The sequence below is a fragment of the Thamnophis elegans genome, chromosome 12 (assembly GCF_009769535.1).
Source record: "Thamnophis elegans isolate rThaEle1 chromosome 12, rThaEle1.pri, whole genome shotgun sequence".
Classification (NCBI taxonomy): Eukaryota; Metazoa; Chordata; class Lepidosauria; order Squamata; family Colubridae; genus Thamnophis; species Thamnophis elegans.
The window spans coordinates 21,531,065-21,819,422 of NC_045552.1; the positions used below are offsets into that span (position 1 = coordinate 21,531,065).

General features: G+C 42.3%; 4 protein-coding genes across 8 annotated transcripts; 2 read left to right on the forward strand and 2 right to left on the reverse strand.

The window, feature by feature from the left end:
- Positions 1-15,198: 15,198 nt before the first annotated feature.
- Positions 15,199-76,987, reverse strand: KIAA0319L (KIAA0319 like). The gene is made up of 21 exons (XM_032227657.1): positions 76,702-76,987; positions 69,969-70,137; positions 52,492-53,186; positions 46,046-46,319; positions 43,968-44,069; positions 43,606-43,703; positions 41,929-42,016; positions 40,258-40,350; positions 38,102-38,234; positions 35,563-35,791; positions 34,356-34,479; positions 31,360-31,492; positions 29,526-29,674; positions 28,895-29,049; positions 28,032-28,170; positions 26,457-26,616; positions 23,234-23,376; positions 20,958-21,080; positions 19,298-19,388; positions 18,489-18,580; positions 15,199-17,006 (listed from the first exon to the last, which is right to left on the reverse strand). The coding sequence occupies exons 2-21, from the start codon at positions 70,108-70,110 to the stop codon at positions 16,819-16,821; spliced, it is 3,351 nt and encodes a 1,116-aa protein (XP_032083548.1). The 5' UTR covers positions 70,111-70,137; positions 76,702-76,987; the 3' UTR covers positions 15,199-16,818.
- A 396-nt stretch (positions 76,988-77,383) lies between these two features.
- On the forward strand, positions 77,384-96,984 carry NCDN (neurochondrin). Of its 4 annotated transcripts, none has more exons than XM_032228095.1 (8): positions 77,384-77,500; positions 84,556-84,660; positions 85,068-85,211; positions 85,528-86,502; positions 87,664-87,908; positions 90,544-90,768; positions 92,460-92,602; positions 94,643-96,984. In XM_032228095.1, exons 3-8 carry the CDS (start codon positions 85,086-85,088, stop codon positions 95,077-95,079), a joined length of 2,151 nt encoding a protein of 716 aa, XP_032083986.1. In that variant the 5' UTR covers positions 77,384-77,500; positions 84,556-84,660; positions 85,068-85,085; the 3' UTR covers positions 95,080-96,984. The 4 variants fall into 4 exon arrangements, with proteins under 4 accessions (XP_032083986.1, XP_032083985.1, XP_032083988.1 ...); XM_032228094.1 differs by having other exon boundaries at positions 85,072-85,211; XM_032228097.1 differs by having other exon boundaries at positions 84,561-84,660.
- A 31,665-nt stretch (positions 96,985-128,649) lies between these two features.
- On the forward strand, positions 128,650-212,221 carry TFAP2E (transcription factor AP-2 epsilon). Of its 2 annotated transcripts, XM_032228333.1 has the most exons (8): positions 128,650-128,676; positions 129,648-130,124; positions 134,358-134,409; positions 139,973-139,995; positions 198,102-198,313; positions 199,597-199,715; positions 210,254-210,395; positions 211,933-212,221. In XM_032228333.1, exons 1-8 carry the CDS (start codon positions 128,650-128,652, stop codon positions 212,219-212,221), a joined length of 1,341 nt encoding a protein of 446 aa, XP_032084224.1. The 2 variants fall into 2 exon arrangements, with proteins under 2 accessions (XP_032084224.1, XP_032084225.1); XM_032228334.1 differs by lacking the exon at positions 139,973-139,995 and having other exon boundaries at positions 198,085-198,313.
- Positions 212,222-220,984: 8,763 nt separating this feature from the next.
- PSMB2 (proteasome 20S subunit beta 2) lies at positions 220,985-243,236 on the reverse strand. Its single transcript, XM_032228596.1, has 6 exons — positions 243,063-243,236; positions 241,327-241,449; positions 240,422-240,492; positions 224,625-224,787; positions 223,146-223,195; positions 220,985-221,205 (listed from the first exon to the last, which is right to left on the reverse strand). The coding sequence occupies exons 1-6, from the start codon at positions 243,151-243,153 to the stop codon at positions 221,098-221,100; spliced, it is 606 nt and encodes a 201-aa protein (XP_032084487.1). The 5' UTR covers positions 243,154-243,236; the 3' UTR covers positions 220,985-221,097.
- Positions 243,237-288,358: the final 45,122 nt, after the last annotated feature.

The window sequence follows — 288,358 nt, forward strand, 5'->3', positions numbered from 1 at the left end:
ACAAGAGTCTCAGTCATGGATCCTCCTCCTTCTCTGCATTTCAGTATGCCAGCCTTGCCAGCCAAAGGCCCCGAAAAGTCATTTAGCGTTGCTCGAAAAGAAAAGAAAAACATTTTTTGAAAGAAAAGAAAGAAAAAGAGGGACCTTTTAGATCAGAAGTTAGAAAAAAAATGGAAACTCCTACCTCATCCTTGCTTACCCAGGAGAGTTGAAACTGACAAGGCTGGGACATACCTTTCTCCCTCTGGACTCTTCCCTCCCTTCATCTCCCTTCCCCACCACCAGGCAATGTTTGCTCACTATTTTTGGCAGGATCCTCCAAACTCTGCTCCGCCTATTAATAAGGAGTGAGAAATCTGTTTTGCCTCTGCTATATAAGGAAAGGTAGAGGGATCTACACAGCTAAGTGTGCACGCAGAAGCAGGGGAGTGTGGGGCGGGGAGGGGGAGAGAATCATACTTTTGGCACAAGGAATGGAAAAGAGATTGTGTCAGGACAATGCCAGGGCAGTCGCCTTGCGCACGTAGAGGGGGAGCAAATGCTCCGGCATCATCTTTCAAACCTCTTTGATTGCCGACCTCCGGAAATCTCTTTGCAGTTTCACAAACAAGCCAGCATTAATTGTGTTTGTTTCTGAAGGTGGAAGTATCACCTGTCACATTGTTGAACCCAAACTTGGTCCTGAAGAGAATTTCAAAAAATGCCATCTAGTCTATTCTACCTATTGCTCAAGTTGCCTGATCTACAGGATGCTCTGTGCTTGTTACTTGCATTTCTAGAAAAGGGTCTAGTGCAGGGGTCTCCAACCTTGGGCAACTCCCAGAATTCCTCAGCCAATGCATGCTGAGGAATTCTGGGAGTTGAAGTCCACAAGTTGTAAAGTGGCCAAGGTTGGAGACCTCTGATCTAGTGTTCCTCTGAATGAGGTTTATACAATTACTGGGTAATGTTTGTGTCATAGGAAGGGGAGGGCAGCCTGAGCTGAATCAAATTTCAAAGCTGTCCGTCAGGATGCGGCGAAGATGTTGGCAATCTTACAGTCACTTTTACGTCTGATTCATAGCAATAACTTGTTATTTTTGAGTTCTTCTGCCTTTCAAAGAGAGGAATGACAAGCATTATCCAATCTGCAGCTACATTTTCTACTCTGCAAAAAGTAACAGCAGGGGCCTCTCCTTATTTTCTTGTGGAATAGTGAGACCAGAGGTGGTATTCAACCAGTTCTGACAAACCGGTAGCAGACATTTTGAGTAATTTGGAGAACCGGCAAATACCACCACTGGCTGGCCCCATCCCCAGTCTATTCGCTGCCTTCCAAGTCTCAGAGATTTTGCAGTATCCTTCCCCCAGGAGTGGGGAGGGAATGGGGATTTTGCAGTATCCTTCTTGTGACATGCCCACTAAGCAACACCCACCCAGCCATGCCACACCCACCAAGCCATGCCTACAGAACCGGTAAAAAAAAAAAGAATCACACCACTGAGGGACACCAAACTCTTTTAATTGACAGCAAATAAAATCCAAAGCAAATATCAGCATGTGCTATCCAGTGGTGAAATTCAATTTTTTTTACTACCGGTTCTGTGGGCATGGTATTGCTTGGTGGGCGTGGCATGGGAAGAATACTGCAAAATCCCCATTGCCTCCGCACTCTGGAGCCAACCAGAGGTGGCATTTGCCAGTTCTCTGAACTACTCAAAATTTCTGCTACCGGTTCTCCAGAACCTGTCAGAACTTGCTGGATTTCACCCCTGGTGCTATTCTGCAAATGAGGTGTTGACCTTCCCAAGTAGTCCAGGCAGGAAACACAACTAGATGAGCTAACTCTACTTTATTGTAAGGCTATATACATTAACAGAACCTTGCAAGTGTGAAAGAACAAATCTCCCACTGTCTCTTTTGCCATCTGAGAAGTTAGGGAGATTCCTTTCTGAGTTTCTTTCCCTGCCTGTTATGCAGCTGCAGGCTACACCCCCTCTGATTTGATTGTTCCCTAGGCAGCATCTCTTCCCCATATCTCAAGGTCACTCCTATATACCACTACATGAGGCTAGTTACTAGCATTGCCTTAAACATTTCCTTTTTTAAAAGCAAGAGTGAGAAAATAGAATCAGCAGGTAAAAGAAATGCAGCAAGAAATTGGATGCCTCTCAGGTGCAAATAACCAGGAGCATTCATTGAGTCCAAAGCACAGGATTGTTGCTATCTATACACAAGAATCTAGTTAACTAATAGTCAAAGCTAAATTGGTGCTAAATTAGGGTCAATAAAATTCAAGGGGGGGCTGGACTTGGGTCTCTTACGGCAATGCAATAATTCCAAACTGATAACATGTTTAACTCCGCCTTCCAGCTCAGCCTGCTCTTCTCCTTCATCATCCTTAGTAGCAGCATTATTTCAGTTCCCAGGAGGATTCTGGAGAAGCAAAATGACCATAGAGGCACATAGAAACCAGTGTTTTTCAAACTTGACAATTTTTAAGATATATGAGACTTCAGCTCCCAGAATTGATGTTGGCTGAGGATTTCTGGGAATTGAACTCCACTCATCTTAAAGATGTTGACGTTTGAAAAACATTGAACCAAACTTGCAACTGTTCCTTTTCAATGTCAGAGTATCAAGAATATCAAATATACTTTTTAAAAAATGCATTGCTCAGTCTCTGCTTTAGAAAGGACCTCCTAAAAAAGCCATTTGTTTCTTAAATGATATAGATGACTGGAAAGTCCCTGCTTTGCTAAACAAAACAAAAAAACACCTAACTGTTTGTGCTCTGCTCTTAATCTACTGAGCTTGTGTAAAGAAGTCAAGAAGCAAAGCTAATCCTGCTCTGGTATGCAATGTTGCATTATTCCTGCCTGAGAAGTCCACTGTGGCCAAATCTTGGGCTGATAAGTTCTAAAATGCACTCAACTCAACCAGCAGACTTGGTTCAGTTCCTTTACTCCATTGGTCCATCCCAAATCTTTGCCTTCATTATACAGGTGCATCATCCTCTTCTTGCTGAAATCAGTGTAACACATTTGCAACCATCTATTTCCTCCTCCTCACCTTTTCTGGTTGGAATCCAAGAACTTCCTACTGTTAGTCCTCAGCCTGATTCGTGCACAGAGATCTTAATTCCTTCGGACATTCTTTCCCAGCCTGATGTCCTCCAGGTAGGCTAGATTGTAACATGCTTAGCGACCATTCAGTGTTACAACGGACCTACTCAGGGTTACTTACAACCTGGATTCTAGGTTCCAAATAGCCGGGCCCTTTCCAGAGTCATGGGATCATATTTTTGGTGCTCCACAACCAGCCTGCATTTACAGTGATTTGCGGTTTTCCGTTGTCATGTAACCACGATTTGTGTTATCGTTGCCAGAAACTGTCATTTATTTCTGGTTTCTTGCAAAAAAAAAAAACACCCAACCAATTGCACACAATTGATTCAGCTAACAACGTGGCATTCACTTAATGACCATGAATTTGCTTAATAACTGCCGTAACTAAGTCTTAAAATGAGGTCAGTCACATAATGACAGCCACCTAACAATTGGGTTATGACAACCTATGGCGATAATTCTGGGTTCAATTATGGTCATAAATCAAGGCCTACTTGGATATCGACCTTTCAAGCCCTGTAAAAGCACCAAGGGGGCACCATGGCTCAGAGATTAAAGATGCTGAGCTTGTCAGCTGGAAAGCTAACAGGCTGGGTTCGAGGCCTGAGCGCTGCACTCCTGCCCACCTAGCAGTTTGAAAGCCTGCAATTGTGAGTAGATAAACAGGTACCACTTTGGTGGGAAGGTAACAGTATTCCATGCGCCTTAGCCAGTGGTGAGATGCTGCCGGTTTAACAACCAGTTTGGTGAGCACACACTTTGTGTGCATGCATGCACTGCGTGTGCGCACAGCACTGAAAATGGAGAATTAGAAGCTCAGCTGCCTACCTTCCAAGTCAGCAATGGGAAGTAAAAGAGCTGGGGGTGGTGGTGGTGTGGAATCAGCTGTTCTGCACAATTGAGATGAGCTAGAAAGCAAGAAATAAAGGACAGGATAGAGCAGGGGCGGGCCCAGCTGATCATCAGAGTGAACTGGTTCACTCCCAGGTGATCATCAGAGCTACCGGTTTGCCCAAAGTGGTCCGAACTGGTTGAATCCCACCCTTGGCATCAGCATAGTCATGCCGGCCACATGACCATGTGTCTTTGGACAATGATGGCTCCCACGGCTAAGAAATGGAGGTGAGCCCTGCCCCACCTAGAATGAGAAATGATTGGACCGAGGAATCCTTTACTTGTACCTTTAAAAGCACCAAAGGTCTTAGGTTTGATTTATCTAGAAGGCTAAACCTCAGAGACCAGACAGTGTGAAAAGGATTGTTTGGGGTCTATTGGCCCATCCTTAAATGCTCCATGGATTTACTCAACCTAATTTCCTGGATTTAAGAGTGTCATAAAACACAAGACAAAATGTGGTTGATCCGTTTGCATTCAATGCATTGTGTAAAGATAATTTAGTAGTAGTATAATCTTTATTGTCATTGTACATCATCATGTATACAATGACATTGGTTTCAGTCTCACTTGTACAATCCATGACAAATAATACAAACAACATAAATAGCATAAAGAATAATCCTTATGCAAGTAATTAGGGGGGAAAGAAAGAAAAATAAAAGCTAGTCGTAAGTTTCCGCGTCTGCGTGGAGTGATTGTGGTTGTGTTTAAGAGTCTGACAGCCCAAGGATAGAAACTATTTTAAAACCTATTTGTTCGGCTGGCTATGCTTTGATGTCTTCTACCCGATGGTAGAAGAGCAAAAAGACACTGACCAGGGTGTGAATCATCTGAGTATCTTCCTTACTCTGCTAAAGCAGCGAGACCTGGTGATGTCACCCAGTGGTGTTAGAGGGCAACCAATGGCTTCTTGTGCCGAATTGATCACTCTCTGTAGTGCCTTCCTGTCTGCAGCAGTTAAACCAACATACCATACTGTAATGCAATATGTGAGGATACTTTCTAAGTTTCTTAAGGAAAATTTAAATTCCTTAAATTAGGAATTTAATTAAGGAATTCCAAAATTAAGGAATCTTAATTTAAGATTCCTCAAATATTTTTCTCTCTCCACTGGGTTTGGGTAGATCTGTTACCTAAACAGCTAAAAATAAAGAATATACAAAACAGTTGACCTGGCAAGTCAGTAAAAGACCTACAGGTTGCGCAGTATAACAAGCCTGGATTAGTTTTAACCTTGATTAGTTTGAGAGTAGCTTGCTGTGTTGTTATGAACCTAAGCTATGTGGTTAGTTCATGGATTATGCAACCAGGTGGTGGGATTCATTTTTTTTGCTACCGGTTCTGTGGGCGTGGCTTTGTGGGTGTGGTGTAGCTTTGTGGGTGTGGCAGGGGAAGGATACTACAAAATCCCTGCTCTCTCCCCACCCCACTAACCTGCTTTCCAGCTCTGTTCTCCTGTGTAGGGCAACAAAAGAAGATCAGCTGGGAGGCAGAAGGGGTGGGGCCAGCCTATTTGCCGGTTCCCTGAACTACAAAATTTCTGCTACCGGTTCTCCAGAGCCTGTCAGAACTGGCTGAATAACACTTCTGATGCAACCCCACCCCAAATTGGCTAATTTGGGGAAAGGGTTAAGCATGGAAGCTGCTGAAAGGATTTAATTTGACTCATATATTAATATATTTACATACTGCCTTTCTAAGTGAGTTGCTTTTAAACTTCACGAGTAAGTATTCAGTTAGTTTTTATTAAGTGTGGAACAGGAGAGGTGGAAACAATGAGTCATGTCCTTTCACACTGCTTGATTAAGAGACGTCTTTGTGCAGAGCTGTTTTCGCTTTGTAAAGATTTTTCAGGCAGACAAATGAATGTCATCTTACCTTTTACTAGGCCTAAAGCCTAGTAAATGATCATGGTATTCCCTTCCAAAGCCGTATTATGCAAAATATAGAAAAGGAGTAAAGAAGGACTTAAAGCATGAGATAAGAAAGCATAGCGAAATCTTATGCACATAAGGCAGAAATCTTACTTATGCACATTAAACCTCTCTACTACAGCTTTTAGTCCTAGGACAGTGTTTCTCAACCTTAGCAACTTGAAGATGTCCAGACTTCAACTCCCAGAATTCCCCAGCCAGCGAATGCTGGCTGGGGAATTCTGGGAGTTGAAGTCCGGACATCTTCAAGTTGCCAAGGTTGAGAAACACTGTCCTAGGGAAAAACTCCTTGCTTTCAGATTTATATACAGGTAGTCTTTGACTTGTGACTACAATTGAGCTTAACATTTCCATTACTAAACTAGACAGTTGTTAAGGGAGTTTTGCCCCATTTTACGCCCTTTCTGGCCACAGTTGTTAAGTGAATCACTGCAGTTAAGATGGTAACTCAGCTGTTAACTGAATCCGGCTTCCCCATTGACTTTGCTTGTCAGAAGGTCGCAAAAGCGGATGACATGACCCTGGGACATGGCAAACGTCATAAATACGAGCCAGTTGCCAAGCATTTGAATTTTGATTCTGTGACCACAGGAATGCTACAGTTGTGTGAAAAACAGCCATCGGTTGCTTTTTCAATGCTGTTGTAACTTTGAACGGTCACTAAATAAATTGTTGTAAATCAAGGACTACCTGCACCATTTTATACATTGCCTTTTGCTCCTTGATCAGCTCCATCTCAACCATGCTTGTTTTGGAGTTCTTGTTCTTCCCCTGACCTCTTACCCATTTGCTCTTCCTTCATTTATTTTTCAATTCCTCCTTCTTCTCCTTCTGCCATATCCATCATCGGAGGTTGGCGATCATGTTGATGATCCTATTTTTGTCAACAGCCGCATGAAAAAGTGCTGTTGAGTTTTGTCCAAGCCAGTCCCTTAGATCTTGAAGCCATCATGTTCTTCTTCTGCCTGGACCTTGTTTGCATTCAGTTTTTCCCTGGAGGATTAAGTGAAGGATGCCGTATTTTTCTGGGGATCGTATCACATGCTCAAAATAGTCTAACTTTCACTTTTTTAATGGCTTTGATGATTTCCTTTGGCTTTCCCAGGCGGCTTATCACATTTGTGATTTTGTCAACCCAGCTTATATGCAACAGCCGTCTGCAAATCCACATCTCAAATGCTTCTAGTCTCTTCAAGTGGCTTACTCCATAGAGCAGGATAGAATAGATGTAGCATCTGACAAGCCTCATTTTCAGTTTTAGGCTTATGTCGTGACTGCAGAAGACCTTTTTCATTTTGAAGAATGCTGTTCGAGCTTTCTCTGTCCTTGCCTTTTCTTCACTGATCATGTCCCAGCTTTCATGTAAATTAAAAACAAGGTACATGATCCTTTAAGATCCTTAAAACAAGGTACAAGACCCCATTTATATTCAAGTACTTTTCAGTTCCTCCTATTGTACCCAACTCTCATTTCCATATAAGTGGACCTACATACCCTTACCATATTTTTCAGAGTATAAGATGCACCTCCCCCCCTAAAAGAAGGTGAAAATTTGGGTGCATCTTATACACTAAATGTAGCCCCACCTACCCACCTGCCCCCACCCTTTGGCCTTTGCCTCCCAGCAATTTACCTCCTTGCAGCAAACGAATAAAATGGAGCTTGCGGAGGCGGCAATAGGTTATAACAATCCCTGCAGCCTGAAACAGCTGATCATCAGGAGCTTAAACTAAATTTGAAAGTGAAACTTGCTGTTTGCTGCAACAAGGCAAATTGCTGGGAGGCAGAGTCAGATTTTTTTTCTTCTAATCCAATTAAACTGAAATAGGCTGTTCGCTACAAGGAGGTAAGTCAATAACTATAAATGCCTATAGAATGTTCAAATTATTAGACTTATTTTTTAAAATCTACTTTATTATTGTTCTAGACAACTTAACAAAATGAAGCAGCTTTCTAAAATAAATGCTTGATCTGATTTATGACCAAGATTTTCAGCCTCTTTTTTGAGGAAAAAAGGTGCGTCTTATACGCCGAAAAATACAGTACTATCTTTCCATCCGATTTGCAACTTCTTAAAAATATCTCAATTTTTGTTGTTCTTAGTGAACATTCTACCAATGTACACAAATTCATCTGTTTACTTATTTTTTGCTATTTCCATATAACTTCAAACAGTTGACACCATTATTCTTATTGATTTCAACTGCCTTGGTCTTTCATACATTTATTTTCATGCTGTTTATTTTATTGTATAATCTAACATTCCTTGCTTATAATTTGAAACCTCAGCCAAGAATACAAAGTATACATCTTCAACTAATAATCTTCTAACATCATCATAAGCATTCTTTATGTGCTTCTCTATCAATATATTAAGTAACTATGGGAACATCTCATCTTTTTCAATGTTAAACTGTTCAGCAACGTTTTCATTTATTCTTACCCACTTACTTACACTCTTAATGCATTCATCAATTAACCTTCAACTTCATACTAATGCAAAACTTCCATCATTCAAATCTATTCACTTAATCATACATTTCTACTAAATCAACAAATGCACAATAAACTTTCTCATATTCATATAGTTCTTTGTGACCTAAAGAGGAAAACATTATTCTCACTTTTCTAGCCTGGCAGTTCCCAAACTTTGCTTGTTGTCTGTTCTCATAGCTTTACCATCAAAATTCTACCAAATATTTCCCAGACACATATAAGAAACTAATCTTCTGCTACTTTTTGCATTTTTCTTGCTACCTTGACTAAGGTACAACATTCTTCTGATTCTCAAGCACCAGTAGTTTAAACTACTAACACAAGCACTTTATAAGCAAACTACCTTCTTAATTTCCTGTTATTCTAGTTATACTGTGTACCACTGCAATCTTAGGTTTTTTTTTTAACATTTTCACATCAGTAATCTTCTTTTTTAGAAACCAATATTTCTAGCAATAAACTTTAAAGTTATGACTATAACTTTGTTGTTTGTATCTTACGATTTATATTGTTTACTTAGTATCCTAGTATGATTTACGTTGGTTTTTATTTAGTATCCATGACAATTACTAAGTGTTGTATCCAATGTTTTATGATGAATGTATTTTTACAATGATTATGATAATGATCTATCGCTATTGTTGTATGTACACTGAGAGCTTATGCACCAGATCACACTTGGCCAATACAGAATTCTAACTTCTAACCACACCATTGTTCTTTTCTTCCAGCATTCCCTTACTTCAGTTTCATCTCAAATACCTTTCTCCCTTATGTGTTTAGTTTCTAGAAAATAAGCTCTTATAAAAAGTAATCTTTCTATTTAGTGCATGTTAACTCTGCCTTTATCAGTACAGTGGTACCTTGGTACTCAACTGCTTTGAACCTCATCAAATTTGGCACGCAATGCATTTTGACACGAACATTTTGTCCCAGTATTTATCATTTGTTAGGTAGTCCATGCAAAAACTAGAACTTATCGATATTGGCTGCCATGTGATTCACGACATTATTCCTTGTGGGGAAAATTATTTTTTATGCATCATTTTTGGTATTCATCATACCTCCTAGAACCAATTAAGGATGAATACCAAGGTACCACTGTAATTCTACTTGTTTTAACCCTTTTCACCTACTTCTAATTTGCATAAAAATTGCTCTGTGTTTGTTTTATATTTTTAGTCAAAATACCTATCTATATAATTTACGATTATTTTATCTCTATACATACCATATAGTCTTTTTCTCTTTTCTTTACAGCTATCATTCTTTTATATACTTTCCCCCCACTCATAGCCTCTTTCACTTCATCATCCTACCAACCTTTGTGCTTCTTCTGATTAGCGTCATTTCACACACTTCTATGGGAGTGACACATTATTCTTTCACTCTGTTCTAGTAAGCTTCAGTGCCATCTTTTTATGATCATTTTGTTTACTCCATTAGGAGGTTAATTAATACAGGTAGTCTTCCACAATTGAGCTAATTGAGAATTAATAACATTTCTGTTATTAAGTGAAACATTTAATTCAATTTTGACCCATTTTACGACCTTTCTTGCTACAGTTGTTAAGTGAATCACTACAGTTGTTAGTAACATGATTGTTAAATGAATCTGGCTTCTGCATTGAGTTCACTTGTCAGAAGATGACTCCAGGACATTCATAAATATGAGTCAGTTGCCAAGCATCCAAATTTTGATCCTATGACCATGGGATGCAATAACGATTGTGAGAAAGATGGTCATAAATTAGTTTTTTCAGTGCCGTAACTTTGAATGGTCACTAAATGAACAGTTGTATCTCAAGGACTACTTGTATTTTAATATTTTTTTTCAGAGAGGAGTTGGGCACATTTTGGTCAATTGCTCACAAATACTATTGAAGCCAAGTCTGATTCCAAGTATGTTTCACTATTTTCTCCAAGCTAAAATCTCTACTCTGGAGATTATCTTGCAAGGCAACACAGAGTTGATCACAATCCACTTCCTAGCATGTAAATGGAGCAGACTGATTATTGCTAGAACCAAATGTTGCATTATTATCTGTTTCATCTGAAAACTGCTGGTCAATAAACAATAAAACATACTTTGGATGGAATAGCTTTTAAAAATGCTTGGTATGCATGTTTGCTGTTTTATGTTTTCCTGATTATTGATCTGTGACAGCAATAAATTGGCAAAAATCTAACTTTTTAAATAATAGAGCAGATTCAGAGAAGAACCAAAGTCAAAACATTTTTTAACCATATGGAATGTTCTTATGGGACACACTGGCCCTGTGTAGTAATTCCACCTTTTGTTTTCCCAATGGATTTTTAAAAAAGAAATATCAGAAATCAAAGCATTAGAGAAGCAAATTCATATTACATATTTAAGTTAGCAATATCTGAACCCTAAGTAGGTTTAGTAAGTAGGAATAATAAAAAAGTAAAACAGAGGCACATTAAATTGCTGGCTTCCAGCAGACATTAAAAAAAATTGAAACCAGGTATCAATTTAAAATAGGATTGTAACCAAAGTTTAAATGTATGTATGGTCACAGACGCAAATACAAGGTGCAAGGAAATGATGAAATATGATTTCCGGCTAAGGATGGCCTGTCGTATTTCAAGCTTACTCATACAAGAAAGTTATACCCTTTGAATCTTTAATTGGGGAATCATAATGCATAACCATGCAGAGCAAAATTTCAAGGTCAACATAGACTCTGAATGCATAGCAAGCGCTTCACAATATTCAAGTGTACAAAGCAATGTACATTTGGATTGCAAATGTAGAGCTATGAAGATTATTACACTTTGGCAGTGACGTGCAGTCAGGGGAGGCAGGGGAGGCAGAACCTCATCATTGTCATCATGAAAAGAAAAAAAAATGTTAAGGAAAAAGGCTGAGCTAGTTGCTGCCAGAGTCACAGTGGATGACTCTGCTTAGTGCTTAACTGTTTAAAAAAGCCTCTAAAAAGTGCCCTCTACAGGGGGAGGCAGGAGAACCACGTGCCTCATTTAGTCTGACTTTATGATCACTCAAGCAGAGTTAAGCAAGGGTTAAAAGCCGAAAAATTCCTTATGTAGATGAGGAATCTCAAATGCCTGAGCATTCTCTTCTCTCCCCTGACACTCCACTGCCTAAAGCACTTTCTTTCGCCTGCCTGAGCTCTGACAGGCGGGCGAAAGAAAGAAAGTGCTTTAGACAGTGGGATGTCAGGGGAGAAGACTGCCTCACCAGCCATAAACCTCATCGCACATCACTGCACTTTGGATATTGCTGTGTCATTTCTGACATGTATTGTGAAACTAGGTTTAAATGGTTAAATATTACTTCTTTCATAACTAAACTCACACATTGTGAGTCATGAATGATTTGATATTGGCCTTTGAATATTGTGTGACTCCATTGCTCTCCTTGGAAAACTATGAACAAACTCGGGTAATATGGTGAATAAAAACCCACAGTATTGTGTGATGCCTGAATCCATTTGCCATTGAATGCCATTCCTCAAATTCAATATCACTCATATTTACATTACACGATGTAGCTATCGTATTTTTCTGAATATAAGATGCACCAAGATTTTGAAGAGGCAGATTAAAAAAAAATTTTTTTTGCACTTTGCAGACCTCCCCAGAACGTGACTGTTTTTTGTCAAAAAAAGGCATGCATAGCCTTTAGGAGGCTTGCAGAGTGCTCCTGGGGGCGGGGAGGGGGGTAAAACGAGAAAAAAATGCCCCATTTTTCGCTCATTTTTGCCCTCTCCAGCCCCCAGCAGCACTCTGGAAGCCTCCTAAAGGCTATGCACCACCATTTTTGCAAAGGGGGGGAGGGTTGGGAGGCCAAGAATGCTGTATTCAGTGTATAAGATGCACCCAGATTTTCACCCTCTTTTGAGGGGGAAAAAGGTGCATCTTATAGTCTGAAAAAATACGATACCTAGGAATATGTTTAGGGCCAGCATCTGCTTATTTTCTGGAATTGTTGTTTTTGACCTTTTTTTGTTATAAGAACTGATAAGTTATAATAGCTATATACTTATGGATGAGAAATACCATATATCTATTAGGGAACTTGGAATACTGAAAAGGATACAGAACTTTCTATCATCTCTTACCTTTCCCAAGACCAATGACTTTTTTTTAAATAATGTACCAATATTTGCACATAACAGCTCAAACTCAGAGCTGGAAATTTCAGTTGAGACTGGAAAAAACTCACCAACAGGACATAATGAAAGACCTACTTATATTTATTTAGGATATCAATGTGGGTGTCCAAGAAGTCAAGATGGTGGACTCATTCATGTGACTGGAGCCTCGTCATTCTTACATTGGCTGTGGCCGCCTAGTTGGTTGTGGCTGCCATCTTGAGCCCCGTGCCAACACTCCTGCACTTAGTAGATCAGTGATGGTGAACCTTTTTGGCACTGAGTGCTGAAAACGGAGTGTGCATGCATGTGTGTGGCACCAAGTGCCAAAAAGGGAGCACTTCACATATGTGTGCATGCTATGCACATGTGCTCACACTCGCTTGGGCCATGACCAGGAAGAGGAGCTACCCAGGGGGCATGCATGTGCCAGAAAATTAACTTTTGGTTTCTGGCACGCACATGCGTGGCAGCCAGCAACTCTTCCGGTTTCTGGTGCACATGTGAACACGCTGATCAGCTGGCTGGCGTGCATGCTCGCACTGGAAAATGGAAGACCAGCTCTTCCGGTTTCCAGCACTGCCCCCCCCAAGGCCAGCTGATCGTCACATGCACATGTGCAGCAGAAACCCAGAAGAGGAACAGGAGACCAGGCTTCATGGCTCTGCATGTAAGTTCACCATCACAGTAGATCATCTAGAGCAGGGGTGTCAAATTCACTGCTCGCGAGGTGGATGCCTCACAAGCTGGCCACGCCTAGTTTAGCAAAGGAGGGAAATGTCGCAATATGTCACGTGATGATGCGAATCTGACACCCCCGATCTAGAGTCATCTTCCCCCACCATCCATTCACATAGGGGCTACTCCCCCCTCGCATACAATAAAACTAAAGACCCCACTGAATCAAGCTCAGTTCCTGTGACTTTATGAAGGCATCTAAAGGGGTGGAATGGAATTGGAAGATCTTCTCCCACTGACTCATCCAGTGCAGCCAGTTGTCCTGGAATTGTGGTTTGCCACCTGGGTACCAACTAGACCTGCTTAGTTTTGTTTAAGATTGCATATGTCAACTCCCTGTGTAAAATGTATGTTAATTTTATTTCAAAGCTATCTTTATTCATAGCCAAAGCCTACTGCTCATGAATATAAATTGTCCTTCTCAGAGCCCCCAAACGTGCTTCAGAATCTTCCTACCCACCAGTCTTGACCCACAGGGCGGGGCAGGGCAGGGGCCTGTTCCACTTTCTTCATCGGCTACATTTGGAACATCACTATAATGTGCTATAGAACCTGCACATCGGCTTCTAGTTAGGAAAGGCACCCAGCTTTTGGAAGCCATAAGATGGCTGGGAATGTCATTGTTTTCAGCAAAAGGGCGCTGAGAGCTAATATGATTATTTATTATATGCTTATCTCATCTTTATTACTTTATGAATAATGCAAGGCAATGAACATACCTACCCTATTTCCCTGAAAATAAGACCTTCACGGATAATAAGCCCAATCAGGCTTTTGAGTGCATGTGCTTAAAAGTCCTCCCCAAAAATAAGACCTCTCCCAAAATATTGCAACACAGCAGCAGCCATGAGGTGACTACGCTTGCCACCTCCTGTACCTCAAAAATAATAAGACCTCCCCGAAAATAAGGCCAAGCGCTTATTTTGGGGGTGGGGTGTCAAAAGAAAATAAGACCCGGTCTTATTTTCAGGGAAACACGGTTAATACTCCTTCCTCCTCCTTTTTTCTCCATAATATTATGACCTGTATTGGGCTGAGAGGAGCTGATTGGTCCAAAGTCACCCAGCCAGCTATCATGCCTAAGGTGGGACCAGAACTCAGAGTCTCCTGGTTTCTAAGCCAGCATCTTAACCACCATACCAAGCTGGCTGTTATCCACATTGGCCTAAAAGGAAGTACATTTCAATACAATAAATGGAAAGAAACCACTCAAACAGGCTTCTAGCTCCTTTTCCTCAAGAATAATTTAAAGCTGCAGCTGTCCATGTGGGCTCTAGAGATCAAGGACCTTGACCTTTGAAAAGGCATTTGTTCTGGACAGAGATCTTTATGTCCAGGCCCCTAAAAGTCCTCAGTACTATCAAGGAATTTCTCTGTGCTCAGTGAGGAAGCAAATCTTCCTCATCCCCATGGCAACTTAGACCCCATTCCAACCTTTGGTTTGCTGGAAATAGAACACCCAAGAACCTTCCTTTGCCTAGGACAGGGGTCGGCAACCATAAATACTCAAAGAGCCACAAAGGTCCCAAGAGGAAGCCCCCCGTTCAATTCTGGAGCCAACCGGAAGTCCGGTTCCCCCACCATAAAGTCTCCTCCTAGCGCGGCATCCTTTTTCCTCTACCTTCCCTAACCAAAAGCCCTATCAATTTTGGAGCTGACTGGAAAACCTGCCCCTTCTACTGGTGCACCATGCTTCCCCGCCCCAACCGGAAACTCCTCCCAAAATTGTGGCACCGACTAGCGACAGGGAGCCGCAGCAGAAGGATGAAAGAGCCGCAGTTTGATGACCCCTGGCCAAGGAGAAGGTTGTTCATTTTCAGGGAACCATCAAATTCAAGAATTCCACCTCTGCTGGAAAGAAGGAAAAGAAGACAAGGACAACCATGATTCCAGTTGAAAGGGGTTAAGTGCCCCCACAGGCTGAGCAGCATATTTATTCTTCATCTTCGAAAAAATCAGTAGTGCAGCAATGTAAACAGGAAACAGGGGATCTTTAAAAACGATCCTTCACCAGAGACAAGCCTGGCCAACCTCAGTGTCCTCAGGGCCACATTTCCATTTATAATATTTTGGGGCCTACATAACATTATCAACTTTTTCTCCCTTACTTCCAAAGACTTTATTAAAAGAACAGAATATCGTAAACCATTCACCTGTGGCCTACTAACCTCCAAAGGACCACATGATTCTTCAGGGAGATAACTGGCTCCTAGGCCACAGACTGGCCATCCTAAACCTAAAAAAACCACCTGAACTTCCACAATTTTAAAATTAGGACCCCTCTCATAACAGTGTAAGCACTTAGAATGGTTTGCCCCTTGCCATTCATCAGTGATAGGACTAAGAGGAGGGAATTGGGGGAGGGGGAGAGGAAGGGATAGTCAATTAAGAGTTCTTTTTTTAAGAGGGAAAAAGGATATTTGCCAAGTGTGAAACAGGGAGCATGGAAATGAATAAAGCATGTAATAATAGGAGGGAAAAAGAAAAATGAGCGAGAGTAAATCACATACCCCTAATGAAACTAGGAAGCATTTCCCATTATCTTAGAAGAAGAAAAGGGAGCTGGTTCTGACATGGGATAACCAACATTTTCATTGGGAAGCACACAATGTGTATGGGATTAACAACAAATAGAGGAGAGGCCTTGATCTACTGGGCAGTATCGGAATCAATTTGTCTACATTTGTCTTTTGACCCTCTTCCTCCTCATTTTCCACTTGTGCAAAGGTGGTTTTTTTTTTTTTTTTTTTTTTTTTGCGCAAAAGGACTCATCAGTGTTTTTCACAGGCAAAGGAGCCTGTTGTTCTACAGTGTGACTGACTACCAGTGAGAAAAAACTTTCAGGGTTGATGCAGAACCAGAGGAGGAAAAGAGCCAGAAGCAACCAGTGTTCTGGAGGCTACATCTCAATTCTCACCACTGGCAAAAACTTAAAAAGGGAATTTACCATCCTAGTCAAAAATGTCGTTTCTTCGCTTGCCATGGAGACAATTACTTGGCTTCTTCCATTTCTGTAAAACGAAGCTCATAAATGATGGTGAATCAGGAAAGTTTTCCTAGGAGTGAAATAGGGAAAAAACAAACAAACAAACATAGTTCGAGGCATCTCAGCTTTCAAGACAAAATCACAAAAAATACAGAAGAGTGTGTGAAGAAGGTTGCCAACTCTGTAGCCAACAGACGCTGGCATGAGTAGCCTCAGATCTGTACTGTAGCCCTATGCCAATAGATGCCTTTCACAGGAGTGGCTGGGAAGTTCTGCATTGTTTTCAGAAACGCACCTGCCTTTCACAGTCTTTGTTTCACAGCTTCTTTTGCAAAATTAAATTTCCCTTTTGAGTCCGAATTCAAGTACTGGCAGTTTGACTCCACATTTTCTTAGAGATCATCGGTAAAGAGAGAAGGACTCTCCAAATAGTGGTACTCCCCAAGGTTCCTCGTGCAACCGAGGAGGGAGAGAGCGGTCTTTCATGTCATTTGCCAACGCTTTGTGACACAGGCCTGCCGCTATAGAATCTCCTCCCGCTGGTTTTTCGGCTTCAGCATCACCTGCCCATTTCTCAGAAAGCCATTCTGGCCATGGAGGAGCTTTCCCTTCTCCCGGTCAGGCCAAGTGAAGATGGCTTCGTCGCTGTCCAGTTCAGACTCCGAATGCATCAGGCTGGTGTTCTGTGCTTGGGATTTCTGCTTGCTGCCTTTAAAAACAAAGAAACATAAAGAAACAAAAGATGGTTGCCTATGGAACTGTCTTCATTCTGTGACATCAGCGCATCCGACCTGGGAAGGGATACTGCGGAGCCCATTGGTCAAAGAATTCTGACCGGCGGGGTCCAGGATGGGAGCCTTCCCTCCCACTGCCTCGTCCTGTGGAACATTCGCCCCTTCCCCGGAAGTGAGGCAGGCCCCCAGCCTTCTGGCCTTTTGGAAAGGAGCGAAGACCTGGCTTTGTGGCCTTGTGTGAGCAGCCCAGAGAAACATGCAGCCGTGGGGCTGGTTAGCACTCTGAAAGCTCCCCCTTCACCTTTCAGTTAATTTTAAACAGTGTTTTAATCATCCTTGCCTCACCTCAATGTTTACTTTTATGTATAGCAATAGCACTTAGACTTATATACCACTTCACAGTGCTTTTACTATCTTAAGTGATTTACAGAGTCAGCCTCTTGCTCCCAACAATCTGCATCCTCATTTTACCCACCTCGGAAGGATGGAAGGCTGAGTCAACCTTGAGCCTGGTAAGATTTGAACTGCCAAACTGCAGCTAGCAGTCAGCTGAAGTAGCCTGCAGTACTGCACTCTAACCACTGCACCACCTCGACTCTTATATATTGTTTTTATATTTTAATATTTTATTGTGCATTAGCCGGAAGTGCTCTGTGAGGGAGATGGGCGATTTTAAAATGAGATAAATAAACAAAAACAAACAAACATGCAAATAGGAGAGACTCCAAGCCCTTTCTTTCTTTTCTATTCCTCTCCCAGAATATTTCTTTGCAAAGACAAGAAAAGCATTCCATCTCCATCTCCACTTCACAAACTACGATGTATTTAGAGGAAAGGCGGCAAAGGAATCGCATGCTTGGTCCTCTATTTCACACACCAGCAGGAATGAGGAACTACATCATGGGGCTTTCACAACTATTTTTACTGCAGTCGTTAAGGAATCACACAGCAGTCATTAAGGAATCTGGCTTCCCCAACTGACTGCTTGTTGGGACCCAGCAGATAAGGTCATAGGTCACAATCATATGACTGCAGGATACTGAAACCATCATAAATGTGAGTCAGTTGCTAAGTGCCCAAATTGCGAACATGTGACCTTGGAGTGGTATGACAGCCATAACTTCGAGGACTGGTCATGTCATTTTTTGAGGCCGTTGTAGCTTCAAACTGTCATCAAATAGTCATAAGTGAAAGATTACCTATAACAGGGGGTTCCAACCTTGGCAAATTTAAGACCTGTGGACTTTAACTCCCAGAATACCTCAGCCAGCTTTGCTTTGCTGGCTGAGGAATTCTGGGAGTTGAAGTTCACAAGTCTTAAAGTTGTCAAGGTTGGAAACCTCTGACCTATAAAGACCTAAACTGTGGTTCACACAGATGTTTAAAATCCCTTGGGAATAAAAAAAACAAGCTGCCTCAGTCTTCAGTCATGACTAACCTCTGTTCTCATGTCTCACCTGCTTTGGAATTTGGCTTCAGCTCCAGACTCTCTTGATCCGTGGCATCCAAGATCTTATACTTACTCTTCCTTTTGGGTTTCCCTTTTTTCCTTCAGGAGACAAACAAACAGGTTGGGACTCAGGGAAGGCAGAAGCAGATTAACAGCTCAGTTAGGGGACAGCAGCATCAGCACTTAGACTTATATGCCACTTCACAGTGCTTTCCAGCCCTCTCTAAGCAGTTTACAGAGTCAGGCTCTTGCCCCCAACAAGCTGGGTCCTCATTTCACCCACCTCGGAAGGATGGGAGGCTGAGTCAACCTTGAGCCAGTAAGGATTGAACTGCTGGCAACTGGCAGAGTTAGCCTGCAATACTGCATTCTAACCACTGGGAAGGAAGGAACGAAGGAAGAAGGAAGGAAGGAAGGAAGGAAGGAAGGAAGGAAGGAAGGAAGGAAGGAAGGAAGGAAGGAAGGAAGGAAGGGCAATAGCTCTTAGACTTATATACCACTTCACAATGCTTTTTAGCCATCACTAAGCGGTTTACAGAATCAGCCTCTTGCCCCCAACAATCTGGATCTTCATTTTACCAACCATGAAAGGCTGAGTCAACTTTGAGCCAGTCAGGATTGAACTGCTGGCAATTCTAACCACTGGGAGAGAGGGTGGGAAGGAAGGGAAGGAAGGACGGAAGGAAGGGCAATAGTCCTTAAACATATATATCGCTTCACAGTGCTTTCCAGCCCTCTATAACCAGTTTACAGAGTCAGCCTATTTCCCCCCAACAATCTGGGAATGCTGGCCAAGGGCAGGGGGAGCGTACTCACTTCTTGCAGCAACAGACCACCACCCAGGAAAAGATCCCAAGGGAGACCAGAATCACAAAGGATGCAATCACGACGTAGAGCACGCTCCATTCTGGAAGGACAGAAACGTTCTCAGATTGTCTGACTTTTGAGACTAACAGAAGAAATTTCACATGTCCTTCGGGTAAAACAAGGAGAAGATGAGAATGCACTAAAGGGTTCTCAGTGAGCAGGAAAAATGGAACTTTTGGATTACCAGGATTAGGATCCTGAATTCCTGCCCTTGCTTGGCCATTCTTCTCAATTCCCTACTATACTTCTGACTCCGGATCAAAACCAGCCTTACGTATCCACCTTTTAGCAATCACACAAGAGAGCCTGCACTTTACCTCTGTCTTTAGGTAGGGTCTCTTTAGCTAACCACAGATAATTTTTAACTCTGATTTAAATTCAGGAACTGTTTTAGGCATAGAGAGAAGTATGGATGTGGAAATTAAAAAGCAGCCCAACTCTCTTGACTTCACCCATTCTCCTTGCGATTTCAAGCAAGAATGGTACATACAGGAATATTATGAAATTTGGCAATCTAGTGATTTTTTTTCCTTTTAAAAAAATAAAGAAGCCCCACTTCCCCCCCCCCCCCCCAAAGATCAGACAGAAAAAGTTGGGGTATTCTGCTATTGTGCTATTTTTTAATGCCCTTCTATGTTTGGGAGAAGCTTCAGCTGCCCTTTTGGATAAATACTGTAAACGAATTGGCTGAACTAAGGGAATAGCAGCAGACTCACAATCCCAGAGAAATTGTCCAGGGTATTTTAGCAGGAGACTGGACTAGAAGATCTTCAAAGTCCCTTCCAGTTCTGTTCTATTCTAAGGTAGTAGCTACTGTGGCTACTCTCCCGCCTCCTTTTGGAAGGGTTATCCCTATTGACTTACCAGTATGTGCTGCTACTGACAGATTGTAGGTTAAACAAGGTACAATTATTGTGGTCTTCCCTGAACATGTTCCCCTTTTCCCCTTTTGAGTTGTTCGCCGCCCTGAGTCCCTCCCGGAGAAGGGCGGCATACAAATAATAAAATTCAAATTCAACATTCTTGTGGAACTGAACTGCCCCATTGACCCTTCCTCTCCTAGACAGCACTTAAAACATGAGATACGCAATCTGAGAGGTCAACAGCAGGGCTCTAGGCCAACCATTAACCCTCCTCTCCCTATAACAGAGTGTAAGATTTAACATGTAAATGGAATCTAAGGTAAAGGTAAAGGTTTTCCTTGCACATATGTGCTAGTCGTTCCTGACTCTAGGGGGCTGTGCTCATTCCATTTCAAAGCCAAAGAGTCAGCGCTGTCCAAAGACGTCTCCATGGTCATGTGACTGGCATGACTAAACGCCAAAGGTGCACAGAACGCTGTTACCTTCCCACCAAAGGTGCTTTCCATTTTTTCTACTTGCATTTTTTACATGCTTTTGAATTGCTAGGTTGGCAGAATCTGGGACAAGTAACGGGAGCTCCCTCCATTACAGGGAGCTAGGGATTCGAACCACCAACTGCCGACTTTTCTGATTGACAAGCTCATTGTCTTAGCCACTGAGCCAAACTGTAAGCAGCATCCGGACACAGCCTCTAGCAAAACTCACTCTATGTCCAACAGAGTCATGAAACTGGGATAGCCACCTACCACAATTGCTTTCACCATCACCAATCTGCACTTTGATGAAGTTCTCCATCCAAAAAGGATCACAAATGCAACGCTTGGTGAAAGAGTCGCAGAGACCGTGATCTGAACAGTTGAGCTGGCAGGCTGAGGAGGAGGAAAATCTAGTCAATATTTAGGCAGACACCACCAGGGACAGGCACAGAGTACGAATTCTGTCTTTAGGTATATTTCTCATGGTTGTTTGTCCATATATCACGAATGTATAAATAAAACACAAGTGCTGCCTGGCTGTTTGCAGTCTGTAATGATTTAGATGAAGGATAAGAAACTGAATCCAGCTTATATAAAAGAACTCATTCGGAAGGATCAAATTTCCAGTGAGATGATGCTTCTGCTAATTGTGAATAGGGTTATACTCTAACAGAAAACAAACAGATATGCAGTTTGAAGCAAATACTCATTTTTTCTGGTTTTGCAGATGGAGGCAATCATTTTGATCAACTTTGGTTGATGTACAATTCTTATCACTTCCCTATATATGCATTATGGGGATTTGATGGCTTCCATTTCATATGGGTATCTGATGTTCAGAAACTTCAACTGGTCCAGAACTCAGCAACCAGGTTGGTCTCAGCCATAACTAAAAGATCACATTATATCTAAGCTGAAGAAATAGGCTGGCTTCCAGATTATTTCCAGATAATAGCCAGCATTGATTATCATTAACAATATAGTTTTAGTCCAGACTTTAAGATCTAGGATCATGATGACAAGCCTATGGCACACATGCCACAGGTGGCACGCAGAGCCATTTGTTAGGCCACACGAGGTGTTGTGTTCTTTTAAAGCCATTTTTCACCCTCTGGAGCCTTCAGGGAAGCCTCCTGAAAGGTCCGGAAGGCCCTACGAGCAAACCGGAAGTTTGTTCCTGGTTTTTCGCAGTCGGGAGGCTTTAGGGAAGCTCTGGAGGGCCTCCGGGGGGGGGGGGGCTGTTTTCGCCCTTCCCAGGCTCCTAGAAAGCCTCTGGAGCCCAAGGAGGGGGAAAAAAGTGTGCCAAAAGCAGGGGTGGGGTGGGGAGAGCTAGTTGTATGCTTTATGGGTGTGGGCACGCCCCCCCTGCGCTCCCCCTGCTTTTGGCACGCGATCCAAAAAAGGTTAGTCATCACTGATCTAGGACGTTCTGCTGACTCCCTTGTTCACAGAGTTCAACTGAGGAGTTTAACTAGAGTTACATTGGGCTCATCTTGTGGTAATCCCTGTAGCTGGATTTCTGGAATGTCATGCTTTTGAGTTGTGGAAAATGCCCTAAAAGTGTATCTTTCAAAAGAAATTTGAAGTAACTGATTTTAGTAGACATTTTTTTTAATATTCCTAGCTTTTGCTACTAATTTATATGAGTATTTGATGTATAGTTACATCAAATAACTATATATAAAGTATATACAATTGTACAGTATATAAGAACTATATCTAGTTATAAAAATAACTAGATGAAGTTAGCTTCCTAGCCAGATGCATGCATAAGGCCTGGAGTTTTAGATTTATTTATTTTATTTATATATCAAATTTGGAGATGGAAGATCTCCCTCACAGAGCAACTCTGATGGAGTGCTTATTGAAATAACCTTTCCGACTTTGCTTGTCAGAAGCTAACTGGGAAGGTTGCAAATGATGATCACGTGACCCCAGGACACTGCAACTGTCATAGATACCTGCCAGTTGCCAAGTGCCCCATTTTTAATCACGTAGCCATGGGGATGCTAAGTGTGAAAAACAGCTGTAAGTTACTTTTTTCAGTGTCGTTATAACTTCAAATGGTCACTAAACAAATGGTTGTCAAGGACTGCCTGTAATGCATTTTACCAAAAGGCATCAGCTTCAGGTAGCTTCAGTTCACTTCAATGGGTACATTTGTGAACTGAGGCTTGCTTTCCTGCTTGTTTGCACGCCTCCCATCAAGAAACACAACTCTGGGAGGGTCACAACAGTCACACAAACCAAACATCATAAAAACAAAAAGCAAAAAAACCAAAACTCAAAACCTGGAGCCATAATTAATCTCCTTCAATGCAGCCAATAGCAACATCTTCAAACTCTAACCTCACCCTACCCAGTGCTTGGAGGAAGAACCTTTATGGCTCCCTGGAGTTGGAGCCTGCTGGATCTCTAGAGGAATGGCATGCACAGAGCAGAGGCTGCCATGGAGAAGAGCCCTGTCCAAGGTCCTGCTAGGAAGCAAAGTGACTTCTGGGTGTGATAGACTAAAAGCGAATCTCCTAAAATATCCTCTGACTTACTGACTGTATTGATCTCCAGTGCACGGAAGATAAGGAAATCTGATTGCTGCTTCCGCAATTCACTCTTCAGGGTCCATGCAATATCGCGTCCTTTGAAGATCTGGTGAGGAGGCTGATTCCGCACGTAGAACACCAACTTTGTGCTGCCCAAGGGAAGGACGTTGGGAATGGAAAAAGGTAAGGAGAAAATGATTGACCAGAATTGCAATTCAAGAGAGGTAGAAAGGATCCAGGGAAGTATTTCCTTAATACACAATCTACAGCAACTTGCCCAAAGTTTCTTGCCCTATGACCACGTGGTCCCTGTGCTTAAGATAATCCTCTTTCCCCTGAAACCTAATGAAGAGCAAATGTATAGATGATCAAACTCCAATCTTACAAAACATACATTATGCATGTACAAAAGCCCACCTGCCATTCTGAGCTATTAAAACTATTTATATAAAACAAAAAGCTATTTAGCAATAGCAGTTAGACTTATATACCGCTTCATAGGGCTTTCAGCCCTCTCTAAGCGGTTTACAGAGTCATCATATTGCCCCCAACAACAATCCGGGTCCACATTTTACCCACCTCGGAAGGATGGAAGGCTGAGTCAACCCTGAGCCGGTGAGATTTGAACAGCCGAAGTAGCCTGCAGTGCTGCATTTAACCACTGCGCCACCTCGGCTCTAAATTTAGAACAATTTTAAAAAAAGACTCAAACTCGCTATGTCTACTGAGGGCTGGACCCTTATTTATCAAGCCTGGGTAGGCGAGGCTGCAGATAACGAGAGCTACCTGTATATATGAAAGGAAGGTGAGGCTTTTTGTTAGCTAACTACCCTTTCCTCTGCCACCATATTGCTCAACAGAATCAGGCAGCTGATGCTGGACTGCGGCCCCCTTACCATGCCGCAGAGAGACCATCCCACATTGCTGTTGCTTCTTCTGTTTTAAAAGAGGAACCAAACAGATTATAGGCTTAAATATTTGATGTTCCTATATTTTTAAAGTTATTAAAAATCTGTTTGAAGGAAGCAAAGGTAATTTGAGAAAAGCACTGTAGGAGTGGATTCAACAAAACTATATCATGGAGGGTTTTTTTTTTACCATGTTTATTACATAAAACAAAATTGGCTGTGTTTAAGCAACACACTTACAAACTAGGCGGGCTGGAAACTACGCAATATCCTAAACTACAAACTTCCAAAATACATTTTGGCTGGTAGCATCTATAAGCATCTATAAGCAGTGGAAGTGATGTGCCAGTGCCTGGAGGCTGTTAGGGTCTGGATGGGAGTAAACAAGTTGGCACTCAATCCAGACAAGACCGAGTGGCTATTGATGTTCCCTCCCAAAGATTGGCCAAGTATTCCATCTCTCAGGCTGGGGGGTGAAATTATACGCCCCTCAGAGAGGGTTCGTAATTTGGGAGTCCTCCTGGATCCGCAGCTGACTTTAGAACACCATTTGTCGGCTGTGACCAGGGGGACCTTTGCCCAGGTTCGCTTGGTGCACCAATTGCAACCCTACCTGGATCGGGAGGCCCTTCAGATAGTCACTCATGCCCTTGTGACCTCAAGACTGGATTACTGTAACGTACTCTACATGGGGCTGCCCTTGAAGAGTGTTCGAAGACTTCAGCTAGTCCAGAACGCAGCCGCACGAGCGATCGTGGGTGCACCCAGGTACACCCACGTTACACCTATCCTCCGCGAGCTGCACTGGCTACCCATTAGTCTCCGGACTCGCTTCAAGGTGCTAGTCGTTACTTATAAAGCCCTACATGGCATCGGACCTGGGTACCTGAGAGACCGCCTCCTGCCAATTACCTCCCATAGACCGATCAGATCGCACAGACTAGGCCTCCTCCGGATCCCATCTGCCAGCCAATGTCGACTGGCGACTTCCCGGGGGAGAGCCTTCTCTGTTGCAGCTCCAACCCTCTGGAACGAGCTCCCCGTGGAGATCCGGACCCTTACTACTCTCCCGGCCTTCCGCAAAGCCACTAAGATGTGGCTGCTCCGGCAGGCTGGGGGGCTGTTGAAATAGCCAGCTCCACGGTAACTATGAATGTTGTGTATTTTAAATTGTTGTTTGTCTATTTATCCCCTTCCCTTGTTTATTGGAAGCCGCCCAGAGTCCTTCGGGAGTGGGCGGCATACAAGACCAATAAAATACAAATACAAATACAAATAAGCCCAATAGGCCTGTAGCCCTCTAACTTTCTCTGTATTCTCACAGTGCGAATGACTGGGGGTAGAGGCGTTAAGTACAGATATAAGTGTGCATACACAATTGTGCCCACACAATACAGAACACCTGGGCCACCTCTGTTCCAAGAAACCCTTAACGCCCAATACTGCATCACAGCCTTAAAAACAGCTCAGCTGGAGCATGTCAAAAGAAAATGTTGCTTTGTATCACTTTATTTTGATGAAAAGGAACCAGGCTGGTGCCTGTCGGGATAGGCAATCATTAGTCATCTCGGAACGAGTCCCTTGCAGGGACCCTCCTAACCTAACTGGTGTCTGCATTCATCTCTAACCTCTTCTCATGAGATCTCAAAGGAGCAGGTATGGAGACATCCTCTCATTTACTTCCCAAGACAAACCACCATAGAATAGAATGGAATAGAATAGAATAGAATAACAGAGTTGGAAGAGACCTTGAAGGTCTTCTAGTCCAACCCCGCCTAGGCAGGAAACCCTACACGACTTCAGACAAATGGTTATCCAACATCTTCTTAAAAACTTCCAGTGTTGGAGCATCCACAACTTCAGGAGGCAAGTTGTTCCACTGATTAATTGTTCTACCTGTCAGGAAATTACTCCTTAGTTCTAGATTGCTTCTCTCCTTGATTAGTTTCCACCCATTGCTTCCTGTCCTACCCTCAGGTGCTTTGGAGAATAGCTTGACTCCCTCTTCTTTGTGGCAATCCCTGAGATATTGGAACACTGCTATCATGTCTCCCCTGGTCCTTCTTTTCATTAAACTAGACATACCCAGTTCCTGCAACTGTTTTTCATATGTCTTAGCTTTCAGTCCCCCAATCGTCCTTGTTGCTCTTCTCTGAACTCTTTCTAGTCTCCACATCTTTTTTACATTGTGGAGACCAAAACTGGGTGAAGTATTTCAAGTGTGGCCTTACCAAGGCATTATAAAGTGGTATTAACACTTCATGTGATCTTGATTCTATGGAAAGGAAACTGGGTTGAAAGTGTGACTCTTCTCTTCTTACCTCTTCTCAGTGTAAGCCTGGATCTTCTGAACGGTGATGTCTGAATCCAGGACCCCGAGCAGAACCCCGATCTGACGGATGAACATGCCCTTCTGCCGCTCCGTCAGGTGGCTGACGTTCACATCTAGGATCAGTTCCACGAGGTTGTTCTTCCTGGGATCTGGAAGAATGCTGGCGTTAAGTGCTAGAATGCATCGTGTGAATTGGTGAGCTTGGAACGTAACCTTGCTCGCTCCCAGAGATGAGGGTGGATCTCATTTAAAACAGGACAAGGAAAAATAAAATAAGATGCTGAGGTCATCTTTGTGTTATCTCAGTTTATTCTTTGGAAAATCTCGAGAGAAGGACATGAAGGGTGGCTCCTGAGAGGCGGCTGCTCCATTCCGGATGGAACCAACTTGGAGAACCTTTGTGTTGTTTAGAACAGGAGGCAAAGCTTTGATTTGGGGTGGTGTGGTGGTGGAGATACTTAAACATTTCAGGAGGGATAGGGGAGTGGCTCTGTCATGTGTATGTGTGTGTGTGTGTGTGTGTGTGTGTGTGTGTGTTTAGTTTCCACTTTTTCCTGGATTTGGAAAATGGCAAAGACTTTTTTGCAGGGTTCCTTTGTTGGAGTAACTGCATGCGAGTTGGACAGCCATATACATCCATTTAATTAATACATATAATTTTGTGTGTTTCTCCAGCTTAAAAGGTAGCAGCCATGCAACATTTCAGCAGTAAAATTGAGTATCGCAGTTGGGAGAAAGATTTGTGGGTTGCATAAAATGATGGAAGAAAAGGGGTGCATGTCAATTGTACACTGTGTGCTGAGAAACAAGATCTGAGTAATGTAGACTTACAGAGTACTAACCCTACCATGTCACATACAGGTAATCCTCATTTAGTGATCACAGTTGGAACTAACAACTATATTCTTAAGTGAAGCTGTCGTGAAACTGCAGCTGTGCTTAGGATGTTCCTTCAGCTTTCTTTTCCTTTAATAGCACTTAGCAATAGCACTTAGACTTATATACCATTTCACAGTGCTTTACAACCATACCTAAGTGGTTTACAGAGTCAACATATTGCCCCCAACAATGTGGGTCCTTTAAAGACATGCAAAGGTCATAAACTGTGAGGATTGGTCATAAAATTACTTTTTCATCGCTGTCATTACTATAAATGGTCATGAAATGAGGCAGTCAGTAAACAAGGACTACTAGAAGTGAAACCCAATGTTAGGCTCTTAGATTTTAAAATGAATAAAGCATAGCAGCTGAGACCAGAGATTGTGCATCTTGAAGTTGTGATTTCATCACGTCCATGAAGGTCCATTTTTGCAATTGGAAGAGATGAATTTATCTCTTCTAATGATTATTAACATTGTGGGAGGAATAGTATGCTGAAGTATACTTCTTACTATCAAGCTTGCTCCTTCATTAGTCATTTATATTATTGTTACTTGTTATTAGCACATAATAATAAGATCCTAACCACAGTGTTTGCATTGCTTTCCCCTTTCCACATATAAGCTTCATGTGGACCCAATTATTTTCTGAAAGGAGACAGGATGAAGGAAATGGATGCACTCACCAGCTTTTACTTCCACAGTGGCTCGGTCCACATCACTCTCCCCTTTGGCATCAATCACTTTTAGATGGAAGGTGTACGTTCCCTCCACCAGGTTGGAGAGAAATAGAATAGGATGATGATCCGAATTATTTAGCACCTCCTGTATGTCACACAAACGCCCAAAAGCAGAAATTCAAGATCCAGCAAAGATCTTGAGGATCCTTCAAATTCTTAGAAGCATTGCACACAAACACATGAGCAAAATGGATTCTCTCTTTCATGTGGAGGAAAAATTGGAAGCAACCCAGGTATCCTTATGTGTTTTTGATCAACAACATAACCGGTAAAGCACCAGAAATGAATTTTATAGCATTCTGAATGCTTAAAAAAAAAAACACCCGAGAAGGAAGCACATGAAGTCATTCTGATTAAATACAGGCAATTGCAGGCAAGGTGAGCAAATATCAAAAGCCAATTAACACTGAAATAGATTTAAAAATTAAGGACAGAGCAAGGGTATTTCATAGATACAGCAACCATTATGCAGAGATAATGCTGTGTAGCTTCAGGATATGCTGTTTCCTTTCTGGTTATCTTCTGTTAAGAGAGCTCCAAAAGGCCCCTGGGGTTAATTAGTTTTATACAGATTTTACAGACTTCTCCTGTACAATATTTATGGGAGTTGTTTCCAACCCATTTAGAGGGCAACTGACTGAGGAAAATTGCTCTAAAGGAAAACAAAATTCAATATACTGGATTGTCCCTAGCTCATGAGCTGCTGTTATCCTTCATGCAGCTGTGCGAAATATTGCTAAACGTTCATGAGTCTCACATATAGGCATAAACACTGCAGAAAACGTGGTAGCAGATCTCTCATTACCCACCCCAGCTGCAGGGCTGCTCTCATCCCGAGTCCACAGGAAGGTGACAATTCCTTTGTCATCCGTCGATTGGGACCCATCAAGCTCTGCCGTGTTTGTAGGGAGAGTGACGGTGACAGTGTTCCCCATAATTTTTGCCACAGGAGGCTGATTCATCTCTGGGCAACAAAGGAAGACGGAAAGATCAGAAGGCAAATGAGTCCAAAAGGTCCAGTAGGTGAAGATACTCCAGGAGAGGGATATTGGGAACATTCATTCCAACACAGAGTCCATCATTAGCCGTAACACCCAACTAAATTAACCATATACTTTACAGAGCTAGCCAGAATATGGTTAATCAGTCCCCTCAAACTAATCAATTCATTAATAAGGAAGGTGAGATAATCCAGAAATATGCTTTTTAAAAATTCCCATTAATTCTCTTAGAAGAAAGTAATTACAGAATACAGTAACAACCAGGGTGTTGGTTTAGTTCAGTGTTTCTCAAACTCAACAACTTTAAGATGTGTAAACTTAATTCTCAGAAGTCCCCAACCAGCATGCGTGGACTTCCAACTCCCAGAATTCCTCTGCCAGCGTGGTCCATCTGATTTGATGGCCATTAAAGTATTATGACTTTCTACCTGCTACTCACCTTCTTTCACAATGACAGTAACTGAACTTTGTCCTTGTAAGTTCCGTTCATCTTTGACTGTTAGCGTGAATTTGTACACTCCTACTTTAAGCCCAGAGACTGTGGCTATGCTGCTGTTGGCATTTTCCAGTTTCACACCATCTGGGCCCCTGGCACAGAAGAAATAAGTTGAACTTGACAGAATTGCTTGCACAGGGAAGGAAGAGAGGCGGTTAATAATCCTTTTGATACCTGAGGAAGAGCTAGTCTTCAGGTGATGCAAGGAAAATTATTTGGTGGGCTCAGGAAGAAAGAAAAATGCATTGAATAGTGTTTCTCTCTCTATGGTAGTCTTGGTCATAATTCTTTTTCCTTGTTCTATATAAGCGAATGGAGTAAAATCAAAATAATTTTATTCTTGGTGACATAAATTTCTCCAACCAAAAAAGACTGAATATCAATTTGCGAAAATGTGTGAGGAATTACAGAATTTCCTGATTTTCTAGAATCTTTGGCATTTTGCAACTCTAGGAAGCTACTTCTAGGCTAGGTCGAAGGACAGCATAGTTCTTCAAATACACAGGAGCAACAAGTGGCCTGAGACAAGCTTTTGTCCCAATCTGAGATCAGGTTCTTGTCAGGACTGCCAGGAAAACTTCCCAACGACTCCAGAAAAATGCCTGCCCCCATCAACATCTTATAACCCAAGGATTTGTTTCTCAATGTAGGTTTCAGGGAGCCAGAAGTCAACACAAATTATGTATAATCCCATGAAAGTTTTTTAAAAGATTATTTATCCTGTCCCCAAGATGATTGTCCTTAATTTTAGTCAGAAAAAAATTCTACCAGAGGATTCTCAACCCCGGTCAGTGGCCCAGTACTGGTCCATGACCCATTGGGAACTGGCCTGCACAAGCATGTGAAGCTCTGTTTGTGCAAGTGGCGGTCCCATACACAAAACCATCCCCCCCCCCCCACTGCCACTGCCAGTCTGCAGACCCAGAAAGGTTGGGGATTGCTGTTCTACTACATAGGTAAAGGTAAAGGTTCCCCTCGCACATATATGATAGTCGTTCTCAACTCTAGGGGGCGGTGCTCATATCCGTTTCAAAGCCGAAGAGCCAGCGCTGTCCGAAGACATCTCCGTAGTCATGTGGCTGGCATGGCTAAACGCCGAAGGTGCATGGAACAATGTTACCTTCCTACCAAAGGTGGTCCCTATTTTTCTACTTGCATTTTTACATGCTTTTGAACTGCTAGGTTAGCAGAAGCTGGGACAGGTAATGGGATCTCACTCCATTACATGGCGCTAGGGATTTGAACCGCCAAACAACTGACTTTTCTGATCGACAGCTCAGCATCTTAGCCACTGAGCCACCGCATCCCCTGTTCTACTACATATTTTAGGTCTTATGGAAGGAGATCTTGACTGCTCCAGAGAAAGGTGCCTTGGTGGGAATACAAACTGATCCAAGGTTAGCAGCTTAGATACTGAACATCATACTCAAAATAATCTACAACAGGGGCGGGTTGCTGTCGGCATTACTGCCGGTTCGGTCCACACACAATTTTGCGTGCACAAACCAGTTCAGAGACGTGGCAGGCCTGGGTCACTTCCAGTTCCGGTGACCCATGCTGGCAAACCATTATTGGTTTGGCCGAACGGGTCCAAACCGGTAGGAACCCACCTCTGATCTACAACAGTTCAGTCTGGGAGGTGCCAAGTAACTTATGGATTCTCAGGCCTATCTCAAGATCCTAATGCAGAAGATCTTACTTAAGTAAGCGGAGCAGAGTAAACATCTACTCAATACAAAAGAACAACCATCAAGCGTGCGACAAAAGAGAGACATACTGTGTTTTCTCCCAAAGGAAGGAAGCAATCTTCTGGTCATCTGAGCTCTTGCTGCCATCCAGAGTGGTGCTGTCCACTGGTAGGATGAGTTCTTTGTCTGGACCAGCATCTGCCCTGGGAGGTTTATTGTTCTCTGAAATGGAAAAGAACAAGAATGTAGCAGAATGCTTGCTGTAATGAGAGGTATACAGATGAATAAATACAGATGAAATTGATTTATAGGAAGCCAGACCATTATCTAACCCACTGGAATCTATCCTGGCAATGCCCCTCATCCCAATGTTCAAATATGACTCTTTTCTGTCCCTGCTAAGTCAAGATGCTTTAAGCAGGAAGGCTTGGAATCAAACAGGGTCCCTTTTACATGCAAGGCGCATTCAATGTCCTGAATTATGGATTTTTCATAAACAGTCTTAAAATGTAAAGTTAAGTTGCACATTATAAATTTATTCGGGTGCTGCCATATCTTATTTCACTCACTTTTTATGGGATTTATACATTTATTTAACATAATCAGCTTCTACTGGGTGAACAAGGAAGCATTCTGTAAATCCAACTGAGAAATTGTAAGTGGCCTAGACAACAGTGAGAACTTAAATCTAGATCTCCTTTTTTGGCGTTAGCAGAATAATAATATCCCACAAGACAGGCATTTATTTTGTTGGTAGGAGCTGCAACACACAGGCACACACACACACACACACACACACACAGAGCTCCTGAGGGCCAAAGGGAAAAGGGTATGACATAATTCTGAGTTCCCTAGAAAGTACATGATCAATGTTTTTGGCATGTCTGTTGTTGGTTTATTTTTATTTTTTGAGGATTTGAACTGTTTTAAAAATAAAAATAGGTATGTTTTGTCTGTTCAGATACTTACTCATGTTCTTTTTTGTCAAAATATATATGCCATATTTTTTGGAGTATAAGATGCACCTTTTTTCCTCAAAAGAGAGGCTGAAAATCTGGGTGCATCTTATACATCGAATATAGCATTTGTGACCTCCTGAAGCCCCGCCCTCACCAAAATGGCCGTGCAGAGCCTTATGGAGGCTTTCAGAGAGCTCTTGGGGGCTGGGGAGGGCAGAAATGAGCAAAAAATGGGACATTTCCCCCCCCCCAGCCCGCAGCAGCACTCTATAAGCCTCCATAAGGCCTGTTTTTTGCTTGTTTTTGCCCCCTCCCCAGAGCACTCTGCAAGCCCCCTATTCATGCCTTTAAAAAAAAACAGGCCCGTTTTTGTGAAGTTTGCAGAGTGCAACCCCCCCCCCCTTTTGGAAAGCTCTTTAACTGATTGATGAGATTGATCAAGTGCTGTGCCAGCAGAAACAAAATCTTAGGTGCTGCAGATTGTCAGGGATTTCCTTCTCCAGCACATGGATAAATACACCTGGAAACATCTACCTACCTACCTACTCTCTCTCCCTCCCTCCCTATTGTATTTCTCCTTCTCTCTCTCTCTCTCTCTCTCTCTCTCTCTCTATCCCTCTACCTACCTACCTACCCTCTCCCTACCTATCTACTGTATTTCTCTCTTTCTCTTTCTCTCTATCCCTCTACCTACCTACCTACTGTATTTCTCTCTCTCTCCCCCTCTACCTATCTACCTATCTATCTCTCCCTATCTACTGTATTTCTATCTATCTCTCTATCTCTCTATCTCTCTATCTCTCTATCTCTCTATCTATCTATCTATCTATCTATCTATCTATCTATCTATCTATCTATCTATCTATCTATCTATCTATATATCTATATATCTATCTATATATCTATATATTTCTCTCTCTATCCCTCTACCTACCTATGCACTCTCTCTCCCTACCTACCTAATGTATTTCTCTCTATCCCTCTATCTACCTACTTACTTTTGTTTTTTATTTGCCTCTTCAAAACCTTGGTGCATCTTATACTCCGGTGCGTCTTATATTCCGAAAAATATGGTATATAAAAATCAAAATGTGCCATCAAAAATAGATAATATCCTGCTCAGGTTTGGGATAATGATCATAAATGAGGTGTGGCATATGTCCTATGAACTGCTCAGCCTTCTAATTCTCTATATATGTGAGATAAGATCTTGACCTAGAGAGTGGCATATCCGGCAAATGATACCCATTGTCTCATAGTATAGAGCAGTGATGACGAACCTTTTTGGTGCCGAGTGCACTAACCGGAACGTGTGTGCATGCGCATGCATGTATGCATGCCGGAGCACTGGAAACATGATGACCAGCTGGATGTTGCACGCATGGCCATTTTTCAGGCTGTTTTGCGGGCTGTTTTTGGGCTGTTTTTGGCCTGGAAACATCCTGTTTGGGGGGCATTTTCTGGACTGTTTTCAGGCCATTTTCCAGCACCCATGAAGACCAGCTGGCCATTGTACATGTGCGTGCCAGAAACCAGAAGAGCAGCAGGCCAGTGCGTGTGCCCACAGAGAGAGCTCTGCATGCCACCTCTGGTACGTGTGCCATAGGTTTGCCATCACAGGTATAGAGTTTTCCATTCCACATCAGCGCTATATTTCAACCTAAGGTATAGCACCATAGCGAGCCCATAAAGTAGGTTAGCAGAGTTTTAACAGATTTCCATTACAGATCTCAATATACAGCATAGAAACTACTGTAGAGGCTTAGCTCTCCAACAAATGTTTAGGTTTTTTTTCTGGACAGTAATTCTTTGTGCTATGCAACGTGTCATTTCTAAAGCCCAAGGGTGTTTGAAATGCTACTTTTTATTCTTTAAGAGTGTGTGCATTTATTTGGGGGAAATGTTTTTTAAAAGAAGTGAAGGACTTTTAAGTTCCACTGGTTGCCCCAATAGCATTTTGAAAACATACACCCCTGTAGGATGATACCCAAGAAGTCTCCCAGTACTAACATCCCCGCTCTACATCTGGTCCATAACTATCTTCATAACTAGGTTTCTGGGATGTAACAGGGATTTGCATTTTGCATTCCCTGATGCAAAGCGGTTTGTTTTGAAAGGATACCTACCAGGTTGTACAATCACGGTGACCTCAGCAGTGGACTGATGGCCAGCAGAATCTGTCACTGTCAGTTGATAGGTGTAGTCACCTTCACGCATGGCTGAGAGCTGCAGAGTTGAAGTCCTTACCCCCTATAAATAGGAGGAGGAGGAGGAGGAGGAGGAGGAGGAGGAGGAGGAGGAGGAGGAGGAGGAGGAGGAGGAGGAGGAGGAGAGCAGCATTCAATATATTGTTAAGCATTTCTTTATTTTGAATCAACATCCTGGGGCAAGAAATAACAAAGTATGGCCTCCTTTTCAAGTTTCCGAAGGCAGCATATTGCAGAGGAGATGGACATCACCAAAGTGGAACTTGCCTACCTCAAATAGGGAACTGTTGTCATTGCTACCATCAAGCAAGAAATGATAGATTGCAGCTCCAATATCTCCAGTCAGTCTGTAGTCCACGAACAAAGAACTTGTAATTCTCCAGATGTTGCTGAACTTCAATTCCCAACCACTAGCTGAGGGATGTCACAAGTTATGGTTCAGGATCTGGAGAACTACAAGTTGCTTATCCCTGCTTTGATTCCTCATCTCAATAGAGCAGAGAGATAAGGAATTAGAGATGAAAAGATTAAAGATGGCCAGAATGAATCCAAGGGTTTCACCTCAGATAAGCACAATTTTAGTTCTTATTTCAAAAGTATGGAATACTCATAAATGAAAGCTAATCTGGGAGACTTAGATATCATGCAGGTTTGGTGAAAAAAGCTAGCCTTGGGCACTTATATGCGTGCCAATTCTGATCTGGGAGAGGAACAGGAACCAATGCAGCCAGAAATGCAATGACATTGGCAGGAGAGAACCTAACCATCTACCCATCTTTTCTATAGATTGAACCCAATGTCTGCTATTTGAGAGAGTGCATGAGAAAGGAGTTCCCACATTTACTTTCATTACATTTATCAAAAAGCAGAGGGAGATGGATATTCACTAGGCCATAAAATTCCTTGAAAATAAAAGGGCCAATTTAAAGCCTGCCCACTAGGGTGCCTTGAACACAAATGTTAACATTAAGAACCATATTATTTCTTAATATTGTAGAATCATATGGACACTAATTGCCAGCTGTTTACAAAGATTAGTGCTTTTTTCCCCTTTTTTTTTTGAACTGCCAAGTGTATTAAGAAAAGATTTAGGGCCTCACTGAAACGGGGGTCCTGGCAATCTTACCTGCATTTCTGCTACCTTCACTTTGCTGTTGGGGCTGAGGGACCATTCGTAGCTGATGATGCCGTGGTCATCTGTGCTCTGATTTCCATAAAGGGTGATGGAATTTTGAGGCAGAGTGATCACTTGGTTGGGGCCCGCATTTGCCACAGGGGGATAATCCACCGCTTTGTTTACCGTCAGGCTAGCGGTGGTGGAGTTGGTAGCCCCATCAGAATCTACCACAGTGAGGCTAAAGTGGGAGAGATAATGAGGAAATGTAAAGATCAAGCCTGAAAGGGAACAATTTCAGAGGCGGCAATCAGAGATGAACCTGGCAATCAGAAGCATGCTACCTCTGACGTCTTTCACTTGCATCTATTAGCTCCTGACAGAATTGACTGAAATGTTGAGGCAGTGTTTATCTGAACATGTGCGGCAGCAACATCCCTAGCTATAATGGTTATTTATTTCCCATACTGCATGAAACTGAAATTTAAGTAAATATTAGTGCTTCTGGGAGCAGCTCTAACTGCTGGCCAGTTGCATGACACACAGCTTCACAGAGTGACTCTGAAGCCCAGCATTTCTATTCACAGGAAAGTTAGGACCTGCCTAACAAGCAGTATGGAATTTTCCACTCTTTGCATTGAAGATACATCATTTGTGATTCCACAATGCACCAAGAAATTCTACAAGGCACCAAGCCTCAATTAGCGAAGTCTGGCTGGCCTGCAGGGACTCGGGGGACTTCTTAACAGTGGCCGCTATTGAACAGGTCTCTTCCCTAATGGATATGCAGTTGGCTAGTTCAAAAACCTATCTCTACCAATGATCTTTTAATCAAAGCTTTTATTGCACTTTCTTGCTATGATCTGGGAGATTGCCTTGTACTGGCAGAATTATATTGAATGCACTGCTATTTTTTAAATGTTATTATATTAATACCAAGCTTCATAATAGTAATTTTTAAATCATCTGTAGCACTGGATATTATATTAATAAATCTGTTAAAATATTAATGCCATAAATCATTTAAAATAAATATCAGAATTCACTGCCAGAGGGCATAAGGCTTGTGTGATGTGGCGGTTTTATAGCATTAAGCATTTGCCGATGCACTATAAATAAGGTGAAATTAAAGGAACAATTTGGATAAGGTGGGTAGAAGAAGTGACCGAAAAGGTTTTGTGAATAATTTGGTTTTAGCTCTGTGGCAGCCTAGTGTGGGCACTTCTGTGTATATGAGTCTCATGAATAATAAGGCTTCGTTGCAATTACCAGTTTCAAGCTAGTATTCACTGCCAAAGTAAATACATTTTTAAAGTGTTCCTCAAAAGTGCCAAAGAAATCCTTTCAGAAACAGCTGAAAAGCCTTGCTAAGCATGAAAAAAAGAAACATAAAGGAACAACTTGGCAATTAAGGCCAGCACACGATCCAAGATTCACTGCTGGTTTCAAATGCACAGATGAAATCTAAGCCGTCACATTGTATAGGCTATTTGCTATTTGATAATCTGTCTGTTCACTTATAGAGGGCTCTGTAACAGAGCCACGCAAACAGTTCATTATTTAAAATCATTGGCAAAGCAACCCAGGAAACAGCTTTTGAGAAGAGAACATCTGAAGCATATCATCCTACCACTGATCAAAAGGGGAAAAGGCTTTTTAAGCTTAAAACATTTCTTCTACAAAGCAAATAACAGCTATACCAATGAGTAACCCTTAACCTTTAGCTATTAAATTGAAGCCAGCTAGACTAAATACAAAGAAAATTGAATAATAGTATTTATTTATTTATTTCTATTTATGACCCAGTAATCCCTTTTATTGGGGTAGGGCCGGACAACTGAATGGAGCTTAGAGTTCATTAGCTGGATGCCCTTCCTGATGCCTCATTTATTTAAATTATTACAGCTGCCCACAACCGATGGACACTGAGTGGTGTGCAATTCCCCCATCCATAAAAACAGATAAACCTAGAACTGTAGATAGCCCAAACAACAGAGAATTGCTGCAGAATATCTCTAGAAAACCTGACCCTTTTACAAAAGAAGCTAATTGAAAGATATCCTCATTGTTTTATTATTCATTTGCTGTGTCTTGATAACCCTTAAGAATATCCATCTGAAACTTCAGTTAAACAAACAGGCCTGTAAACACTATTTTTTAAGAAAAAGAAGCCAGCCAGGTAGAGGAGAGGAAGGATGGGAGAAATTTAGAAAGAAATAATGAGGGCTGATGAGCCATTGGATATGCTTTCACTAATGTTCATAATTGGCTGATAACAACATAATGTGGGACCCAACTGTTTTATGAATGCAGCAACAGCCTCCTGCATCCAGAATGATGCTAGTAGCAGCTTTGCCAGATTATGTTGTGAACTGAGGTGTATATGCTTATATAAGCAGACCACCTACACAGGCTAACAAAAATAAAATTATATTGTGGGTAAAAACAGCGCTGCTGTTCTTAAAACTGATTTAGTTGCTAAGCTTATTATGCAATTTCAAGTAACACTGTATTTTGGACTCACAATTAGAGGTAGGATTCCTTGACTTACCGGAATGTGTAATTTCCTGGTACCAGGTTGGTTAGTTCCAGAATATCTGTATCAGCAGATACTTTCTCTTCTCGAAGAGGCCCCTTTAGTTCTTCCCAGTGATAGCTGACTATTTTGTCATCATCCGTACTTTCTGGTCCAGTGAACACAGATAATATGTGTCTTATTTTACAAGCCATTTTCTCCGTAAACATGCAATAACAATAGTCAAATCTATTTAAAATTAATCCAAAGTTGATGTGTAGTTACAGATCCTTTCACAAGACACAATAATGTAATTTCCAAGAATGATGCTATAACAACCATTGGATTTTCAGGGGATGATCAAAAGCCCTTGGAGAGAAGCTGTGTTATAGATATATTTGATTCCAGTTTCAAACTCCAGAGTGTCATGAGGAGGGCAAGGAAAAAATGAAGATGAGACTCTGAATGGCCCAGCGATCATTGTAGCCAACATGTCCAACAGGCTACATCTTTGTAAGACAGCCTTCCCCAAACCAATGCCCTTTGGAAGTGCCGAAGAAGCAATCTCCAGAATTGTCTGTGGAGATTCTCAATCATCCAAGTCACAGTTGTCTCAAAGGAGCTTTTTCTCCCCCCCAAAAAGCAACTGGACTGTTTTTTCCTTGAGGAAGAAAATGTTTCACTTCTTATCCAAGAAGCTTTATCAGTTCAGATGGCAGGGGAATGGAAGGATAGATACTGATAGTTGAAACTGGATGGTGGGGGATGGAAGGGAAGGTTCTGATAGAATGGTAGAGGGGATATGGAAGGCTTCTATTTCTTTACAGTCACCTGGTCATTAGCACTCTCCCTGAGTTGTGTGTGGCCACTTGGGGTTTTATCTGTGCTCTCAGGCTCATGTGAATCAGGGTGCAATTTGTTGTGGGAACTTCTTGGAACAGTTGCAAAGGCTGCATTGTAGACTAGAGATAAATGGTATCTTATTCCCCCCCACTCTGTTGAGGGAGGGGTGTTCAATTTTAACATAGATGGATTCTTTTACTCCTGCTTAATATTTTCTTCTTCTTCCTCAAGGAAAAAAAAAGTCCAGTTGCCTTTTGGGGGGGGGGGAAGGCAGCTTTGGGACAATCGCCAGAATTCTTTTGTCTGAGCTGGTTGAAAAGGCTAGGAGATACAGTCCCAATATACAGGTTGTCCTTGACACATCACCACATTTGGTTTCCATTGAATTTGCTTGTCAGAAGCCAGCTGGGAAGGTAGCAAATGGTGATCACATGATCCTGGGATACTGCAACCAATGTAAATACATACCAGGTGCCAAGCCTCTGGAGTATGATCATGTGACCATGGGGGTGTGTTGCAATGATTGCAAGTGCAAGGAAAAAAGTATAAGTCACTTTTTTCAATGCTATTGCAACTTTGAATAATTGCTAAATGAATGTTGGTAAATCGAGAACTACTTGTGCTTAGGGGAGAGAAGAGTATAGAAGACTGGCATAAAATACTTTGAGGAATTAAAGCCATTTAGTAGAAAGAGCCAACATACAAGTTGATGATCTTTTATATCCTCATCCTTTGCAACCATTTGAATACAGAAATCCTTTATGATGGCTTTCTTTGTTATTGAAAAGGGAAAGTAGAGCTTATTTTTGACCAGGTGTCGGAATCTCTTCCTGAAAATATGGGAGCATGAAGTTTAGGACTAGAACCGGAAAACTGAAAAGCAGTGTTTAATTTTGTGTGCGTGTGTGAAAGTAGCATAAAGCCTTGAGTCTTTCAGACATTAAGTTATGCATTTGGCATATGGCTTGTAGATAGGAAATCCAAGAAGTGAGTAACACTTGAAGGGCTCTAAGGGATAACTCTCATGCTCCCTTTTTTTAAATGAATCATTGTTTCCTTCCCTAGCTTTTTCAATGCTTTCAGGAGCAGATTGTAATGGTTTTGTTGATACTGGGAAACTGCCAGTTAGGCTGCAAGGAGGGGTCAAGAAAGGGCCTAGCTTGGAGTCATTGCACAGTTGCAAGTGGCATAAGGTTGACCTCCCCCAGGATTCATGAAGCCTTGTCTTGTTGTTCCCAGGGGAAGGGAAGCAGTCTGGAGAGATTCTTATAACACCAGTGGTAAACAATAAACTAAATAGCTATCCATGAGGTCTCTGGTTGCCTGTGTCTGACGTTTTGAGTACTTACGGCTGCCATCAATGACTGTTGAGGTAGTTGGAAGAGAGATCTCCAGGAATGGGGGTGACACAATGGCCACAGGTGGCTGATTTACTCGAGGCTCTGCAGTGAGAAAAGAAATATGACAATTTCCCTAGGAACATATTAGAAGATACTTGTGGCACATGCCGTCTCCTTTAGAAATCCACTTCATTCAATTGGAGCACAATGGTAGAAATAAGAACTACAAAAACTCAATGTTGCTTCTGGATTGTGCTTGCTAGACAACCTTAAGACAAACCCTTGGAGCTCCAAGACCCTTCCCTGTTGACTGTGCAATGTGCTATTCTATCTTTAAAGGCTATTGTAAGGATTAATTGAAGAATCTATTAAAAAGTCTGAATTATCTAGAAATGTTTGTAAAATGTAAAATCATTAGGTGGCTACAGCAACTTTTCAGCTTCAAAATCCTGGTGGCAAGGCAAACAGCCCCACCATTAAGTAAGGGTAGTATTATAACTGTAAAATTAATTCTCTACAGACTCTGGATGAAGCTTCTAACATTTCCCAAAGAGTGGACAGGGAAGCAAGAGTGTCCTCAATTTGCTGCATATATTTAACATGTTCTCATATTCATGTTTGTAGTATTCAGATGTTAAATTACTTTCTAAGTACAAAATAGGGATAATTTGAACACAATAAGTCTTAAATTCTGGATTAGCAATGTTGGTTGCCCACTGCAATTCATTAGAGATATCCACTCTGGTTGCCCTTATACTAAGAATCGTCTTTTGCAAGTAATGCCATGCAAGTACTCCGATGGATAATAGGGAGTATTTAAAATAAGACAGAAAAAAAGCTCTATAAAGCTTTTGCAGTTCATAACCAAGGCAACGCCATTTATTCAATGCTGTATTGCCTAACTGAAAATAATTAGTGGTAAACAGTAAACACTTCCAAAAGCAGGCAGTCTTATTAGACTGCTGGTATAAAAAAAACAGTCTGTTGCATCCTAGATAACTGATTTTCAGATAAGCTTTATGGAGCAAGCCCATTTCTTCAGACAGATGGAACAAAACCCCTGAGAGAGATTCTCTTGAGTACATGCAAAGGAAGGGAATAAGAATAATTCCTAAGAGGATCAGGACACAGAATAGTTAGATGTTGGCCATAAGAAGATTTCAGAGGCCTGTGTTTTGCCTCAAAGGGCACTAAATCCAGTATGATGTGAGTTTTGTGTTGTGAAAGTGGTGGCTTGTCAAAATTTAACCTGTCTCTTTTCAAAGAATTACATCACTGGATAAATCCAGGAGAGCAACTGCAGTTCAAGACAAGTCTACAGTGTTTTCAGAAGGGCAGAAAGTGGTTTATAGTTATTATTCATGCTCAAATTGCTCCCTGGGTATGATTTCACATCATGAAGAAGCATGCCAAAAAATTATATAACCACCACCAACAGAAACACTGCTGCTGCTCACACAAAGTACAGAAAGGGAAAAGAGGTGAAAAAAATGTGATAATGACACACTCCTTTTCCTCTCTCAAAACCGAGTCAAACGTTTTGCTTAGAAAAATATTCAGGTCAGCGATAATTTGGGCCACCTAGCTTGCTTTTCAAATGTTTACAAAGATAGGAAACGGTAGGAATAAGACCTGGGAAAACAATGCAATACAGGAGTTTGATGCATTAATTGAGCATACCTGGTTTAACCGTCACATTCACCATCCCTTCTCCGTGGGCGTTATCACCATCGACTATCACATTGAATTCATATAGGCCAACGGTGAGCTGCCAAACAAAACGAGGAGGAATTGTTAAGAAAGGGCAAGGCTATGATGATATGTTAAAAAGAAATCTATCATAAGGAATATTGGCAGCATGTCTGAGGCAGGCCTTGTTACAACACTGTTCCCGTCTCTTTCCACCACTTCCAACAACTCTTCCATCATGAGCTGTAGTCACCAAAAGATGTTGCCATCCACTCAGGGAACTTTTAGGAGCCAAGGAAAGGTTCAGATAAAATGGGATGAAAATATTGAAAAGCTTCAAACTCATGTTGTTTAAAAGCATTCTTCACATACACTAAAAAAATAATGCATGTTAAAACTAGACTGCATTTTCATTCTGCAATTTTTATATTCTCATGATCCTTAAATCTGTTGCTCTTGCATTCTTGTTTCATTCATTTAACCTTTTGCAGGTGGGGCTTCTACAATGAACAGATAAACACTTTAGATTAGCATTAGAATAATAGAGTTGAAAGGTGCCTTGTAGGTCATCTAGTCTAACCTGCCCCCCATCCAAGCAGGAGACCCTATACCATTTCTGACTGATGGCAGTCCAGTCTCTTCTTCAAAACTTCCAGGGATGAAGCTCCCACAACCTCTGAAGGCAACTTCTGTTGGCAACTTCTGTTGGCAACTTCTGTTCTATTGATCAATTGTTCTGTCAGAAAATTTCTCCTTATTTCCAGGTTGAATCTCTCCTTGCTCAGTTTCCATCCATTATTCCTTGTCAGGCCTTCAGGTGCCTTGGAAAATAACTTGACCTCCTCCTCTCTTTGGCAGCCCCTCAAATATTGGAATCTGCTATCATGTCTCCTCTGGTTCTTTTTTTCATTAAACTAGACATACCAAATTCCAGCATCTATCCTTCATGTGTTTTAGCCTCTGTCTCTTTATCATTTTTGTTGATCTTCTCTGCACTCTTCCTAGAGTAGAATCTGTTAAAATTCTAAAGTCCCAGAGCAATTTAGCTTCTTCATTTTCTATTTCTTTCTCTGTTTTATGGTTCCCCACCCCCACCCCAAGTTCTTGCTTGCAGGCAAGTGATATTTCTTGCAGATCTTTCAATACATCATTGTTGCTACTTTTTCATGCCGTTGTTTGGAGTCAGTCTGTATGATCTTCTTACAGCAGCTATCCAGGTGGTCCATTGTTTCTTCAGCTTCTTGCAGAGGCGGGCACTTGCTGTCTTTTTAACAGAATTAACAGAATCACAGAGCTGGAAGGAACTTTTGAGGTCTTCTAGTCCAACCCACTGCTCAAGCAGGAGATCCTATACCATGTTGGACAAACAGCTGTCCAATATCTTCTTGATTTCAGTGGGGCACTCACAACTTCTGGAGCCAAACCATTCCACTGTTTAATTGTAATCCATTATTAATTGTATTTTTGCTACCCAGTTCACAGTTGCAGCAACTCTGAGTGGCTAGATCCACTGACAGAGAACTAAGTTGGCTTATTAGGATGGGAAGCACAAACAGACCAACATGATTCTAACGTTACTTGAACAGCAATGTTTTTATTTGTTGCCATATCCATCTAAACCTTATACAATGATACTTACTACCTATAGTTCTTTCTAGAAAGACTCACCTTGGACAACTTTAGAATCTGTGAATGCTGTCCTTCCATCTCTCCGCTATAATCCTTTGGATGCGTAATCAATCTCCAATCATAGGAATAGCTACTTCCTGGTGGAACAGATGGAACAGATGGATCAGAGATTATGGGAAGGCCTTACATGTCAAAATTATTCAAAATGTAATGCCAATGCGGGAAGCAACTTATGCAAAACAATGGTTTTCTTTAAGCTGCCATATTTATGTGAATAGTCTTGATTCCCAAAATAATTTGGCCAGGTTTCCCAGCTTCATCATCCATCTTGAACTTACATGCATTTATCAAACAAACTCGCAAGAGCTACCAAATTCTGAATAGGACTGTTCAGCTCCTACCTTTAGGTGATGAAGGTAGGGCATATGCATTCAATTCCACTTCATTCTTCGGCAGGGTCACCTGGACACTGTCTCCAGCAGAAACTGTCAATTTCTTAATAACTACGGAGGAAAATTAACAGACCAGAACTGGGTATAATTCACATTTTATATTTTTTCATTATAATATGTACAATAGGTTGGATTAAAAGGGAAAACAGAGTGCACAGATGGTCATGTAGCACCTACTGGCAACTTCTAAAAGCAGCTGCATCTTTCTCTGAAACTACTTACCTTCCCTTTGCAGCTGCACAAGAGAAAGGGAAAAGGGTTGTTTGCTTTAAAGGGTTGCTAACAAGTGCTATGCTTCTGCTTTGACATCTGAAATTCTATGCAGGACTAATATATGAAGACTTCTGCAACAAATGATTAACAAACATGGTTTACAATGTACATAAGAACCATTGAACATTTGGCATGTATGTTCCCCCTCCTCCATCTCTTTAGGTAAAGGTAAAGGTTCCCCTTGCCCATATGTGCTCCCAACCCTAGGGGGCGGTGCTCATCTCCTTTCAAAGCCGAACAGCCAGCACTGTCCGAAGACGTCTCCATGGTCATGTGGCCAGCATGACTAAATGCCAGAGGTACACAGAGCGCTGTTACAAAATGCCCCAATTTAGGTATAGGTTTTACGAAGGGATCTAAAATGTATCTAAAATATCTTTTTGCTTTTATACAACTAGAACTGCTGGTTACAGATCACTTGTTATAGAGACTGGCTATTAAATTAGAATTTGATACTGGGTTGCTTGTCTTAAGCTTGCTAAGATTGCCACTCATTTTAAAAAATAAAATAACAAAATAATAGGTAATTGTAGACACAACTGCTTCACAATTAATATGCTGCAATATTCTGGAACTGTACATTATGGTCTGAGATTTGTAGATAATACCAATCTCTCAAAACATTTTACTGCCCCACCCCAAGCTAATACTGAAGATTAAAATTTTTGCTCTTCTGGAGAAACTAGTTTGAACACTGTGCCCTGAACCAAGGAGGTTTATTAGGAAGTGTGTGACAAACAAGACTAGTTAAACTAGATACATTTCAGAAGAGAATATGAGTTTTATTTCTCAGACAAGGAAAGGCAGAAATCTTGATGCATTTAGTGTGAACTTATTTATTTAAAAGACTTGCATGGCTTATGTTAGAGAACAACTTAGTGTAGTTCTAAACAATAAAATCCCAAACACAGTAAAACACACAAAAAAGAAACAAAAAAATGGCACCTCAGTCACGTTTCTGGGATGCTCTCCCAAAACTACCCACAGGTTCTCATCACTTTCTACCTTGGTGCCTGCATCTCAGACTTCTATAAATGTGCAAAGGGTCAGAATTCTGAGTTGGAAATTGAGAGGCATTTTAAAGTCCAAGTATGTAGTCAGAGCTCACAGAACCATGACTGTAGTATTTTGAATATTTGGGTAGAGACAGTTAGCACTGAAGCTGATAATCAAATCTTGTCCCAATTTAAGGAAAGCAATACAAGCCTCTTTAAATAGCTCCCTTGCAACAGCCAGATGAAGAAAGCAAATAATAGCCAACATTTGCAAAGAAAGAATAGCAAGACATATTAATAAGAATATATCTGGATTTTAAATAGCTTAGTCAGGCCACCATCTATATTCCTAGGAGTACTGAATAAATTCGTGGAGAAAGAGTTAATCTTTTTTTATTATTATTCAGTGTTTTTTAGGAGGCTAAAATGAGGATAATAGTTGCACACAAGACTTTTTAAAACATACTGGATCAGTAGAGACTGAAACTATAATTTAATCAAAACGTTTCCCCTTAATTTGTCGTCAGATCTGGTACAACAGAATCCAAAGATCTGTTTTTGAACTAAGATAACAAAATTTGCTGTTTTTTATAAAAATACTGGGAGTTATCTTCCAAATAGTTCAGTTAGTTTAGTTTATTGATTAGCTCATAGGCCATATCAAAATTATTTTCCAAGCATTGTTGACAATACCAATGTTAAGAGAATCCAGAATTTGGAACCTGGTTAAGAACATTTAAGGAGGAGGTTTGCTCTTACCTGGTGTTGGGGCAGGAGTACTAGGTACTATAGCAGGATCCGAAAGAACTGCAGTAACACTACCATTGATGGGAATGCCAGTTGGAACAGGGATAACTTGTGGCACCTCCCCCAAATCTTTTCCCATAAGACTGCCAGAAGTTGGGATGGCTTTTTCTAAAGAGAAGGTCTGGATGGAAACATTGTTGGATGGTCTGGTTTTCTCAGAGTTCCCAACAGGACTGGGGAAGATGGTTGCTGAAGAGGGATATGGTGTGGAAACTCCTGTAGGGGCCTAGAATTTATATGAGAGAGACAGAAAGTTTGTAATAAATAACAATTCTCAATTCTTAAAAAGTAACTTAATTCTCATTGGTTATTTCAGAGGATTTCCTCAGTTTTGCTGCCCAGAAATTATATCCCATTCATGAATTATAGAAATACATATTGCCATTAGTCAGTAAAATTATTCCTAAATATTATCTAGTTAATAAATGTTTTGTTGCTGTTTATAAATCAGATTTCTAAAACATTAATATTAATTAAATTAAGCATACAATACAGCTATAACAATGTATTGTGGGAATTGTAAGAGAATTTGGATTTTATTTTTTAGGACTACAGCAAGGATTAGGGTTAGGGTTTGTACTTTTATTTGTACTTTTGTACTAGAAATACTTAATATTTAAGCATATGGTATACAGTACATACAGTATCTTTTCAAGGACAGAGTTATAAAACTGAGGATCACCATTGAGAAATCCTATTTAGAAGACCTGCCAGTCAGCCTAATAGCGAATATTCAAATTGAGTATATATTATAGTATCATAGATGCAACACATTTCAAGAAATAGAATTGGGTCAAGTGATTGTTGATTGTTACACAACAGGTGAGTTACATAAAATTGAGGTCCTGTAGAGCAGTGTTTTTCAACCTTTTTTGTGCAAAGGCACACTTTTTTCATGAAAAAAAATCACGAGGCACACCACCATTAGAAAATGTTTAAAAAATTTAACTCTGTGCCTATATTGACCATATATAAAGTAATTCTCCCACGGCACACCTTACACTATGTCACGGCACACTAGTGTGCCGCGGCACAGTGGTTGAAAAACACTGCTGTAGAGCACACTGGTTCTCAACTAGGATTCTTAAAGGAAGCTAAGTATATCAGATTGCAAATACTAATTGCTGATGTGAGAAAATGCACCAGGTATGTTCCATATCCATGTCCAGGCCCTGATGGGGGACATAGGAGAAAAAAATTTGAGAAACATTATTTTAGAGGATGGGGATCACTAGGATGATGATGATTAATGTTGGGATAGCAGAAGTATTGAGATTATGTTAGCTATCTAAAACATGACAAATAAAATTTTATTTTCTATTCACTCAACATTTATCTTGCTTGCAAGCAGGATTTCCGTCTTCATGGTCAAGAATGTGAGTGAGGGGTTTGTTTTAGTAATATATAATATTATTTTACTCAGAAACTGATCAGACTGGTGTAAACAAATCTAAGGAACAGATGGAAACAATTTCCTTTCTTTCATCAGGAAATTCTTTCACGGACCTTCCCCATTCCAATAAGTTGCCTGGAGCAGCAAGAACCGGACATTTCAGTTTTAAACTGGGCTTATCTGTATAATTGCATATTTTCTTGATCCTTTTTATATAGCATCAATCAAATTCTTAAACTGAAGTATCCAGAAATATCTACGATCTAGATCATGTTTATAAGGAAAAATGCAGCATATATTATTGCGGTAGAAATAAGTTATTTTTATTATTAAGTGTGTGATTTGGGAAGAGAGTTAGAAGATAAAATTCTGGGCCCCCATCTCCTATGAAAAGCTTGAAATAGCCAGAAATGGAGATTTGCTACAAATGTACTACAATTAGAACCAAAACACTGAGCACAAAACAGACATTCAGTTACAGATCATAGAATAAAAAAAATAGCACTTGAAAGCTGCTAGCAGTTAGAACTGCCAGAATCTGATATGAGTTACTCCAATCTATAATACAGTCCTCAACTTAAAACAGTTCATTTAGTGACCATTCAAAGTTACAATGCACTGAAAAAGTGACATGATTGTTTTTCACACTTACAAGCATTGCAGCATCCCAATATTTATGTGATCAAAATTTGGATGCTTGGCAACTTTATGACAGTTGCAGTGTCCCGGGGTCATGTGATCACCTTTTGCGAACTTCTGACAAGCAAAGTCAATGGGGAAGCCAGATTCACTTAACAATTGTGTTACTAACCTAACTATTGTAATGATTCACTTAACTGTGAGAAGAAAGGTTGCAAAATGGGGCAAAATTCGTTTTAACAAATGTCTTGCTTAGCAACAGAAATTTTGGGTTCAATAGTGGTCATAATATTCACCACTAGCTTTAATATAGATTAGCCTGATTAGCTGGAGCAAAAATGGTTTCTAACTTCTCTAAGAGGCTATTTATCTCTCCTATCTGTTCTGCCCATCAATCCCTTGGAGAAATCAGAAATCATAGTATGCCCCTTGGTTTTTAGGTGTTTGATTTCTATCGTCAATTTTCATAAGCGAGTTTATGAAAACCAGTCTTAATATTTTTTTTTCAGTCAAGTCTATTAAAACATTTCCAGCAAGATTGTCTCTATTTCTATAGAGGAAGCACCTTCTCCTAGTCAGAGCATCTCCTAGTTGGGGCATCAGAAGTGGTGCTGAAAGGGCTTTGTCTTTGAAATATATCCCAACTGTTACTGTGTGAGAATTGTACTTGCTTCCCCACAATCACCAAAGCAATTAGAGAAAATAGCACCAGGAAGACAAGTTGGATAATCTCTGGTATGTCAATACAATAGAACAAACACCTCTATAGATCCAGAGCTAGTGACAGAAATAGTCTATTTGGTGAATTAAATATTCAAACTGCTTTTTCGCAATTTTTCTGTAGCTTCTTATCAAGATATAAAAACCTTCTGTTGCTCCCAAATGGTTTTGGCGTTGAAAGCTATACCAGTATTATTCAAGAAACTGAGCAAAATAATCAAATTAAAGGGGTGTTTTATCCAGCTTTGATTTAGATAAAGTCACAGTGGTATCTTGGTACTCATCATTAATTAGTTCTGGGAAGTGCGATGAGTATTAAAAATGATGAGTACCAAACACTTCTTTCTCATAAGAAATAATGTAAGTGAGTCACAAGGCAGCCGACACCAACAAATTCTAGCTTGTGCGTTGAGTACCAAACAATGAGTACTGGGACAAATTTTTGCGTCAAAATGCACTGAGTACAAGGTACCACTGTACTGATAAAATCACAGAGTTAACATACACTAAACAGAAATATTATTTTTTATAAGAGTTTACTTTCTAGAAACTATATTTTTCTAGCTCTCAAATTGCAGTATTTCATTACTGGTAAAACTCAATTCCCTTTCTTTTAATTTCTCAGCATTATCTTTTGGATGAACAGCGTTCCCTGTCATTTGTCATATCATCAGAGGTTCAATGCACATTCTAACGTATCCAGAAAAAGACAAATGCAGTGTAATTATGGCTTTTGAAAAATAGAAAAGGAAAACAGGATAAAATAGACGTATTTTGGTTATCCCACAATATGGAGTCAGAAAAAATTAGTTGGTGAAGAGTAGAAGTGACGGCTGTAATAAATATTAGGAATAAAGCTAAAGTTACTATTTTTCTATCTTAGCAACCATAGAATTTTAATAGGTTGCTTCTGCAGTCTTTCTCCAGTGAAACAGCAGTGACTTTGATCAGCAAGCTATGCTTCACTTTTCTCTTATTGAATCAGTTTCTACTGTCGAATTCAAGCTCACAAACTGATATTTAAACTTATTTTATTAATCCTGTTAGGTGCTTAATTTTTTTTGTTAATTATACTGATGCAAGACCAATATTTTTAAAAATAGCAGTGGGAAGTTGATATCTACAGAATCTCCTGAAATCTAAAATTATCTCTTGTAACACATGGTGAGATTGCTTCCTCAAATGTTTCTGTTGCAAAGATGTTTTATTTTCTCATCTCTGAAAATTCAGTTTTACACTATAGGGCAAAATGTGACACCTTCTGCCTCCCACCTCAAATGAATGTGGACAATCGTTCTATTAAGGCCATGCAGAAGCTTTAACATAACTATGATAATTAGCTGCACATATTAAAGGTCTCCCTCCTTTCTTAGGCTCATTATGTGAAGATAATAACTGTGGAGTCCTTGGTATCTCTCCAATGATAACATAATAATAGTTTTAAATTTTCTTTATTTCTCTCAATTCAAAAGAGAGGGAGGGAGGGAGGGAGGGAGGGAGGACTGGCCCAAGTTTGACTTGGGCAGAACCAGAACTCACCAGGTTTCTAGTCTGATTCTACTATACCAAACGTGCTCTTGAGAAAACATTACTATTATATGTATACAATTGGTTTTAAAATATATACATATTATTTTCTTCTCCCTCATTCTTCAGAATTACATTTCTTTTCCACCACTTCTACAGCTATAAGATGCTCAGTTTCAGACTAGCAGCTTCTATAGCAGCAGGGTAAAGTACAATGAGGAAAAGCAGGAACAGAAAGGTTTTTATAATCCTTCAATCACTTTTGAAAATGTTCTCTCCTGGCAACAGATCTAATTAACTGTGCAAGATGCTTTTTTCCAGGCTCATTGGAGCAATGAATCAGATAACTTTTCCTAGAACATAAAAATGGCACAATGTTGTGCTATAAGGCCACACTTTTAAGTTACCCTGAGAAGCAAAATAGCAACCTTGCAAGACACTTAAAAAGTCAGGATCACAACTGACTCTTACATAAGGATAAGAAAGGCTGATTTCCACATTTTCACATTATAAAGGATTTTGCTTCTGAAAACCTTACATTCCTTCAAAGCCCAGCTTTCGATAACTTTGAAAGAGATAGAAATTTGCTATTAAAAAGGCATAAAGGAGCCTTTGCCAGAGTATCTTATGAACATGGGCTAGAATTGCAGCAAAATGTCATTATCAGAATATTGAGAGAAAAGTGACAATTCAGGATGCAGTTTTAAAAAAGGATGCAGTATGCTTCAGTTGAATTCAGCTGAAATGTATATTTACTGCTCAGTTCAGGAAGGATTCAGCCCAGGGAAGATGGTGTTATTTTTCTGTCATACCAAAGTAACAAATTCTTGTGAGGGACCAGATGTTTATAATTTAAGGGACATGTTGTTAAGACATTACTAAGACAGAAAAGCTGAACAACTCCTGGGTGACTAAAAAGTCAAGGGACAGCAAAGGGATAGAAGGGACAACTAAGGCAAGGCAATGCCACATAGCTATTTCCCATATAAAATGGGCCATTTCCAAATTTCCCGGAATGTCCTTTGGCTCTGGTCTATATCCTGTTCTACAAGTTTAGCAGTTCTCCTGTTGCAGCTGCAAGGTGACCAAAGCCTGTAAATACTGCACCCAACTATATGGGAAGATCAGATTTCAAGAGCTACATTCTTTTTGCAATAGGTGAATTAAGCAGGATATGACACTGATCCTACTGAGCTTCTCCATAGTTGCAAAACCTCGCTTTTTTTGTCATGTCGTGAGCTAGGAAAGAGACAGCTGCTCCTCAAAGGGAGCTTTTAGGAATATCTTTGAATGTTCTCCCAAATGTGCTATGGACCATTTTGATTTTGTCTGTTGGTGGCTGTTACTGATCTGATGTTTTAATGCTGTGATATAAGCCAACTATGGTCATCCTATGATTGAGGCCATGCAAGTTGACAAATAAGTAATTTTATTTCCCAATTCAGGAAACTTTTAGTGAAAGCTTTACTATAGAATGGTTAACACCAATACAATGGAAGAGTACCTCAAACATAATTTACAATAAGAAGCTATATTTTGACACAATCTGTTTCAGTAAAAACTTTCTGCAACATTTGAAGCAATATGCCAAACAAAAGGAAACATATTTATAGCTTTTAATAGTTCTGTTTGCTATTATTGCTGTGTGAAGAGACACGTTGATAAGCAACAAGCTTTATTCTCAACCTTGCAACTGCAGAGGAGAGTGGAGAGCATTCTGATGGCTGCAAATTCATCCACACTTTCTCTTTACCCTAGAGTTGAAAATAAACTTGGTAAATGTGTAGCCAAGGGTCTGGGTTAGGATCAGCCTTAACTTTGGAGAGCCGTTGGGTCAAACCAGCACAGCCTTCCCTACTTCAGGACTTACTTATGTACTTAGATATATGTATGGTTTACCCAGTTTTGTCAGGTTAAAAGAATACAGATGTTACTCTAAAAGTCTACTATTGAAAACAAACAATTCCCTATACATATATAGATCAACAGAATGTGGACTGATCGTTTAACGTCAAGTGAAAATTGTCAAGGTAGACAGGCAAGAAGAGAACAAGGTCATAGAAGTTCTGCACTGCCATTGGATTGAGTAGCATTACTGCCATTCCAGGGATTCACTTACCCCCAAGGAGCCACTCCCACCAAGGCCATGCTCTCTGTTCTTGGGATCACTGTTGGAAGATGGGTTTTGGGGTTTCAGTTCTTTTGAATCTTTATCATTTGTCAGGAGGATTTTTTCTACTTTAGTATGATTTCCTGAAAGGTTTGCTTTTGGCCTTGAAGACTGCGGTTCTGTAAGATCCTTGTGAGTAGGTATTCTATCCAAGGCTTCTGATGGAGCTGGATGGTTTATAGAGCTTCCAACACTGGAGTCCACATCTCGCTTCAGAGAAATTCCCCTGACATTTCCTAAATGCAATGTGTGAGCAGGCAGCTCTTTGAAGGATCTCTGTATCCTTGATTTACTCTGATGTCTCTCCTTCCAGTTCAACCACTTGGGAAGATGGGCTTGCCTCTCTTTGGCAGGTTGGGAATCAACATCATCAAGATCAGATTTTGTTACAAAGACCATGATGGGATCCACCATGTCAGTTCTGATCTCCTGACACTTGTGAGAGTTAGTACAGTTCACCTGGATGCAGAGAGTGCCCATGAGCCAAAATGCATCACAGGCTGGGGTTTGACAACAAGCAGCTTGACAAGAGTGGATAGAGTGCAATCCTTCTAGCAGCTGGAGTTGGACACTATCTGATGACTTCAAATTGCCCTCTTCCAAAGGCTTTCCAGACTTGCAAGCACTTCTGCTCCAGCTTCCATCTGTGCAAAGAGAAGTAAAATTACAACAATTTTAAAGAAGCAGTTAAAAACAAAGGCAAAATGATCACCAGTGGTTGGTTTTCTCATCTGTACAGCAACAGCAAAGGTAGTAAATCATTCAGTTACCATTTTCTTATCCAGAAACGTGATGGTTGTTGCCATCATTATATTTTTACCTGACCTTTTAATATATTTTTGGTCAACTCAAGGTGGAGAACATACCTGGTACATCTGCCTCCTATTTTCCCCACAACAGCAACCCTATACGTTGGGTTGGGCTGAGAGGGAGTGACTCACCCAATTGGTTTGATGCCTAAGGGAGACCTAGGACTCACATCTCCTTGTTTTGAGGCCACAATGTAACCATTATACCAAATATGCTCTCTTATATTCAAATGTTTGTGTTTAAAATAAGAGGGAGAGAAAGGAAGCAGTATACCAGCTGCTCAATGAAAACAGCAAAATGCTAAAAGATAACAAAGAAAAGGCGGAACTATTCTTTTTTTTAAATATATTTTTATTATTTTTACATTTAAAACAATGCAGTACCGCAGAGTCGAAGTGACCGTACATTCACATTATACATAATTAGTCTCAACCATTAACTATTAGCCTACTTAGTGCATTATCTATCCTCCTGTCCAATCACAATATATACAGTTTGTTCCAGTCTTGTCACCTTGTCTTATACCAATCATAAAATCTATCCAAGCTTCAAAATATTCTGATTCCCCTTTATTTTTAAGTTCAAGAGTGAGCCTATCTGCTTCCGCACAGGCCAACACTTTTCTGATTATATCTAGCTCTGATGGTGTATTTTCTTTTTTCCAATACTGCGCAAAAGTTACGCAGTTAGTACATGTATAATTAGATAGAATATGTTTTTCTTAAACCCCTCCAGTATTATGCCTAGGAGAAAATTTTCTGGTTCCACCATTTGTTCCAACCATGGTTGAATCATTTTCCAATATCTTTTGGCCTCATTGCATGTCCACCACATATGATAAAAAGTGTCTGATGTTTTTTTACACTCCCAACAATTTGGGGCCAGATTTTTAAACATTTTGGAGAGCTGTCCTGGGGGGAGGTCCCATCTGTAGAACATCTTATAAAGATTTTCTTTATACACCATAGTCAATGTTAGTTTCCGATTAAGTATCACAAGTTTTTCCCACTTAGCCAATTCCACATTATAACCAAAAATTTTCGCCCAGGCAACCATAGTTTCTTTGACATGTTCTTCCTTGAATTTATATTCCAATAAAAATCTATACAGCACTTTGATCAACTTGTTCTCTGTCTCTATGAAAAGTTTATCTAACACTGTGTAATCTTTAGCAATACCTTCCTTCTTCCTGTCCTGTGCAAATCTTGATTGTATCTGTAAATAAGACCATCATTCTACTTGTACCCCTTGTGATGTCAATTCTAATCTAGTTTTAATCTCCCCTGTCTGTTCAATAACTCTTTATATGTCACAATATTTTCTATATTAATTAAATTTGTGTATATATGCTTCCATCGTAGATAGCCAAATGGGTGTTTTGGTATAGTGGTTGTGTTTAATTTGCTCCATATAATAACAGGGACTGTCTGATATAGTGTCTAATGAAATATTTATGTGCAGATCCTTTTTCATACCACAGGAAGGCATGCCATCCTGCTTGGAGGTCATGATCTTCCAATTTGACTAATCTTTTATTTCTCAACTTTATCCATTCTTTTTAACCATGTTAGGGTAGCCGCAATATAATAAAATTTCCAATCTGGTACGCCAAATCCTCCTTTTTCCTTATATCTTGCATGGCTTTGAGTTTTATTCTTGGTTTTCTTCCCTGCCAAATAAAATTTGAAACCAATTGATTCAAATTCTTTAAAAAACCTTTTTCTAATTTAATTGGAATATTCTGAAATAGGAAAAGAAATTTTGGTAGTACATTCATTTTTATGACTGCGATCCTACCCATCAGGGACAATTGTAGGTTTCTCCACCTTTCTAGGTCTTTCTTAATTTTGTTGAACAGATTAGTATAGTTGTCTTCTTTGATGGACGCACACCTCGTAGATAAGTGTATACCTAGATATTTCACTTTTTTAACAATTTGGATACACAATTTTTTCATTACCTCCTCTTTCAATTTGGATGCCATATTTTTAACCAGGATTTTAGTCTTTGTCATATTTATCTTTAAACCCGCTACTTTCCCATATTCTGTCAATTCCTCGATAAGTTTCATACCAGACTTTATAGGATCGTCTACAAAAGCCTGTAACTTAAATTGTTCCTTTTTAATTTCTAATTCCTTTATCTGTTCCTCTTAATGTACATTCCTGGCTAAAACTTCTAAGGTTAATATAAACAGCAGCAGGGATGGGGACAACCTTGTCTTGTACCTTTCTGGATTGCTATACTTAGTGTTAATTCACCATGAATTATTACTTTGGCTTTTTGGTTTGCATATATTGCTCTAATTGTGTTTATGAATTTATCCCCAAATTCCATGTGTTCCAATTGTTGATGCAAGAATTCCCAGTTCACATTGTTGAATGCCTTTTGGGCATCGAGAAAAAATAGTGCAACCTGTTTTTCATTATGTACTTCATAATATTCGAGAATGTCCAGCACAATTCTCATGTTTTTAATTTGTCTTCTGGGGAGGATCCATTTTGATCTGTGTGGATAAACGATGTGAGGAATTTTTTCAACTGTTCTGCTATTATCAGAACAAAAATCTTGTAAACTGCATTTAGCAGTGAGATTGGTCTGTAATTTTGTATGAACATCTGATCTGAGTCCCCCTTAGGTATTAATACAATGTTAGCCTCCGTCCATGATAGCAGTGTCTTTGCCTCTTTCAACACAGCATTATAAACTTCCAACAGAGTTGGAACAAGCATATCCTGGAATTCTTTATATATTTCCGCTGGCAGTCCATCCGGCCCTGCAGCTTTATTAGTCTTTTGTTTTTGTATGGCTTCAATTATCTCTGATGGTTTAATTTCTTCATTGAGCATATCTTTTATTTCCTCTGGAATCTTTGGCAGATCTGACTTTTCCAGATATTGTAGTATTCCTTCCTTTGTATAGTCTCAGTTTTTTTCTATATTATTGTTCATAAACTCTTGGGTAATCCTTTTCTTTTCCTCTAGTTGATAGCAATCTCGCCTTTTTCATCTTGTAGTTTATTGATCCAGTTCTCTTGCTTCTGCTTCCTCAGCCTATAGGATAGCCACCGCCCCGGTTTATTTGTATACTCAAAGAAATTTGTTTTGCTTTTTTTATAGACTGTGCCAATTTTGCTTTTTCAAATATAGCCAATTCATGTTTAATCAGTTCCATACTTCCTTTTATACTTCTATTTTGTCATTTCTTTTGAAGTTCACTCTCTAAGTTTCTATACCTTTCTTTCAACTCTCTTATTTTTTGATTCTCAATTTTTTTCTTCCTAGCTGTAGCCGATATTATGACCCCTCTTATAAATGCCTTAGTTGTATCCCATAGGTTTTGTATGGATGTGTCTCCTGGCCAGTTTTTTTTTTAAGAAAAATCTCAATTCCTGATTAACTCTTTTAATATATTCCTGATCCTTTAGGATTGTTCTATTGAATAACCAACGATAACTACCCTTTTGTTTTTTCCATGTAATCCTCATAGGATTATGGTCAGCTCATGAATTGGGTTCTATGTCTATCTCCTTCATTTCCAAGATTAACTCCATCGGCATCCAGACCATATCTATCCTTGACCAGGATTCATGTCTATTCGAGTAAAAAGTGTATTGCTCTCCCTCTGGATATCATTCTCGACATACATCATAGATATTTAATTCTTCGGCCATTTGGAAGAATGACCTGGGCAAAATTTTCCTAGCTCCTCTTCTCCTCTTTCCACTTTTATAGTCCCACTTCTGGTCAACTATAGCATTGAAATCACCCATTAGACAGACATTTTCGTTTCCCATCTCTTGAATAATGCTATGTAGTCTATAATAAAATTTCCCCTGACTTTCATTAGGTGCATATATTACAACCAATAACACCTTTTTTGGTTTAACATTATTTCTACAATGAATATTCTCCCCTCCTCATCATGATAAATTAATTTAGTCTGGATCATGTCAATAATATATAGTGCTATTCCTCTTTTCTTTTGATCAGCTACTGCTGTGTACAGTTTACCCAATCTAGGATATTCCAAGGTCTGGATTTGTCATTTAGTTATATGAACCTCTTGCAATGCAATTATATCGTAATTCAAACGTTTTAGTTTATTAAAGGTTGTTTTCCTTTTCTGGGGCAGTTTAGACCATTGATATTCAATGATAAAATCTTGATTTCTCCTGACATGATTCTATGGGTATTTAGGTCATGTGCTTCTTATTGCCCTTATCTTTCTCACTTCTCTTGGTTCTTCCCTTTTCTCTAAAACAACTTTTCTCCTTTCTTGTCTCCTCTAGTTCTTTTTCTCTTCTTATTTGTGCCCTGAGACCTTGTATCCTTGTTTCCAACAGTTCTCCTTCGTCTTCCTCATCCTCCTGCCTAACCAGATTATTGTAGAAATCTTCTGCTTGTTCCACTGTGTCTATTCTGAATCGGTGGAACTATTCTTGAACATACTATTGTGGAGTCAGAACACCAACACCCACTAACAAATCTGCTGCCCCAAATATGATACTTTGTTATGAAGTTGGGCAGCCTAATCTGTCAAATAAAGAAATAATTGATAAGTCAATCTTGCCTAACAATAATTGAATTTTTCCAATAGAAAAAAAATGTTCCAGAAAGTTTATTCACTAGCTATATTCCTGAAGCCGCAACATAATGCCTCTCAATACACCTTGTGCTTGCTGAAAATATTGTCAAATATATTACACTAATTATTGCAAATCTACTGAGGTATATAAGCTTATTTAGTTCCCAAATGAAACTTGCAATAACGGCAATATATCACTAGAATTATAATTAGTTCCTTTCTGAACCAAAAAAATGTCATTGCCACTGCCATTTTTAGGTGAGGTGATAAACTCCATCTATTTAGTGACAAACAAAATACCTTTTGATTTGGATTTTGTATCAGTGACAAAACTATGCTTCTCTTTCCTCATTACATTAAAAAATGATGAGCTCACACATGCACATTTTACACTCAGTAACATTGCTTTTTCTCACTGCACTACGATATTAAGAGGACTAGAATCCAAGAATAAAAACTAAACATAACTCTCCTACTCTTCAATATGAATCAATGGTGGCATTTCATTGGGATACATGATGTTAAATGATAAGTAGAAAGAAATGCAAGTTATCTAGGGAACTCTGACTAAACAGGGCTGGTTTGAAATCTCTAATCTAGGCTCCATCAGAAGGCTCCTTATCTTCATGCCATCCCAGGGTTGTTATTGGTTTTTTTTTTTTTGGTTTTTTTTTTTTTTTTGCAAGACCTCTAGTCTAGACAATGATTATAAGGTCATTTTGCCCCAGGTCAGGAATACTATCAACTAATTCACCTATCTTCAACTGATTTTAGGATTCTGACTATACTAGCGTAATCTGGTAATCAGATAATGAGTCAGGATCATAATAATATAACATTGTAATTAGTAATATGTAATTAACAAGGCCCATATTTCTGGACTACAGAAGAATGAGAAATTAGATGGACATTAATAAAAAAAACTTAGCTCTGTTTCCCTGTTTTCGTAAGTGCACTCATAAAAATAATTTAATGGAAAGTAATATCTGATTTCTCAAGAGAATAGATCTGTTGTTCCCAACTCTGTGAAGTGACAGCGCTGGGATGTTTTCTACCTCACCAACATAACCCATTGGTAGACATTTTTTTCTCCTGTGCTGTCTATTTTATCACAAATAACACCAAGAGTTTTTGCAACACTTCTCTTAAAGAGACATTATGGATGTATCTCCTTTGAGCTGAAAAGATGGGAGAAAAACTCCTCTGTGCATACTTGAATATAAACTGATGAAAAAGTAAAACATGGCAAAAGTGCTTCCCATCTTTACCCACAAATAACTGACTGCTTGGAACACCATAAAGTAACCTCAACGTTTCACAGCATCGTGCGGCATTTGTATAATCAAGCCACTTATTTTCCTGACAAGCATCCATGCTCCTGCATACTCAAAGTATCTTTTGGAGTCTGAACCTGAAATGCTGAGCTGTCAGACTTGTTACTGTATTACATATTATTATTTAATATTCTATGTATATATAACTATATTACTACCATATAAAAGACTATTAAAGAAAAACATTTAAGCACTATGAATTTTGAGCTGGCATGTATCCAATTAATTGTCATGACACATCATGTTGAATTAATTAGCTTACTAATCAGAAAGTTATAAGATGCTTTGTCAAACCAAAATATAAATGTATTACATCCATAGCATTACAATAACTAACCCCAAAAATAGGTGTTAGCCTCATAAGATTTTGTCTTGACAATGGAAGCTGACTTCTGGTTTTTAATGCCTAGGGTATAGTTTCTTAGATCTTCCTTTCAGGATACAGATAATATTTGTCTTTTCATAGTCCCCTGATACTGTTCTTCAGAATTACACAAAGAATAACATACCTAAAAGTTTGGCAATTTTTTTACTCCCTCTCAATTAATAAATCAGTTAACTACCGGTAGGTCCTGGAGATTTAAACCAAAAGGAAATAGAAGGTTTCTGACAGTCTCAAACTAAGGTCCTGGCCCTTAATCCTGTTTTTTACAATTGCGTAAACTCTTCTAGAAAAACAAGCAAGAAGAGAAGTTGAGCAATTCCACATTTTCTTTCTTATCTTTTAGCATTTTGCCATTTTCACCAAGCAGCTGGTATACTGCTCATTTCTCTTCCTCTTCCATAAAATTTTGAACACAAAGGTATTTTGGTTGTTTTTCTCTTCCTTTGTTAAACTCAACTGATTCTGCATTCTGGCTTTTCTAGCACCTTCTCTACAATTCAAAATGTCGTCATCTGTCACTCTTCTACCTTCTGCATGTAACTAACTCATTTATTTGCAGATTAGTGCTAAATTTGTCATTGGTTTTATTTGTATTTCTTCTTCCCTCTCCCCTTTTTTACCACAGTGGAATTGGGCTTCTTAAGGCTTTCCTGTTCATATTATATTTGGCTTCAGATTTTTTTTTAAAATTTGAACATTCCTGTGTTATTTAGACAATATTCTGTAATGTTCATGCAACTTTTCCTCAGTTAAATCTTCCCTAACGAATAAAATGCAGTTAAGCTTGAGTTACGTACATAGAAGGAAGTTACAAGACATGTCAGGAATTGGAACAGTGGGCAGCCTATAAATTTTGGTAGAATATAATGAATTTTCTAAAAGGTCTGTATATGACAGATCTTCCTTTTAATATTTATCAGGGTAATAAAAATTACCCATCACTACTGCTTCATGTCCTTGAAAGATTTAGTTTGGAAAGCATCCTTCATCCTAGCAATAGTGTAAGCAACAGTCGCTAACAACAAACATGTAATTTGAACAGTAAAGTACATGTTGAATAATTTATACATTTTTGAAAGTGTATTCACTGATTCTTTTGGGGACCATAGATATTTTTTAATGCACAGTGCAATTTCACCTCCCTTTCCATTGCTTTTGTTCTTTTTAACAGCTGTATCCTCCAACTGCGATTTTCACAAGCGCTTTCATTGCTCTGAAATCATATTTACTTTCCTGTACTCAAGAGTTCAAGCTCATCCTGCTTACTTCTTGTATTCTGAACGTACAGAAAACAAAGGTATGAAGCTGGTGAGCCAATGTTATTCCTGATATTTTTTTTATACTTAAGTAGGTCATATTAAAAAAAACCATATCCAAACCTTTCCTCTGTAAAGTGCAAGGCTTTATCCGAGTTCCTTACATCACTATTTTCTTTTTCACAACACTATAGAATTCAGTTTAATGCCCTCTTGATTAAGCCCAATTTATTTTTATCAGTCCTGTGAAATGCAACTCATTTTGTGCCAGCAGTCCATCGGGTGTCAGGCAGAAGGAACCAGAAGCAGAACGTGAGATGATGGAAAGTTATCACTTTATTGTTGCAATGTTCATTTACAAGAATCTTGCCAGGTTGACTGCATTCTCTTGGGAACAGTCAGATAAGGTGCCAGCCATGCTGATGCTTTCTGCGATGTACAGACTCTAAACTCAATGACCTCTTCATATCTCCCTCCACTCTAGCTAGAGATTCCACCACATCAGAGTGTCTTCAGATCACAGTCCTGAAGTCAATTATCTTCCACTAACATCATTTGAATAGTTTCAATCTTTTACCTGCACCATACTTCTGTTGTTTCCCAATTCTCTACTATGGCCCAAAAGTTGAATAAGAACAGTAACTGAACCGCCTGGTTGAGTGTCCTTCCTAGATTGTCTAAATCTACAGTGATAACACTATATCTGCTCTGACAGTATCACTGGTATCACATCTATTACTTAGAACTGATAATTGATAGTGGAATATATATATATTCAGCTGATAAGGAGGAGACCTGTGGCATAATGGCTAAGACGTTTGCCTAAGATGCAATACAGCACAGGTTCGAATCCCAGTAAAGGTATGGCTAGCTGATGAGAGCTAAATAGCTTGAAATAGATCTATACTAGTCTCCCTTTATTTATTTTAACAGCACAAATAAAACACAAATACAACAAAGGCAACAGTAAAAATATTGGGTTTCTGTCGTGATGGACTCTAGTGACGAGCCGATTGACAGATGATGGAAGCAGTTAGCTTCCTCCCATAATTGGGGCTTACCAGGGGTTGTGACACTAAATATATATATATATATATATATATATATATATATATATATATATATATATATATATATATATATATATATATATATATATATATATTGTTCCTAACCCATGCTTTTGGCATGAGGTATCAGACATATTTGTTCCATAGCTCTTCTCCTTATCTTCCTATAGAATATCACTGCATCTCCTCTGTCTTTCAGAGATACATTAGCCTGGTGCATCTTCAGCCAAGCCTATTTTTCTTTCCATGAAAACTCAAAAGACCCAGTTTCTTCTCTGAGGCCTCAGAGCTTTTCTGATTTCCAGCATTACAGAATATTTATTAAATTATTTGTTTCTGGTTGTCACTTTTATTAACTGGGCTTGTTCCTTGTTTGATTCTTGTTCAGACAATATTAGAGCTATTACTCGTATCAACTTATGTTGCAATATCTCCAGTGTTTGAGCTAGTAACCTCCAACCTCTCCTATAAGGTTGTGTGGCCATTCACTGCACCAGTCCCCCAACTTTTTTTTTTCAGGTGCCCATTCTAAGTTGCGCTTACTCAAATAAGTAATTTCTGGAGTCTGGAAACATGACTCAGAACAGAGTGCAGAGAAGAGCAACAAAGATGATTAAGGGACTGGAGGCTAAAACATATGAAAAATGGTTGCAGGAATTGGATATGTCTAATCTAGTGAAAGGTAGGATGCGGGGAGACATGATAGCAGTCTTTCAATATTTGAGGGATTGCCACAAAGAGGGGGGGGGGAATCTATTCTCCAAAGCAACTGAAAGCAAGACAAGAAATAACAGTTGGAAACTAACTAAGGAAGGAAGCAATCCTGATCTAAGGAGAAATTTCCTGACAATGAGAACAATAAGCCAGTGGAACGGCTTGCCTTCAGAAGTTGTGTGTACTCCATCACTGGAGGCTTTCAAAAAGAGACTGGACAGCCATTTGTCTGAAATGGTATAAGGTAGTGATGGCGAACTTTTTCGGCACCAATTGCTGAAAAGGTCATGTGAAAATGTTGTGCGCACATGCACCGACTCATCAGGACTGCACTCCAGAGAAGCTGAACTTCCGGGTTCTAGCACACATGCGCCCCTGACGATCAGCTGGCCAGTGCACATGCGTAGACAGGTTTTTGGACTGCCATGCATGTGAAGAACAGCTGATCATCGTGTGTGCATGTGCGCCAGAAACCCAGAAGACAAACAGGCAAGGCCACATGTGCCAGGCAACATGGCTTCGCATGCCACTTTGGGTACACGTACCATAGGTTCGCCATCATTGGTATAAGGTCTCCGGCTTGAGCAGGCATTGGACAAGAAAACCTCTAACTCTGTTATTCTGTTAAATATACAGGAAGGTTGGTTTCAGGCAAAAATATAAACACAGTGCAAACACTACAAGTCATGATTACAGAATCCTATTGATTCATCTTTGGAACACCTTTGAATTCTTATCACTAACAGGAGGACAGTTAGATCTTGTTTTCTACCCAGGTTCCCAGGATAGCCAATTACACACTGAATTTGGGAGTGGAGAGAAAGACTAAGTGATCTTATCTTGAACTTCATTGTACTGCCAAATCCCCACTGAACCATCCTGGGATCAGTTTTCACCTGACACTAAAAGAAAGGAAAGGGATTTTTTCCCCCTAGTTTAATAGAAATAGCAAGCACCTGAATGTTTTCTCTTCTCCTGTCCTGCAGTCTTTATTTCTGAATAACAGGCATTTCCTTCTTTGCTACAGAAATAAGCATTATAGATTTTCCCTGCAATTTTCAGTGTTGTGCTAATTATTTCACCGTAAGTTAGCATCAGAAGATTTTGACTGCATCAAAATGAAAGGCAAAAATAGAAAGGCAAATATTAAATAGACGGGCACAGTTTCTATGCTTTTCTTTCCCTTTCCTAATCTCAAATATGCCATTGTAATGAACTGGGAAATTCTTGTATCAAATGTCACTTCAATCAAGTTGTAATTGGGAAAATCTTTCAGTATCATCCTTTATCCTCATTACAACACTTAAGAATACGTATTTGTTTATATCTCACCTTTTGATAGACAAATCAAAGTGGCTAACACAGCAACAGCACTTAACACTTATATACAGCTTCATAATGCTTTACAGCATTCTCTAAGTATTTGACAGAGTCAACATATTTCCCCCAACAATCTGGTTCCTCATTTTACCAACCTTGGAAGGACGGAAGGCTATGTCAACCTTGAGTCAGTCAGGATCGAACTCCTGGCAGTGGGCAGTCAGCCTGAAATACAGCATTCTAACCACTACACCACCACAGACTCATAATACATATTTTCCCCTCCCATTTTATCCAGAACAACAACCTTTTCAGTTGAATTTGGCTGAGAGAGAGTGACTGATCCAAAGTCACCCAGCTGACTTTCATGCCTAATGTTGGACTAGAACTCACCTAGTTTTTAGCCGGCGCCTTAACTACTACATTAAAGTGGCTATTATGACAATAAAAGTGAGAAAGTAATATAAAATGAAGTTAAAGTGCCCTGGGACTTGGAATTGCAACAGACAGGCATCTACCACATAACAGCCCAGACTTAACAATTGTTGATAAGAAAGGAAAAAAAGTCTGGATGATGGACGTGGCAGTATTTGGAGATGGTAAAAGAGAAGAGAAAGAATTGGAAAAGAGATCAAAATACAAAGACCTGCAAATAGAAACAGAACATCTGTGGCAAAAGGAAGCAAAGGTAGTACCAATAGTAATATGTGCCTTGGGTACAATCCCAAAACAGCTGGGTTTGAACACCATTGGCATTGACAAATTTATCACCAGTCAATTGCAAAAGGCAGCTTTACACGAAGCAGCTTACATTCGGTGATAATATTTCTAACACCTTAACATCAACTTCTGTCTATTGTCCTTGGGAATGCCTATTTATCGTTGGGAAGGACTTGATAGGCAGACAAAAATGCCAAATCTAGTCTAACGTCTGGTTGACTGCAATGAACTGTAAGAAAAAGATATTGACCATATCTTACAGGACTATTTTAAGGATGAAAGGAAATTAATGAAAAGCATTTGAATATAGCATGTTTACAATGTGTTTAAATATTGCAAAAGAGTACTGTGAAATTCACAAATTTATTATTAATATTCATTGGTCAATAAGTGCTCCATAACCTTTTTCAAAACAAGGAAAGGAAAGGAAAATAAAAGGAAAATAAAAGCTGTCTTCAAAATTCACCTGAAAGACAATAGTAGAATAAAAGAATGCTCTTAACATTGGGGGAATGGACAGCCAGAATTTATTGCAAAGGCTCTTTTGAGATCTCTCACCCCAGGGCCCCAGCACACATAGGGGCAAATTTAACTTGCAGCAAAGAACAATTTAAATTCTTACAAGATGTTGTATTTGCCAATTGCATTGATTAATCCATCAAGCATCCTAACAATTCATTACTGCGTAATTAAAAAGAGGACACAATATTCTTGCCAGCTTGAAGAAGGAATGGTAGAGAGGAAATGAAAGGAAGAGCATTTAACTTCTGAATATAGTTAGGCAAAGCAAAATATTCCTAATTATATTTTCTTTGCCAGCTGCCTTATATTTAAAATGCTTAATTTTAAAGTTTTCAGTTTGCGGCCATTATCTCTTGTGCTTATGTTAGCATTTGTCTCATTAAGTTCCAGTTTGTTTTGCACTGTGCTCTCTGAGTAAAATTTATCAACGCATGAGGCAATAAGGGGGTTGTTCTTCAGCAGGCTTATTCCAGAGGAGAGAAAATGGCTGGCACAAGGTCACCCAGCTGGCTTCTGTACCTAATGCTGGACTGCAACCTGAGCTTCTATGCCCCTATTCCAGCATCTTAACTTTTAAACTATTTGGCCACAACAGAGAGTATTTTTTCTCTCTTGTGTTTTGGCTGAAACAGCATACTAAATTACAAACAATAAAACCATATTATAAAACAAATAAATTTTTGAAATTTGCTCCAGTTTTGAAAAAGATGTTAAACAAACACCAGAAGAAAATTCAACAATTTACAGAGTTGGTCTGTACAGAGGAGAGCATCAGGAGCATCTGTGAATTAATGTTCAACTATATCTCATCAGGATCTAATCTGGGTCAGTCACCAGGACCAGAGATTTTGTCTTCCGAGCTTTCTGACTCATGCTGGAGTCCATCTTCAGGTAACTTTGCTCTGCTAGAAGAACCCTCGAAGACAAAAGTTCTGATCCCAGTGACCGATCCAGATTGGATCCTCCAACATTACCCTGGGACATGTATATTTGCCTTATATTTCATCACTCCACCAATGATGTGCCTGATTTTCAAGCCTTATGCTTGAACTGTAATAGTATTTAATTTCTTACATAAACTCTCAATATGCTTTAAAAGCTTCTCAAACTAAAGCAGTTTTGATTGCTTTAATATGCTGCGATCACATAATGGTATGTTAGACGTCCTGAGTAACCACCAAGCAGGAAGTAAGCTTGTCTATTAAAGAGTCACATCATAATACTCTACAGATTACATGACAGCTTTAACAGAGTCCCTTAAAGGAGAGACACTGAAAAATCTTTTAGCACTGAAGTCTACATAAGCTATGGGGTCAGGTTTCAAGAGCCTCATCTGCCAGTATGAATGCACAACCTGCACACAAATGTATACTACCTATTTGAGGCTTCCTACTCGTTTTCAATTATAATTATGATATACACCTCTGCTGGGATCAATTAAAAACCCAGCTCAATGCCTGCAGGAAAAGTCAGAGTTTTACAGCTGTCCAGAAGACCAACAGGATTGGGGCTATTGGGGCTATTCAGATCTCTGGGAGGAGGGCAGGCACTGCACAGAAAATAACATATCCACTGGGTCCTGCGAGATGGCACTGCTCTTCTGAAAAGACCCAGACCACACCAATCCTGCTAAATCTGATCAGATGGGCAGAAACAATTGGAAATAAGCAGTCCTTCAAGTATCTTGGCCTCATGCCACATAGAGCTTTAACAGGGTGAAAACCAGCATCTTGGAAGTATACCTATAAGCCTATTGGGAGCCAGCGCAGCACACAAAGCCAGGGTGTTACACAATCAAACTTCATTGCATCTAAAACTGTGCACATTGTGACATTCTAGAGCATTTGAAGCTTCTGAATGATCTTCAAGGGAAGCCCCAAGCAGAGGACATTGCGATCATCCAGATGGGAACTGACTGGGACATGAGTGACTAAGAGCAGTGTCTCCTGATCCAGGAACAGGCACAATTGGCACCCAAGATGGATCAGTGCAAAATCCCTCCTAGGTTGCCAACTACTCCTTTAGCAGAAGTTGTGAATCGAGGCTGACCCCCAGATCATGCACCAACTCTGTCGAGCTCGAGAACTAGAGGAATCAATCTTGTATCCAGTAGAGATCACAGCTGGATACTACTGGTATAATGATAATAGTTCACCCTGTGTTATTACTTTTGTATTAATTCTAGATTAAAATAAAATTCTAGATTAAAAGAAAAAGCAGTTGGGCACATTAACAAATTCCTCCTTCACATAAGTATATTTAATTTCAAGAGAGGAACCACCTGGAAAAATGCTGATTTTAACAATTTAGAATCACATCACTGTTTGAAAACAATCAGGACTTTTTAATTTGCAATACACTAAGCGCCAGACAATATCCACTTGTCCAGGAAGGAACAGAAGTTTGTCTGTTGCAAGAATACATTTATTCATTTTGAAAGGAGAGAGGTTGAGACAGACTGTGCCAGTACAATCTGCTAGAAAAACCCTTCTCAAGTAATTTTTTAAAAAAACTGAAACTTTATTAAAGTTTCCTGGCTTAGCTTGTCAGAAAACTTTTGGTATATATTTTGAAATGTGCACAAAATTTAGAACATAGTAGTCTGGAATAAAAATTTCATTGTAAGAATTTTTTTTGTAAATATGAAACAGGGTCATAGTTGTGAACATTTTCCTCACAAAAGCTTAAATGTTTATAGAGAAAGGGGAAGAATTAAAGAAAACAAGGGAAAGGGGATTTGCAAGGTAAGAATTGTGACAACACTTTAGTACAAACAACATGCTTGAGAAGCAGGCAATAGCATTGTAGTATAGGGTATTTATTCCTTCAACTGTTTCTTAGTTCTGCATTTAGAATATTCCTGAAATATGGTACGATAATTGCTTTGCGTTTTAAAAAAACACCAAGAAAAAGACAGCACTTAAACATAATTTTGTGGAACTTGGGAAACAGAAAACAAATCTCAGAGAAACAAACAGAGGCATTCAAACTAAATAATTAGTGATTTCTACTTTTACTGTGTCTCTGTATCCCAACCAAAATAATGATAATAAATCCAAGAGACTTTAAAATCAACTGTTTTTGTACGTGAAATGCTAAAGATCAATGACTCACTTACTGCATATCAATTTAATCAATTTTACCAGTTAAAAAGAGACACCAAATAATTTACCAGAGGTACTATCTACTAACATAATGAGTTCAAGTATAAGTGTAAGTTTAAGCGCCTTCTCTAAAGATATCAGTTTTCCAGTAGATAAGATTGTTTTAGAAGAAATATTTCTGAAAAGCAAATTAATTGAGATAAAGTGCTGTACTATTTTGAGAAGGGTTTAACAAATTATCCTAGCAATTTTCCATAGGCCATAAAGTTGACTTATTCTCAAGAGTTCTCCTTGCAATACCTCTTTTTTTTTAACCCTGCAAATAACGGCTAGAATCTAAAGCTCCTTCTCTTTTTCCCCCCTGAGTCCTTGATCTCACTTCTCTGACTGCTTAAAGAGAAAACTTTCTCCCACTGAGAAGTACCTGCTAACTCAATATCTGATACAAGCTCCTCCTTCCATTTTCAGAGCCACTTTGGGAGTCACAGTTTACAGATGAGTAAACCAATGGCATTATATAAGGAAGTTTGTATTAAGACTCTTGAACCAAACACAACTACTTGACCATTTTAACTCTATTCCTGAATCGTATGATTGCAGTGCCTTAATAACTTAGTTAAGTCTTTGTACAATGTCCTTATCGTTACTAAAAGAACCTGTTAAAAATTTTCTTTATATATTTCATCTAATTTCCCAATATTTCCTATGTGCCTTAAAGCTTTTTAATCTCTTAGTTATATCAAAATTATTTACATGAGAACGTAGAGATAGCAAGTGTCTATGGTATCTTTCTAAGATTCTGGAATTAATTTGAAAGTTAAATATTTCCTGTTAAGTATTTACCTTTTTTATTTCTCTCCAAAACAATCTTACATATCCCTATAGCCCCTCATCAGAGTCTTGCGTGGCACATTGTGTGGCACTGTCCTATTTAGAAATGGTATGTGTATTTATTTATTAGTGGAAATAAGTACCTGGAATAGAAAAGCACTACATATTAGTTACATACAGCATATATAATTGGCATCATATGCCATGTATTTTATATTGGAAGATGTGCACCCAAACGCTCACAAGAAGCAGACACACTCATTTAGAGTTTTGTATTTCAAAAGGAGAAAAAACACTGTGTGAAAACTCAGAGCACACAGATGGTCCGAAGGCGTAGGTAGATAAAGCGCCAACTTAACAAACCTTGGCTAAAAATCATATAATGTGGGAAGCTCTATGTCTAACTCCTGCTTAAAAGTAGCTCAAGAGACAATTTCCAAGATAATGATATTTAAGGTGCAGTCATATTTACAACATTTATTAAAAGGCAACACCTTTCAGGAACAACAGCTCACTTTAAAAAAACATATGAATATGCATTTAATAAAATTTCTTACTGTAACAAGATGCTAACAGATGCTTCTGATTTTTGACTACTAATAGACCAACATGGCTTTCCTCCTACAATGTCAATCTTAGCAATTAGGTGTTCATAAGCTTTACATTGATAACAATTCATAGAACATAGATCAAATATGTTTACATAGCACAGATTGATATATCCTTTTTCATTCACAATTGTAAGTATCTTGGAAAGAAGCATAGAGTCTCACCTGTACAGAAAGAGAGGGCACTGAGGCAGATAAATATGTAGATTAAAGGAAGATGGCCCAGACACTTGGCAGATTTTCTAAAGAAGAGTACCAGTGGATTCAAAAAGTTGATGCTGAAACTGCTTTCCAAACTCTTCTCCATGGCCTTTGCAGACAGACACGGAGCTCTCTAAATATAAAAGACATACAATTTCCTTTTAAATATTCTGATCTCCAACTACAATCACTTTTGGAAAACAATTGTATCTAGGTATTGAGATAATAAATACATACACCAAGTATATAAAACAGTTTCTACTATTTGTCATTAAGTTCTAAGATTTGCTCCTGAATTTATCTTTAAAAATCCCATACCGCTGTCTTAACTAGTATATAGTTTAGAGGTTAAAGACAGGGTACCCTCTGGCCAGATGATGAGTTATAAAATCAGTTAATCTTCAAACATGAAACAAATACATGAAAGGAAAACTACATGTGGCAAATTCTATTTTTTTCAAAGTAGTTGCCTACGTAATTCTAAAGGCTGCCTGCTTGACATTTGTTTACTGATGGCCAGCTGTGTTCACATATCAAAATTCTCAGTACTGAAACCGGCCCACATTTGGGAACCATAGCATATTATGAAATTATGCAATGCAAGCAAAGCAAACTCAAAGCAAAGCATGTTAATTCAATGGCTTTTAAATGGAGGCTATAGCCACTGTTTGAAAGTTAAAAGCATCTATGCAGAGACTTCTAGTTCCACCTATGCTTCAAAAAATGCAGTCCATCTGCTAAACAGGTGGAACTAAATGTTACCACTTGCTTATTTGTACTTCCTAGCACCAGCCAGAAAACAAAATAGAAATTGGACCGAGCAACCAGTTGAACTGCAATGAAAAAGTAATATTAGCCAAGTAAAACCTGAGTTTTCTTTCTACTAGTAAAATGAGAAACTGAAGGTTAGATAAAGTTGCAATCCTTCGCTTCCAGGTACAATTAGTCCTCAATATATGCCCATAATTGAGCCCAGAATTAATGTTGCTAAGTGAGAAATTTGTTAAGTAAGTTTTGCCCTATTTTATGACTTTTCTTTTAACATTTGTTAAATGAATCACTGTTGTTGTTAAATCAGGGTTGTTAAGTGAATCTGGCTCCCCAGTGAATTTGCTAGTCAAAAGGTCGCAAAAGATGATCACATGATCCCTGGGCAGTGATGGGTTCGGACTGTAGCCTGGCGGCCTGGGTCGCTGGAACCTGCAGCGACCCAGGCCTGCCACGCCCCCAAACTGGATCTCTGATCATCTTGTTTTTTGCTTCTGTGCATGTGCAGAGCAATTTTAGTTGTACTGAGCATGCACGCACAGCACACTTACGCAGCGCATTCCTGAACAAACCAGCAGTAGTCTCTGCCGGAACCCACCCCTTCCCCTGGGGACACTGCAACTGTCATAAATATTAACCAGTTGTCAAGCATCTGAGGGTAAATCATATGACCATGGGGATGGTCATAAGTGTGAAAAATGATCATAAATCACTTTTTATCGTTGTAACTTCGAACGGTCACTAAGTGAACTGTTGTAAGTGAAGGACTACCTGTACTGTATAAATTGTACTGATTTCAGGCATATTCCCTTAATTTAATTTAAATGGAATTCTGTTTAGCCTGCACCTACATTTATCTCAGACTTACATTGGACATTTATATTTTGCCTTTTCTATGTATTCATTACAAGGGATCTGAAGAACAGAAAGAATAATTCTATCAAGAATGATTCTACTTTTATTTTAACTCTCAGTGAATTTCCCTAGTCTTATGCCTATACAAAAAATAACTTCAGTTAGTCCGCAACTTACAACAGTTCATTTAGTAACCGTTCAAATTTACAATGACATTGAAAATTTTAACTTAGGACCATTTTTCACAGTTATGACCTTTGTAGCATCGTCATGATCATGTGATCAAAATTCAGATGCTTGGCAACTGATTCATATTTATGACTATTGCTGTGCCCCAAGGTCACGTGATCACCTTTTGCAACCTTCTGACAAGCAAAGTCAATGGGGAAGCAAGTTTCATTAACAACTGGGTTACTAATTTAACAATTGCAGTGATTCACTTAACAATGGTGGCAAGTAAAGTTGTAAAATGGGGCAAAACTCACTTAACAAATGTTTCACTTAGCAACAGAAATTTGTGGCTCAATTGTAGTTGTAAGTCGAGGACTACCTATCCTGAAATAATGTACAGAAAACAGATTAACAAGCAGCAAACAATCAAGGAACTACCATCTCAATCAAGCAGTAAACAACTGCCCAACTAAGAAACAACCAAGGAGAAAACAACAACCTCACTTACATTGTAAATAGAGAGCAAATCCCCCTCCCTTCTAGCACTGAGGATGTTAGCTAGTTGGGTAACAAAAACGTAAATATGTAAAGGAAAACAACCAAACTCAAAGTTGAACTCCACAGTGCAACCATGAGCTATATTCTCTTCTATTGGTAAAATAACCACAGTACAGTCCATGGGTTACAAAAGTGTATACTTTGGTGAGGAGATCATAACATAGATGAAGAAATTATGCCTCCACAAAGGTTTGCATTGTCTGGTAGGGTCACTAGCAAAACATTCCATTTAGTTGCTGGAACCGAAAACCTGATGTAACTTGAAACTTTGGCTCTTTCCCAAAACAAAGCAAATTTTATAATCTGGTTATTGTATTTCACCATGGAAAATGAACAGTGGAGGGGAAAACAAGGCAAAATTATAATAAGAGGCAGCTACCATTTAGGTAACTTCATTACTGCATTTGAACTGCCTCACTAGTAAATTTTGCTGGTTCCAGAATCTAGTAGCAATTTAGCTCCGGATATTGTTAAATAAATTTAAATTCTGAAACATCATAAAATTCCCTTTTCTTTCCTATATAGAATAACCTATCTACATGACAATAAGCACTGGGTTAGATTGGTATTATTATCCTAGAAGAAAAGCATAGAAGTTTGTTCCTGATGACTTGGATAGCCTGTTCATCACATTATTGGATTACATAAGGGATCGGCCATGCCAGAATCAGTGTAAAGCTTCTGCAGTGGCTGCACATGAACAGAAAGTTCACCTGAAAAGCTCCTGAATACTGCAGAGGATTCTCGGGTACATTTTCAGCTTGCATTAGGAGTCAACAATGCTGGAAGACATATGACAGCCTGAACTCCCATGTATGGCAGGTAGTCATTAAATTATGACAGTGAGCTGTCTAGTCTACCTATATCACAACACTGTTGAATTCATCTATGCCTTTTTTACGTTTTGCTCTAGGATGACTAACAGAATTAGGTTACTACTGCTACTATGCTCACCTTTGTTAAAACACCTTGAGAACATAGGAAGAGATCAAAGTTCAGTTCTCTCTTCTGTAAATGTGGAAGTCTGCAGTATTTACGTGGCACTTTGTTGCGAAACCAGATATCCATCTGGTACAATAGCTCATATACTTAGGTTACATAAAAAGGCCAAATTTAAGTACAGTGTTTCCCCCAAAATAAAAGAGGGTCTTATTTTCTTTTGAAACCCCCCCCCCCCCGAAATAAGCACTTGGCCTTATTTTCAGGGAGGTCTTATTATTTTTGAGGTGCAGGAGGCGGCTCATGGCTGCTGCTGTGTTGCAATATTTTCGGTGGAGGCTTATTTTCGGTGGACGGCTTATTTCAGCACAGGTGCTCAAAAGCCTGATTGCGCTTATTATCCGGGGAGGTCTTATTTTGGGGAAAACAGGGTATTAATTGCAATCATATATCTAGACCTTTACTGATTATAAACTTTAACTCCAGCTGTTTTTTAACTCTTTTTATTACTAATGAGATAACAGGCTGTTATTAAAAAATCAGTTGTTTGCTTCTTGTAATGAAACAGTTATAGCATGATTTAAAGATACATATAGGAGGTCAAACTGCAAAAGAACTCTTGGAGGATATATATATATATATATTTTGGCTGCTGGATGTTTTTAAGTATGGGCCATATTCTAAATTACTCAGTAGATTCAATGTATAAATAACTTAACACCAATTTTTCTTTATTAAAATAATAGTATTTGGGATCTCTCAGTCATTTTTTTTTCTTAGTCACTTCCCCCTACGCTACCTTGCTGGTGAAAAGCACCAGCAAAAAGAAATTGCTACTAGAACTAAAGTGAGGAGAGAATCACTGAGACTTTTTAACAAATAAGAAACAAACATGTTGCTAAGTGTATATATGCAACTATAGCCATAAAGTTTTGGCTTCTTTTTAAAAAATAAATGTAATAATGACCTTTCTATAACACAAATGAATTAATGCATCATTGATCTACCAAGTACGAAACAAATACTTCAAGCATGGTCTTCTATTACAATTTGCTATCCAAGTAAAACTGGAACTATCATTTATGCTCACTGCTGATTCAAAGGAGATGTTAAATGTATTCACTGAAGATATATAAGATGTATAGTATTTCACAATGTAAAGGTATACTTTCATACATAGCATATGAATATGTTTATCAATACGCCAGATTTTTTTTAATAAATGAAAAGGACTCCTTCTTATGCACAGTTTAAAAGCTTCCCTCTGTGTCTATGCAAATGGATGCATATTCATTATTTATCAATATACCATTGCTCACTTGACTCAATTTAGGTTCATTACTGTTTTAGCAGAACACTCTATTTCACAATTGTAAAGCTCTTAATACAGCAAATATAATTTACTGTTCAAAAAAAACCCCTTCCAAGTTACCTCTTTTAACAAGCTTTTAACACTCTGAAATATTTAACCAAAAAAGATATTTGTATCCAGTAAAATATCCTTATTTGAAAGGTTTGTCTTAAACAGCTCAAAGTTAACGGTTGAGGGATGCTACTTTTGAAATTTCTAATATTCAAAGTGATTTTTCTCAGAATTTAAGATAAAAAGCTAACTTAAAACCAAGAAGTTCCTTTCTTCTCAAAGAAATTAAATCATTTTTTTAAAAAAATCTGATTTCTAAATTAGAGCTGGTCCTGTCTGTTACAGAATCTACTATTTGGGCAAGCTTAGATAGGATAAATGGAAAGTCCATAAAAGTAACTCATAAAGAATATCAAAATATAATCCCACTGGAAAACTCTACTGCAACAGAAGTGGATAAATATTTCCAGTAAAAATAGTACTATCCACCTCCGACAGATTGCTTGGACAAAAGCAAAGCAAAACCAACAGTCTACAAAGACATAGTCTCCTTTGATAGGTAGGTAGCTATCTAGCTAAATAAGTATCTACCTATCAAAATAACAGTAGACAGTATAAGTTATTTAGCTAAAAAAAAAGCAGACTCAGATATTAAATCTGACAATTTTAAACCATAAAAATAAGGTCTCAGCTTCCAGCCAAAGTGAACCCTAGCACTTCTGAGGACATAGAGCATTTCTGTCTTCCTACTGATATTCAGCTAGTAACTACATAGATTGTATTAATCCACTCAAGATGAATACAGTCAGTGGCGGGTTCCGGATCCCGTTGCAACCAGTATGGTACAATGGGGCCCAGCATCTCCCACATGCATGCACGCAGCATGCGCACACACATGTGCAGCACCCGCATGCATCCTTACCTCTGCGACATTCCAGCTGCTTGGCGGAGAATCGCACAGGCGCCGTACACTCTGTGCACATGCGCAGAAGTGCCAAAGAGCTCAAATACAGGTCAGGAACTCGGGCGTACAGGTGGGCCCTCCGGAGCACCATACTGGAATGGTACCCAGTGCTCCCAGCAGGCACTGGTACGCCCGTAGCGGGGCGTACCGCCTGCAACCCACCACTAGTGTGAACAACACAATTTAAAAAAATACTTAATTGCCCCATAGTCTATACATGGCACAATACCTTACTCTACTTTTACACACACACACAGATTCTTAAACTGACCATTTTACTTGTATTGTTATATGATTTTATAGATGGTTTAGTCAATTTCTGCACTGAAGAGCAGGGGTTTTCAAACTTGGCCACTTTAAGACTTGGGACTTCAACTCCCAGAATTCCCCAGCCTGCTGACTGTGGAATTCTGGGAGTTGAAATCCCCAAGTCTTAAAGTGGCCATGTTTGAAAACCCCTGCTGTAGAGGCTTCTATTGATGGTTCAGTAAGCTAAATGTGGCAAAAAAAGCAAAAAAGTGGGGGGTCACTCCTGATTTGGGGAAGAAGCTGTTCCAATGAGGGGATCAGCCTCCCAGGACACCAGCTTCCACCTGCCCTGGTCCGATCCCACAGCAGGGTTACTGTCCTACTGTATGTATTTATTTTAGGCATTCATGGTCATGTTATACTTTTTTATATCCATCTATTTCAGTGTTTCTCAACCTTGGCAACTTGAAGATGTCCGGACTTCAACTCCCAGAATTCCCCAGCAGCATCCCCAGCCAGCACTGATCTATTTGTACCAATCTCATGCGATAACATCCATGTCTATACTAATACCTGTTACAGGCCCACAAATAAATAAATAAAATAAAGTAGGCAGGCTCCGTTGACAGTCGGTCCTAGAGTTTGTGGGGTGGGGGTAGGGAACACACGTGAACCTGGACCGTCTCCCTCTGCGTCTCAGCCGCTCCGGGGACCCTGAATCCCCAGCGCTCCCAGCCACGGAGGCCCCAGGAGCTGCCCTGAGGGAGCCCACAAAATCTTGAAGGCGCCGAGGAAGCGCCAGGCCACCCAACCCATCAGGCGCTACTTACCAGGAGAGCATGGCGGGCCGCGCTGAGGGGACAGGTGTTCTTGGCGGACAGGTGAGAAGACGGGGAGCGGGCCCCTGAGGTAAACGGCCGGAGGGAAGAAGGGTCCTCCTGCCCATGGCCCTCCTCAGGGCTGAAGCTTTACCACCGCCATGACCGGGAGATAGGCCGCAGAAGCTTCTTCAACGCCCCCCCTCCCGTCCTCCACCAAGTTTTTTTTTAAACAGCCCCCCCTCGCCTCTAAATCCTCCAATTGAGCAACCTCAACGCCTCACGCTCTCTCCCCCTCCCTCCGCTTCCCTTTAGCCGGAAACGCAAAAAAAAAAAAAAAAACCACGTACGACTTGGCCGGCCTCTCCACCAATCGGGACGAGAGGAGGCGGGGACAGAAGAAGAAAAAAAACACCCTCCTCTCGCCGTTGCTACGGTTGCCCGAGCGAGCGCCTTTCCCCCCGCCCTTCGTTTCCTCAAAAGGGAAAGCGGAAAGAGTTGAGGGGGGGGAGGAGGCAGAAGAGCGGGGACCCCCCCCTGTCGTTGCCCTTAGATGGCATGGCGGCAGCGGCTTCGCGAAGAGATCGCAGCAAGGCGAACGGGGATTGGGAGCCCGATTAGCAAGCCATCAAGGAATTGGCTAACGGGAGAAAGACAGGGGTGGGGGAAGTAGAGTTGCGGGGGGGGGGAGAGGGGAAAGCCGACAGGCGTTGCGTTGGAGAGAGCGGCAGACGGCCCTTCGGCGCGCGCGCTCGCTCCTGGCAGATGCCATCCGGGAGAGCCGGAGGAGAAGCACGCTGTCGGCTGGGAGGTAATGAAGGGGAGCGAGCGGCCATTCGGAAGGCAGAGCCAAGCAGGAGAGAAGCCCAGAGGCATCGAAGCGGGGGGGGGGGGGTGGAACAGGACGGGACCCCAGGCCACCCTCCCCCAAACTGGGCTAAGACGGGGGGGGGGGGCTGAGCCTCCCAAAGGGCGCCCTTTAGTCTCGCGCACGCGGTTGCCGCGGCGCGTTTCGGGGAGGAGGGGAGGGGGGGAAACGTGGCCTCTCTCCCACCTGATGTCGCAGTTGGGGAAGGCGTGCTGGGGCTGGGGAGGCCCCTTCGCAATCCCCCTCCATCCGTCCCCCCCACGATCGGCTCGGGCTGAGAGGCAGCGGCCGTCCCGTCCCGTAACCGGGGAGGGGCACAGCGAGTCCTGTGCGCGGACCTTCCCTCCCAACTATCTCGATGTCCCCTTTGGCAGCCTGGGGCGGCCGTGGGAAAAATTGAAAACCGCCCCCCACCCCCGCCTGGTGTATTGGATGGAAAGAGTTTTTGCGGTAGATTCGTGCTGTCCTTTCAAGCGCTGGATGATGTCTCAGAGGGGAGGGCGGGGGGGGGGTGGCAGCTGGGTGTCAGAGGTGCAGATCCCCCCCCAAAAAAAATTCTCCACTGCTTCTTGGGCAGAGTGTGCCCTGAGCGGCATCTCTCTGTTGGCATCAGTTTTGACAGTGGTTAATCATCCTTGCTGGACATCTGTGGGCTGGGGGTTGTGGGCTCTGCAGGTGGGCTACTGGGGATCCATTTGGGACTGGTTGCCAAGGGGAAGGAAGGCAGCTTGGAAGGGTGGGTGGCTAACCCTCGCAGCATGCCATGGGTCGGGTTCTTGGATGGCATGAGCCCGCTGCCTGCAACATCATTTAAGAATCTCCTTGCGCCACTGATACACATTCCCCCCCCCCCAACCTCAGATCATAACTGGGAGCGAAAAGGGGGCAACTAGGTTTTTTGTTTCTCCTGCAATTGCAATTAGCTGCATTCCTGCTGCGAAAAATTGGTGATTTTAATTAGGGTCACTGAGTGAAGGAAGGCACACCAGGCAAATCTGTTTTTAAGATCCCTGATTGCCTGCTGGGTGAACAATGGGAATGCAGTGGTTTTGCATAGAGATGCTGGAAGGAAAATGATGGTTTTCTTCCTCTCTTTGCGGGCTTGCCTGTAGTTAATCTACCCATCATTAACCTATTTGTAACTCGCCACTGAACTAAAAGCGGTGGCTATATGAGTAGGTTAAAACACAATTGCTAGTTTGTTGCTGGTAAGGATAATTACTGAGCCATCTTCCAAGCCATTTGGTACAAATTGCTGATTTCCCCCCCCCCCAGCCCTTACCAACAGTAAAGCAGCAACCCATTTTTTGACTGCTCTGCAGAGCAACTATTTAGAAAAGTGAGCAGAGGCTCTACACAAAGGAATTTTTTTTCCCGTCAAGTGCTGGATGTAAGCTATAAAATTATTCCTGTGTTGTTCTTACTTGAATTGTCCAGTCCCTAACATGGATCTCAGACCATCTTCCTCTTAGCCCACCAAAAATCTGATTAGAAACATCAGCACCATGGACAGCAACTCTTTGTGATGGTTTCACATTTGTGACATTCTGCTTGTCCTATTTTTACATGGGTATCTTAAATGCTTTTCCCAAAACACATAATTGTTCTTACTGTTGACCCTGTTGCTATATGTACGTGTGCATATGTATGTATGATTTTGCTTGTATTGAATAGTTTTTGTTTTTAAAACATTTGCCTTCTGAGGGCTTCCTTTAAAGAAGAGTAAAAATCCACTAAAAGCGAAGGGAGGCGAAGACATACTTATTAATTTATTACTGCAATTTATATGCTGATCAGTTCCAAGAAGGCTCTAAGTGACTTAGAAATTCTACAAAATTATATAGGGGAGAAAACACCAGGAAAAAAAACATTAACCCAATAACAATCAATCTTGCTTGCCATTAAGGCACCAAGTCAAACATTCATAGCCGTAATAATTGCATACTGCAAGGAAGACACACACCGTATCATAAATCTTCAAAGTATCTCTCCAGAATAGGTGATGATGACTTTCCTGAGCGGCAAATAGGGTTGGTGCTGACCTGACCCCCAGATAGAGCACTGTTCCAAGTCGGGGGACAGACGGACGGACACTTACATAAAAAGACTTCTGGTCCTTCAAAGATGGGGTCTCCCTACTAGATCTTGTTGGATGAGCAAACAGCTGGAAGAAAATGATTCTGTAAACATGCCAACCATGTACAGCTTTAACGGTGAAAACCAGCATCTTGAATTGCACCTAAAATCTAATTGATCACCAGCGCAGTTCTGACAGGTGTGCTGTGACTTGGGCACATCTGGAGATGCCCTTAATTACATGATACAAGAATGTTCCATTGGTTCCTGTTGGTAGAAGCAACCTAATTAGAAGAGGATGGTCCAAGGTTATATATCCTCAGCAATTCCGGTCTGAATCTGGGTTTGATTGTGGCCACGGATAGAAGACTTTCTGCCTTAATTACTCTCTCCATCCTTTTTAGAAGCCATCCTTCCCTCCAGAATCTGGATTCTAGTGTTAGAATAATAATAATGTTGGTGTTAATTTCTTCACATTTTGTCAGTCTTGGAGCTGCCAGGCAGCTTTTTAAAGATTCATATTTTTCCTGTCAGGAAGACCTGAATTGAAAACAGCCTACATTTCTGTCTTTTCTCATGGTAGAGAGCTGAGGCCAGAGCTACTATTTCTGCACAGATGAAGTCCTGGATATTTTTATCATCTCTTAAATGTGTCACATGATTATTTGTTCCGTTCTTTTCAATTAGAAACATCCAAGAATAAAGTGCGTGTGCTCTCACACCTGGATTGAGCAAATAACAACATTTCCATCTTCCAAGGGTGAACCCTATTTTTAAAATGGGCTGGAGTTTTACATTCCAAATTTGTCATTAAGCTAACAACAATTAAAAAAAGACCAAAAGATTTCCTTTCTTGTCTATTTAGGATTTTATGCTTTAATAATAATGTTGATTCATTATTGCTTAGACTTCCATTCAGTCTTTCCCTGAGATATCAAGGTAGCCTATCTAATACTCCCTCTCCAGTGTTTTAAAGTTATATTTCACAAATTTCATTCATAAAATTACAGGGTTGGAAGGGACCTTGGAGGTCTTCTAGTCCAGCTCTCCATCCAAGACAGGAGTCCTCATACTACTTGGAACAAATGATTGTCGATGTAAGGGTTCCAAATAGCATCCAAAATAAAATAATAATCCGAGGCAAGAGATTCCTCAAAGTTTATTATTAAGAGAGCCATGTTGGCTCATCTGGGAAAACCAGAATCTGAAAGCTTCCAGGTTTTCCCACCCAGTTGAAGCTCCTGCCCCAACACCCAAAATGGTCCAATCTTTCACTGTCATGAAGACAGATTCTTCCCATCTAGATCAGCCAGGTGCAGAGACAAAGTCGACCTTGACTTTCAGAGAAGAATGTTATGGCTACACATTACCCAACTCCACATAATCCCCCCTCCCAGTTTCCCATGATAGAAAGTGTGGCAGGCCTGAAGTCCAAAAAGAAAAGATGGCTTGCAGGCCTGACAGTCGAATCTTTTGAAAACTTCCAGTGATGAAGCAGTCACAACTGCAGGAGGCAAGCTGCTCTGTTGCTTAATAGTTCTCACCGTCATGAAATTCCTCCTTATATCTAGGCTGGCTCATGAGCTGCCACAGCTTCCCTTCCACGCTCCGTTCTTAAGGGAGCTATTTCTATTTTAGTTGGTCTGCTGTGAAATATGCTGCAGAACCATTATACATTGTAGAATATTTTATAGCGTGCATTACAGCAAGGTTGAGAGAAGCAAAAGAGGAAAGAAGGACTTAAATATTAGAAAAAGAACATTTTTTATGTTTCCGTCGACACTTTGCACAGCTTCATTCCTCATTTGAGCTATGTTGAAACATTTTGTCTTCGATTTGAGCTATGTTGAAACATTTTGTCTTCGATGTTGACTTAATTTCCCACCTGATTAGCCAACAGCCATCCCTCAAATGTCTGAAATAAAACAGTTGATTGCAATTGTATATTGCTGAATTTTGCAATTTTCCAAATGGTGTTTGAAGGTTTTCGAACAATATAAATCAACTTGTTCTGAAGACGTTATAGTGGTTAAGGCCCAATATACTGGCAACATTTTATATGTAAAGGGAAATGAAGTAAAATCTGAATTCTACGTAGCAATAATGACAATCCTTAAATCTTAGGCTAGTTTTATTACACTGTTCAATGGTTCGCGTAGAACATCATTTTCAACAATCTTTTGCAGAGATTTCTAGGTGAGGAATGGGCAGGAGATCAGAAGTGGCAGATCAGGGTGTCATGCAGCCAGTGCAAAAGTTTATGACTCATGGTTGTCTAACAATAGAACCAGTTGAAAAGCGCTCTCTCTCTCTCTCTTCCTCCCCACCCCCCAATTATTCTCCTTGGATTAGTTTGCCGGAAAATAACTATTTGGGGTTGGGAGAGGAAACAGGTTTTCTGAATATAGCCTCATTCTGCTTCTTTTGATGAATTCCTGGGTTTCTGCATATATAAATATTTATTTATATATAAATATTTAAAAGGCCACCCACTTCTGAGAAGCCAAGGCCCTTTACAGCCAAATGAAACAGTAATGGACACAAAGGTTATATGACTCTTATCTAACCAATAGAAGGCAACCAGTTTGCCTTCCGTGTCCAAGTGCCCTGTGGAATAGTAAGGTGGTTAGTGGCTTCTGAAAGACCAAGAGGCTGGGTCTCTTCTGTGTCTTGGCAGGCAAGAACTTTTAGAACAGTGATGGTGAACCTTTTAGACCCCAAGTGCCCAAACTGCACCTGCGTGCATGCCCAAACGTGTGTGCATGCAAATGCATGCATGTGCGGACATGCACATGTGTAGATGTGTGCATACATGGACATGCGTATGCATGGACATGCAGCAGAGACCCAAACGCCAGCTGTCCGGTGGGAGGCGGGGCATCCCAACACCGGCAGCGTGGCAAAACGTAAGATCTTTTTCTTTCATGAGCTTCTGTGTCGTCGTGTGCAGGGAAACAAGCTCACGAAAGAAACGGCACTGGGAGATCTGACCTGGGGCAACAGCATGCATGCCAGCAGAGCAGGCTCTCCATGCCACCTCTGGCACAAGTGCCATAGATTCACCATCACGGTTTTAAAAAATGAAGAAAGCCATGGAGAAAGTACCTTCCCACTTTCCACCACACGTTCATTTGGGTGGGAACCTTCCACTCGTGTGATGGGAGTGTGCGCTTACAACAGCATAGGGGAAGGATTTGACCAACTCGAGAGTTTTCCCAGGAAGAGACTCAGATGAAGACACTGGGCAGCCTGGAGTTGGATGGGAGAGGGGGGAAAGGCGTTCAGGTTAGCCACATCCTAGAATCTGTCAGGATATATTTAATAGCTTAGAAAGCGTATAGCTTTAGTTTGGCAAGATTCAGTCTACTAACTAAGTACATAAAAGATTGGACTCTACTGGATCTCTCTGTCTCTTCTCTGGGCTTGGACCTGACAACAGGCCTTGCTTTAAAGACAGTGTCAGAGAGACTAAATTAGCGCAAGAAACAGTCCTGCAAGTGTCAATGCATGAGGAGCTTTAAAGATGGTAACCAACAATTTGAAGAGAACCCAGAAGTAAACCAATAGCCAGTGCAGCACAATAAATGTACACTACCTCCAATTGATAGACCAAGCCACTAGTTGAAGCATCTGAGTTATCTTCGCAGGTGGTCCTACACTGAGCATCTATCTATAGACTATAGTCTACCTGCGTGGATGACCAGAGCTTTCTGGTTTAAAAAGGCCCACAAACCAAAGAAAGTCAATCTTAATAAATGAGGATGGGGATCTTTCTTCCGATTCATAGGTGGCCTTCCTGTCAGCCCTTTAAGGGAGACTAAACTAGGAAACCAATGCCATGTAGGTCAATGCTGCTTTTATTGGAAAGCTATAGTAATGGGACTGAACGCACCTCCCTCCCTTTTATCTTTCTCCGTGCCTTTCTTCATCTTCTAAAAGTTCCTGCCTGCACCCAATCTCTTGGTCTTTCTCCTTCTTCACATGTTTCCCTAATTTTCATGAAATCAACCCACATGCCCCGTCCGGCTGCATGAATAGTCCAGTTGAATCATGAGTCAAACTTGCAGGGGGCAAAGCTTCTATTGCCACAGCCCCACTCCACATCCTTGGTCTGCACAAGCTCCAAATAATCCCTTGCCAGAATCTTTTGCCAAGATTCTTTCCAAGAAGAAACCAGCTGAGGAGAATACAAGCAATTTTATCTGCCAAAATAATTTGTAAATATGTCACAGCAGCCTCCCAAATCAGAGGCTGAACAGAGTCACTGGATGCAACTCTGCAGACCCAGGAAGTTAAAACTTTCCCATTTTTATGGTGCATTCACAAATGTGTACCATGAGCCATCAGATTTAGTCTGGTTTTGCATCTCTTCCCCCCCCCCCACACACACACACTGCAATTCCTCAGTAAACCAAGGAATTTACAGGGATCTGCAAGGAGAGGCCACTTGGGGCCATCCTTATCTACTGCTCTTGCCAGCACCATATTCCAGAGCTTGGTGAGGGGCATAGAGCTGCCTGCAAGAGTGCTGGGAAACTCCAATGAGACCTCTGAAATCAGCCTGGGGGTGGGGGCAGGGAGTTGGCACTGGGACGGACAGTTTAACTGGGCCATCACATCTCCAAAGGTCTGGTGAGCTGGCAATGTGTAGGTGAAACAGAAAGTCACCTGGTATGATAAACGACTGGTGCTTCACCTTCAGTTCACATTGCAAACAAATAGTGTCATCGTGTTCCTTAATCCATAACATAAATCTGTCTGCATGATCTGCAGATCCCCAGATCTATTTGTAGACTCAACGCTGAAGGTTGGCTATCATAATCTACTCTGTCTAATTGGACAGCACTCAATTCTGATAACCCCAAAATTCTTGGTCATTGTTTTTTAAAAACAAAACAAAACACGGGGTCATTGTTTTCCAGAGCAGCTCACATCAAAGGAGAGAAAATCTCTACCATCAGGCCTGCAAGCAAAAATCTAAAAGGAAGAAGGAGGAAAAGAGCAAGTCTTCAAAGCCTGATATAGTGGTGAGCTATAGGTTGTTATTTCAGGCAATTTGGATTGGGGTGGGCTGCCCTGCTTTCGCTTGTGTTGTTCCTTAAATAACAATTGACAGTTCTCGTTCCTTTGGCAGATGGGTGAGAGACCAAAGTGCTCTTTACTTTGACAGTAGTAGGATGGTGGGGTGTTGGAGCTAAGTGTTCTTTCTGGCAGGATGGAAGAGGCAAGCTGCCTGCAGCTGCTCCTTCTCCTGATAATAGCTGGGCCAAACCTGATGTTGGTTTGATGGCCATCCCAGGAGATGAAAAGGGCCACTTTCAGTTGGCACCCAGTTCCTTCCTGACAATGAAAGCCAGATTCATGATTGATTTTTTTCAGTATTACTTTGGAGTGGAGCCTCCCTGTCTCAGTTATTCCTCTTTTTTTTTTTTGGACAGTCAACATTGGCACCATGGCCTCAAACTCGGGAATTGTTGTTGATGATGGTGAGAGCAGCAAGAATTGTACCCTGGAGAGATGCCTGAATGTATTTCGCGATGCAAGCAATGATAGCGAACAGTTTGCAGCTCTGCTTCTGGTAAGTCCCTGACCTGGTAGGCGAAGGAAGGAAGGAAATCAATCCTTGTTTGTTTTAGCTACTCATTAGTAGTTGGCTAACTACTCACCTGGGTCCCATCTGTAAAATGTGGTGGTAGTGGTGATAATGATGATGTCCAGGAGTTTTTGAATGTTATTTAGGTCATTTATTGAATTATAGAGTTTAATCTTCTCATATAAATCAAAGATGGACAGCATGAGGGGAGAGTGTTAATCTAATTCATTTCTTAGCCCTGGCAAAGACTGGAATCTCTCTCCGCCCCCTCCCTTTTGATACCTCCTGCTACTTTTTTCAGGTGACCAAAGCCATCAAAGCAGGAGAAATCAATTCCAAAGCCCGTCGAAGGATTTTCGATGCCGTCGGTTTCACATTCCCAAACCGGCTCCTGACTTCCAAGGATCCCCCTGAGGGCTGCCCCCAGCACACTTTCCAAGCCCTGGGCCTCACTCTGCTGGCCTGTTTCTGTACAGATCCAGATTTAGCCCGGCATCCGCAGATGCTGAACAAGATTCCCATCTTAAGCGACGTGGTTTCTGCCAAGACCAGAGATGCTTCTTACAGTGCCATGATTGATGACGCCTACCAATGCCTCCGAGCCATCTTGGCTACCCCCAAGGGTCCCAGAGAGTTGATCAACAGGGGGGGCCTCTCCGCCCTCTGCCAGGCCTACGTGAACCACAGTTATGGCTACGACCAGGCCCTTCAACTGCTGGTGGGGCTCCTGACGTCGGCGGAAACCAAGTGTTGGCAGAGAGCTACTACTGACCTCATGGGCGTGCTTAGTGTCCTCAGCGCGGAGTTCCAGAAGGCCGAAGACATGACCAAATTCCAGCTGTGCGAAGTGCTGGCCCGCTTTGTGCCTCCTCTTCTCCCCCCGGGCTCCGAATGTCTCTTGCCCCTCTACCGAGGCCTGTCGAGCATCTTAACAAGCAAGCTAAGCGCCTCCCAGCGAGACCCTGCCTTGAAGCTTTCGGCCTGCCTCTCCCAAGCCTGCAGCTCAGCCTGGATCCCAACCGGCAGTTCCGGCAGCAAATTTTTTGCTCTCTTGGTCAACTTAGCTTGCGTGGAGGTCCGCCTGACCTTGGAGGAGCTGGACCTGACGGAAGTGGATAAGAAGCGGGAACTGATGGCCGCCTGCTACATCCTGATGGAGCTGGCCATTGTGGAGTGTACCCGTGAGAAAGGCTCTCTCCTGCAAGAGACCCAGAAAGTGCAGCTGGTGGGGATCCTGGAGGAAGCTTTGGGGGCTGTCATACATTACCTGAGACAGGTAAACAAAGAGCCTATTGCATGGGGCTGATTCATATCCTTTGAAGGTGGGAGGTTGAGGCTGGGGAGTGGATCAGATTAGTAAAGTCCTGTTCTGACCCAGGCTTTCCCAGCAGCATGAAGCCCTCATCCTGACAAAAACCCCTTTTATTAATTGACTGTGAATTCTGCTCATTCACATCCAGCAAAGTCTTTTGAGGGAGGATTTACAGGCACAGACCTTATCTGGCTTGGAGAGCTGCCAGCCAATATCTGCAAAATTTGGCAAGGAGTTTCAGAGAATCACGAACCAATTAAGCGAACTAATAGTCTCCTGCAAACTCCACTCCCCTTTTGCTCCTCTTATTTCCTCTGGGATGGGCCATTCATCGTCCACCTGTGGCTTTACTCCCAAGTTGACCCCTGTTCTTTAGCTGTTCCCTTCCTCTGGCAACTCTGCTTATGCGCTCACTGGGAACAGGTTCCAGCTGTTCGTCTGCCTCACTGATGTCTGACTCTGAAGGCAGCTGATAACTGGCATACGGTCCTGGCCCCCTCTCTGCCTCCGACACAGAGCCCTCATCAGAGCCTTCCCCAGCCTCCAGGACTGGCCCATGTCCCTCTCCAACCTCCTCACTGTCTGAATCTGCTGCTAGTTCTACTAGCTGCTGGCGGGTCACAACAGCCCGATTTAGAAGAGGCCATTCTTTAGCATACAAGAGAAATAGAACATAGGACTGGTCGGGAAGGGGAATTTTAAGTGGCATTCCTTGGCAGTTTTTCCCAAGCATGTGCTGTTAGGACTTCGGTTTCAGTTGAGTTGTCAGTTGGGGAGCCATTTGGGTCCTGAAAAATCACTTCAGTAAAAGAAGAAGGGTGGGGAAGTTCAGAGGTTTTTCTCAGCTGATTGCCTGAGCTGTCCATTCAAAAAAACCTTCGCTGCAACTGCTTAATTTTAGTAAAAGAACCTATCCCTTCAACCAAATGGCGTCGAGGGTCTTTCTTTTCTAAAGATCTAAGCTGGGGCAGGTCTGGCATTTATTGTCCGATAGGTGCCAGCTCTTTCACCCTCCTTGAGGCGGCCTTTCTCGCAGTTCGGCTTCACAAGGCCTCTTGCCTCAGCCCTTTCCTGCCTTGTCAACGTGGGATTTGGAGGTGTCTTTTTTCTTCTTCTGTTACTCAGGTGGGGCAGAAGAAGCTGGAGGATCCTTTCATCTTTGCCTCTGTTCGAATCCTGGGTGCCTGGTTGGCCGAGGAGACCTCTTTTCTCAAGCAGGAGATCTGCGACCTCCTCCCGTTCCTCATTTATTACGCCAAGGTGCAGTTCGAAGAAGAGAGGAGAAGCCGGAGAAGTGCTTCACAGTCTGAAAAGGAGCAGGCTGGACAAGGCCCCATCCCAGAGCCTCTTTGGCGGGGAGACGCTCTGAGGTGAAAAATACTGAAATACAATAATTGATAGGATTTCTCTCCAACTGTACAGGGGTCTCCAACCTTGGCAGCTTTAAGACGTGTGGACTTCAACTCCCAGAGTTCCTTAGCCAGCTGGCTGAGGAACTCTGGGAGTTGAAGTCCACACGTCTTAAAGCTGCCAAGGTCGGAGACCCCTGCTCCAACAGATCAATACACCTCCTGTCCTTTTGGCTCACAAACCTCTTGTTCCCAGTGTTAGAACTGAAACACAGGTAGTCCTCAATTTACGCCCGCAGTTGAGCTAAGTGAGACACTTGTTCAGTGAATTTTGCCCCCATTTTATGAACTTTCTTGCTACAGTTCTTAAGTGAATCACTGCAGTTGTTCAGTTAGTAACATGGTTGTTAAGTGAATCTGGATTCCCCATTGATTTTGCTTGTCAGAAGTTCGCAAAAGGGGATCCCGTCACCCAGGGACAGTTGAGGGCTGCCTGCAGTTCTGTCTTGTTTGCATTTGAAGATCAAATGGAGCATCTGAAAGTGTTCTGACCTAGGCTTCCCCCAAAAGGCACGAAGCAGAGTCCTGGTCCCGACAAAACCCCTTTTATTAAACGAATGATAATTCCTCTCATTCCCATTCAGCAAAGGCCTGGCAAACAGTCTTTCAAAGGTGAATTTATCACCACAGACCTTATCTAGCTTGGAAAGCTGCCATGTAAATATTTTTCAAATGCAGTGCTGTGCAAGGAAAGAAATCTCTTGAGATTCACAGACAGATCTTCACACTCCTGGAACGAATGAACGAACGAATTGTTTCCTGCAAAAACCCACTCCCCTTTCTCTCCTCTTTTATTTCCTATGGGAAGGGCCATTCACCATCCATCTGTGGCTTTACTCCCAAGTCGACCCTGATTTCTCAGCTGTTCTTCTGGCAGCTCTGTGCATGCGCACACTGGGAACAGGCTCCAGCTGTTCCTCTGCCTCACTGCTGTCTAGCTCCAAAGGCAGCTGAAAACTGCCAGACGGCCCTGGCCCCCTCTCTGCCTCTGACACAGAGCCCTCATCCGAGTCTTCCCGAGACTCCAGGACTGGCCCATGTTCCTCCCCAACCTCCTCACTGTCTGACTCTGCTGCCAGCTCTGCTGGTGGGCCACAACAGAAAGGTAGAAAAGACTCTGGTTCAAATTTGCAGCCTAAACTTACAGCTTCCCAGCCTCGGATGCACCCTTTGTAGCACAATAAAGCTACTCGCTACTCTGTTTTTGAAAACTTTCCCAAATGTTTTGACCAAGCTTTGCTTCTTGAGGGCAGTAAAGTAAAGTTTCTTTTTAGAATTTTAATTATGGATGATTTGCCTCGCCTTGGCCTGGTTCCATCCTGTGCTTTTCAGGATGCCCAGAGTGGTGATCTGAGAGATTTGGCTGCCCTCCATGGAAGAGACAGGGCTGTCTTTTACATTTACGAGTTGTTTGCTTGAATCTCATGGGAGAGATGCTCTGGCATTTGGACACCATGGATATTGTGTTGGATGTCTGGTACTCAGATTTCTCATCCAATCCCAGGACAGATTGTCTTCCCGATGTTGACTTTTATGGAGAGTCTTCCTTCTATTCATGTCGCAACTAGCGTCTGTGTGCCTGGTTCCTCTTCTGAATATAGGATGAGGATTGCGTGTCCTTCCACCTCATGCCGACCTACAGCTCCCAATACTCCTTGTCATTGGCCTAATTTTGTTTTGCAAAACATTCAGAGTATTGCTTAATGATTTCTTCATACTTAAGCTATTGGGCTCCTTGTGTGAAGGCAGCAAGACTGGCTAGGGAATTCTGGGAGCTGCCAAGATTGAGAAACGGTGTGTTTTAAGATATCTAATAGCCTTGCTTCTGTTAACTACCCTGTTTCTCTGAAAATAAGACCTCTCTAGAGAATAAGCCCAATTGGGCTTTTGAGTGCATGCGCTAAAATAAGCCCTTTCCAAAAAATAAGCCCTCCCTCAAAATATTGCAACACAGCAGCAGCCATGAGGTGACCACACTCGCTGCCTCCTGCACCTCAAAAATAATAAGACCTCCCCAAAAATAAGCCCAAGCGCTTATTTTGGGGGTCAAAAGAAAATAAGACCCTGTTTTATTTTCAGGGAAACACGGTATAACAGCTTGTAATCACTAGCAGTGGTTGTATGATAAAGGCAGGAAACCTCCAGAGGATTGTGCAGAGCAATTTGTAATGATGATGCGAGACCCACAAATAAAGAAAAGGTCAAGGCATTTATTTCTGTACCCTCCATATAATTTCTTGCTGTCTCCCCGGCACTCTGCTAAGTGCTGGATTGGAGAAACCATGTCTGTAACGACTCCTCTAACTTTGGATGTGTTGAATTTCAACTCCTCCTAGTTTTCTGTTCTATTGCAGCTTGAGAAGTTCTCCAGTGCTGTATTATCCTCAAACCCCTGAGATGTAGGTAACCATAATTTGACTGAGCAGCTTACCAACACACCTTGCTTTGAAACACCCACAGGTCTTTTAGTTCTGCCTTTAAATCCGGAATGAAAGTCCATTGGGGAGGCCGTTTGCAGGCTTTCGGATCGAACCATTAATTCCAAAGTCTCTGGCTTTAAAATTCACTCCCAGGGCCTTGTGTTTCCCCCTTCTAGATTCCTGTTACCTGGTCTGAGCCACCTGACTGCCGAAGATCGCCCCCGTGAGATCCTAATTTCGGAGGGGGCACCTGTTCTCTTGTGCCAATATTTCCTGCACCGTTGGGAGATCTTTGTTTCGAACACCGAATCCCAGTCTGCTTCCAAAGTTATTGAAGCCAGCCTTCAAACCTCCTGCGAGATTTTCCTGAATTTCGTTGTCACCGCTCCCGATCTAATCAGGTAATGGACGTAGGTGGAGGTGTAAGCAACTGCTTTCCTTGTTAGAAAGGTCCGCTTCGGTTTGTTGCTTAAGCGAAGCACCCTGCAGGGAGTTGATGCTAATTGCTCCTGCGTAGGCGTTTGCCAGCAATCCGTGTGAGAGGGAGAGAGAGAGAGAGCTAGTGGGCACACGACTCCCCATGTGCCTGGGCTGCTCTTAGCGATCTTTGCACATTGAACACCGAGATCTAAAAAGCATTTGTAGCACATTCGGCTGCTGCGATTATGAAACTCTGTGTTTGGGGTCTGATGTTTTGCAGGCTTTCTGACAGCAGGCAGTTTTGCAAGCCCCATTGACTCCCTTTGCGCTGAAAGCATCTGGACGTGTTGCTGTGAACACCTCCATCCCCAGGCTAGGAAAGAACATTGAGATCGACCTATCCAACTCCTTGCCTAGAAAAAGATCTGGACTACAGAATTAGTTAGTCCTGACAGAGCTGCTTTGAATATTTCCAGTGAAAGAGGAAACATCCCGATGGGTAATTTGTTGTGGGGCCAAACGGCTCTTAACAATGGGAAGAAATTAGAAAGAGTGCCAAGAAGAGCAACAGAGGTTATTGGGGGTTTGGAGACAAAAACTATGATGAACAGTTCCAGGAAGTGGGTATTTCTAGATTAAAAAAGAGAAGGATTAGAGGTGGCATGATAGCAGGACTTGGGGGGCGGGGTTGTCAACCTATTCTCCAAAGTACCTGAAAGAAGGACAAGAAGCAATGGGTGGAAACTAATCAAGGAGAGAAGCAACTTATCCATATATAGAACGGTTGCTGGAACTGGGTATGGCTAGTCTGATGAAAAGAAGGACTAGGGGTGACATGATAGCAGTCTTCCAATATATTCGGGGCTGCCACAAAGAAAAGGCAGCCAAGCTATTCTCCAAGGCACCTGAGGGCAGGACTAGAATCAATGAATGGAAACTAAATAAGGAGAGAAGCAACCTAGAACTAAGGAGAAATTTCCTGACAGTGAGAACAATTAATCAGTGGAACAACTTGCCTCTAGAAGTTGTGAATGCTCCAACACTGGAAGTTTTTTAGAAGGTGTTGGATAGCCATTTGTCTAGAATGGTACAGGGTCTCCTGCTCTGGCAGGGGGGTTGGACTAGAAGACCTCCAAGGTCTCTTCCAATTCTATTACTCTGTATTCTGCATGATGGCTTTTAAAATATTTTAAACATTTGAAGGCTCCTCATGCCTGCCCCGTCTGTTATAGACCTTGGTTTCCACCCCAAATGTATATCCTGATAGTTTTTCCCTGGAAGTGTTTGACTTTGTGAGATTCTGTTGAAATGTGGTCTATTAGGGGAAATGCCAATGTATGTGGTTGCTTCTAAAAACCCATCTTCCCAATGTTTTTTCCTTGTCACTCTTGGCATGAATTGATCTATGTGCGGTTCAGAATTGGACAGGATTTCAATGTAAAGATAAAATACAAAGCATGAAAAACCAACTTACCACTTTGGCTTTCAACTGATGAAATTCCAGGAAGAGCTGGCTTTGGGCCCGTCTTTCTTTTATTTTAACCTCTTCACCAAATCCTTCCAAGTGCTGCTAAATCAGAGAGCAAAATTTAGAAGTCCTAAGAATATTGCGTAAGGAGGAATTGCAAATAACTCAGGAAAACATCACCTCTTCTGCTCTCCCCTTCCACAGCCGAGAAGATTGTTTCTCAGCCTTGATGGATACGGTGCTGAAATCTCTTTCGTCTCTGCTGCCACAGAGGGAACATCTCATTTTGAGTGCCAACCTGGCCACGCTGGGGCTAATGATGGCCCGGAAACTGTTTGCTTATGCAGGCAAGTGTTGCTACTTCCGGTTCTATTGATTGAGCTAAATCATTTGAAGCAAAGGGGGGACCAGGGCAGTGGTGGTTTTAATCTTGTTTCAGTGCTTAGCTGGTTGGGCTCCCATTAATGTGGGTGGGTACTTGCATAACCAATACACATTCCTTGTATTTAAAACAGTGTGTAGATCACTAAAGCAGTGCCAAGTACAGTGCTGCCCTAGACTTCCTATTAGCTAGTTGCATTTTTTCCCATGCCATCTGAAGCCTCCTGGGACCAAAAACGGGCCACGGGGGGCACCCCTTCACGTTCCCCCCGCAAGTGCGCTGTGACACCCTCACCCCTCACATGCATGCATGTTTCCCGCATGCGCGGCAGACCCCAAAATCAGCTGGCCGGCAGGAGGTGCATGCGCAGTGGAGCTGAGCTGGTTGACGGCTCGTGTGCCCACAGAGTGCCATAGGTTCTCCATCACGGGAACAGGGTTTCCTGCTTGAGCAGAGGGTTGGACTAGAAGACCTCCAAGGTCCCTTCCAACTCTTATTCAGTGCTGTGGAAAGGAAGCCAACCATGATCTGGGAAGTATTTTCCTGAAGCAGGAATAGAAAACTATTTCTTCTCTGCCTTGGATAGCAAAGGATCCAAAGTCTTCCCAGCCATCCAGATTTTAATTGGGGGACGTTCTTATTTCAAATCCTTTTCTTTTCTCCATCCTCACCTTTCCTCCTCAGTGCTCTGGAGAGCAGAAGGAAGGCTAAAAATGAGCGAAACGGATTGTGCTGGGAACAGTGTCGTTTCCCATATTCTCTCCCCCCCCCTCCCCCTGACAGGCCAGAATCACCTGAGCATTTCAAAAGGTGATTTCCTCTGATGGAAGTGGATGGTCTGGAGCGAAAAAAATCATTAACGATGTTCCAGAATTAGGTGTGCCAGTTATTTCCAGAAGGTTCAGACAGGCCAATTCAGGAGGGAGGTTCTGGGAGTTAGAAGTCCACACATCTGAAAGCTGCCAACATTGAGATTCAAATGAATGTTGGAAATGTAAAAAGTAAAGAAGGGACCTTTTACCACTTATGGTGGATCTGTGACAAAGCAAAGAAAAATTGGTGTAGGATTCCCATCCTAATACAGAAGATGCTCAAAGTGAATATAAAGATAAAATCAGAAACTTTTCTTTGGGGGAAAAAGAAATTTGGAACTTTGATAGTATATATATTGACAGCAGCAAGATTATTTTATGCACAAAAATGAAAAGATACTTTGATTCCCACAATGGATGAACGAATGGCTGCAAAAGTTGGTGGAGTTAGCAGAGATGCTGAAACTGACTGCTTTGATTAAGGGAAAAAACACGATTATTTTTTTTCATACTTGGAAACCACTTCTGGACTTTCTGCTTGAAGTGGGGGGGAAAAGAAACGTTGATTTTGGATTTTACTGATTAGATAAGCTTTTTGTTATAGAAGTGGCTAATTTGTAGTATTAAGTAAAAGTAAAGGTTCCCCTCGCATATATGTGCTAATTGTTTCCAACTCTAGGGGGCAGTGCTCATCTCTGTTTCTAAGCCAAAGAGCCAGCGCTGTCCAAAGACGTCTCCGTGGTTATGTGGCCAGCATGACTAAATGCCGAAGGCCCATGGAACACTGTTACCTTCCCACCAAAGGCGGTCCCTATTTTTCTACTTGCATTTTTTATGTTCTTTTCAACTGCTAGGTTGGCAGAAGCAAATAACGGGAGCTCACTCCATTACGTGGCGTTAGGGATTCGAACTGCTGAACAAGCTCATCGTCTTAGCCACTGAGCCACTGCATCTCCTGTTTATAGTGTTATGTAAAAGTAAAAAATTGAGATTTGATGTTATTATCATCCTACTGCACCAAAGGAAGTCAAAAGTCAATGCTTTTTCTTTCTTTTTCCCCTTTCTCCTGCACTTTTCCCTTCCCTAACCTCCCTACTATTTTATTTTGTACTTTTATATATTTCTATTTTAAAGAGAGAAACACTGCCCTGGATCCATCTCATGTGCCTGCCTCTTGCATTTTCCCTCTCCAGGTCTACAGGGGACTCCTGAAGCAGATAGTTTCTTCGGCGCTGCCATCCGTTTCCTCGGTGATGCTTACGTGGCCCAAGCCAGCACTGAAGGGGGGATCGTGACCCTTGGCGTTTCGCCCACCTACAAGGCCGCCTGGCCGGCCATCCGCGAGTTGTGGTTTTTGGGGATGCAGGCTTTTGCTAGCTGCGTGCCTCTCTTCCTGTGGCTGCCCCAGGACGTCCTGCGTTCTGGCTGGCTGCAGGACCTCCTGGCTTTGCTGGGCCGCGTTATCCCATCCTCCGTGGATATGGAGGTGGCGAGGGCTTACCAGGGGGTCTTGGTGGAGCTGGCCAGAGCCAGCCAGCCATGCTTGGAGAGAATCCAGCAGCACCGAGGTTTGGAGCTGGCCAGTCTGTACGGCATGGCCGCCTTAGAACAGTGTCTCTCCGAGCAGTGAGCGTGCTCGGGAATAGGTGGTGGGAGAAAAGTACGTTCTCCCGGAAGTCGCAGCTTCCTTCTGTGTCCTGCAGGGGGCAGCTTTGTGGTAGGGGGAGATAGTGTATGTCCGGCCTCTCTTCTTCCCTAAGTAGCTTGCACAAAGTTATACCGTGTAATAGGGGCTGGTTTATTTCTTTGCCATTCTTTGTATTTTATTTATTTATTTATTGGGGGGAGGGAGTTTGTCATTCTGCCTTCTTTCCAGGTGGCAGAAGACTCCCAAGGCAGCTCAGATCTAACACACACACACACACACACAAACAAGAGGCAAGCTTTTGCAAAGTTTAGAGATGATCACAAAGCAACTCAAAATCCATCAAAGGGCTGATGATGATGATCATGCAACGATTAAACTATCCAGACCCCCACCAACATAGTGTTCATTAAAAGATTGGGGGGGGGAGATATGTGTGTGTGTGTTGGCAGGGTGGGTTGGGGGTAGGGGAGTCTCTAAAGCCCCCTTTTTTAAAGAAAAAAAGAATAAATAAATAGCTGAAGAGGTGCCAAATATTTGTCGCTCGGAGTTCCATGAAGACGGGACCACCACTTTAAAAAAAAAAGAGGGGGGGAAAGGGCAAACGAGGTGTCTCCGTGCATGTTTTGTAGCTCTCTGTGATCTCGTAGAGTAATATGAAGCAAAAGTCTTAACTTGCTGGCAGTAAAAAAAAAAAAAAAAGCATCAAGCATAATGTATTGCAATGCACATTAGTGCTGCTCCGTTGACTCTTTTAACGCACTGTGAAATGAGATAGATGCTTCTCTGGAGAGAGATTCAACAGATGCTAAAGGAAGTCTGGATTATTATTTTTTTTTCTTTTCCTAGCGTGAAGATGTAAAGATGACCTCGGCATAATGTTTGAACCCCAAGTGTCCTTTGCTAACCTCCGTCCTATTTGGATAGGCTCCAAGAATTTCCTTAAGTGTGGGACGTCCTCAAAAAGAAACCAATTCTTCTCTCAGGTCTCTGTCATGGTTGAAGCTTTCCTCTCAAAGGAAGAGGGGAAACGTGGCACACCTTTATTTGAATGTAATTACGTCTGTCCCACTTCGAATAGTACAAATCTTTCCAAAATAATCTGCAGGGGGGAAAAAAATCAAATGACCAAGAATGATACTTTTCTCAAAAGGCAGCTAGTGCCAAATTATATTTTCTTTGGGTTGTGGCAGGGGAGGGGGTAGGTGGGTGGGTGGGGAGTGATTTCTCGGATGTTTATAATAATAACTTGCACACAACAGCGTACACAAATTTAAACTTTGTGTGATTTTCAAACTTGAAGGTTGGGTGGACTTCAACTCCCAGAATCCCTCAGCCTATGCTGGCTAGGGAATTCTGGGAGTCGAAATCCGCTCGCCTTAAAAGTTGCCAGGTTTTGAAAAGCACCGATTTGAACCTAGAACAATCATGAAAATCTACGGAAAGCAATCCTGATTGGGACTGGTTTTATCAATGAAAAGCAGGATAAGAATTTTTTTTCGTTTTATTTCTTTTTTTAAGGAAATCATCCTACAAAGAAACGGTGAGCAGTCCGGGGGAAGGTGGGTGAAATACCTGTTTCCCCTCCCTCTCCTGCCCCACCCGTAAGGGGGCCGGGTGGAGGAGGGAGGTTGGCCACTAAAGCAGCCTTCCTGTGAAAAGAACACGATGGGTTCCCTAGGGCCAATATATCAAAGTGGGATGTAGACTCTCTGGATTGTGGTTGTTTGCTTCTTCGTGTTCTTCAGCATGTGAGCTCTTGCATGCAGCTGGTAACTATTGCAGTACCGTGTTCTTGAATTGGAGGATGGTTCAGCCTGTGAAGCTGTGGCCTTGAGTTGTTCTCCTGGTGTTTTCCGGTTCCGTAAATAAAAGTGGTTTGTCTTGTTATGAGCGCCTGGCTGTCCCTTCTCTTCTTCATCGGGGAGATGTCTCTGTGGAGCCAACACTCCAAACTTTTGAAAGTTTCAAGGGGTTTGTTAGATTTTTATCCCATTTGCAACTCAAGGGGTGGGGGAGGTGTGAACCAGTGGTGGGATTCAAATAATTTAACAGCTGGTTCTCCACCCTAATGATTTCTTCCAACAACCAGTTCACCAAACTGCTCAGAAAGTTAACAGTCAGTTCTCCCGAAGTGGTGCGAACTGGCTGAATCCCACCACTGGGGTGAATAGACGTAACGCAGATAGTCCTTGACTTACAACAGTTCACTTAGTCTGTTCTGACCTAGGCTTCCCCAGCAGCACAAAGCCGAGTCATTGTCCCAATAAACCCCTTTTATTTAATTTACAGTGAATTCCTCTAGCAAAGTCTTTCCTCTCCCACAGTCTTTCAAGATAGTTCATAATTACTGACCTTTATCAGGCTTGGAGAGTGGCCAGGCCGATATCTTTTAAACGTCGCAATACTTGGCAAGAATGCAGGAATGAACTAATTGTCTCCTGCAAACTCCACTCCCCTTTTGCTCCTCTTTTATTTCCTCTGGAAGGGGCCATTCATCGTCCACCTGTGGCTTTAATCCCAAGTCGACTCCTGTTCTTTAGCTGTTCCCTGGCAACTCTGAGCATGTGCACACTGGGAACAGGCTTCAGCTGTTCGTCTGCCTCACTGATGTCCGACTCTGAAGGCAGCTGATAACTGTCAGATGGCTCTGGCCCCCTCTCTGCCTCCGACGTACAGCCCTCGTCTGAGACTTCCCCAGACTCCAGGACTGGCCCATGTTCCTCACCAACCACCTCACTGTCCGAATCTGCTGCCAGCTCTCCTGGCCACTGGTGGGCCACAACATAGTGGCCGAAGTTACAATGGCACTGAAAAAAGTTACTTAATGGCCATTTTTCAGATGACCCTTGCAGCCTCCCTGTGGTCACGTAATTTACATTTGGATGTTGGACAACTGATTCACATTTATGACAATTGCCATGTCCTGGAGTCACGTGTGATCCTCTTTTGCAACTTTCTGACAAGCAAAAGTCAATGCAAGAAACCAGATTCACTTAACAAATGTGGTAGGAAAAGTAAAATGGGGCAAGATTCACTCAACAAATTCCTCACATAACATAAATGTTGGGCTCAATTGTGGTTGTACATTGACTTCTTTTTCCCCATAATAACAACCCTGTGAGACAGGTTGGGCTGAGAGAAGGACTGGCCCAATGCCACTCAGCCAGGATTCACACCAAAGGTGGGACTAGAACTCACAATCTGGTTTCTAGGCCTAAATCCCTACACTAAACTGGCTGTCTCTTAAAAAGAAGCAACTAAGGGGCCCTGCCAACACAAGTGCGTATAGTCAAGGCTCTGGTTTTCCCAATTGCAATGGATGGCTGGGCTGTGAAGGTTGGCTCATAAGGAAGGTTGAGGCCTTTGAACTCTGGTGCTGGAGAAGACTCCTGCGAGTCCCTTGGACTGCAAGGCAATCAAATTGGTCAGTCCTAGAGGTCATCAATCCTGACTGCTCTTTAGAAGGCCAGAGCCTGAAGATGAAACTCAAATACTTTGGCCACCTAATGAGAAGGGTTAGGGTTGTACCCACGGCAGTACTAGAACTCCCAGTCTCCCTGTTCTACCTTGATGCCTTCACCGTTAGTTAAACCTCTTCTCAGTTAGGACAGGAATTCAAGTACAGAGATAAAGTATGACCCCTGCCCCATGCATTGCTTTTCCTTTCTCTCTTTATATTTTATATCCTGGACATGCCGCTTTATGGGTGCATTCTAGCATTGTCTTCTATTTACTTGCTTTTGGCCTTGTGCCGAGTTCTCTACCTTCCCTATAAAATAAATAAATCCATGCCCTTTGCAGAAACCCAGCTTCTCCCCATGGCTGGGCACTTCGCCCTGCCACACTCCAGACTGCAGCAAGGACCCAAGACAAAAGGCTGTTTGACAGCATGTATGGACTCATGGTAGAGGTAAATGCTCTGCCCTTAAACTGACAAACATGGGAACACTTTTTTAATCAGTTGGCATTCCTTGAATTGGGATGCCATAGATGCTTTTGCTAGACTAGAGGTGTCAAACTTGATTTCATTGACGGACACATCAGAGTTGTGTTTGACCTCGGCAGGCTGGGGTGGGTGAGGCCAGCTCAACGTCACTGGTGTCAGGGGCATCTGTGGTGGGCCGAGCGCTTTGCCAGCAAAAACGAGCTCCTGAGCTACTCACAGTAGAATTCCCTAGGCCACCAGGCTCAAAATTTTGAACTTGGGCAATCTGGAGCTGCGCCACCTGAGGTATGATCTAAGCACAGTATGCAAAATTGTCTGCTACAACGTCCTACCTGTCAACAACCTCTTCAGCTTCAATCACAACAACACACGAGCACGCAATAGATACAAACTCAAGGTAAACCGCTCCAAACTCAATTGCAGAAAATGTGACTTCAGCAACAGAGTGGTCAATGCCTGGAATGTTCTACCTGACTCCATTGTTACATCTTCAAACCCTCACAGCTTCAACCTTAAACTATCTAGTGTGGACCTCACCCCATTCCTAAGAGGTCCATAAAGGGGGTGCGCATAAGCGCACTAGCGTGCCTTCTGTCCCTGTCTTACTGTCGCCATTTACTTGCATTTATTTCTTTTGTTCATGTCCATGTTTATATTTAATCCTGCTATCTTGCACATGTTTGACAAACTAATAAATACAAAATAAATACAAATACAAAAATGGAGCTCGGGAGCCCTATTTCGCTAGCCGAGGCACCATGGGCCGGTCCTTCGCTGTTTCCAGGGCAGCCCCATGGGCCAGTTCCTCCCCTCCCCCCAGGCCTCGAGTTTAACACCCTGTGCTAGACCTGATTTATTTTTTAAAGAAATCACTGAGCTTATCTCGGCTGCTCTCAAAAGCTAGCAGGGGTAGCTCTGGTTAATTCGGATGGGCATGTATGTTGCAATTCCAGACTAGTCATCTAGAAGTCGTCTTAAAAGTCCTGAAAGAAATCCATCCTAGACCAATCAGAGAAACTAAGCAGCATCTGCCTGGATGTGATGAAGAGTAAAAGGGGGAAATGCTGAAAAAAGATGGGAGGACTGTAGAAAAAGGATCAAGATGGATTTAAAGGCCACCCGAAAAAAAAGCTCAGTTGGTACCCAACTGTTTGAACTTGGCAACAGGAGCTAAGCAACTTCCAGCCCAGAGTGGGAGAAAGGAAAATGCTTTTGGCTGTTCATGTGAGGATGGAGGTAAAAATAGGTTGCAAGTTGTCTTGGTTGCTGTATCCGTGAGATGGGCAGGAATTTGATTTTAAAAACAACAGATTATACCAAGAGACATGATGGCTTGGTGGCTAAGAAGCTGAGCTTGTCAATCAGAAAGGTCGGCAGTTCAATGGTTTGAATCCCTAGCGCCACGTAACGGAGTGAGCTCCTGTTACTTGTTCCAGCTTCTGCCTACCTAGCAGTTCAAAAGCATGTAAAAATGCAAGTAGAAAAATAGGAACCACCTTTGGTGGGAAGCTAACAGCATCCCGTGCGCCTTCGGCATTTAGTCATGCTGGCCACATGACCACAGAGACGTCTTCGGACAGCGCTGGCTCTTCAGCTTTGAAACAGAGATGAGCACCACCCCCTAGAGTTGGGAACGATTAGCACATATGTGTGAGGGGAAACTTTACCTTTACCTTTTAAGATTATACCACAAAAGAGACCACAGATTTGGAAGCCTGTTCTCAGTGGCTAATCAAAGTCTCCAAGCTACAACTGCAGGAACCCACCTACCTGGCTAGAAATGAGAAGAGAAGCAATGATTCTGCAAACAACTTTATTTTATCTTTGACCAACTTGATAAAAGTGTAGGCTGGCTCCCCAAGTAGCAGCAGATTAACCAACCACGCGGGCTGTTCTTGGCCTCTAGTCTAAGCTATGTAGGCAGTAAGTACAACATTGCACAACAGTGGCATAGAACATAAAAACCATGGTTACTGTGGAGCACAAAACAACAACAGTTTATTAGGTGCCAATTATAGAAAATGAAAACTACTGTAAACCAACACTTAGTCTAAAACAATAATGAAAACAACGAATAACAGGAATATCTCAAAGCTAAAAACAGTCGGATATACCATTAAGAACTATGACACTAATAAAGGACAGTATCAGATGACAGATATGGGATATATCAACTCTGATTAATACTTTCTATCATCCGTTCCTGTTGGATTTTGCCTGAACCTATCCAGAAGTTAGCAACCTGGTGAAGACATTGTTCTGAAAAAGTAAATAATGTAGAATTTGTCTTCGTGGCCTGAAAAATAATAGGAAAATAAGAAAGCTATGAAGGATAGATCCATAGTTTTAACTGGTCCAATCTTGTAAGGGCACAGGACTATAGTCTCCCTCTTACCTTTATTTTATTTATATATTTATTAGCAGGGGTGGGATTCAGCCGGGTCAGACAAATCAGTAGCTCCGATGATCAGCTGAGAGCGAACCAGTTCACTCCGACCATCAGGTTGGCCCACCCATTGGCCCTTGTGCTTTACTTATCTATATCCTGTCAGCTGATTAGCACACAGAGTGGATTGCCACGTACCAGCTGTGTTACTCCCCAAGAAGTAACATGGAAGGTTTGGTAAAACTCTGCACGTGATCACCTGCAGGATCCCATCACTGTTTATTAAGATTTTTATCCCACCTTTATTGCTTTCTAAGTAACCTAAAGGAGGCAAACGTACATAATACACCTTCCTCCTCTATTTTTCCCACAACAACAACCAACCCCCTGTGAGGTAGGCTGGTCTGAGAAAGATTGGCTCAAAGTCATTCAGCTGGCTTTCATGCCTAAGGCAGGACTAGAACTCACATTCTCCTGGTTACTAGGTCACCGCTAACCACTATACTACACTGCAGTGAGCCAGTAAAGACCTTTCTGGGATGAGATGCTTCTAGTCACACCAGGAATGCCACAGGTACCATGTTTTCCCCAAAATAAGACTAGGTCTTATATTAATTTTTGCTCCAGAAAATTCATTGGAGTTTATTTTCTGGTTAGGTCTTGTTTTCTGGGAAATACGGTACTAAATGCATATGTCTGGTTGACAATTTTTAACTGGGTCTTATTTTGGGGGTAGGGCTTATATACCGAGCATCCTGAAAAAATCATGCTAGGGCTTATTTTCCAGTTGGGTCTTATTTTGGGAGAAACAGGGTATTATTAATCTACACCTTTGTCTTGCATTAATGGAAAGGATAAGAGTTCTGCCAAGTTTTGCTGGAGTAACTGAATTCAGAACCAGTGAATGCTCTCTGGTTACCAAATCCGCTGTGGTTGGCCTTTGAAGCATCAGAATAGGAAAAATATTGACATTGTTGGATGTTCATATTGGAGAAGATTCCTGGGAACACCATGGATAGCCAAGAAAACATACAAGTGGTTCCCCAAACAAATCATCTAGATCAGGGGTCTCCAATCTTGGCAACTTTAAGCTTGGTGGGCTTCAATTCCCAGAATTCCCCAGCCAGCTACCTGGGAAATTCTGGGAGTTGAAGTCCACCAGGCTTAAAGTTGCCAAGATTGGAGACCCCTGATCTAGAGTTTTCATTGGAGGCACAAATGACCAGGCACAATGTACTTCCTTGGGACACAAGACCCAGCTCTTTTAGGGAAGGCTCCAATGCAGGGATAGGCTACCATGGTGCCTTTATGACCTGTGAACATCAACTCCCAGAATTCCTAAGCCAGCCAGGAGTCGAAGTCCAGGTCATAAAAGGGCCATAGCTACTCACCCCTGCTTTCAATGCTAGGAAAGGTAGAAGGAAAGAGAAGACGCTGATCAGCAGCGAGAAGGAGGGACTTTGTTACAGCAGGAATGGGAGCATTATTGGAAGACTTGTTAGGGACATTGATGGAGAAAATCTGCCAATTGCTAGAACAATCAGCCAGTGGAATGGTTTCCCCCCAGAAGATACGGGTTGCTCCAACGCTGGAGGTTTTAAAGAAGATATTTGTCTCAGACAGTATAGGGCCATGATGGTGAACCTGTGGCATGCGTGCCAGAGGTGGCATGTAGAGCCCTCTCTGCTGGCACACATGCCTTCACCCCAGCTCAGCTCTCTGTGGCATTTCTTTCGTGAGCTTCTGTTTCTCTGCAAATGACGAAACAGAAGATCTTACCTCTTGCCATGCTGCTGGTGTTGGGATGCCTCACCTCCCACCGACCAGCTGATCTTCGGGTCTCTGCTGCGCATGCACACATGTCTGCACATGGGTGTGCGCATGTTCTCTCATGCATGCACATCTTTCCATTTGGGCATGCACAGTTTGGCTACTCAGTGTCTAAAAGGTTCACCATCAGTGGTATAGGGCCTCCTGATTGAGTAGCGGGTTGGACTAAAAGACCTCCAAGGTCCCTTCCAGCTCAGTTATTCTGTTACCTATGTGGAATCAGCACTGACTTGGCAATCACCAAGTCCAGGGCTAAGCTGGCAAAACAGTAGCTCAAAATAGCAGCCAAGCAAAATGTCAAACTCAGTACTGTCGGAATCTACAAAAAGTAGCATTGCCTCAGGGAAGGACAGAGGTGGCTTTGCAAAGTGCAAGAAGCCACATTTTATTTTCTCATGGTTTGCTAAAGCAAGATCAATGGATGAGTTTGCGTAATACCTGAACCAGTGGTGGGTTTCAAATTTTTTAGAACCTCTTCTGTAGGTGTGGCCTGCTTTGTGGGAGTGCTTGCTGGCCATGTGACTGGGTGGGAGTGGCCTGCCAGCCAGGTGACTGGGCGGGAGGGGCCAACTTGTAAAATGTGGTGAAACTTGTATTTGTATTTTGTATTTATTGCACATTTATAGGCCGCCCTTTTCTCTGAGGGGACTCAGGGCGGCTTACAATAAAAGGGGAAAGGGAGTGTAGGACAAATACAAAAAGAAATGTGAACAAGAGTAAATTAAACAGTAAAACACAACATTCACTCGACATTCGGGAGGGGCGAAAGTAAACTTATCCCCAGGCCTGACGGGCTAGCCAGATCTTGAGGGCTGTGCGGAAGGCCTGGACGGTGGTGAGGGTACGGATCTCCACGGGGAGATTATTCCATAGCGTCGGAGCCGCAACAGAGAAGGCTCTCCTCCGAGTAGTCGCCAGTCGGCACTGACTGGCGGATGGAATACGGAGGAGGCCAACTCTATGCGATCTGATGGGACGCAGGGAGGTAATTGGCAGAAGGCGGTCTCTCAGATAGCCAGATCCACTACCATGGAGCGCTTTATAGGTGGTGAGTAGGACCTTGAAGTGCACCCGGAGATCGACAGGTAGCCAGTGCATCTCACGGAGGATCGGTGTTATGTGGGCGAACCGTGGTGCGCCTGTGGGCGAACCGTGGTGCGCCCACGATCACTCGCGCGGCCGCATTCTGGACTAGCTGAAGTCTCCGGGTGCTCTTCAAGGGCAGCCCCATGTAGAGCACGTTGCAGTATTCCAGCCTGGAGATCACAAGGGCTCGAGTGACTGTTGTGAGGGCCTCCCGATTCAGGTAGGGCCGCAACTGGCGCACCAGGCGAACCTGGGCAAATGCCCCCCTGGTCACAGCTGAAAGATGGTGGTCAAAAGTCAGCTGTGGGTCCAGGAGGACTCCCAAGTTGCGGGCCCTTTCTGAGGGGTGTAAATTTTGTCCCCCCAGCCTGAGTGATGGTACGTTGGTCAAGTTTTTGGGAGGAAAACACAACAGCCACTCGGTCTTGTCTGGGTTGAGTATCAGCTTGTTTGCTCTCATCCAGTCTTTAACGGCCTCAAGACCCCGGTTCATCACGTCCACCGCTTCATTGAGTTGGCACGGGGCGGACAGATACAACTGTGTATCGTCCGCATATTGGTGGTATTTTATCCCGTGCCTCCGAATGATCTCGCCCAGCGGTTTCATGTATATGTTAAATAGTAGGGGGGATAGGACCGACCCCTGCGGCACCCCATAAGTTAGGGGCCTCAGGGACGATCTCTGCCCCCCCACCAACACCGACTGCGACCTGTCCGAGAGATAGGAGGAGAACCACTGCAAAACAGTGCCGCCCACCCCTATCTCCCACAGTCGTCGCAGAAGGATACCATGGTCGATGGTATCGAAAGCCGCTGAGAGGTCAAGGAGAACTAGGATGGAAGCATGGCCTCCATCCCTAGCTCTCCAGAGATCATCGGTCAATGCGACCAAAGCGGTTTCTGTGCTGTAACCGGGCCTGAAGCCAGACTGGAAGGGGTCAAGATAGTTAGCTTCCTCCAAGGTACGCTGAAGCTGGAGAGCCACCACCTTCTCAACAACCTTCCCCACAAAGGGGAGGTTGGAGACTGGACGGTAGTTATTAAGGACAGCTGGATCCAAGGACGGTTTCTTCAGGAGGGGTCTCACCACCGCTGTCTTAAGCGCGGTGGGGAAGTACCCCTCCCGAAGAGAGGCAGTAACAACCGCCTGGATCCAGCCTCGTGTCACCTCACTGCTGCTGGCAACCAGCCAGGAGGGACACGGGTCCAGTATACAGGTGGAGGCACTCACAGCTCGCATAGCCTTGTCCACATCCCCAGAGGCAACTTCCTGAAACTCAACCCAGAGATGGTTTGCCAAGTCTTCCCCTTGTGTCCCGGCTGGATCTACTGGAGTGGAGTCCAGGTCCGCTCGAAACCGGGCAACTTTGTCCGCCAAGAACTGGACATACTCCTCAGCCTTACCCTGTAAGGGGTCCCCCGTCTCCCTCCTATTTAGGAGGGAGCGGGTTATCCTAAACAGGGCGGCTGGGCGGGACTCGGCGGACGCTACCAAGGAGGCAATATATGTTCTTTTTGCTGTTCTTAGAGTCCGAATATACTCCTTGGTGCATGCTGTTAGAAGTGCCCGCTTCAACTCGGACCTATCAGACCTCCACGAGTGCTCTAGGTGTCTCCTCCGGCGCTTTATCTCCCGGAGCTCCTCAGTGAACCAAGGAGGCCTCCGGGGGCCGCTGACCCGGAGGGGCCGTAGTGGCGCAATCCGGTCTAGAGACCCCGAAGCTGCCGAGTGCCAGGCAGCGACGAGGGTTTCCACCGAACTGTGGGCGAGGGTATCAGGAATAACCCCAAGCTCCGTCTGGAACCTAACAGGATCCATAAGTCGCTTGGGGCGGAACCAGCTGGTCGGTTCCTCCTCCCTACGGTGGGGGTTTGGCCTCCGGAAGTCTAGCCTCAGTAGGTAGTGGTCTGACCACGACAGGGGTATGATCTCATTACCCCTCAGACCAAGATCGTAACTCCACTGCTCCGAGAGGAATACGAAGTCAAGTGTGTGACCCGCTGAGTGAGTTGGGCCTCGAATTACCTGAGTCAAGCCCATGGCTGTCATGGAAGCCATGAACTCCTGCGCTCCATCAGAGTGTTCACCGAGCGAAGGCAAGTTGAAGTCCCCCAGAACCATAAGTCTCGGGAACTCAACTGCTAGCTCGGCTACTGACTCGAGGAGCGAGGGGAGGGCTGCTGCAACGCAGTTGGGAGGCAGGTACGTAAGCAGCAGACCCACTTGACCCTTGAGGTCCAGCTTCACCAGCAGGGACTCACACCCGACAAGCTCCGGAGCAGGGATCCTACGAGGTACTAAAGACTCCCGGACTACGATAGCCACACCGCCACCCCTTCCCTGGGCTCTCGGCTGATGCAGCACCTGAAATCCGGCTGGGCACATCTCAACGAGGGGGACTCCTCCCTCCGTGCCCAGCCATGTTTCAGTAATACATGCCAGGTCTGCGCCCTCATCAGTTATCAAGTCCCGGATGAGGGGGGCCTTATGAACAACAGACCTGGCATTTAGCGACAGCAGCCTGAGACCAGGGTCCTGATTACTCGCGCCATCTGACCTTGGAGTGGGACTCCTAGGGCCGGAAGGAGGGATCTCTATGACACAGCGAGCCCTCCTTCCCCGATGATGGCCTGCCCTAAAGTCCCCGCCATATCTGCCTCTCCCTGTTATGACCGCGATGCTCCGACCCTCTCCCGTGGATATAGCTCCCCCAACCACCTCGATGGCCCCCGCATACCCCGCCAGGTCCTCCGAATCACTCATACCCAAACTCTCACACAAACAGTCCTCACTGAAAAAGTTAAAACACCAATACAACTATATAATAATAAAAAGTGAGATCATTCATATCATCTCAAGCAATCCCATGCACTCAACATACCGATTAAAAGAAATATAAGAAAAAGTTGCGCAGGTTCACAGCGTCTGTGTTAAGTTCGTAATAGTCCAAAGGTGCCCTCCACCTCTCCTGAGGGGGGTAGCACCTTAATGGGGGCTCCTCTAAGGAGACCAATATCGTCCAAGGGGGGGGAGAATGGGGGACAAGGTGGATCTGGGCAGCAGCTGTAACAGAGGGAGTCAGGGGGCTAACCATGGCGAAGAAAGTCTGGTGGTTAAATTCAATTCCAGCCATCCCCTTGATGTTGTTTCCAGGTTAAGTCCTAGGGTGGGGAAAAGAATATCTGTCTCTGATGGAAAAAGGTAGGGGGAGATGTTCTGGTCACCAATCACTCTCTCCTTCAATTAGTCCCCTCGAGCAGTTTCCTCCCTCACCAGTTCTCTTCTTTTGGTTACGACGTGGTGTTCGTCGACGCTAGACAGCCTCCCTAACCAACAATGTCGGAGGCCAACAATATGCCAGCAACAGCGGCAGTGGGAAGGAAAATGCGTTCCAGCGTCTGAGTCGCCTCCCAAATTCTCCCTCAAAAACACCAGCTCTCTCAAACAGTCCACAGCGTTCTTATAGTTCTCACCCAGTTCCTACCATTAAAACAACAATGCTGGTAGCGTTCGGCGTTTAGCGATATTCGGAAACGCCCGTAAAAACCCCTCAGCGTTTCCCTAGGCCCTCAGAGCTCAGCGTCTCCCGCAATTCCGCCGCTCCGTAGCTCAACTTCCTCCAAAACTTCCTCCAGAGCTCAGCAACTGTTCGGTGACTTCTCGGGCTAGCAGCCTGGAGTGGTGTAATTCTCCGTTACCGCTGCCAGCCCCCGCACCCACAACCAACAGTATCTCAGCGCCTCCGTGTCTTCCGGAGCTCGGCGTTTTTTCGAGGATCGGCGTTTCTCCGGAGCTCGGCGTTTTTTCGGACTGGCAGCCCGGATTGATCGAATTTTCCGTTCTTGCTGCCAATCCTGGGTCGCTAGGTGTTCGGACACTCGTTCCTCCTTTGGGTTGGCTCCCGAGTGCAAATACAGACTCTTTTTCAGTTTTTAAATTTGATGTAGAAGCCGAGCGAAAAACCTGGCAGCCATTTTCCTCGCCCATGCGCAGACTATCACTTAACAATGCTCTTGCTTAGCAATCAAAACGTTGGCTCAGAAACTCTGGCATTTGAAGCACGCAAGTCTTAAAGCTGTCAAGTTACAAGACCCTTGCACCCCTAACCCCTTAGAAAAAAAAACCCCAGGGGTGTTCAAAGTTGACAGCTTTAAGACTTGTGGACTTCAACTCCCAGAATTCCTCCTCTCGCTCTTCATCTTGATGATGTGTGGACGGTCGGGGGGAGGGAGCTGGAACCGGTTCTAAATGGCGCTGTAGATTTGTGGAACCTCTTCTATAGAAGAGGTTAGAACTGAAAGGAACCTACCCCTGACCCGAACCCAAAGAAACCACATTACAAATAATCTTCACCTTACAAATCGCAATCGGGACCAAAATTTCCAGTGTTAAGCACAGTGGTTGTTCAACAGCTCGTGCCTGATTTTATGACCTTTTCTGCCATGATTGTTCACTGTTCACAAATCACTGCAGTTGTTAAGTGAATCACACAGTCGTTAAGCAAATCCAGCTTCCCCCATTGATTTTGCATGTCGAAAGCTGTCTGAGAAGGTTGCAAAAGACAATCACCTGTTGATGGGATGTTCCAAATACTTGCCAGTTGCCAAGGGCCCAAATTTGGATCCTGTGACCATGGGGATGCTGTAACAATTGTAAGTGTGAGGACTAATTATATAACTCACTTTTTTCAGTGCCACTGAGGTTGCTAAATGTATGCTTAGCTATATAACTTTCAGTGTGGGGGAAGCCAAAATCTGCACAGTTCCCCACCCCCTCTGTGAATTGATGCTAGTAACGAAGAACAAGAAGGAAAGAAAGAAAAGAGGAAGGGAAAGAGAGAAAGAGAGAGAGAGAGAGATAGAGAGAGAAAGAAAGAAAGAAAGAAAGAAAGAAAGAAAGAAAGAAAGAAAGAAAGAAAGAAAGAAAGAAAGAAAGAAAGAAAGAAAGAAAGAAGTTTAGGGGACTCATGGTTAAGACCCCAGGCTAGAAACTGGGCGACTGTGTGTTCTAGTTCTTCTTTAGTCATAAAACCCAGCCTGGTGACCTTGGGCTAGTCCTCCTCTCTCATCCAACCCACCTCACAGGCTTGTTGTTGAGAGGGAAATAGGAGGAGGAAGGAGCATTAAATACTTTCCCCCCCTTGAGTTATTTATAAAAATAATAAAGACAGGATAAATAAGTTACTTGCGAACATTTACCACAAGAGGTCACTCTTATGTTAAGTAAAGGCAAATGCTTCCTTTTTAAGCCATTGGCCATTTCAATCATGCAGGAGAAAACTTCCCCAAACAATTTCCATAATTCACATCCTGTTGGGAAAGGCCACCCCCAACTTTTTGCAGATTTCCTTAGTTGCCACCTCTTCCCTATTCAGAGGTTTAGAGAGAAGGAAAGGGGAGAACTGTGAATGCTGCCCTGGCATTTACCTATGGCACAGCTGAACTCTTTGATCTATGGTGGATCCAGAGATGATATTCAGCAGGTTCTGACCAGTTCTGGAGAACCGGTAGCGGAAATTTTGAGTAGTTCAGAGAATCGGCAAATACCACCTCTGACTGGCCCCGCACCCATCTATTCTCCGCCTCCCGAGTCCCAGCTGATTGAGTGGGAATGGGGATTTTGCAGTAACCTTCCCCTGCCACACCCAGCAAGCCATGCCAGCCAAACCATACCCACAGAACAAGTAGTAAAAAATTTTGAATCCCACCACTGGGTGGGTCTGCTCAAAACTTAGTTTATTTTGGCTGAGTAAGTTGTGTGAACCTAAGCCCTGTGCTATATAAGCCATGGTTTCTGCCTAAGTAGGATATAGGAAGCCAACTGCTACATAGCTAGTCCATCATATTTAAATAAACCATAGCTTAACCCAATCTGTGAACCAGGGCCCAAGCTGAAACCACACATGCCATCAGCCGCAATATTATTTATGGCTCAATATAGCAATAGTAATAGCATTTAAGACTTATAAACTGCTTCATAGTGCTTTTATAACCCTCTCTAAGCAGTTTACAGAGTCAGCCTATTGCCCCCAACAATTTTGGCTCCTCATTTTATCCACGTGGAAGGATGGAAGGCTGACTCAACCTTAGTCAATATACTGTAGGCACCTTGGTATTGTGGTCTGCAAACTACAATTTGCACTTTAGTTCACTGACTAACGTTTACTTAGACATTTAGGGAGAATTCAACAAACCTCCGTGAAGTTAAATCCATTGACTTGGTGCAATGGATAGGATGACAAGATCTAGTCTGCAAAAATCCAGAAGGTCACAAGATCACAGCAAAGAGAGAGGATTTAACTCCTTACTTGTTTGCCCATCAGGATATATAATTTTATCTGTACAGAAAATAAACATTTGAAGCCTATAGTTTTTTGAATTTTAGCCCATGTGCTAGTATTATGTAAGATTTTTTCTTCTGTTTGGGGCAAGTAAGGATATATAATTATATAAATATATTGATGAGAATACCTGGGAATTGTAACCAGGTCTACATCTCGACCAAAATTAGGCTGGGTGGGAGGAATTAAAAGCACAATAACTATATATGTATATGTTTTTGTTCTATTTTTAAAAAAAGATGATGATGAGGAAGATATATGTTAAAATTAAATATGTATATTGAAAAGCAATTATAAACACCATCAACATAAAATGGAACTTGCTCAGAAGCTGAAGTAAATGAGAGGAAGAGTGTGAAGTAGAGGAGAGAGGTAAGGGAAGAAGAGAGGGATAGGAGAGGGGGGAAGAGGGGGAGAGAAAGGAGAGTGGAAAGGGAAGAGGAGAAGGAGAGAGGAAAGGGAAGTTGAGAAGAGAAAGGTGACAGAGGGAAGAAAGGAGGTAGGGAGCGGGAGGAGAGAGGGATAAGAAAGTGATGGACAAAGTACAAATATGATGTATGGAGAGCAGAAGAGCTAATAATTGTTTTTGGGAGTTGATGGTAAGATGAATTGATGTAAACATTTAATAATACAATACGATGTTGGCTATGTAATAGTATACATGTGATTTATATGTTATGAAAATGAAAAAATAGTTATAAAATATTTAATATATTATATACTTTACAAAATGACATAAATGTAGTAAAAACTGCTATACATAGAACATATAGAATATTATATATCGAATGAAAAAAATGTATGAAATAATGTAAATGCACAAATATATGAAGTCATAGTTAAAAAAGATTTATTGGTATAGATAAAACAGACACAACAGATAGGTAAAAAATGTAATGTGTTGCAATGTGAAGTTTGTACAAACAAAATAAAATTTATGTTAAAAATAAAATGAATATATATACCCCTGGTAAGCCCCAATTATGGGAGGAAGCTAACTGCTTCCATCATCTGTCAATCGGCTCGCCACAAGAGTCCATCACAACAGAAACCCAATATTTTTACTGTTGCCTTTGTTATATTTGTGTTTTTTTAATTTGTGCTGATAAATAAATAAAGGGAGACTAGTATAGATCTATTTCAAGCTATTTAGCTCTCATCAGCTAGCCATAGGTTCGAATCCCAGTAAGGGTATGGCTAGCTGATGAGAGCTAAATAGCTTGACATAGATCTATACTAGTCTCCCTTTATTTATTTATCAGCACAAATAAACACACACACACACATATATGTATGTATATATGTATATGTATATGTATATGTGTGTGTGTGTGTGTGTGTGTATATGTATGTGTGTGTATATATATATATATATATATATATATATATATATATATATATATATATATATATATATATATGTTATATTTATGCTGATAAATAAATAAAGGGAGACTAGTATAGATCTATTTCAAGCTATTTAGCTCTCATCAGCTAGTCATACCCAAGTTTTTGGGAATCGAACCTGTGCTCTATTGCCTCCCAGGCAGGGAGTTAACCATTTGAGCTACAGAGAACGACTCCTTTATCAGCCAGCCAGGGTGGGAGGTATATACTTTAAAGTCACAACCCCTGGTATGCCCAAGTATGGGAGGAAGGTCACACTTCCACTCTCTGTCATTAGGCTCGTCACAAGAGACCATCCAGACAGAAACCCAATATTTTTTACTGTTGCCTTTTTTGTTACATTTGTTATGTCTGGATGGTCTCTTGTGACGAGCCTAATGACAGAGAGTGGAAGTGTGGCCTTCCTCCCATACTTGGGCATACCAGGGGTTGTGACTTTAAAGTATGTATGTATGTATGTATATATATATATATATAGCAAATGGAAAGGCTGATGAGCAATAATGAAAGGGGGATCTAGGAGTCCTCCAATGCAATCCTAGACTGCATTAACAGAGGGATAGAATCAAGATCACTTGAAGTGTTAACGTATCACTTTAGAATGCCTCGGTAAGCCCAAACTTAGAATATTGCATCCAGGTTTTGTATCACCATGATATAAAAAAGATGTTGAGACTCTGGAAAGAGTGCAGAAAAGAGCAAGAAACATTATTAGGGAGCTGCAATTCCTGCATGGAATGGTTGCAGGAATTGGGTATGACTGAAGCTCCACCCATTCTAATTATTATTATTAGTGTATGGCCTTACATTAGCCAGGAGACCAGAGTGCCATTGCAGAGAAATAGTTTCAGAGGTGGTATTCAGCCGGTTCAGACCGATTCGGGTGAACCAGTAGCGGAAATGTTTTTTAAAAAATTATTTTAATGGAATAAACATTAAAAACATTGGATATAGAGCAACCTTTCTGGCTTTTGTTAGTTCCATACATATTTTAACATAACAACAAATACAGTTTCTACTTATCATGCATAACATTCATCTTATTAACACATCCCTCATCCTCCTTTATATATTTATCTATGTATTATCCATTTCCAATTTTACAATCCTCATAATGTTCTGTTCCAACTCCTTTTCCTCATTTCCAACCATTGATCCACTTTGTTCCAAATTTCATAATATTCTCTCTCGTCTCTATTTTTGATTTCTAGTGTCAGTCTGTCCATTTCTGCACAGACCAAAATTTTCTTTATTACCTCTTCTTCGGGGCATCTTTGTTTTTCCAATTTTGCGCATATCCCAATCTTGCTGTGGTTATCACATGCAGTGTTAATGTATGTCACTCCCTTACTATATTTTTCTTTTATTATTCCTAATAGGAATAGTTCTGGATTTAAATCTATCTTTTGATCTAACATCTCTTCCAACCATGTCTTTGTCTGACACCAAAAATCCTTGGCTTTTGTACATAACATATGTACATATGATAAAATTTCTGGTCGCGGAAATTTTGAGTAGTTCGGAGAACCGGCAACTTACCTCTGGTTAGGCCCACCCTCCCCCCCCCATCCGTCATTACCTGTCCTTTATTCCCTTGTTTTTTAGCTCAGCTGATTCGCATAGCAGAAAAGATTGCCGCACCTCAGCTGACCTAAAAAACAGCTCAGCTCACCAGTGCTGACACCGAGGGCGGTCTTTGAGTGCTGCGCATGTGTGTTGCACATGCGAAGCGCTCTCTCATAGAACCGGTAGGAAAAGATTTGGAATCTCACCAGTGAATAGTTTGACTGCCAAGTTACCAGCTCTGTTGTAAGAAATGTTTGCATGCTTCCCAAGATGCGCCACAGGAGGGCGAGCTGGCTTAGCAGCAGAAAGAAAGATGAGTGGCTCTTCCTGCAGCAGCATCCAAGGCCCCCTCCCTCCCCAGAGCCACCTGGCAAACAGGCGAAAGTTCAGAGCTTTCTCATCACCCCACCAAAGTGATACCTATTTATCGACTTATAGCAATAGTTAGGCTTATATACCGCTTCATAGGGCTTTCAGCCCTCTCTAAGTGGTTTACAGAGTCAGCATATTGCCCCCAACAACAATCTGGGTCCTCATTTTACCCACCTCGGAAGGATGGAAGGCTGAGTCAACCTTGAGCCTGGTGGGATTTGAACAGCCAAACTGCTGAACTGCAGTGCTGCATTTAACCACTGTGCCACCTCGGCTCTTGCATAGAACAAGCTCTCAAACTGTTAGGTGGACAAAAGCTGCAGCGAGTGACAGGAGCTCATCCTGACAAACTGCGTCAGGGCTCAAACCACTGGAACAGAGATCATTCCAGCATCATTAAGTCATTGAGCACCGCACTGTTGTGGCCCACCAGTGGCCAGTGGAGCTGCCAGAAGATTCTGACAGTTCCCATGGGGAAGAACATAGGCCAGTCCTGGAGTCTGGGGAAGGTTCTGATGAGGGCTCTGTTTCAGAGGCAGAGAGGGGGGCAGGGCCGTATGCCAGTTATCAGCTGTCTTCAGAATCAGACATCAGTGAGGCAGATGAACAGCTGGAGCCTGTTCCCAGTGTGCGCATGCACAGAGTTGCCAGACAAAGGGAACAACTGAAGAACAGGGGTCAACTTGGAAGTAAGGCCACAGGTGTGGACGATGAATGGCCCCTCTTAGAGGAAATAAAAGAGGAGCGAAAGGAGAGTGGAGTTTGCAGGAGATAATTAGTTTGCTTAAATGGTTAGTGACTCTCCAAGACTCCTTGCCAAGTTTTGTAGATATTGGCCTGTCAGCTCTCCAAGCCAGATAAGGTCTGTGATTGCAAATCCTCCCTCAAAAGACTTTGCTGGATGTAAGTGAGCAGAATTCACAGTAATTTAATAAAAGGAGTTTTTGTCAGGACAAGGAGTTGTCATGCTCTTGGGAAGCCTAGGTCAGAACACGCACCTTCCACTCATTCTAACATAACCTACATAACTGTGGTGGAATGCAGACTGGATTCCCAGGAGGAAGAGCCCGAATTCCAGAGGGCAAAGAGACAGCAAAGCTTAGATAATTTGCTCAGGAGGTAGAGACTTAAGGAGGTTGCTTTCTAGCAATGCTCAGTGTACACTTTAGTGATGCAAGTAGTTGCTTTTAGTTTGGCAAAATTTCTCTCTATAGGTTGGGAACGATAAATGGAAGTGCTCAGAAGTCATTCTACATGTCTTTCTTGATTCTCAGGGCCTGGTAATAACATACATAAAAAAAAACAGACAGAGCTTCAATCTTAGAGTCATTTTTTAAAAACCATGCCCTGCAGACCCCCCCTTGATTTGCACAGTTCAGGATCTGAGACATACACTCTTCCAGATGCTGTCAAACTATCATTCCCAATGTCCCCAGCTAGCATGGTCCATAGTTGAAGGATGCTGGGAGTTTTAATTCAGCAACATGGACAGTCTCATTCTGACCAACAGGGGCGGCATCTGAAAACACATCAAGGAATCCCTTCCTTAGGTATCCAATTGGAACAATTCCCTTGGAAACCACTGAAGTTGTATATAAATGGCTGCTAGTTTGGATAAAGGTAAAAGTAAAGGTTCCCTATGCACATATGTGCTAGTTGTTCCCGACTCTAGGGGGTGGTGCTCATCTCCATTTCAAAGCTGAAGAGCTAGCGCTGTTCGAAGATGTCTCTGTGGTCATGTGGCCGGCATGACTAAATGCCAAAGGGCCACGGAATGCTGCTACCTTCCCACTAAAGGTGGTTCCTATTTTTCTACTTGCATTTTACGTGCTTTTGAATTGGCAGAAGCTGGGACAAGTAAGAGGAGCTCTCCGTTACATGGCACTAGGGATTCAAACCACCGAACTGCCAACATTTCTGATCGACAAGCTCAGTGTCATAGCCACTGAGCCACTGCGTTCTGCTGGTTTGGATACAATCTCCCAATTGCTCTGCTCAGAGCCTGATATTTGGAGAGTACTCAAAGGTGGGTTTCACGTAATTTTACCACCAGTTTGCCGCACACTGAAAATGTGGGTGCGTGTGCCTTCCGCACATGTGTGTGGCCTTCTGTGCATGCGCTTTGCTCACACACGCAGTTTGCACGCATGCATGCATCTTAGAAAGTGTGACTAAACAGGACAGCATAGCGGTGGGGTGGGGGTGGGGGCTCACCTGCAGGTCGCCACTACTGGTTCACCTCAACCGGTACAAACCGGCTGAATACCACCACTGAGAATACTGCTCTTGCATATGGAAGCTCTGTGCAGGAATCTAAGACAAATTGGAACAAGTAGAGAAAGGTGTAATTGTTGGTTATTGTTGCTTTGACTGTCGTCTTTTCTCTTTTTCAAGAGAAATCGTAGGGATGCTTCCTTTGTGGCTTAGCTTACGGAGGACGCCATCTTGACTTTTCCCGGGGACTCCTGTGTTAAAGCTCCTCCATCCCCTTTCAAGTTCATTTCAGCTCTTTCCCAGTCAATAAAGATCAGCCTTTATGCAGCCTAAATGGGCAACGGGTTTTAAGAACGATGTGGAAAATCACTGCAAAATACAGCATGCCTGATCCAATTTTAGCAAATGAAATGGGTCTGCTGGAAAATAGACTTCCAACGGCCTTCCGTGAAAAACTATTTCTTTGTCAGAGGAAGAGACAGGGGAGGGTGGTAGGAACAGAGCAAAGGCTCTTCTAAATGCCCCCCCCCCGGCCCAATGAGGCTGTTTTCTCCCCCCCCCCCAATCTTTCCCTTCCCCCAGCATGCTTTTGTGGTTCCTTACACCATATTTAATAGAAATAAATTAGAATAAACAGCCAGCCCTCCATGTCTAAAGACAGGTGGCAGAGTAATATTAAAAGAAAGGAATAAAATTCATTTAATGAGCATTGTTAATTAAACCTGGAATTCAAAGAGGCTGGAGTTGTGGGAATTCAGAGGAGGGGAAAAATGAAAATGAAGGGAATCGTTGCTCCAGGCGGGCAGAGTGGAATGAAATTAAATTTAATGTGGGATCCTATTTGCTAATGTCTATCACACATCGTGCAATATTACAGCTGAGGGTAAAAAGGGGTTCTTACTCACACATACACAAACAAATAGAATTGTTTCAACTCCTACCCTCAAAACGACGCTATAGGGCACTGCACACCAGAACAACTAGACACAAGGACAGTTTTTTCCTGAATGCCATCACTCTGCTAAACAAAGAATTCCCACAATACTGTCAAACCATTTACTAAGTCTGCATTACTATTTATCTTCTCATCGTTCCTATCACCCATCTCCTCCCTCTTTATGACTGCAGGATTGTAACTTTGTTGCTGGTATCCTTATATTGATTTATATTGATATTGTTTCTTGATTGCTTATTTGTACCCTATGACTATAATTAAGTGTTGCACCTTATGATTCTTGACAAATGTATCTTTTCTTTTATGTACACTGAGAGCTTCTGCACCAAAGACAATTTCCTTGTCTGTCCAATCACACTTGGCCAATAAAGAATTCTAAATATCTCTAAATATCTCAGAAAGAAATCTCCACATTGTTTTCATCAGCAGGAAGACGGCTGGGATGTAGTGGGAAGTCTTGAGACATCCCCAACCCAGAAGGAAATTCTTCAAGGGAAAACAATCTCCTATTAGCGACCAATTTAACCCGGGCTCAGATAACAGCACAGTACAGGTAGTCCTCGACTTACAACCATTCATTTAATGACCGTCCAAAGTTACAACGGCACTGAAAAGAAGTGACTTATGACCGTTTTTCACACGAACGATCTTTATTCCCATGATAATGTGACCAACATTCAGAGGCTTGGCAACTGATTCACATTTATGATGGTTCCAGTGTCCCAAGATCATGTGATCCCCTTTTGCAACCTTCTGACAAGCAAAGTCCATGGGGAAGTTGGATTCACTTAACAACCGTGTTACTAATTTATCAACTGCAGGGATTCACTTAACAACTGGGGCAAGAAAGGTCGTAAAATGGGGCAAACCTCACTTAACAAATGTCTAACCTTAACAACAGAAATTTTGAGCTCAGTTGTGGCCGCCGAGGACTACCTGCATCAGCTGATCTTTAGTTGTGTGGTGGGGAAGCTGCCCTCTTCTCAATTCTGCCTCAATCCCTTCAACTGGAGCTGAATGCAATGAAGCAGACTTCTGCTATGCCAGGAGTCAGCAACCTGCGGCTCTGGAGCTGCATGTGGCTCTTTCATCCCTCTGCTGAGGCTCCCTGTTCCCAATCAGTGCCACAATTATGAGAGGAGCTTCCGGTTTGGGGTGGGTGGGGAAAGGACAACGTGTCATGAGAAGACTCTATGACATGGGGCAGTTTTTCTGGTTGGCTCCACAATTGATAGAGTATTCGGTTATGACAGGTAGAGGAAAAAGGATGCTGGGGAGAGACTCTATGGTGGGGGAACCGAACTTCCGGTTGGCTCCAGAATTGCAAGGGGGGGGGGTTCCGATTAGGATCTTTGTGTCTCCCGGTGTTTTCTTTTCTGTGGGAAATGGGTCCACATGGCTCTTTGCCATTGCGGACCCCTGTGCTATGCCATCTTTGTTGACTACAGGCAGTCCTCAGCTTACGACCATTCATTTAGCAGCCATTCCAAGTTACAACAATATTGGAAAATATTCCAGGCAACTGGAATGTCTCTACAATGGTTCCAGCATCCCAGAGCCGTGTGATAGCAACCTTCCTAGCTTTCGGACAAGCAAAGTCAATGGGAGAAGCCAGATTCGCTGAATGACCGCCTGATTCAGTTAACAACTGCAGTGATTCGCTTAAGAAAAGTAGCCAAAAAAGGTTATACAATCATTTTGCAAAATATAAAAAATGCCTCTGAGCACTTATGTACAACCACAATTGGAGTTGTGCTTAAGAAGTTAGAACCAATGTTTGCGGCCCTTTCTCTCTCCTTCTCCCCTCCTCTCCCCTCTCTCCCTTTCCTGTCTATTAAATATATACACTGTCCATCTTGCAGACACTATACAGCTGAGCCTCCACAATTGCCCCACTTTTCAAGATCAAGCACTTTCTTAAGAAGTCCCTAGACCAGTGTTTCTCAACCTTGGCGACTTTAAGTCCTGTGGACTTCAACTCCCAGAATTCAGAGCCCCCAGCAAATTCTGGGAGTTGAAGTCCACAGAACTTAAAGTCGCCAAGGTTGAGAAACACTGCCCTAGACCTTCCACTCCAAAGAAGGAGAGAGAGGGGAAGGGAGGGGGGAAGGAAGGAAAGAGGAGGGAGAGAGGGAGGGAGTGGGAAAGAGAAGGAGAGGGAGGGAGGGAAGGTGAGAGAGGGGGAGAGAGGGAGGGAGTGGGAAAGGGAGGGAGAGGGAGATAGGGAGGAGAAAAGAAGGAGGGAGAGGGAAAGGGAGAGAGAGAAAATAAACCTTTGTCTTTCCAGAAAGAAGTTTCCATCTGCTTTGGCCAGTCCCTTTGGTATGAGCCCCCAAAAACACAAACCAAGGCTCAGAGTTCAATGCACCGTTTTTTTTTCTCCCCAAGGGGGCCTTCCCAGGCGCTCTGCTTTCCAGGTGGGGGCCACCCCTCCTCTCCCCACCGGAGGGAGAAATGAAGAACTGAAAGAGGTGCCTTCAGCCCCACCGCCTTTTGCGCCCCCTACAAAACTCCGCTGGCATCGACAATAATGGAAGTGTGACATCCACCTCTTACGGGACCCCACCTTCCCCGTAGGGCTCTGTAAAGGCGACCCCGGCCGCCCCAGGGAGCCCGTCGTCCAGCATTCTTCGGCATCCCCTCTCCCCCGCCCGACGGGTTTAAAGGATGCCAGGAAGAGCTGGATTTAGGCTGGCTGGGCGGGGGCGCCTGGAGGGAACCTCCCCCTCACCCCCATTCGGACGGCCTCGCCGATGGCAGAACAGCTGCTGTGAAATTCCGGAGGCAGCTGCGGAAGAGTTTCGGCGGGGCGGCTGCGGAGGGGCCGCTTTTTTTCTCGGCAGAGCCCGGGGAAGCGCCGGCCGCCGGTGGGAGGCTGAGCTGCGAAGCGGGGAGCGAGACTCAACGCCCGCTCGGCCTTCGCCAGCGCTGCGCCTAAAAGCCCCGAGCGACCTTGAGCCGGCGGAATTCCACTCCGAGACTTGCGCTGGTCGGGATTCGGGTGGCGTTGGCGCCCTGCTGCTGCGGAGCGCTTCTGCGTGGGGAGGGGGGTCTTTCTTCCCTCCCCGGTCAATGGGCAGAGGGAATCTAGGCACTGAGCCCCCCCCCTGCCTGCCCCCGTTTTGCTGCGAGGGTGTCAAGAGGGGCTCTCAGGGGGGGGCTTCTTCCCAGCTAAGGGATTGTACGCCCCCCCCTTTTTTTGGAGGGATAGGAGTAAAGGTTAGAGCAGTGTTTCTCAACCTTGTCAACTTGAAGATGTCTGGACTTCAACTCCCAGAATTCCCCAGCCAGCGAATGCTGGCTGGGGAATTCTGGGAGTTGAAGTCCAGACATCTTCAAGTTGACAAGGTTGAGAAACACTGGGTTAGAGGGTGGAAGGCTAAATTTCATTTATATGCGGATATGGGGGCATTTCTTCGATTTCTGGATATATTTCTGGGCCTCAAAAAACGGTCACGTTAATATTACAGTACCGGCTATTGTATTGCTGGGTTCAGAAGCCTTCCTAGGCAGAACACTCCGGTTGTTTGGGGCGGCAGCTGCCTTAAAGCCGTGCATGATGGGCTTTGAAATCCCCCTCGCGTGGAGAGTGCCAGGGCGCCATTTAAAGAGACATCGGAATGGAAGATCCATTTAATTCGGATGAAATCGAATTTCTTTTACTTCCTTCCTTTTTCTTTCTCTTTTTTTCTTCCTTCCTTCCCTTTTTCTTTCTTTCTTTTTTCTTTCTCTCCCTCCTTCCTAGCTACTTTTCTCCCGAGCTTGGCCGGAGCCTTCCGTGAGTCTTCTAGTCGCCGTCCTGCTTTCAAAGGGGTCCAGAGAAATGCAGAGAGTGGCTGAAACGTGGCCCCACCCCCACGTCAGGCGTTCGTTTTTCGAACTAAGTTGTCTTCAACTTTCAACCTCTTTGTCATTGTGCCTGATTTTCACCAGTCACGATTGTTGTTGTTAGTATTATTACGGGTATCTATGTTGAGGTCGGCTGTGCTACCTATATTAATTTGTGTCATTAATGTGGATAATGGAAGGGACGCGGTGGCTCAGTGGCCAAGATGCTGAGCTTGTCGATCAGAAAGGTCACCAGTTCGGAGGTCCCCTTACTTGTCCCAGCTTCTGACAACCTAGCAGTTCGAAAGCATGTAAAAGTGCAAGTAGAAAAATAGGAACCACCTTTGGTGGGAAGGAAACAAGTTCCCGCTTTTAGTCACCACCAGGAGACGTCTTCGGTCAGCGCTGGCTCTTCGGTTTTGAAACTGAGAGGAGCACCCTCCCCTAGAGTCGGGAACGATTAGCATATATATGGGAGGGGAACCTTTACCTTTACCTAATGTGGATAATAAAGATAACAGAAATGAAGGGAAACCAGCAGCAGGAGCGGTGATGCGCTCCCTTCAACCCGCCGACTCCCGGACACCTGCCTCTTTCTTTGCCCGGCGCAAGAGAAAGATGTGAGCAACGCCTGACGATCCCGGCCCGAGCCTGGTTCTGATTTATTGACACGGGGCGAAAGACTTGGGGAAGCCCCTACAAAGGAACGGGGAGTGGGGGAGCGGGCTGAGGGTAACGGACTGGCAGAAAATGCGGCCGGCCCGCTGACTTCGTCCCGGTGATGGCGCAGTTCCGGCTTGCCAGCCCTGGGATCGCTGCGTGGTGCTTGTGCAGATAGAAAGAGAAGTCTATTGAGATTCTCGGGCATCCAGGTCATGGTTGTCCGAAAGATGCTTTTTCAAAAGACGACTTGGACTGCCTTTGGGTTTTGTTTTTTGTTTTGTTTTTTTGGCTTGAAGGCGTTTCGCTTCTCATCCCAAAAGCTCCTTCGATTCCTACTGAACTGAAGAACAGAAGAAGCTTCTTAGATGAGAAGCGAAACATCTTCAAGCAAAAACAAAGAAAGTCCAGTTGCCTCTTGAAAAAGCACCTTTGGGATGGAAAGAGGTTTTTATTTTCTTGTTATTTTTTATTTTTTTATTTTTAAGGAAACCCTTCGTTTTCGCCCCGATTCCGAAAAAAAACCTTTGTTAATTAGGTATCTTGATATGCTACTAGCGCCTTCCGATGCGTAGAATGCACTGAAAGCGACGCCGGAAGGAATCCGCTTAACTTCAAAAGGGATCCCGCTTGAAATGGGAGCTGCTGGGCTTCTCCTTCGGACTATCCAGGGGGCCTTGAAGGACCAGAAACGAAAGAACTTTCGGAGCTTTTCGGAACTTAAGTTTTCTTCGCCCCCCCCCCCCGCCCCGCGTCTTGTTCAGCCGAAGCTTTATTTGGATCCACAAATCAACCACTGCGTGTCTTTTAGTGTATTTCGGATGCTTTCTCCGAGAAGACCTCAGGATGACGGCGGACATTGGTATTATTTTACTTTACTTTGTTTCCTTTCCGTAATGCAGAAGTCTGGATTACGGCTTTCTCCGATACAGGATTCCCCTCCCCTCCCCAGATGGAGCTCGTTGAAATAGCTGAAGACTTAGCCCACCAACCCATTGAAATGGAAAAACATTATAAGGCCGGGACAGGTACAAAGAAAAGCCATCAACAGACACACGGATAAAAATTATCTAGGAGGGAGGGAGGAAGGGAGGGAGGAGGAGGGAGGGAGGGAGAGAGAGAGAGAGCATTAGGTGCTGTTCAGAACAAGGGGGAAATATGGAGTGTAAACTAATCACCCTCACTGGAGAAGAGCCTCATGCTGGGAAAGATTGAGGGCAAAAGAAGAATGGGACGACAGAGAAGGAGGTGGCTGGATGGAGTCACCGAACCAATAGACGTGAGCTTGAATGGGCTCCAGAGGATGGTAGTGGACAGGAAGGCCTGGAGAAACGTTGTCCATGAGGTCGTGATGGGTCGGACCCGACTTTGCAACAAACAACAACAAATAATCACCCACCACCATTGGTCTTTTGGTAGCCCCAAACCAAGATTGAAGCAGCTGGGGGCTGGTTCTTCAAACTCCTCCAAAATAAGCAGGTTTCCTAATTAATGCGCTGCAAACTTCATTCTGCTTTCCAATAACCCCTCACGTGACGACTCAGCATTGATCCACCATTGGTGGATTCGGGGCAGGGAATGTGCCCGCCCCCCAAAAGAGGAGGAGGTGAGAATACAACCTATTGGCTATTTATCACCCAATCAAATCCTCCCAATTTTCTCTCTCTTTCATCTCACCGTCAGGGCAATATATTTTTGCTAGCCAGTCAAAGCAGCCGGGAAACGCCAGTAACAGCAGGGCTCCGGTTAGGAAAGACTTTCATAGAACTTAGTCCAAACTAGCCACGCTATTTTTGGCATAAACCAAGCTCACTTAATAATGCCAGGCTTATTTTTGAATTGGATGCCATTCGCTCAGGTCAGAAGCTTATTCCTAGCTGAGTTCCCTCAACACATTTATTAAAAAGGGTGGGTGGGGGCAAGGTAAAACCTAACCAAGAGGAGAGTATTGTACAAAAATTGCATCCATTAGGACTTTGACAGGTCTGTTTAAGCATGTAGTGCAGGCGCAGTCTATCTGTGTGCTGCCGAATGAAAGCATGCGGTACCAAATTCAAGGAACCTCCTGGTAAATGAACGAGTGAAGACTGCATTCAAATCTACTATATCTACTCAGATGTAAATACCTCCCTGCATTAGCTTGCACCCCATTAAATTCATTGGGACTTCGTTTCCATTGAATAATTTTATAAAAAGTCTTCCGGGAGAGGATGGTCTTTTTCTCCCTTCTTCCAATCCGGAAATCCCTGCTTGAGATTTCAAGACTGTTCCTGCGAGGTCCCCCAATGATTTTAAATTCAAAATGCCAAGCAGAATTTAAATTCTGAGGCTCCTCGTTAAAAAGAAATAGTGCGTAGAAAGGTAAAGGTTCCTCTCGCATATATGTGCTAGATAGTCGTTCCCGACCCTAGGGGGCGGTGCTCATCTCCGTTTCAAAGCCGAAGAGCCTGTGCTGTCCAAAGACGTCTCCGTGGTCATGTGGCTGGCATGACTAAACGCAGATGGCACACAGAACACTGTTCCCTTCCCACCAACTAGGTGGCTCCTAGTTTTCTACTTGCATTTTTTACTGCTTTCGAGCTGTTGGGTTGGCAGAAGCTGGGACAAGTAAAGGGAGCTCACTCCATTGTGCGGCCCTAGAGATTCGAACTGCCGAACTGCCGACCTTCTGATCGACAAGCTCAGCATCTTAGCCACCCCTGTCCCTCATAAATAGTGGGTACCCATTACCTAAGAGAAAAAGAACTATCTAAGTGTGTAACCACCACACACGGCTGGGTTGCTTGCAATCTTACCCTCCCTGCCTACTACCTGGAAACCTCCATGTTAAGAAACACTATACCTCAGTATCATTTTTTTAAAAAAATATTTGCAGAAAGGCGTCATCTCTTGATCTTCCAGATATGTTGTACTCCAGCAGGCACACCATAATTCAAAACAATTCTGGTTGGCAAAAACTGGGCCAAAATATCTCTTAAGTTCTCCTTCTTTGTAGATTTGGAGCCTGATTTTGCTGAGGGCTAGGAGGATGGTTAGATTTGAATCTTTGAAAAAACACACATGTAGATAGGTAGGTAGGTGGGTGGGTGGATGGATGGGTGTGTAGAATAGAACCCAAGACTATTTCATTTGGACCGGACAGAGAAAATGTGTAGCTCAATCAGGTAACACACTAGCAGGTGACTTCCCATCAAGGGCTAATTTTGGCTAGTTTCAAATTTACATTTCTATGTGTTGGGTGAGACCAGCCCCTCTGGCTACTTTATGGTTTCACGGATTATGCAATTCCAGAAAATGATTAAATTCTGGAGTTAAATTACACGCTGTATGCATGTCAGTTCCTGCAGCGTGAACATCACTGCTCTATCTTCACCAATGAAGGAGGACAGATGATGCCTCTCCCAGGTGGAGCCTCTTGGGTTAGCGCGACCTTCCACTGGCTGCCTTTTAGCCCGCAGATCACACACATGTACAATTATGTACACGTCTGTACGTGCAAATGTGCTGGAAAAGTTGTCTTGATATGCTGAAGATTCAACCGACAAGGCAGCCAGCCTCGGGACTGGAGTCGGGCTGTTTTGTATGAAGATCGTTCTTAGATGCAAATTGTGGTTTTTAAACATTTCCTCCTTCAGCTGTCAACACAGTATGGTCTGAATGGTCTTTATATAGTTCGTTTTTCAGCAGTTAAAAAATGAAGCAATCAAAATCTTGTCCCTTTTAAAATTAAACCTTGGAGCCTTTCTCCTAGTGCTCAGAAGCTCTTAAAAACTTTCAGAGCCTCTGGCTGATTTTACCCATTAGAAAGACTTGGATTTCCCGTGGGAGTGGATCAAGAGAGAGAATAAAGAAGGAAAAGACACATTCCAGACCAGGAGTTGGATCTCCTTGTTTCTGTTTCCCTCTATTGTTGCCAGAGAACTTTCCTTTATTCCTCCCCTCCTTCCCTACTTGTCATTTCCTACCTGTCATTTCCTTCCTCCCTCCCCCTCCCTCCCTTCTCCTTGCTAGTCAACTGCAATGGAAACAAAAGGCATTTTGTGATTGGCCACCACACATGGCACATATCTCCAGTTCTTTGCAATATTCTAACATAGGTTTAGAAGTGTAGCCTGAAGCCAGCTGTGTTTGATTCTGTCAAGGCGTGCGTCGACCCTTCCTGGCACCGAGTAATGTGTAAATTGCACCTTCTTTGAGTACCATCCCCCTTCTACCATGTGGCTAAAATAACCAGGAATCATACGGTTCTCAAAGGTGAATTGAGTTTGAACTGAAGCTAGGACTTTTCTATATATTTTGTCTCTCCTTTCCCAAAAACCTTTAGCAACAATTTCTCAAAGCACATAAAACTGGGTCCCCATACAGCTCTAAATCGGGGTTCACTTAAGTTTGTTGAATAAGCCACAGTGTTTTGTCTTAACTTAGTGGGATAGCCATATATTGTAAGTTACAAAGGACAATAGCAAAGCTCATACACTCAACCAAAGTATCCCACTCGCCACTATGATGGCTTGACCCGATGTCCAACTCAAAGGACAACGAAGTTTATTTCCACTGGAAAGCAGGTTCCCAGGACAGCGGATCGCGGCTTCCCTACTTACACCGCTGCAATTTAGAACTTACTGCGTCGGTTCCTTTTCTTTTAATAACCCGTGGCGAGGGAGTTGGGAACGGGAGAAACTTTTAAATCCCGAAGCATGTCCGATAACTGAGAAATCTCAACCGAGAGTCGCAGGGATGAGATGGTTAAGACGATTGCCTCTCTCGGCACTTTTCTGAGATGGGTAGAATGAGTACATGGGACTTTCTTCAAAGTTTGTTGGGCACCAGAAATGATGAAGGAAGGAAAGGAATCCCTGCGGGTTTTACTCGGCCAGTCGCTGCTGAAGGCAGAAATGATTAAATGGATGGGGAATTTTTCTGTCAAGGTAGGAAACCCAAGTCCCACCAACGACGTCGGGTATTTTGAACCTCCAGGCGCAATTTGGGTGACAAGCTTGTTGAATTCAATGGTGGGAGGAGAGGGGGGGGGCGATCTTTAATACCGAGATAAGAAAGAAGACTCCCCAGACAAACCTAGAGGCCCCGTTCGCGCAACTCGGTGACAAACACGCACATTTTTAACCTCGGTTGTTTTGTGGGAAGGGGGCTCTTAGCGTGTTGTCCTAACCCAGCCTGCTTGTAGTAACTATTCTTTGGTGTATCTGGCCATTAAAAAATTAAAACTGCTAGTAGTGGGGTTGTGTGAACCCAGCCCGAGTTTAAGAAAGGCTTCAAGCTCCCTAAAGCGGTGCGACTCTCCACCCCCAGCCCCGGGTGAGAGGCTTAGCAGCCAATGGTTTGTCAGTGTCACTAGCTTCTCGCGGGGTACCGGCTTTGTCCCAGCGTTGCTCTGAGCAGCTGGGCAGAATCGAGCCTTCGCTTCCCTCTAGCCGTGTTTCCCCCCCCCCCCCCCGCGTCCCCACAACACCCTCTTGGTCTTTTCTTCGCCATGGAGGAAGCAGGAGAATGGAGGGGAGGGTTGTTCCACTTGTGTCGAGTAAGATTAATCCCCGTCCCTTCACCTGTCTCCCCCCCCCACGCCCCACCTCCGCCGTTGTCCTCCAACCCCACAGCTGAACCTTGGGGGCTCTACCTGCTGGAAGGCTGCCTGGTTCCCAAAGCGGACGCGCTTCCCGGATCTGAATCCAGCTGGATCTGCAGGCAAAAGGGGACGTTTTTCTAGCCCCTTTTAGCCTGGCGCTTCTTTTCTTCTCTTGGCGGCGAAATAATTGAGAGAAACTGAGAAACAGGCGCAGACCGAGAAGTGCTTTGTCCTTCATACCAGGGCCTGAGTGACTGGGAAAAAAAGAAGGGGGGGCGGCGGAGGGAGGGAGGGAGGGGGATTAATGTGCTGTCAGATTGAAGGAAAGTGGCTAGAAATCATCGACGTACTTTTCAGATCTCGGGAAAGGCGCTATCCTCGTTTGAAAGCACCACGTTCCCGCACTGCCAGAGTGAAGCAATGACTTGGGAGGTGGGGGTAGGCAGGGGGGTGGGAATTGCAGGTGCGTAGGGTCTAGGCAAGGAAGAAAGCACTCCTGCTAAATGCAGGGAGGCAGGTTTGTTCCTTGGCTTTAAAAAAAAATTGCTACCCCAGCAAAAGAAATCTGCGGGCAATTCTCCTCCACTGGGGATTTACAGCCAAAGCAGACCAATAAATCCTTCCTTCGCGTTCCCGTTTAAGCGGGTAGTCAGGAAGCTTCCTTTCGTTCCCCATGCTGCTGGGACCCCGGCGGGTTTACCCGAGAGAAGGTCGCAGCAATCTACGCCTTCCTGTTTGCAACTCCCTCCTTGGATCCTGCGTCCCAAATCGATTGGCAAAATAAAGAAGCTCAGCCTCGCATCGCAGCGCTCTGAGGGGAAGGGAGACCGGGCCGTCGATCCTTTTTCCCCCTGGGTTGCTTTCGGAGCGGATCGTGGGGGCTGCAGGCGCCACACACCTCGGGGGCACCCCGGAGACTAATCCGGCGCGCGTGGCAACGGAGTGGGAGCGCCCTTCCGCCCTCCCCCACAAGGCAGGCGCACTGGCGCTTTCGCTTTGAAATCGGCTCTGTCTCTTTAAGGCGCGCTCCCGGCGCTCGGCGCGCGCCCCCGCCTGTATAACTGGAGTCCATGGAGTTGTATTGAGTTCAGAGGGAGGAAGAGCTGGGAGCCAAGCGCAGGCTTCGAAGGGGGAAAGGTCGGGGGTTTTGAAAAGGAGGAGCCGCTGCCCGTCCAGAGCTCGCTTGGCTATAGCGCTGGAAGAGTCGTCGATGGACGCATCGCCGCTCGCCGCTCGCTTTTAACGGATACTTTTCCTGGGGGAGTGCAGGAACGGGGCGCAGATTCTGGTAGCCGTCGGGGTTGCTAGCCTCGTTCCCTCTCGCCCCCTGTTTGGAGGCATTTCCCTAAGCGATCTGGGGGCTTGGCTAGCGCGCAGATGTTGGTGCACACGTATTCCGCGATGGTGAGTTAGACGGGTGTTCCTTGGTCGGGTGTGCCTGGGGTGTGCGGGGACGCGTTTGTAAGAAACAAGCGAGGAAGAGGAGAACGAAGTTTTCCTCTCTCGGGAGGGATCCTTCGAAACGCCACTTTAATTGAAGCGCCCTCGTAGCTTCAGATTCAGGAGGACTTCGTATTTTAATAGGTCCCAGATGTCGGGGCTTGGGAACCGTAACCTAGCTGGTGGTTCAACATCACCACCCCCAGGTTGGGAAGGAGGAGAGCGCAAAGAATCGATCACAAAACCGGGACGGGGGAGGAAAGAGAAAAGGGGGCCGAAGGAACGAAGGAGAGACTCTGGAGGGATAAATCGGATTATTTGCCACAAACAGAGGTTGGCCGAAAAGGCCGGGATCTCTTCCACTGCTCTTATTCGCAAAACCTAGGCTATGTCAGGACATGGGGGAAGGGTCTTCTGCCTGCGGGTCTCTGCGGGTCTCTCCTACTGAAGGCAGAACAAGAAAGGGGGCAAAGGACTCCAGGTGGGGGCCCCTACGGTCCCCCAAAGCGCGCCGGTCGCCAAAAGTGCGATTTCAAGGCAGGCGAGGCGAGACCGCAAAGGGTGTCTCGTTTTGTTTTGCTCGGTTGCGCTTAGGGCTCTTTTTCAGCGACAGCTTAGACGGAAGAGGGCAGGAAGCGAAAGGCTCGCCCTTAGGAAGGTTGAGCCGCGCCGAGCCCCGAAGCGCCTTGCGCTCTTCGGCTGGCTGGCTGGCTGGCTTGCCCGGCGGGGTGGGGGAAGAAGGCGAGGAGTGGGTAGTAGAGAAAGCTGCGCTTTGCCTTGAGGCTCAGGTGTTGCGAGCCGGGGCCTCAGGGAGCCGCCGCCACCGGGAGCCCTAGCGACGCGCGCTGCTTGGAGCGAGGGAAAGCCGGTGCCTCGCGCCCATAGCGCGGCTGGCTGCGTGGTGACCTTTCTCTCCCTTTGATGTCCCCCACCAGGACCGCTCGGATGGGCTGAACGGGACCTCCGCCGGCGGCCGTCTCCCCCAGCTCTCGTCCCTCAACCAGGCGGCGGCGTACTCCTCGGCTCCCCCTCTGTGCCACACGCCGGCCTCGGACTTCCAGCCTCCTTACTTCCCGCCGCCTTACCCGCAGCCGCCGCTGCCCTATGCGCAGAGCCAGGAGAGCGCCTACCCGCACCTGGGGGACCCCTATGGCGGCCTCAACCCCATCCACCAGCACCAGCAGAGCGGCTGGCCCTCGCAGCGGGCCCGCCAGGAAGAAGCTGCTGCTGCTGCAGCGGCGGCGGCGGCGGGCCTCCTTTCGCAGACACACCGCGCTCTCGGCCTGGATCCGCGCAGGGACTACCCGGGCATGCCGCGCTTGCTCCACGGCCTGGCCGACGGAGCGCACGGCTTGGCCGACGGGCCGCTGGGACTCCACGCTCTGGCTCACCCCAGCCTCGAGGACATCCAGGTACCGGTTCGCCCCTCGGGCCTCGCCAAACGCGTCGGACTGGAAGGGAAAAGGGTGGGCTGGGGGCTCTTCGTCGGCTTCGTTTTAAGAGATTTCTCCGGGGCTGTTTTACTCCCCCAGAAAGGATTCCTAATGGGTCCAGTGGCGTTTTTCTGGCAGGTCAAACACGGATTCCTTGGGGATTCCTGGGATCCTGCCGTTTGCTCCCACTCCGCCAGAAGTAGGCAAACGCGGTGGGGGAGGGACTGGGTGACCGCAGCAGCCTTCGGGGCGAGCGCCCGCCGTTCCTGGCGTTGCTGAAAACCGCCCTTTTTGCCTTAAAAATTGAAAGAGCAACAGAGCCAGAATCAACCCCTGGAAGCCCCTAAACTCGATCTTTATGCAAATCGACCGTTCGATGATCGCTTTCCCGAATCAAGCAACTGGTCCAACTTCGGTCTACTTATTTCCACCGTGTAAAGCAAATTAAGAAACAGTAAAACGGCGGCGAATAAGCTGGCTTGAGTTTGGGAGGCTAATTTTGGACGCCTGTTTCTGGGGTGAAAGATAAGTTTGCTTAAAAGTCGGTGAAGACGACTCCCGAGTAGACAAGATTAGGAGTGTGGTACACTACACGGTCTTCTTTCTTTCTTTCTTTCTTTCTTTCTTTCTTTCTTTCTTTCTTTCTTTCTTTCTTTCCTTCCTTCCTTCCTTCTTTCTTTCCTTCTTTCCTTCTTTCTTTCTTTCCTTCCTTCTCTTTCTTTCTTTCTTTCTTTCTCTTCCCCAGGGCGCCTGCTTCTTCTCTCCCCCACTCCCTCTTTCTCCCCTCTCTTGCTCTCAAGTTCCAAATCTTATCCTTTCTCTTTTCATGCACGCAAACTTTAACTCGTCAGTTTTCAGGAAACCAGAAGCCCCGTGAAGGAGTCCTGATCCAGGAGCCAGAAGGCGAGGCCTGCCGCTTTCGGCTTTTCGCTCTTCAAAGCTATTAGAGTTTGATCGCGGAAGAACTAGGCCGTTGTTTATCTAATTATTTTTGGCTTCCTTGACCTGAGAACGCAAGCCCTGGGCTAAAGTCAATGCCATTGAATTAGTATTTTATTCTCTGGATGCCCCCATATTTACTCCCGGATAAACCATTTCCCCAAAGTTTCCGAGGGGTTTCCTTTCCCTCCAGTTAAGCAGTGTTGCGCAGTGACGATAAACTGGGTCTGGGTTATATTTCCGCCCTACGAGAAATGGCAATGGTAGCCCGACGTTGTCGGAGGGCAGGCAGAACGCCGGGGTGGGGGGCAAAGGTGCTTATATCGGCCGGGTTCTCTTGGGAGGAGGCTGTTTCGAACGACCAGGCAAACCCCTGCCAAGTCCAAGCCGTTTTCAGTTACACGGACCTCAGCGGAAGTTTTAGACAAGATCCAAGATCCAAGATCCTAGATCCTCTCTCGCTGAATTCTATGGGATTTTAACAGGATGATCCCAGCTCCCGGTTTCGCTTTATTTTTGTTGTTTTATTTCTTATTTAACTCAGTGGGACTTGTGGATCACGTTGAGTTGAATTGTACTTAAATTGCTCTCGGATCCTAATCAACTCCCAACAATTCCCCGTGGGACTTGTTTCGCGGTGCAGGGGTTGTGTAAGTTAGTTTGTACATTTTTTTATTTCTTTGTATTTTAAAAATCTATCATCTATCTATCTATCTATCTATCTATCTATCTATCTATCTATCTATCTATCTATCCATCTATCTACCCATCCATCCATCCATAGATCTATATATCCATTGATAGATGGATAGATAATTCTATAATCTATAATTTCGTGTGTTCTATAATTTCTATAATGATAGAGTGTGATTTCCAATGTAATTGTCTAAAATCGAGAAAGACCTTCCATCTGCCCTTCCTTTAAATCTTTCTCTTCCTCGCCCCGATCCCGTCCCTGCAATTTTAGGGGTTTTATTCGGCTACTCCGAATAAGCCTCTCCACGCTGGATTTTTTTTTTCTTCCTCCCGAGAACAGACGTGACAACGCACTTTGTCCTGTTGATAGATCCAAAGCCCTTCTGGGGAATAGAACTCATAAATTTCTCCTAGCAAATAAGCTGCTGCGTCTGACGTTGCCTTTGCATTTTCTGAGCAGCCGTCTGCTCCCCTCCCGGCTCCCTGGAACAATTTCCCCAAAGGCAAAAACATTTTAACTTGAAAATATGGCTGGTAGCAGGGAATAATGTTTATTCAAATGAGAAAGCAATTAGTCCATTTAAGAATCCCTTTTGCTTTTGCTTTTTGGAAAGTAAAACAAAAACTGACGGGGACATGTGAATTATTATTTTTTTAAAGCTAGCAAGGAAAGCGGCACAGGGGAAGGAGAAGGAAAAACTTGCTGCTGTGATTTGTTTTCTGCAACAAACCAAACATGGAACTTTCAGTGAGCTTTTCTGTGTACACACAATAATAATAATAATAATAATAATAATAATAATAATAATAATAATAATATAATTATACGGCTACGGATGAAGCATGTAACAGTGAAACCCATTGTCATCGGGGCACTTGGCACCATGTCCAAGAATTTTATAAGACACATCAACACCAGCGGAACTGCAAAAAACTGCGCTACTCGGAACATCTTATATTTTAAGAAGGTTGATACCTAGGACGCTAGCAGCAAATCGTATCAACCATTAGCACCAGTTACTGGTATTTGTAATGCATTTTTGAATGTTCAGTTGGCTGAAATTCATGTTTAATGAATAAAGTATAATAATAACAACAACAACAATAATAATAATAATCTACTGTAATCTGTGTCCGTAATAAAAATTCTACTCTAATTCAAGGAACAGAGCTGGATTAAAACAAACAAACAAAAAAAACTCGTCCTGTTGATAGATCCAAAGCCCTTCTGCCTCCCTCCCCCCCAAAAAAGTCATATATAATTTTTTCGCCCGTTCTTCTTAAAATTGGGGTATTGGTGTTTTCCCCCTGCCCCCAACTAATTTGCCTTAAAAATTACAATCCTATTTTCGCAAATAGGATCATTTGTCCAGGATCAAATCCTCTTTCAATCGGTAGGACGTCAGTCTTCCTAAAAGGGGAAATTGCATGATCGGTTCCCAGTGGCTCCGAGGCTATGGTTAAACAGATGGAGGAATCTTTTCCTTTGGGGAATGAAGGAAGCTTCAAAATGCCTTTAGTTGAATTATGCCTGGCACCTTTAAGGAGCAATTCCGAAATCTCTCAAGGGCTTTATTTCCCCTCAGAAGCAGCGTTAGATGTTTGTTTGTTGTTTGTAGCAATAATTAGGTCAGGTTGTCTCTTGCTCCTTTCTAGAAAATATAGATTGGATTTTTGTAACAAAACAGTTAAATAGAATAGAATTCTTGGCCAAGTGTGATTGGACACACAAGAAATTTGTCTCTGGTGCTCTCAGTGTACATAAGGAGAATAAAAATACATTCATCAAGAATAAAAAGATACACGCTTAGTGATAGTCAAGGTTACTAATAAGCTATCAAATCCTACAAGGAAACGAATAAATACAATATAAATTGAAAGATACAAGCAACATGGTTATAGTCATAACCATGACTAAACATAAAAGAATAAATATAAAAAATATAAAATAAACATAAAAATAGAGAAGAATTTTTAAAATAATAATTTTCTTTCTTTCTTTCTTTCTTTCTTTCTTTCTTTCTTTCTTTCTTTCTTTCTTCTTTCTTTCTTCTTTCTTTCTTTCTTCAGCCATTTGGTTTAGGTGCTGTTTCAGCTGAAATCAGAGAATGGGTCAATTCAGTGACTGACTTTTGTGACTCTATCTTCCTCCTCAAAATATCCAGTGCCAAATAATTTAGTAGTTGCTTGAGAAATGGAAGATTTATACCATCTGAAGAGAAACCGGAGTATGGAAATGGAAGAGGGCAGAGTAGTTTTTGATCTCCTTCACTTCGGGAGGGGGGAGGGAGGGGAAAACTCGATGGAGAAGTCCCAGGTTTGAGGAAGTTGGGTATGTTATTTCGAAAAATAAAACAACTTTCTCCTCTCCCAAGAAAACCTCTTTAGAAGCCCCAGCTTTGAGGTTATAGAGGCTAAAAAAAAAACACCACAACCAGCCCTGGTTTACTTTCATTTTTAGAAGCGTTTGAAATGTCTGGAGGGCGAAAAGCACTTCAAATAGATTAATCCCATAATCCTCACCAGAACTCTCTGCGGTGAAGCTGAGCAATTATCTATGCCCCGTTGTTCTTGCAGGCGGTGGACGAGGCCAGTATGAATGTTTTGGACCAGTCGGTGATCAAGAAAGGTAAGGGGACGCCCATGGCTTGGAGCATTCGGTGGTGGGGAGCAGCTGGAATCTGAAAGTCTGGAGTGTCTGCACCAGAGAAACCCAGCTCGGCTTCTGAGTCCTGGTTATCTCGGATTTGTATTTCTTTTCCTTTCTGCATTCGGAACTAAGTTCCTGATTTGGGGAGAAAGGTAGGGGTGCAAAGCTAGTGAAGGTGAGGACAAGTCAAGACCGAATCCGATACATCTTGTATAAGCGCCTTGCACCTTGTGCCGGCATCCTTGTCAGGTAGGAAGTTGGTATCACTTCTTGGAAGCTGCTGATACTTTCAGGAGCTTTATCTTGGCCTCCCTGCTTTAGCCAAGTGGATGTGCAGGGAGCCATAACTCCATTTCGCCGTCTCTTTGAAGTTGAGTCCGTCTGAAAAAAACAAAGGCTGAGTTCATGCGTCATATTAAGCGTAATTCCGCTTGGCTTTAAATTTAGCGTGTTGTGTAAAACTAGCCATTTGGGTTGTAAGTCATGGTTTGCGCACAAAGACTTAAATAAAGCAGGGGTCTCCAACGTTGGCAACTTTAAGACTTTTGGACTTCAACTCCCAGAATTCTTCGGCCAGCTTTGCTTCACAAGTCTTAAAGTTGCCAACGTGGGGGACCCCTGAAATAAAGGTAACTTCAAGAAGCGTGTGAACCAGGGGTGAAATTCAGCAGGTTCTGACAGGTTCTGGAGAACCGGTAGCAGAAATTTTGAGTCGTTTGGAGAACTGGCAAATATCACCTCTGGCTGGTCCCAGAATGGGGAGGGAATGGTGATTTTGCAGTATCCTTCCCCTGCCACACCCACGAAGCCACGCCCACAGAACCAGTAGTAAAAAAAATTGAATTTCACCACTGGTGTGAACCCAGTTATGACGAGTCCTTGACCCATCAGTTAAACATTAATTCAGGATTTCACAGCCCAGTGCCACCCAAAAACATTAGGCTTTACTTCCCCGCTGCCACAGCTAACTTAGCAAGGGATGACGGACACAACCATCCCAAATTTTGGGGTGGCATCCAATTGCTTCCTTTCGGCTGTCAGATCAAATTTATATTTTTTTCTAAGACCCGGGGTGAATGTTATTTGTTTTCTTGTAATGTGGAGATAATTCGTCTGGGAGCAAAGCCCACTGAATAGTTTCCAGAAAATCAGGCAGAACGAGAAGGGAGGAGATGGGGGGGGGGGGGGAGGAAAAAGGGGACTGGAAAGAACAAGGAAGAAACAAGAGCATCAGAAGTTTGTGGGTCTCAGCAAACCTGGCTGTTATTTCTTTTGAGGAGGTGTGTTATTTGCTGTTATGTTAGATTGATGTCCTGCCTTTTCTCCAGAAGTTCAAAGCAGCTTAGATGGGACTGAATCTCCCTTCATTTTCTCCCCGCACCCCGTAAAATAGGTTGAGTGGAGACTATTGGTCATGGGATTGACCATGTCTTTCTTCTAAAGGGACATGGTGGCTCAGTGGTTAAGACACTGAGCTTGTCGATCAGAAAGGTCAGCAGTTAGGCGGTTCAAATACCTAGCGCTGCATAACGGAGTGAGCTTCCGCTACTTGTTCCAGCTTCTGCCAACCTAGCAGTTCAAAAGCATGTAAAAAATGCAAGTAGAAAAAAAGGGACCACTTTTGGTGGGAAGGTAACAGCGTTCCGTGCGCCTTTGGTGTTTAGTCATGCCAGCCACATGACCACGGAGATGTCTTTGGACAGCGCTGGCTCTTCGGCTTTGAAACAGAGATGAGCATCACCCCCTAGAGTCGGGAACGACTAGCACATATGTGCGAGGGGTACATTTATCTTTACCTTTTACTTCTTCAGCCAACTTTTTAACTGCTACCCCAAATTGGGTTGGGCCTTTGCTTTTCTAAAGCTGCCTGGAGTTCTTAAAAGGCCCAGAGATAAAAGGACCAGTTGCTACTCCCCAGGAACATCTCACAAGTGAGTGGCTGGGGTGAAAGATTGTGACCTCCCCCCTGTGGTCATGCCAACTTGGAAGCTTCCGACTCCAAGAAAACCTCAGCCTAATGTCGGATTTACTATGTGATTTCTGCTGTTTCCAGGAAACTCAACCAGTAGGGATAATGGAATATGGCTTCATCTGTGCTGAATTCTCTGGAGTCAAACAACACCCCCTCCTCTTCCTCTCTAGGTCCCTCCCCAAATATTTCTTTATGTGTAAATTCCAAGGCTAACGTTCCTGTATGGGATATAATGTATCTAAATGCACAGAGGTTCATGGAATGCAATGGCATTCAGTTTTCCTGGCACAATTAATCAGTGAAAGGGATTGCCTTCAGAAGTTCTGGATGCTCCATCACTGGAGGTTTTTAAGAAAAGTTTGGAGAGCTATTTGTTCAGAATGGTGTAAAGTCTCTTGCTTGAGCAGGGAGTTGGACAAGAAACCTCCAAGGTATCCTATCCCTTTCCCTTTCCCTTTCCCTTTCCCTATCCCTATCCCTATCCCTATCCCTATCCCTATCCTATCCTACCCTATCATATTCTATCATCACATTTGGCATTTGAGTGATGTGAGTCAGCAGTGCATATCAATAAGTTATGGGTGGTGCCACGGGAAAATCAAAACTAGATTTCATTTACATGCAGTTCAAGGCATTGTTACTTTTCATTGTTGTATTGAGTGGCGTTGCGGAGCCCCTGAGATTTGATTCCAGGAAAGTCCTTTAGCACATGAATATAGTTGCCAGCTGCTGTTTTTCTGGTGAGAGTGAGACAGCTGCAATACTGGAGAAAGATGCAGCTGCTTTAAAGAGTCGCAGACAGTGTTGCTTTCACACTTCTAAAGCATCTTTTGGGATTCCTATCCCACCATCGTAACACTTAGTAATCTCCCCCTTTTCTCCATTTAAAAAGTAATGTTTGGTATCAGCTTTCAGAATTTTATGGCCATTTCTAATGAGGGAATCACAGGCTGTGCTTTTCTGTTTGGAAAAATGGGGAGGGAAAGAAACACTCTTGTCCCATTCAGCATCTTTTAAAAAGTTATGCTGATGTTTAAGTCTCCATGTGAGGCTTACAGTATGCTGTCACTATAGTGGGCATATTTTTTATTACTTTTACAGAAGCACTAATACTATAGTTGTTGTGTAGATAGGAGTGTGTGTGTGTGTGTGTGTGTGAGAGAGAGAGAGAGAGAGAGAGATTGTAAGTAGCACTGCATAAAATAAGAGTGAACATTAAATATAAAATTAAATAAAAATTAAATTCTTGCTTTAAAAAAAGACAAAAGTCTTGGTTTGTGAGAAATGGCAGCTGCCCAGTTTGAGTCCATGTGGAAGCCTCAGTAGTTTAAATTGCCACATTAATCAACCACAGCTCAGGCTGATTGATTGGTTAGGGCCCCTTATAATAGGCCACACCAGGAGCCAGCTCTGGATTCTTTATTTTGCTATGAACAAACCCCAAAGCATTAAAGAAGGACTTTCAATTGAATGAAAACCGGGAGCAGGGGGATGTTGTGAAATTCATTCTCAGGCACAGAATTTAACTACATTTTTTCAAAAATGGTTTTATGTGACTTCATATGACTGTCCAGCTGCAGCTATGTGACTCTGGGCAATAACAAAACAACAAGAAAGCGAAACAAAACAAAACAACAAACATATAAACAAAGTTACAATGAATACCAATTTGTTTGTTTGTTTGTTTGTTTGTTTCGAACATTTTAAACCAGTGTTTCTCAATCTTGACAGTTTTAACATCGGTGGATTTCAACTCCCAGGATTCCTCACCCAGCCCTTCTCCATGAAGGCACATGGTAGCACTCTGCCCATTTATAAATGCTTCAATCCCACAGTTGCAGCCACTATCTTCACTTTTTGAACTCACCTTTCCTTCACCTGGACATTTTGGCTTTCTTATCTGTCATGGAAACTGCTGTCCTACAGTAGAGGGGGCATGTATAAGTTCACTAATGGGCCTATCGCCCCTGCCAGAGGTGGTATTCAGCCAATTCTGACAGGTTCTGGATAACCGGTTGGGGAAATTTTGAGTAGTTTGAAGAACCGGCAAATAGGCTGGCCCCGCCCCCGTTGCCTACCAGCCGATCTTCTTTTGTTGTCCTGAACAGGAGAACGAAGCTGGAAAGCAGGTTAGTGGGGTGGGGAGGGAATGGGGATTTTGCAGTATCCTTCCCCTGCATGCCCACAAAGCTACGTCATGCCCACAAAGCCACGCCCACAGAATGGGTAGTAAAAAGTTTTGAATCCCACCACTGATCCATGACATTGTATTTTTATTCTCTTAATCTTGTTCTCATTTTTGCTCGATAAAGTCCAATAAATAAATAAATAAATAAATAAACAAACAAACAAACAAACAAACAAACAAACAAATAAATAAATAAATAAATAAATAAATGTTTCGTTTTTGTCTGTCGGCTTCGTGGGTTAAACCAGATAGAAATCACAACCAGATGAGCCAATTCCACTTTATTGACAGAACCCTTGTAAATATGAAAGTACAATTCTCCCACTGTTTACAGCTTGAGAAACTAGGGAGAGTTTCTTCTGAACCTTTTACCCCTAGCTAGTTGTGGGGAATTTTGTCTCTTAACTGAGTCCTATTATCTACCAGCATTGGCCATATTTACTGGCTGATGGGAGATGAAGTCCCAAACAGCTGGAATTCCCAGGCTGCCTATCCCTGGTTCATATTAGCATCTCTACAAAGGATGCTTTGAAGCTATAAGTCTCTATTTAACGGGATGGGGTCAGAATTTCAGTCAAATGTGTCCAGATTTCTGTCCACAATTCTACAGTGCTTGACACAATCTGTAGACCTTCATATTCCTGCAAAGTGAAAGTGGTTTCCTCAACCTACTTTTCTTCACTTGTGCTAGGCTCCACTTTATAAAGGCATGTTGACTGTGAGAGATGGGAGTTGAAGCTGGTGTTGTTGCAGATGAGGCTTAGTTGGGTCTGCTAAGTTATGAAATAATGGGCATTCCAACTGCCAATCATTCTTTCTTCATTGCTGCAAGAGAACAAATTGAGTTTATGGAGATGAAAAGGTGCTTTTTCAAGTTCAAGTTTTTTCCTCGAAGACATCTCTCTTCTCATCCAAGAAACTTCTTCAGTTCTGACTGAGCTGAAAAAGCTTCTTGGATGAGAAGCGAAACGTCTTAAAGGAAAAAACAAAGTCCAGTTTCCTCTTGAAAAAGCACCTTTGGGACAGGCAGTCCTCAACTTACAACACTTCATTGAGTGACTGTTTAAAGTTACAGTGGTCCTGGAAAAAGTGACATGACTATTTTTCAGACTTATGACCACAGCAGTTTCCCTGTGGTCGTGTGATCAAAATTCAGGCCCTTGGGAACTGGCATGTATTTATGACGGTTGTGGTGTCCCAGGGACCTTTTGGGATCTTGTGACAAGTAAAGTCAATGGGGAAGCCAGATTCATTTAACAACCATAAACTGCAGTGATTCACTTAACAGCTGTGGCAAGAACGGTGGTAAAATGGGGAAAAACTCATTGAACTGTCTCACTTAGCAATGGAAATTTTGGGTTGAATTGTGGTTGCAAAGTGAGGACTACCTGTAAAGCTTTCAAAAGTTCTTTTGGTCCACCAGCAAGGCAGCTTCCAAGCAATACCTTTTTGAAGCAAAGCCAATTATGCATCAGAAGCAGTGGTGAGATTCATTTTTTTTTACTATCAGTTCTGTGGGCATGGCTTTGTGGGTGTGGCTTTGTGGGCGTGGCAGAGGAAGGATACTACAAAATCCCCATTCCCTTCCCACCCCACTAACCAGCTTTCCAGCTCCGTTCTCCTGTTCAGGGCAACAAAAGAAGATCAGCTGGGAAGCTGCAGGGGCGGGGCCAGCCTATTTGCCAGTTCCCCAAACTACTCAAAATTCCCCCTACCGGTTCTCCAGAACCTGTCAGAACTGGCTGAATACCACCTTGGTATTTATCTATCAGAAGGCAGAAGGCAGCTTAAAATTAGACTTGAGGTAGCTTTTTTTTTTTTAAAGTGCCATTTCCTCACACATGCATTTAAGATATTTATCAAAGTCTCAGCTATGAAAACCACAGAGAAATATATATATATAATCTCAAAGGCAGAGCTCCAGCACAGGCTGCCCTTGTGGTCCCTGACAGCGTCTCAGACATTTTTAGACTCTTCCGGATGGAGCCTTTACAAGGAATGAGGACTAGCAAATGCTTAAGAGGGGGCAGACTTCAATTTCAATAGTGCAGAAGAAGAAAAAACTGGGATGGGAGAGGGGAGTTTGGGGATTAGATCCAATAATGTTTTAGTCCAATGGTTTTAGGATGAGCAATTCTCTTCCGATTCTCTCTGAAATTCTCTGTTTTTTTGTCTAGCATTTGAAATTTTCTTTCTTTCTTTTTCTTTCTTTCCTTCCCTCCTTCCTTCCTTTTCTCTTTCTTTCTTTCTTTCTTTCTTTCTTTCTTTTTCTCTCTCTCTCTATCCCTCCCATCCAATATCTTTCATCCATCCATCCATCCCACATATATACCGAGCCTTCACATTTCTCACAATAGCCAGGTTTACTTGATCGATTTATTTTAGAATTTTTTTATCCCACTTCTATTATTTTTATAAATAATTTGGAGCAGCAAGCATACCTAACTCTCCTTCCTCCTTCAGCCTGTGAGGTGGGTTGGACTGAGAAAGAGGGGGATCGGCCCAAATCACCCAGTTGATTTTCTTTGTAAGGTGGAACTAGAATTCACAGTCTCCTATTTCTAGCCTGCTGCCTTCACCACTAGACGGTTTGGCTCTGTTCTGGGAGTTGAATTGCCAAGGTTGAGAAAACACTCAGTTGGTTCATTGGTTTGGGAATGTTGGTATCTTTTGCTGCGTGTCTTAAAATATTTTTTTAAATTATATATGCTATTTTAAAAATATTTCTAAAAGAAGTATTTCTTAAAAAAAAAGATTTTTAAAAGAACATATCCTACCCAGCTCCTAAAAGAGAAAGCAGTAAACCCAAAAACTCACAGCCATATAAATGGGGCAAATGTCACACACACTTGGCTGTTGTGAATTGTTTGCTAGAGCAACCTGACAGGGTGCCTGAGGAGTTTGCTACCTGGAGGTCAGCCCTACTTAAAGGGCAGTGTGTTTCTCAGCTTTAAGAAGTGTGCATGTCAACTCCCAGAATCCCCCAGTCAGCATCCCGGATAGGGAATTCTGGGAGTTGAAGTCCACATACCTTGAACGATGCCCTGATTGAGAAACAATGTTAAAGGCAGTGGCTTCCCAAATTTGTAGCTTTTCCCCCTCTGGATGGATGAGAATTGAAGTGCCCATTCATGATGCCAGTCTGCAGAACTCACATGACTTTCCTCACCGGATGTGGGTGGCAGAGTGACAGCCCCGTTTCAAGTTAAAAGCAAAAAACAAAAAGTTCCTATACAGAAAATTGAGGGTGGGGCATTCAAGGTTATTTCTCTTTGGAATGGATGAAAAGATCTGGAGAATTGGACTTCATTTTTAGAGATTTTATTTAAGACTAGAAGTGCATGCTGGCTCTTTTTTTTAAAAAAAAAAATATTGTTTAGTGTTTTGGTGGTGGAAAAATTGAAAATGACAATATTTGGACAGATAATTTCAAGTTCAGGAAATAATTTCTGGAGTTTACAAGGTTTTCCCTCGGAGAAGGATATCTGGGTCAACTTCAGATGAGAAGGAAAAGGAGCCCAAATAGACAAGAAAGCAAAACGGAACAATCATTTCGATCAAAATAGGACTGGGTTGTTTTTTTAAAGGAAATTTCCTAGTCGGCCATCTTTCCCAATATCTATTCCGCTCTCCCATCATCCCCAACCGACCTGTGAACGACGATTAAAGTGAAGTCCAAAACCCTGGGCGCTTATGGGTCTCGGAATCCCCCCCTGGAGTACAACTTAGAACCTCTCCAAGATGGGAAAATACCTGCGCTTTTTTTCCGGATAAAATTGATCTCGATCTTGGCTGGAAGAGGTCCCGTGGATTTCAGGGCGCTTCCCACCCCACCCCACCCCCGGGAAATGTGGTCTGAGGAAGCGGCTCTCGGCCTGCTTTTGGGCAAGGAAACGGCAAGAAAATGAATTCCGCAAAAACGCGCGTGGGGAGCGAAAGGCGCTCTGGTAGAGCCGCTGCATCTTGCGGTTTTTCCAGCCCCCACACTCGGTCTCGGAGTCGGACTAGAATAACAGAGTGGGAAGGGACCTTGGAGGTGTTCTAGTCCAACCTCCTGCTTAGGCAGGAAACCCTACGAGTCTGGGAGAGTTTAATTCGCACTCTCTCCCCCCCCCCCCCAGTCCCGGGGGCGTCTTGGGAAGAGGGGCGAGAAGGGCGAAGGGTTGCGAAGCGAGGCGGCTCAGCGAGGTCCCAGCTCTGTTCGAATTCGCTCCGCAAAATTCAGGCGGGTCCGAGTTTAGCGGTCACTTTGGCTTCCGTTAAATCGGGGTTGGATAGGGTGGGTTGGGTAATGTTGGGAACCCAGCTTTCTTGGTTAGCATTTGGCTTTTGAGGATGGTCCTAACAACCACAGAGCATTTCTGGAAATGGAGTCAAAGGTTTGTTTGAAATTAAGAAAGACTACGAAGAGTGTTTGGTGTGTGTGTGTGTGTGTGTTTGTGTGTGTGTGTGTGTGTGTGTGTGTGTGTGTGTGTGTGTACTAAATGATGCAAGGATAATTTGTAATCTACTGCTGATCCTTCTTCTCAGAAACCTGGCAGTTGGTCTTGGATCAAACCCTCCATTTCAATCTGGTTTTGTAATGTAAGATTTAAATCTTTAGCATATTGCTTGCTGACTACACTCAGAAGGCTAATAGGCCTGTAGTAGTTTACAGGCTCATTCCTGTTAGCCTTTTTGTAAATTGGGACTATTAGTTGCCCCAATCCCTGGAAGATGATGGGTCTGGTTTATAACTGTAAACAGGGATATGTCCGTGGAGATTCTCAGTCGCTGAGGCCATAGCTGTCTCAAAGGTCTTTGTTTCAAAAGGCAACATCTATTTTTTATTTGAAGAAGAACAAAACATTTTGGTTTCTCATCCAAGAAACTTCATCAGTTGTAATGGCACAACATAAGGCGGGGCCCCCAAACTTGGCAACTTTAAGACTTGTGGACTTCAACTCCCAGCATTCTCCAGCCAGCATGCTGGCTGGAGAATGCTGGGAGTTGAAGTCCACAAGTCTTAAAGTTGCCAAGTTTGAAGACCTCTGACATAGGGGATCAAAACCCCCAGGACAAAATTCAGCGGTCCATTTGCATTTGAAAGACAACTGTTGCTCCTGAAGGCAGCAAAGCCCACATTTTGGACAGAGAGAGATAGCTGGGAGCGAGTGGCGGACAAGCAAAAATGTGCATGTATGGGATCCAGGTTGCACACTCCTCCCTTCACTTCGCTGGTCCATGGAAAAAATATCTTTAAGGGGTGGGGGGAACTGGTGCCCTATGGCAGGGGTCTCCAACCTTGGCAACTTTAAGCCTGGCAGACTTCAACTCCCAGAATTTGCTGGGGGCTCTGAATTTACACCAGATGGCCGTGGCTGCTGCCTCATCTCACTTATTTCGGCTTCAGAGAGAAATTCAACTAGCTTTAAGTCCACGTTCTTCCCTTCTTCCCGAGTGGGTGAAGTGTGTCCCATCACACCTGGAGCGAATGTTTCCCAACCTTAGGAACTTTTAAGAGGCATGGACCTCAACTTCAAAGTGTGCTGGCTGGGGAATTCTGGGAGTTGAAATCCACCAGGCTTAAAGTTGCCAAGGTTGGAGACCCCTGCTCTATGGCCTTGGGACCTTTTTTTTTTTTGAAAAAAGTTTTTATTTTTTATTTTCATATAGATATCGACAAGTATACCACTACATTGTAACAAACACTATTATGTATTATCCAATATTATATCAGTTCTTCTCACCATCTACCCACGATAACTCTCTTCTGCTCTTCTGCTTTCCATGCACCATATTATACCCTGTTCCACAACATCACTACCTCCTCTCCCTCTCTACTCCTCTCTACCTCCTTTCTCCCCTCTCCCATCTCTCTCTTCTCTCCTTCACCTTCCTCTCTCCTTCTCACTCCTCTTTCCACTCCTTCTCTCTCTCCTACTCTTTTCCTCACCTCTGCTTCCCTTCTCGCCTCTCCCCTCTCTTCCCCTCCTATCCTCTTGGGAACTTTAAGAGGCATGGACTTCAACTCCCAGAATCCCCCAGCCAGTACGCTTTGAAGTTGTCGTCCATGCCTCTTAAAGTTCCTAAGGTTGGGAAACACTGCTCTATGGCAAAGCCTTGTCCTGTTCTTCCTGATTCCCTCCAGATGTGATGGGACACACTTCACCCACTTGGGAAGAAGGGAAGAAAGTGGACTGAAAGCTAGTTGAATTTCTCTCCGAAGCCAAAATAAGTGAGATGATGAGGCAGCAGCCACAGCCATCTGATGTAAATTCTACCAATGTTAGTTTTGGGGTTGGGTGCCTGTTTCATAGGAGCTCCACCTCCTTCCTTGAATAAATATACATCCATTCTCCAGAAATAATCACTGGATATAATGAGTTCCGTGCTATCTTCCTTCCTTCCTCTATGCATAGCAACCTTTCAAAAACATTCAAACCACGAGGTTTTTTTTTTCTTTTAAAAATGTTGATCTGTCCTCACCCTGAATTAAAATAAGGAACATATGTTCTCCCCAGTGACTGGGAAAAATAAAATACCAGTATTAATATGGGACAAAATGGAACATCTGGGCAGAAAGATTTGTGATATCATTGTTTTTCCTTCATTTGAGCTGCTTTAGATGTTGGGGTGAAAAGATGGGGTGGAATTATTATTATTTTTTTTTAAAAAAAACATTCCCGTCTTCCCAGAGATGGAGGATTCCTGCAGGCAAGAGTTTTCCGTGTCCCTAAAAGAAATCCATTCTCAAGTGGTTAACCATCTCAACCAGCTCAGTTTTGCATAAGGACCAGCGGTTGGGAAGGAATGGGTGGATCTACCCAGGGTGGGGGAATGGCAGACCTGCCTCGACAATTCAGAAGGTGACTGTGAAGCGATTAACATATTTTTTCAAAAATGACACAAACAATATTTATCTCTCTGTGTGATGTTTTAAAAATAACTGCTGTGTGGGCGGGACGAATTAAGCATGTGGCTGATCGGCCTGATTCGGAAACTTGCATGGAAAGCAGGAGCTTAAATGAAAGGAGATGCAGTCTTCCCGCCCAGGAGTGGCTGCAGAAGGTGGTAAAGGAATATCAAGTTCCTTCCCCCACACCCCTCAACCACATGGTCAAAGCCCCTCCCCCTTTTTTGACATGTATGTTTGGTGTAGTGGTGAAGGCATCAGGCTGGATGTTGGGAGGCAGATAGTTTTAGTTCTGTCTTGAAGTTGGCTGGATGGCCTTGGGCCAGTTGCTTTTTCTCAGCCCCTAGGGAAGTAGGGAATGGCAAACCGCTTCTGAAAAACCTTGCCAAGAAAATTACAGAGGCTACAGAACCTTACAGAACCTTACAGAGGCTAATTACAGAGTCCAGGAAGTCTCCAAGAATCAGACACTTATGACCCCAACTGAGCCTTCAATTGATGGGTTTTTTTGTTACAAAATTAGGAAAATGGAGAAAATGTGCCCTTTGCAAATACTTATACGTAATTTCTAAGAATGCATAAGGCTCTCTTGGTGCTTTATTATCTGTTGGGGATCATGTGATTACAAAAACAATTTGAAATAATAATAATAATGATAGAAGTAAAATATAAAGATGCAAAAGTACTCTGGGACTTTAGAATTCAAACAGCTACCTGCTACATAATGTAATGCCCCAGATGTTACAGTTGTCAATAAGAAAGACAAAAAAGTCTGGATAATGGATGTGGCAATAACAACTGAAAGGAAGAAAAAGAACTGGGGGTGTGGGGAACACAAAATAAAAAGACAACAAATCTAAGTGGGATGGCTGTGGCAAAAGAAAGCAAAGATACTATCAATAGAAATAGGCACTTTGGGTACCTTGCAAAACATCTGGAGCACCACTTGTACACTATCAGCATTGATAAAATCACCATTAGTCAATTGCAAAAGGCAGCTTTACTTGGAATAGCTCACAACCCGCAATGATACTTTGATAATTATCAAACAACAATAATGACCTATCTCAGGTCCTTGGGAAGGATTGATAGGTGGTTAAAATGCCAAATCCAGTCTAAACATCTGGCTGATTGTGCAATCAATCACAATATTAATAATAGTAATTTATCAGGAGATACAATGGGAAGGGAAATTCGCAATCTGAGACCCCAGAAATCTTTGGGTACATCAAATTATAAATATTACTAAGAAAAAGAATTGGGGGGAATTGTTACATTTTTGAGGACTTGGTTTATTTAGTTTAGATTCTATTTTTACTTCAGACAATTCTAACTTAGTCCTGGCGTTGTCTCGTTTTATCTGGCTGTGTCTCTTCTTGGGACACGGTTGAAAGATTCAGCGGGTCTGTTTCTTCATTAAAAAAAGCTACACACCTCATGTTTTTATAAATGCTAGAAAGGTTGTATAATGCTTGCATAATTACGAAGGGAGGGTCATGTTAACCTCTCTGCTCAAACTGCATTCGTGTTTTTAAGTGGTACATTCCAAACTTGTTCCTTTTGATCACAAATATTGTTGCCTAAAACAGGGGTCTCCAACCTTGGCAACTTTAAGCCTGGTGGACTTTAACTCCCAGAATTTTTCAGCTGGGCAATTCTGGGAGTTAAAGTCCACAATGCTTAAAGTTGCCAAGGTTGGAGACCCCTCTCCTGGAAGATGCAGGTTGATTTGACTCCTGGAGGATTTTCAGCTGTTGCTCCAAAAATATGAATTGAATTGAAATCAGAGGGGCACCTTAGGGCAATCCCATTACTTGTAATACCCAAACAAACAAAATGCAAAATTCATTTTTATAGGTAGTCCTCAACTTACAACTATTCATTCAGCAACCATTCGAAGTTACAAGGATACAGGGGGGGGGAGTGCTTTATGGCCAGTCCTTGTACTTGACTGTTACAGCATCCCCATGGTCATGTGATCAAAATTCAGGTGCTTGGCAATTGGTCTATATATTTATGATGGTTGCAGCATCCCGGGATCATGTGATCACTATTTGTGATCTTCCCAGCTGCCTTCCGACAAGCAAAGTCTATGAACGAAGCTAGAATTGATCAACAACCACAGGATTCGGTTAAAAATTTGCAAGAATTGGTTTCTACGGCAATAAAGGTTGCAAAACCAGTTGCGACTCATTTAACAACCACCTTGCTTATCTGTGTTAATTCTGGTGCCAGCTGTGGTCATAAGTTGAGGACTACCTCTATTTATCATCCTGGGATGGGAACTGGTGTTTTTTGGAGTGCAGTAGAACTTCCAGTAATATATTTGCAGCCTCCAGTACTAGACAACTTGGCCTTTTAAAAACCAGCACCAAGAATATCTAAAACAGGGGTGTCCAATCTTGGGAACTTTAAGACCTGTGGACTTCAGCTCCAACTCCATGATGGCTGTGGGAGATTCTGGGAAGTTGAAGTCCGCAGGCCCTAAAGTTCCCAAGATTGGATACCTCTGGTTTAAAAGATGCAAACTGACCTTTATATTCTCCAGATTGCTTTGATCTCCTGCAACAAAGTGCCATGGAATTTATTTACAGCACAAATATCTTTCTCTCTGTCTTGTGTGTTGCCTCTCTGCCCTGTTTGTGCCACAAAGGCCTTTTTTTGTTGTTAGTTGCGAAGTTGTGTCCGACCCATTGCGACCCCATGGACAACATTCCTCCAGGCCTTCCTGTCCTTTATCATCCTCTGGAGTCCATTTAAGCTCCCCGGGACTGCTTCGATGACTCCATCCAGCCACCTTGTTCTCTGCCATCCCCTTCTTCTTTTGCCCTCAATCGTTCCCAGCATTAGGCTCCTCTCCAGGGAGTCCTTCCTTCTCATTAAGTGGCCAAAGGATTTGAGTTTCCTCTTCAGGATCTGGCCTCCTAAAGAGCAGCCAGGGTTGATCTCCTCCAGGATTGACCAGTTTGATCGCCTTGCAGTCCAAGGGACTTGCAGGAGTCTTCTCCAACACCAGAGTTCAAAGGCCTCCATTCTTTGGTGCTTATTTTAATTTTCCCAGCCATGTTGTAGCACAGGTCTCCAAGCGTTCCACAGAGAGGCTGCATGTGACCATCTCCTCCCTTTTCATATCCTCCTGAACACATCACCCCACATCATTTAAATCCTCTCTCTGTGTCCTGTGATACCCGATGGAGATGGCAAAAGACAGCCCTTCTTCCTGGCACGTGTTTAAACATTTCATTGTTCTCGCAGGGCTGCTCCCTTCTTCCCAGACCTGCAACAATCCCCCCCCCTTCATTTCTTTCACACCCCTAGGCCAAATTCCTCCTCCTCTCCTCCTTCCTAGGACAATGCCTGCCAGGCGTTTTAATCATTTCTGCAGCTTTTCTTTGGGAGCTTTCCAATTTGTCTTAAGGCTTGGCACTAGCTAACCAGAACGGGCTGCCTCGGGATGGGAGGTCAGTTAGACTCGCTCTGCCCTGAAGCTTGGCTCTTTCAACAGAGCCATGCCAATCATTAATCAGTGCCCTTTTCACATCCTTAAAATAAGCCTTGGAGCCGACATCTGCCCATCTCATTCTGTGTAGCCTGACATCCGAGGTGGCGCAGTGGTTAGAGTGCAGCACTGCAGGCTACTTCAGCTGACTGCAGTTCTGCAGTTTGGCTGTTCAAATCTCACCGGCTCAGGGTTGACTCAGCCTTCCATCCTTCCGAGGTGGGTAAAATGAGGACCCAGATTGTTGTTGGGGGCAATATGCTGACTCTGTAAACCACTTAGAGAGGGCTGAAAGCCCTATGAAGCGGTATATAAGTCTAACTGCTATTGCTATATTGCTACATCCCCTGTCAAGGCAACACTTATATTTTTGCTTTTGTTTGCCACAGCATTACTCAAGGCTCAGCCATTCATCCTGAAACAACTAAAGCCCAATGCTAGGAATGAATTGATACAGGATGTTTTTCTGGGTTTGGATGGAGGGGTTACCAAGTTCAGTGAAACAGATGTGTCAATGTAACATCATTTGATTTTGAACACGAATTTTGATCACATGACTGTGTGGATGCTGTGATGGTTATAATAGCAATAGCACTTAGACTTATATACTGCTTCACAGCGCTTTGCAACCCTCTCTAAGCAGTTTACAGGGTCAGCCTCTTGCCCCCCAACAAGCTGGGTCTTCATTTTACCAACCTCGGAAGGATGGAAGGCTGAGTCAACTTTGGGCTGGCCAGGATTGAACTACTGGCAATCAGCAGAGTTAGCCTGCAATAATGCATTCTATCTGCTGGGAAGGAAGGAAGGAAGGAAGGAAGGAAGGAAGGAAGGAAGGAAGGAAGGAAGGAAGGAAGGAAGGAAGGGCAATAGCCCTTAGACTTATATACCACTTCACAATACTTTCCAGCTCTCTCTAAGCGGCTTACAGAGTCAGCATATTGCCCCCAACAATCTGGGTCCTCATTTTACCCACCTCAGAAGGGTGGAAGGATAAGTCAATCTTTTTTTAATAAGTTTTTATTTTATTTTAATATAAACAATCCATCTTCCATTAAGCAATGCGTCGTCTGGGTACAAGTATTTTGTGAAAACAAATAAAATTTATAATCATATTCGTTATTTAATCTATTCTCAACTTAATACCAATACCTTAAACATCTTATACTATAGCAATCCTCTTCATGATTTATTTAACTCTATTAATTATATTAACTATTGGTATGATTGAGGATGAGTCAATCTTGAACTGGTGAGAATCGAACTGCTGAACTGCTGGCATCCGGCAGTCAGCAGAAGTAGCCTGCAGTACTGCACTCTAACCACTGTGCTACCCCAAGGTCATAAGTGCAAGAACTGGTTGTGTGTCACTTTTTTTCAGTGCCATTGAAACTCTGAGCTAAATGAATGGCTGTAAATTGAGAAGTACCTGTAGGTGTTGTCTCCCATTACCTTGGAGGGAAGATAATGGAGTCAAAGTGATGGGGAAGGCATTAGAGGCTTCAGTGGGGATTGAAAACAGGACCTGCCAATCTGGGGTCAGTAGAATTTTCTTCTGACTTGAGAATGGGTGGAAGCAGGTCAACCTGGCAGTGAGAAAACCCAAAACAGAAGCTGGAGATGCTCTGTGGGATCCTTGGTGCTCTCTGAGCTTGGTTGTTTTCTTGCAGACATTTCATTACCTAACTAGATAACATCATCAGTGCTAGTAAGAGTAGAGTTTGCTCTCATTTTATGTTCTAGTGCAGTGACGGCAAACCTTTTCAGCACTGGGTGCCCAAACCAGAACATTCATGCATGGTTGTGTGCTGGAGCATCAGAAACCTGAACACCAGCTGGCTGGTGTGTATGCATGCATCAACCAGCTGGTATCCAGGTTTCTGGCACGCGCATGCACACCAGCCAGTTGGTCTTCGCATGCGCCAGAGCACTGGAAACCCCAAAACCAGCTGGCTGGCACACACATGCCTGTTTTGTTGGCCATTTTGGGGGGTGTTTTTGGCCTGAAAAATGGTCCCAAAACAGCCAAAAAACAAGTCTGAAAACGGCCCCCAAAATGGCCGGAAAATGGCCCGTAAAACAGCCTGTTCTTGGGTGGTTTTCAGGTGTTTTCCGGTGCTCCGGCGCCCACAAAAACCAGCTGGCCAGTGTGCATGTGCGTGCCACAAACCAGAAGAGCAGCTATCGATGGCACGTGTGCCCACAAAGAGGACTCTGTGTGCCACTTGTGGCACATGTGCCATAGGTTTGCCATCGTGGTTCTAATGGCTTATCCTGTCAGTGTTGGTGGGAGTGAATTTAGCCATTCCTTGATTAGCTGTCGTTTGCAATTAGCTTGTTTATCAGTTCCTTGGCAGTTCCTCAACCGGCGTATTGTTTGCTTTAAACGAAGGCAAATATACGTGTGGCAGGATATTATGGGATCCAATCACAGTAAAACCAGAGATACTTCCAAGCTTTTGGACTCATGCTGGGGTCCATCCTCAGGGATCTTCTCTCTCCATTGTTTGCTTCTTCATTGTTGGCCTTGTGTTAATATTGCCGTTAATGTCTGTTCATCTGGGTGTTGGTTGCTAATAAGGAAGCGTTTTAGTCGCATTTGTTCCCTTTCTGGCTTTTGGATTGTCTCTTTTGAATGGTATGTAGATGTTGTTTATCTCTATGTACCTGTTGATTGCGGATGTGTCAGAGTGTCAGGCCTCCAGGAATTCTCTAGCATTTTTGTACTTGCTGTCCATTTTGGGAGATGGTGTTTATACTGCATTGCTCTGGTCAAACAAGTTTGGCAGCTCTGAAGGACTTTAAAATTCTGCTGAAGCTGCCTCTCAGGGGCAAAAGTGGGGTGAGTATCCACCTACCTCTTTCCAGTTGCTACTATGCTCTGGAAAACAAACCTCATCTTCATCATAAAAACAAGTGTTTAAGAAATATGCCAGTGGCTGCACCTTCAAAGATATTTGGATCAGAGCAAAGTAGATGCCAAGACCAGGGTGAAAACCAAGTGTGATTTGATTTCAGTTACAGCACATTAAAATGTCATTAACATTAAAATAAATGCCATTGATGCAACTGCTCCTCGTGTTTAGCTCTTTGACTTCCATGATTACCAGCTCACAGCAGTGTGTATGGGGGGGGGATCCTATGGCCAAACTCTATCTGAAGGCTCAAGTGGTAACATTCTTAGAGAATAATGAATTGTAGGAGCTGCTCTGGGCATCTTCTTGAAAGGAATCTCCTTGATACATCAGGCTGAAGTGGAATAAATGTAAGAGAAGATCAGGCAGTGCTGGAGAATGGAGTTAAAGATGTCATCAGTTTAGAATCCTTGCATTGCCACCAATTCTTTCCTGAATTCCATTGACTCTTCTCTGGTATGCATGTTGCTCATTATTTTATTATGTGTTGTTGTCTCAATGTTGTATTTCCCCTTTCCCTGGTTTTCTGTGAGCCGCCCTGAGTCCCCTCAGGGAAAAGGGCGGCCTACAAATGCAAATAAAACCTCTAAAAACCTCTAAAACCTCTAATTCAATGTTGATCAAATTAAATTCAATTTAATGTTGATTCTTGGGTATAAGCTTGAATAAATCTGTTAGGTTGAAGCCCTATGAATGGTCCTGGATTCTTTGGGTCTGATAATGAACCATCAAATATTTATTTTCCTCCTTCAATAATTTATTTCTTTATTAAATTTGTTTGCCGCCCATCTCACCACAAGGTGCTATCTTGACAATCATCATTTCGGGCCATCTTTTGGGGTGGCTTGGTGGTGGTCAAGAATTCTGAGGAGTGACTGATATTCCAGCTGTGTTTGTTGGCTTTAAAAGTTCTTCCTTCCACCAGGCTCATACTACCATATGCGGTGGGCGTGCCACAAAGCCAAAAAATACTGGAGTGAAAAATACATGCATGGCTGGAAAATATGATGACAACGAATAGAACTGAAACCTGAGACATTTTTGTTGGGCATGCTTCCAGGAAATTTATAACAAAGGGAACACATATTTGGTTCTACGCATCCTAACAGTAGCTAGGATTGCATATGCACAATGTTGGAAAAACCCACAAACTCCTGCTGACGATATTATAATCAAAAAAATTCTGGAATATGCAGAGATGAATAGGTTAACCCTAAAAATTAAAGGAAAAGAAGATTCGGACTATTTCATAACATGGGAACTATTCTATAAATGGTTAAATGACAGATATTGCAATGAGAGGAGTGGAATTAGGTGAAATATGGTTTATAGGAGAAAACAGAAAACAGAAAAACAGAAGTAAATATTTTTGACAATTATACAAGCGATACTATAATGGAAGATAATATATTTGTAATATGATTGATGTTATTCCATATTTGTTTATATATTACCACATATTTGTATATGTAATATACAAATATGTGGTAATATATATGTATGTATGTATATGTGTGTATGTATATATGTATGTGTATGTATGTGTATATATGTATGCACACACACATACATATATTGTATGTACATATACATATAATGACAATGATGATGTTTGTATGCTTGTATGTACCCTGTTTCCCCAAAGATAAGACCTCCCCAGATAATAAGCCCCTCAGGCTTTTGAGCGCATGCAATAAAATAAGCCCTCCCCCCAAAATAAGTCCTCCCTGAAAATATTGCAACACAGCAGCAGCCACGAGGAGACTGTACTCGCCACCTCCTGCACCTCAAGAATAAAAAGACCCCCGTGAAAATAAGGCCAGGTGCTTATTTCGGGGCTCAAAAAAAATAAGACCCTGTCTTATTTTCAGGGAAACACGGGATGCTTGTATGTTAACATCTTAGACACCTAGAAAGCACAGTGCTCAAAATAGAAAGGAAATGTATGATATAAAACAGAAATATTTCAAAAAGAGAGTTGTTCCCTCTTTAGAAAGAGAAGCTGGTATTTGACATGGTCATGGCACATTTTGGATTTGAAAACAAGCTGCCTTCTCCCAGGAAAAACCATTTCTCATTTAAGGGATTGCAGACAATCCTCCATGTGGCCCTGCTTGTTCAAAAGTGCCTAGGGCTTTAAGGACAGTGTAGCTTTTGAGTAGTTGGCACAACATATTAGGTTAGGATAAAAATGGGGCTTGGTACTTGTGGATCGGACTTTTATTGTCTTCTTTGGTGATCCAGGCCATCCATTTAAGCCAGTGTCTGTGAACCATGGCAACTTGAGGATGTGTAGACATGGCTGGCAGGGGAGGCGGGATTCTGGGAATTGAAGTCCACATCTCCTCAAGGTGCCAATTGGACAACAATTCTCCTATTATCTCCATTCAGTCTAGCTAGGTGGAAATGAGGAAAGCTGTAGTCCGGTAGCAACTGGGAACTCCGTGGTTCCCCAATACTGGAATTAGAGCAAGGGAATGAAATGACCAATTTTCTAGCTCCATGCAATCTTAATGCATTGATTATTGTATGGATGAACTGTTTATTTTTTCCTGCTGTGCACCATCCAAAGTTGTATACTTGGTAAAGGATAGAGAAACTCAGAAATAAATGCAAAAGGTTGAAATTAATGGGATATTTTTCACCCGTTGCATAAAGGCAGCTGTTTAGGTGTAGGACTCATCTGGTTAAATGTGTTGTGTGAACTCAGCTCCCGTTTTCCATCGCAGAGAGTTGCCAAACTCAATATGTCACATTGTAAGCATAACAGTCATCCTTATTTTTTTAATGCATCCTTACATGATGGAGGTTGAAAGGAGAGATAAATAAAATGTAACAGCAGTTAGCGAGCTGCCAGCAGGCTACATTAGATTTTCCAATAAAGAAAAATTGTTCTTCTAGATTAAAACATCATTCTGTTAGGGGAGAAAATGCAGAAAGAAAAAAAGCAAGACGAATACTAACAACCGTAACGATTGGTTATTTGGTTTCTGGTTTCTGGGTTTTGCTTTAATTAGAACATAACAGGCTTTTCATTAAATACTGCTGAATAAGAAATACCAAATTGGTACATGGTGTGGGTTTTACGCATTTATTTCATGCAACTATTCGTATTTTTTTCTCCTTTTTTTTTTTGGTATTCAGATGCCAAGATAACACAGAGAAAATGTGTTTCAGTCATTATTAACTTCTTCTTCTTCTTCTTCTTCTTTTTTACAAGACTGGAACATTTAGTTGTAATCGCAGTGCGGTCCAATTTCTTGTCAAAATTCATGATTATGTAGAAAACAAATTCATTTTGCTGTTTGGCTAAAGGAAAGAACTGTATCCAAGATCTGAGATTGGTTTAAAGGAATATAATTTTTAAAAGCTAAGCATGTTTGCCAGTTGGACATGTCTGTAATTTTGCTTGTTCTTCTTAGCCTAAAGAATTTAGGATAAATTTTTTAACATCATTTTTTTGGCCAATTCCAGCACAAATTTACTTAACTCACACTTCTTGAATCAACATACAAACCAAATGCTTTTAATTCTCATAATTCTCTGAATTTTGTGATGCCTTTTTCTTTAAAAAGGCACAATAATGTGCAGACTACACAGAATATGCCCAATAAAGTATGAGAGAGAGAAAAAACCCTTTATAACATGGAGAAAAATAGCTTGTTACAGAATGTCAGATCAAATTTCCCTACAACAACAACAGCAACAGCAGCAGCAGCAACAACAACAACAACAACAACCACAACAATAGTGGATGTGGCAGTGCCTGGAGACAGCAGAATAGAAGAGGAAGAACTGGAGAAGATAACAAAATACAAATACCTACAAATAGAAATAGAATGACTATGGCAAAAGCAAGCAAGGGTAGTACCAATAGTAATAGGCGACTTGGGTGCAGTCCCAAAAAAATGGAGTATCACTTGAACATCATTGGCATTGATAAATTTGCCATCAGTCAATTGCAGAAGGTGGCTTACTTGGAACAGCTTCCATCCTGCAACAATATCTGTCACACCCTCAAACAGATTAAATGGAAAACCAATGCTTTGCATGGATAGTACTTGAAAAACATTGAAGGAAAATGTGATGACAACTTGACAGGGACATGGCTTAAGATGGGAACTATCAAGAAACAAATGGAAGGTTTAATATTGGCTGCTCAAGAACAAGCACTTGAAACTAATGCCATGAAAGCGAAGATACAAAAATCCACTGACAACCCAAACTGCCGACTTTCCAATAATAAAGTTGAAACTGTTTCACATTTAATATGTGAATGCAGCAAAATTGCACAAACTGATTACAAAGCTAGACACGACCGAGTTTCTAAATTAATCCACTGATCATTATGTAAAAAATATGATTTACCTGCATCCAGAAAGTCATGGGAACATAAGTGGAAAAGGTTATCGAAAATGAGAAGGTGAAGATCTTGTGGGACTTTTGAATACAAACAGATTGTCATTTGGAGCACAACACGCCAGATATCACGGTTGTAGAGGGCCGAAGTGTACAGTTTATTAATATCGCTGTTCCAGGAGATGCCAGAGTCGAAGAAAAAGAACTAGAAAAAATAATGAAATATCGTGACCTGGCCATCGAAACTACACGACTATGGATGAATCATGTAACAGTGATACCCATTGTCATCGGGGCACTTGGCACCATGTCCAAGAATTTTATAAGATACATCAACAAATTGCAGCTTCCTGCAATAACACCAGTGGAACTGCGCTACTTGGAACATCTTATATTAAGAAGGTACTTGGTTGACACCTAGGACGCTGGCAGCAAACCGTATCAACCATTAGCACCAGTCAATGGTATTTGTAATGCATTTTTGAATGTTCAGTTGGCTGAGTTTCATGTTTACTGAATAAAGTATATAATAATAGTATACTTGATTGATACCAAGGACTAAGAAGATACTTGGTTGATACGGATTGCTGCCAGCATCCTAGGTATCAACCATTAGCACCAGTCAATGGTATTTGTGACACATCTTTAAATCTTCAGTTGACTGAGTTTCATGTTTAATGAATAAAAGAAATATTATTATTATTATTATTATTATTATTATTAATAATAATAATAATAATAATACTGCTGCACATGTTCTAAGAAATGTTTACAAAAAGGTGCATATAGTTTGTGATGGCTTCAGGAAAGCATTCTGGAAACTGACAGGAATGGAAAAGATAATGAAATAAGTAGAAATTGGATTATATGGACAACTCCGCTTTTTGCTTACAACCAAAGACAAAATACTGAGCAGTTGGGTTATACTTCCTTCTGATATAGAGGGTTCAATGTAGTGATATGTGTACATGTACACACGTAGACACCCATACACACACACACACACACACACACACACACACACACACACACACACAATTTCAGTCTTAAACTGGATTTGGAGTGAACAGTGCTTTAAACCAGTGTTTTTCAACCTTTTTTGTGCAAAGGCACACTTTTTTCATGAAAAAAATCACGAGGCACACCACCATTAGAAAATGTTAAAAAAAATTAACTCTGTGCCTATATTGACTATATGTAAGGTGTTTTTCCCACGGCACACCTTATACTATGTCACGGCACACTAGTGTGCCGCGGCACAGTGGTTGAAAAACACTGCTTTAAATCAAAGATAGTTTCAATTAGGAGATAGAAAAATAGGGACAATAGGAGCATCAAATGTGTGGGGTCCTTGATGCTCTCTGGCTTTGGTTGTCTGCTTGCAGATGTTTCATGACCCAGCTAGACAACATCATTGGTACACTTGTATATAAATAAATAGAGTGCAAATGCCACTCCCTTCTGGTATGGTACTGAAGATGTTACCTAGTTGGGTCATGAAATTTCTGCAAGAAAACAACCAACCTCAGAGAGCACCAAGGACCTCACAGTTCAACTTTGAGCTACACATATTCTCTTCTATCAGTATTATCAAATCTGGGCTGCACAACTCTAGATGATCAGCAGAGAGATATTGTACAGAAAAAACTGCCTTCTTTTCTACCAACTAGTGGTCATCCACATTTTTCAGCCCCAAAATGGTAGCCCTAAACAGCCCTAGGAAGAAACCCCATTGAAGATGCCACTTTAGAAAAGAGCACGGATTTGTTCATATAGTTGCCAGGAGTCAATTCTGACTTGAGGGCCCCTCCCCCACAAAGGGAATGAAAGAGGCCACCCTGAATCATAATCAGCATGAAGCAAAAGGAATTCCATTGCAACGGCATTTATCTCAGGGTGTTGTTATTGCAACATTTGTCTCTGCTCATCTCACCTCCACCTTTGAAGAAACCGCTCCGGTGAGTTTCCCTAGGGGAATGGAAGACTTTCTGGAAGAGGAAGCAAGGAGAAACCATTGTTTGATGACAGGAATCCAGTAGCCCAAGGGGACTGTGAATCTACCTGGCCAGCTCATTCCACTGGAGGACTGGAGCTGATGAGGGACCCAGGAAGGAAGCAGTGATACAATAAAAGTCCAGTGTGTGCTTGGATAGACTCACATCAAACTATATATTGATAGCAGAGATTCTGTCTGTCTGTCTGTCTGTCTGTCTGTCTGTCTCATTTATAATCTCTCTAACTTTCCCTGTGATAAGATGGATTGCCAATAAATTTTACAAATAATATCTATCCATCCATCCATTCATCTCCATCCAACCATCCGTCTCCTTCCTTCCTTCCTTCCTTCCTTCCTTCCTTCCTTCCTTCCTTCCTTCCTTCTCTCCCTCCCTCTATATGTATGTATGTATGCACAATATCCATTCACCTATCCATCCACAGTCTGTCATATCTCTCATATCTACCTACCTACTCACCCATCTACCCACCCACCCACCCACCCACCCACCCACCCACCCATCCATCCATCCATCCATCTATCCATTTATCCACCCATCTCTCTTCTCCCTCCCTCCCTCTGTATACATGTGTGTGTATGTATATGTGTATGTATATGTGTGTGTGTGTGTGTACTGTATATCCATCGCCTATCATCTCTCTCTCATCTATCTATCTATCTATCTATCTATCTATCTATCTATCTATCTATCTATCTATCTATCTATCTATCTATCTAATCTATCTAGCTATCTAGCTATCTAGCTATCTAGCTATCTAGCTATCTAGCTATCTAGCTATCTAGCTATCATCTATTGTGTCTGTCTGTCTATCATATATCACCTGGTTACTGAATTAGCTTATATTTTTTGCTTTGCATGCTGCATTGAACTCTAGACACTGGATTTAGAGTAACATGTTAACCAACCTTCTTCCACAAGATGAATATGAACCATGAAGCTGCTATGTTTGTAGCTAGTCAGGGGATGCATGTTTTGTGGACTTTCAATTGATGAAGTCTCCCATGTCATTTTCAGCCTTCAGGGCTGAAGATGAAAATGTGAAGAGTGTTCCAGCTCAAGAAGACAATGTGGAGGGACCCCAAAAGGGAATAAAGTACCAGTGAGGGTCACTCAGCCAAGAAAGAAAGAGAATCCTGCCACAAGTCGAAGTGGTGGCCAATACGGAAGATCCAGTCCACATAGAGACAAACATGACTTTGGTAGTGTTTTCATAGCCTCCATTGTCATTTTTTAAAATTGTAGACACACCTCCTCTTATTAAGTGATCTGAGATATCTTTTCTCAGATGTACCTGCCTAGGCCTCCCTTCAAGACTTTCAAAGTGTCCCATCAGGTGAGACAGGCAGGCTAGAGGGTGGTGGGAGAGTTTCCTTATTAATAGTGCCTCAGGATTGAATTTTTCACACGGTCGCTTCTGGCTTTGTTGTGTGGCTGCTTTGCCTTGCTCTTAATCTTGTATTCATTTCATAACCTTACATTGTATTTTGCAAGGAGTATTGCAAGGAGTATTCAAGCATTCTGAATATAAATAAATAGATATTGTCTCTCTCTCCTTTGAACGCATCTTAGCTGTTAGCCCAATGCCATATCTTGTGCCAGCAAATTCCATGAAAAAATTGTGTAAGGATCGGTCTTGCATCTACATCTAATCAGGTGTGAGTTAATCCTATATTTTAAAATTATGGGAAAAGGAAAATGCAACCTGTCATTCTTAACCTACTTTCTGTCTTTCTGTCTTTCTGTCTTTCTGTTTTTCTGTCTTTCTGTCTTTCTGTCTTTCTGTCTTTCTGTCTTTCTGTCTTTCTGTCTTTCTGTCTTTCTGTCTTTCTGTCTTTCTGTCTTTCTGTCTTTCTGTCTTTCTGTCTTTCTTTCTGCCATAATGTAGAATAGAATAGAATAGAATAGAATAGAAAAGAATAGAAGAATAGAATAAGAATTCTTTATTGCCCAAGTGTGATTGGACATACAAGGAATTTGTCATTGGTGCATATCAGAGGTGGGTTCCTACCAGTTCACACCTATTTGGTAGAACCAGTTCATCAAATCTACTGAACCCGTTAGAAGAGATTCCACCAGTGGACCTGGAAAGCAGGCCACACCTACAGAAGAGATTCTAAAAATTTTTGAAACCCACCACTGGTGCATATGGTCTCAGTGTACATAAGGAGAATAAAATACATTCATCAGGAACAAAAAGATACAGCACTTAGTAATAGTCAAAGTTACTAATAAGCTATCAAATCGTACTAAGAAACAAATAAAAACAATATACAGTAAATTGAAAGATACAAACAACATGATTATAGTCATAAGTGGGAAGAGATAGGTACTAGGAAGGAAGAGAAGAAGAATAGTAATACGTTCTTAGTAAATTATTGCCAGTGTTGTGGGAATTAATTGTTAAGCAGAGTGATGGCATTCTGGAAGGAAAAAGCTGTCCTTGGGTCTAGTTGTCTTGGTGTGCAGTGCTGTATTGTGTCATTTTGAGGGTACCCTCAAGGGATTATGGGGTTGTTAAAAGAAGACGATGATTGTAACTTCAAACGATTGCTAAATGGATGGTTGTACATTGAGGACTACCTGTATTCCAATATTAATTTCTTAAGATTTGCAATCTTAACAGCCATCTTGCCTCTTAATATTCCTTAAAAAGGAGAAAAATAGCTCCAGTTTGGATGGAGATTAACCATAAGGAGAAATCTATCCATATTTGAGATTTCTATCCAGAAATATATTTGTACAGATGAAAGTCATTTGTTGCAGGAGGGGGAAATAATATCGTCAACTGACTTGATGAGTACAAACTGTTTTTATTTGTAAGAGTCTTCAAAGCTCTTTGCTGTTAGGTCCAATTTCTCAGCTAATGCAATTTTCCACACGTTCAAAGCGTGATGTACTTTTCCAGTTTTGCAACAGTTTGTCTGGCAGCTAACAATAGGAAGTGAAGCCATTTTTAAAATATTACACAATGTATTAATCTTAAAAAAAAATATTGTGAACAAAAAAAACAAGATGCCTCTGATTGCTGAATGATCATAGACTCCCAGAAGCAGAGCATGGGAAGAAATGTCTCTAGGTCAGTGTTTGTCAACCTTGGCAATTTGAAGACGTATGAACTCCCTTGTTGGCTGGGGAATCCTGGGAGCCGAAGTCCAGACTTCCTTCAAGCTTGAGAAACACCGCTCTGGGCTCAGTCTAGGTCCAACATTCTGCTCCGTGCAGGAATTCAGACAAAAGGATCCCAAACAAAGGTCCATTTAGCTTTGTCCCATCCAGAAGATTCACAGTCACCATGTCTAACGCAATTGATTCTGCCACCCAACAACTCTACTTGCAATATTTTCTTACAGCTTGTCTGGAATCTGCTTTCCCATTACTTTGGGAAAGTAATATTTTGGTCGCCACGATGTAAAAAAGATGTGGAGACTCTAGAAAGAGTGCAGAGAAGAGCAACAAAGAGGATTAGGGGACTGGAGGCTAAAACATATGAAGAACAGTTGCAGGAATTGGATATGTCTAGTTTAATAGAAAGAAGGACTAGGGGAGACATGATAGCAGTCTTCCAATATCTCAGGGGTTGCCACAAAGAAGAGGGAGTCAAGCTATTCTCCAAGGCACCTGAGGGTAGAACAAGAAGCAATGGATGGAAACTAATCAAGGAGAGAAGCAACCTAGAACTGAGGAGAAATTTCCTGACAGTTAGAACAATTAATCAATGGAACAACTTGCCTCCAGAAGTTCTGAATGCCCAACACTGGAAGTCTTTAAGAAGATATTGGATAGCCATTTGTCTGAAACGGTATGGGGTTTCCTGCCTAGGCAGGGGGTTGGATTAGAAGACCTCCAAGGTCCCTTCCAACTCTGTTATTCTATTCTACTTAATTCCTGTACAGGTAGTCCTCGACTTACAATAGTTCATTTAGTGACCATTCAACACTGAAATCATTTTTCACACTTATGACCATTGCAGCATCCCCATGGTCACGTGATTTACATTTGGATGATTGACAACTGGTTCATATTTATGACCGTTGCAGTGCCCCAGGGTCATGTGATCAACTTTTGAGACCTCCTCATAAGCAAAGTCAATGAAGGAAGTCAGTGTTACTAATTTAACAACTGCAGTAATTCACTTAACAACTGTGGCAAGAAAAGTCCTAAAATGGGGCAAAACTTACTTAACAAATTTCTCACTTAGCAATATAAATTCTAAGCTCAATTGTGGTCATAAATCGAGGACTACTTGTACTCTTAAGATGAGGCCAGAAATGTTCTGATCTTCCATATGATACTTCTTTAGGCACTTGATTCTTCTCCAGAATAAGAAATCCAAATTCCTTAAACGGCTCCTTGTAAAAATGATTTTCCAGTCCCTGCCCTTGATGTCCTTCTAGCTATTTGCTCCAGTTCATTTAAAATTTCCTTAAAATGTGGTGGAACAAGGCTGGAGGCTGCACTCCAAGTGTTATCTGATTAATGCAAACAGAACGGAATTGTATTTGAGGGGTCAACAGATGTGTTCAATTTCTTCAAAAATTGTGCGTCAAAATGAATCACAAATGGACCACTGACATCACTGATGCTACCCTGTTTCCCTGAAAATAAGACCTCCCCAGATAATTAGCCTAATCGGGATTTTGAGCGCATGCACTAAAATAAGCCCTCCTTGAAAATATTGCAACCGAGCAGCAGCCATGAGATGACCATGTTCACCGCCTCCTTCACTTCAAAAATAATAAGACCTCCCTGAAAATAAGGCCAAGCGCTTATTTTGGGCTTCAAAAGAAAATAATACCCTGTCTTATTTTTGGGGACACACAGTGTGCATTGTGCTTGCAAGCCCTTCACACACACACACACACACACACACACACACACACACACACACACAGGAAATCAATGACATAAAGGGAGCCATTGACTTACAGTGAAAAAAGTGGCTTATGGCCATTTTTCATGCTTACGACAGCATCCCCATGATTATGTGATCAAAATTTGGACACTTGGCAATTGGCATGTATTTATGACGGTTGCAGTGTCCTGGAGGCTTGTGATCCCCTTCTACGATCTTCTGACCCGTAAAGTCAATGGGGGTGCCAGATGCACTTAACAACTGTGTTACTAATTTAGCCACTGCAGTGATTCACTTAACAATTGTGACATGAAAGGTTGTAAAATGAGGCAAGTCTCCTTTAACAATTTCTTGCTTTTGGGCTCAATTCTGGTCATAAGTCGAGAACTACTTGTAGTGCAATTTTAGAGGCATTTAGAGATGGCTACACATTATTTTTATGGTGAAGTCATGCCAACTTGCTTAGATATGTAGATGTGAAAGTATTTTCGGTCAAGAAACTAGAGGGCATCTATTTGGGCAGAAGCAGAGCTAAAGAAAAGGGAATTTTTGCCACGAGTGACCTGAGCTCAAGCTTGTAAACAAGAAGAGTTGCCTGCATGAAAACCCCCTGGGCACAATGTGCCTGCCTCTTTAGTGCCATGCTGTAATTATAGATCTAGTTGGAGCAGATCCATATTCCCATAGCACAAATTGATACTTAGACTGAGTCGGTGAGAATTTAACACAATCTGTTTAGCACTGGAGTGATTGAACTTGAGGACAGAGGCTGGCTGGCAAAACCCCTTGGTTTTCTGCTAGGGTCCATGCCAGGTTACCTTCTTCCCTCTGTAAAATGCAGACCCTGGTTTCGTGAGTCTTCCCAGGAAGACCATGCATCCTTGTCTCTCTAGTGTGCTTCTCAACCTGGGCCATTTTAAGATGTATGGACTTCATCTCCCAGAATTCTCCAGCTAGCATGCTTCTTAAAAAAAAGGTGTTTTTTTTCAAATGGCAACTGGACTTTCTCTGTTTTTCCTAGAAGATGTTTCACATCTCATCCAAGAAGCCTCATTGATTCTGGCAGTATGGTGGTGGTGGTGGAGATGGAAGGATTGGTTTTAACGGTGTCCTGCACTTTTTAAATTTGATGCCCTGTACTCTTAAGATGATGATGTCAAAAAGCTTATGATATTTCATATGATTTTTTGTTGTTAGTTTCAAAGTCGTGTCTGACCCATCGCAACCCCATGGACAACGTTCCTCCAGGCCTTCCTCTCCTCTACCATTTTCTGGAGTCCATTTAAGCTCATGCCTACTGCTTCGGTGACTCAATTCAGCCACCTCATTCTCTCTTGTCCCCTTCTTCTTTTTCCCTCAGTGTTTCCCAGCATTAGGCTCTTCTCCAGTGAGTCCTTCCTTCTCATTAGGTGGCCAAAGTATTTGTATTTCCTCTTCAGGATCTGGCTTTCTAAAGAGTAGTCAGGGTTGATCTCCTCTAGGACTGACTGGTTTGATCGCCTTGCAGTCCAAAGGCCTCGAAGGAGTCTTCTCCAGCACCACAGTACCAAGGACTCAATTCTTTGGCGCTCAGCCTTTCTTATAGTCCAACCTTCACAGCCATACATTACAACTGGGATACTTCTTCAGATATTTCATATGATACTTCTTCAGATACTTGACATTTCTCCAGAGTAAAAACTCCAAATTCCTTAAAGTGCTCCTTGTAAAATCAGTGTCCAATCCATTGCCCTTAATGCTCACAATTTGATCCAGTTCATTTACATCATTCTTAAAGTGTAGCATCACAACATGACACTGGAGGCTGTACTGATCAATGCAAATAGAATGGAATTGTGTTTGGCTGATCAGCAGATGTGTTTAATTTCTTCAAAAATGGTCCACCCAAATGAATCACGAATGAGGCATTGATGTCACTGATGCTAACTTTGCTTACCATTCCTCCAACACAAGGTAGAAAAGAAACCATTGATATTATACAATTTAAAATATCATGGAAAACACACACTCAGCGGTTGCTGAAGTACCCAATTCACATGAAATTTTCACACTGACTTCGGCTTGTTACCCAAATGGCTCCAATTTTTTTGGGGGGGGGGAATGTTTGAATTAGAGTGCTACAAGTACCCAAAACTAAACCAAACTTTATGAGATTACATTATTGCACCTATTTATGTAATTTATATACCACCTTCCTAAGGAAGTTGTTTTCCCAGTTGATGAGTGGCATTCAAATGAGGAAGGCAACAGAAAATCATGAGATTAGCTGTGATGTCTTACTGCCTTAATCTCCATTGTGCTTTCATTGAATAATTTAGTATGGATAATATCCAAGAATAAGGAGTAGATTAAAGCGGCACTGATTTGAGGAATCTTGGTTCTTAATTAAAAATATTAATTTTAATTTAGAGTTTAAAAATGTTTTTTAAAGTTTTTTAAATACTAAATAGAAGTGCTTGCTTGAAATATAAAACAAGTTGTAAGCCTACCATGGTGTTGGTTCCTCATCACAATGCTGCAATGCGTGTGACCACCACACACATTTTTCCAGCTGTTGCCTCCTCTCGTATCCTGCAGCAGACACCATAAAATCATCCTTGGAATTTCAGACCTTATTTACTTTTTACTGTTTTAGCTCCTGGACAGTTCAGGATTTTCCACATTTTGCAAGTGTCAACCGACTTTCTCCATAGGACACAGTCCCTGGAACATTCTCTTTGGGGAATCTTGGCCAAATCATGTTCCTATTGTGTGACTTATAGAATAACAGAGTTGGAAGGGACCTTGGAGGTCTTCTAGTACAACTCTCTGCTCAGGCAGGAAGCCCTACACCATTTCAGACAAATGGTTGTCCAATCTCTTCTTAAATACTTCCAGTGTTAGAGCTTTTACAACTTCTGGAGGCAACTTGTTCCACTGATTAATTGTTTCAACTGTCAGGAAATTTCTTCTTAGTTCTAAGCTGCTTCTCTCCTTGATTAGTTTCCACTCATTGCGTCTTGTCCTACCCTCAGGTGCCTTGGAGAATAGCTTGACTCCCTCTTCTTTGTGGCAAACCCTGAGATATTGGAAGACTGCTATCATGTCTACCCTAGTCCTTCTTTTCATCAAACTAGACATACCCAGTTCCTGCAACCGTTCTTCGTATGTTTTAGTCTCCAGTCCCCTAATGCTCTTTGTTGATCTTCTCTATGAGGTGCCAAGAGGACCCATGGGAGGAGCGAGTGTCAAAAAAATCAAGATGGTGGCTGCAGCTGCCTCACTGAAGCCCCACTTCATTTTATGCACCACAGATGTTAAAAAAAACCATGGGGGCTTCTCTCACACAGCTGCAGTTGTCTTTTTCACTATTTTGAGCTGCCTGCAGCTTCCCATTCCACCATAATGTGCTTTTTATTTGTTGGTTTTGGCTTACTATATTGTGTAAACTCACCTGCGGCAGTTTGTGAAACTGGGTTTTATGACTTAGTGCAGGGGTGTCCAACCTTGGCAACTAAGGCGTATGGACTTCAATTCCCAGAATTCTCATGGCTGGCTGGGGAATTCTGGGTGTTAAAGACCACAAGTTTTAAAGTTGCCAAGGTTGGATAACTCTGAGTTAGTGTGAATCATAAAAAAAAACATGTTCTAATGTGGTGTTTTTCAAAGTTGTCAACTTAAAGATGTGTGAGTTTCCACTGGTTAGGGAATTCTGCGATTGGAAGCCCACCCATTTTAAAGTTGCCAAGTTTGTAAAACAGCATCTTATTTCAACAAGGGAAGCAAATCTCTAAAGGTCTAAAAATGCCTTCCTCTCAATATTATGGAGGGACACGGTGGCTCAGTGGCTAAGACACTGAGCTTGTCGATCAGAAAGGTCAACAGTTTGGCGGTTCGAATCCCTAGTACCACGTAACAGAGGAGCTCCCGTTACTTGTCCCAGCTTCTGCCAACCTAGCAGTTCAAAAGCACGTAAAAAATGCAAGTAGAAAAATAGGAACCACCTTTGGTGGGAAGGGAACAGTGTTCCGTGCGCCTTTGGCATTTAGTCATGACAGCCACATGACCACAGAGACGTCTTCGGACAGCGCTGGCTCTTTGGCTTTGAAATGGAGATGAGCACCACCCCCTCGAGTGGGGAATGACTAGCACACATGTGCGGGGAACCTTTACCTTTACTAGATTATACCTGGCTTCCTACAAATAGGTGTTAAAATGTAAATTCAGAAGAATCTGAAAATAGTTAAGTGCAACTTTTTGATCCACAAAACATCAGAATTTCAAAATCACCTTGGGCTCAAAATTCCTATGTAACCAGTCCAGTAGTGGGTTTCAATTTATTTTACTACCGGTTTGCTTGTACATACTCACTCACACACTCGCTAGATGCTTCTCCACATGCGCAGAAGCATCTGGGTGGGTAGGCGGAGCCTCCTATGGCTGCCACTACCAGTTTGCCCGATCTGGGGCGAACAGGCTGAAACCCACCTCTGAACCAGTTCCCATTTGCCAATTTTTTTTCTCAGATTAAGTAGCTGTGATGTGAAGCGATCTGGAGAGTGAAATGCTGATGGGGAACTATTTGCCGTGGTGTTTCCCCGTCACAAATCCAGCAATTCATCCAAAAATAATGTCATGGGACTGCCTCCCCCACCCCCAACCTCTCTGAGGAGAACTCTTCTGCTTTGCTCTGTGTAAAAATACCTCATCAGCAAAACAAAGAAAACTTGAAAGAGAATTCTCCCCCTCAGGGGCCAAGCTTAAATTGCAACCCCCCTTTTTAATATGATGTTTATAATGCTTAATTAAGGCGAATAGAGGAAGCAGCCAGGAATGTGTGTGTGCGTCTTTTGGGGTGTGCATGTGTACACAAGATAAAAGTTTTCTGGGCAAAGTGGAAGGATTCGGAGGCTTCCTTCTCCGCTTTCTCGTGCCTCCCAGGCAATTGGTGTCTCGCTTCTACTACTTTGTTACAACTTGTCTAATTAGAGGTGTGTATATGTTCGCAAATCAGGGAGGGTTTCACTTTAGGTACGAGTACAGTAAAATGTTGACAAAAAAAATATATCAAAGGTTTGGGTTTTTTTTTTGGCACAGGATTTCATCCGCAGCACTTTTATTTATGCAAAGCCGGCAGTTTTTGTCGGTTTGAAGAAACTGGGCCTCTGGAATCGTTTTGCTTCAGGGGCAGCAGAGTGCAGGAGGCGGCTGGCTCGGATCTGGCATTATGGGCGTGTGTGCACGCACGCGAGCGTGTTTCCCCCCCTGTATTTTGGAGACGGAGAAAATTTTATTTATTTGTTCATTCCATTTCTATGGCCACCCAACTCAACTGACTGACTCTGGTTGAGCTTGCAGTTCTTAAACGCTGAGTTTTCTGTGAGCTGCTAAGCGGTGGTCTGTCAAAACGATGGCTTGTGGGATGAACCAGTCAGTATTTTATGGAGAGCAAAGAAAGTTGGCTTATTTGATCCCTTGTTAGGATAAAGTAGAGTAGAGTAGGGTAGGGTAGGGTAGGGTAGGGTAGGGTAGGGTAGGGTAGAGTAGAGTAGAGTAGAGTAGAGTAGAGTAGAGTAGAGCAGAATAGAATAGAATAGAATATTGGAATATAGAATAGAATATTGGAATGAAGAATAGAATGGAATGGAATAGAATAGAATATTGGAATGAAAAATAGAATAGAATGGAATGGAATGGAATAGAATAGAATATTGGAATGAAGAATAGAATGGAATGGAATAGAATAGAATATTGGAATGAAAAATAGAATAGAATAGAATATTGAAATGAAAAATAGAATAGAATAGAATAGAATATTGGAATGAAAAATAGAATAGAATATTGAAATGAAAAATAGAATAGAATAGAATATTGGAATGAAGAATAGAATGGAATGGAATGGAATAGAATAGAACAGAATATTGAAATGAAAAATAGAATAGAATAACAGAGTTGGAAGGGATCTTGGAGGTCTTCTAGTCCAACCCCCTGCTTAGGCAGTAAACCCTACACCACTTCAGACAAAGTGTTAATTTGTTAATTTGTTTTCTCTCATTCTTTGGTGTTGCTGTGGGATTCTATATTTGATGGGATGCAAACACAGATTAGGAGAAAGAGGAAAATTATAAACTCGGCCATTGTACAGCCATAAACCAACCGAAGCTGCTATTGAGACTGGAAGGGGACAAACCTGTATTAGTCCTAACTAATGTATAGGTAATTCCAGCTGAAGTCATGGTTAGGCATTTATTTATATATTAAATTTATATTTCAGTGGGGAAATGATCCAAGCTTCTAGTGGGTTTTCTTTCAGGACTCCTGCTTTAATTTGCAACTGACGTGACACTTTCTTTGGCAAACAAAGTCATAATTTTTATTGCAACTTGCCCTTAAAACAACCCTGTGATTAAGTATTTTGCAGATAAAAATAACCGGAGGCTACACAATTGAATCCCAGTTTAAATACAAGGATGAGGGTGTGTTGGGAAAAAATGTCTCTGTCTGAAATCACACAGGCTGGTGTCAAAGCTGAACTGACTACAGCAACAGCCTTCAAACTTGGCAACTCTCAGACTTCTCCAAACCATCTGAGGGCAGGAGAAGAAGCCATGGATGGAAACTAATCAAGGAGAGAAGCCACTAACTAAGGAGAACTAAGGAGAAATTTTCTGACAGTGAGAACAATCAATGGGAACAACTTGCCTCCAGTGGTTGAGGGCACTCCAATCTCCAAGAAGAGATTGGATAACCATTTGTCTGAAATGGCATATGATTTCCTGCCTGAACAGGGAGTTGGACTAGAAGACCTCCAAGATCCTTTCCAGCTATTCTATTCTATTCTATTCTATTCTATTCTATTCTTATCCCTATCCCACTTTAACTCCCATAATGCCTCAGCCAGCCATCCTGGCAGTTGAAGTCCACAAGTCTTAAAAGTGGCCAAGTTTGGAGACCCCTGGAATACAGGAATATCCAGAACTGCCTTCCCACCGAAACATGGATGCCACCTATCCTATACAGTAATTCAACAGGGTACTCTCCAGGGTACAATCTGATTAAGATTTCTGAAATGTACAGATGTCTTACAGGTACAGCTTAATGCAGCCATGGCATTACTGTACATTTAGATCTAGTCCAACACAGTGGCAGAAACTCGAAGTGGATGCACCCTGATTTTCCTATCCCCTTAGGATGACAATTAAATCACCCACCTAACGTGTGCCTCAATCAGCTCATCTTTTTAAATCTACCAGGGAAGATGTGCTGCAGGTAATATCAGCTAAGGGCTTATGTCTGGGGGCTCCCAGGAAATGTATCTTCTCTGCTGTAGTACCTGCCAGCCCCCACTCCCCAAATTAAATCAGCTCCATCCTTTTTGGTATTGCAGAAGACCCTCATCATCTGTTTACCTTATCAAGCTGAGGTTCCCAGGGAACCGAAGACTTGTTTAGATGCCTCCATTGATCAGTTGGCTAGTTTGATTCCCTCTTTGCCTAGAGCAGTGATGGCTAACTTTTTTCTCCTTGCATGCTGAAATTGTGCACGCACATGCCCACACCCACAATGCAATGCGCCCACCCCCTCTGCATGCCCGCAACCCTCCCCCACGCATGCATGTGTGACCTCCATGTGCAGTCCACCATGCATCCTGCACCATTGGGAGGGGCATTTTCACCCTTCCCAAGCGCCAGAGGCTTTCTTCGAGCCTCTGGGGGGATGAAAACGGCCTCTCCAGGGCTCCAGAGGCCCTCCCTGAAGTCTCCTGGCATCAAAAATGGCACACTTCCCATATGTGTGGCAGAGACCCGAAAATCAGCTAGCCGGCAGGGGGTGCATGCGCATGCATAGTGGGGCTGAGTTGGGCGATGGGTGGCATGCCCGCAGATGCTCGCATGCCACCTATGTAATAATACAATAACAATTACTGTTTGTGTGATTTTTATCTTTATCTTTCTTTTTTAATATGCTTTCACTTGCTGGTTGTGCACTTTGGTAAAATGGATATATAAAGAGTCGCTTTTGGTGAGATGGCTATATAAATTTGATTAATAAAATAAATAATCCAATATGCACCAAAATACAGAATCTGCCCTCATGGTGCTCTTTTTCGTTGGGAAAATTTTTTTTTGTCTTTGTCTTCAGTCTGGCTATTTTTATGAATTTTGTTTTGTGAAAAGCCTTGCTAAGAACCCATTTCAGAGTGTGTCAGAGAGCTATGTAAATGTACGCTGGTCAAAAAAATGGGATAGATGCACCTGGGGAAATGAGCTGCAACTCATTAAAATTTAGGTCTTTTAATAAAATAAATTGGAAAAAGTACTAAACCAGGGACATCTGATGTTTCAGAGTGGTGTGTTGCTAGTGGGATGTTACTGAGAAAGGATTCACACAGCTTAGAGTCTGTAAGCAAAGAAAAATCAACCCTGGGAATTTTCTGTAGATGTTGTGAAACTGTCTAGAGGTTCTTGAACAAAATTGGGTTGTGAAATTGACTGGAAAATGAGGTTGCTAAACTGACTAGAGAGAGCAGACATATTATTAAGGGACGGATAGGGGGAAGCAGAGATCTCAAGTCCTTGGTTTTCCCAAGGGCAGAAAAGGATACGTTTCTTTTAACAAATACAAAATAAAGGAAGGAAGGAAGGAAGGAAGGAAGGAAGGAAGGAAGGAAGGAAGGAAGGAAAGAAGGAAGGAAGGAAGGAAGGAAGGAAGATTCAAAACTGCATTTTTGCAGGGTGAAAATGGACGGAAAATAACCCTGAGAGTAATTTGTCTATTGGACACCAAAATTGTGTAGCACAATAAACACAGGTTGTATTTATTCTTGTAAATATGTACAAGGTTCAAAACACACAGCCTGGTTTATCCGATGGTTTTGCCCACGCCAGCAGAACAGAACAATTGCTGTCATACAAAAGAGGCTCCAATATGGGTTGGGTTTAGGTGTCTGGACTCATAGATTGATTTTCCAAATTTAGCTTCATAGCTATGTTGCAATTGCCAAACAATTTTTCAAACTAGCAAGTGAGTTATCAAAGGCATTTTGGGGAGCCAACATTACAGAGGTGGTATTCAACAGGTTCTGGCCAGTTCTGGAGAACCGGTAGCGGAAATTTTGAGTAGTTCGGAGAACTGGCAAATACCATCTCTGACTGGCCCCATCCTCATCTATTCTCTGCCTCCCGAGTCCCAGCTGATCGGGAAGAAATGGGGATTTTGCAGTAACCTTACCCTGCAATGCCCACCAAGCCACACCCACAGAACCAGTAGTAAAAAAAATTGAATCCCACCATTGCAACATTATTTTGTTTTGTGTTTTTCTAATCTCCCATGCTAGAGCTTCCATCTTTGGCATGTAATTTTCAAGAACTTTGAATAGAGTTGAACTTCAGCTCTGAAACAAAACAAAAGCACAATAAATATCCTTTAATTCCTGACAGTGAGAACAATGGAATCAATGGAACAGCTTTCCTCCTGCAGTTGTGGGGGCTCCATTGCTGGAGGCTTTCAAGGAAAGACTGGACAATCTTTTGTCCAGCATGACATGGGGACTCCTGTTTTGGGCAAGGTGTTGGAATGAAGTTTCCACTCACAACTTCTTCAGATTTTGGTGTGGATGTTGTGGGAAGCAGAATGGGATTTGTTTGGATGGCATGTGACTTCAAACCATGAATCACCAATAATTTTAATACTGCATAATTTTATATGCTGTTTTCTTACAAACAATGGAACTGAGAGGGGTCCAAATCAAAAGAATTGACCCAACAAGGAGATGCTCCAGGAAAATGAGCCACTAATTCTGCATTTATCTTCTAGAATGGTAGATATCTCCAGCGAAGCAGGTTGTGTAGGACCTGGTCAAAAAAAAAAGCCAAAATGATGGCTACAACAGAATAATTGAAGTTGGGCCTTTTATGTGCCAATTTTTTCCCGTTATGTGCATTTTGAGGTGCATTGCCAGTGGTGGGATTCAGTCGGTTCATACCTATTCGGGAGAACTGGTTGTTAACTTTCTAAGCAGTTAGGAGAACTGGTTGTTGGAAGAAATCTTATCTTGTTTTTTTCCACTTTACGGGGCTAATCCTATAAGGAAGGCAGGAAGGAAGAATTCTGGTGTTGTTTCTAGCCTAATCTTTATTGCCTTGCTTACATAAACTGCCTCTCTGGTTAACCCTTATTGCATTGTAACAGCTAAGGCAAAGCACCCATCAACTTGAGTGACATTGAGTTAGCCATGCCCACACAGTCACATGACCACCAAGCCATGTCTACCCCACTGGTCATTAGGGCAAGAACCAGTTATTAGATTATTTGAATCCTACCACTGTGCATTGTGTATAAAGTCACACTGTTGTGGCTGTTAACTTGACTAGACTTCACATGCCTATAGGCTGTGATGCGCATAGGAGATGCTTTCTCTTCTGGTGTTTTCTCCAAAGTGCCCTGGAAGCACCGGAGGCTTTAGAGATAGTCCTCAACTTACAATCTTTTGTTTAGTGACCGTTCAAAGTTGCAATGACTCTGAAAAAAGTGACTTAAGACCATTTTTCACACTTAAGTCTGTTGCAGCATCCTTGTCACATGATCAAAATTTGGCCACTTGGCGACTGACTTATATTTATGACGTTGCAGTGTTCTGAAGTCACGTGATCACTTTTTGCAATAGTCACGTGATCTACATTTGGATGCTTGACAACTGACTCACATTTATGAGGGTTGCAGTGCCCCGGGGTCATGGATCCCATTTTGCAACCTTCTGATAAATAAAGTCACTGGGCAAACCTAATTCACTTAACAACTATGTTACTAACTGCGGTGATTCACTGAACAACCGGGGCAAGGAAGGTCCTAAAATGGGGGAAACTGTAGGAAATGAGCAGGCTGAATATGAGGGAGGGGTCAAATGAGTCATCAGTCTCGAGTCCCTTCACGCCCACAAGAGATCTAAGTCCAGCCCACCTTGTATTCCATTGACTCTTGTCTACCACCAATTTGCTTTGAACGTTTAGTAGTTCAGATTCTTGTAGAGAGCAGAAGCTCTCTGATTTTCCCATGCTTGATGAAAACTCACTTAACTGCTTAGCAATGGAAATTTTGGGCTCAAATGAGGTTGTAAGTCAAGGACTACCTACATTTCATTAGGCTGCTGGATAGCCCGAGATCAGTGTTTCCCAACCTTGGCAACTTGAAAAAGTCCAGACTTCAACTCCCAGAATTCCACTGGCTGGGGAATTCTGGGAGTTGAAGTCCGGACGTCTTCAAGTTGCCAAGGTTGGGAAACACTGCCCTGGATGGAGCTTACGTCCATACGCCTGGTTCATCCCCCTCAAACAGCAAAGGAGCCAGCCAATCTTGGAAGGCAGGGTGGTTCCCGGAGGAATGAAGTTGATCTGGAATTAGATTCATCCCCAGGAAACTCCCTTCAGCTACTGGAAATCGCCCTGCATTACCTTTTGGCATACCTGCTTACTTTGGTGTCAGATTGTCTGAACTAGCAGTCCTGGCTGCTGGTGAAGCACTATTTGCCATGCTTAATTAATCTCGGGGCCTCTCTTGAGCAACAGGAGCCTCGGCTCTCATCCCGCTGACACTAGTCGGAAAACAGGAGACTCGGACGGCTTTGTTTTGACCTAGGCTTCCCTCAAAAGCACGAAGCAGAGTCCTGGTCCCGACAAAACCCCTTTTATTAAACGAATGTGAATTCCTCTCATTCATATTCAGCAAAGGCCTGGCAAACAGTCTTTCAAAGGTGAAGTTATGACCACAGACCTTATCTAGCTTGGAAAGCTGCCATGTAAATATTTTTCAAAGGCAGTGCTGTGTAAGGAAAGACTTGGCACAGAGTCTCTGAGATTCACGGGCAGATCTTCACACTCCTGAAATGAACGAACTAATGAATGAATGAATTGTTTCCTGCAAAAGCCCACTCCCCTTTCGCTTCTCTTTTATTCCCTATGGGAAGGGCCATTCACCGTCCACCTGTGGCTTTACCCCCAAGTCGACCCTGATTTCTGAGCTGTTCTTTTCTTCTGGCAGCTCTGCACATGCGCACACTGGGAACAGGCTCCAGCTGTTCCTCTGCCTCACTGCTGTCTAGCTCTGAAGGCAGCTGAGAACTGCCAGACGGCTTTGGCCCCAACTCTGCCTCTGATGCAGAGCCTTTGTCCGAGCCTTCCCCAGTTTCCAGAACTGGCCCATATTCCTCCCAACCTCCTCACTGTCCGAGTCTGCTGCCAGCTCTGCTGGCGGGCCACAACAGGTTGGTTGTTGAACAACTATTCCGTATAGCATAACAATCGGAATCCTCACTGTGCCGCATCTGACGATGGGACCAGCATGCTTTCTCCCTTGCACTTTCTAGCTGGGAATACAGATAGTCCTCAACTTACAACAGTTCACTTAGCGACCATTCAAAGTTACAACGGCACTGAAAAAAGTGACTTATGCCCGCTTTCACAATTATGATTGTTGCAGCATCCCCATAGTCACGTGACTTACATTTGGATGCTTGACAACTGACTCCCATTTATGATGGTTGCAATGTCCTGGGGTCATGGGATCCCATTTTGTAACCTTCTGATGAGCAAAGTCAATGGGGAAGCCAGATTCACTTAATAATTGTGCTACTAATTTAACAACTGCAGTGATTCACTTAACTAATGCGGCAAGAAAAGTCAAAAAATGGGTCAAAACTCATTTAACAAATTTCTCACTTAGCAACAATTTTGGACTCAATTGAGTGTTTTTCCCCCCCCCCGATTGAACCAGTTTATCAGGGCAATCTAGTCTACCGAACTATGGGGCGGAGCATACTGCTTCCTCTTCGCCTTTCAGCCTCAATCCAGGAGCCTTCGCAGGCTGTCGCTTTTGCGACAGACTATTTTTGTGTTGAATTTTACCGACAAAGAAATAAAAGGAGACTAGTAGAGATCTATTTCAAGCTATTTAGCTCTCGTCAGCTACCCACACCCTTTTCTGGGATTTGAACTCTGGCTACTTGCATATTTGGGCTCAATTGTGGTGATAAGTTGAGGATTACCTGTACAGGTAGTCCTCAATTTACAACCATTTCTTCAACAACAACCACAGTTACAATAGCACTGAAAAAAGTCACTTACAACATTCCTCAGACTTACAATTGTGCCTCATACTTACAATCACCTCAGCATCCCCCCAGTCACATGAGCAAAATTTGGGTACTACTGGTATGTATTTATGGCATTTGCAGTGTCTCGGAGTCATGGGATCACCGGTGGCTTCCAACAGGCAAAGTCAATGGGGGAAGCACAGTTCACTTAATGACTGCATGATTAACTTTACGACTGTGGTCATTCACTTAACTGGGGCAAAAAAGTTTATAAAATTGAACATGACTCAATTAACCACCTTGCTTAGCAACAGAAATTAGTGGTCGCAACTGTAGTCATAAATCGAGGACTACCTGTATCTAAAATCCGCACTACTTCTTTTTTTCTGGAATGATCCACAATATCTAATGGTGGTGCACAGTTGTCAGTGTTTATAACTGTCCATTAATAAGAAACAGCACGTACCAAATCATCGTAAAACAAATCAACAACTGCTTTAAATTAAAACGAGCAGTGGGTTTGAGCAGAAACTCTAGGAAGCTTACTTTTTTAAAACTGATCTTAATGCTTGGTCTACTGTAAGGGTGTAACTTTGGCAGTTTTAAGACCTGTGGACCTCATCTCCCATAATTCCCCCACCAGCCATGCTCGTGAGGGCTGAGGAATTCTGGGAGTTGAAGTCCACAGATCTTAAAGACAAGGTTGGCAACCCTGCTGTGCAGTTTTCCTGTACTTCCTGCCTCAAAACTGCAAAAGGGTGTGAGAGGGATCCGTGCTGCCAGCTTTCACCAGCCATCACTTGGGGTCAGGTTAATAAAGGAGCTGCAGTTCGCCCACCTCTTTTAGGTGACCAGCTGCTTACTGAGGCTCCTTTTATTTAAACCACAAAGATAATTAAGAGTGTGTTCTTCCAGAAGAGAGCTAGCATTCCAAACAATCTGCTGTCTTGCATCTTAGCTTAACAGTATGAAATGTTGGTAATATGCATTGCCTGGGAAAATTATTGCAAAGAAATTCTACTGTGGCAAGTGGAAAAGGCATGCCCTTTTGGGAACCATCCAGAGTTGGTTATAAAACGGGCAGCTATTACAAATGTTTTAAATGAATGAATGAATGAATAAAACAAATGCTTGAATTCTGAAAACTGCAGCTGTAAGGTTCTTGCATCAGTGCAGTGTTTCTCTATCTTGGCATCTTAAAGTTGGGTGGATTTCAGTGCCCAGAATTCCTCGTGAAATTAGGAGATGATAAGCCGGCTGGGAAAGCCAAGGGAAATCATCAAAACTGTAAAAAAACAAAAGTTAGAATATTTTGGACATGGGATGCGACACCCGGAAAAATACGGCATCCTTCATTTAATCCTCTCCAAGGAAAGATTGAAGGCAAATGAGGTCCAGGCAGAAGAAGGACATCATGGCTTCAAAATCTAATGGTCAAAACTCAGCAGCACTTTTATGTGCGGCTGTTGATAAAAATAGGATTGCCAACATAATCGCCAACGTCCGATGATGGATATGGCACAAGAAGAAGAATTCCTCAGACAGCTTTTTGGGGCTGCGGACTTCAACTCCCAGGAATCGCTGGGGAATTCTGGGAATTGAAGTCCACACAGCTTAAAGCTGCTGAGGTTAGAATGGAATATATCTTTATTACAGTCATAGACCAACAATAGACATCACTTTCTACAATATATTTAAAAAAATACTGATATTAATAGTGGATAATAAAATCCCTGTTAAGAAAATACATGTTCTCAAACTGTTACGGTCATTCCCTAGTATACATGGGTGAAAATCCAATAAGTATGTGAGTAAATATAATGTTCCAAAAATTGTTAGAGATATCTCCAAAAAATTGGTACAAGTTGACAGCTATAATTCTGAAACCATTTTTTTCTTTTTTTTCTTTTTTTAATAATTTTTATTTTATTTTCAAAACACATACAAATCCTCCTTCTTTACATACTGTAGAAAGTGTATCAGTTGGTTACAAAAGGCTTTTGTGCATCTCTTCCACTGTCATCAAATGTAATTCATATTAATTCTAATATCTTAACTCGGATATTTATTATATTACCATCATCATACCTCCACTTTTATTTGACTATAATTATTTAAACGTCCTTCATCATAAAATATACCAAGATTTAATACATAACCACATACTGGCATTTCATTTACTTATTTGTAAAATCCTCCATTAACATTAAATCCTCATATCCTGTTCTAGCTAAACATCCATAATATTTAATACCAAAATTTTCTAATCCTCCATGTATATAATTTATTATCATTATCCTTTCTTTATTTAACTATATCCTATATCATAACATTTCCCCCCTATTAGCTAAAACTTAGCTATATCTAATTTTGTTCTTTTTTATTGTTATTGTTATTAATAACCTTTATATGTAGTTCAAAAATATTTCTAACCTTCCCTTCACGGGTAACATTCAATATTCATATCTAATTATTACTTATCATAGCAGCTCAACATTGTATACATTACTATCATTATCAATTTTTATTTAACTTGTGGACATTGCAGCAAGCTGCTGAGGTTGAAAAACTCTGCTCAAGATGGCTTGCAAACATCGATATCTATTCCTACCTCTCTTTTTCCCTCTATGTCTCTCTCTGGGTAGCATGCTAGCTGGGGAATTCTGAGAGTTGAAATCCAGACATCTTAAAGTTGCCCAGATTGGAAAGACACTGCACCAGAGCCTTGTAAATTATCTGCCTGCTGGTATTGCAGACAGGATGATACAAGGATGATTGCTAGCGTCAGTATTATTCACCATGCAGTCAACTTTGCTGAGAGATATGCTTGGCCGTGGGAAATGAAAATGCATGCAAGCAAAAGGAGAGGTCCACACCCATGGTGAGAACAGCGGCCTGTCTTCCAAAGCCAACATTATTCCTGCCATTTGCATTCCTGAACATCCTTGCAGTTTGTAGATGCCCAACTAAGTATGTCCAAATTTTTCTGCAGAAAGTGCTTTGAGTACATGATATGTAATAGTAGATGGTAGTTTATAAATAACCCACAGAAATGCCTCCTCTGTATCTGATTGAGCTGCATCTAGAGCAGTGATGGTGAACCTTTTTCGCCTCAGGTGCCAAAAGCACACACATACTAGCGTGACCGTGCACCCACCCCCATACTTTAATGCCCCCACTCCGTGCCCTCAGTGCATGCATGCATGACCCCCCCCCAAATGCACGCCCAGCTTTCTTGGAGCCTAGGGATGGCAAAAATGGCTCCAGAAGCTTTCTAGGAACCTGGGAAGGGCGAAAAATGGCTGAAAATCAAGGCTGAAAATCAGCTGGCCAGTGTGTGCATGTGCGCTGGAGCTGACAGGGCAATGCCTTGTGTGCCCTCAGAAATGGCTCCGCATGCCACTTGTGACACGCATGCCATAGGTTCGCCATCACGGATCTAGAGTTCGTTGGGGTTAACTGAATGCTCAAGGGAAGAAAAGAAACCAAATAGCCAGAATTTTGTTCATAGGGATAGGAAGACAGATGGCCCAGGGATCTAGAACCAGGAAGAATACTGAAAGGCATCTTGACCCAAATGAGACATTTCTTTCCTTTGATTTCAGCAAAAGATAGGTAATCCTTCGTTTACAGTTACAATGGGGGCTTATGATTGATCCTCACAGCATCCCATAATCACGTATTCTAAAACTGGTTGCTTGGCAGCCAGCATATATTTATGATGGGGGTTGTATGATCAGCATTCGTGGCCTTCCCACCGGGCTTCTGACATTCGCTTAACAGTGGTGTCATTCGCTTAACAACCAAACATAGCAAAAATGCCATTGTGCGTCCCTTGAATAAGTTAATTGGGCACGACTCACTTAATAACAGCCTTGTTTAGCAACAGGAATTCTGGTCCCAAATGTTTAGAATTAGAATAACAAAGTTGGAAGGGACCTTGGAGGTCTTCTACTCCAACCCCCTTCTTAGGCAGGAAACCCTACACTACTTCAGACAAATGGTTATCCAACATCTTCTTAAAAACTTCCAGTATTGGAGCATTTACAACTTTTGGAGGCAACTTTGTTCCATTGATTAATTGTTCTAACTGTCAAGGAATTTCTCCTTAGTTCTAAGTTGCTTCTCTCCTTGATTTGTTTACACTCATTGCTTCTTGTCCTGCCCTCAGGTGCTTCGGAGAATAGTTTGACCTCTTCTTTGTGGCAACCCCCAAGATATTGGAAGACTGCTATCATGTCTCCCCTAGTCCTTCTTTTCATTAAACTAGACATACCCAGTTCCTGCAACCGTTCTTCATATGTTTTAGCCTCCAGTCCCCTAATTAACCTTGTTGCTCTTCTCTGCACTCTTTCTAAAGTCTCCACATCTTGTTTACAACGTGGCAACCAAAACTGAACGCAATATTGCAGTATAATGAATACAATGTGGTTGTAAGTTGAGAACTATCTGTACTCAGTGGTGGGTTTCAATTTATTTTACTACCGGTTCACTTGTGTGCACGCACCACTCCCACGCCTCTTCTGCACATGCACAGATGCATCTGGGTGGGTGGGCGGATCCTCCCACTGCTAGCACTACCTGTTCGCCCGATCTGGGGCGAACCAGCAGAAATCCACCTTTGCCTGTACTGTACTTAATATGTTTCTTGGCAAAGGAAGGAGCGGGTTAAGGGGAGAACGTTGTGGACAGCATGGAATTAATTATTGAATGGGGTGGGTTTGTGATTGCCGTGACAAGAACTTGTCTCACATGCCACGGCACCATTTTGCACTGTCATGATTAGGTGTGAACACCATTGATTGAGCACAGAACTACAGTCTGTTTTCTCCTTGGGTAAAATGAGAAATTCAGCTTGAACTAGGGTAGGTAATATGGTGCACACAGGTATCAGTATACTGTAGATTTTTGCTTAGGTGGCAGGCAGGCTCCTGGCCTCACTTTAATATTTTATCAGTTTTCTTTTAATCTTAAAAAAAAAACCCAAAATGGCAGGGAATTGTTCATGTCTTTCAGAAACACTAGAGGCATTTTTAGAAAATAAAAATGGTGGCTGTAATCTAAAGTTTGCTTGGAAGTTTGCCTACAATATGAAAGAGAAAAGAAATAATGTGAAGGTAAGAGGCAGCATTTGAGAGGTGGGGGGGGGGTTTAAAACAGATGGCAGAAAGCAGCTTCCACAGTGTGTCTTTGGGTTTTGTCTCTCATCAGAACTGCAATGACAGCTGTTCCTGCCTTTTGTGCGCTCTCAAAATTCCAGGCCTTTCCAATTCTACATAGAATAAAGATTTAATAAATAAAGATAATCCACTTCTTAATTTTTCAGGCAACTTTCAGCTAATGATATACGTATATTGGGATCTACAGGTCTCCACAATCATGGATGAATTGTTTGATGGAAACATTGGAGTGTCTCCATTAACCACCTTCAAAGCAATTGAATTTAGATCAGTGATATAAAACTTCAGATCTGTTCAATTTGGAAGAAAGGTCTTTTGGCACTTGCTTAAAAGCAACTGAATGTTTGAATGAATTCTATCTGATTCAGTTTTTTGGACTGACCCCAACAATTTAGCAAACCAATTTGCTTTGTTAAAGATTCGAGGGCTGCATAAAGCAGAATAAAATTCTAATTTTCTACTTCTCATTAGCCCAGTTCAAGTCCCATTCATTGGCAGCAGGCAACATAAAAATATGGGATGCAACAACTATCTATTAATCAAATCAAGTTTATTACAATCAAAGACCAGAGAACAGAACAAATAAAAACACTCAAGGAACATCCAGTTAAAAATTCTAGAATAAAATAATAAATAACAGATAAAATCTATATTAAAATCACAATTTGGCATCCAATCTGTCAGTTACACATGGCCTAACTATACTATAGTATCAATCAATTTGGATGCCAAATTATATTTTTATTTGTTCTCTGGTCTTTGACTGGAATAAACTTGATTTGAACTATCTATTACGGTATATTAACTGGAAAGGAATACAATAGTTCTCGACTTGCAATCATTTGTTTAGCAATTGTTTCAAGTTACAACAGCACTACGAAAAGTGACTCACAACTGGTCCTTGCACTTACAACCATTGGAGCATCCTCACAACCACACAATCAAAATTTCGGCATCCAGCAATTAAAAGGTATTTAGGACAGCTGCAGCATTTCAAAGTCATAAAATCAGACACAACTTACTTAACAGCTGTCTGGTTTAGCAATGAAACTAATTATCTGGTCTCAATTCTGGTCCTAAGTTGAGGATCGCCTGTACAATTTACCATTACAATGAGAAGTTCATTTTAGATCGATTTGCTTGGCCAAGTCAACAGCAAACCAGATATCTGTACAAAAAGTCTAAGTTTCATCAGTTTTTAATGCTGGTTTGTTTTTTGGCTGTGCTTGGATGAGTCAATTTTATCGTGTTGTTTGAACTCAGGTCATTTGGTTATTTTATTTATTCCATTAATTTTTTTACATACTTTTGTTTCTCTTTGACTTTTCATGGACTCCTAAAAGTTTATACAAACTGTTGCAAAATTATAAAACTCTCCCTAAGATAAAGATTCCCCTCGGACATATATGCTGGTCATTCCCGACTCTAGGGGGCGGTGCTCATCTCCATTTCAAAGCCGAAGAGCCAGCGCTGTCCGAAAACGTCTTTGTCGTTATGTGGCTGGCATGACTAAATGCTGAAAGTGCCCAGAATGCTGTTACCTTCCCACCAAAGGTGGTCCCTATTTTTCTACTTGCATTTTTAAATGCATTCAAACTGCTAGGTTGGCAGAAGCTGGGACAAGTAATTGGAACTGCTGAACTTGTAACCTTTCTGAACAACAGACTTGGTGTCTTAGCTACTGAGCCACCGTGTCCCTTACTCCCTACCACCAATTAAATCCAGTAACATTCAACACCTTCTTCCTAAAAGGTTCCATGTTCAAAGCCCTCTGAAGAATGGTTAGTGGAGGTTACTGCTAGTGGAGGAAGAAACTGGCCTAGTGGTGAAGATGCTCGTCTCCCACTTGGAAAGTTGAGAGTTCAATCCTAGGTAGGGCAGATGTTTCTCTCCTAGGGCATAAAGGGGAAAAAAAGTATTTGCTGTGAACTCCATGCCTGGCATCAGGAAGGGCATCCTGGACATTAATGCTCAGCTCCATCTCGACTCTACTCCAAATTAAGGGATTAGAGGGTCCTAAAAAAGGATGGGTTTTTTTTAACTGTTAGTGAAGGAAATGAGTGAGAAGAAGATAGTGGAAGAGGAAGATTTGTTTCTGTCTGATCTTCCTTTCGAGATGGTTGCATTCAATTCTGGGTCATTTTTCTTTCTTGTAAATACTGGAAACCAAAGCTCACTTGACCTTTGGAGGCATTCTTCCTCTGTCCCAAACAGAGTGGCCCGTGAGCCCCAAAGCACAAAAATAAAACTTGTTTGACCAGTTTCCCCACGGGAGAAGTCCTGTCACCCTTCTCCAGCAGCTCAGTCCTTCTGATTTCCTTAGGTCTATCTAGGGTGATATTACTGGAACATAGGAAAGTTGGGGAAATGGCTGGCAGGAGAATTCTGGGAGTTGAAGTCCACACATCTTCAAGCTGACATGGTTGAAGATGTGTGGACTTCAACTCCCAGAATTCTCCTGGGAGAATTCTGGGAGTTCTCAGAGAGCAGTAGAAATGCTGCTCTCTATATTTATCTCTCTATGACTATCTATACATGATAAAGCGACAGAAGAAAATTATGTTTTAAAATGAATTCATCAAAAGAAAGATAGCATCAAGATCACGTGCTGCTTTATACTCCACTGATAAGGCCATACTTGGAATACTGCATCCAGTTGTGGTCACCATGACCCAAAAAAGATGTTAAGATTCTAGAAAGAGTGCAGAGAAAAGCAACAAAGATGATTGAGGAAACTAAGGGCTAACCCATACAATGGATGTTTGTGGGAATTAGGTATGCCTAGTCTAGCGATGAGAAGAACTCGGGGTAACATGATAGCAGTCTTCCAATATTTGAAGTCACAGAAAAGAAGCCGTCAATCTATTCTTCAAAACACTTGAGGGCAGGACAAGAAGTAATGGATGGAAGCTTATCAAGGAGAGTAGCAACCTGGAATTAAGGAGAAATTTCCTGACAGTGAGAACAATTAACCAGAAGAACAACTTGCCTTCAGAAGTTGTGGGTACTCCAACACTGGAGGCTTTTAAGAAGAGATTGGACAGCCATTTGTATGGAGTGGTACAGGGTCTCCTGCATGAGCACGGGATTGGACTCCAAGGTCCCTTCCAAGACCTCCAAGGTCCCTTCCAACTCTGTGTTCCTGTTGTCAATATTTCAGGTCTGTTATGTCAACATTTCAGGTCTGTTGAAAAAGGCACATTTCAAACATCTCTGAAACTAACAAAGAAGGGGCTAACTAAACTCCAGTGGCAAGTGGTTCCAGTGATTAGAGCTTTCCTGGGATCTGAACGTAAATGCACCTTCTGCACCTGGTTAGATCATCAGATGTGATAAGCTTCTAGTAAGCAGGTTTTATTGTTATGGAAGAATTCTGCAAGCTGGAATCTAGCATTCGGCAAGCTTTCTTCCTCCTTGGCTGCGTGACATTTGTCCTACCTGTTTGGCTCCTTCCTTTCCCCCCTGCCCCCTCCCCCAAGCACCTGAGATATTTGAGGGATGCAGGAAACGATGTTACCTTCCCACTTCAAAAGAGGAGGCTTCAGCTCTTTTGGTCGCAACCTCAGATTACAGCTTTTAGATAAGGAGAGCAAATTTGAGAAAAACAGAAGCAAAACCCTTCAGGGAAAAGGAGAAATTGCAGAGGACAGGCTGAAATATGGCCGAGGCCATTGACCTCTGCAGACCCTGCCATAAATACCTTCCATGCCAGCAAAAGGGAGGCAGGTGAACTCTGGGCTGCTAGGGAGCAGAGAGGGGTTACGTGGGGGATCAAAAAGAAAAAGTCAAGGCAGCAGCTGCCACTAAGCAATTGAAACCTCAATTCTGTTCAATGTGCATGGCCTGCTTTGCATTGCAGTTTTAAGGCAGTCCCAAAGGTGCTTTTTCAGGAGGGAACTGGACTTTCTTCTTTCTTTGATGACATTTCGCTTCTCATCCAAGAAGCTTCTTCAATTCTGATGTTTGGTTTGGTTTAAGCTCTGAAGAAGCTTCTTCGAGTCTGACCTTTGGTTTAAGGCAGTGGTTCACAACCATGCTGACTTTAAGATGCTTGAGCTTCATCTCCCAGAATTCTTCAGCCAGTTGAGAAAACATTGGTTAGGAAAAGCTGCCTGTGTTGGATGATAGACCTTCTGACATGAACATAACCCATCCATATTTTCTATCTCCCCCATGATGGTAGCAAGGGATACCCCAATTAACAGGTAAAACTCCAGTCCAGTGTAGCCTTTTTTGGGAGGGGCTATTTATATGCATATGTATTTAAATATATTGTGAGGTGGCTCAGTAGCTAAGACGCTGAGCTTGTTGATCAGAAGGTCAGCAGTTCGGCGGTTCGAATCCCTAGCGCCGTGTAATGAAGTGAGCTCCCATTACTTGTCCCAGTTTCTGCCAACCTAGCAGTTTCAAAGCATGTGAAAATCCAAGTAGAAAATATAGGGACCACCTTTGGTGGGAAGGTAACAGCGTTCCGTGCGCCTTTGGCATTTAGTCCACATGACCACAGAGACGTCTTCGGACAGTGCTGCTCTTCGGCTTTGAAACAGAGATGGGCACAAGGTTCCCCCAGGGAATGACTAGCATGTATGTGCAAGGGGAATTTTTCCCTTTACCTATTTAAACATATTATTGATAAAATATACATCCTGCACCTTTCAGTTTTGTTTTAAGAATAAACCCCAAAACCCAGTTTAAAACTCAAAAAGGATAGCAAGTAGAAGCAAGGCTGTTTCATTCTCCCCACTCCGTCCCCATGAATTCTTTCATCATCTCCTGTTGCTGCTGCTTTGTTCCAAATCACCCCCAAAGCAGCCCTTCTGTGAAACAGCAGCTGGCATCTCACGTGCAACTTTGTGCCATGGATTTGTGCATCGTTTTAGGATCCTTTTGCAAACTAGATTTGGGGTGGGGAGTTGTCGGGCACCCAAAATTGCTTAGGGAAGCAGCAGCAGAGTAGAGAGCATGTTAAGCTGCTAGATAGAAGTGGATGGAAAAAGGATCTGATGGGTGTATGCAGATATTTATAAGTGGCTCTGTACAGCCCTTTCATCTGCTTCCCTATCAGAGTGCTGCAGTGGTTGGGGCTGCGCACGTTCATGTGGTGGACGCCCGGCCCCGTTGCACCGTACTGGTTGCAATGGGATCCGGAACCCACCACTGGAAGGTAACAGAGCTCCATGATATAATGCTGACTACTTGATGGCGGAAATGTCTTCAGACAGCGCTGGCTCAATGGCCTCGAAACAGAGATGAGCACTGTCCCCTACAGTTAGCAATGACTAACGACTATGCGTAAATCCCGCAGGATCTCCTTTACCTTTTTTACATAGATCAGCATATTGTAAAGGAACCGCGTTCAATCATTAGGAAGCAATCTTAAATGTAAAACACTAAAAATTGTAAAAGTAAAAAGCTGAATATATGTACAGTGCATGGGGGCGTGATGAATTGCGGTTAAACACTCTAAGTTTGTCAGGTGGAAAGCTGACAGCCTGGGTTCGAGACCTGAGCACCGCATGACAGAGTGAGCTCCCATTACTTGCCCTGGCTCCTACCCACCTATCAGTTCGAAAGCATGCAAATGCGAGTAAATAAATAGGTACAACTTCAATGGGAAGGAAAAAGCTTTCTTGCGCCTCAGCGTATAACCCTGTGGGAGATGAGCACACACACTCTAGAGTCAAGACACGAGTGGATAGGGGAAACATTTACCTTTAGGTAGAGTACATAAGAGATATAAAAAGTGAAATTGTGTTATATTTGTTATATTAAGTGTGAGAGAGAGAAAGAGAGAGGAGGAGACTTCTTTTGTGCCTTTGAGGCAGTGTTGACTCCTGGCGGCTGCCCTGACTAGTCCTACAGTTTTCTTGGCAAAATTTTGGAAGTTGTTTGCCATTGGTTGCTACCTAGAGCTGAAAGAGAATGACTGAGTCTAAGGTCACCCAGCTGATTTCATGCCTAAGGGGAGACTAGAATTTACCATCTCCAGGTTTCTACCCTGATGCTTTAATCACTACACCAATATTTCTCTCTCTCTCTCTCTCCCTCTCTCTCTCTCTCCTTCCCTTCGTCCCTCCCTTCCTCATAAAATGTATAAAATAAATCAAATCTAAAGTATATAATCTAATATAGTTGTGGGAATCAAATAATTTAACAACGGGTTCTCCTGAAGTGGTAAAAACTGGCTAAATCCCACTACTGATCTAATAATATTTTTTAGACAGAAAAGGTGTCAAACATGTAAATCTCTTTTCCAAATAGAAGGCAGGCTAATAGAACCAAGCTATTCCTGAGGACACCCTTACTTCCTTTCCAAAACATTTGTCAGCAAGCAACACATCTATGCCTTCATCCCAAACCAACTCTTTGGAGGAGAAATGAGATCCTTTGATGGAATCAGGAGGACTGTTGAGATAGCAAAACTGGTTGCTGGTGGCAGGTCAGGATTAAAACTAGGATCTGCCGTTGCCATCACTACCCATCAGTGGCTCTTACTTTTAAAAATTAGGAATGTGGTAAGAGAAGACTGTCAGGAGCAAATAACCAGGAGCATTCATTGAGTTCAGAGCACAGAACAGTTTATTAAGTGCATTATAGTACGATAATAGAATAATCTTGTCAACTAATGGTCAAAGCTAAATTGGTGCTAGGTAAGGGTCAACAGAATTCATGGAAGCTGGACTTAGGTCTTTTGTGGCCCTGCAATGATTCCAAACTGATGACATGTTTAAGTGGGCTTAAGTGGGCCCGCCTTCCAACTCAGCCTCTTCTACAGATCCTAAAAACCTAATAGAAGCCACAATGACATCACACATGCCATGATATCCTCCTACGAATGGCATGAATTATGCAATGCACAAATAACATAATTTGTGTCATTTGGGCACCGATGTCATGACCTCTGTGACATCATTTCCCTGCCATTTCCCTCTGGGTTGCAGAAAATAAGCTGCCAATTAGATTAGATCTGGATTGCTTTACTTCCATCGCAGGAAATGTGTAAGTTATGAACTACTTCATACATATGTTAAACTGGCAGAATAAGGTCTGATGCTTTTTCATACATAATGACATTAAACAATTAAAATGAATAAGGAAGGGGTTCTAGAACAAGGTAAGCCAAGGCGGCCTATAAAAAGGTAGCGACTGAGAGGTTTCAATTGCACTTCCCAAGGCCAATAAACTTCAAAGCAGCCAAACAGGTTTTCTTGACTTGCTATGACCTATCTAATAGCTATGGGGGGGGGAAACATAATTTGAATCTTCCTTCAAATATATGTGCCTAGAAATTGGATTATTCATAAGGTATCGCCCTATAAATTCCATTTGTCAAAACAATTGACAAGACACATTATCTGTTGCTTTGAAATTAAATTCTGCTCCAGATGTTTTATGCTGGGATTCAAAAGAAACTCAGGAATAAATGGGTCCTTAGTCTTGATGTCTGATTGGCCTTGTTTGGGCCTGGAAGGAAGTAAACCAAAGAGAATCGAGGTGGGACAAACTGAGTTTGTTTCTGAAGCTTTCTCATTTTCCCAGGCTGCCTTCATGTTTTGCTAATACCAAATTCCTTCTCCAAAGTCATCTCAGTGCTCCTCTGCAGCACCCACAGTTTCCTCCATAGGTTTTAATACATTAGAATGTATTAGGTTTATGTATTAGGTTTAAAATATTTACATTTCATCTTTCCATTCATTTCAGTCCAATATTGTTGCTTAACTTACTTAACCCATGCATAAAACCATCTGTAATTAAACAAGGAAAAAACCAAAATACCATCAAAGCCAACAGGAATAAACAGGGTTACAGAGCCTGTAGAGACAGACTTTGTGTAGTTTTCTTCACTTGATTCCCACATTCCCAAACATATGTGTGTGAGAGAGACTGGGGGAGGGGGAGGAAGAGGGAGGGGAGGAGGAGAGAGAGGAGGATAGAGAGGAGAGAGAGAAAAAGAGGGAGGGAGAGGGAGGGAGAGGGAGGGGAGAGAGAGGGAGTGGGGAGGAGAGGAGGAGAGAGAGGGAGAGAAAGGGAGGAGGGTAGAGGGAGGAGAGAGAGAGAAAGGGAGGAGTGGGAGGGGGGAGGGGGAGGACAGAGAGAGAGAGAGAGACAGAGAGACCCAAATAGACCAGACAAGAGAAATGACTAGATTCCACTTTATTATAAGGCTACATTAAAAGAATCCCTTCAAATCAGACAATACAAATCTCTTGCCATCTCTTTTTACTACATGATTAATTAGGATGGATCCTTTCTAAGTTTCTCTCTTTGCCTGTTAGTCACTTGTGGGCTCCCCCAACTTTTATCTGATCCTTCCTAGGGAGCATCTCATCCCACAGTCTCCCCGAGTCATTCCCACATACTATTACATTGCATGCGCATGTGATATGGATACATGTGCAAACAGGGTGGAACTTGGATTGCACGGCTGCAACCACCATCTTGCGTGTGTTAGTTCATTCCTTTCTGTGGATGCCACTGGGGCGTAGCCTGTTGGAGTGTTGTCTCGTGTCAAGAGTGCCCAAAAGTACATTGCGTTACTCATGTGCCCAGGCTCTGGATAAGAAAGTAGAGAATCTCTACCATACTTTTCATACTTTGCTAAAAAGGACTCTAGCACACACCGCTACTAAACATAACCAATAATGTTCCATTTTCTCTCTCCAAAAGAAGCACCTAAAATAGAATCCATATCTAAATATTTCTTTAAAATTGTGCATGAAAAGGAATTAGCAATTCTAAAAGCTCAGTATACCTTGGGATCTTAGGTAGTCCTCAGCTTACGACCTCAAATTGAGACCATGGTTGTTGAGCAAATCACTGCAGTGATGCCATCTTGGAGTAAATCTGGCTTTTTCTGGTGACTTCGCCTGCCAGAAGTCGGATGAGAAGGAGGTCACAAATGGCCATCACATGACATCTATTCTCTGCCTCCTGAGTCCCAGCTGATCGGGAGGAAATGGAGATTTTTCCAGTATCCTTCCCCTGCCATGCCCACCAAGACACGCCCACAGAACCGGTAGTAAAAAAAATTGAATCCCACCACTTGGTCAGTTGTAAGGGTAAGAACTGGTTGTAAGTCACATTTTTCAGTGCCACTTTAATTTTGAAGGTCACTAAATGAATGGTTGCAAGTTGAGAACTACCTGTAGTTTTAAACTCTTTTTTTAAAAAACAAACAAACATCTTTTTATAGCATCAAATTAATTAGCCGGGGGGGGTGGGGGAGAGAATTGCATTCTACAGTTAACAAAATATTGTTTTGTAATTAGGAGAGCAAGGGAAAAGACTATCTCAAAAACAAAACAACTCCAAAAATTTGATCCATTTCTGGGCTCTTTGAGCGATTCACATTTTGACCGACTGTACGAATGTTGTGGCTGCAAATCAGTCTGTAGATATATCCTTCCAATTTTGGATAGTAATTATTTTAACCATACCTATGCACAGAACAATTACAATATCTGAAATTTAAATACAGGGAATCTATCCTACAAAATACAGATTTCCTTTATGTACAATTGATCTAAAATTATATTATCATTATGATTATTATTATTGTTGCTGTTCTTGTTGTTGTTATTTAAATCTATTTTTCACCTATCTCTCTGTGGAGCTACTTTATCTGTTTACAATAATAAAAAGGAAGAAAATGAAAGGAGTGTAAACAGAAGTAAAATAATAGTACCATAAAATAAACAATGGAAAAGGAACATGAGACTACATCAATATTTATAGTCCTATACATTTCAACTCTGAATGTGGTATGCAAAATCAAAGTCCAGACCATGTGAATTAATATTTCAATTCCTGAACTGCATCTTCAATAAGCAATAACCCTTATTAAACATTCCCTTGAATATCCAGAATATGTGAAAGAATTTTTCTGCTGTGTTAACCTCACTTAAGATAAAAGGAAATGACTTTCCTATACTTTTAAAGCAACCTTCCGCTGGTTTAATAAAAACAGAATGTTGTTATTACAATGGCTGTGTAGGGAGGGGGTTCATATCCATCCTATCAACTTCCTTCAACTTCTTAAGAAAAAGATCACTGCTTTAGGAACCTTCAAAAGGCCATGGGATTTCAGAAGGAGATCAAAGCAAAACAATCTGAATAAAAGGGACTTAAATAATATAGGAAGAAGAATTCTCAGGGAAATCAAAATCAGTTCTAAGTTCTACAAACATTTTAATACAGCCCTATCAGAACAAAGTTGATCCAAAATAATGAGATTATCAAAAACCCAATTAACCCTAATACTGATAGGACTTTAACAACTATTGTTTATCTTATTTCCATTGTGTTTCTATTTAATATACAAGCTGATAATCTAGCATTGTCCAGGTATTTATTTATAGCGGGGAAACGTCAGGACATAATTTCTAATGTTGGATTTTTCCCCTTACCAGAGGGAGCCCCCTTGTGGAGTACCGTGAAGCTATTACCATGGCAACTCCACTGCGCTGTACAATAGAAGCCATTTTATGACAGTACAGTAGAATCCATTTTAAGGCACAACAAGCTGTATCTTAATGGAACACACACCAAGAGGGGTTTTAAGGGTGTCTTATCCCCACAGTATTTTTTTCCAGAGTGTAAGTCATCTGTGTACCAAGTTTGGTTGAAATTGCTTGAAGCGTTCCAGATTTACTCAGGTAAACAAAGCTTCAAAACACAACCAAAAGCTCAAATTGTTAACTGAATTATTTGACTAAGATAACTTTAATCTTTTTTAAATCGTCTTTCCGTTGAATTCTTATTTAATATATTGTGAAATTTGCCAGTTGTGAGAATTTCTAGGCATCAATACCCAGGTAAATAAAGCATCACAATGCACCCTAACTAAATTTAATTTAATTGGTTGACTAAAACAATATTAATCTGCTTAATGTCTGTGGAGATGCTTAGTCATAGTTGGATGAGAAGCAATACGCCTTCAAAGAAAAACCAGAAAGTCCAGTTGCCTCTGCAAAAAGCACCTTTGGGACATTTTAATCAGCTTGTTTATCTTCTTTCTGTTGTGTCCCTATATACTATGTGGTAAATTTACCACTTGTGAGAGTTTCTAGGAATATATTTCCAGGTAAACAAAGCATAAGCATAAATCTCTATAAAACATACCATACCATTCTTCTGCTTTCCCTGTTATAGATCTGAAGGAACTTGGCAACAACTTTTCAGACTAACAAAATCTTATTAAAAGACATGGGTTCATTTAATCAGAGGCATGGATTGTCGATTCTGATGTAGGATTTAAATTGGCATAAGAGAAAAAGAAAGGAAGGGAAGACTGGTTAATTATGCCGATACAGGTTATTTGTGAGACAGATTATAAATATTTTATCAATTAATGATTGTAGCAGTGAAATACCATTGCAATCTGACCCAATATCTGCTTAATAATACTGATAATGTATGGTCTCTGGTCTATGACTGTAATACATTCTGATTGATTGATAACAATAATATTTCATTTTTTCCACAATGATTAATTAGAGCTCTGCAATAAAGTATTTTACAAAGTTCAAATTTTATCATCCACCATTATGAGCTTTTAATAATTTTAGGATTTCTGATAGTTCCAGCAAGAACTATTAAAATAAAAAAAAGAATATTCTTGACAGATTTAGTCCAGAAGGAGACATACTATTACTAACCAGATGTGTTTACAGATAATTCAAAACATATCAATTCAGAATATATTTAAAACATGGGACAGATCCATAACACCTGTTTCAGAAACTTCCAAAAATGCCATAGCAAAAGTTTCCACAGCGTTCAAAAAACTGGTGGCTGCTGGATTCTATCTGCTTTGAATTAAAGGAATTATATCAGTTACAAATCTAATATGATATTATTATAATCTGGATTGTATATAAACCCAATTTGAACTGCGCTCATGATAACTGAAAGTACAAGCAGTAAAGCAGTAGCCAAAGTAGCTATTAAAATCTTAAACACTCAAACTGATTAAAGAACTAGGTTGAAATTGAAATCAAGTCAGGTCTTCATCCAGTTTAAGGAAGGTGAAAATTCGTATTTGGAAATGTGCAAATGTGCATCAGGATCTACATATCAAGGAAATATGCATGCATTAAGATAAACTGAGTTATTCAAATATTGCATTTTAGGAGAAGTTACAAATGACAAATGAAGTTGGTTTTATTTTAAAGGGTCTTTTAAATTTCATGAAACAAGCAAAAAGCATTACAAGATTTTTAAAGTGCAGCTTGTAATTTTTTTTAAAAAAGCACACCAGGGAAATTCACCTGAAAACTATGTACAAAAATGCAGGATCCTGTGGCATTATTATTTTTCTTGGCAAAAGCTGTATATTAGGCAAAATCACAAACCAAATGGGCATGTTAAAAGAATTATGCACAGTATGACCTAACAATGACCTAATCCTCAAGTTATGACTACAACTGAGACAAGAATTTTGGTTGCTAAGCAAGGCAGTAGTTAAGTGAATCACTGCAATTCAGGGAATCCTGTGGTCATTGCGAATCTGGCTTCCCCCATTGACTTAGCAAGTCAGAAGCCAGCTGGGGAGGTCGCAAGTAACAATCATATGATCTTAGCATGTTGCAACCATTGTACATACATGCGGCTTGCCAAGTGCCCGAATTTTGATCATGTGATTGTGGAGATGCTGTGACAGTCAAAAATGCGGGGAACAGTTGCATGTCACTTTTTTGAGTGCTGTGGTAACTTTGAAAAATTCACTAAATGAATGGTCATAAGTTGAAGATGTCTGAAGTGCATACTTTAAAAAACAAACTGAAGGAGGATTCAGTGAAGAGGTGGTATTCAGCCTGTTCGTACCGGTTCGCCCAAACCAGTGGCAGAAATTTTGCCCATTCGGCGAACTGGTATTGATGACCGCTGGCCACGCCCCCAAACTGCTCCTTCTGTCACCAGTTGCTCACCCTGCCCACCTGCTCACCATTCGCTTGCCCCCACTCTTTGCATACTGGCTCTCAAAGTGGCTGCAGGTCGCTGAAAAGTCCTCCGGTCGGCGAAAAAGTGGCTGCCATTGCCATCTTCTTCGCGCATGTGCATCCCATTGCCTTGCAAATCCACTTGGGCATGAACTTGAATGATGTCAAGTTGGCCATGCCCACTCAGTCACATGCCCCCCCACCTAGCCACGCCCACCAAACCGGTAATGAGAATTTTTGAATCCCACCACTGGTGGGAAAGGAAGACAAACCACAACTGACATATTTCTTCCTCCTAGTCTGAGCCAATGTGAAAATATTAGGTATGATTCTTGCGCCCCAAAAGGGGGTTTGCTTTGAAACCAACATTCTTTCTCTACCATTCATATAAGCAACCCTGGTTGGGAAGCCACGTGACCTGGACACTGTCTTAAATTCTTAATTCATACTTGTGATGAGCTTATGAATTCACAATGGTACATTTTATTGGCTGGAAAATGAGTCACGCCACTTAATCAGATATCTATCCTTTGCTGTGTAAGAACTCTAGGTTATGTAAGTTGTTTTTGTAAAACTGATCGTACGTTCCCAGGCATCACATACTATACATGACGTAGAACTTGGCAACTTTAAAATGAGTGGATTTCAACTCCTGGAATTCCTTATGCTGGCTAAGGAATTGTGGGAGTTGAAGTCAGAAACATGGCAAGTTTGAGAAACACTGAAGTGGAGGAAAAGAACTTTTGTTCCTGATCTTGTTGTCAAAACAAATTAAAGGTACCTCTTTGTTTGTTTTTTTATAATCAAAAGAGAGGATTTGTACAGCTGGATGTTCCAAAGTTTTATAGCATAATAAAAAAAGTTTTAAGAGAGCTATGGGGTCCTGGGTGCTCTCTGAGCTTGATGGTTTTCTTGCAGACATTTAATTATCAAAGTAGATAATATCATTCGAGCTAGAAGGAAGTGGGATTTGCTCTTATTTTTATATACTACCATGTTTCCCCGAAAATAAGACAGGGTCTTATTTTCTTTTGATCCCTGAAATAAGCACTTGGCCTTATTTTTGGGGAGGTCTTATTATTTTTGATGTGTAGGAGGCGATGAGCTGCTCCTCATGGCTGCTGCTGTGTTGCAATATTTTCAGGGAGGGCTTATTTTCAGGGAAACAGGATAGTGTTGGTAGAAGTATTCTCGATGTTTCTTTGATGGTTCTTTGGTGGTTTTAAGAAAGTTTTTGCCAGAAATTAAATAATAAGAATTACTTGGACTTATTCATTTATTGTCCATATGTTGTATTTTTCTTTCCAAAGAAGCTTATGCAAGTTGCCCATCATTTCATCCCATAAAAGCCCCCTGAGATACATTGGGGTGAAAAGCAGTGGCCTGAAGTGTGCAATTTGATCCTGGGCTTCCTTGTCACTCTGAGTTCAATGCTAAGGTGCTACTTGGATGCCAATGGGGTTGGTGGAGTTCTTGTAATCCAAAGGAGGTCTGTTCAGATTAAGTCAAGCCATTCATATTCAGCAATTAGCTTGGCAATTTGAGTGAATTGAGTTCCATAGCTTGTGGTCCCTTGGCAGGTGTGGATGTCCCGAACCTTTCTCCCCTTCTTCTTCACTCAATTCAGTTCAGTTCAGTTCACTTTATTTGTATGCCGCCCTTTTCCCTGGCGGGACTCAGGGCGGCTCACAGTTCAAAAGGGGTGGGGGAAGGACAAACAATTTACAACATAAAAGCATTACATCATTTAAGAACTCAACAGTCATACAATTCGAGTAGGGGTTAGAATCTTTAACCCCAGGCCAGCCGGGATAGCCAGATTTTAAGTGCGGCGCGGAAGGTCTGGAGGGTGGTGAGGGTCCGGATCTCCACGGGGAGTTCGTTCCAGAGGGTCGGAGCAGCCACCGAGAAGGCTCTCCTCCGAGTAGTTGCCAGTCTACACTGGCTGGCTGATGGAATTTGGAGGAGGCCTAATCTATGCGATCTTATCGGTCTAGTGGAGGTGATTGGCAGTAGGCGGTCTCTCAAGTACCCAGTTCTCCAAGTTCTCCACTCAATAGCTGCCATTGTTATTTCCTTGACCCCACAAAGTAAGGATAAGAAGCTTCACCTCCCTACATACACACCCTATGAGGTTAAGAAAGTTCACGTTCTCAGTTTGTCTTATGACAGGGGTCTCCAACCTCGGCAACGTTAAGCCTGGTGGACTTCAACTCCCAGAATTCCCCAGCCAGCAAATCAGATTTGTGTCATTCCCAACTGGTCTCCGTCAAACAAAATTGGGCGGAGAAGGGGAGTAGAAATTGGATTCACTTAATGATTGTGATGAACAGCCATGGTAAAACGGTCATAAAATCAGGCACATCTCATATAATGACTGCATTGCTTAATGACATAAGTTTGGAAACCAATTGTGATTGGAAGTTGAGGATGAGCTGTAGATTGTTTTACTGTCTTGCAAATAGTAACCGAGTGACCTGCCATATTGAAAGACCCTGCAAATCTGGGTGGTCAACTAGGGCCCCTTTATGACTGATGGACTTCAATTCCATGTAGGTTCATGTTGAATTCTGGGAGTTGAAGTCCATAGTTCATAAAGCAGCTGCAGTTGCCCTCCACTGCACCAGATCATTCTTCTTAGACACCCTGGAATTTTGTCCCCAAATCCTACTTTGATGTAAATTATACCATGTAATTTAACTCTGATATGAGTCACTAGAACATAGGAATGGTGTATTTCTGTCACAGTGGCATGTCGATCTACATAAGTTGAAGATGAGAAATAGTATTAACTGAAGTTTTTTCTAGGTTGTCAATCTCCTTCAGCTCCAGGGATGTCCACAGGCCACATTCAAAAAAGTCAAGAGGGTAGCCACAAGTGCCACATCTATGGATACCCCTGCTGAGCCCCAACCAGACAAGACTCATGAGGCTCATGAGAATTGCAATCCATCCACAACTGGAGGACTAATATTGTCTCATCGCTCAGAAACTGGCAAATAGCAATTGAGTTAATTGGGATTGATAAATATTATTGGAATATATTCCAATAATATTTGAATCTCAAAAAAAATCCACTCATTCTGCTGTAAAACCAATAAAATTTGTTTTTAGAGGCAATGATCTTATATTAGACATGACTTCTCTGCCAAATGTGTCTCCTTTTCCAGTTTTGAAAAATCTCTTTTAGAAGTTTATTTTACGTTGAAAAGGTATTCAATGTTTACTCTTTGTCTTTGTTCTTACTAGTTAACACTGGTCTTTCTCACAATCATTTTTCAACGTTAAACATTTATAAAAACAAAGGTGAGAGGTTGGACATCTTAAAGACTTTATGTCTCCACTACTGGCAAAAATGTTGATGAATTGGAATGATCTTGCTGAAGAATTGTTCTCCATACCCATGTTTCCCCAAAAATAAGACAGGGTGTTATTTTCTACTGACCCCCGAAATAAGCGCTTGGCTTTATTTTTGGGGAGGTCTTATTATTTTTGGGGTGCAGGAGGCAGCGAACGTGGTCACCTCATGTGTGCTGCTGTGTTGCAATATTTTTTGGGGAGGGCTTATTTTAGTGCATGTGTTCCAAAGCCCTATTGGGCTTATTATCCGGGGAGGTCTTATTTTGGGGAAAATAGGGTATTAAATCTGGTCTGATGCCCTAGTTAGGATTCTTATTCCATGGCTGTGTTATTATGGCTCCTTAATCCTAAATGAACCCATGTTTCGTTATAGCTGTCACTCCTTCATTCTTTGTTTGTTCTGATCTTCTAGTGCCCATCCCTTCGAAGGCCAATGGGACCACCATCTCTTCCCTGACCATGAACAAGGACACCCTGATAGGAGGAGTGACCAATCCAAACGAAGTCTTCTGCTCCGTTCCTGGACGATTGTCCCTCCTCAGCTCCACCTCCAAGTACAAAGTGACAGTCGGTGAAGTTCAGAGGAGACTCTCACCCCCAGAATGTCTCAATGCTTCTCTCCTTGGTGGTGTCCTTCGGCGGTAGGAATTCACAATATCCATTTGTTTCATTTGTTAAATTGTGATTGAAGGGTGTCTGTTTCCACAGTCGTGAATTTGCGATGGATGACATATAAACTGAATAAATAAGTAATTAAAAAACAAATGAGAAGCTGTTCAGCCAAAGTATCTTGGTAAAATCTTACCCAGAACAAATTGCTCGCAGGTTTACAGGCCTTTATAGGACTATATAGATAGTCCTAGGGCCTAGACAAGGGATGCAGTGGCTCAGTGGCTAAGATGCTAAGTTTGTCGATCAGAAAGGTTGGCAGTTTGACAGTTCGAATCCCTAGTGCTGCATAATGGAGTGAGCTCTTGTTACTTGTCCCAGCTTCTGCCAACCTAGCAGTTTGAAAGCATGTAAAAAATGCAAGTAGGAAAATAGGAACCACTTTTGGTGAGAAGGTAACAGTGTTCCGTGCACCTTCGGCATTGAGTCATGCTGGCCACATGACCATGGCGACGTCTTCGGACAGCGCTGGCTCTTCGGCTTTGAAATGGAGATGAGCACCACCCCCTAGAGTGGGGAACGACTAGCACATATGTGTAAGGGGACCGTTACCTTTACAGTATATAGGTAGTCCTAGGACCTAAACTTACAAGTGTAATTGAACCCAGTATTACAATCATAAGTTGTGGTGTCCAACAGTGAGTCACCACGTGATCGTGCCTGATTTTACAACCTTCTTTGCAGTGGTCATTAAGCAAACACCATAGTCATTAAGTGAACTCCACAGTTATTTAATGAGCATCAGAATTGTTAAATGGATTCATTTGACTCAGTGGGCATTTTTTTGCTAGAAACTGGAAGCAAACATTGGAAATTGGCAAGAAACACCCAAAAGTGCAGTCACTTGACCATGGGACATTGCAAACAGATGTATATGGAAGATGATTGCCAAGTGCTAAAAATGGGATCACATGACCACGGGGTGGGGGTGGGGGGTGGGCAGTCATTAGAAGTCCACAACTGAGCTCAGGGGTGGTCTGGTGTAATTTGAATAGTTGCTAAGTGAGCAGGTAAGCAAGCACCATCTGTATGTGTTTTTTATATTAATTCTGATGCATATAAGAAGTCGTTACCAAACCATGAACCCCTATCATAATTTAATTGCAAAGTTTACAAACAGTCCTATGACTTTTCCTAGAATTGTTGAAGAACAGATTTTGGAAATTAAGGGTGATTTTGTTCCTTACTTAGGGTTTTTTTTTTTTTTTTTTTAATCTCCTTCAGATTGTTTCATTCTTCTGCTTTCCTGTTTTAGGGCAAAATCTAAAAATGGTGGAAGATGTTTAAGAGAAAGGTTGGAGAAGATAGGGTTAAATCTACCCGCTGGAAGGCGCAAAGCAGCAAACGTCACCTTATTAACGTCCCTGGTGGAAGGTAAGATTATTTATGTTTGGCCTGCCTTTTGGGGTTGAGTAGGGATTTAAAATGTCCTTATTTTACATTAAACCAGAGGTGGGTTCCTGCCGATTTGGAGCTGTTCGGCCGAATAGGTAGTAACGTGGCAGTCTGGATCGCTGGAACTGGCAGCGACCCAGGCCTGCCACGCCCCCGAACCAGTTCTCCTACAGTGCTGCCATCTTGATTTTCGGTTCCGAGCATGTGGAAAACAATTTTCATTGCAGAAATGTATTTCCCCCTTTTTTAACACACGCACAGACATTTTTAGGTGCAAATACGAACACATAGCAAATTTTTTTGCGCACCGAACTGGCAGTAATGCCGGCAGCAACCCACCCCTGATTAAAATCCATTTTGAATGATTTCTCTAACACCCTGGCTGATGGATTGACTGCCTGCCTTCAGCCCTGCATCACTTTGACTCACCTTTTCAAAGTCTGCACAGAAAGAATTAAAATTAGGTTAGGTTAGGTTAGGATTATTAGATTTATATGCTGCCCTTCTCCCAAGGACTCAGGGCGGCGTACAACATTAAAAGAAACACATAATACAAAAGTTAAAAAAAAATAGAATATCCCCAAAAAAACCAATTAGAATTGACAATAACATTTTTTTTAAAAAAAAATTGAATTAAAATTAACAACGATCAATAATTTATTCGTTTTGTTCAGGCCAGGCTGGCTTGCTGGAAAAGCCAACTTTTTAGGGCGCATCGGAAGGACCGGAGGTCGGGGATTATACAAAGCTCTGGGGGCAGCTCATTCCAGAGGGAAGGCGCTCCCACAGAGAAGGGTCTCCCCCTGGGGGTCGCTAGCCAACACTGTCTGGCTGACGGCACCCTGAGGAGGCCAACTCTGTGGGATCGCACCGGACGATAGGAGACTACCGGTGGCAGTAGGTGGTCTCGCAGGTACCCTGGGCCTAAACCATGGAGCGCTTTAAAGGTCATAATTAGTACATTGAATCGCACCCGGAAGACAACCGGCAACCAGTGCAGGCCACCTAAAAGGGGTGTAACATGGGAGCACTTAGGTGCCCCCATGATAATCCACCCAGCCGCATTCTAGACCAGTTGAAGCCTCCGGGTGCTCTTCAAGGGCAGCCCCATGTAGAGAGCGTTACAGTAGTCCAGGTGAGAAAGGACAAGGGCATGAGTGACTGAGCCGAGGTGGCGCAGTGGTTAAATGCAGCACTGCAGGCTACTTCAGCTGAGTGCAGTTCTGCAGTTCGGCTGTTCAAATCTCAACGGCTCAGGGTTGACTCAGCCTTCCATCCTTCCGAGGTGGGTAAAATGAGGACCTGGATTGTTGTTGGGGGCAATATGCTGACTCTGTAAACCGCTTAGAGAGGGCTGAAAGCCCTATGAAGCGGTATATAAGTCTAACTGCTATTGCTACCTGCTACTGTGCACAGAACATGCCGGTCCAGGAAGGGGTGCAACTGACGTACCAGGCGAACCTGGTAAAAGGCCCCCCTGGTCACGGCCGTCAGGTGTTCTTCTAAACTAAGCTGCGTATCTAGGAGGACGCCTAGATTGTGGACCCTCTCTGAGGGGGCTAAAATTTCTCCCCCTATCATCAAAGAGGGAACAAGATGCACAAATTAAAATACCAAATTAAAAAAATAATAACTTTAGGAGAAAAATAAAATAGTTCAATTAAAAAAAAGACAGAAATTGGGGTATCTGAAATATATGGAGGAGCCCCCGACAGGAGTGATATTAAGCTGGTCATGCCAACCCTGGTCACGCCCCCTCCCTGCCCCCCAAGGTCAAGCACAACCCTGTTGCGGCCCGCAATGAAATCAAGTTTGAGACCCCTGCCTTAAAGCAAGAGCGGGCCATCTATAACCTATTTTCCACAATCTGCCAGCCAAACATGGATGAAATGGAGGCATGATTTCTACTGACTTTTGCAAAGAAATAGCAGTAAAACTGTGCAATCCGTGAGGCAGAATTTGCATTATTTCCCCTCAAATAAAACACGCATGCGATACAAACCCTCACCCGAGAGTGTAATCACTGCCTTGCTGCTCTATCACTGCAGCCAATTCTAAAAGTTTTCTTTGGTGGCATCCATAATCCGGGTGCCACCTATGAAGAGCACGTCTAACAATGTCCCCTAAGAACACAACGTGCTACAGAGACAAGTTCTCAGAGATGGATGCAATTAGCGGTGTTGATATGGAACAGAGTCCTTCACACATCTTAACCCAAAATCATTAATCACAGGGACAGGCAATTTGGTGGTCTCCAGAAGTTTCGGACTTTCATTCCCATTAGCCTCCGGCTGTAGGAGCACTGACAATCAACTGTGGGAATTACAGTCCAGAGCATATGGAGGACAGAGGGTTGACGGGGAAAGCAAGGATACCGAAGTCCTCTAGAGGGCATCTCAACTGTAAAATCACTGCAGTCTGGACTTATCTTCTCCTGCACCACGCCATGGTATTGCCATGAAGAGAAATGGACTTCAAAGGACAGCCTGTTTGGAGAGTGTATCAGAAAACCACTGTGATCAAACAGCTCAAACAGACTGTGAGAAAGAAGTTGTCTTTGACCTTAATATTAATGGCAAAGGTGTATGTCTAGTTTAATGAAAAGAAGGACTAGAGGTGACATGATAGTGGTCTTCCAAGAATCTAATGGGCTGCCACAAGGAAGAGATGATCAACCTATTCTCCAAAGCACCTGAAGGCAGGACAAGAAGCAGTGGATGGAAATTTATTAAGGAAACAATAGCAATAGCAATAGCAGTTAGACTTATATACCGCTTCATAGGGCTTTCAGCCCTCTCTAAGCAGTTTACAGAGTCAGCATATTGCCCCCAACAACAATCCGGGTCCTCATTTTACCCACCTCGGAAGGATGGAAAGCTGAGTCAACCTTGAGCCGGTGAGATTTGAACAGCCGAACTGCAGAACTGCAGTCAGCTGAAGTAGCCTGCAGTGCTGCATTTAACCACTGTACCACCTCGGCTCTCTAACAAACTAGAACTAAGACATTTCCTGACAATGAGAACAATTGACCAATGGAACGGCTTGCCTTCAGAAGTGGGTGCTCCATCGCTGGAGATTTTAAAAAAAAGATTGGACAACCATTGTCTGAAATGGTAGAGGTTTCCTACTTGAGGGTTGGACTAGAAGACCTCCAAGGTCCCTTCCAAATCTGTTATCCTGTTCTGTTCTGTACCCCTGGCTTTCTACTTTGTTCATGGGAAGCTTGAAGAGGTCCTCCAAATTTCTCTTGGTAGTGTTTTTAAACTGATTAGATAGTATATAGGCAGTTCTCAACTTCTAACCATTCACTTAGTGACCATTTGAAGTTACAACGGCACTATGGGAGGATTTACAACCAGCCCTATCACTTATGACCATCTAAGCGTCCCCACAGTCACATGTTCAACATTTGAGTGCTTGGCAACCAACATGTGTTTATGTATTTATATTATTAAAAATTAATTATTATTGTAAGTATTATTATTTGCAGCATCCCTGGGTCACATAACCCAAGGATGCTGCAAACAAGATTTGCAACCTTCCCAGCCGGCTTCCAACAAGCAAAGTCAATGAGGGAAGCTAGATTTGCTTCATGACTGCCTGATTCATTTAACAAATGTAGTGATTCGCTTAATAACCGAGACAGAAAAGCTTGTAAAACTGGATGAGATTTATTTAACAACTGCCTGGCTTAATAATGGACATTCTGGTTGCAAGTCAAGAACTGCCCATAGTGGTAAGGACTGATCGTTGCAATTGTTTTGGGGTGTGTTGACAAGTGGAGTTCAGCTGGTTCTCTCCGGTTCGGGAAAACCGATAGTGGTGGCTGTGGCTCCATCCACCCGCCCCGATGTAATGCGCGAGCAATGTGCATGCGCAGAAGGCCGGCAAGTAGAGGATTGCCTGTAGATAAAAAAGCATCATGCTGCTTCCATCCCTGGACAATTCAATGTTTTTTTCTTGGAAAGTGAATGCCCTTTGACCAGATTGAGTGAGAAGCGGTGAGGGGGAAGAAAAGGCTGCAGGATTTCTCCGCTTGTCACAAGTCCCGTCGGAGGAGTCCGTCACCTGGACAGCTTCGATGTGAAACGCCACGATGTGTAGAAAGGCCATCCTCGCGTATGGGACAGTTCCGTAATCTATTGTGACGGAAAGGCAGCTGCTGGAGAAGAACAGAAGGAAGCCCCTTCGCTTTGTTGGCAGCAGATGAAATGGGGTGTTGCGGGAGGCTGAGGTTGTTCTTGAAGGCAGCTTTAGGACTGGATGTTCCTGAATGGTTTATTTCCATGAGAGGAAGAGGAGGAGGAGGAGGAGGAGGAGGAGAGCAGGGAAACAAGCATTTTGGGCTCAGCCCAGACAGCTGGGAGCTGTCACTGACTGCTGATCAGGGGGGTCAGTATAAATGACAGATGATAGCTTGTTTGCCCCGAGGACAATAAGCCCTACCCCACGAAGTGTGGCCCTTCCTTTGAGGAATTCTTAAAGGCAGCTCTTTATAGGCAGGGCTCTTCAGGATGAATGAACTCCAGGAAAGTGCATTTAGGGTGGGTGGGCTGCATGATTTTCACCCCTAGTTAACACTTGCAGGCCAGAGGGGGTTGGGCAACACAAACGCCTCCTATTTACTCTCCCAGCCTTTCCAACGAAGGACGAAGGACGTTGAAATAGACAAGGGTCTTTTCAAATGAGACCATCATTTTGCATTGCTGCATAAATACCCCAGCATGCTTTGCTCCAGCATTTCCTCTTATTTCCTTTTGTTTGTCCCCCCAAAAATGAAGGCGTTTCTTGGATGAGAAGTGAAATGTCTTCAAGGGAAAACAAAACAAAAAGTCCTATTGCCTCTTGAGGGGAAAAAAAAAAGCACCTTTGGGACAACCATGACTTGGATGACTGAGAATCTCCATCAACTGTTTGTTTGTTTTGCTTTTCAGAAAGGCTTGGCTAGCTTTGAAGCACCTCCAAATCTTATGTTCATGGAATGGCATTCTTTTGGGAAAAGCAGCCTGCCCTGTTAGCATTCCTATAAAGTGTTAACAATCCACCCCACCCCACCCTAAAGTCTATATTAAGTAAAGAAGAATAGAAGCGGAACTTACAGGCTATTAAAACAGATGAAATCTATTTAAATGCCCCAAGTAGCTTTGCTTGTCATAAGGGTCCGTAGGAAAGCTGGAGAGATTGTTGCAGTTTGGATTCCTGCACTGAAAGATCGGATGGACTCAAGGCTGCCTCTCAATTCACAGATCTGATGAACCTGCAAGTCTAATTTATCATTTGATATAGACAGACAATTGTGGAATAAAACACTGGACGCTCCCACAGGACTCTTGGCTATCTCATCTTTTGCGGAGGGCAGGCAAGATCCTCCCAGGCCATCAGGAAATTTTCTCCCAAATTCTCTTTTCAGATGAAGCCTTTGCAATCCAGTACGAAAAAGGGCATAGGGCATTTTCTGCAGGGCATTTCTCCCAGGCCCTGTGCATGGGCACCAGTACTGGCTTAGGGTAGGGAGTAGGGAGTAACATCTGCTACTTCTGTTATGCGCTGTTCTGACCTAGGCTTCCCAAGAGCATGAAGCAAATTCCTGGTCCCGACAAAAAACCCTTTTATTAATTGACTGTGAATTCTGCTCATTCACATCCAGCAAAGTCTTTCAAGGGAGGATTGACAATCACAGACCTTCTCTGGCTTGGAGAGCTGTCAGGCCTATATCTGCAAAGCTTGGCAAGGAGTCTCGGAGAGTCACGAACCAATTAAGCAAACTAATTGTCTCCTGCAAACTCCACTCCCCTTTTGCTCCTCTTATTTCCTCTGGAAGGGGCCATTCACCATCCATCTGTGGCCTTACTCCCAAGTTGACCCCTGTTCTTTAGCTGTTCCCTTCATCTGGCAACTGTGCACGTGAACACTGGGAACAGGCTCCAGCTGTTCATCTGCCTCACTGATGTCTGACTCTAAAGGCAGCTGATAACTGGCATACGGCTCTATCCCCCTCTCTGCATCCGACACAGAGCTCTCATCCGAGCCCTCCCCAGAGTCCAGGACTGGCCCATGTTCCTCCCCAACCTCCTCATTGTCCAAATCTGCTGCTAGCTCCGCTGGCCGCTGGTGTGCCACAACATGTGTAGGGTGAAGCGTGGGAGGGAGACTCGGTCTGTCCACCCAGCCTTTGCTCAGAAGCCCCGGATCTCCTTGAGGCAACTGCAGTCTGCAAGAGTGGGGATCCATCATTCTGTGGAAATGCCCCTGCATTGGTGAAATTGATCCAGCTTCAGGCACTGCTGTGGAAGTAATCGGAATGGATGGGCAATCGATCACACCCAGCTCACGAACTGAGGTTTAAGTAGACAGAGTTAATTCATCTTCCCTCCCGCTGCTGTGCTTCGGGTTAAGCCATCCGTCCTATAATGTGTTAACCTAGTTGCTGGCCTCACTGTCTACCTCTCGGTGTGAGGTCTGGGCCTCTTGTCTGAGCAGAATCGGCTATCAGGTCAGGGCACAAATCCTACAAGGTGCTAGTTCTCATGATTATACGGGCTGATGCCTATCAATCTTGTAAGAAAGGCAGCCGATAGAAGAGGGTGGCCAGAGGTCTGGGGAGATTGGCTCAAGTCCAACCACACAGGAAAGCCCCCTTGGAGACATCATTTCACTTAGTCCAACCTACCTCACAAGGCTGTTGTAGGGATAAGATGGAAGTGGGAATACTCCACGCCAGTGGTTCACACCTTTTCTTCACCATGGACCTTCTTTAAATATTTTATCTGGCCATGGACCTCCAAGACCTAAGTCAAGATTTAGATCATAACAATTTTCTTTCAAATCATCACGGACCCTCTGCAGTGACATTGTGGCCACCCAGGAGTCTGCAAACCACAGGTTGAGAACCACTGGTCTATACTGTATACCACCAGGATCAGTTGAAGGAAATGTGAGATAGAAATACAACACCCAGACACAAATACATATGCTATATACAGACACACATGCTATATACATATAGCTATACAATCACACCGGAGGGGTTCAGCAGAACCGGTAGTGATATGGTGGCCTGAGTTGCTGGAACAGGCAGCAACTCAGGTCTGCCACGCCCCTGAACCAGTTGCCCGGCTGGTGCCATCAGCGCCGCTATCTTGTTTTTAAGTTCTGCGCATGGGCAGAACAATTTTAATTGAATTGTGCATGCGCACACAGTGCACATCCAACACACACACACAAATCGCGCACCTGAGTGAATTGGCAGTAAAGCCATCTGGAACCCACCCCTGAATCACACATATGATGTATTCCTCAACTTACAACCAGTTGTTAGTGACTATTTGAGGTTCCAGCAGACCTACCTGGAAGATCCTTATAACCCATATTTGAAGTTCCACCTTCACCTTTGGTTTGCTTAACAATCACAGTGATTCATTTAACAACCGCCACAAAAAATGTATATGGTAAAATTGGGTCAGTCACATGACTGACCTGCTTTATAACTGTCACGAATTACAACCATAGGACAAAACTCGAGGGCTACCTATAAATAAATCCATAGCTAGTATGCTTGTGACAAAGACAGCATTGACCTACGCATTTTTCCTTTGTAGAATACATGTAGCCAAATAAAAACAAAATAATGCAACATAGTGAAATAAAATATTAATAAATAATAACATGCACATATAATAATGCCATCATAAAACAAAGTAAAATTTAAATATATTAAGTAAAAAAACCAAATGATTAATAAAATAATATACAAATAGTATAATAAAATAGTAAAACAAAAATAATGAAGTACATTATAAATACTGTAAGAATAATAGCATAAAAAACTTCAATGGCATTACAGTATTGTCTTTTGTTTTAATTGTGCAACAGCAATAATAGCACTGAAAGTCAGTGGAAAGTTAAAAGCAAATTCTCCTTTTCCAATCCTAACAATAGCAATGCAATCTTCCCTTCCTGTTCTCCCCAACTCTACATCCTGAGGGCTCTGTGGTGGTGGCCCTATTTATCTTGCCCCTTCCCCCACGGAGCATAATTTGAAGAGATGCACCCCATCAACTCTTGACAACTTGCTCTGCTGTTTAGAATGATGGGCTATGTTTATGCAGCACATTTGATCCAAGATGGCGATCAGAAAGCCATGTTAGTCTATAGCAAAAAAACTGACACGGAATTAGGTACCGGTAGCATCATATATTTTTAATGTTTTATCTGGTTCTCTAATTTAATCTAATTAAATTTATTTATCTAGCCATCTGGCGTTGCATAGAACTCTAATAATAAATAAATCTCTATATATAAAAGCCAAATATCACTCACTCATCACGAAATCTCCAGAACCGTAAAGCCTACAAACTTGAAATTTGGCACGTATGTTCCTCTTGGCTTTTAGGTGCTCGCTAAAAAAGGATTTTTTGAAATGACTATCAGATCATTAGTATTTCTTATACAATAATTAACACACTCTGATGCTAAGGAGTACTACTCCCCCTCCACATCTGAAAAGAACTCTGTTCCAACTGCCAATTGCCTCACATTCCGTTACCTCAGTTCAAACTGGCAGATGTTCCACTCCTTCACTTCACAGGAGTGGTCTGGGGCTTCTTACAGTACTAAACGTTGGTACCTCACCAAAATGTCTACGCCTTCCACCTATGGAACTGCTTCCGGATTCAAGGTGGCAGGAGCGATATTCCCTTATGTGCTTCAATTACTGACCATCAGTGAGCCAATGGATTGAACTGGAGTGAACTGGATTTCTCCTGCATTGCCCGATCACATAGTTTTGTCGTGAAGCATGGTTATCCAGCTAGTACATAATAATTTATATAACTGCTGATTTCATGCCTGGGATTTTGGGAAGCACATACAATTAAAACAAAAGCTAACCAGCAAACATAATTCAAACACAACCTCCAAAAAACCAGTTTTTTTAAAAAAAAATTTTTTTTAAAGATATTCATCCAGACTAACCAATGTTAGTGTCTTCTACATTTAACCAAGTTGATTAAAGCCGCAGCAACTGTATTGTCTGAGTTAGTATAAACCTTGGTTAGCTTTTTTGTGACTGAGTGGGTTGGGTCACTGCAGCTCCCAGTTGCTCTGGCGATACGGACACTTATAGAAGGGGAGGGAATGACAAAGTGTGAGTTGTGTTGTAAATTCCCCGCTCCTTTTGTGCTTGCCTTGTGACATAACAGGCAAGACCTGGGTCATGACATCTTGACATGCCTCCTGTTATTATGACAAGAGTTCCTTTGAGGGCAGACGCTGATTATGGCCCAGTCTCCAACCCCTCTGGATCTCACTGGGCTGGGTGGCACAGTGAGATGCCATAGTGGCAGTTTATGAAGCCTTGACCCCTTTTTGCACTTGAGGCAGAGATGCAGATGCGGTACCATTGGTCTAATCAGTTAATTGGTTGAAATGCAGAAAATGGTTACAGGTAGTCCTTGACTTATAACCATTCATTAACCATTCATTCATCATAACCAACCTGTCTTCCATTGAGGACCTGTACACTGCATGAGTCAAAAAGAGGGCTGTGAAAATAACTTCAGAACCCTCACATCCTGGACATAAATTGTTTCAACTTCTACCCTCAAAATGACACTATAGGACACTGCACACCAGAACAACTAGACACAAGGATAGCTTTTTCCGGAATGCCATCACTATGCTAAACAACTAATGCCTACGACACTGTCAAACTATTTACTAAGACTATATTACTATTATTTTTCTCTTCCTTGCTAATAGCTATCTCTCCCCACTTATGACTATAACCATGTTCCATATATCTTTAAAATTTGTATTGTTTTATTTGTTTCCTAGTATAATTAGCTTGCTTATTAGTAACCTATGACTTTCACTGTTGTATTTTATGATTCTTGATGAATGTATTCTATTTTATTTTTCTTTATGTACACTGAGAGCATCTGCACCAAAGACAAATTCCTTGTGTGTCCAATCACACTTGGCCAATAAAGAATTCTGTTCTGTTCTATTCTATTCTATTGACTGTTTGAAGTGGAACAACTTCAGAAGTTGTTTCATCACTGGGGGCTTTTAAGAAGAAACTAGCAGCCATTTGTCTGAAATGGTACAGGGCCACCTGCTTGAGCAGGAGGTCCGGGCTAGAAGACCTCCAAGGTCCCTTCCAACTCTGTTACTCTGTTTCAGTGGCACTGAAAAAAGTGACAAGACTCTTGCACCATCCCCAATTTGTATGCTTGGCAACTGGCATGTATTTATGACGGTTGCAGTTGTCCTGGGGTCACGTGATCACTTTTTGCTACCTTCTGATGAACAAAGTCAGTGGGGAAGCCGGATTCACTTAACAAACATGTTACTAATTTAAAAGCTGCCATGATTCACTCAACAACTGAGTGAAGGTCGTAAAATGAGGCAAAACTCAATTAGCAAAGGAAATTCAGGTCCCAATTGTGGTCATAGGTTGAGGCTACCTGTACCATCTCAGCTGGATTTTCCTTCTTATGGGTGCTCTAATTTTCCAGGGGAGGCTGTTCATCTCGCTCGAGACTTTGGCTATGTGTGTGAAACAGAGTTCCCAGCCAAGGCAGCAGCGGAATATCTCTGCCGCCAGCATTCAGATCCCAGCGAGCTCCATGCCCGGAAAAACATGCTTTTAGCAACCAAGTAAGTAATAGGATCGCACCTGTGGTGGAAGACAAGCTGGCATCAAAGTCAGCTTAAAGGACAATGCACGTGTTTTTGCAATTATGCAACTGAGGACAGTGCAGAAAATCTAATAAGTGTTAATAGAAAGCTATATTATTTCTCACAATGGGGAAAAATGGATGGGGGAAGAAGTGGATTTGGTGGAAAGTAAACTGTTTTAAACAAAGAAGATTTTATTCAGTCCATTGGGAAATCACTTCTGGTTTTTTATATGCAAAATAGGGAGTGGGGGAGGGAGAAATATAGACTTCAGTTTGAAGATTGAATAATTGTGTAAGTACAGAAATGGTTTATAGTAACTAAATGTAATACAAAAAGCTGAGGCTGTAAATCTGGTTGCCATTTCATTCTACTCTACTGGAAAGTGTCAGAAGTCAATGCTTCCCCCCTTTCTTTCTTTCTTTTATCCTGTACCCCCTTTTTATTTTTATTTACATTAATAAATATAAATTTACATTTGTAAAACACCTTCATAAAATATTGGGAATATTTCATGGAAGGAGTAGTTGCAGGTGGCAAAGAATAAATATACAGACTTCTCCTTTGCACTAGGCAGTACTCCACCTAATACTACAGTCAATTTGTAAAATACCTTCATAAAATATTGGGAATATTTCATGGAGGGGTAGAAATAGTTGCAGTTGGCAAAGAATAAATATACAGACCTCTCCTTTGCACTGATCATTAAAAATATAGGTAGTACTCCACCTAATACTACAGTCAATTAGACAAGAAGAAATGGATGCAGCTTATCAAAGAGATCCACTTTAGCATTAAGGAGAAAATTTATGTCAGTGAGAACAATTAATCAGTGGAACAGTTTGCCTCCAGATGTGGGTGATTCATCGCTAGAGGTTTTTAAGAAGAGATTGGACAGTCACTTGTCTGAAATGGTATAGGGCAGCGATGGCGAACCTGTAGCACGCCATTCAGAGCCCTCTCTTCAGGCACGCCAGCCGTTGCCCCAGCACAGCTCCACCACGCATGTGCCTCCCGATGGTCAGCTGGTCTTTGGGTCTCTGCCACGCATGCGCAGGGCACATGCAGGGTACACTCGTGCACATATGTATGGGGTGCTTGCATTGCATTTTGGGGGTTTGCACACATGCACGCATCTCCAACACCCTGTTTTGGGTCTGGAAGGCCTCCTGCACCAACCTGGAAGCCAAAATCGGGCACAGGGGCACCACCGAAGCCCCCCCTATCCCCCGTTTTGGGCCTGGAAAGCCTCCTGCACCAACCTGGAAACAAAAAATGGGCGGGGGAGCAGGGTGCATGCGTGGTGGCAGGGTGCATGCACAGGGGCACATGTGTGGGGTGCATGCCCAGGGGTGCTCGCGTTGTATTTTGGGGTTTCACGCATGCGCTTTGGGCACAGCACCAGAAAGGTTAGCCATCACTGGTATAGGATCGCCTGCTTGAGCAGGGGGCTGGACTAGAAGGTCCCTTCCAGCTCTATTTTGATTCTCATTCATTTCCCTTTTTCTCACTCTAGACAAATCTGCAAAGAGTTTGCTGATATGATGGCTCAAGATCGCTCCCCTCTGGGAAACAGCCGCCCGACACTCATCTTGGAACCTGGCGTTCAAAGCTGCTTGACGCACTTCAGTTTAATCACCCATGGTTTTGGAGGGCCGGCGATCTGCGCGGCGCTGACCGCATTCCAGAACTACTTGGTGGAGTCCCTCAAGGGGCTTGACAAAATGTTCATGAACAGCACAGGCAACGGTCACTCAGTTGGTGACTCCAAAACCTCAGAAAAGGATGTTAAGCATCGGAAATGACCCCTTCTGCGGGCTGTGACTCGCCGCATCTCCCCCATTAGAGGGTTCCTTCCCATTTCCAGGATGTGAGAGACAGAAGGTCCTTCAACACTCCTGGAAGTGTTGCAGGGGCGGGAGGAGGGAGAGGATTAACCCTCCTCTCTCCTGCCAGGTTTCCCAAACTGTGACGGATGCATTTTTGAAACCGATTCAATGAAAAAGAGGAGATTGACGAAGAAGAAGAAGGGGCCGAGCTAACCTCAGCACGAGAAGAAATTAGTTAGCGGTTTGGGTTGAGACAACTGATTTTCCATAGGAGAGACTGGAAGCCTGGTTATATGTGCAATTATTTTGATGATTTTATGTCTTTCATTGGAAAAGTCCGTGCTCAGAAAAAAAAAGTTGGGAGGTTCCAGGCAGCATCGCCAAGGAGAAAGCCGAGACAAAGAGGCCTTCAGATAGAATCTAGAGAAGGTCTTTTCAGAATCGAGGCGTGTTTAGAGTCAAAGAGTACTGGATATATTTTTTTTTGACTCATGCAACAGGCCTGGATTGTACAGGGGTGGTGGGCTGTTGCGGATTCGCACTGGTTCAGGAGAACCTCTAGCTAAGAATCTGCCCAGTTTGGAGAACCTGCAAATCCCACCCCTGGCTGGCCCAGACAACCCCTCCCCTCCCAACCCTCCCCTCCCAGGAGTCCCCACATGGCCCGTTTGGGATGTCAGGTAAGTGCAGGGGTAGTGCGGAGACTCGGGAGGGCGAAAAACAGGCCTCCCGGAAGTTCCGGAAGGCTGGAAATGGGCCTGTTTCTGCCCTCTGGAGGGCCTCCACAGCCCTGGGGAAGCTGTTTTTGCCCTCCCGGAGGCTCAAGAAAAGCCTCCAGAGGCAGGGGAGGCCAAAAACGCTCCCCCCTCCACCATGGTGCAGGAGGCTGACCGGGCCACGCCTACCGTGGCCATGCCCACCCAGCAACCAGGCAGGGAACCCGTTGCTGAGATGTTTGAAGCCTACCCCTGCCTGGACATCTGCACCAGAGAGAGAAGGCTCCATCAGCACTTCTTATAATCATGACCTTACAAATCACTGATTTTATATGGCTTTTCTTTGCCACAGTCTTACGTCCCCCCCCCAAAAAAAAACCCACATCCCAGTGATACAATCTTGGAAAATATTGTACAACTCTGTTTACCGATTTTTGGGGAGTCCAGTTAGACCTCATGGTGGAGGTGCTGATAGAGGAGCCATCTTGGTAACCCCCACCCCAACACTAAAGGGGAGAGAAATCCCTGCTTTTAGGCATCGTCTCCTCTATCAAAATGTCCTTTGAGCTTCTCTGGACTAAAGGCGAGAGACGTGGTCCAACCCAGCCTCCCATCCCAAGTTCTGAAACATTCGTAATGCTATTAATATTAAATAATGGAATAATAAATTAATAATTGATCTGAAGCACAAGACTAGTCCTTGAAGGAGAGGCCAAACGGAACTATAATGAAATCTGTATATATTTATTTATGTGTAATTAAATAAATAAAAAGAAGTTTTAACACGTCCAGTGTGTATTATTTAAAATGATTTTAAGTTGGGATTTCTATAGAGTTCTTTTTTTTTGTTTTGTTATGAAAAATAAAAGTCAGTCCTTGAAATTTTCGGGAATAAGGTTTCGGAACGCACAACAGGGTAGCGTGGATTACAGTTTGCAGTGCAAATAAATTAAGACACATTTCAGCACATATGGAATTCTCTCCCCCCCCCCCCCTCTCCCTTCTGCCTTTTGTACTTCCTGTGGTTTCTCTGGAAAAGCTGCAATAGATGTATGAATTCCACCCAACAAAAGTGTCACCGTTACTATCTGAATAAAATCTCTTTTTATTTACCACCATCTCCAGGCTTGTATTTTGTTATGGCAGTAAATGGTGCGAGTGGAGGGAGTGATTTCGGCTTTTGCCTGAAGTTTTAAGACTATCCTAAGGCTTTCGCAGCTGCTGTATGGCATTTTCTATTTCATAACGGTGACACGGGGTGTTGGCTGGAACAGATCCCAGGGGACATCAAAGCAAAGTGGTGGCGGGGAGGGTTGTTGTATGTGGTCCTGGGGCTTCTCCTGGCTCAAAGAGCCTAATGGAATTATAAAAGTGCTGAGTCACAACTTCCCAAATGCAACCTAGATTGGCCAAGTATAAAAGCTCTGCAGAGACCTGAGGGCCTTAGTGATGGGCACCATAACAAACACCTTTGCCATTAGCCATTCTGCCCATGGAGTGCCAGAAGATAGAAAGATCCCTCCCTCCCCTCTCCCTCCCTTCCCTCCCTCTCCCCTCCCTCCCTCCCTTCCCTCTCCTTCCTTCCTCCCTCCCTCCCCTCTCCCTCCTTCTGCCCTCCCTCCCTCTCCTCCCCTCCCTTTCTTGCCTCCCTCCCTCCCCTTTTTCTTCCTTCCTTCCCTCCCTTTCTCTCCTCCTTCCCTTTCTTCTTCCCTCCCTCCCTTTTTCTCCTCCCTTCCTTTCCTTCTTTCTTCCCTCCCTTCCTTTCTCTCCTCCCTTCCTCCCTCCCTCCTTCCTTTTGCCAGAGCTTATCTCTCCAAGAATCATCTAAAAGCTATTGTGTTGTAGTGTGGAATAGAAGTGATGGGGATATAAATACAAGTAAATGTCAATGTACAAATAAGCTCTCATTTGGTGACTGCCTCACTGAGTGACCATTTGCAGTTATGCCAGTGATGAATAAAGTAAGGAATCCTGGCATTTATGACTGTTGTTAAGTCCACAGAGCAAAAGAAAGCTGAAGATTGTAAGTATGGTCACAGTTTCACTAGTAACCACTTCACTTAATGCCCGAGTTGCCAGTCCCAACTGTGGTTGCTAAATGAGGATGACCCGTACATTAGAGACAAAATTAAAATTAAATGCAACAATAAGATGCTGTCATAATGCTGCTAAAAAACAAAATACTTGAAACTAATCATTATAGAGTTACTTTGCAAGGTATGAGAGTTAGCTATAGGAAAAATGACTGATTTGTACAACATAAACACCTCACCTAAGGTAGTTACAGGCAGTTCTTGACTTACTAAGGGTCTCTTTAGTGACTGAAGTTACAACAGCCCCTCCAATTGTATGACCCAGTTGTGAAGTTCCGATGGTCACTCCCCACTCCCACGATTGTATTTCAGGTGCTTAGCAACCAGGCTACATTTACGGCCATTTGTAGTGTCCCAGTCACATGACCGCAATTTATGACATTTTTGGATTTACTTCTGACTATCGGCAGAAACACCCCATAGCAAACAATAGGTTCACTTAACAACTACTATCCCCCCACCCAAAAAAGGTCATCAAAATCTGATCACAAGGGTGATTTCCTTTACGACAGTCACAACTTAATGATTGTAATAGGCAGGCTCCATTATAGTTGTGAGTCAAAAACGATCTGGAATGGATTTAATCTCACAATGTGCTGAGCATGGCTCTGTTGTAATGAGCATGTGATTTCTAGGTGTGCAAACGCATATGCACAAACAACCCACATTAGCAATCTGTGCAAACCCAGGTTGTTGGTTTAGAAAAGAGCCAGCTTCCTCTGCTGGTTCTCTCCTTTATTATTTTTATTTAGTTCGTTCGTTTGGCAAACATGTACGAGATAGCAGGTGTAAGTATAAACATGGACATGAGCACATGAAATGAGTACAAATAAATGGGGACAGGACAGGGATGGTAGGCACGCTGGTGCGCTTATGCACGCCCCCTTTACAGACCTCTTAGGAATGGGGTGAAGTCAACAATAGGTAGTTAAGGTTGAAGCTATGGGGGTTAGAGGAAGTAACAATGGAGTCAGGTAGAGCATTCCAGGCGTTGACCACTCTGTTGCTGAAGTTGCATTTTCTGCAATCGAGTTTGGAGCAGTTTACCTTGAGTTTGTAACTATTGTGAAGCTGAAGTAGTCCTTGACAGGTAGGACATTGTAACAGACAATTTTGTGTACTATGCTTAGGTCAGACTGAAGGCGGCGTAGTTCTAGGTTGTCCAGGTCCAAAATTTCAAGCCTGGTGGCACAAGGGATTCTGTTGTGAGCAGAGGAGTGGAGGACTCTTCTTGTGAAATACCCCTGGACCCGCTCAATTGTATTAATGTCCAATATACAGTGTGGATTCCAGGCAGAAGAGCTGTCCCACCAGCGTGTTCTGATCCTAGTTGTGATGCCCCGCTACCTTCAGCCCTGTTAAGGCACCGCAGCAAATGGAGACATCTTCAAAAATGGAAAATGACGTTCTGAGCCATTTGGTCCAGCGCTAATGTGCTATTAAGTAGTTATCCAATAAGTGCATTCATGTAGCTTAACTGGAGCCAGCTGTCCAGAGGAAGGGAGGAAACTCTTGAATGTCAATGCGAGGGGTTGACTTCCCCACCCCCACCTCTTGTTTTTAAATAAAAAGGCCCATTCTGGGATTACAAGTATTTGCCACTTCCGGAGTGGCTAATTTCATTAACAAAGATTTGGACAAGGCTTGTTTCAGCCTCTGTATCAAAAAACTTTCCTGACCTGGAATCCAGGGCAGGTCTGTGGCCGGGGGAGGGGAGGGGTGGGAAGAACAGAGGGCTAGGGAGGGGGGGGGCTAATCTGAAGGGCAGGTTGGTGCCTTGGGGGGTTATTCAACACACTGCTTCCTTGAACGATCAGTTTTCATCAATCAAGGGCACTTTTCTTGGACTTTTAAATTGCAGTTGTACATTAAAAAAATATCTCAGTGGTATTTCGTGTCCTAACAACCAAATCCACCCCCCGCCCATGCAGAAAAGGAAGAACATATTTTACGTTCTCTTTCCCAAGGATGTTTCAAGAACTGATGTTTTGAACCTTCTTCCAAACTACGCAAAGTCCTTGAGTTACAACTGTAATTGAGCCTCCAAGTCATTGCAGTCATTAAGCAGAGAATCACACAACTGTGCCTTTATGACCCCTCCTTTTTTTCAGTGGTGGTTAAGTGAATGTCACGGTTGCTAAGTGAACCCATTGTTTCCTATGGGCAGATTTTTTTTTTGCCAGAAACCAGATGTTTTAAAGATGTGTGCATCTTTTCTATCCTGCTCTACGGAGTGGACAGTTGGTCTCTTGACAGAAAGCCACTTGAAGAGACTAGAAGCATTTGAAATGTGGATTTACAGGTAGCTGTTACGTATAAACTGGGTTGACAAAATCAGAAATGAGGTGATAAGCTGCCTGGGAAAGCAAAGGAAATCATCAAAACCATTAAAAAGTGAAAGAATATTTGGGCATGTGATGTGAGACCCGGAAAAATATGGCATCCTTCAATTTATCCTCCAGGGAAAAATTGAAGGCAAATGAGGTCCAGGCAGATGAAAAACCTCATGGCTTCAAAACCTAAGGGACTGGTTTGGACAAAACTCATGTGGCTGTTTACAAAAATAGGATTGCCAACGCCCAATGACGGATTTGGCACAAGAGGATGATGATGTTATAAATTGTGTTCATGTAACTATGGAATGCTGCAAATGGCTGTAAATGTGGACTGGTAGTCATTAGCACCCAAAATGGGATCACTTGAGGTAGTTGTCACATCTGAGTCATCCCTTTTTCAGGCTCTGTTGTCACTTTAAATGGTCATTAAGTGAAGACTCCTTGCAGAGGGTGAATGAAGAGAGGTCCTTTTCCAACAAGCCACAGTAGATCCCTTTGGCTGATAACACCAAGCTAGGCAGGGTGAGAAAAATTGAGTAAGGCTTGTTGGTTCAAGGGGATCCCTCCAGTGATGGAGTTCTAAATTGGCAGCTGCCATTTCACGTGAGTCAATGCAAAGCAAGGTAAAGGTAAAGGTTCCCCTCACACACATGTGCTAGTCGTTCCTGACTCTAGGGGACGGTGCTCATCTCTGTTTCAAAGCCAAAGAGCCAGCACTGTCTGAAGACATCTCCATGGTCATGTGGCCGGCGTAACTAAACACTGAAGGAGCACGGAACGCTGTTACCTTCCCACCAAAAGTGGTCCCTATTTTTCTAATTGCATTTTTTACGGGCTTTCGAACTGCTAGGTTAGCAGAAGCTGGGTACAAAAATGCCAAATTTTGCTGATATGCAAATATAAATTGATCTGCCAGAGAAGGGAGCTTTGCAGAGAAGTAGGCAGAGAACTCATCCCTGGATTTATTAGGAATGGGAATGAAGATAATATCGTCACGGACCACATTAGAAACATTCAATGTTGTAGATCAGGGGAAAAGATTGATCAATTTATTTATTTTTTGCAAAGATGGTCAAGGGAGACCATTAGAGAAGTACTGTCTGTTTAAAAATATACATGGTGTGTGGAAATTGCATTCCAAGACCAACAACAGATTTTTCTCCTTTATTGAACGCTATGGCGGGCTGGGGAATTCTGGGAGTTCAAGTTTCCATGGTTGGTCACCCCATTCTAATACATTGTGAAACTATGAGATGTATTGTCCTCTAAATGAACCGATGTCCAGGAATTTAAGGTAAATTGTAAAAGGAGGAACAGACAGCATCAGATTCTCAACAGCTTCTAGTTTTTAAGGACTGTTTGCTACTTTCTGAATTAAAGGCACCTTCCCTGGAAAATGAGCAGGTGGGACAAGGGTATCCATAGAGGGTAGATGTTGTGATGGTACAACAGAAATGCCATGGACTGTCCTCCTCAGCTTCTGAACGATACGCCCAAAACTTCACAATGCACTAGAGCAACTTTAGAGTTGCTTTGCAAAGTGAGGTGTCATATAAATTTTAATATAAACAAAATAAATTAAATTATTTTTTGTTTGGGTCCAATATTGGCAATTGCTCCTTCTTGAAATCTTGGGAGTGGGAAAGCTTTTGCTGCATATACAACTAAGTTCAATTACAAATGGCAGTTATTTATTTCCTGTATTTTGCCTCTAGCGGTTTCTTTTTGTTCAAAACATGCACACACAAAAGGTTGAATAGATCAGGAGAATGGAAGAGAAGGATCTTAAGAAAAAATCAAGTGAAATTTAAGTATAACTTGAAGCTTGATTTCCCTCCCGACCCCCACCCTGGTTCAAAAATAATAGGATAAAGTAAAATAAAATGGTATTCTATTTACATAAATGGCTTGGGAGAACTTAGCAGTTCTTTGTCTGCACCTTAATGCAGGAACATATTTTTTTTTTTAAAAAATTTCCCCAAGCTTGAAACTCTGCTTTTTTCCAACATAGCCTGTCCCCATATCTATAGAGTCAGAGGGGATTTTGTAGTTGGTCCGTTGCCCTGAGGCAAAACATATGTTCCATTCTAATCCAACTCCACCAGGCTGTTTGGGGGCGAAATCATTAATATACATAAAACTATCACCTGCCTGTAGGGAAGGACCAACTATGAAACAAACACACACATTTAAACACACACACACACAGGGTGCCTATCCAATTTAACAGTGGCAATTCTCTGTGCAACACACATTTACTTTAAAAAAAAATGTGCGGTTTTTTTTGTTTTTTGTTTTGCTTTCCTCTGATCTACAACAAAGATCATCTTGACTTGCAGTTCGGTTAAATACATTTTCAGCCCGATATTTAATGAACAGAAACCATGACGAAAAAAACTCAGTGTCGTCCAAGCATCTGTGACTTCTGGCTGATGACAATATACCCAGAAAGCCACCGGGATCTGTGATGAAATTAATTAAAAGGCCGATTAAAGGAGCGACATTAATTCAAGGTGAAAAGGGGATGAGACTAACAGCATTGGAAATTGGTCATCTTTGCTGTTTTGGTTTAGGAAGAACTGCCAGTTATAATATCAGTGGACACCCTGGAGATATGTTGGGACTCAAGACTCCCAGCATTCCCTGAGCAGAAAGGGCAAAGGAAAACAAGAATCTTGTCACACTTTCAAGACCAAGCAACTGAAGATGGAAAATGTGGACAAAAGAAAAAAATGAATGTAGTGCGTTTACTTCTAATTACACCACCCAGAGTTGCTTCTGTTGAGGGATGACTATATAGAATAGATAGATAGGATAGATGGATGGATAGGGGATAAGATAGATAGGATTCACATATCCCAAGACAATGGCTGGGTTTATAAAATGTACCAAAAATGACTACTGTAGCATTTTCTGCCAATTTAGCATCAATGTCTAATGTTGTACAGTAATGTACTAAAGTATGTATCCGTGTTTCTCAACCTTAGCAATTTTAAGATGTGTAGTTTTTAATTCCCCAAATTGGCTGGGGAATTCTGGGAGCTGAAGTCCACCCAGAAACACTGATTTAGGGGCATGGTGAGACAGATGGATTGTTGCCTGCTTCTCTTGTTGAGTTCATGGTTACTCTGTGTCTGTACCCCAGCAATTATGGTTTGATAAACAAGGGTATGAAACTGGCTGCCCACGGCCTGGATGCGTCACACGCAGACCACACCCACACCAGCTCTGCGAAAGGGAAAAATGTTGTAAAATGTCACGTGACAGCAATATGACACAGCGAGTTTGACACCTGTGCTTTAATGGGAGATGTGAACCAATTTGAATAAGGGAACTTTGTTTACTTCTATTTCATGGAAACCTAACCCACGGTTAAATGGATTTAAAATTTTTAAAGCTATTTTAAAATCTGAAATTTTAAAACAAATTTTAAAACTTTATTTTGAAAAAAAAAACATCAACCAGACATAGGCCAATAGCGCTCTCTCTCTCTCTCTCACGCGCACACACACACACACACACGCCTAACCCCTGTATGAGAAACCATTTCAAAAAAGCCTTGCAAAAGTAGTTAAAAAGTCGGGGAGGGGGGCATCAGGAAAGATTAAATTTTTATTTGCCTTTGGAAACAGAATTAAAGATGTTCTGGTTTTCCAACATGTACAAAAAGGAAATTGGAGACTGCAAAGGAAGAAGAGCCTGGAGACTCAGGCCACTGATTTCAGGAGCGGGACATTGGTCACTTCGTGGATACCATCTTTATCGATAAACCGGGCGTTGAAAGAAGGCAAGTTCAAGATGAAGCGTTTTTGGATCTGTGAGAGGGAGAGAAACCCATTTGGTTCAGCATTTGCAGCTAATCAGATTAAGATCTGTATGATTTCTCAGGAGCCTCTTTCAATTTCTTTGCCCAATTGATGCCCTAATCCCCCCACCAGTAAACTGGTTTATTAAAACTGTCTTCCATCCTTGCTTTGACAGTTAAGAAACTCAGGTTAGAATCAAATTGCAAATATAGAGAGGAATAGGAACAGATGTTTCCAACCGCCATCTCCAACTAGGGCTGGGAATTCTGGGAGTTGCTTTCCCAAGATATCTGGAGCATGCTCATTCAAGAAAGGTTGCTTTTCTTTTAAACAAAGACCCATAAAACATTAACGGGGGAGTGCAATGAAGGTGCAAGTCAAAGAGCCATCCTTTACTCAGAATTTGAGGATTTTTAAATGGAAAATCACACCGCTGACCCTGCAAATCTCAGCCTGTCTGAGAACTGCAAAAAAGAGATATCATTTTAAGAAAAGATGGTCTTATTTTATATTTCACCAACAGCATACTTGTATAGTCCATATTTAAGCATCTGTGAAATTAAAGTCAGCTTGAACCTATCAGGGGAATAAATCCAGAAAAGGGGCCAGGTGCCATCTCCACACAAATTAAGAAAAGCGCTTTGAAAATTCCATTTAAGCAGCATTGATCATCACCTAAAGGGCATAAAACAAACTCAGACTCCTCTTAGGAATGTTGGGGGTTATGGTACTCAACACAGAGAATTTCATCCCATGTGCCTCTTCAATGCCTGGTGGTAAAAAAAAGTCCTGCAAATTATATTAAATGCTGGAGTATGATGTATTGTCCTCTCTGCAATGCTGATGGTAAAGGAACTTACATCTTTTCAGATGGAGGAATGATGCAGTTTGAAACTGAACAAGGTGTCTTCACTTCTAAATTTGGTAGTGTGTAGGTCAGTGTTTCTCAACCTTGGCAACTTTCAGATCTGTGAGCTTCAACTCCCCTGGCAGGCTGAGGAATTCTGGGAGTTGTCCACACATTTGAAACTTGGCAAAGTTGAGAAACACTGACGTAGATGGTATAACTGGCAGAGCAACTTACTTATAAACTGAAGTGAATCAAAGGGATCAGAAGAGAAACGGGGGAATTTTAACATGGCAAGCTTCTTTTGTGTCAAAGTAAAGAATTGGTCCATCAACCACCAGATTTATCAGCGCATACTATGGGAAAATACTTTCTGAACTGATTAACAAAATATGCAAGAAAGGAAAAAGAGTGACAGCAGCTACTGGGCAATTTTTATACTGAGAAGGCAGCTGGGGTTTTCCTAATCCTGATGGCATTTTAGGAGGCTCTCAATAGCAGCCAGAAAATTTCACCTTCAGCCAGAGAATTTTGATTCTTAGTAATGTCACGTAACAACGGGCAGCATAAAAAGGTAAACAAATAAATATCAATAAATAAACAGTTTCTCATTCCATCCTCTCTGGAAATAGTATTAAAAAGGTTATATTTGGTTAGACCGGGACCTTCTCATGATCAAACATCCCCCAAATCCTGCTTATTAAGCGTGCACCGATTTCCATTTTTCCAATTTTTAGTGAAAATGATAACATCACTAAACATAAGAATGAAAGAGGCAAAACTCTTGGCCAGAAGAGGCCGAGGGGCAGGCAATTAGCATTTCTTTTCCTGTTTCTTTTTCCTCTTTTTAAAAAGAAAATGTGGAGTTTTGAATCTGGAAGACATGAAGAAAATGAAGATCAGGAAGCAAAGAAGTTTCTTCCCTGGTAGCCAATTCCACATCTGGCTGCCTTATAGAGATTCCTCCGACCGGCAAGAATATATATATATATATATTTGGGGGGGGGATGAGAATTCAGCAGCAGAAGAGAGGCAAAAGCGCTGGCTAAACAAAGGGAAGCAAATACTGCATTGGTTTCCTGGACTGAGGCAGGTCACTCACCTCTTCCAAACATTTCTTGAGAACTTCTATTGCTTCTTCACGGGTGATACCTGAAGGAAGAAAGGAGACCCCGGCAGACAGCTTCAATTAGTGGCCGAGTCTAGGAGCCCCACCCCCTCAAAAAAAACACCCCTCTTTCATGAAGTTCGAACAGCCTTTCAGTGGTGCACAAAGGAATTGAAGTCCTGTTCCCAGCTCGGAGAAAACTCATTCCACATGTAAGGACGATCACCTGTGCCCCAGCTCTGTGGCCCAACGAGCCGTCCAAAATCAATTTGTTCTGCATTAATGGGAAACCCGGCAGAATTCTGCCTCCCACGGCCAGGGGCTCGGAGAGACTGGGCACCACGGCCTTCTTGAGCTTATTATGGCTTTAAATTAGCTCCATCTGTCCATGCTTGGCTGCGAATCCCTCAAGGGAGCGAGGAGGTGTTCCTCCGCAGACTTTTAGTGCTTCGCTCCCTGTTGGGCGTTGGGTTTTAACAATGGAAGTGGCACGTGTGCAGAGTGCCTCAGCTATTCTTACATTTCAGAAGAAAGCTTCATCCATGCTGAGAACAACAAGAGTGTGACAAAAATATGGGAGAAGGCGGGGATGAGGGGGGCGGCCTAATTCTGTTCCATCACAGGGGTGGGGGTGGGGGATGGAGCTGCAGGAAGGAAAAGGCAGCCAAGAACATCTTAAAACAGCTTAAAAGAAAGGGCAAGCTTGGCACACACATTGTATTTTTTAATGCTTTCTGCAGACTGAACTAATTGGACATATATCCCACTGAATTCTGCAGGACAACAGTTAGTTTGAGCAAACTTTTCATACTGATTTCAACGGAAGAGCCAAGGGCAACCAACACAGCATACACTGGATTGAAACCAGAGCCAATTTGGTCCAGCGGTTAAGGCACCGGACTAGAAAGCAGGAAATTGTGCGTTCAAGTCCCACCGTAGCCATGAAACCCAGATGGGAGACTTTGGGCCAGAACGTCTCTCTCTCACACCAATGCATCACTTAAGGATTGTTGTTGTGCGGAAAATAAGAGGAGGAAGATGTGATGTATATGTTTGCCACCTTATTTATAATGTAATATAATAAAGGCAGGGTATAAATAAACCATCTGTTTTTTTTTTTTTTTTTTTTAAATCTGCATTAAGAATCTGGAACCTAGAAAAAATTATTTAGGGAAATAGTGAGGATTTTATGTTACCAAAGTCTATAGACTGTTCTCTACAGATTTTGAGAAGCATTATACTGTGTTATAGTGTGTTAGATTTATTATTATTAAATTTATATGCCGGCCATCTCACAGTCCAAGGCGACTCTGCTTCCAAATGTCCAGAAACGTTGGTGAGCTCCATGTGCCTAACTTTTGATTGCTAATACCTGACTTACAACAATGCCAAACCGGCCTTCTACAAATATCAATGTACAAACATTTTTGCTTTATAAAGATGAAACCTCTGCTTCATAGTTGTCAAACTCACCTGGTTTATAGTAGCGGTCAAGAATACTGAGCGTGAGAAACGCCCCATAGCCATGGGCTGCAAAGGGAACTTTAGCTAAAGAGGCAAGATAATCCATGTAATAAAGGGCAGGGCCATCTTGTTCATCGTAGCCAGCGAGGAGCAGGTTGACATGATAAGGACTCTGCAACAAAACCAAGGGGAAGGATGTGTATGTGTCAATCAACCATGTTAGTTTGAAATAATGGGTGATATAGCCCAAATTATCTGCGAAGGTTAAGATTGAAAAAAAAATGAATCAGATTAAAACTAAGATACAGTTAGATTTGTGATTGCCATCCTTTAAAGCAGAAGCCTTCAAACTTGGCAACTTTAAGACTTGTGGACTTCAAGTCCCAGAATTCCTCAGCCAGCTGCTTTAAAGTATAAGATATTATCCCAACACCTTTAGAGATCACCAAGCTGTGAGGATGGAGTACACTCCAATGTTCAAGTTTTAAAATGAGCTTGGCATTTGAATGTTAACCCTCCATAAAGTGGACTGGACAAAGTTGATATTGATTTATTTAATGCTAGGTTAGTTGCCACATGTAATGCTGAACATTACAAATCAGTAGAAATTTTTGGTCTGTTTGTAGGAGTCCCACTTAAGGTTTTAAGATGGATTATTTGTAACCTATCATTGCTCACGAAGGGAGAAAGTTGAACTGCTAGTTAATAAATGCAAACAGCCAATTTGGGGTGGGGTTAAGGCAGCAGGCTAGGATTGGGGAGACCTGTGTTCTAGCCATGCCTCTGTTCCTGTCCATATAACCTAATTATGGGAACTGAAGGCCAAGGCATCAGTTTGGGGAAGAGACTTCTGTTTGAACCCTAGTTGGACAATATATAATTTTATTCATTTTTCTCCAAAGAAGCCAAGATGGTTGAAGCAGCAGACTCCTAAAATGATACAACATCAACAATATTTCGAATCTCAGGCATAGAAAAGGAGCAGGAAGGTTTCCCCATTTAAACCTAAAACTCAGAAATGATTAAGATTCATCTCTATGGTAATAAATAAAACTGTGGCCATTTCTATTGAGCTCGCAGCAAGAGGGCTTAAAGTTGAGGTGACCAGAGGCAAAACTGGGTAGAAAAAGTCTTCTCACTTTGATGATTGCTCAGGTCTCCCCATCACCGGTTTGGGATAAATGTGTTGGGATCTTTCCTCCCTTTCTTTTAAAAGTGTTAACAGATAATTGAAGACTTATAAAGACTTATTTTCCTCCTGAAAAAAGAAGAAGGAAATTGGCCAACTTCCACCAATTGCCCCATGAAATTTGGGACTATGATTAGAGTAAGATTTCGTGGGCTACAGGTTTCTCACTTCTACCCAGGAGGATACGTTCCTTTTAGGATATTATTAAACCATCAGACTCTGCAGACAAGAGATTATTTTCAGAAAGAAATATGGGGAAATGTTAGAAATGTTTGGGACGGAAAGCTGCTCCTCAGTCTTGGCATTAATTAGCCTGTGTTAACACTCCTTTATTTACACCTAAGCATCTTGCACATCTAGAAGCCGTCAACACAAAGTTCTACTGTAATTGGTGAATCAAGTTCCGGACCACAAACATGATGGCTTCTAGATGCCAACTTTGAGCCGTGTATGTGTGTCAGATGTCAAAGCATACATACATAAATGATGCACAAGCTAATTAGAGCCAGACAGCTGTGCAGCAACTTGATTGGGAAGGCTGTTTGGGTACAGGGGACTGCAGAAGGCACTCCAAGTTCTTTCTTATGACTCTTTTCACTTTTCCCCTGATTTGCAGGGAGAGACATGGGGAGCTACACTTTAGGGCAAAAGCTACCCCCAAATCACCTTTCTGCTCTCATTTGATGCCAATCATAAATTCAATTTGCCCATGGTCTTGTATACTAAGCTGGGTACATTTCCATAAGGTAGAGCTGCTACACACTAGCAGCTCTGGTGCAATGCATAATAAGAGATATATGCAATAAGCCCCATAAATTCATAAAGAAATTATCTTCTCCTGAACCTGTTAAGGCAGGAACTTCTACCACTAAGGCATTTTTAAAGAAGCCACGAATGTCAACATTTAATTGGGTTGAGGCATGGGGGATGAGAGTGGGATGCTCCCCATATTTTACTCTCAACTTTGGGAAAGAAACTAAGATGTAGGTTTGAAAGCAAACCGTTTGATATTTTTTTGGGGGGGGGGAATTGCATGTCTTTTGCTTTTGGGGGCTGCTTCATTTTAATTGTTTTAGTGTTTGGTTTTCAATGATGTTTTCAGCAACTCTTGAATGGAAAAGTGGGCTATCCAAATATAAAAGGAAGAGATTGCAAGAGCAGCATTTGTGACATTCCCTACAGACAAGCTGTGGACAAGGCACCAAGATCCCATTGTGGAGGTCCATGGTGTGATTAGCAAGGATGGCCATGCTGGCTGGGGAGTTGTGGGATTTGGTAGTTGGAAGACACAAGGCTGGAGAAGGATGCCAGCTTCCCCTTCCAAAGAGTTTTTCAGACTACAATGCAAAGCCCACCAAGAGGTAACTGAAGTGTTCTAAAGTATAGATTAAATTAAATTAAATTAAATCTAGATTTAGTTATGGAAGCTCCCTGCTGTTCCCCTGTATCCTTAGTATGAACCTTATTTACTTGCTTCTGATGTAGATGATGACCAGGCTAAGCTTGAGGGCGGGGTCAAATGCATCATCAGTTTAGAGCTCTGATGGTGAATCTGTGGCATGCAAGTCCTGTTTGTGGGTACGTGCGCCGTTGCTGGTCTTTGCGTGCACCAGAGTGTCACGCCAGAGCACCAGTCTTTGGGTTTCTGGCACTTTGGCGCATACAAAGACCACCTGGCGAGCGCACATTCTGTATTAGGCACTGAGTGCCAAAAAGGTTTGCCATCACTGGTTTAGAGTTTTTACGCCCCTGTAAGGGATCTAAGTTCCCCTAACCCCCCTCAAAGTCCATTGACTCCTATCTGATGCCAGTTTGCCTTAACCATTAGTACAGGGGTCCTTAATTCCCAGTCTGTGGACCGGCACTGGTCCATGGTATGCCAGCAACTGGGCTGCGCAAACAAGTAAAGCCCCATCCATGGTATATGGACAAAACCAGGCCACCTCCAGTTCCCAGGAAAAACTTTCCCCATGGAACCGGTTCCTGGTGCCCAAAAGATAGGGGGGGGGGGCACTGCATTAGTAGTTCAGATTCTTGTGTACAGCATGAAATAAAACTTGTAGTACTTTTCAATTTTATCCTGGTTCCTGACTTCTTGCACCTGACATCTGGTCTGCCTTTGCTGACAAGGTGGGTACATGTTGACTTGCAGGGAAAAAATATAGCTGGTCCTCAGGGTGTTGTAGCTGAGTAACAACTGAAACCTCAATTAAATATTGCTACCTGCCTGTAAACTGTGAACCCTAGCAACAAACATTAAGATCCACTTTAGATTTTATAATTACAAGTTATAATTACAGCGATTGATAATATTTTTAAAGGGCAGTTAGGAAAGTTTCAACTTGTGGGCGGGCAAGTCAAAAGGGAAGATTCAGGCAGAGTATTTAGAAATAATGTCAGTACAATGCTGGAAAAATGGGGGAAGGGACTGCAGTCTCTACCCCATTATTCTGATTTAAAATAACAACAGTGATTAGAAAGAGCGTGACATCCTTCAACATTTACAACTGGAAGGAACAGTGGTGACAACTACACCACCAACACACACAGCAAAATTGGTGACAAATGATGGGAGGGGGAAAAAGAGAGAGACTGGCATCCGACATCTGGCGGAAGCCAAAGTCACAAGCGAGAGGAAGAAAAGGGAATAGGGGTGCGAGGAAGGCATCCCACCAAGCGTGGACAATCAGCAAGGAGCCGATAACCTGCCTTTGGACCCAGGCCAGGTTGAGCCACCTATAATTAAATGCTTCATAAGAAGCTACATTTGACAGGGGAATGGTAATGCATGGGTTGGGAAAGAGAGGGGTGGCACCCTGCAATTCTTTATGCAACCTCAAGAGTCACCTTTCCATTCTCAGAGATAAACAGGAAGACAAGGACCAAAGAAAATGCAGAACTCCTCATTTGCATTTGCATTGGAAACTGCATTTCCAAACGGATGCAGATTCCACTCGGTTTCCAGGGACTCAAGTGATTCACTATGCAAAACCAGCGAGAACCAACTTGAATCAAAACTCTCTGGATTTGTGCTGACACAACGTTAATTGCCCCATGTGTGCTTTGGGACATGCATAGCATGTAAAAGCATCCTCTGGCTGATGAGATGCCCACAGATTATCAATGGGTTTGGGGCAACAAGGGTCTTTCTCTGCTTCAGTCCCTTGGTTACAGGTGTTCATAGGTACTCAAATTTCTGTATCACCTATAAATGTCGAAGTGTTGAATATCTTCGCAATACAGAGCCAGCCAGAATGAATGTGTTGGGAAGTGTAGATTCACATATGCGTGCGCAAACACATCACTCACACAAGCACATCCTAAAGCTAGCAAAAACTTCAAAGGTGGCCTCACAGCTCTTCAAAAAGTAGGCACTGAATTCTAAGTCCAAACTTGGGGAAATCACTTGTAATCACTTGTAATTATCTTAACTGCATATAATTAATTTTATCATAAAGATAAATATATTTAACATCATTTTGCTTTCAGCCACATTTTTTTCTATCTCCTAATTTTGCCTTTTTTTTAGCTCCTGGGACATACTGTATTTTTTGCACTATAGGGTGCTCCAGACCATAAGACACGCCTAGCTTTTGGAGACGAAAACAAGAAAACAAAAAATTGTTTTGTTTCGGCCATGAAAATCTTGCACGGCTTTGTCTAAACCTTTTAAGACTTAAGACTCTTCGGTTGCCTCTTGTAACATGCTGTTATACAGAACAGAGCTGGAAGGGACCTTGGAGATCTTCTAGTCCAACCCCCTGCTCAGGCAGGAAACCCTATATCGTTTCAGCCAACAGCTCTTGAATCTATGGAAGAAATTTCCCATAGGTGAAACTGTCCGCACAATGGATTTTTTTTCTCCTGGGACCACAGTCTATTTTGTTGCTGCCGCTGCCTCTCACCACTGCCATTTATCACTGCCACCTATTGGCAGTTGGATTGGGCTCCCAGAATACTGCCAATCAGCTGTTCCAGGTGATGATCGCTAGCGCCTATTGCCACGGCCACCGTTCGCTATGGCGAACGGTGGCAACAGGCAGCAGTGATTCACGCCCCTTGAAACAGTGATCGGTGGTATTCCGGGAGGCCGATCCAATCGATAGGTGGCAGGGATGAACAGCGGCGGCAGCAACAGGTGGTGGCAATAGGCAGTGGCGTGACAGGCCGTTTGCCACTGCTGCCTGTCGCCGCACCAATTCCCTCCCCCATTGCGGCCCGGTCTGTGATGCAATATTTGCTCCATAACACGCACAGACATTTCCACCTACTTTTGGGGGTGTGTGCATCTTATAGTGCAAAAAATATGGTAACTGCAAAACCCAGCATAGCCCATGACTCTAAGCCCTCTAAAATTTGTGTAATGGAGTGTGGGAATGACCTTGAGGGACCAGTGGAAGAGATGCTGCCAAGTGAATTATCAGACAAGACAAGAGGAGGTGGAGCCCACAATTATTCAACAGGCTAAAAAAGAAACCTAGGAAGGCGCTCTCTTAATGGATCAGACTGTTAAGGAGATGGTGGGAGATTTGTAATTTCAAACTTGCAAGATTCTGTTAAGCAGCCTTACAAACAGAATTGGCTCATCTGGTCATGTTTACTTGAGAGTACTGACAATTTACTTGATATCTGCAACATTCCAGAGTGTGGGAAAGTTAGCATTTGTCTTGTGGGAATCTAAAAGAAACATGGTTCATGAATTGGTAAGAAAAGCCTGCTTAAATCCATACAGCATAAGTTCCCAAGTAGAAAACAGCTATTGAAAAATGACTTCTTAAGGACTGAGAAAAGAATAGTATTAAGAGCAGAGGGAAGTACCTTGTGGCTCTTAAAAATCTGGAAAGGGACACTTAGTATTATAAGCCATCTGACAGTGGGGTATTTAAGGAGCTGTCAGATGGGGAAACCTCTGTTCTGTTCATTCATTGTTTAAAGCAGTTGCCGTTAGCTAGTGATATTAATAAAGCGTTTGAACTAAAGCTGTTTCGCCTCATTTGCCCACACCCACCTCCAATGTTCACAATATTGAACATTATATACATTATATTATATATACAATATCTAGTTGGGAGGAAATGGTAATTTGTGGAAAAGAGAAAATCCAAGAACATTAAGACAGAATGTACAGAAAAGCCAATGAGATTCATCACACTATAAGCTGATGCACAATGAATGAAAGGGGAGAGTCTTAACTTTATCTATATTGATGGGTTCATCTTAATTTTCTTTATCTTCTATCAACATATTCACTGATAGCTTCAAATCAACCAATCAATCATCCCCCAGAAGGATTATAAAAGCTCACTTTTCTTTTCTTTTCTGCATATAGTAATCTTGTAAACTAATAACTGCTGTAAATAAAATTGGAAGCTACTTCTTTACATCCCCCCCCCCCGTTTTCTATAGTGTTAGCTTTTTTGGGGGGGGGCTCTTCCTCTCCCCCTTCTAAATATCATTTTATGTTTAGTTTTTAAAATTTAATAAAGTTACACTAAAGTAAGAATTACTAATCAGCCTGGACATTCACAAGGAGCACCTAGAATACTGCCCAGAATACTGGAGAACATCAGGCCAGAGGAAGTGGGTCTGAATAGGGAGCATCTCACCAGGAAAATTATCTTGAAGATATTGCAAGATAAAGGCAAGTTTCGGGGGGAGGGGGGGAGGGAATGATCTGTTGTAACTGAAAGGTCAATTTTTTTGCCCGAGAAGACTGCTCCTTTTCCCTCCATATCTCTAAAAAACATTATTTTTCTTCTTTGTCATTTTAATAACACAGCTCTTTAAAATTAAGAATTTGGGGAAAGAGCCATCAAGCTCTGATACTTCTTTGAATTATAAAGCAAACTAAAATGTGGGGTTTTGTGAAACAAATGAGAGCACCCAACATATTTTGAGGGAAGCTGTAACATGAAACAGATTGTCCTATCAAACTTATGCATCTTATAAAAAGGACCAGCAATGTGCTTTGACATTTTAGCTCAAAAACTGTCAGGCTCAATTAGACCCCAATTCATTTCAGAGGCCACAAAGAGCTGCCCCAGAAATTCCCAAGTAGGGCATGAGAGCATTGGTCTAAACCATGAGTCTCCCAGTGATTATTAACCAAGATAGCAGATCCAACTATCTTCAGAGGGCTCTAAAACCCTCCCAGAAGTTGTCTGGGCTCCAACTCCCATCAGTCAAAACCAACATGGCTAAACTCTAGGGAGAATGGGAACTGTAGTACCTGATAGTTCCACTTCTGTTTTAACCTTTAAAGTTTTTTCAAATACGTAGCTGTTGTGTCTCAGAGAAGTATTATGAAGAAAACCTACCACCCACCAAATTTTCTGGGCAATTCCAAATCCGGACTGCATATAGCCAGAGTGGCATTTTGTGGCCAATATACACATGCAAATATAAACAGATGCCTTTCTCTCTACCCAGGCCACCAAATGTGAAATATTATTTACTTCTGGAGTTAATTACTGTTGGTTTCCTCGATATAACCCAATATTTAACATGGACAATAGAAAATTACCAATATTTAGCATGGGCAATATAGAATTACAAACCACAAAACAAAATATTATAAATAAGAAACATTTGCTTGCACATGGAAAATGCAAATGTTCACAGTGTGTAAAATGATGGTATGAATTCACAGAGAAGAAAATTTAAGGCAGCAAGAGATCAATCAAGCTGGGGCAGAGGATGCCAAATTGAGAAATAAATTGATGCGGGTGAAATCTCAATGTCCCGGTTCCAAGTATACGACTCCTTTAATTCTTCTCATTTTACAGCAAAAGTGGAAAGTCACTGGGGAAAAACCCATTTGGGGCATTTCCAAGTCATTCATACGGAAAGATTTGCAAAGGAACTTTCCATTGGTTTGTTCCAAGTTTATAAAGAAGGAATCTGCTGAAAAGGAAAGCTTACCTGATCCTACAGCTACTGGGCATAGCAAACAACTTGAAAATCGCGAGAACTTTTACTGTGTTTCCCCGAAAATAAGACAGGGTCTTACTTTCTTTTCACCCCCAAAATAAACACTTGACCTTATTTTTGGGGGAGGTCTTATTATTTTTGGGGTGCACAGGGCGGTGAGCATGGTCACCATATGGCTGCTGCTATGTTGCAATATTTTTGGGAAGGGCTTATTTTCAGGGGAGGGCTTATTTTAGCGCATGCACTCAAAAGCATGATTGGGCTTATTATCCAAGGAGGTCTTATTTTCAGGAAAACAGGGTAGGTCCCTCTCATCTCCCCCCCCCCTTTTCATATCTACGCCCACATACGTACATATTCACCAATCCCTCCACAATGAAATAGAATGGGAGTTATTGATAAGTAAAAGGTGCATGCAAGTGTAATGTTAAACTAGCTACCAACAAATGTATAAAACCACATGTGGATTCGCAAACCAGTTTGGCTCTAGACTATCCATTTTCTATGTGTTACATTTTTAATTCTAGATCTCACAGCTTACCCTAATGTGAGATTTCATCGGTGCATGCTACATAGCACTGCCCTTCTGACATCTCAACCTTCAGAGCAAATGAAAGGATTCCCTTTTAATGCATCTTGCAATTAGAATCACTTGACAGGGAAGGGTCCGAGCAGTAAATTACTGGGCATATCCAGACTCTGGGAATTATCAGCACCAGTTCTACCATGAAGTCACTTCCCTGCATTGATATCTTCTCAGATTTTCTGCAATTTCATATTCAGACTTTATCTATGCAAGCAGGCCTTGGCCTATGACCATCATGGAGCTGGAATTTCCTTAATATACCATGACGGTTGTAAGTTGAGGCACCTGTGTGACCAGCCTGATTTTATGACAATTTTTATGGCAGTCGTCAAGCAAACTCATTGGCTGGAATGGGCATTTTTTGTTGGAAACTGGATGTAAGTGCTAATTTCCAGCAAAAAAATCCAAAACATTATAAATCATAGTCACATGACATGGGGATGCTGCAAACGGCTATAAGGGTGGGCTGGTTGCAAAGTACCCAAAATGTGATCAGGTGACCAGGAGGGGGAAGCTTTTGGAACTTCAAATTTGGGTTCAGCCAAGCGTCGGCAATATTAAACACTCAAAGAGCCATTTGGACCCATTTCCCACAGAAAAGAAAACACCGGGAGCCACAAAATCCTTCTGGTGCCTGACTATTTACTGAGCAGCTACAAAACTAGCATATGTAGTTAAATTAAATGTTTTGTTTTCTTCTGAAACTTTTATTTTCTTGGATTTATCCATGGCTGGACTACTGGGGGGTAAAAAGCTCAATAAATCACATGCCAGCAAATGTTGCACATTGGCAGTTGTGATGCATATTTTGAATGATAGGGAACCGCAGTAGAAGGATGAAAGAGCTGCGGGTTGCTGACCCATGACTAAGCGATCAGTCAGAAGTCAAAAACTACCTTGACTTATATCTGGTCACTTAGACTACATTAGAAGGATTTCATATGACTTACAAATAAAGAACCTTAGGAATTATGGCAGATAAATGTTAACCTAGTGAGTTGCCATTATCCCCCCTCCCCCAACAACCAAAATTTGCCAAAAAATTTAAATTTGAAATCATTAGAAAATAAATTGAAAATAACATTGCTCATAAAGTGACTTTATATATCGCCAACAGTGAGTTTACACCCAAATCAAGTGATTGCAGTCACTGCCTTCCTAAAATATATTGTAGAGATTGGAAGATTTTTTTAAAAAAGGGGGATTCTCCAATGCTGTCAAGTGCCAATCAGGACTTGCTTTTTATTCAGAATGCAACACAGGGCAATGCTAAAAGAGGAAGGAGGCATTTCCCTCCCTGCTGCACCAAGTGGCATGATGGTGGTGTCAAAGTGCACCGTTTGCTGGAGGGCCCTGCCATCTGCAAGAGCGCAACATTTCATCTCCGGTAAACAAACACATCTGCTTCTGCCAGTGTCCTCCCTGCTGCGTAGCCCATCTGGAGCAGGTAAGCTAGAAGGCAAACTCAGGCGTGGAAGGAGGGGAGGGAGGGAGGGAGAGAGCGCAAAAGGCAGGATCAGGCCTCCAGGGACCTGGCATGCAGAGGAAGGAGACATGGTCTCACCATGTCACATCCTGCTAACCCGGCTTTGCCAAGTGGCATGTTAAATTGCCTTCGTTAGTGAAGATGCTCCAAGCCAGTGTCACCTGGGCCATCTGCTCCAAAGGTCACGTGAACCTGCAAGGCCATGAAAACAGGCAGCAGGCAGCTGGGAGAACATTTGGGAAAAGACCAGTAATTGTATGCAGACACATCCTTGCAGGGGGGGAGGGGTGAAAGGGGAGATCTCTACTGAGATCTTCCTTACAGCCTAGGAGAAGGAGGGTAGTTTGTAGAATATTCCTTTCTTGATCCTCCTTTTCTTAAGAGCTAAGGAGGAGGAGGAGGAGGAGGAAGATAACCTGCAGAATATATAACAGCAGGAAAAAATTGGCCAGGTTGCTGTTCATTTGAAAATCAAGAGACCAAGTCAAATGACAATTTCCCAAAATGAAAGTATTATTCTGCAGAAAAATTAGAATTAAACAGAAACAGAGAAACAAATAAAAAAAACAATTAGGAAACTGGAACTCAAGGACATAATTGATATTTAACCATTGCAATGTAGAAACTGAAATGGTTTTTGGTCTTAATCCCACTAAGGACGGGTTTCTAATTATATTCCAATTTGCAGATTAGATTTTAAGAAAGATACATTTATCTTTTAGTTCAAGGCAGAAGTTAGTATGAGCTGAGTGATGCCTGTATTGTAAAATTATACTCATCACACAGTCCAGATCAATCCAGCAGTAAATATATGTGTCTACCTCCTCCCCTCATGCTCCAGTTCTCCCCCTGAGTTATGAAAATGGCAGTTCAGGTCAAATAAAAGTTCCAACTCTAACATGAGGATGGCAAACCATGGTTTCTTCAGGCGAGGGAGCGACTGTAGGAAACAGTGCAGGGCACCAGATTGGGCCACGGTAGTGGGCTTGAAAATGATCTCTATGTTCAAGGAGATGTTAGAAAGTCACTGTCTTAGATGTCTTAATTTGGATGATTAACCATTTCAACAGAATGAAAGAGAAATAGCAATAGCAATTAGACTTATATACCACTTCACAATCCTTTGCAGACCTTTCTAAGCGGTTTACAGTCAGCCTATTGCCTCCAACATTCTGGCTCCTCATTTTATCAACCTCGGAAGGATGGAAGACTGAGTCAACCTTGAGCTGGTGAGAACTGAACTGCCGAACTCCTGGCAGTCAGCAGAGGTAGCCTGCAGTACTGCATTCTAACCACTGCACCATCACGGCTCTATCTAACACAATTGAGGGTCAAGAAATATATAAGAAAATCAAGATTAAAACAGTGGTTTTTTTTAAAGGAGACAGTTTCTTGCAAAAAGACTAAGACAATTATTTTGACACACCCAGATTGTATATATACAAAGACCATCTTCTAACAATATTTATTATATTGCGACACTTATTTTAAGCTTCATGTTCAGTTTTTACATCAAACAATACTGCTGTACACTATTGTGTTAGCTTGTCTTTGGAAAGAAATTAAACAGAATCTGCTGATTTGCTTGAGAACTGAAGGCCTTATTTCAGCTTATTTTTATGGTTTAATTTCTTTCTGTTATTTGAAGTTGTTAGTGTGTAGTTAGGGATGGGGTATTATGTTTTGCTTTGCAAGTGCTGGATTTGAAAAGAAATCTTATAACAGCAAAAGCAGGATGGCATAATGAAGCACATATCTATGCATGCATCCATGCAAACTATTGAGTTGGCCACCCAACTCAAACCACGTTATTCTGGGAGGTGCACAAACCAAACCAACCATAAATAATTAATCAAAATGACCCATGAAAGCAATAAAATAGAGTTTGGCATTTACTTTACAGGCCATCGCAAATGTCTCATGCTTTGTCTTCAGTTCCACGCAGATAAAAATTAAGAGACACAATATTTTCAAACATAAATCGAAGTACAGTAAGTTACATCAATCAATTAATGTGCCAGGCTAGCTTGGGCTATGAGAGGAAAAACATAAATGCCAATGGAGCAACAATGAAATGCCCCAGATGTGCAGATGAATAAGACAGATGTTAGGACAGCTTGAGAAAAGAAAAAATAAATGGCATCATGAATGAAAAAAATAATCGCATAATGTACTGATTGTGCAAGAACAGGAAACATTTTGATGGCTAGATGCCATATATTGGTTTCTTGGGAAGGCAAGGGTTATTGTGGGCAAGTCAAGGGTTCTAGCTTACAAGCTATGTGTGCCCCCTGGAACAATGATGGTTTATATATAACTACATTAATTCCACCTTGAAAGATGTGGCCTATCCTTGCTTCAATGCAAAGAACATAATTCGGAGTGAGTTGCCAGTGAAAAGACCATTTACAAGCATGTCTCTTTTTCACTGAATTTCCAGGTTCTGTCATCCTGCTGCTTCCAAACTGCCATGTTCTGGGCATGAAACAGCTCAATGCTTCCAACCCGATGCTTTTTACCCCCTGGGAATGATGAACTCTTCTGTAGGTGGGATCATTTCAAGCTGAGAAAGGGGACGCATGCAAAGACACACATTTTGGCACATTGGAGTGCTACACTGGCTAAAACAAAGGGATACCTTTTTCACAGCAATAAGGACAGTGAGGTTGGAAGCTTCCAAGGAAGGCATAAAAGTAACTGTGGCCTTCGAGGGTTATCAGTATGAAGTATCTACTGTTATACTGTTGCAATGCGGGATCTGTTTCATGTTCATTTGACTGCAGAAATTGCTTTGAATCTGCTGAAGGGTAACTGCAGATTACCTTCACAGGGATCTGATCTGCAACTAAGGAATAGACAGGGATATTTTGCAACTCATTCCAAATTAAAAACTCACAAGCCTGAACAAGAGCACAAACAGTGGGCACTGCTGAACTGAGACTACTGCTCTAGCGGAGTTCCTCCACAAATGGATCACTGATGATTATTGGAATTGACACTCAGTAGATCTAGTGCACGGACTGGTTTACCCTGATTGAGTCTGAGTTTTCACCTGTAAGATGTCAACCATTTAACCTGGGCCCTACTGCCTGCCTCAGAATCATCCTCTCCATGGAGCCATGGCCCCTCCCTCCTGTAAAAAAACCCCAACCATTTTCTAAACATGAGGCTAATCATAGGCAATTTCCATTTTTCACATGGTGTTTTCTGCCCTGCAGCATTTAGTCATGAGTACGCACATGCTTGCATTTATTTTTCTTAAAAGGGGGGATAGTACACCAACCATATCAGAAGCAGCTGGGAGAAAAATGCTGGATCAAGGAACTTAGGGGAAGGAGTAAAGTGGACATAAATGCTTCCTTTGTCTTTCTACAGCCCTGGCTCAGAACAGGTGTTTTGTAGTTGCTGCAAGCTTATGATGGTTTGCATCATATCCCCACCATAAACTATTCAGGAAGTTTAGAAAGCCACATTCTGACTCTTAATCTACAGTAAAAAGATTGTTCTTTCCTACTTTACAGATGGGCTAGCCTTGGAAGATTAAGATCTTTCAAATGGATGTTGCAACAAATAAACCAGGTTTGAGCTTAAGATCTTTCATCACCTTCCATATATAATGGAGGAGACTCAGTGCTTTTTTCATGGTTTAGAAAGCATTTCTCAATCATGGCAACATTAATATGTGAAATTTGAAGACCCAGAATTCTTACATTCCTGGGAGTTCTGGGAGTTGAAGACCACACTTCTTAAAGTTGCCAAGTTTGAGTAACCCTGGTTTAGAACAATCCACAGTATCTAAGTATTCAGAGCGTAATTTCAATTGTGGCAACTATGCCTTGGGATTCTCCAATAATATCAAGGCTGCATTTTAGCCCCATGCTAATCAAAGAGCCCAATCAAAGACCTCATTTGCTTTCAGAACTACAAATGTACCTTACCGAGTCCTTGGGCCAGAACCTGATTTCCACACTTTTGGCTTAACATCCCTATTAATTAGCACATCAGAATAAAGGAGGCAAAAACTAAATCTCAGACTTACACACTTTTGTTCAGTTTCTTTAAGTATACAGACTTTACTTTTAATCATAGTTTTTTAAAAACTATTTATTTACACAAATTATATGGCTGCCTATCTCTTATGATTGCAGGAGGCTACAACAATCCATAAAAAACAAGTACTTCTCCTCAGATACCAGACTAAGCAGCCTCCTTGCTCAACCTCCCAGCTATTCCAATGCTCAAGGGGAGAGTCAGGCCTTCACAGTTACCCAGAAGGCTAGAAAGGTAGGATCACTCAGATCTCAGCTGGGAAGCTATTTGTAATACACTGGATTATAAACAGCAATCTGATTTGAAATAGGCTATCGGTTCATTACCTCAGTCTTGTATACACAAACTTCTCTAAGATGGTGCCCTCTGGAACGGCTGGTGGTTTATATCTAACATACCTTCTATTAACATTCAAGCCTTCCCACAATCTCTCACAGATGACCTTAGCCATGAGAGTTATTTGTTTTCAATTGCCACCTTTAACTGCAACAGCCTCAAGATCCTACTGAAGCAAGAAGTCCTTAGAAACAAAGCTACTACAAAGAATCATAGAATATTAAGGCCAGTTTTAAGTACGCAGGTTGTTGGATTATGGAAAATGAAATTCAATGTATTGGGGAGGGACCAGGTTGTAGATAGTTTCTTTCAAGCAGTGAAAGAATTGAAAGATATGAACAGTTGGATCTTAAGATAAAGTTACAGGAGGAACCCTCCTCATAGCAAGATCAGCAACAATGTAGGGCTGGGTATGGAAAAAGTTAAAAAGGGGACAAATCCTCCAACTAAAGCGAATCTCTAAATAGACTGGGCAGTTGACTTCTTACCCAACATGCTCCCTTGCTCCTTTCTATACTTGAAATTATTTTCAGATTAACCTTTTATCTTGAAGGATAGAGCACAGATCCGTGATAGTGAACCTATGGAACTCATGCCACAGATGGAACGCCGAGCCACATTTGCTGGCACAGCAGCCCTTGGCAGCCCTCAGCTCTGGCGGGCATTTTCGTTCCCGAACTTCCAGTTGAGCCATTGGGCTGTTTTTCGCCTCCCCAGGCTTCAGGAAAGCCTCCTAGGGACGGTGAAAATTCCTCCCACCACACACACGGGGGTCGTTCATGCATGCTCAGATGGGGGTCGCTCATGGTTGGTGAGGTTATTGCGCATGCACACACAGTTTTGGCACACCTTTAGAAAAAGGTTAGCCATCACTGGCATAGATCATGAACCTGCCTCCCAGTAATAACCATAATTAAATGGCCATCTTAGAATTTTCCCTCTTTGGATGTCTGTCATTATTCCATAATTTTAAAAGTTTTAATCCTAATTTAATTTTTACTGTTAACTTTTATACATTTTATTTATTGGTTACATTATGTTGTACGCCATCCACAGCTCCTTTCTGAGGGAGATAGGCAATTTAGGAATATGAAATATAAATAAATAATCTTATCAGGAAATGATGAAATTGACACATCTGCAAGTTCCATTACATTATCTTACCACAAGGCTTGGGGAAAACGTAAAATACATCCAAACAAACAGGCAATAAAAGCTGACTGGCTTACCCTGCTCCGCAAGTAATCAGCCAGATTTCGGCGTGTGAAGTTGGCAGCTGCAGTTGGAGACAACTCATATCCTATTGTTAAGACAATAACACAATCACATTTTAGGGCTACCTGGAAATTCACTCTAGACTCATTGGAAGCAACTGTTTCAACTAAATTTTATAATGCAAAACAATAAGTATTAAAATAGGACAGCTTCCATTTCAATTTTTATCAACAAGTGGTTGTTGATTTAATAGTTTTGTACCCTAAACCTTTGAAGTCTTATTAATAAATACTCTTGCAATATCTAAATGTATGTATAAAAATGCTTGTACTCAAATTCTGCGCTCACAAAAACTGAGTGTAGATGGGGGACAAAACTAGAAATCTATAGAAGTAGAGTTACATAAAGTCAGAGAAAATTCTTATCAAACACATATGGAGTAATTATAGTCAATCAAATATGTCAACTGCTTTATAAAACTTCTAAAAATTATCACTTCTATGATACACAAAGAAATTAAGGTGGATTTTAAAAATCCATGTATGTTATGTGGGACAGTTGAAGCTATTATTCTCACATTCATTTTCTGAAATCATATTAGTTGTAAGAGGGGTTTACTGAAAGCCCTCTTCACTTCGATACACTCCTGTTAATCTGAATATGCACTCTGGACCTAAGAAACTTCAAGACAACAGGACAAGTACAAGAAACTAATAGCACTTTTAGCTGTCAGGCTGAATATCATTCACCACAGGCGGAAAAACAAAAATGTCTAGTAACAGATAAGGACATAAATAGGTGAATGGAGAGAGTCCTACCCCGTACAGTACTTGAAAACAACAACACCTAAATCAGTTGTAATATGGAGCCCTTGGTTCTTATTGGCTATTTTTCACAGAGACTCAGCTGCATCACTCACCATTCCTCATCTTATATAGCTGGACATTTTTCTGGATGTATTCTGCAAATTGTACAGTATCGCCAGCCTCCCCAACACAGAGTAGCAAGATTTTCTCACTCATCTTGAACATCTTGTCATGATCTTTAACAATATGGAGGAAGAAAAGAACAGGAGGCACCGGTGTCAGAAAAACAGATTAATCAGATACAGGTAGTCCCTGAGTTACAAGCACAATTGAGTCCAAAATTTCCAGTTAAGTAAGGTAGTTGTTCAGTGAGTTTTGCCCCATTTTACAACCTTTCTTGCCATAGTTAAGTGAATCACTACAGTTGTTAAGTTAGTAACACAGTTGTTAAGTGAATCTATCTTCCTCATTGACTTTGCTTGTCAGGCGGTCACAAAAGGTGATGACGTGACACAGGACACTGCAATCGTCATAAATACATGCTGGTTGCCAAGTGCCCAAATTTTCATTACATTACCATGGGGATGCTGCAATGTTCATAAGTGTGAAAAAAACTGTCATAAATCACTTTTTCAAGAGCAGTTATAACTTTGAAAAGTCACTAAGTGACTGGTTTTAAATCAATGACTACCTGTATGATGTTTTCAAACCAAGAAACAAAAAGGGAGGGGGAATAATGACTCTTCCAATTAATTCCACAGCATTTAACTTTCCATTATCTGAAATACAAATGTATAAGCAAGCCCAACATATGAGCCAAAAAGTCACCAAATTGTTTAGATTCTTCGTCTCTAATAACAATTGATATTTAAGCTTTCGTAATGTAAAAATATTTAAATTTATGCTTAATATATTAAATGTTCAAGGGAGTAAACAAAAATGTTTAAAAATGCAATTGAAAGCATAAGATCACAGAATATTAAACAAATCTAATTCTATGGATAGGCATGCATATGTTTAATCCAGTCACTTGCAAACCTAATGGCTTTATTTGCACAAAACATGCAAAGCTTGATCATTTCTTTTTTTATATATGTTAATATAGTGTGCTTTTGCATCTGCAAACTGTATGGCTACTTTATAAATGTATTGGGCAAATCCAGGACACAATTTAGTACCCAAGTGTAGTATATGGGGTGGACCCACATATACATTTTCACTCAAGAGTGAAAATTTTGCACACACCCTTTACGGACCTCTTAGGAAACGTGTGAGGTCCATGGTGGACAGTTTAAAGTTAAAGTTTGGGGGGGGGTGAGGATTGTGTTTGTTATGAGACTCCCTCAAACTCTCCCAACTTTCCCCACCAACTTTCCCAATGTCACCAATGACCTCCCATACATTCTGGGATCAATAGATGAGAAGGGGAATGTAACCCATTTGAAGGGGGGGGTTTAAAATAAATCAGGAATTTAGAAAAGGCCAGGCCCTCACTCTTTAGTCTATCTGGCAGCTTATACATACATACATACATACATACATACATACATACATACATACATACATACATACATTACATACATACAAACACACACACACACACACACACACACACACAGTTTCCTTCGACTTCTACTGGATCCTACTAGAGCCAGCGCGACCCCCTCGGCCTTTCCCAAGAGCACCGTCTTGCAGACGGCGGCGACGAGAACATAAAGGAGGCATCAACTCGGTCTCCGCAGCACCTTGGCTTGCCTTCGTCGCTCACCCCGAAGACCACACGAGGGTCATCCAAACGGTCCCCAGCCCCGCCGCCGCCCGCAAGCCTAAGCAAAACCCGGAGACTGACCGCGCTTCATGTGAACGATACTGGAAGCCGCGATGGTGTCGGCGGCCACCAGCACGAAGTCGGGCCCTTGAATGCCGATGAGGTACTCCATGACTACAACCGAAACCGAATCGCGAGCCTAGGTGACACAGCGAGAAGCCGGGGCGCCGCGGCGCGGAGGAGTGACGTCACGGGAACGTCCCGCGAGATCAGCTCCCTTCTCCTTTAGGCGTAGTCTCTATGGTTCCCGTGGAGGTCACGTGTGGAGGTCTTCTCTATGGTCCCTCGATTGTTATTCAAGCGCCGCCCAGAGTGGCCTCTCTTCCAAGGGGTTATTCGTACACAACACTACAGCAGGGGTAACGATAAGAATTATGGGACTTGAAGTCCACAGATCTTAAAGTGACCATGGTTGGAGGCCCCTGCACTACAGCATCAAAGAAGCCAAGATGCAACCACACCATTTTTATACTACCATCATTTTGACTTTGTGGGCACTTTTCCCCACCCTTTGTCCCGCCACTCCTGTATGAATGCAATACGAACATTTACATTTAAATTTTACTATTATGCTAGGAAGGAAGGGACAGCATGAAAGATGCCATTAGAATAGAATAAGAAGAATAGAATAGAATAGGAACTAGAGTAAGAATTAGAATTAAGTAGAGTAGAATAGAACAGAATTCTTTATTGGCCAAGTGTGATTGGACACACAAGGAATTTGTCTTTGGTGCAAATGCTCTCAGTGTACATAAAAAGACAAGATACATTCGTCAAGAATCATAAGATAGAACACTTAGTCATAGTAGTCATAGTCATAGGGTACAAATAAGCAATCAGGAAACAATATAAATATAAATCGTAAGGATACAAGCAACAAGCAACAAATGGGAGGAGGTGGGTGATAGGAATGATGAGAAAATGACATTTGCTCAATGACAGGCAGAACGCATAGGGGATTTCAGAGTGACGTTTCATGCATGAAAGCTTTCAGAAATGAAAATACCATTGCCAACATTTGGACTACAGGCATTAGACCAAAACAGAAACAAGGTTGGGTTAACTATTAGTCTATTTGCAACGTTTGAAAAACTTCTAAGCCAGTGTTTCTCAACCTTGGCAACTTTTAAGAAGAGTGACTGAGGAACTGAGAGTTGAAGTCCACATATTTTGCTAAGCTTGTGAGAAACGCTGGCTTAGACAATATTCTGATAAAGAAAATATGAGTCTGAAAGGTGTGGGATAAAGAAAGCATTTCAAGAGGGATCCTTTTAGTTTTCAGGAGAATTAAAAACAAGGGAGGGGAGAGTACTTTAAATCATGCAGGATTGATGTCACCTATTCAAGGTGGTCTGGGACAAGGTGCAACGAACATGAATACAAACACTACCTTTACCATAACTCTAAAGTTACAGTAACAAAATCTTGCAAATTGCAAGAGGTGTGTAGTGGGTCCCCTTTACAAAGGAGTGGCACCACTCAGGAGAGGCACCACTCAGGAGAGCTATTTCTACCAGCATGTGGACCATCATATTTCTAGATTGGCCCTGATCCTTGTGGTTTTTTGCATGGCTTTGCCAACAGACTTGGGGACTAGGGGTATTGTGGAACCAATAAAGTAGCTGCACTGATTATTTTGATGAGTGGGATTTCCTTGTCTGTAACATTTATGTATTTTATATTGAGTTTTATTCTTGTTTTTCAATTGTGGTTTTATGATTGTGTTTCGATTTTATATTTCTTTTGTTTGTAAGTCACTCAGCGACACATATCTGGAATGACAGACTGACTGACTGACTGGATTCTGGAAATTCCCAGGGAGGGTGACCATGTATGATACAGAATGGATTTTCATTCCTTGCTTCAGAAGCTAGTATATGGGACCAACTATGATGCAAGTATCTTCATGTTCTCCAAAATAACACTTGATGGTTAACATACCACCAGCATTTTTCTCAATAATGCTTCCCCCTCCCTCCCTCCTTTTGCCTCTCACCAATTAGCAGAAGGAGTGTTTACTCTCAACTTGAAATGAGGAAAATCAACTGGTCCCTGCAGGTGAAAATGGATTAGAGTCCTTCTGTCAGTAGTGTCAATGGCTGCTATTAGCACTCCAATCTATTTTCAGGGACTTGCTAGCAAAGGCGAGAATCATATCAAGGCCGCTGGGATCACTTTAGAGAGAGTTTCTGTCAACTGTCAGTTTGGACAAGACATGCCAGCTTAACCAAGGTGGGGAAGGGTTCCACTTAGATGCTCAGGATAGGCAGAAATCCAGCCATTAGAGAAAGGGGAGAAAGAAAAGAAAGAAAAGGAGAAAGAAGGAAAGAAAGGAAAAAGAAATATAATGACTATATAGACTATATATTTAGTACACAGATTTTTCTGGGCTTTAGAAGATCAGTACTGAGATATTGTTCAGTTTTTTTGCAGACATTCCAACTGAGGCACAGTGCAAAATTTTTTAAAATGCAAAATAATATCTTGAAAAACCCAGATCAATATCTCAGAATTGATATTCCAAAACCCAAAGGTCTTGATGTCTATGGAGCTTCTCAGTCATCCAGGTCATGGTTATCCCAAAGGGGCTTTTTTCAAGAGGCAACTGGACTTTCTGGTTTTTCTTTTGAAGACGTTTCGCTTCTCATCCAAAAAGCTTCTTCAGCTCTAACTGGATCGTGGGGAGTCAGAGCTGAAGAAGCTTCTTGGATGAGAAGTGAAATGTCTTCAAAGAAAAACAAGAAAGTCCAGTTGCCTCTTGAAAAAGTACCTTTGGGACCAGAAGTCTTAACTACTAAATATTTACAACAAACCCAGGTTCTGACTAGTTCAAGAAATCCATATCACTGGACAGACTAAATGCTATTGTACAGTTTGTGATTCTGCGTAGCAGGAACTTATACCTTTTTCTACCATGTTAGGTGGGCCAAACTGTCATTTAAAACACCATGTAGGGTCAATATGTTTTGGCTCAGCATATATTCTGAACAACACACTGCATGTTATTAACCTGGGTTAGGATGTGCTGTGTTGTATAAACCCAGCAACTATGGGCAGGGGCTAGATAATTTTCAGGCCTCAAAATGCAGATGTCATTTTAAGACAAGATTGGACATATTTCATTATTTCTATTAATATATTTATTCATTTGTTTAAAAGAGGAAATATCATACCTTCATCCCCACAGATCCCAGCACCTTGTTAGCCCTTCTATAATTGATTTGATTTAGGACTTGGCATCAAGAGATCCAAAATGATGGACCTCTTAACAATGTTCCAATATCTCAGGGGCTGCCACAAAGAAGGGGTCAACCTATTCGCCAAAGCACTGAGGGTAGAACAAGAAGCAATGGGTGGAAACTAATCAAGGAGAAGCAATCCAGAACTAAGGAGAACTTTCTTGACACTATAATTAATCACTGGATTAATTATTGCCTCCAGAGGTTGTGAATGCTCCAACACTGGAAGTTTTTAAGAAGAGATTGGATAACCATTTGTCTGAAGTGGTGTAGGATTTCCTGCCTAAACAGAGGTAGGACTAGAAGAATTCCAAGGACTCTTCCAACTCTTCTATTGTCTGACATGTGCTCTTAAAATATCCCTTGTACACCCAATGGTAACCAGGTTTAATACTCCCAATTGTTGATAATTTTGATTGCTATTATGACCACGAGGCTGCTGAACTTCCCCTGGGTGACCACTCTTCTTAAACCTGCAACAAAATTTTTATCAATAGCTAATAGCTCTTTGCAACTTTTTCCATCCTATTAACTGCTAACCAGTAACAGGATATTCTTGCCATTTGTTCTTTTAGGATTTTTTTGTTCTAAATTATTGTATTCTGTGCTGAACTTTAATTGGGTTGGTCTAGGATGGTATATTCAATTTTGATATGATTTGATTTATTAAATGTGTATGGCTGCCCATCTCATTTATGTAACTCTGGGTGACTGACAGATCAAACAAGATAAAAACAGCTAATAATTTTAAAAAAACCCTAACTAGTATAAAAATAGCAACCAAGAAACTCATTTATTTTATTAGTAACATTGATACCTCATTATTTCTATTGAAACTCAAGATGATATGAGGGAGACATTTCTCTTAATTTTCTTTCCAACTCTCTTATTCTGTAATTCTTTCTCCAGTTAGATAGGTTGAGCTAAAAAAGAATAACTTGTCTAAAGATATCAGGAAACTATCTAACTGGGTAGAGACAGTGAATCTTTGTTTCCACAGAAACCAGTGTTTCTCAACCTTGTCAACTTTAATATATATGGAGTTCAATTCCCATATTTCCCCAAGAATTCTGGGAGTGAAGTCCACATGTCTTAAAGTTGACAAGGTTGAGAAACCCTATCTTAAGGCCTCCATTTCACAGCTCTACTGTACAGGTAGTCTTTGATTTATGATCACAACTGCAACCCTGATTTTCCTCCATTAAGCAAGGTGGTTATTAAGTGAATCACCCCTAATTTTATGACATTTTTACCATGGTTGCACTTGTCACTTAATCACTGCAGTTGTTAAGAGAATTGTGAGATCCTGAAGCAAATCCAGCTTCCTCCATTGACTTTGTTGGGAGCTGGCTGGGAAGGCTACGAGCGGCAATCACATGACCCTGGAACCCTGCAACTTTCATAAAGACAACATACCAATTGCCAAGTGCCTGAATGTTGATCACGTGACTGTGGGGATGCTGCTCCAGTTGTACATGTGAGGACCAGTTTCCTAAGTCTCACTGCTTTTGCAACTTGGAAGAGTTGCTGAACAAATGGTTGTAAATTGAGGACTACCAATGCAGTTCTCAATAAAGAGATATTTTCCTATTCGCTGGTATTGTTCTCCATATATCCTTTTGCTTGTATTTTTTTTTTTAAAAAATGCATTAAAGCATCCCAACTCCTCTCCATGCAGTGTTTTGTGGTTGGATTGGGTTTACAAATCCTGATTCAGCTTACTGGCTGAGACTCTTATTGGCTCTGTTGACCTTGACCACAACAGATCAGAGAAATTCCTTTGTTGATCTGTCCCTTTTGAAATTGATTTCAACTGGCTCTGTAAGTGAGGAAGGATGGAGAAAACTCAAGGGTGCCACATGTTGATTCCTTTGTGTAGGTGCCCAAGGAGTGGATGAACAAAACCAAGAAGACCACTCCAAATGTCCATTTTGGAAGGTCCCAAGAAGGTCTCCTCAGGTGGGAAGGGGACCACTGTGTTCCACAGGTCAGGATGCCAGCACTTGTGAACATGAATGGATGGAAACACCATGACTTGAGATAAATCCCATCTGACAGGTTTTGCAGTAGATCCGTTCAGAGCAAAAATGCCTGGTCCCCTGTCATCCAGATTGAAATTATTAAGGAAGACAGACATCGCAGTGACAAGGCAGAGCCTCGGGCAACCACACTTTCCGGCTGCTCGAGCTCTGAAGGTCAGAGCTCACATTGTACAAAATACTTAAAAAACACACTTGTGCATCCATGCACAAACGCACTGGTACATGTACCAGAACTTTTGCTTTGTTGAGAATAAGCCAAGTGTTTTTAAATTACAGAGAGATTTATATAATATAAAGTACATTATCAGAAAAAAGAAGGGTCTGTGAGCCTAACGGGTGTTAGAGTCACAGCCTCAAATCCTGGCAAATCCAAAAACACATTGTTGTTTTTCTTGGCAAAGCATAAAAAGGGTCTGCTTTTATATCCAGAGCAGTGTTCTTCAAATTTAAGATGTATGGATTTCAACTCCTAGAATCCCCCATGATCTCATGACCACATGATTCATTTAACAACTGTAATGTTTCACTTAACAACAGTGGCAAAAAAGACAGTAAAATCAGGTGTGATTCATTTTATAACTGCCTTGCTTAGCAGGTTTCATGCCATTTCTATGGCATTAGAGGTAATTAGAGGCCAGTTGTGCATTTTATATTTTTGCTTTCCTATCATTTTAAAAGTTATCTCTTGAAAATTGAAAATGACACTGAGATGTTTGAGAGCCAAAATCTTAATTTTTTATGGGATGTATAGAACCAAAAGTCTTCTTGCTTCTTTATTTTGTGTTCAGCATGTTTCCCATGACTTAAATAGCAATAGCAATAGCAGTGGACTTATATACCGCTTCATAGGCCTTTCAGGTCTCTCTAAGCGGTTTACAGAGAGTCAGCATATTGCCCCCAACAATCTGGGTCCTCTTGTGTGTAATGTGTAGCTTGGCCGTAAATCTTCAGATGCAAAGGTCTTTGTAATGTTCGGAGCAGAGGCTGTTTCCAACATACTGAAATAATCGTGGAATATCATCTTGCATCAGTGGTGGGCTCTTACCGGTTCAGACTGGTTCAGCCGAACCTGTAGTGGTTTGGTGGCCTGGGTCGCTGGAACTGGCAGCGACCCAGGCCTGCCATGCCCCTGAACTGGTTCTTTGGGCAACACTGTAGGCACCGCCATCTTGGTTTTTGCTTCTGCGCATGCGCAGAACAATTTTTATTGCACTGTGCATGCGCACGGATGAAGCGCTCGCACAAGTGAACTGCAGAAGTGCCTGCCGGAACCCACCTCTGTCTTCATTTAATCATGAGATTGTTCTGGGTGGAGGTTATTGAGGCCATTAAACTAATTATCATTGTTAGTTTAATTATTGTATGAGAGCATTTATATGGCTGTTTATTGATTTTGATGATGTTGAATGTTTTTGAATTACAGCATTACTGCAGACATTGCATTGTTGATAGTGTAGTGTTCAATTGTTGTAATTTTAATAGTCCTTGTTTGACCTAACAAGAATTCATCTGGATTTGGTAGTGTGCAAATTAAATAAATAAGAATTAATGAAATAAAATGTTCTTTATTATACCTCTCCAGGAATTCATTTTCCACCTCACACTTAATAAAAAATAGGTACTTTATAGTGCCTTCATTCTGTTAGCAAGAAACTTGCAAACTTTTTCTTCTTTTTTCTCTCTTTCTCCCTCTCCTTTTCTCCTCTCCTAAGTTTAATTCTGAACAGCCGGCTGTGTTCAGCCTGACTGGTTTGTTATGGCTTATAATTTGTGTTAGGATTAATTAACTAATTACCGACAAATGTCCGTTGGCAAGATTCTGCTTCTGCTTGTCAACTTGAAGTATTTAATTATTTTAATAATTTACTTTCATCTTCAGAATTTATGCTCTTCCAAGAGCGTTTCTAGGCATCTTTTAATTATTATTCTAGGCTTTCCCCCACTTTCACTAAGATGGCAGCTGAAGGTGGGAGAGAAGAAAGGCTGATATAATTTCCTATTGTAGATAATCAGCCTGCAATGATATTAGGAAACTTGGGTTTGTATCCTCTCAGTACAAGAAAATAATTAGGCACTGAGATTCATGATTTCTCCCAATATTCATTCATTTGCATTAATAAGAAAATGGGTACATTTAATTCAGAACAAAACCAAAAACCCCTCAAGCACATTTCAAAGTATCCTTAATTCTGAGTTCTGAAAACAGCTGCCTTACTCCACCAGGTTAATTTTTCTCTGTAGTCATCTCAAAACGAGGATAATATTGAATTTAGCCTGGTTAAGTTTACTCCTTAAAAGGGCAAGCTAAAGCTACAGATTCGTATGAATAATTGTTAGGAGTGCATCCCAGATCTCAGAGACTGGGAAATAAAAAAGCTGATTAGCTTTATCTTAACATGAATTCAGTCATTACATCTAAGGTAAAGGTTCCCCTTGTACATATGTACTAGTCATTCCCGACTCTAGGGGGCGGTGCTCATCTGAGTTGAAGCTGAAGAGCCAGCGCTGTCCAAAGATGTCTCCATGGTCATGTGGCCAATATGACTAAATGCATAAGGTGCACAGAATAGCAGTTAGACTTATATACCGCTTCATAGGGCTTTCAGCCCTCTCTAAGCGGTTTACAGAGTCAGCATATTGCCCCCAACAACAATCCGGGTCCTCATTTTACCTACCTCGGAAGGATGGAAGGCTGAGTCAACCTTGAGCCGGTGAGATTTGAACCGCCGAACTGCAGAACTGCATTCAGCTGAAGTAACCTGCAGTGCTGCATTTAACCACTGCGCCACCTTGGCTCTTAATGCTGTTACCTTTCCACCAAAGGTGGTTCCTATTTTTCTACTTGCATTTTTTACATGCTTTCAAACTGCTAGGTTGGCAGAAGCTGGGACAAGTAATGGGAGCTCACTCCATTGCACGGCACTAGAGATTTGAACCACTGAACTGCCAACCTTTCTGATCGACAAGCTCAGTGTCTTAGCCACTGAGCCACTGCGTCCCCGTCACTACATTATTATGATCTTTCTGGGAATTATTTTTATCTAATATGATTTAAAATTATTATTTGGGTGCAGCAAAAACATTATTTATAACCCAACCTCAGGTTCCTTCCCAGATAATTTAATTATGTGTATATTTAGACTACCTTGTAGGATTGTCAACAGTAAAGAACCGGAAATAACAAATATGCTATGGAACAGTGAAGGTGCTGGAAAAGATAAGACAGTTACCATGAAATATCTATATCTAGAAAAATCAGAATAGGGCAGGAAAGTGACACTTTAGGAAAGTAAAAGTTTGCTTTTGAAGATATCAATAGAAATAATATTGATGTTTTTGAATTTTGTCAGTGGAGAAGACTCCTGAGAATATTGTGGAACACCAAGAAAATAACCCAATCAATCGTCAGACAAATAACTCAGAATTCTCACTTGAGGCAGAAATGACCAGGCTCAAATTATCACATTTTGGACATATTATGGGAAGATCTAGCTCTTTGGAGAATCCTAAAATATGCTAGGAAAGGTGGAAGGAGAGAGAAGAGGATGACCATCAGCAAAATGGATAGAGTTGATTACACTTGCAATGGGTGCCCCATTAGGAGATCTGAAGGACGATGCTGGAGAAAGATTATTTTGGAGGTGGTCTATTTACATAGTCATTAAGAGTTGACACTAAGTTGATGGCATATAATAGGAATGTAGAATGTAGTCCAGATGTGCAGCAGGGAGGGGCGTTTTCCTAGCGACCAAAAGGACAACAAAGCTTGAAAACCTTGGCACACAGGATAAAGGCAAAGGTGGATCCTTAGCAATTCACAGAGTAGATCTAGCAATTATGCAGATTGTAGTTTTTAGTCTAGAATTTTTTTCAATAGGCAAACACAATAAAGAAACTACTCACAAATAACTTCACATGTTGTTGTTGGTTCCTCATGCCTTACACATAATTCAAACAATCTTGTTTTTTGCTTTTTTATTCCTTCACTGTAATATAAATAAAGTGATGATGATACAGTAATGATGATGAATAGGTAAGGGTTAGGGTTAGGTTTCCCCCCAATTATTATTATTACTGTAGCACAACTTTAGCCTCCATGTGCCAGCAATCAGGAGGATACCCAAAATGAAAGTACTATCAAGTTGACTTCAGAGCAATTACTTAGGCAGCATATGTAGTATTATGAAAGCAAAATAAAACCAAGTCAAGGAATATTTTGGCATATTGTGGCTAAGAAATATATTTATATAATTGACATAGCTGCTCATCTCACACAGGTGATTCTGGGTGGCTTACAAGATTAAACAAACAAGCCAAACACAATCCCCAAGGATAAACTAGATCCTGCTCAGATCTTCAATGCCTTGCAAAAGTCAAATAGGGCTGGGATTGTCTGAATCTGAAACTCAAAATATTGATTGCTTGATAAGATCCAATTAGAAAATTTATTATTGAGTCAACAAAGGGTAAAGAGAAGACAGTACAGAGATGTGGAATAGGCCCAGTCAGGGGCGTGGAAGGAGCCAGACACAAGTCAATCAAAACCTACCTGGGATAGGTGTGGCACATGTTAAAAAGAAGTGGGGCTAAGATTACACCTACCCAGTCATGTCCACCCTTTGGATCTGGCTTTGCATTGCCTCACCATCAATGTCAAAGTATTTGGGCTGTGTAGAACACAACAGTGTGGTATAAGCCCTGGCGCCTTTTTACATGTGTCATACATAAAAAAGGGGCCAAGCTTTAGTTCCAGATCTGTAGCTGCTATCTTGCCTTTTTTGACCTGTACCATGGACACCCTGCCTGCAATGGTTGGATTCAAATTTTTTTTACTACCGGTTCTATGGGCGTGGCGTGGCTTGGTGGGCAGGGTTTGGTGGGCCTGGCAGGGGAAGAATACTGTAAAATCCCCATTTCCTCCTGACTCCAGGGGAAGGATACTGCAAAATCCCCATTTCCTTCCAATCAGCTGAGACTCGAAGGCAGAGAATAGATGGGGGTGGGGCCAGTCAGCTGTGGTATTTGCCGGTTCTCTGAACTACTCACAATTTCTGCTACTGGTTCTCCAGAACTGGTCAGAACCTGCTGAATACCACCTCGGTCTGCCTGGGGAAAAAAGGCTGCTAGGCAGCTTGCTAAAACATTTGCTATTTAAAACAAGCTTTGGAATCTTTTTGGTTACCTTTACCTGTCGTTTTCTTCTTCAACTGGGCACCATCCAACCATTTGCACCACACTGTCAGATTGGGATGCGGGGGGGAAGTCTCTGCCCCCAAGTTTCCAAATATCCCACACATTTCTTTTTTCCATTTCACTGTCTAGCTGTCCACAGCACAAAGCCCTTCAGACAATGCCATGCTGTTTAAAAGATTTCTCCGAGGTACGTAATATAATTAGAGAGGAACTAATTAGGGACAATCCAACAATATTATTACGCTGATCATATCATTTTCAGCATAATCTGGAGTGATGTCTCAGGAAGATATGGCAAGACTTGTATATTTTGTAGCAAAAGTATGTTAGGACAATTTTGCTGTCCGTTTGACCCTCCCCTAACATTGCACTGGATTATTCCAAAGCAATATGGATAGAAATTAGAGAAACTCTAATTTAACACACTAGAGAAGTGCTCAGTTTCTTTGACTTTTTTTTACCACTTTTGTTCTTGAAATAGCAGCTTCTACTTCCAATTGGTAATACGCAGCCTAAATTTTATATTAAATTAAACAAAAGTTTTTCCCAGTTGGGATTCTTTTCTTAAAAAGAAATTTTAAACTCACTTCATTCAGAATATCATCACTATTTTGTTAATATTTATTATTTTCTTTAATATAATGGAAAAAAGAAAAAGGACAAAAGACACAGAAAATTGCAAGAGAGAGGCAGACCTGCCCCTGAATTGCCAAATAATTCCCAGTGGGAATTCATGAAAAAGAGGCATGTTAAACTTTCAGTGGCTGTCAACATTCAGCACCAGGGCCATTATGGAAAAAAAGCAAAAATCATCAAGAAGGCAGCCATGACTGTCCTTTTCATATGTGTTATGGATGTATCACATGTTAAAAAGAGTGCATTTATATATTGACATATGTGACACCTTACAGATGTCTTTCCTATCCTCCCTTATGACTTAATATTATCATCTTATCCCTGTAAACCTTTGCTGCCATATTTTAAAAATTCCCTTTCTAGACACTTTGCAGAAAAAATAAAATACCAGTCGCACAAAACTAAAATCAAAATTAACTAATAAGAACTAGGAGTAAAATTAAGATCAGATAAAAGAATCTGCAAGATCAATAGCTAACAAAAAATAACATAATGTTGAATTTCAACAAAAGCAAAAATGAACTCATCCAGTTTCAAAGTTCAAATGTCAGAACTCCTGTGCTAGTGAAGTAGAATTTTGTTGTTGTGAGTTGCAAAGTTGTGTCTGTCCCATGGGCAACATTCTTCCAGGCTTTCCTGTCCTTTACCTTCCCCTGGGGTCCATTTAAGCTAATGCCGACTGCTTCAGTGACTCCTTCCAGCCACCTCATTCTCTGTCGTCCCATTCTTCTTTTGATCTCAGTCTTTCCCAGCATGAGGCTCTTCTCCAGTGAGTCCTTCCTTCTTATTAGGTGACCATTTGAGTTTCCTCTTCAGGATCCGGCCTTCTAAAGAGCAGTCAGGGTTGATCTCCTCTAGGACTGACCAGTTGGATCACCTTGCAGTCCAAGGGACTCGCAGGAGTCTTCTCCAGCACCTGAGGTCAAAGGCCTCAATTCTTTTGTGCTCAGCCTTCTTTATGGTCCAACTTTCATAGTCATCCATTGCAACTGGGAAAACCATAGCCCTGACTATACGCACTTGTGTTGGCAGGGTGATGTCTCTGCTTTTTAGTATGCTGTCTAGACTTGCCATCGCTTTCCTCCCCAGGAACAAGTCTCTTAATTTCTTGGCTGCAGTCCCCATCTGCGGTGATCTTGGAGCCCAGGAAAATAAAATCTGTCTCTACCTCCATTTCTTCCTCATTTATTTGTCAGGAATTGAGAGGGGCAGATGCCATGATCTTAATTTTTTTAATGTTGAGTTTCAAGGTGAAGTAGAATAGATATTCAAAAAATTAGCACAGTTAAGTTGATACAGATTTTCCGATAAACCATTTGTGGCCAGTTCTTAAAACTTCCATTCCTCTTTACTCATAGATAGCAGGATGAATTCCTATATTGAGGACAAGTTCCTCAAGGAAATATAAAATGTTGCCTTACCTTTTATATTATTAGAAATGATATAAAATCCAACATACATAAAAGAATAAGAGAAAACAAGATCTGAGAAGATGAAGAATTGCAAATCTCAAATATTAGATTTAGATATTTTTGAGAAGGTGAGATGTGTGCAAATTTTTTTACTTTAGCTCAATAGAAGGTTTTGATTTAAAATATTTTAAAAATATGCAGAAAAGTGTAAGGCTTGAGACATGCTAATTATCTGAAAGGACATCCAGGGCTCTCAACCTGAGTCCTAACAGACACTCGTGCCACGTTCTACACAGATAAAACACTGCCTCCCCAGCAGCTCATCAAGAACGCCTTGCTCTAACTGAAAGATCTAAATGAGATTGAAAGATCATCACAATTAACTCCCAAATCTTGTTAATTAGAAGCCTCGCTACATTAAAGCTTTGCCTCAGCAACCAGATGGGGTCAAAGATGAAGGATGAACCCCGAGGAGCAAAAACATTGCTTTGGTATGGCAAACAGCTGGATTCAATCCGGCTCTAAGGCATTGCCAAGGACGTTTTAAGCTGATGTGGATGCTTCCCAAAGATAACAAGGATCTTGGATGTGATGTTTCAGCCTTCCTGCCCTTCCAGCCTTGGGCCCACAAGTGGTCTTTCCAGCTCAACCTGAGATGACAAAGAGGGTGGAGGGGAAAGGGAAGAGAAAGTATAGATGTGATCATGGGATGGCAGCTTCAAATCTGAACATAAACTGTGCTTCTGTTTAGATACATCTCCATATGATTAAGAAGCTTATTGAATATAATAGCACATTATTTCTCCCTGTAGCCTGTGATCCATGGCTAGTATCTGGCTGCTGTGACCCACCAGTGGCCAGTGGAACTGGCAGTGATTTGGACAGTGAGGAGGTTGGGGAGGAACATGGGACAGTCCTGGAGTCTGGGGAAGGCTCTGATGAGGGCTCTGTGTCAGAGGCAGAGAGGGGGCCAGAGCCATCTGACAGTTATCAGCTGCCTTCAGAGTCAGACATCAGTGAGGCAGACAAACAGCTGGAGCCTATTCCCAGTGTGCACATGTGCAGAGTTGCCAGATGAAGGGAACAGCTAAAGAACAGGGGTCGACTTGGGAGTAAGGCCACAGATGGACGATGAATGACCCCTCCCAGAGGAAATAAAAGAGGAGTAAAAGGGCAGTGGAGTTTGCAGGAGACAGTTAATTCACTTAATTGGTTCGTGACTGTCCAAGACGTTCTGCAGATATTGGCCAGGAAGCTCTCCAAGCCAGATAAGGTCCGTGACTGTAAATCCTCCTTTGAAAGACTTTGCCAGCTGTGCATGAGCAGAATTCATTGTAAATTAATAAAAGGGGTTTGTTTCAGGCCCTTGGGAAGCTTCGGTTAGAACACTGCCAAAAACCCTACTTTGAACCACATGTAGGACTATACTATAGAAGAACCAATCGAAAAATCTCTTCTAGGGTGGGGGTCCCCCACCCCAAGATGCAGCCCACTACCAGCCCATAGCCCATTTGCAATTGGGCCACACAAGCAGCGGGTGAGCACATGTATGTTTGAGCTCTACTTGCGCAAGCAGTGAGTGAGCACACTCACACACCGAGCTTCACTTGTGTAAGTGGTGAGCGTGTGCACCAGCCACTCACACAGACCCATCCCCTCTCCCCCTCAACCGGACTACTAAGCTGGAAAGGTTGGGGGCTGCTGTTCTAAAGAATCCTGCTTATGGTTATATGTCCTGGAAATCCAGCATCATTGAGAGCCAGGCAGCATAAAAGCTTAATCAATTCTTATTCTTATTCTCAATAATATTAAAATCATAAGGCTAAAATCATAAGGGACCTTGGGGGTTTTCGAGTACAACCTTTTGCTCAAGGCAGATGTTCATATACCATCCTGGTCAAATGGTTATCTGGACTTTTCTTGAAAACCTCCATCAATGGGCATGGCTAGTCTAGAGAAGAGAAGGACCAGGGCAGACATGATCGCAGTGTTCCAATATTTGAGGGGCTGCCACAGAGAGGAGGGGCTCAAGCTATCCTCCAAAGCACCTGAAGGCCAGACAAGGAATAATGGATGGAAACCTATCAAGGAGAGATTCAACCTGGAAATAAGGAGAAATTTTCTGATATTGAGAAAAAATCAACCAATGGAACAGAAGTTGCCTTCAGAAGTTGTGGGAGCTTCATCACTGGAAGCTTTCAAGAAGAGATTGGACTGCCATCTTTCACAAATGGTGTGGGGTTTCCTCCTTGGGAGGGGGGGGTTGGACTAGATGACCTACAAGGTCACTTCCAACACTGCTAATCTGTTAAATCTGTTAAACATCCACAACTGCAAGAGGGAAGCTGTTCCACTGATTAGTCATATCAGGAAATTCCTCCTTATTTCCAGGTTGGATCTCCCTCTGAATGCCTTCCACTCATTGCTTCTTGTCCTGCCCTCAGGTGCTTAGAAGAATAAATCAGTGCCCTAGGACTGCATTGGCTGCAGCAGACTGCTGGCTCATACTTAAGTGGTTGTCCATCAGGATACTTGGATCCCTCTCACAGTCTCCACTGTTGAGTTATTTAGGCAACAATTATTGCCTTTGAGTCCGTGTCAACTCTTGGTGACTGCCTGGACTAATCCCTGCAGTTTTATTGGCAAGAAATGAGAAATGGTTTGCCATTCCCTCCTTCCTACAGCTGAGAGAGAGTGACTGCCCCCAAGTTCACCCAGTTGCCTTAAATGCCTAAGGCAGGAGAAGAACTCATGTTCTCCCAGTTTCTAGCTCAATAGTAATTATATTACTAAATTAGGCAAGATGTAGACCCAGAATCAGCCCAGGAAGAGTGACCACTCAGGGGAGAAGATGAGGGAGAGCAGCTTGATCCTTGCTGAGTAGCTTTGCATAACACCTCTTTTAAATCTTTGCTAAAATATGTATACTTTGTGGATTTAATTATACCTCCAACCCAGGGGTCAGCAACCTGCAGCTCTGGAGCTGCATGTGGCTCTTTGATCCCTTTGCTGTGTCTCCCTGTCGCCAGTCAGCTCCACAATTGATAGGGCTTTCAATTAAGGCTGATAGTGGAAAAATGATGCCGTGCTAGGAGGAGACTCTAAGGTGGGGAAACTGGACTTTCTGTTGGCTTCAGAATTGAACCAGGGACTTCAAGTTAGGACCTTTGTGGCTCTTTGAGTGTTTAAGGTTGCCGACCCCTATTCTAACCATTAACGTCTCTGGTATTTTTCACTTTGAGTGGAAGTAGGTTGTAGTTGGTCATAGTTGTCTTGCAAATTTAGCTTCAAGAGGGGAGACTGGATTTCATTCCTTTAGCTGAAGATTAATCATGATTTCCCCCTCCCCTCAATGTCAACATCTCCAACTGCAGCCTTCAACTTCTCTTGGTTTCCTCCTCTGCAATCTGAAAATCCTGCCTTACCGCTCATCCACACTCAGGGGCATAAGTGCATTTCATGTCCTGCTTCCTTCCCTGGGATGCATTCGTGGTGCCTCTATCCACACTCACCTTTTCATTTTATTGCTCTCATCAGTTGCACAAAATCTGCCATGTCAAATTTGCAGAGAAACATGGAGGAAAAGGCCCAGAAGCTAAAAAGAACAGAGGCACTAAAGAAGGCCAGCAGGAAGTTAATTGCTCCATTACAGTGACAAAATCTCTGAATGCAGGTTGCCTTGCAAAGAAAGAATTCTACTTTACTTCCAACTGCAGGCCCAAACTTGTGCAAGAATTTGAAATTAAGATGTTGCCAGTATGGCTATCGGATCCCTAATTTGGATTTCTCCACCCATCCATCCCCTCTTTAGCATAAGAATGGTATTGTTTGTCTCTAAACAACTAGCAAAAAAGTTGGGTACATTTTATTCTAGATATGTAGGTTTTCAAAAAAAGCACAGAGTTTTCAAAAAAGCTTATCTTGGACTGTACTTCTAACTGTGCAGGTTTCTCTCCCCCCTCCCTCTCCTCCCCTGTCTCTCGTGTTGCTGGTTGAATTATTAAAATGACTCCAGCTGCTTAATGTTTCCTATACAGATATAAATATTAGGTATTGATCTTGGCATTAGTGATATGGAGAAAAGACAGAAGAAGCTTAAGGAACAAATACTGTTTTATTATTCCAACCAGAACAAGAAGATGTGGGCACAGTCTAGATTGGGGTGTCAAACTCAGTTTCATTGAGGGCCACATCAGGGTTGTGTTTGACCTCAGGGGGGCAGGGTGGGCATGGCCAGCTCAACGTCAATCATATTGGGGCACCTATGGTGGCCTGAGTGCTGTGCCAGCAGAAATGGTCTCCTGAGCTGTGTTTTTGGCTGTGACAGCTTCCTGCAACCCTCTGCCAGTGAAAAAAGAGCTTGGGGGGGCATCTGCAACCCCCATGAGCTCCGTTTTTGGCTGTGATGGCCTCCTGCAACCCTCTGCCAATGAAAATGAAACTCCTGAGCTTCATTTTTGCTGGCAGAGGCACTATGGGCCAGTCATTTGCTATTTCAAGGGTGGGGCGTGGGCCACATCTAAGCATCTTGAGGGCTGGATCTGGGCCCTGGGCCTTCAGTGTGACACCCCTGGTCTAGATCAGTATTTCTCAACCTCAGCTATTTTAAGATGGGTGAAGTAGTTTGGGAATGCTGGAAGTTACAACACTGGCTGAGGAATGCTGGGAGTTGAAGTCCACCCATCTTAAAGTAGCTGAGGCTGAGAACCCCTGATCTAGATTCTTCCAAGACAGAGTTCAGAAAGAAGCAGCACCTTGGACAGCACCACTCAACATTTCTGAAGACCTGAACTGTGATGTTGCTTCAGGCTCAAGTAGCCTCTGAATTGGCCTTAAATAGAGCTATACAGCTTCAGAAGAGATGAAGATGGAATGGAAATAAGCACGTTAACCAAGAGAAGGAAAAGACTGAAGAGTTGTCACATGAAAGATTCTTCTTCTTCTTGTGCCATATCTGTCATCGGACGTTGGTGATCATGTTGGCAATCCTATTTTTGTCAACAACTGCATGAAAAAAGGCTGCTGAGTTTTGTCTGAATTAGTCCCTTAGATTTTGAAGCCGTGATGTTCTTCTTCTGCCTGGACCTCATTTGCCTTCAATCTTTCCCTGGAGGATTAAGTTAAGGATGGTGTATTTTGCTGGGTGTCATATCACATGCCGAAAATATTCTAACTTTCACTTTTTAATGGTTTTGATGATTTCCCTTTGCTTTCCCAGGCAGCTTATCATCACATTTGTGGTTTTGTCATCCCGGCTTATACGTAACAGCCGTCTGCAAGTCCACATTTCAAATGCTTCTAGTCTCTTCAAGTGGTTTTCTGTCAGAGACCAACTCTCCATTCTGTAGATCAGGGTAGAAAAGATGTAGCATCTGACAAGCTTGATTTTCAGTCTTAGGCTTATGTCGTGAAGACTTTTTCATTTTGAAGAATGCATGAAAGATAGCAAACGTAAATGCTCAGGTGCACAAGGGGATAAGACTAAAACAAATGATGTTAAGATCACGATGGTTAAGATGTTGGACTAGGAAACCCAGGTTTAAATCCTTATTCAATTAAAGAGCACCCTTTTTGAGTTGGGAGTTGTCTTTTTCTCTCTGCCAACCTATAATAAAAGAAACAGGGACCCTTCCCTTTCAGAGCAAAGGTAGCATTTAAACATATATATTTTTTAAAAAGATGTAGTAAATACCCACAAGATATCCATTGATATAGTTTGGATAGATTCCCGAAGCATAATTATATCAATAGCATTTAATTATTGTGCCTACATAGGATCTCTAATAAAAAATAATACCTCAGCAAAATGCCTTCTCATTCAATTTGTTAAGGACTATGGATTGGGTTGTTCCATGATACTCATGACTTGTTGTCAACTTCCCAAAAGTATGTAGCTGGCCACGAGGAAGGGAAAGTGCTGGATTATATGAACTATATGTTTCCCTATTCATCCTACAACTGGGGATCACATCAGGATCTCATTGCCTCTTCTATATTTCTGTTGTCTTTTGTCCAATTACAATCCAGAAATGATGGCAGTAGAAGTATCATTTTCGGCAACACAGAATTGGTGTGAAGTGTTTCTTTAGTGCAACTAAATGCCCAGTTCTGATAGATAGGAACATGGAGTCAAATTTAATACTAGATAAGAATGACATGAATCAAAAGCATGATAGTACGTGAAAAAAATGCAAGGAACAAGATGTTCCACTACGTATCCTTGCCTGAACTTCAACCATGTGGTATTCTCTCTCTCTCTCTCCCTCTCTCTCTCTCACACACACACACACACGCACACACACACACACACACACACACACTGCATCTGCTGCCTTTATACAAAAACATATGATTCCACTTAAAATAAATACCACAACTGATCCTCCCCATATGGACATATTTGAGATCATCCAAGCAAAACATTTTTTAAAAATTTCAATAGAGGGAAGACATTTGTAGGTCTGGCTCTCCATGATGGTCAGAAAGCATCAACTCTTGAAGGTCCTTCAAACCTAAAAACATTGAGTAAAAAAGTGTTCCTTAACCTAAGTGAGTATTCTAAGACACAAAATAACATTGTGAATTGGGCATCTTTTGACTTTTAGGGCAGAGAAAGGACTGTTTGGCTCACCAAATCTATTTTTAACTTGGACTGATTTTTTGTGTGGTCTTTGGGACTAATGGTGATGCCATTATAAGTTCCCAATGACACAGAGCCAAAATATGACATATACATTCATAGCATTTTTCTTCCCTTACATTTTGTTCTATTTTTTAAATCTCTTAACGGGATGGGTAGATGTAACCAGGAAAAGGCAGTCCCCCAAATAACCAGGCCCTGCATCATAAAAGGCTTTATAAGTCTTTGCCATAGCCCTGAACTGAATATGGAAGTATTCTCAATGCAATTATTTGTTTAGATTTGTTCAAGCTTGGCGTTTCAGATAACACAAACCTCAATTCCCAGAATTCTCAGCAATGAATAGGCTACTAAGAGAATTCTGGGAGTTGTGCTTGAATGTGTGTGTTTGTGTGTCAGCGGTGGTATTCAACAGGTTCTGACCGGTTCTGGAGAACCGGTAGCAGAAATTTTGAGTAGTTTGGAGAACTGGTAAATACCACCTCTGATTGGCCTTGCCCCCATCCATTCTCAGCCTCCCGAGTCCCAGCTGATCGTGAGGGAATGGGGATTTTGCAGTAACCTTCACCTGCCACACCCACCAAGTCACACCTATAGAACCAGTGTTTGAATCCCACCACTGGTGTGTGTGGGTGTGTGTGGGTGTGTGGGTGTGTTATTTAGTCTCCAAGAGATGAAGAGACTTCTCATCACTTGTTCCCTGGATCCTCTTTCCCTTCCCTGACAACTTAGAACCGTGTTTCTCAACCTTAGCAAGGCAAAGAGGTGAGGACTGCAACTCCCAGAATTCCCCAATTAACTGGAGAATTCTGGGAGTGCAGTCCATATCTCTTCACACTGCTGAGGTTGAGCAACCTTGACTTAGAAGGAGTCACTTTTATTTATTTAATTATTAGTCTGCTTCCTTTTCTCACAAACACCAATGACCAATTTTCACACTTTACTTAAAAGTTTACAAATGGGGAAGAGGGGAGGAGTACTCTCCTATTTATGCCATGCTTTTTCAAACAGGGAGCGGGGAAACCATCCCAGTTAAGTTCCTGTACACACTGACAGTTTTACAATTTATATGACAGCTGGCTTGCTCGGAGGAGGGCTCTGTTAATTAAAACAACACAAAGAGGGAGAGAAGCGGAATCGTGTCAGCGGATAATTAATTCAGAGCAGGGCACCGGGCGGTGTGCCTCTCCTGCGAACAAAACTCGGCAGGATTTCACAGCATCACAGGGCACAGAGACGGTTTTACCTCCCAAGGTCTCCTGACCCCCAAGTGTTCTGCCATGAATTGTGGGACACAAGGCAGCCTTTTTCCAAGAGGCCTTCCCATGTCAGCTGGGTATATCTCCACGCTGATGTTGCTGGTTTTGTTTTTATTCTGACTTTATTCTGACTAATAATATTTTTTATAAATACCAGTAACTCAAAGTGGTTAATATACCTAATACTCTTTCCTCCTCCTTTATTCCCAACAACAACAACAACCCTGCAGGGTAAGATGGGCCAAGAGAGGGATTGGCCCAAAGTCACCTAGCTGGCTTCCATGACTAAGGCAGGACTAAAGCTCATCATCTCCTGGTGATTGTTGTGGCTCACCAGCGGCCAGCAGAGCTGGCAGCAGATTCAGACAGTGAGGAAGTTGGGGAGGAACACGGACCAGTCCTGGAGTCTGGGGAAGGCTCAGATGAGGGCTCTGAGTCAGAGGCAGAGAGGGGATCAAGGCCATCTGGTAGTTATTTGCTGCCTCCGGAGCCTTCGGACTCTGGCATCAGTGATGCAGAAGAACAATGGGAACCTGTTCCCAGTGTGCCCATGCGCAGAGCTGCCAGAAGGCAAGAACAATTAAGAAAACAGGGTCAACTTGGGAGTAAGGCTTGGAGATGATTGGCCCCTCCCAATCACCAAGAGGAGCAAATGGGATGTGAACTTTTGCAGGAAGCAATTAGTTCATCTGATCCGTTCAAGCTTTGAAAAGTTATGTTTGACTTTCTGCTAAGTTTGGCCTTGGTCTGCATTTGGCAATTAGGTATCTGGCAGCATTCCTAGGGAGATACGGTGGGTGTTTATCAAAATTCCCCTGAAAGATTGTGGCAACTCCAGCAGACATCTGTTGGAATCTTCACAGACTGTTTGTGAAGCCTTGTGGGCTGTGAATGACCATAATTTAGAGCCGTATCAATAAAAGTGGATTTTTGGGACTAAGATTGTGATTTATGTTTTCTCCAGAAGCCTAGGTCAGAACAGTGATTGGAGCAAAGTTACCCACCGGGTTTCATGTCTAAAGTGAGACTAGAATTACCTCCTGGTTTCTAGCTTGATGTTGTAAACACTAAATCAAACTGACTCTCTTCCCACTAACAGGACATTAAGATTTTTATACTCTACTGACTGATTGCACTGTTGGCAAAATCCATGCAAGACACCCTGAGTCCTTCACTGGTTTTGCAATTAATTTAGCATCAATAAATGTTTAGCGCTCCCCAGTTCAGAACAATGAAGCTGGGTTCACACATGTGAAATCCAATGGCTTTGCTCAAATAATAGGCTATGTCTCCTTCCCCTCCCCCCAGAGCAACATGTGACTTATTAAGATAGCCTAGTGCTTATTAAGATACCCACATGCTAGGATGCTGGCTGAGTTTTTGCAATATTCTTATGTTTGTGCTAGACTAGCATGCTGTGTGAATTCAAACAATGATAGTATACATTGAATATGCAAACTAAAATTGGCCTTCCTTAAAAAAAACTCCTTCCCATGCTGGATTTCTATGACAAGTGTGCCAACTTCCTTGGCCAACAGAACGACATGAGAATTAGTTTTCTGAAAGCAAAATACGGTATTTAATAAACCATAATGCTACCTTCTGACCCTGCCAGTTTGGGAAAGGATGATGAATGAGGGTGATACCTTGCAGATTCTCTGCAATATTAGATGCTCCTTTACTCTTCCAATAGACCAGGGGTCCCCAACCTTTTGGACCTCAGGGACCACTAAATTCATAATTTTAAATCCCGTGGACCACTAATATGATCCCCCTAATGACTGGCTGGGTGGGCATGGCTAGGTGGTCATGTAACTGGGTGGGCATGGCCAACTTGATGTCACCCACATCGAGGGGCACCTCGACGGCCTCTATTCACCCCTCCCAGCCACTCCTCACCTGCCTGGGCTCCTTAGGGCTCCAATAGAAAGCAGTTGTTGGAGCTAAGCAGCCACCATGAGAAAGAGTTGGCAAAACAGCTCAGTTCAAACTGGATCTGACTGAGAAGGAGGCTCAGCAGAAACATCTCACTGAAGACTATGAGCATAGGCTTTCCAAGCAGAGGGAAGACCTGTGGGAGTGCAAGGCCAGGTACCGGCGCCTGGAGGCTCAGTGGACTGAGATGGTCAGCCAGGTCCAGGCCATGATGCAGTCCCAATGGAACGAGGCCCTTCGCCCACCAGGAGGCTGAAGTAGACCCCAAGTCAGAATTTTTGCCCCCCTCCAACCCACCCTAAAAGACCCCGAAGGGGGAGACTCTGCAGTAACACAAACGTTCATTGCACGTATCCGTCCCAGGGGCCGTAGTTTGAGGACTCCTGATTTAGCACAATGCAAAAATGCAAATAATTTTTCTGCAGACCACCCAAATTTTCTTGCAGACCACCAGTGGTCCATGGACTGCTGCAATAGACCACTTTCTTTATTTAAAAAAAAACCCAAAACAGTTTTGTCTCTTTCTGGGATTCTTAAAATAGCCTCCTCTTTTCTGGGCCTGCTTTGTTTCACACCCCTGATAAACAATGTTTGAAGTCTTGAAAAGTGACACTCAGCAGGGAACCCTGTATGCGTGAGGTGTGTATGTGTGTGTGAGAAGAGATGCAATTAAGTAATAACAAAAGAATTATTTGTGCCAGTATGCACATATACAGTACAAACATACATAAGCTTCCCATCCGGTTACTTTCCTCTTAGCATGTTTCGTCATGAAATTCAATCTAGTCAATTTCACAATGCCATGAATAATCTCATTTGAGTCTCCCTAATCTCCTTCTCTAGGTAGTCCTCAACTTGCGACCACAATTGAGCCCAAAATTTCTGTTGCTAAGTGAGACAGTTGTTAAGTGAGTTTTGCCCCATTTTACAACCTTTCTTGCCACAGTTGTTAAGTAAATCGCTTTGGTTGTCAAGCTAGTAACACAGTTGATAAATGAGTCTGGCTTTCCCTTTGACTTTGTTTGTTAGAAAGTCTCAAAAAGAGAACATATGACCCTGAGACACAGCATCCGTCATAAATATGAGCCGGTTGCCAAGCATCTGAAACACGATCACATGAGCATGGGGATGCTGTGATGGTCATGTGAAAAATGGTTTTGTCATCTTTTTTCAGTGCCATTGTAACTTTGAACAGTCACTAAGTGAAAGGTTGTAAGTCAAGGACTACCAAGACTATAAAAGCAGGGAAAGCATGTCAGGAAGACAAGTTTGCGCATGTGCTAAAAGATTCAGGCAGTGGTTACAGGGATGGTCTATAACTGTGTTGGTGAACCTGTGGGACTCATGCCAGAAGTGACATGCAGAGCCATCTCTCCAGGCACACCACCCGCTGCTCTTCCAGGTTCCGGCACACCGGCCAGCTGCTTTTCACATGCGCAGGAGCACCGGAAACCAGAAGAGCAGCCGCCCAGTGTGCATGTGCATGTCAGGAAGATGATCCTCTGGTTTCCGGCACATGCATGTGCACCAGCCAGCTGGTCTTCACGCACATATGAGCACCAGAAACTGGAAGGCCAGGTGGCCGGTGCGCATGCGTGTCAGAAACAGGGAGACCAGGTGGTCGATGTGCACGCATGTGCCAGAAGCTGGAAGAGCAGCCACCCGGCGCGCACATGCTATAACTCCAATAACCATATTTTTGGGGTGTGTGAGGGGAAATAGAAGACAAACCAGAGAGGGAAAAATCTGTTAGAAATTCATGAGAATTATTTTAAAATGTTTATTTTTTTTAACTTTTCTTTACAGAAGAAAATTCAAGAGCAAAACCAAGAAATTAAATAATGAAATAAACGTAAAGAATGGCTTTCTTAAATAAAGGGTTCTCCTTTATAATAATAATTGTATGTATCACTGTAGCTATTAACAGCACTATAGATTTGGTTGTCCCTAACTTGAAAACAGTTGCATTTCTGTGGTAAATTAAGCAATTATTTCCCCTTACATTTCATTTCTATTGATAAATTGGTGTCTGCAAATCTTACGTAAATATACTTTCCCTTTCATTTCCCCTTTCTTTTTGCTGATAAATGCCTTCTTGCTGGCCAAGACAATGAGCCGCACACAACATTTGATACACAAATGACTGAAAATCCAGATGATCTATTGACACCAGCTGCAGATTTCCCCTCTCCATCAGCCTTCCTGTTTGCTGATCAGGCAAACCTAGAAATGGGAGGGAAGGAGGAAGGAAGGAGTTTTTAAAAGAAAAGACAGCGAAAGAAATGAGGAAAACAAGGAAGGGAGGGAGCCCAGGGCTGCAAACCAGCTGAGGTGTCAAAGACAAAGATTTAATGAATGTGCCTGTTTTTTTTTTTTTTACCTGAACAGATTATCACAAGCTAGAAGGAAAATACCAAGAAAATGGGAGAAAGCAAGGATCATTTTTCAGACTGGCAGTTCCCCTTGCAGACATCTTTTAGCAAGAAAAAAATTGCATTAAAGAAGAATGTGCTCTCCCCGCCCCCGCCGCCTCTCTCCCCCTTTAAAGAATTGCTGTCATTGTTGAGATGTTGGATTGCAAAAAGTGTCCAATGTGTAAAGAAAAACCAAAGCAAAAAATGAACAAGAGTTATTGGAAAGTAATAGGAGGAATGGCATTGGTCAACAACTTTGTTTTCACAGTAATGATTGGCCAGAGACTGATATGCTGCATTATTTGTGGGGTTCTATTGCAGGGTTTCTCAACAATTTAAAGATGTGTGAATTTTAACTCCTGTAATCCCTCAGCTAGTGTGCTGTCTGGGGAATTCTGGGAGTTGAAATCCACACCTCTTAAATTTGCTAAGGTCGAGAAAGACAATCTATTGCCCCATTGCTTCATCTGTATATTATACACAATTTTTCTAGCCCAGTTTATCTTGCATTATTTCACTTGTTCCTCTGTTTCACACTTCAATAGAGATTTATGCATTTGAACAATTACATGTTCTTCATTTGTACACAACTCCAACTTACAATGTTCAAAACCATAAACTCTTTGGTCTACTTTAATTTTTTTTATAGCAACAGCACTTAAACTTAAGTGCCACTGTTCAATGCTTTACAGCCCTCTCTAAGTGGTTTAGAGAGTCAGCATATTGCCCCCAACAATCTGGGTCCTCATTTTACCAAGCTCAGAAGGATGGAAGCATGAGTCAAACTTGAACTGGTCAGAATCAAACTGCTGGCAGTTGGCAGAATTAGCCTACAATACTGCATTCTAACCACTCCGCCACCATGGCTCTATAATAACTTTCTAAATAAGAAAAGCATCGGCAACTATGCCCTTCTGCTACCAGTTCTTCTCTTGATTTTATTTATATTCCCCATGACAAAATTCTATTTTTTTCTGAAAAGTTAATATTTGTATTTGCCTATTATTTCTCATCTATAAAATGCATTTTGTGGTGAGAGCCAGAAAAGTGTTTCTGAGCACAACCTGGATTTATCTGTGTTATATTTTCAACATGGCATGCCTAACATGATTAATGTAGATCTTTAAAATCTACATTAACCTTGACTTAGCCATACCACTGTACAAGAACAGGCCGAGCTGAAAGGTGGAGTTTAACATGTCATCAATTTGAAATCATTGCATTGCCACATGTGACCAAGTCCAGCCCCCTTGTATTCCATTGATCGTTATCTAGAGCCACTTTAGCTTTGACTGTTAGTTGACTAGACGCTTGTGTATAGGTAACAATAATAAACTCTTTTCTGCTTGAACTCAATGATTGCTGCTGGCTATTTGCACCTGACAACCATAGATACCCAGGCCACCCAAATTTCAGATTGAAAGAGATACATGGCTCTGTTATTATGATTTTAAGTTTTCACTTTGGAAAGCCACTAAATGTTCAGAGGAAAATGAGCAACTGGCATTTGGGAATAAGAGTGAGTCATTTTCTACTTTCTGAAAAAAAGTGGAATATTAAGCTGTGAATCTTGTGATTGTGGTAGAATAGAAGGTGGGTATATACATCTTACCATGGCATGAATTTTTCTATGTAGCATTTTTAAGGAATATGTTCTCTTTATAGCATCCTAGCTTACTGTGTGAAGATAGCTTAATTTTTTATTTAGCTCTCCTTTCTCCCAACATATATCTTGCTGTAGACATGATGTGTGCCTCCTCACCTCTGTCATGGGATGGAAGATGCAGTGGGGTACCTTCCAAGGCTGACCAAATCAGGAAATTGACCAAGTCGGGAAAGAGATACCACAGGAACTATTGGCACTCAACTTTATTGTTACAGGGTACAACAACAACCTGGGCAGATCAGAGGTGGTATTCAGCAGGTTCTGACCAGTTCTGGAGAACCGGTAGTGGAAATTTTGAGTAATTCCAAGAACCGGTAAATACCACCTCTGACTGGCCCTGCCCCCACCTATTCTCAGCCTCCCGAGTCCCAGCTGATTGGGAGGGAATGGGGATTTTGCAGTAACCTTCCCCTGCCATGCCCACCAAGCCACGCCCACCAAGTCATGCCTATAGAACTGGTAGTAAACATTTTTGAATCCCACCACTGGGGCAGATGTTTCTCTCCCTTCTTTTATACCAAAGATAATTCAGATGGACAATCTTGGGTTTATTCCTTAACCCCACTTATAGGCCCAGGCTACGTTGATGCTTATATAAAAGTTACTGAACTCTTTTATTTACAGAATACAGAAAATAACAGAATTGGAAGGGACCTTGGAGGTCTTCTAGTGCAAAGCCCTGTCAAAGCAGGAGAGCCTACCAGACAAATGGCTATTCAATCTCGTCTTGCAAACCACCAGTGATGGATCACTCACAGCTTTTGAAGACAAGTTGTTCTTCTCATTAATTGTTCTCACTGTTAGGAAAGTTTTAGATTGGTTTATTTAAAGATTTATTTAGTCACCCATCTTCTAGCCAATTCTGGGTATCTCCCAATCAAAAGTTAAAACAACATATAAAATCATATTAAAACTATAAAACTGAATGGATTAACAAAAATTAGAAAAACAAAATTCTAGCATCGGGCCAACCTTCTCCATTTTCAAGGACATTTCCCTTACTCCTCTGAACATCTTAACTATCTTGGGTCTCTTATACATAAAATCTCACACAATTCCACTTAATGGAATCCTCTTGAGCATCTCTTTCCTATCTCGATACTTTTGTGGATCCTTGCAACCATTCCAGGACACAAAGGAGCCAAAATGAAGAGTTTGAATTGACAAAGCTTCTATTTTCTCCTTTCATCCTGGGTCCTTTCATCCCTGCAATGCTTTCAGGAAGGCTATTTTGTATGTAGACTATGACTTTTTCAAAAAAGTGTGAGACCCACGCATTAACCCAATCAGCTGGCCAAGATCAAGGAAGCAAAGACATCTGCGATGTCAAGAAGAACTTTTTAACACTAAATTGGGATAAATACAAAAATCTGGAGATTTCCAGCCCTCATTTTTAGTGAGGATATTAAGGGGCCATAGCTCTGAGTAATTTGAAATGCTTCTTCCCACATTTCAGGATTCTTGGTGCTATCTAACCTTGATGGTTTTCTTGAGGACATTTCATCACCAAACTAGATAACATCATCAGTCCTGAAAGGAATTATAGAAGGGATTATATACTTTCCACACTTCCTGCAGCTAGGCCAAGATGCATTTTGTAAGATGCCAGTTGACTTTCTATCTCGTGACTGTTTATGTCCGTTCTCTACCTCTATTCATTTGAGCCACTCCACCATCTCTCATACCATGTTCAGAGGAAGCCCATCTAGCATCTCACAGGCATGGACTTGCTCCACAATGACACCCTGTTACTTTGCCAACTTACAAGGTAGCTAAATCTTCACCCCAGGCTCTTGCCTATCCTTGTCCCCACTATGTAGGGAGAATTATTGTTGGTCATTCTTCCATTGGTGACTCTCAATAGGAAGAGAAACAAAACTGAAGGAATTTGCTCCTTGCTTGTCCCACATTAAAACTAAAAGGATGGCAGCACTTGCTGGCCATGTCTGGGTCAGAAAGTGTACTTTTTAGTGAACTCAATGATGGTAGGAAGTATATCAATACAGCTAGGAGGAAATATCCAGAATTCTTTAGCTCAGTCCTGCTAGACTAGACTAGACTAGACTAGACAGAAAACTGCCAGAGATTTGAAAAATCCTCTCTCCTCAATTATATCTACCCAGCCCATCAGGGTATGTTGCAGGTCCCATCTGTTAGGGAGGTACCTCTGGTTGGGACTATGGAAAAGAACCTTCTTGGTGGTGGCCCCTTCCCTATGGAGCATCATTCCTATGGGAGTATAATTGGTACTTGTGGCTTTTCTGAAAAGCTAAGGAAGTGATGAAGATGGAGTTGATCAAGTGGTTGGTTTGATTATGTTGCTGCTGCCATAGAAGAAGGGTATATATTTTATGATGTGGATTTTAATGCTTTAATCCTCCCGAAGTCACATGAGTTGGGCAGCTCTATATATAGTTGCTTAATAAATAATGAAATAAATAGATAAATAAGTAGGTAGGAGGGTGGGTAGGTATGTGGGAGAGAGAGAGAGAAACAGAGAGACAGAGATGGTGCCCGTGGAACAGATAAGAAACCTTGGAAATTAAAATGACATTGGAAGCTGGTGTTACTTTGAAATTTATTGCTGATATGCCTTTATTGATAATATGTTTTACCATTAAAACCTCCTAAAACCAAGTCAAGAAACAGGACAGTGCTCAGTGATTACCTTGGATTCCGTATTGGGGTCACCAGAGATACTGATAATAAACCCTGGCTTATTTGGGGCTGGCTAATGCTTGCAAACTTTTAACCACAGACGCCCTGCAGGCCACCTGGACTACAGCTCCCAAAACTTTCTAGCGGAATGAGTTGTGACCATGAAAGTTGAGAACTGTAATTCAACTGGCTGCCTATTGGACTCCGGACGCGCTTCAAGGTGCTAGTCGTTACTTTTAAAGCCCTACATGGTATCGGACCTGGGTACTTGAGAGACCGCCTTCTGCCATTACCTCCCTATGACCAATTAGATCCCACAGATTAGGCCTCCTCCGGGTTCCATCAACTAGTCAGTGTCGACTGTCGACCCCACGGGGGAGAGCCTTCTCTGTGGCTGCTCCGGCCCTCTGGAATGAGCTCCCCGTGGAGATTTGGACCCTCACCACCCTTCAGGCTTTCCGCAAAGCCGTTAAAACCTGGCTGTTCCGTCAGGCCTGGGGCTGATGAGTTCCCAGCCCCACTCGAATTGTTGCAGCTGTTGATGAGTTTTTAAATTGTTTTCTGTATTTGTTTTGTCTTCTTTGTTTTTTGTATTCCCCCTTTTCCCTATTTGGTTTGTTAGCCGCCCTGAGTCCCCTTGGGACCCTGAGTCCCCTTGGGGGACAAGTTTAATAAAATCAAATAAAATCAAAATCAAATCAACTGACCTGCAAACTAGGAAAATCTAGTTTGATGCTTGTTAGCAATGTGTGGAAAGCTGGGAATGGAATCAATCATTTTCCTAGTTCTTGGAATCTGTTTGGCTGCAAACCCCATAAGCAGCGTTAGAGAAATTAGTCTGAGACTGAGGTTTGAAGCGAAGTATTTCTGTTAAGGGCTGGTTGATGCTGCACAACATTTTGTTACAGGGCCTCTTAGTCTTAGTCTCTAAGACAGTGGGTCTCAACCTTCCTAATGTCGCGACCCTTTAATACAGTTCCTCATATTGTGGTGACCCCAACCATAAAATTATTTTATGTTTTCCGTATTTTTTTCGAAAATACGATGATCTTAGGTGACCCCTCTGAAAGGGTCGTTCGACCCCCCCAAAGGGGTCCCGACCCACAGGTTGAGAAGCACTGCTCTAAGAGAAAGAGCTGTGGCATTTTGTGATCTGTTGGTTAAAAGAGAGTGGGTACAAATGCATTCTCACATGCGCACAGGGAAACACAATTTGCTCTAAATACATATAGGCAGAGAACTGGAGCAAGATAACAAAACAGAACATTTTCTGCTTTTAACCACATTTTTAAAAGCTATTTTTATGTAAGAAATGGGGGGGGTTATACATTCAAGGAGGAGGGGGGAAATAACATAATAAATAGGCATATCTCAACAGATTGCTGGTGTGTGTATTTCTTTTGGCATTTACATTTTTCAGATTAACATGCACGAGAGAAGATAGGAAGTGTGCTAGGCCCCGAGGAAATAATTTGAGAAATCTTTGCATATTTTATTTAAAAGCATGCTGTGTTAGGTAGAGTATTAAAGCAGAGAGATCATGATTAGGTTAGGCCTAGAGGGAGAGGCGCTGAGGAACCATCCTCCCTTCTCTGGGTTTTCTTCCCTCAGCTGCCCTACCTCCCCCTGCCCCAAATTTCTAAGCCTTCCTTTCCCCCTCCCCAATATTCTAGGTCTGTGATGGCGAACCTATGGCACGCGTGTCAGAGGTGGCATGCAGAGCCCTCTTTGTGGGCACGTGCACCATCCGTTGCCAGCTGGTCTTCTACTTTCTGGCGCGCACATCAGTGGTGGGTTTAAAAATTTTTTAGAACCTCTTCTGTAGGTGTGGCTTGCTTTGTGGAAGTGGCTTGCTGGCCATGTGACCAAGTGGGAGTGACTTGCTAGCCATGTGACTGGGTGGGCGTGGCCAATTTGTAAAATGTGGTGAAACTCACTTAACAACGCTCTTGCTTAGCAATCAAAATGCAATCTGGCATTTGAATCACGCAAGTCTTAAAGCTGTCAAGTTACAAGACCCTCGCACCCCTAACCCTTTAGAAAAAAAAACCCAGGGGTGTTGAAACTTGACAGCTTTAAGACTTGTGGACTTCAACTCCCAGAATTCCTCCTCCAGTCATGTTGGCTCAGGAACTCTGGCATTGAAGCACGCAAGTCTTAAAGCTGTCAAGTTACAAGACCCTTGCACTCCTAACCCTTTAGAAACCCCCCCCCAGGGGGTGTTCAAACTTGACAGCTTTAAGACTTGTGGACTTCAACTCCCAGAATTCTTCCTCTCGCTCTTCATCTTGATGATGTGCGGATGGGCGGGGGGAGGGAGCTGGAACCGTTTCTAAACGGCACTGTAGATTTGTGGAACCTCTTCTATAGAAGAAGTTAGAACTGGCAGGAACCCACCCCTGACGCATATGCACGCCATCTAGCTGGCCTTCACAGGTACTGGAGCACCAGAAAACAGTTGAAAAACAGCCTGAAAACAGCCCAAAAAACAGGCATGTGCGCACCAGCCAGCTGGTTTTCAGGTTTCCAGTCCTCCAATGCACTCAAAGACCAGCTGGCCGGCGCACCACATGCGGACCAGCCAGCTGGCCTTTGGGTTTCCGGCACACACACATGCATGCACGCACGTTCCGGTTTGGACACTCAGTGCCCAAAAGGATTGCCATCACTGTTTTAGGTGAATTTTCTAGCTTCTTATCCTCCAAAAGATCTGCAAGGATCAGACAAAACAGTGGAGATGGGCTGTGGTCACATGATTCAGCTCAGCCATCTGAATTATTTTCACCCTGCTCCAGATGCCCCTGTCCCATAGCTGTGCTGATTGTGGATATAGGAATTGTAGTCCAACAGATGTGGTGAGTCTTCGGTTAGGAAACATATGTTTTTTGCTCACTTTTACCACGGTGGTGGGACAAGGGAAGTCAGTATAGGTAGTCCTCAACTTACAATCATTCATTTAGTGAACATTCAAAGTCACAACAGCATTGAGAAGAGAAACTTATGACTGTTCTTCACACATGACCATTGCAGCATCCCCATAGTTACATAATCAAAATTTGGACTCTTGTCAGTTGATTCATATTTATGACCGTTGCAGTGTCCCAGGGTTATGTGACCATCTTTTGAGACCTTCTGACAAACAAAGTCAATGAGGAAGCCAGATTCACTTAACAACCATGTTATTAAGTGCAAGTACTGGTTGTAAGTCATTTTTTAAAATGCCATTGTAACTTTGATCAGTCACTAGATGAATGGTTATGTCAAGCACTAATGGGACGTGGTGGCTTAGTGGCTAAGACGCTGAGCTTGTCGATCAGAAAGGATGGTAGTTCAGCGGTTCGAATCCCTAGCGGTGCGTAATGGAGTGAGGTCCCGTTGCTTGTCCCAGCTTCTGCCAATCTAGCAGTTCGAAAGCATGTAAAAATGCAAGTATAAAAAATAGGGACCACCTTTGGTGGGAAAGTAACAGTGTTCTGTACACCTTCGTCATTTAGTCATGCCAGCTACATGACCACGGAGGAGTCTTTGGACAGTGCTGGCTCTTTGGCTTTGAAACAGAGATGAGCAGTGCCCCCTAGAGTTGGGAACGACTAGCACATATGTGTGAGGGGAACCTTTACTTTTACTTTAAGTCAAGCACTACCTGTATTCTCAGAACGTGTGAATGTTAAGGAAACATTCACAACTTCTAAGAATACATTTCTCCCGAGATAGTTTACATGACAATGTCATTGTGAGGTTATCTCCTGGGGTACATCTTCTCATTGATCCAAAGCCTTTTTTGCTGCTCCCACATTTCTGTATCTTCCCTTGAGATTTTATTAATTGTGGGAAGCCGGCCCCATAGCAGACCCTTAGGAAGTGGATGCTACAGTGAAAAAAATAACACAAAGAGACGAACAGCTCTTGGCCCTAGTGTGTCACTCACGAGTGCAAGAACACCCCACTACACCCAGAGGTGTTTTTCTGCAAATCTCTTTCCCTCTGAAAGCAAAATGTCCAAAGTAAACTCTCATTCCTCCCAGGGAACTAGTGGGAAAACCATGCAGGGGAATTTCTTTGCATGGTCCGTAGTGAATAAAAAGAGATGCGGTGGCTCAGTGGCCAAGATATTGAGCTTGCCTTTCAGAAAGGTTGGCAGTTTGGCAGTTTGAATCCCTAGCGCCGCATAACAGAGTGAACTCCCATTATTTGTCCCAGCTTCTGCCAACCTAGCAGTTTGAAAGCAGATAAAAAATGCAAGTAGAAAAATAGGAACCACCTTTGGTGGGAAGGTAACAATGTTCCATGTGCCTTTGGTGTTGAGTCATGCCAGCCACATGACCACGGAGATATAAAATCACGAAAGTGCATCTCATTTACTTTGGCTAGGTCATGCGGGGGAATTCACTGGAGAAAGTGATTATGTTTGAAGGAGTTAGCTGTAAAAGGAAACCAGCCCACCAAAGAACACGATGGCTGGGCACCATCAAAGCTGACACCAGCCCAGAGCTTAGAACAACTCAAAGAAGGAGTGCAAGATGGGCAAACATGGAGAGATCTGACCCATAGAGTCGCCAAGAGTCAGGCACAACTGAATGGACATCAACAATACATTATATATGCAAGCAAACCTAAATTCTGACTGAAAGCTCCAACGTTCGTTGTGGGATGATTTGTTTTGACAAGCCCTGTGTGAGAGGGGGATTGCGTGTGGAAGAATCATGAATCACGCTGGCGGCTGATGAAGGCTTTGTGTGATGGCTCCTCCTTTGAAGTTGGCCGATATATCAAAGATCCTTGCGATGCAATACAGCTCGGTTTCATGCCGAATGTATTTCTGAAACACAGGCAGAGGAACGAAGACTGCAGGAAACTTAGCAGGAAATTGAAATGATCTATCATATGTGATTCCTGGCTAGTTTGAGAGACAACTTTCACAGGTTCTTGAACAACTGGATTTCTGAAACCATGTGAGACATTTTCTATTTGTTCTCTGATCAGTTCCAAAATAAAAATTATTGTTTAACATGACACACCCTGTTTTCCTGTCTCCATTAAGGAGAGCCTTTTCTATTCTATTCTCCTTTTATAAACTGAGTAGAGGGGAGAGAAAAGGGAGATAGAAGAGAAGAGAAGAGAGTCCAGTGCCATCTCCAAACTGAAAAAGAAAAAAAGCAGTTCTGTTCACTTTCACTATTATGCTTCTTACTGGCTTTCTGAAATTTTGCCTGTTCTTGATTTATGATCACAATTTCCATTCCTAAGCAACATAGTTATTGAGTTTTGTCTCCTTTTACAACCTTTCTTGCCATCATTGTTAAGTAAATCACTGTAGTTGTCACTAACATGACAAGTTAGTAACATGATTGTTAAATGAATCTGGATTCCCCTTTTAATTTTGCTTGTCAGAAGCTTGTAAAAGGTGATCGATAACTCTGGGACACAGCAACTGTCATAAATACATGCCAGTTCCCAAGTGCCTGGGATGCTGTAACGATCCTAAGTGTGAAAAATAAGTGCTGTTACTAAATGAATGGGTGTAAGTTAAACCAGTTAAATATGAGCCAGCAGTGTGCAGCGACAGCCAAAAAAGCCAATGCAATCCTAAATTGCATTAACAGAGGGATACAATCAAGATCAAGGGAGGTACTGATACCACTCTATAAAGCCCTAGTAAGACCATACCTAGAGTACTGCATCCAGTTTTGGTCACCATACTATAAAAAAGATGTTGAGACTCTAGAAAAAGTGCAGAGAAGAGCAACCAGGATGATTAGGGGACTGGAGGCTAAAACATACCAAGAACAGTTACAGGAACTGGGCATTGCTAGTCTAGTGAAGAGAAGGACTAGGGCAGACATGACAGCAGTGTTCCAATATTTGAGGGGCTTTCCCAGAGAGGAGGAGGGGGTCAAGCTATTTTCCAAAATATCTGAAGGCCAGACAAGGAATAATGGATGGAAACTGATCAAGGAGAGATTCAACCTAGAAACAAGGAGGAATTGTCTGACAGTGAGAACAATCAACCCATGGAATAGAAGTTGCCCTCGGATGTTGTGGGGGGCTTCATCACTTGAGACTTTCAAGAAGAGATTGGACTGCCATTTGTCAGAAATGGTGTAGGGTCTCTTGCTTGAGGGGGGGGTGGGTTGGACCTTCCAACTCTGTTAATCTGTCATTTTACCAGAACACACTGAATCTAGAAAACATACCCAGCTTTTAGAACACACAACAATGACTATAACTTATCTTTAACCGGATACCAATGCTCCCATTTCATTTAAACAACCGTTTGAAATTCTTCTCTGCAGGGTCTGGCATTTGGACTTTACTTTGCAAAGGAGGTGAGCCTTTTAAAAAAATCTGTACCACCCCTTGCTTACCTCAAAAAAACCCTCCTCTCCCCACAACAAATAGAAGCCCTTCAACAAATCTGCGATCCCCCGTTCCCCATTTCCACATCAGAAGGCAGATTCATAATTGTCCTTCCCCATTATTAATATACTCTGAAGGTTCCCTTTCTGTGCCTTAATGAGATTAGTGTTATTTCTATGCATTGCTGGAGCAGGAGAAAAAGGCTGGGGGAGGAAGCAAGCCTGTCTGATCTGTTAACTAAAGGGTGCTAATCTTTTTCGGGCTGTAGCTCCCCATTCCCATTGCCTGAGGATAAAAAGAGGGAGGGGAGAGCTGGTTGAATCAATTAAAGAGAGAGCAGATTAGGCCTCTTGGTCACTCTCTGTGTAGAGAACAGACTCACCCATTTCTGAAAACAAACACCCAGTAGGTCTTTCCAGGGTGTCAAAGTGCCTTAAGGCTGATGGGAGACAAGAGAGCAGATTTCGGCTTGGAAGATCAGATCAGCTTTGCAATGCAGGTCATCTTGTTGGAGCAAAAAACTAGAAGCTGCAATCTTCAACTTAAAAAAAATAAAACATAATGGTCCAGCAAGAGAGGCTAAGCTTGACTCTAAAGGCTGGTTGCACTTATCCTCCCTGGTAGCTTTCCCGGCTGAGCTCTAACCATTGAAGGGGGCTTTCAGGAGGGATGGAAGTGAACTGGGTTTAATTTGCCCACAGATGCAATCGTATTTAACTCTCCATGTTCAAGTCCAAACGCGAGTAAGCCATGCGGATTTCACTCCAAATTCATAATTCTATGACTTGCACAATTCTGTTTCACAAAACATGGAAAGGAAGGTATAGAGCAGTGTTGATTAACCTTTTTGTCCACCCAGTGTCGAAATGGGAGTGCGAGCAAGCACATGTGTGTGTACCAGAAACTGGAAAAGCAGCCACCTGGTGCACATGCATGCACCGGGAAAATGATCTTCTGGTTTCTGGCACATACACAACAATCCTTTGAGGTGGATTGGGCTGACAGAAAGTGACTGGCCCAAAGTCACCCAGTTGGCTTTCATAGCTAAGGCAGGACTAGAACTCACAGTCTCCTGGTTTGTAGCCTGAGACCTTAACCACTAGACCAAATTGGCTCTCTATTTGTATCTACTCTCTATACCCGTGATGGCGAACCTATGGCATCTATGGAAGTGGCACGGAGAGCCATCTCTCCGGGCATGCAAGCTGTCACCCGTTGCTCTTCCAGGTTCCAGTACACTGGCCAGCTGGTCTTCAGTGTTTGGAAGCACCAGAAACTGGAAGAACAGCTGCCCAGTGTGCATTTGCACACCGGGCGGCTGCTCTTCCAGTTTCCGGCACGTGCATGCGCACCAGCCACCTGGTGGTTTCGGTTTCTGGTATGCATGTGTGTGCAAAGACAAGCTTGTTGTGGGGAAAAATGGAAAAAGAACTACTGGGCATTCTTGCTACCCTGAGTTACTTACAAAGTAATAAATGCTACCCTGAGTTACTTACAAAGTAATAAAGGTGGGATAAAAATCAAATAAATAAATATCCTAGATCCAAAGAGCTATGAACACAGTGTTTCAGAATGCCTTATATCACAGGAAAAAATAGGTAATTGGAAAATCATTTTTGCAAACTTCCAAAAAAAAAGCATAGGTAGGTAGAAATGTGCATCAAGATAACATGGAATTTTTGCTGCAAACTTTAAATGAACATTCAAATTCAACAAACTAAACTTCATATATTTCCAGAAATAAGTAATCAAGAGTGATGAATTTTTCTATAGTGCAGCAAACAGTCTGTTTTTTTTTAAAAAAAAGCACAGTGTAAATAATGAGGCAATTTTTAATTAAAACCAAGTGAATATACAAGTAGCTTATTTCTCATTTTTCCTCTGCAAAATAACAATTTTATTATAATCCACAAGGATATAATATGTAGGAAGACTCTTCAAACTAATCCTCTGGACACATTCTGTGGTCTTAGCGCAGATCGACAGAAGAAGGAGAATCACTGGCCGGCCAATTGTTTGGGTTCAGTTTAGGTTCCATTTATAGATATATTTTTTTAAAGGAATGTTTAAGGGTCCTCAGATGATTTTTTAATGAAGATTTAAAGGTGATTGGATGGAGGTAACAAAGGGGATCTACCCCTCATCATCAAAAGTTAGTACTTGGAAAATGACCAGCAAACCTATCAGTTAGCTCCCGCTATTGTGGTGCAAAGGACCTACCGTATTTTTATTTACATTACACCAATTATTTTTCTACTTTTGTTCTTTTGCATATAAACAAACATATACAATCTTTATACCAATGTAATTTTTTTCTGGAAAAGAATTGAATGCATTATGGGGGAAGAGCAATTGTAAGGTGCCTGTCCTGTGTTATTTCAGGGACCAGAAATGGTACAGTTCTGGTCATCATGGTCCAAAAAAGATACCGAGAAGAACCTAAAAAGTGTGCAGAGAAGAGCAACACAGATGATAAAGAGTCTGGAAGTTAAAACTTTTGATGAGTAGATGAGAGAGCTAGATAAGGTCTAGCCTACCAAAGAGAAGGATTATGAGGGACATGATAACTGTTTTCCGAGTACTTGAGGGGCTGTCAGAGAAAAGAGCAGATTGACTTATACTCCAAAACACCAGATTACTGTACAGGACAATTAGTAACAGATGGAAACCTGTTAAAAGAAAGATCCAACCTGGAAGTAAGGAGAAATTTTCTGAAGTAAGAAAAATTAATTAATGTTTGCCTACCAGAGTTGTGGATGGCCCATCACTGAAAGTTTTCAAAAATAATTTGGACAATCACTTGACTGGGATAGTATAAGGTCTCCTGCCTTGAGCAGGGGGATGGATTAGAAGTCCAAGCAGGTCATCATATGTCTGCACCCAATTTTACTTTTTTTTGTGGCAGTTGTTAAGCAAATGCTATGGTCATTAAGCAAATCCATTGTTTGTTATGGAGCTTTTTAAAAAAAAAGTGAAAGTAATCTCTGGTTTTCAGCAAAAACACCATAAATGTCAGGCATAAAGAATCTGGACCATTGGGTAGTTGCAGCATAGAAGATTTACTCAGGCCTATACACAAAAATCTGGTCTAAATTGGCACCAGATGAGGGTCAACAGAATTCAGGAGGGTTGGACTTGGAATACTTGTAGGAATGCAACAACTCAAAGCTGATGACACACCTAACTCCTCCCTACAAACTCTGCCTGTTCTTCTCCTACATCAGTCATGGCCACTGACTGTGGGATGCTGCAAATGGCCATAAATTCAGGGCAGTTGCCAATTGTCCACAATGTAGTGACCTGGCCATTGGAACTTCAAATCCAGATCATAAATAGCTGGGGTTTTTTTCGGGGGGAGGGTCTGTTGTAATTTTGAATAGTTGCCAAGTGATTGATCATACGTTGAGGAGTAACAGTATTCTGGCACAACCCAGAATGACTTTTCTGGGTAGTCCATGTTAATAAATGGATGGATATGTGTTGCTATTTGTCAAGAGGAAAAATATAATCCAGATACTATCAGAAAATGGAAGTGATTCAAAGAGGAACATTTCAGCTCCAGTGCCTATTTGAGGTGTGATTGTCTTTTCATTAAGGCTAACTTCTGCTTGTGAAAACACAGTTTACACTCAGAGTTGGGAAGACATGTGATTGTGTAGGTTTCTCTGCACCCATTTAATCTCACAATTGTTCGGTGATTGTCTGATACTTGTGCTATGTTAAAAACATTAGCAGCTTCATCTTCAAGGAATTCTGGACAGTTGTTTTTTTTTACTGTAGGGCATGACACAAAAACAAGTTTAAAAATGGAGATTGACATATGGAAATATTCTTGCTTAATTGGAGAAAGAGAATGGACATTGGAAGACAAGAGAAATGGCTCCTTTCCTGTACATGGCACTATAGGTACTCCGTGACTGATGACCACAATTGAACTCAAACTTTGTGACACCATGGGGTGTGTATACAGGGTTGTAAGTACTTTGGGGGGGATCCATTATAACTTCAAATAGTCAGTGACTGTAATGGGAGGACTACTTCAGAGATGGGTTTCTCTTCGTTTTACTACTGGTTCACTTTGTGCATGCCCAAAACAATTTACAGTGAACTGTGCATGCGCAGGCACTACTAAACAACATGCTGGCAATGGCAGCAGCAACCAGGGAACTGATTCAGGGGCGTGGCCAGCCTGGGTCACTGCTGGTTCTGCAACCCAGGCCAAAATACCACTATTGGTTCGGCCAAACTGGGAGCAACCCACCTCTGGGCTACTTGTACTCAAAGGAGAAATATAGTTTCAGGTGTCCTGCAAAAAGGTATACAGAGGTGGAAAAACTGTCACTTTGGGAGATTCCCTTCCTTTGCCCTGTCATTAAAGACTCTGCTGGCTCCCTTTTTTAGATGTGATCAAAATCACTTCTCCAAAACAAAGCAACATGTGCCTGTGTGTTTATAAATACCCCCCTCCGGCTACCAGAAGTGTGCCTAATTTTGCCTTATTGCCGATTCGTTTCTGCTCGCCTTGATTTGTTCTCTTACATGAGCTGTGGGGTGATAAGCGTGTGCTGCTTTCAAGCAGATGAAAGCTGAAATTGCAGATGATTTCTTTTTTTCCCTTTCCAGTACAGAACAGCACCTCTTATCCTCCGTGGGCAGGAAGCGCTGCCTCGATTCCGAAGATGCCGGAGGGGAAATGAATATCCTAAGCTTCCAGTCCCTTTGGTACCTTCCGTTCTGCCAGGCCCAGAGTTTGCTGCTCTTCTTTATCATGTGTTTGTGGATTAGTGAGCCAACCCTGAACTTCCCTTTGTCCTACTCCATTGTTGAGCATTTTGCTCGCCTCCATTTTAAAACTACATCCCCATCTTGTTTCCTTAAAAAAGAAATTAAAAAAGGAAAATAAGCTGAACTGACTGGGCAGAAGGTTGGACGCAAAAAAAAAAAAGGAGGAGGAGGCGGAGGAGAGGCTTCGTAGAAGAATTCAGACTGCAGCTGCCTCACTTCCTAGGGTGCCCAAAGGACACTCAACTGCCTTACAAGCTCAGTGTGTGTATGCGAATGCGCAGGAACAATACACCTGCTTTGGACCTAGCTGATTACTTTCACGCCTGTTGGGATTAGGGACTTTAAGTGTCGTTCTAAATTGGGTGGATAAACAGTCTTGTGAAAACTTGTTAGTGCCGCTAAAAGGAAGCTTAGCCTTCGTGCTTGATTTTTATTGACAGACTGAATTTGATGAGGGGTTAGGCTTCATTCAAAGGACTCCATTGCAAGCTGGGCCTTTTGTCTCTCGACGCGCGGAGTGTGAAGATCCCGAAACAAGGGCCAAGTTAAGCTCCATTTTCACCCATGATTAGCTGCAGGAAGATACAAAGACCACCAGGCCCCGACAGGTCAAGCTACTCTAGCTTCAAATAACACTCCCTCTGGCTTTTGCTCACTGTTCTTCAGGGGGTCTGTTCATCTAATTCTCCCCCCCCATCTGGGCCTGCAGAGGGAGGCTGGCCAAGAAAGTAAAGATCATATGTATCTGTGTGCATATATGTATGTATGTATGTATGTATGAATATCTCACCTTTATTATTTATGCAAACAACTCCAAGAGGCGAACATATCCAACATACCTTCCTCCTCCTATTTTCCCCACAACCACCCTGTGAAGTGGATTGGGCTGAGAAAGGGAGGGAGGGAGGGTGGGAAGGAAGGAAAGAGAGACAGAGACAGAGAGAGACTAGCTCAATCACCCAGCTGGGTTTCATGGCTACGGTGAGATGTAGTTTAAATTTTAACACACATTTTTCCTTTTTTTAAAAAATGTGTGTTAGGGAGAAATGTGCACAAAAGTGCAATGTTAATGAAAACAATGTACAAAAGTGCATTTAGTCAAGCACATGGTTGGGAAGAATAAAGAATTGATATCTCAGGAAAGATTAGAAGCAGAAGCATTTACATTTTGAGAAAACATCTCTACTTGCCGTCTCTCTGAATTTGTGAATGTGTCAATAGTATAAATGAATAAATAACTGCCTAATGTATACTTTTTTAAAAAAAGGAAATGATCGAGTGCATAGAATCACATTTGAAAACTGCAAAATAATGAAAACCAAGAGAAATAGGAATTAAAAGCAGTTGTCCATTGCCTATACTCTTCAAGTTACATGATCATTTCAGATACATAGGTTTTCTCATTGTCTTCCAAATACACCTAAAACAGTGTTTCTTAAAGGTAAAGAGGTTCCCCTCGCACATATGTGCTAGTTGTTCCTGACTCTAGGGGGAGGTGCTCATCTCTGTTTCAAAGCTGAAGAATCAGCACTATCCAAAGATGTCTCCATGGTTATGTGGCCGCATGACTAAATGCTGATGGTGCATGAAGCGCTTTCAAACTGCTAGGTTGGCAGAAGCTGGGACAGAACCGCTGAACTGCCGACCTTTAGATCGAAAAGCTCAGCGTCTTAGCCACTGAGCCACAGTGTTTCTTAGGCTTAGCAATTTTAGGTTGTGTGGACTTCAACTCCCAAATTCTCTACCCGGCATGCCTACTGGGAAATTCTGTGAATTGTGTTACATGTGCTGGCTAGGACATTTTAGGAGTTGAAATCTATACATGCCAGCTTGGGGAATTGGGGAGTTGAAGTCCATGCATCTTAAACTTTCCAAGTTTAAGAAATATTGTCCTAGAGCAAAGAAACTTACACCAGGTCATGCCACCAACCAGAGGTTATTATTCAGACATGAAGGCTGAATAGCTGCCACGTTTTCATTTGACTGCTGCCTCCTTGAAGCTTTTAAAGTCCTGTTTTCCTCCTCTCTGAAGATTCCACCTCAGCCATAGGACATGTCCTAACAAGAGCAGAGTCTTAAAGGTGGGACTTCATCAAGAGTTGCTGGTAGATGAAAGTGCACCCGCGGGGCAAAGCGTCTTCAGAAATTACCCCATTGACTCATCTCCCCCCCACCACAAGCAGCTGACAATAAACAAAGCAATTAAAAGTTGGATCTGCCAACACAGATTATTTGTTGTTGGGGAATGGAGAGCCATCAGTGGGGAAGGGTTAAAAAAAAATACAGGAAACAACTTGTATCCCCAATATGGGAGCCAATCTTTGGCCTATCAACAAGACCTCATTTAGGTATAGTCAGAGCTCTTTCTGCAATTCATTTATGTTTTCCATTCTAGGTCAATGTTTTTGATTTGGCTGGGGAATTCTGGGAATTGATGTCCACAGAGCTTAAAATTGCCATGTTTGAAAAACACTGATCTAAATCAGGTCTGTCAAACTGGCAGCCCATGGACTGGATGCGTCAGGCGCAGGCCATGCCTACCCCGGCTCTGCAAAGGCAAAAAAGTCACGATACGTCATGTGACATGATCAAGTTTGACACCCGTCATCTAGATTCTAATTTAGAAGCCAAGATGGCAGCCACAGTCATAATCCAAGCCTCATTCCTCTTTTATCTGCATTATATGACCCTCTATGACAATGTCACTCTTTTGTTTGAGCAGTTTCACATTATTATTACTATTATTGTTGTTGTTATTATTCAAATAAGACATACTTTCCACTCTGTATTAGATAAGAAAAACCCAGGAAGTATCTGTCAGCAAATCTAGTTTATTAGTAGTAGTGATAATGGTGCTAATAGTAGCAGCAATATAACTCATTTCCCACCATCTGCATGGTCCTTGGGTGCTTTACAGGCCAAGCAAATAGCATAATGTAATGTACATCAACATGATATGAACAATAATCATTGTATATGTTAACATCAATACACTATTTCTCAATGTATCATGCAAACAGCCTTCATGTTCTTCTTATAGAGCTGTGGTGGCACAGTGGTTAGAATGAAGTATTGCAGGCTAATTCACTGCTCACTGCCATGAGTTTGATCCTGATCGTCTCAAGGTTGACTCAGCTTTCTATCCTTCCAAGGACAGTAAAATGAGGGCCCAGATTCTTGGGGGGAATTTGCTGACTCTGTAAACCGCTTAGAGAGGCTTGTAAAGCACTGTGAAGTGGTATATATGTCTATTGCTATAAAGACAAATGGGACAAACTACAGGTGGTACTTGACTTACAACAATTCATTTAGCAACCATTCAATTCAATACAACGGCACTAAAAAAAGTAACTTAATGTGGATCTTCACACTTGCAGTCATCAAAACATTCCCACAATCCTATGATCAAATATTGAGAGCTTGGCAACCTGCATATATTTATGAAGTTTGCAGTGTCCTGAGGTCATGTGGTCACCATTTCTGACCTTCCCATCTGGTTTCCAACAAACAAAGTCAATAGGGAAAATCTGGATTTGCTTAATGACAATATGATTCATTTAACAACTGTAGCAATTCACTTAAACCATGGCAAAAAAAGGTCACAAAATTGGACATGACTCCCTTAAGTGCTTGGCTTGGCAATGGGCATTCTGGTCCTGATTGTGGTTGTAAGTTGAGGACTAAATTAATAAGAACGAAGTTGACATCACCTTTAAAAAAAGGACAAAGTCATATCATAACATCTCAGCTGCCTAAGATTTGTCACAATGGCAAATCTCAAATATGTCCATTTCGAGAAAAAGAGACTTCAACAGCAACACTGAACAAGAAAGGGCTGAATACACAAACCTCAAAAGATCTCAGCACACATAATCAATTTTCAACACAATTGTTTGTGAACATCTAGATGCATGCAATCTTTCTCACATGTAACCTCCACAACCAACCTGTCTTCTACTCTGGGTCATCCCGATTAAAATCCTACATCCATTGAGCCACTCTTTGTATTCTGATAAAGTCACCTGCAGCTCACAAGAACTGGTGCCCTTTTGTAACATTTCTTAGTTGGAAAAGAGGCTACCAGACCAGTGGTGGGATTCAAATAATTTTAACAACCGGTTCTGTGCCCTAATGATTTCTTCCAACAACCAGATCACAGAACTGCTCAGAAAGTTAACAACCGGTTCTCCCGAAGTAGTGTGAAGTAGCTGAATCCCACCACTGTTACCAGACCCTTCTGACTTTGGGCCAACCTAAACTACCTGGCTCTCCCACTACAAAGACCCTTCTGATGTGCCCAACGAAGAAAGCAACACGCAGGTACTTTGCCACACAGAAGCAGGCTGTCTCCATTGGCTGTCCATTTCCCAGGCTGAGGGTTGAACTCTGAGCTCCCTCAACCTTTGCTGTGGGATAAAAGAAGCTGAAAAGCCGGCACTAAGCTGTTTCTCCCCTCCAGGCCTGGAATGCAGATGTGGCTGCTATCACTAGGAAAAATACAGGGTTTTCAGCCTGGAGGCAAGTTGGCCCAGCTGCCTCTTAGAGTGGGTTATCAATCCAAAACTCAAGGCTACTTACTCTTGACTGGGCTCCCTATCTCTGGACTTTCCTGCCCTCTGGCCATGAGTCCGGAGCCTCACAATTTAATACCACGCAGTATCAACCCCAAACAGGCTCTGTCTGAGCACTGCTTTCTCCCTTTCATTCAGTCTGGGGAATGAAGATGTGTGCGCTTAGGAGAAGAAGAAGAAAAGATAAACTCTCCCTGAACAACAAAGAAAAACAATGCCTTCGAATTATATGCACATTTAAGGAAAGATTCATTATTTTTCATTTAATCCACTGAATTCTTGTCTGGAGAAGGGAAAGTTGCAGCAAAGGCCTTGAAAGTATTATGGCTCTATTAAGATTAACTAAATTGGCCTTAGCCCAGTTTTCTTGTGAATTGGTAGCCTATGAAAGATCTGCTGAAATAATTTTTGCCAGCATTTTTCATTGCATTTAGTTATTTTAAAAGGTAAAGGTTCCCCTTGCACATACGTGCTAGTCGTTCCTGACTCTAGGGGGCAGTGCTCATCTCT

What these genes read in the sequence shown, in the direction of transcription:
- KIAA0319L (XM_032227657.1), bottom strand. Translation starts at nt 70,110, where the DNA reads ATGGAGAAGAGTTTGGAAAGCAGTTTCAGCATCAACTTTTTGAATCCA. An exon ending in TGCCCTCTCTTTCTGTACAG is followed by an intron (nt 53,187 to 69,968) that starts GTGAGACTCTAT and finishes CTCTTTGCACAG; the next exon opens with ATGGAAGCTGGAGCAGAAGT. An exon ending in AGATTCTAAAGTTGTCCAAG is followed by an intron (nt 42,017 to 43,605) that starts GTGAGTCTTTCT and finishes TTTGTTTGGCAG; the next exon opens with CTCACCGTTGGCCTATATGA.
- NCDN (XM_032228095.1), top strand. Translation starts at nt 85,086, where the DNA reads ATGGCCTCAAACTCGGGAATTGTTGTTGATGATGGTGAGAGCAGCAAG. An exon ending in TCATACATTACCTGAGACAG is followed by an intron (nt 86,503 to 87,663) that starts GTAAACAAAGAG and finishes TCTGTTACTCAG; the next exon opens with GTGGGGCAGAAGAAGCTGGA. An exon ending in TGGCGGGGAGACGCTCTGAG is followed by an intron (nt 87,909 to 90,543) that starts GTGAAAAATACT and finishes TCCCCCTTCTAG; the next exon opens with ATTCCTGTTACCTGGTCTGA.
- TFAP2E (XM_032228333.1), top strand. Translation starts at nt 128,650, where the DNA reads ATGTTGGTGCACACGTATTCCGCGATG. An exon ending in CCAGCCTCGAGGACATCCAG is followed by an intron (nt 130,125 to 134,357) that starts GTACCGGTTCGC and finishes TTGTTCTTGCAG; the next exon opens with GCGGTGGACGAGGCCAGTAT. An exon ending in ATTAACGTCCCTGGTGGAAG is followed by an intron (nt 199,716 to 210,253) that starts GTAAGATTATTT and finishes CTAATTTTCCAG; the next exon opens with GGGAGGCTGTTCATCTCGCT.
- PSMB2 (XM_032228596.1), bottom strand. Translation starts at nt 243,153, where the DNA reads ATGGAGTACCTCATCGGCATTCAAGGGCCCGACTTCGTGCTGGTGGCC. An exon ending in CTGATTACTTGCGGAGCAGG is followed by an intron (nt 224,788 to 240,421) that starts GTAAGCCAGTCA and finishes GTTTTGTTGCAG; the next exon opens with AGTCCTTATCATGTCAACCT. An exon ending in TCAAGAAATGTTTGGAAGAG is followed by an intron (nt 221,206 to 223,145) that starts GTGAGTGACCTG and finishes TCCCTCTCACAG; the next exon opens with ATCCAAAAACGCTTCATCTT.